Raw genomic sequence first — 288,358 nt, forward strand, 5'->3', positions numbered from 1 at the left:
AACAAACAAAATACTATCAATTACAAATGGAAATTGCACGATCCTTACCAGACACTTCTTTCCTGAATTCAGAAAAGTTTAAATATGACGGCGCCAAGTCTTGTGAATAAGGAGAATGATGTTCAGTGAGTTCATGGTCCACAAACATGCCTCAAGACTACACAGGGCGACAACAGACTTATCTTGTGGAGCAACACATCTTTAGTGAGTTGTCCCCAACATATATGCATATTCATAGTTATTCAAGCAAATCAGCACAATATTGGCTATTAAGGATCTAACCTTTCGGGAGGTAGGCCATCTTTGACATTCTTTTGGATTCAGAAAACAGAAAATGTGATCTTACCAGGTGATGGAAACCTTCCCACTCTCGGTGGAAGAGGAGGAGACGTTTCCACTACCGTTGTTTCATCTCCGGATGATGTGGAATCCAAAACGCACCAGTGTTACATATCGCTCAAAATCAGTTATGTGGTGTGGGTTTAGTTCGAATGAGGTTGCGTTTGCGGGTGGAGGTGTGGATGTTGGGGTGGTGGAGAAGATTGAGTTGTTGGTGTTGGCGTGATTGTAGTTGGGTGTGAAATCAGATATAAGCTAGGTACGAGTTGTGGCTCCATTTACGAGTCTTGTGTCGATGTGTAAAAGGATATTTGAACTGGAGCTTGATAGGGCTGCGCAATATAACCGGTTTACCGGTAATTACCGGTTCAGACGTGAAAACGATACGTATTGCGATACGCTGATCGAAAACCGGTATTTTGACATGCATTCGGAAAACTTCGTAACGCTCGGAAATCTTCGGATATTTCCGTTTTTTTAATTGTTCTTTTCGCCGTTTCATTAGTGCCAAATGTTACTTAAATTTTTATTTTGTCATGATTAAAAGTTTTTATAAAATGTTAATCAATCATAGTGATTTTGTTGTGTTTTTGCTTTATAATCAAGCATTAACTCGATTATAAGTAGTTTTTGTTAAAAAAAATAATCCTTGCAAATATATTGCAATACATATCGCAATATATGCTTCCGCATCGCAATATATCGCAATATGAAAATTATCTGCAATACCCACCCCTAGAGATTGAAGACATCGCATTCACATAAACTGTTTTTTCAAGGCAGAATGATGATATCATGATGGCCTTACTCACAAATCGGTCATCTGACCAAGGTCAGCGGCTATTTCTAGTCAAACACCCGTCAAGTGTCTGTACATTTGCTTCTTGTAAACACAGTGTACATCAGCAATATCGGCTTCAGATATCCGACCAAACCTCTGTAATGTTGTCGGAGTGTTACGTTTGAAACACCTTGTCGTAATTTAAACAGTGTACATCGTATAAAAGGGCTGGTCTATTCAGCTGCCGTGAATTTTGAGAGGATGTTTACATTGAAAGCTTCTCATAAATCACAACGCTCACAAGCCAGTAAATCCCTCCACACCCGAAGAACACAGGTAGCAAGCACCTGCACTGTGAACTCACAAAGATCATCTGCTTGACTTGAGAATCTTACATTGTTGTTTGTCTTATTCGGTCATCACAAAGATGTTGATTCAGATACCGAAAATAAGAATATGCTGGATGTAAAAAAAAAAATGTTTTCCCCCTTGAACATTCCATGAAATCCAAGTATGTTCCATAAATGGTTCCAGATCAGACAACGTCCTAATACAGGCCTTGACGTGACTGCATAAACGGTTCTGGAAAAACAGTGAACAAACGTTGAAACCAAATATCGCTGGAACTACACGGGAGCGGATTGATGTTCTTAATAACAACCACTGGTTTGTCTGCTCCTAGCCCCATGTCTATTATTGCTGGCGTTCCAGTTCCTCATGGACAAATTGTTCTGCTACACTTTATTTCATTCTATTTACCGGTATTTCTATTATATTTAATTATGTTTGTATTTTTATTATTTGTATTTTTACATATTTCAGACAGCTACAGTATAATTGTGTGTTTCAAACTGAGGTCGGTTAAAACAAAACATGATAAACGGAACATGTGCTTGTTTAAGTCTCCGACTGTTGAGACAATACATTCGTTGGTTTAATACTACGTCTAGGGCCGTGGGGTAGTCTAGTGGTTAAAGCGTTCGCTCGTCACGCCAAAGAGCCAGGTTCGATTCCCCACATGGGTACAAATGTTAAGCCCATTTCTGGTGTCTATTGCCGTGATATTGCTGGAATATTGCTAAAAGCGGCGTAAAACTCACTAATACAACTACTATGGGTGTACGTCGACGCCCAGGTACGGAGATGCGTTGAGGAGGGCAACTTGGTTGTTTAAGAGTCTGCACGCTTAAATCCAGGATTTGATTCCCAGCATGCTGTGTCCCTTGCCTTGTCCTAGGGTGGTGGGGTAGTGTTCGCTTGTCACGCTGCAGACCCCGGTTCGATTCCCCACATGGGTACGTTGTGTGAACCCCATATCTGGTGTCCCTGTCGTGATATTATTGAAATATTCCTGAAAGTAACGTAAAACTACCCTTACTCACTTTTCATTACTACATTTCCTATCATTGAAACATAGTGATAGTTTAACTATTATATTATTTAAATATAATTTTATATATTTAAATATTACAACAACCAAATTAGAATCGTCTTGTGTGCTTCCGCAATATTCAAGCCATATATGGAGTCTGTGACACAAAGGGTATGAACAGGTTCGCAAAGTGTGTATAATTTGTTCTTAAATAGACACATCTACCTGAACCTGTTTATCTTGTTGCAGCTTACCTACTCCTAATACCTATAAATATTTAAGAAATTTTTAAAGACCTTGTTTAGTTTAGAAAGGGCGAACCCATCCTGTTTCCTTTTGTAAACGCCATGTCTGAAGCATTCCAAAATAGCTGGTTATTTTAACAAAGAAGCACTCATATATCTTCTGTTCCCGCCCGATGATGAATGAATTCAATTTAAAATGTCTAAATATTTTACTCTTATCTAGCGGATAATACAGTCCACGCGGTACGAACGACAAATACGCCGCCGCCTCGACAGGATGCACTCGGTGCAATATTGCCTTTTTGTGATGGGATGCTGAAACATATTTAAAATTTGTTTTGCCGTTTGAGCGGTTGTTTGTTTTGGGTTTGTATTGTTGTTGTTGTTGTTGTTGTTGTTTTCTCGAACAACTGTGTGATTACTGATTTTCAGTGATCCGTTCAAATAGGTTTCACTATTGTTTGAGTCCTTATCACCAAACGAAATAAGATTCTTATGATAGTGAAGACAAGGTATTCCTTTGAACTGATATTCTCTGTCGTTTTTATTGTTTCACATGCTGATTTGTTTTCTTGCATGCATTTCTGGTGTCCCCCGCCATGAAATTGCTGGAATATTGCTAAAAGCGGCGTAAAACTATACTCACTCAATACAATAATGACATCGTATCTGAAATGTACTATTGGGGTTTGAAATTTATATAAAAGGTTATGTACATTGTTACGTGTAATTTCCCAGGTTAAAAGGGCGGTGGGGCATCCTAGTGGTTAGAGCGTTCGCTCGTCATGCTGAAGACCCGGGTTCGATTCCCCATATGGGTACAATGTGTGAAGCCCATTTCTGGTGTCCCTCGCCGCGATATTGTTAATGTACAATCAACAAGTTATATTGAAACACACATAAGTAAACGATCATGAAAAGTAAAACAATTTGTCAAAAATTTGTGTCAGCAACAATAGTCTGTAACCCACGCATTTCCTGAATATGTCACACTCGAATGTCTTGAGTGAAGCACATGCTCCAGTTTTTAATTCAGAAAGAATTGAAAGCAGACAGAAGAAAAATGGTGTTTTCATGTAGGTATCCCAGCTGTAATACAAGTACAGCCAACCTTCCAAAAACTTCTACCAGTCGAAACTTCTCGAATGAGGCATGCAGTCAAGGGAGTGGAATTTCCTCACAGCGGAGCTCTGCCTTTAAGCGCTTGAGTGAAGCTTTGACTGTCACCTAAGGGAGGTCACTCTATTTACGACCTGCCCTGGGAGAATGCCCGTTGGACATCTGTGCTCAGTGTGCGAAATAGTTTCCAAAGTTTGCTAGCCAGTCGGGATAGCTATGCCTGAAAGTTACCAGCCCACAAAATAATTTACTAGCCCAAAATTTGGACGTAGACACGGGTTTCATCATTAAGCTGCTAATATGATGAACATTTTTATCAGGCCATCATGGGACCCCATGAAAATTCACTGGCCAGTCAGTCACTGTGAACATTTACTGGCCTTACTGGATTTTTACTAGTCACGGGCTAGCGGGCCAGTGGCTATTTTGCACACTGTCTGTGAACGCAACAATGTATGGCTGTTTCAATCAGCTCCCATTACCAATCATCAGAACAACAATATATACTGTCACATTCAATCGTCTCCTTTTATTAAATTTATGAATTTATATTTTGTTCCATAACGTTTCTCGTTTGTATTTGTTTCATATTTTGTCGTTCTCACTGTCAACTCAGGTACAGTGCTATAGCTTAACATTCATATACCACCAGACACAGTGGACTGACTCCGAACGCCAGTCCTTGTTTCTTCAATGGCGAGTCAAAGAGAGGGCAGCAACAAGTCTCAGCGTTCAACACCTTCGGTGTGATACGGTGTAGAATCGAACCGCCACGCCCGCTCTCTGGTCGGTTCCAAATCAACTGTGCCACCTAGACGGTATCTTCCCCTCTTCTTCCCCCACAACACACACACACCCGCGCCGCTGCCAAACGTAGTCTACCATGAGAAAAACAGTGAAACCACACTTGGCCTCACCGCTGGCATGGTCTAAACTGTTGCAATAACTCCTTTTGAAGTTGCACCATGGGCCGATGGCCTACATTCACATGAATAAAGAAGACTAGAAGTCAAAACGTGTCTCTTGGTAACGGAATATATTTTATTTTTTGACAAAATATAACCTTCATAAATTATAATAAAACTGAGAGCGACAAAACCATTGCCGTCTAGACGAGCCAATGAAATGGATCAATATCTAGACGAGACAACCCAGTGGGTGAGTGTCTAGACGAGCCATTGAAATGGATCAGTGTCTAGACGAGACAACCCAGTGGGTCCATGTCAAAACGTGTCTCTTGGTAACGGAATATATTTTATTATTTTGACAAAACATAACCTTCATAAATTATAATAAAACTGAGAGCGACAAAACCATTGCCGTCTAGACGAGCCAATGAAATGGATCAATATCTAGACGAGACAACCCAGTGGGTGAGTGTCTAGACGGGCCAATCCAGTGGGTCAATGTCACATCCATAATATATTGTTTAACTGTTAATATCACCATCGGTAGTTTCTATTTAATCAATGTTCATTGACGGGTCATGTCAGGTCACCCGTTAGGCCATTACGGATTCATATCGTATGTCGTCAAGTGAATGTAAGCATTATTCTACTGACGGTTTGCTGCAACAGTTTTGACTACGTGATCTGCTGCATCATCGCATTGCAACCGCAACTACGGCCGTCCCGCTGGTCTTCCAGACAGGACACGTGGCTGGCGATAACAACGTTTCTACCTACAGTAACAAACACCATTCGCACAAAACCGAATGAAAAGAAAATATATCAGATTATCTGCTATCGATCGTGAGTTTCCAGTATACGGTTTAAGAATGTTCGGGTGTTCAAGGCAGCACATTCTTCCCATAAAACCAGACATCGCCGGGGAATTATTTTTGTGGCTTAGCTTTTATAGGATTACCACTCTAGGATAGCTTGCCACAAATACCTGGTTGTTCAGAAAATAAACAGGTATCGAAAAGATCGGGCTAGTGAAGTGCTCTGAGGGAAAGGTAAGTTTCCGCTGTGGTATTTTGTATTCTCAAAGGAGTGTGTAGTGCGTTCCAGAGCTGGGTCAGTAGCAACTGATGTCGATACTGCCTGCTACGGAATCCTGCCTGCGTTTATTTATTCGCGTTTAGATGTTAATCCCATTCCGCTTGATTTTCAGATTGGGATTTTCGTGCATTCCGACTTTTTAATTCACCTTCAGATCGGAAGTGTATGTGGCTGACACGTAGAGGCGTACCAAAATACAGTCAAACATCCTTGTGTCGATGTTGAAGGGAACTACGTAAATACTTCGAGTTATGTGATCTTCGACACAACCACAAAATGACTAAACAAGGATATGTAGGAACAAAGCTTTTACTTCGAGACAACCGACGGCGTTTGATTGTAGCTATACAATGGCATTAAAATCCGGTCTTCTTTTCCTCTACGTTAATATCTGAGGCGATGGACGAGCAGCTAATGACCGCCCTGTCTTTGAGAAGGATTGGTGGATCCTTGAGCCAAACCTATGTGTGTAACAAGTCAGACCTGTGACCTTCTTAGGTAGATCTCAGAAGTTGGAACTGGTCTTCAGCAACACAGGATGTCCTTGAGAGGCGACTAACGGCATCAGATGGTTAGACTCGCTGATTTGGTTGATACCTGTCATCGTATCCCATTTGCATAGATAAAAGCTTGTGATGTAACTCACAGGAATATCTGATCCAGACTCGTTTACTTACAGGCCGAAGTCATTAACAACATATTAAACACGGTAGTGGTCAAATGGGTTCAACTTAATTTCCTTCCTCAGTCTTCATCAAACTTTTTACAAATCACAAATTACACATCAACAGACAAAGTTTTACAAACTCCTGCATCAAAAAGCAATGCTTAAATGGACACAATGCATAAAAAGTAACTCAGTATACTTTCTTTTGCCCCTCAGGATACGTTGGGGCGGCTCTTATAAACGGGATGTTGTTCGGGATTGGTCTCTCCGTTCCAAGCCATTAAGTACGTTCACAGAACCTGGTTTGGCATTTTCTTTGTTTCTTATTCTGAAGCTTGAGTGTTTCATCGATGCATGCATCATTTCTTTTAACTCACTGAAATCGAGTTCCAAACCACTTCTCAAAAACAATTCTTCTAAGAATGCTTATTGAGCATCAAGAATGTATCTTAAGATCTGTTTGGATATATCGATAGCACCGCAGACTTTAGCAAACCACCTGTTCCATGTGGACATCTTGATGTGTAAGCAACGGCACTTCCAGCTTCGCAAAAACACAACTTATGTATCTTTCCTTGCCAAAAGGCACGCTTCGGCTTCAGAGGTAGGAGTAGCTTCAGGCGAGACTCTGCTCATCCCATGATGGGGTCCCATGGTGGGGGTCAAGTCTGGTTTCATTGTGCTTACTCATACTGCACAGCTGTTGGCTATTTCGGTGCATCTTGCATTCTTTCGCCATGCCGAAAAGCAAGGTTCGATCCCCACAAGGATACAATAGGTAAATTCCGCCAAGATGGTTCTTTACAATAATGATGTTAAACCTCCGAGAAGGGAGACAAAACATTTATGCATGCGTCACGGGTTCAGGTCTTGAATTGTCCGAGGACAATATATCATGAGACGGGGAACGTCGCTTAAGATCCAAAACCAGTTTAATGCCTGTGAAATAATACGATGACAACATGAGAAATATGTTGCACGTCCGACATGGTCGGATGGTGACATGAAAGTCTTGTATGTATGTTATTGTATGAATACATAGGCAATAAACAATACAATAATAGATATAAGCTTGGTATATATAGTTATGCTATAATTTGTATAATTGATAAAATATATATGACGTCACGCATTAGCGCTTCGTCCGGGATATTTACAATTGATGTGACGTCGCGCATTAGCGATCAGTCAAAAGTATATAAAATTTATGATTTTGTATACTTTAGATATAAAATCAAAACGACTAATCGTTCACACACTGTCTTACGTGCATTGATAGTGCTTAAGTTAATAAGTGATCCACGCGAGATAAAGTTGACATTACGTGGTCGCGATTAATTACTCACTTAATTAGTTTTAGTTATTATAATGTTTATTATAATAATATATATACTAGAAATGATATGGTATAGAAAGAATATATGTAGAGAGGGAAGTGGGTACCTGTGAAATAAGATTACAACATGAGAAAACTGTTGCACGTCCGACATGGTCGGATGGTGACATAAAAGTGTCACACGTCACAGGCGTGAAACGCACGTGATTGGGCGGGTAGCCAAATACGAGTGGCACGTACAACTCTCTACATATAGTCAGCGGACAAGCAGCCTTCTGGTGAGGTGAGGTGAAATTGGGTTTTACGTCGTGCTTGAGAATATTTCGCTCATATGACGACGTGCATGCGTGTGTATGTGTATGCGCGGCTGCTTGTACTAGCCCAGACTTAAGCTGGTTTTATAGTGCTAGCCCACTGAGATACCATGCCGCAGTGAAGCATAAATACCCCACTCAGACACAGTATACTGACTCCGAGCCGACCAGTCCTTGTTGTACCCATTAATGCCGAGCGCCAGGCAGGAACCAACAAGTACCATATTTTAACGTCTTTTGGTATGACGCGGTCGGGGATCGAACCCGCGACCTTCCGCTCTCCGGGCGGACGCTCTAACCACTACACCACAGAGGCGGTCAGCAGCCTTCTGGTGAAATGGAGGGGTATAATTCAGGCAAGCTGGTCGTTTACTATAATGTTAAACCCCTGAGAAAGGAGACCAAATATGTCTACATGTATGTTTTAATATACCTTTGCAATTTGAGATTTCACCACCGGTGAATATATCAATGATTTTGTACCGTTTTAGGTGATATTGTGTTAACTGACTTTGTTCTGTTGTTTCACAGAGTTGGTATTTGTGTGAACGATTCAGGAGGCCTTTGAAACGTCTTGCTTTCATGTACGTGAGATACGAAAGTCGTTTTTCAGTAAACTGTTTATTTTGGTTCATATTTTGTTTGTGCAATTACAAGTGTGTTCCTTTTGTAAACATATCATACACTTGTTCAGTAAACAGCAACGAATTGGCTGGTATTGTGTTTACGTTCCCTGGAGTGTAAAATTGTCCTTCAGCCAAGTGTACATCTTTGGAGAACGAAATAGATTTGGGGCAATGATCTGCTGCAAACGATCTTGTAATTCTTTTGAATGGTCTCAAACGTCATATCAACTGGTAGGATTAAATTTCTTCGTTTCAAAATATGTTCGACGTAAATTGCCGCGCAAAGGTAGGTGAGAATATCGATTTGATTGAAACTACAAATGCTACCCAAAGGGTTGAAAACAGTTCTTGGACATGCTGCTACTATAAGGTCAAAAACAGATCTATGATTGAAACACCATCGAATAACCATTATTTTTTTTTGTTTACCTTTATGAAGGTCAGGGTGTATATATTCATCTGTCTAGTAGTTTATCTTATTTGTAAATTCTAATATATTTGACTTGATAGTAATGATTTGATTTTCTTGAAGCAAAAGTCCAGTTGTATCACGGCTTTGAATATGTGACTTTAGACGCGAGAGGCCAGTGGGTCTATGTCTAGATGAAGACAACCTAGTGCATGAGTGTCTAGACGAGCCAATGAAATGGATCAATGTCTAGACGAGACAACCCAGTAGATGAGCGTCTAGACGAGCCAATCAAATGGATCAATGTCTAGACGAGACAACCCAGTGGGTCCATGTATAGACGAGCCAATGAAATGGATCAATGTCTAGACGAGACAACCCAGTAGATGAGCGTCTAGACGACCTAATCAAATGGATCAATGTCTAGACGAGACAACCCAGTGGGTCCATGTATAGACGAGCCAATCAAATGGATCAATGTCTAGACGAGACAACCCAGTGGGTCCATGTATAGACGAGCCAAACAAATGGATCAATGTCTGGAGGAGACAACCCAGTGGGTACACGAGAGCCAGTGGGTTAATGTCTAGACGAGCCAATCAAAATGGATCAATGTCTACACGAGACAAGCAAGGGGGTTAATGTCAAGACGAAACAAGCCAGTGGGTCAATGTGTAGACGAGACAAGCCTGTGGATCAATGTCCAGACGATACAAGCAAGTGGGTCAATGACTAGACGAGACAAGCCAGTGGGTCAATGTTTAGACGAGACAAGCCAGTGGGTCAATGTCTAGACGAGACAAGCCAGTGGGTCAATGTCCAGACGAGACAAGCCAGTGGGTCAATGTCTAGACGAGACAAGACAAACCAGTGGGTCAATGTCTCCAGACGAGACAAGCCAGTGGGTCAATGTCTCAGTGGGTCAAGATGGCTAGACGAGACAAGCCAGTGGGTCAATGTCTAGACGAGAGACAAAGAGACAAGCTGTGGTCAATGTCAATGTCCAGACGAGACAAGCCAGTGGGTCAATCACTGTTTCAATGTCCAGACGAGACATTGGGAGACAAGCCAGTGGGTCAATGGCTAGACGAGACAAACCAGCGGGTCAATGTCTACACGAGACAAATCACTGTTTCAATGTCCAGACGAGACAAGCCAGTGGGTCAATATCTAGACGAGACAAGCCAGTGGGTCAATGGCTAGACGAGACAAGCCAGTGGGTCAGTGACTAGACGAGACAAGCCAGTGGGTTAATGTCCAGACGAGACAAGCAAGTGGGTCAACGACTAGACGAGACAGGCCAGTGGATCAATGGCTAGTCGAGACAAGCCAGTGGGTCAATGGCTAAACGAGACAAGCCAATGAGTCAGTGTACGAGCAAAGGTCTGCACAGTCACCCATGAAGGTCCGGGTCTTCAGCAACCCACGTCTGTCTGAAGAGACGACTGACGGGATAGGCTGTTTAGGCTCTACAACCAGAATGTCAGTGTAACCCAATGGCGTAGATCGGTGCTCATGATGTCAATCTCTGGACTGGCCGGCCTAGATTCGAGTGAAACAACAATCAAAATCTGCATAGTCTGGGTACGAGTACCTGCAACTATACATTGTGTCCACTTGAGCCTTATAAACGTCGTCTTTCGATGAAGGTAACACTAAGAAAGGGCTTGAACCATCATATTTCTTTGCGAGATCGTCCTCAGTGTCAAGACCGGATATTTCGAGGAAAAGGTCAGAGGACAGGCAGTACCTTGTACAACTAGTGACATCAGTGATATCACAGTCAGATTACAGACAACACGTTGTCCCACCACTGTCACCTCCAGGTGTGTCCCAACACACTGTCACAATTAGATGTCCCAATACGTTGTCCCAACACTGTCACCTCCACATGTGTCCCAACACACTGACACCATCAGATGCCCCAATACATTGTCCCAACACTGTCACCTCCACATGTGTCCCAACACACTGACACCATCAGATGTCCCAATACGTTGTCCCAACACTGTCACCTCCACATGTGTCCCAAGAAACTGACACCATCAGATGTCCCAATACGTTGTCCCAACACTGTCACCTCCACGTGTGTCCCAAGACACTGACACCATCAGATGTCCCAATACGTCGTCCCAACACTGTCACTTCCACATGTGTCCCAAGAAACTGACACCATCAGATGTCCCAATACGTTGTCCCAACACTGTCACCTCCACATGTGTCCCAAGAAACTGACACCATCAGATGTCCCAATACGTTGTCCCAACACTGTCACCTCCACATGTGTCCCAAGACACTGACACCATCAGATGTCCCAATACATTGTCCCAACACTGTCACCTCCACGTGTGTCCCAAGACACTGACACCATCAGATGTCCCAATACGTTGTCCCAACACTGTCACCTCCACATGTGTCCCAAGAAACTGACACCATCAGATGTCCCAATACGTTGTCCCAACACTGTCACCTCCACGTGTGTCCCAAGACACTGACACCATCAGATGTCCCAATACGTTGTCCCAACACTGTCACCTCCACGTGTGTCCCAAGACACTGACACCATCAGATGTCCCAATACGTCGTCCCAACACTGTCACTTCCACGTGTGTCCCAAGAAACTGACACCATCAGATGTCCCAATACGTTGTCCCAACACTGTCACCTCCACGTGTGTCCCAAGAAACTGACACCATCAGATGTCCCAATACGTTGTCCCAACACTGTCACCTCCACATGTGTCCCAAGACACTGACACCATCAGATGTCCCAATACGTTGTCCCAACACTGTCACCTCCACATGTGTCCCAAGACACTGACACCATCAGATGTCCCAATACGTTGTCCCAACACTGTCACCTCCACGTGTGTCCCAAGACACTGACACCATCAGATGTCCCAATACGTTGTCCCAACACTGTCACCTCCACGTGTGTCCCAACACACTGAGACCATCAGATGTCCCAATACGTCGTCCCAACACTGTCACTTCCACGTGTGTCCCAAGACACTGACACCATCAGATGTCCCAATACGTCGTCCCAACACTGTCACCTCCACGTGTGTCCCAAGACACTGACACCATCAGATGTCCCAATACGTTGTCCCAACACTGTCACCTCCACATGTGTCCCAAGAAACTGACACCATCAGATGTCCCAATACGTTGTCCCAACACTGTGACCAGTCACATCATTGCTTCCCTCCATATTGTGCCAGCCTTATTAAATAATAAACCGCATGTGTTACTTGTTTGTTTGCCAGCATTGCATAGCTGAGATTAGTAACACAGATAGTATTTTAGTCATCATAGTTCAACAGTGAGACGCAGTACCCTTCGCTGAAATATAGAGTACTTGTTAAGTAAGTGCACATACGCAATTTGTTTGAATACGTCGGTGGGCATCTGTGTCGGCTAGGGAAGGAATGATGTTGCTATGTTGATGGTGTTTATCCAGATGTCTATCTCGACAGTTATGAAATAATTGATAGAAAAATATATGGTATAAATGTGAAGCATATGTTCCAAGTAAATACATGGGGAAGGTCTAACGCATTTTGCTTAGTGGTTGTAAAATCGATCACAAGTCATGGATGGACTTTCGTCTTGTTTAGGGATTTAAATGTCGTGAGTTGTATCTCAGTATTCAGTTTGTATTTGGCTGTTTCTCGGTTACGTCACATTATCGTAGCTTTGAATTCTGAATCGAAATCGACTACCAGCGAATTGTGAGCATGACAAAGGAATATATCTGTGATTTACGCCACCTCTGTGCACTGTTGCCCAATAGTGAGTGGGTTTAACTTTATGCTGCTTTTAGCAATATTCCAGCAATATCACGGCTGTGGACACCAGAAGTGGGCTTCACACATCCATACGGGGAATCGAACCCGGTTCTTGCATTAGGTTAGAATACTAGGCTATCCCTTCGCCCCTGTTTTGCCTAATAAGAGATGCAAAATATTAGACGTTTTTTATATACTTCACCACTGAGATATTAGCAGTCATGTATGAGTGAGTGAGTTTGGTTTAACGTTTCTTTGAGCAGCATTCATGTTATATCACGTCTTGTCAGTTCAATATGGAACCGAGATTCGAACAAACATAGTTTCTGGCGTTCCCATGGGAGGCAACTCTGCACAACACATTGCGGCGTGAGGGACGAAATGGCCACATGTGCCCCCTCCCGCCTTCCCTCCCTCAACAAGCATACAGATGTTATGTCTACAGTACAACTGTGTACGTCTCTGGTCATTCCGAGTTTTCAAGTTTGATTATATGTCTGTTTCCGTAACACCGGGTTCTTTAATTGCTGAAGACCAAACAGATTAGTGATTGATATCACGATGAGCATCGATTAATGCAATTGAGTAACAATGACATGTTATCAACTGTGTCCGTGAACCTGACTATCCGATTCCATTAATCACCTCTTAGGACAAACCGTTCTTCATACTTACCCGGGATAATGTAATCGGGGAGTTCCGAATGATGAAAATTAAAGCAAATCTATTGTATTAGTGCTGATATTTAATACGTCCTGACGTTTCTGATCGAATTGGAATCCACATCCAAAAGGACCATCATGGCAATTAGTCTTGGATATAGTCTGTCTCACAGTCCCTGAACCACATTATTTTCCCTTCCACACAGCCCTCCCTGCAATAGAGCCCTAAATGACGCAAGTCTAGAATCTCTCAGCTCACTAGGGCTCCTTTTTAATTTAAATGGGTTTATTTGTTACTATCAATATTATATATATTCAGGACTAGGTATTAGTCTGTGTGGGATACAAAAGACCCGCAATCAGCAAAGTCACCGGTACCTACCATCCGATCCATTTTGTCACATCTTTCCACAACCACGCTGTCTATACCCCATAGCCCAATACGGTGGTGTTATCAGCCAGCAATATCGACTATCGGCAAGTGTGATAATGTCGATTGCGCAAGGGGCATAACTATGAGGCAGAGCCCGCATTCTGGAGATCCCCATCTCATCAACAATGACTAATCGGCTTGGGGCCAGATCATTGTGCAGCTATGGGAGTATATGTAACGTCGATATACAACCAAGCTCCATGCATCGTTCAGCGTTGTGCATTGCAGTCTAACATATGGACAAGATTAACCCGTGTGTGTTTGGTTTCTATAAATACATGGCAAAATACGAATGTCAGATACCTGTAACAAAGACGATACCCACCTTTACTGTACAGCTTCCAGAAAAAATGTGTTGTTTAAGAAAAAGATTTAGTCGACGGAGGAATATTGGATCCTTTTGATTTGTATTTTTGTAGTTGTATTTTGAGGTCTTCATATTTTCAAATACGTCATTGCACCAAAGTAGTATTAGTGAGTGTGTTAGTATGGTTTTACACCGCTTTTAGTACTATTGCAGAAATATCAGGGCGGCGGACACCAGAAATGGGCTTCACACATTGTACCCATGTGGGGAATCGAACCCGGATCTTCCGCGTTACGCAGCAACGCTTTAACCACTAGGCTACCCCAACGTCCCAGAAGTATTAGTAAAACGCATGTATAAAAATGGTTATTAAATATTTTATTCAGGTATCACAGGTGATAGTGTTTGCATTAAATTAGTGTCTCACATTAGGTTAGTCAGCTTAATTTTAACCCAGTAAGTTTATAATTTGTTGGTCACATCCAGTTTCAAGTTGTTGTGTCGAACTCCTTTGGCCCTCTGGATATGGAAGTCACTCCATCTCCACCTGACACCAACAGGAGTTCCTCAAACGCTTTCTCACGTTCACTTGACATGTCACCAGTGGAAGCACCATGAACCCACAAAACATGATTCAATGGAATTGCAGAGGACTTAAGAATAATTTTAACGAATTACAATTATTGATTCAAGACTTCAAACCATCCGCGTTTTGTCTCCAAGAAACCTACCTAAAAAGGACTGATAAATTTGACATCCGTCGGTACAGTTCCTACCACTCCTTTTCTCCTCCCGGCGTTAAAGCTACAAGAGGAACTTCTATCCTGGTGAGGCAGGGCATCCTCCATAGCCCTGTTCCACTTAACACCAATCTACAATCTGTTGCTGTCCGCATGACTCTGAACATAGGGTTTACACTATGTTCACTCTATCTTCCTCCTTCCTCAACTATCCGCCTAGCAGATATTCAGAACTTGTATGATCAACTCCCAAAGCCCTGCGTAATCATGGGCGACTTGAACGGCCATAACCCCCTATGGGGGAGTTCCGATACAAAAAACAAGGGGAAGGTTCTTGAAGATTTTCTCACAAATCATGATATATGCATCTTCAACGATGGATCAAACACTTATCTCCATCCTGCCACTGGAACATACTCTGCTCTCGATCTATCACTTACAGATTCTAATCTTTTAAACGAGTTTGAATGGTCGGTCCACGATGACCTTTGTGGAAGTGACCACTTCCCAACAATTCTTACTCCTATCAATCCCGCGGATGAACCACCTTCAACAAGGTGGAATTTTACTAAGGCAAATTGGCCATTATTCCAAAACCTATGTTCTGAAAACCTTAAACCTGGCAATTTCAGGAATGTTCCTGATCCCATGGAACTATTTTCAGACGACCTACATGACATTGGAGACAAAACCATTCCAAACTCCTCTGCAAACCCGCACATACGCAAACCATGGTTTGATGCAAACTGCAAACAAGCTAGAAAAAATAGGAAGAAGGCGGGAAAAAATTTCCGACAACATCCTACTGTGCATGACCTGAATGCTGTTAAAATGACAAATGCCAGGGCAAGACGTACCTTTAAGCAAACTAAACGCAGATCATGGAGGAAATATGTGTCCAAAATCAACTCCCGCACACCCATGTCCAAGGTGTGGAACATGATTCAAAAGATTAAGGGCAAAGGATCCAAATCTGGTGTTCGCCATCTCAAAGATGGTGACTCCCTTTTAACCAATAAAGTTAAAATTGCAAACAAACTTGGCGAAACTTTGGCAAACCACTCCTCCTCGTCAAATTATAACCCCAAGTTCCAGAAATACCAAACCCAACAAGAAAAGAAATCAGTCAATTTTAACTCTGATAATGGTGAGGATTACAATGAAACGTTTTCTCTCCATGAACTACGTACTGCCCTGGGCCAGGCTCACGACACTGCAGCAGGAGCTGATGATATTCATTATCAGCTTCTGAAACACCTTCCTGATTCAAGTTTGGAAACTCTACTCAATATATTTGATGACATTTAGACAACCGGCAACTTTCTTCCTTCGTGGCACAATGCCATTATTATCCCTATACCAAAACCTGGCCGGGATCATACTGATCCCTCAAACTACCGTCCTATATCACTAACTAGCTGTGTTTGTAAAACCATGGAGCGCGTGGTCAGCAATCGATTAATACTTGGAGACCAATAACCTCCATCTGGTGCGTCTGGAATCTTTTATCAAAAACTCCATTGTCAACAAACAACATACTGTATCTATCTTTTTCGATTTAGAAAAAGCATACGATACAACGTGGAAACATGGTATCTTAAAAGATTTACATGAATTTGGATTGAGGGGCAGATTACCTCAGTTCATATCTCAGTTTTTAAACAACAGACAATTTCAAGTACGGGTAGGTTCCACATTGTCTGATTATTTCCACCAAGATCAGGAGCGTCCCCCAAGGCAGCATCCTGTCTGTCACCACTTTTAGCATCAAAATTAACAGCCTCACTAACGTCTTGAACAGTTGTGTTGATGGGTCCCTTTTCTTGGACGATTTCAATATTTCATGTCGTGGTAAGAACATGCACGCAATAGAAAGGCAGCTACAACTCTGTCTTAACAAAATCCAAAAATGGGCCAATGAAAATGGATTTAAGTTTTCAAAATTCAAAACAAATTGTATTCACTTTTGTCGTAAATACAAACCACACAAGGATCCAGACCTATATTTCGATAGTACTCCCATCAAGGTAGTAGAAGAGGCCAAATTCCTGGGACTCATATTCGACCGTCACCTGACATTCTTACCACACATCAAATATTTGAAAACAAAGTGCTTGAAGGCTCTGGACTTACTAAAAGTCGTTTCAAATACAGAGTGGGAGGGAATCAGACTACCCTCCTTCACTTTTACAGATCTTTGGTTCGCTCTATACTAGACTACGGCTCCATTGTTTATGGTGGAGCCTGCAAAAGCAATTTAGAAAAAATAGATTCTATCCACCACCAAGGCCTGAGGCTCTGCCTGGGAGCTTTTAGGACCTCTCCGGTAGACAGTCTATATGCAGAGGCTAACGAACCTTCCCTTGAACAACGCCGCATTAAACTTTCACTGCAATATATCACTAAATTACGTTCAAATCAGTCCAACCCAGCATACAATTGTGTTTTCAACCCTCTCTATGAAAACCTGTTTCCTAAACTGCCAAGCCTGGTTCCAACACTTGGAATCAGAATTCAACCACACATATCTGCAGCTAAAATTGATCTCAATATCATAGCACCTTACCGACTCCTGTCTTCACCACCCTGGCAGATGGTGAAACCACAGGTCGATCTTACCCTCACTAAACTCAAAAAGTCTGAAACAAATCCTTTGGTGTTCCAGCAGGAATACAACCAGTTACGTTCCAAGTATGACACCCATAGATCCATTTTCACAGACGGATCCAAGGATGAGGGCCAAGTTGCCAGTGCTACAGTCATTGGATCCAAGACTGTCTCCTCTAGGATTCCCGACAACAGTTCCAGTTTCACTGCCGAGACCAAAGCTATCTTCTCAGCTTTGACCTACATTAAACAGCAAAATCATTCCAAAAACTTCATCGTTTTTACAGATTCATTATCTTGCCTTCAAGCACTTCAAAATGTTACTTCAAGTCACCCAATCATTCTGGACATCTTAGAACTTTACAACGACCTTTCTACTGGCCAATGTGACATCGTCCTCTGCTGGTTACCGGGTCACGTCGGCATAGCAGGTAACACAAAAGCCGATGCTGCAGCTAAAGCAGCTCTTGACAAGCCCTTATCTCCACTGCTGATCCCGTACAGTGATTTCAAACCCACTATCAAAAGCTATACTCGGGACCTCATGCAAAAGAGGTGGGACACTCAAGTAGGAAGAAATAAACTGTATGAACTGAAGGCAACAATTGGTTATACCTACTTGGGTTGTCAGTCAAGACGTGATGAGGTAATTTTACGACGATGTCGTATTGGCCACAGTCGGTTTACACATGACTATCTGCTGAAAACGGATGGGGATGGACCCCCCATGTGTGTCTCTTGCGATGAGGTTTTCACCATCAAGCATATTCTGCTTGAATGTGTGGACTTATCGTCTGCAAGGGACTCACACAATGATGCAACAAATCTGAAAGATCTGTTCTCCCGCGTGAGCGCTCATCTGATAGTGAACTACCTGAGGGAAGTTGATCTGTATCATAAATTGTAACTGTGTAATGTCACTAACAAATTGCCTGCCTTTAAATTTAGTGCTATGCCTTTTTCTGTCTTTAAATGACAATGTAATGAATATATGTTTTTGAAATAAAACTCATTTTGACTGTACTTACAATGTTTATTAATGCAGACTAGTTCTCGTCACTATATGGCTGAAATAATGCCTAAACTCAACTGTGTCGAGTAATTCGGTTCAAATATTTGCAAAATGAAAGTTTATTTGTCTGCATATATTCTCATTGTGGCTAGACTTAAGTTCGCTTTTACAGATCTGAAGGTGTAGGGTGGTGGGGTAGCCTAGTTGTTAAAGCGTTCGCTCGTCACGCCGACGGCCCAGGTTCGATTACCCACATGGGTACAATGTGTGAAGCCCATATCTGGTGTCCCCCGCCGTGGTATTGCTGGAATATTGCTAAACGCCTCGTAAAACCGAACTAACTCACTCACTCAGGTTGAAAGACATTGACAATACTTGAAATCTCTTCGAAGAGCATATTTTTTTCCATCTCTGCGATTCCGACAGTACTAGAAGCATGTGTTTATGCTTTACTATCGGTAACATATTATCATCAGGGACCAGGTGTTCGCGAAAAGATGTGTGTGTCCTGCCCTATCGTTGGCATCCGTCACAAACAAACGCAAAGGCAAGTCAAGTTTGCACCAGAGAAACACTAAAAAATTTATACAAGCCTCAACGAGGTCGTGCATCAGATGTCTTATTGTCCACCTCGTGCCCACCATAACACATTTCAAAGCTTTCCTAACGCCCGGAGGAGGAAGGTCGCGGGTTCGCCCGGAGAGCGGAAGGTCTCGGGTTCGATCCCCGACCGCGTCAAACCAAAAGACGTTAAAATATGGTACTTGTTGGTCCCTGCCTGGCGCTCGGCATTAATGGGTACAACAAGGACTGGTCGGCTAGGAGTCAGTATAGTGTGTCTGAGTGGGGTATTCATGTTTCACTGCGGCATGGTATCTCAGTGGGCTAGCACTATAAAACCAGCTTCAGTCTGGGCTAGTACAAGCAGCCGCACATACACATACACACGCATGCACGTCGTCATATGAGCGAAATATTCTCAAGCACGACGTAAAACCCAATTTCACCTCACCTCACCTCACCTCACCTCACCTTGGGGCAGTAGGGTAGCCTTTTGGTTAATGGGTTCGATTCCCCACATGGGTACATTGTGTGAAGCCAATTTTATAGAGTCCCCCGCCTTGAAATTGCTGGAATATTGCTAAAAGCGGCGTAAAACCATACTCATTCACTCATCCCAAAGGCCTTTAATGTTGTAAGAACACGACACTCGCCATGAATCATCACAGGGCCTCATGTTGCTGTGGCTTTGCGTGTATTATCTTTATCTCTGTTTATCTGCTGCAGGCGAGTATTTTCGCCCCTACGAAAGGTTCGATTCCATGGACGTCATAGAGCAATGATATGGCTACAAAAATAGTTGGATCGGTCGCTGCGATTTTACCCATTTCGGTCGGGTACATGACGGCATTCTTTAAAGAATGAAGAACCTTCAGCATTGAGAGGGAAAGAAATGTGTTTATCCCGTGAAACACAAACATTAAATAATCCCTATCCTCGTCTTTGATATACTTCAGCAGACACTGCGAGATAACATTTGTTTTCCATGCTGCCGACGTAGATATATACAAAAACAGTCCATCTATTTTAGGCCGGTGATTTCGACAACCAAAGACCACGCAAAATGTCAGCTTCCTATGAGGATAACTCTTTTGTCAGTTTTTAAAAAGTGCTTCAGTATTTTCAAAACTGTGTTAGTATTTGAGATCTGCAGTTGGTGTTGCATAATGGTGTTATGACGTAGGCAGCGTTGGCTGTCGTTTCAGACAATAACATAAGTGGTATGGAGATCTAATTTACTGAAGATACTTCTTCCGTGTTTTACATTAGTAAAACTATTTTATGAGTCAGTGAGTGAGTTTAGTTTTACCGCCGCACTCAGCAATATTCTAGCTATAGGGCGGCGGTCTGTAAATACTGGACCAGACAATCCAGTGATCAACAGCATGAACACATCGAATTGCGAAATTGGGAACCGATGACATATGTCAAGTTACTGTCAACCAAGTCAGCAAGCCTGACCACCCGGTCCCGTTAGTCGCCTCTTACGACAAGCATGGGTTACTGAAGATCAATATTCTAACCCGGATCTTCACGGGTCAAACTATTTTATGGAATTTACCAAGTGTGTAACATCACCAAGAAGCAACTATTATATTCTGATTCGGAGAGAGAGAGAGAGAGAGAGAGAGAGAGAGAGAGAGAGGGGAGAGGAGAGAGAGAGAGAGAGGGGTAGAAAGAGAGAGTAGATAGAGGGGTGAGAGACATAGAGAGGGGGCAGAGAGATAGAGGAAAAGAGAGAGAGGAGGGTGTGAGGGAGAAGAGAGAGGGTAGATAGAGAGATCTAGAGAGATAGATAGATCACCAAGAAGCAACTATTTTATTCTGATTCGGAGAGAGAGAGAGAGGAGAAGGGAGAGAGAGAGGGGTAGAAAGAGGGAGTAGATAGAGGGGTGAGAGACATAGAGAGGGGGCAGAGAGATAGAGGAAAAGAAAGAGTGGAGGGTGTGAGGGAGAAGAGAGAGGGTAGATAGAGAGAGAGGGAAAGAGAGGAGAGAGAGATGGGAGAGTGAGATAGAGAGAGAGAGGGGGAAGAGAGGAGAGAGTGAGAGAGAGACCATGCATTTGGGTAACTCACGCTTCAATAGCTACGTAGTACAAAAAAGTTACGATTCTTCAGTTTTCTCGTATACATCCAAATCAAACTAAAAAATATCAAAAATACGACAGTGTCCTTTAAGTATAATTGAAACATATTCCAAGGCCGTCTAACGGTCGGATCATTCATAGGCAGACATGAGACGTCATCAACAAAAGTAAGGCAAATGCCGTTTCAGAATAAGCAGGTGTAGCTACTTCTGCTTCTACTTCCCTGCAACATATCCAAGCCTTAGGTAAGTCTGTATGAATGTGTGTTTTTGTAGGTGCGATGTGTGAACGGCTTGTGCCACTTCTTCAATAAACCTGTGTATAAAGTGTATCTTGGAGATTTCTCAGAATATGCATGCGCATCAAAGAAGATGAGGCGTGTTCAGACCTTCACATCTGCTGCTGCACGGCTGACCCGTGACCTCACATACGTCATCGCTGTGAACTCGAACAACCTCCACACTCTAAATAGATGTACATGATTAGAGAGTAGTTGACTGGTTTTGTGCCTACATGATGGCTGAAGCTGTTGCTTCAAGTGATGTTAGACGGAAACTAGTCTTGAATCAGGAGGAAATCCAAGCTGTACGGTGTAGTTCAGTCGCCTAAGAAACCGCACTGCAGAGGAACCTATGTTTGCAGGTTCGAATCCCTGCTAATTACGATCACGGTTCTTGGCCTGTCAACACCATCCCTGGGCGTATCACAAAAGGGTTAACGTCTAAGACCTGACTCACTTCGATACAAAGCGATTTTCAAAGCGGATTTTCTGCTTCTGAAAGAGAAAGTACTATCCATGTTGACGTAAACTGCAAAAGACAGTATCCATTCGAAATCTGGATATTAGCGAAACATTACAAAATCTACTAAACATAAAACAGTCACCTGCTGTTCGACTCTCACTTATATGGTACATGTAATATCCACGATAGCCGTACCAAATACATCATCGTCGAATTATTTTAGGTTTTCGGAAGAAACGTCCTCGGAAAAAAGGTACCGGTAAAAAAAGTACTAAATTTGCCTAGGAAAAAAAGTCCTCCGGAAAAAAATCCTTAGATATCCGGGTTTTAAAACTTTATTCTCATGCAACAATGTAAATTGACAAATATACATTTGCAGGACTTTTTATTTTTAATACTTTATTCACATAGGCACTTCCACATACAACAATGTAAATTGATAAAAAATTGCATCTGCACTGATACATTTGCAGGACTGAACATAATCAGGAGAGTGGTAAGGAGACTTGGGTTTTCATTTTGCAAGTTAGTTCAAACTTGGCCCTGGCAGTTAATACTTGACTTACGGCTGCACTTCCAAACAATCTTTGATTTGCGAGTTGCATCTTTAGTGTACATGTGACCATCTAACACCAGCTTCAAGCCACCCTTGTTGGTCTCAATGACTTCCATGATGAAATGGTTACTAATGTTTTTCAGGAATACATTTATATAGTCCCTGAAGTTCTTTGATTCAATCAGCTAAAATCACATTTTATTTGACAATCAGAACTCAAACAGTACTCCACAAGCCAGTTTGTTAAAATAATCTTGTTGTTAACACTAATTATTCTTTGATTAAAGCAGCTAAAATCACATTTTGACAAACAGAACTCAAGCTAAATCCTGGATTAGATCTGTCCGGTTAAAATATCATTGTTCTTGGTTAATTCAGTATTTAATCCATGTCTTTTATGCACAATAACTTTATGCTTTCTCTACAATAACTTTGATGTCAACATCCACTTAATCTGTTTTCACAATTATAGGACTTTTTTTCCGGAGGACTTTTTTTCAAGGTACTTTTTTTGTTTCAGGTTTAGTCACGAGGTCGTGAGTGCTGAACCGACTTCAGCGAATAATGTGCCTGGCAAGGGGAAGTAACTCCCCTGCAGGAAGTAACACCCCTGCACATTGTACACAATGTGACTATACCGTCTTCGTGATTCTAGTTGGTTTGAACTTCAACATTTGGGGAGACCATTCCATTGGAAATTGTTTGCTGCTCTTGAGTGAGTGAGTGAGTGTGGGTTTACGCCGCTTTTAGCAATAGCCCAGCAATATCACGAAAGGGGACTCCAGAAATGGGCTTCACACGTAGGGAATCGAACCCGGATCTTCAGCATGACTAGCATACGCTTTAACCACTACGCTACCGAGCCCTTCTAAGAAACTATTGGTTGGTTACTCTTGGAGCTTCCCTCTGATTGACTTGTAGGAATCCATCGGGCACACACCTTTGACATATGTAAAGGTTTATGAAGAACGGTTTTTGACCCATACGTAAAACATCTGGTTTACTCTAACTCGCGGTGTGTAAATCGTCTAGTGCTCAGTAGCTTGTGATGAAAGACATCAGTGCCTCCCAACAAACATTATGCAGCCGTTCATAAATTTGTTTGGTTTTCCGAACTTAAAATTTGTTCATTTCAATGTTAACTTTTATAATGCCTTAATATAACTCTCTTAATGCCATAAAATATCCGAGTGGTTAATCTTCTGAAACAGATTCCATTGGCCGTCAGGGCAAACTAGTGATGCAAAAAAGTGATGACCCAAACAAAACGCAAAATAAATTCCTCCAATTATGACAATGTTGGATAATAAGCCTGGGTCCGAACTACTCCACCTCGTTATGCATCGTTATACCCCTGAAGATCAAATGTCATCGTATCCCAGTTGCGTAGATCGATGCTCACGCTGTTGATCACGGGATTGTCTGGTCCAGAATCGTTTATTTACAAACCGCTGCAATATTGCTGAGTGCAGCGTTAAACATCAAGCAAACAAAAATACGAACCGTTCTTGTTCCTCCGAAAACTACACACAAGACAATTATATACAGTATAAACAAAACGTCAAAAACAAAACGTCAAATCGAGAAAATAATTGCTCTCTTTTATCCGCCGATAATATTTATTTTGCCGTTAATTCGGTCACAATCATATAAATGGATCAAAGAAAGTAACTGAAGACACAAGGTGTTGGCTAGAAGGATAAGTGTGTGCTACTGCCCACTATAACTCTGATATGCTTTTGGCACCAGTGGATCCTGGTTCGAATCTCTATATGGTTACAATGTGTAATTATGTTGAGTTCGTTAGTGAAATGCCATTGATATATTGCTCACAGCTGTGTTGTAGCTTACACAACCATTTCCCATCTTGCTTCACGTCACAAGTATACTGGAATACGCCGGAAACATTAAGCCGACCTGCCGCTGTAACAAGCCATGGAGAGCCGGGTTATTGCACTAAACCTACACGTATTTCATTGCCACTATAAACGTGTACAACGTTATGTCAGAGATAAACAAAATACACTATGACGTTTCCGAATGGTCTATAACCCAACGTAATCTCCGAGTGCTGGGCGAACATCGTGTGTTGACATACGGAACAGGAATTTCCGATGTTCCGCGATGTCTGCGGAGGGATATGGCTCCGGGCTGATGCTCGTCTTCGGCTTGTATGTTCGGCTTATGGGTTTCTCTCGTCTAGTCCTGTTGGCAGGTATATAGACGCTGTAAAAAGTTCAAGTTAATGAAGTCGAACATGACGCGAGAATACTGGAGACTTTCTTTGAATTCTTGTACATAGCGGCCGATATATGCTCCTCACGTCTTAGTGAGTGAGTGAGTAAGTTTAGTTTTACGCCGCACTCAGTAATATTCCAGCTATATGGCGGCGGTCTGTAAATAATCGAGTCTGGAGCAGACAATCCGGTGATCAACAGCATGAGCATCGATCTGCGCAATTGGGAACCGATGACATGTGTCAAGTTACTGTCAACCAAGTCAGCAAGCCTGACCACCCGATCCCGTTAGTCGCCTCTTACGACAAGCATGGGTTACTGAAGACCAATATTCTAACCCGGATCTTCACGGGTCAAACTATTTTATGGAAATTACCAAGTGTGTAACATCACCAAGAAGCAACTATTTTATTCTGATTCGGAGAGAGAGAAGATAGAGGGGGTGAGAGACATAGAGAGGGGGGAGAGATATAGAGGAAGAGCGAGAGAGGAGGGAGTGAGGGAAGAAGAGAGAGGGTAGAGAGAGAGATAGAGAGAGAGAGAGCATTGGGGTAGCCCACGCTTCAATAGCTACGTAGTACAAAAAGGTTACGATTCTTCAGTTTTCTTGTATACATCCAAATCACATTAAAAAATATTAAAAATACGACAGTGTCCTTGAAGAGTAATTGAAACATGTTCCAAGGCCGTCTAACGGTCGGGTCATTCATCGGCAGACGAGCGAGCCTGACCACCCGATCCCGTTCTCCATGTCTCAGTGAGTCCCATGTCTGTGGATCTGTCGGTAGCACCATGGTTTAAGTGTTTGTGTGTTACGTCGAACAACTGGGTTCGAATTCCATGTGGATACAATGTGTTGGACAGTACAGCTGTTATTCTGAACCACTTCTACAGTCCCTTAACCTTATCATTTTCCCTTTCCCTACAGCCTGAAGATGTATCTCAAGATGAAGCAAGTGTAGGTTTTCCAGCGGTCAATCTAGTATGAATCTACCGTCGCATTGGGACTCTTTTTCAGCTTAAATGTAGTTGGATATTTCTGTCGAAATTTTCAGAGATTAGACGTAAGGGTTAAAGTTGTAAAAACCAGATTTAGGTTGAGTTGTGTATCTCAAACGGGGGAACCTCTCTCTCAGAGATTCACGAGGGTTTTTCAGTTATAGTTGTAATATTACCGGTGGAATACACCGGGAAAACACTCTGTATAGTTGTTGTAGCTGTTATTCACAATACAGAATACTCGATTTCGACCCATATTTACAGGGAGCGAGTGAGTATAGTGTTACGCCGCTTTTAGCAATATTCCAGCAATATCACAACGGAGGACACCAGAAATGGGCTTCACACATTGTACCCAAGTGGAGGAATCGAACCCGGATCTTCAGTGGGACGTGCGAACGCTTTAACCACTAGGCTACCCAACCGTCCCCATATTCACATAGAGGATATAAACCATGTGAGTGAGTGTGTAGAGTTTAACTGCTTTTCAGTGAGGTGAGGTGAAATTGGTGAGTGCATGCGTATGTGTAGAGTTTAACTGCTTGTTGAACAGTATTCCAGGGCCATTTCAGCGCCAGGCAGGGACCAACAAGACCACAGACAACCTGTATATGTTCCGTGAATATTGAGAACGAACTGGATTAGGAAATAAACAACACTGTTTCAGCAAGCTAATATTGAAACAGGTTGTATTGTATCGTATTTCCAGGTAACGACCCATTACAAAGGAACACATTGTGTCAGATCGTCAGGGTACATGTAGTGTCTCACAGTCCCTGAACCACATTATTTTTCCTACTGACTAACCCTCCCTACAATGCTAAAGCCCTAAATGATGCAAATCTAGATTTCCTCAGGCCCAAGGTCTGTTATCATCATAACTCATTTTAGGGGTCGAGTTACAAAGTAAATGCTGAATTCCCCATCTCATTGTGACTCCTTTTCAACTTCAATGCGTTTATTTGTTACTATTAAATTATATATGTTCAGAGACTAAGCGTTAGTCAAGGGTACATGTTGTAGTGTAGAGTTTTCGAGTGGCTGTAAATGCGACTATCCCTTAATGGCCGAAACTTGATCCGACCCAACGACAGCAGATAAAGGAGCGGTTACTTACATCAAACAAGTCTGAGATTATAAGTGAGTGATCACTCAATATACATGAATCTCATATTAAACTGGATATACAAACATTTTAGATCGAATTACCGTCGACTACAGCACGCCCGACAATGCGTCACATGGCGAGGTAGCTCGACTACAGCACTCCCGTCAGTGCATCACCTTGCGAGGCAGTTCACGGTGTATGTAATTAGGACGGGGTAACGTGCTGCTAATTACAGAGTGTTTTCCCGGTGTATTAGGTAATATTACCACGCTGATCATCACTGCTGATATAATTACACCGTCTGATGTGGTCATGGAACAATCATGAACTACCAGCTCCATTTACTTTTAAGATGGTATAACATTTCAAAATAAACATGATAAGTGTGTACCTTGATGTAATAATTTAGAACAAATGGAGAGGTTAATGTTTTGGCGAGACCAAGCTAAATCGAGTGAGATGGAAATATGTTTTTCTTGCAATGAAGGACTATTCTTGTATCAGACAGGTATCATAACAATGAAAAAATGACTCTCGTGAAGAACGTGGTGAAACACGAGACCCTACGAGAGTTCAACAAAGATGGCGGGTGACGGGACAACAAATTCATACGAGTCTTTTTTTTTATATCCGCTACATGTTCCTGTATGATACGGGACGGTGGGGTAGCCTAGTGGCTAGAGCGTTCGCCCGTCTCGCAATAAACCCGGGTTCGATTTCCAGTGTCGTCCTCCCTGATGTTTTTGGATGATTAAAATATAATATTCAGCAATAATACGTAAAAGAAAATACTCCCTATTCATAAGACGCAATCCATGCTTGTCGAAGGGGACGACTAAGGCGATTGGATGTTCTTGCTCGCTGGCTTACATTTCATCGTATTCCAGTTCCGTAGAACGATGCTCATGATGTCAATCACTGGACTGTCAGCTCAATGATCTATTATTTACAGACCGACTCAAGCTGCAATATCTGTTATTGTGGAGGGCGTTCAACAAGAAGAAAATCTTATATAACGTAATCATGATGTGATCACATGTACCTGGTATTATTGTAACGTATTAGCAATAACGACAGCCCAGTTGTTTGCATCGAAGATCCTGGTTTGATTCCGTATATGTGATGACTGACACCGTCGACTCTGTCGTTGAAACACATCGTCTGTCGTACACCTGGACAGACAGTGCTGAACATCAAACTGACTCAGACGTGATTACAGTTATCTGGGTGTGCAAACTTGTATCAGGTTATCTTGAAATATGTAAGATCAAAGTAAGCAGGTGAATAAACAAATCACATATCCTCTAGTCTCAAACTTTGAGTTCGAAATGTTTCATATATCTGTAACTAGACAGACCAAATTTGGTAGCCAAGATGAACGCTTAGTCTCTGAAAATATCTAATTTTGATTGAAATATGCAATTGAAAAGTGACCTCAGTAAACTGGATATCTGAACCCGTGAAAAATACATACTTGAATCATTTACAGTATTACAGTAAGGGTTGGGAGGAGAGTTGGGCTTAGCTTTACGTTACATCGACATTATTCCAACCATATAGTGACGAGATCAAGTTTGCATTCATAATGGCTGGGCGGAGATGGAAATAATATGATGCAGGCACTGTGAGACAGACTAACGTAGCTTCTCAACCGTACTATTCACAGGCAGCATCACTCGTCACAATAATAAACACTGTACGTGTAAGGAAACTATAGAATCAGATTAGATGCAATTTGATCAAGGTTACGAAGTTCTATTAAGTTCGAACCCAAGACTGATAACACTCAACAAACATACGAAAGCAACTTTTAAAAAACCAAAACATTGACATATAAGTAGATTGTGGAACTGCACAATAATTATGAGAAGCTGGAAATATGTTTCCATACAGTCGGTACAGGAGATTATTACTGGAAGACGACTTTTGATGAACACACACCACGACTGACTGACTGATTGAGTTTGGTTTTACGCCACTTTTAGCAATATTCCAGCAACATCACGGCGGGGGACACCAGAAATGGGCTTCACACATTGTGCCCATGTGGGGATTCGAACCCGCGTCTTCGGCGTGACGAGCCAACGCTTTAACCATTAGGCTACCCCACCGCCCCCACACACCACGAATGATATGGATATGGAAGGTATTATAATATAGATAGAAATGATAGATTATGTTTACAGCGCGATTAAGGTTATTTTAAGGATGAATACCATCTTCTCCTCGTGTGTTCCAAATTCAAAACCTATTGTATCAATCCGAGTAAAGCCAAATTCAAACTCCTCATGTCATCATCAGATTGTAATCTCATAAATAACTTAGCTAGCTTTATCTATCATGCAATGTATCTAAGATGTTAAAAATTATCAATTTATACTGTACACACCATGTTTTGCCATGTAAATGCAACCTATGTAGTTATGGGCCGATGGCCTACACTTCTGTAATAAAAGAATTGATATGGATTTCTGAGCATGAACGTCACCGATGATGTGTTTTTGTCAGTGTGATATCACCCTGTTTGATGTTAGACCTGTTCAGGTACTGGAGTAGTGTGCCATACACACCCTAAAACAAATATATCAAGAAAGCCCATACATGTCTCAGTTATGTGGCAAGTCCAGATTTCCACAGTTTCTTAAAATGAAGAAAGTCTCTGGGCTCCTTTTTATCTGTTTATTATATTTTATGACTATAATTTTTGAACTGCCTTTTTCTGTAAATTATGTTCCTTTCAGAGACTAGATGTTAGTCTAGCACAGGAGGTGCCAATAGACTAACGCTTAGTCATGTGTACAAAAGTGATGAACACCCCCCACCCCCTGCCTACCCAGTAGAAAATGGGTGACCCCCTTAAAATCATCATATCTTCCCCCACCCCTCCCCCACCTCCTAGCCATAAATTATTAACGGTCCCTTATGAAGTAATAGAAACTGAACCCGAAGAAGACCCAGACATGTTTAAATTGAGCTTTTAACGTTACAGTAAGGGCTGGGTGGAGCTGCAAATAATCTGGTTCAAGGACTTTGAGACAGACTAGGATACTGATGACGTCGTTTCTACGAAACTCGTGGATTTCTGCGGTTTAATTTGAACCCTTGATGTGTTTGTTTTGTCTGTGAAGAGCGTATATTGCTGCTACGAATAAACGCTAGCATCTAACAAAGTTAATCCCCGGCCTGAACAGGTCTATCCAAGACCGACGTTTCCAGTGACCCACATCAAGTAGTTTTTAAACAGACAACCGTACGATGCTGAGAGGCCGATTACAAACATAGTCTGGAGAATATTTAACGGAAGAGGTCTCGGTGTACGCGCAAGTGTAAACAGATCCTTCCAAAGCGCAGAGTGTCTTCTGCTCGATCCATCTCGTCTCGCTACGTCCGTCAACAGTCCTTTCCAAACTCTCACACGCGTTGAAGTTGTTTCTCACATGGAACGCTCCGTGTCCTAGCTCGTAGAGATGAGCACTGCGCTGCACATGTGTGTAAAAGCTTGCTCCTCCTAGAAAACTATTATCTCTCCCTATTGGCCGAGCCCGTCTCTTTATATGGAAACGGGGTGCTATGCCCTGTCTTTTTATTGATCAATGCTGCAAGGAGTGCTGGTTACATATATGGCGAGCGTGGAGCTAAGATTCGGTTTCCCCAACTCCGTACGGATTTTTTGCATATTTGTAATATCTCTTGCTTTGGAGGCTATGGCCGACACTCGCGGCTGATCAACGAGAGACGTGGAGATTTGTTTAGTTCTGTTCTATGGGAATTGCAGCTATCGTGTTTTAGGTAGGTGACCATTTGTAACATTTCCACATTATATGTGACAGTGGGGTCATCGTAATATCTTCCATTAAAAACTATTTGCAAAATTAGAGTTTTGTTACTAAACCGCAACCAAAGTCGTCTGCTACAAGCCACACCGGAAGCGCCCCGCGCGTGACTCCTTCCGTGGATGTGCCGTGCGCATGAATGCCGGCACGCGACTATCAGACAACTACAAACAGACGACATTTTATCAATCTTAACCAAATGTCTCCTCTGAACAAAATTCGCCAGATGGCTCGGCATTTACCCACAAAATCTGCGTTGCCTCCTATATATACCTCTTGACCTTCACGGCACGCTTCCACGTGGGCCCCATACTGTGAACAGACGATATCTATTTGCCGTCTGATTTCTTCCAAATTCTATAACCCCCCGTGACTCCAAATGACAATAAAATGGGTCAAATGACAACAGTAGTGTACTGTTACAGTTGATGTTCCATATACGATATGTTTGCTTAATTGAGATTGTATTTCACTTAGACAATCGCAACATGATGGCATGCAACTTTAGACAGCGAACGGCCATTAATTTACATGTTGATACAGGTCTAATTACTTAATTACCGACACATGGTCGTTAATGCTTGCGTTATGGAAACAATATGCTCTTAAGTATGTTTTACTTTCCATCATGCATACGCAAGAAAGGTAGAAAGGTAGAAACACAGAAGAAGGCCCCTTTCAAAGATAAAGTAAAGTTGCACAACTGGAAAACTACTCATCTCAATGTTTTTGCTCCCTCCTCGTATTCTTTTTACTAAAGTTTATTTCTTCGGGTTAAACGTTACGTTACCAACTCAAAAATATGTTGTTAATTGATTTCGTCAAAATTTGCAGGTGTTTGAAAATATTTATCACACTCAAAAATATATGTTGTTTTTATCATGTGATGAATTTGTCGACTGCAGTATGGATTTCCTTCGTTTCGAAAAAACAATTTAGGTGTGCTTTGGTCGGTAGACCTGCGATTGCTCTAATTAGCCTATTTCAATTATGGTTTTATTTAACGTAGTGTATTTGGCACAAATCAATACTTTTTTAAAGTATCGTTTTCTTTTTTTTTTTTTTTTTTTTTCTGTAAGAAATGTATACACAAATTAAAGAACAAATCATAAATAATACTTCAATTTTGGGCATGGATGTAAATTATGTATGGACACACTCTACACGTCATATTTTGCATATGTATATCTTACATGGAGTGGATCGATATATATATTACACCGGTAGTCAGAACTGTGTTCAAAATAATCGTCCCTGACATCTGAATCTCGTGACGTCATCACGAGCACCTGTTGGATCTGTTCCTTCAAGGTCAAACAGAACCCGACATCTTAGGAAAAAACACTGACATTGCAGTTTATGAGTGCCCCTTGCGTTTTACTGGTACCTTATTTCTGATAAGGATGAAACTTTATATTCGACACAAGGATAATGAATTAAGGAATATAATGCCTGTATTGGCAAGAGATATATGATACAGAGGACTGGGATAGGGTGGAATATAAAATAATTATCACCATAGCCATCTTTAGAACTGTTGTTATAGTTACTGTAATTATCAAAATGTCTGATTTTTAAACAGAGCATTTGTAAAATAACTAATTAAAATATGTGAATTTAACTGTTTATGTCTTAAAACAGTTCTAAGTCTGATGATGATGTCAGCTATAAAACCAAATCCCACAGAAAACAATATTTCTTTAAGGTTACATTTTCAACATTTACTCTCAATTTTCTGAAAATTAAGCCTGCAAAGGCCACATACCGGTACATGTGAGACCCCCCAGCAGGTAAATATCATTAAGTAATTTCTAATGATGTACCCCCTGCCCACCCGGAAGTCAGCCACTGATGAGCACGGCATGATGACGTCACTGCACGTGCGCACGCGGGTTATGTAATGACTGTAGTATCCTCTAGCCTCCACAACCGGGACCCACACAATCTCTCTACCGTCTTGCCAGTTGGATTACTTTTCGAGCCACGCTTGTTCAGGAAAAGGTACGTTATTTATAGCATATATCACCTTATACATTCAATAGTGGAGCTGTTGCTGTGGAGATCGCTGCTGTTCTATATCGGCTTGGTTCATGGTTGATAGTGTGCTTTATGTTCTTCCTGATATTGTACAGGATTGTGTATGGGATGGAAAGTTAGATCGGCATAACACAGATGTACATGAGGTATTTTAAGTTTCTGTCCTGCCAAAGATGATGATGGTGATGATCGTTTCATTCGTACACACGTTTCAAATAACCCCCTCCCTTTTCTCCCATCTGTCTTGGGCCGTGCATCTTCAGTACCACAGAACTTTAACCTTGTGGTAGAAACTTAAATCTTTGCATGTCAACTATTGTTGCCGGATTATCAGCTGCAGGAAACCCAAAGAGCAGTAAGAAGCATATAAAGGTGATGATCTTCAGATTGTAGCAAGCATTATTGGCAAACTGTCGATTAACACAGCGGGATGTCCTAAGATTGCCTCCCTATCTACCTCGACCGTTTTGCATTAAGAAAGATAAGATGGATTCATGTTCAAAATTTACGATCACGAATCGCGGGCTTCTTCGAAAGGTTAACATGACCTACCTTAAAAACTAAATTTATGTACGACAACAAGAAAACGATGGCAGGGGAAGAATTTTAGCACAGCATGTCTCAATATATTCTGGCTTTTATCAAACTGATATTCATTTCTAATCAAACATCAGAGAAATTCTTAAATATGTATGACATAGTGAGATCATTCGCATTTGCTAGTTAGCTATCACAGGTTCGGTCTGTGCGTGGGAAAGATATGGACATTAGTATCCATACTTCAGAGGATTTTATGTTTCTAACTCTGATATCTGGGAAAATAGATTAGGAAGTATATGACGGGATGTGGCAGGTACTTTGAACTAAAAGAACACGTTCAGTTTCTGATGCAGAAGAGATTAATGAGATGATGTTAGGATAGATGTCTTACTGTAGCTCACATATGTGCTGCACGCAGTGTACAGCCGCCACAAGGGATTCAGTACAGACTAGTGTCAACATAGGGAGGGCCATATATATACTTGACTTTACCATAGACTGTTGTCAACATAGGGCCAAGTGCATTCGTTTACCATAGACTATTGTCAACATAGGGCCAAGTGCATTGCAGATCCTAGTGTTTATCATGGACTATTGTCAACACAGGGCAAAGTTCATTACAGATCCTACTGTTACCGAACCCTATTGTCAACATAGCTGCAAGTGTATTGCAGATCCTAGTGTTCAGCATGGAATATTGTCAACATAGGGCAAAGTGCACTGAGGCTCCTATTGTTCAGCATGGATTATTGTCAACAAAGGGCAAATTCCATTACAGATCCTTGTGTTCAGCATGGACTATTGTCAACATAGGGCAAATTCCATTACAGATCCTTGTGTTCAGCATGGACTATTGTCAACATAGGGCAAAGTGCATTGCAGCACCCTGTGTTCAGCATGGACTATTGTCAACATGGGACAAAGTGCATTGCAGCTCCTATTGTTACGGCACACTATTGTCAACATAGGACCAAGTGCACAGCAGCTCCTAGTGATCAGCGTAGTTGGTTTTCCAGACAGGGCTAATGATCTCCAGTTCTCAGTGTTCTACATAGACAACACATTTTCAATTGTGGAAGACACGTTTTCAGTTGTAATGGAAAGTTCTAGATAACAGCTTCAACTGGCACAATCCCACCTCTGAGAACCATCACTGGACCTGTATTTAGTCAGATTCTCAGTGTTTTAAAATAGTGTCAAATATCATCAAAAGCTATGTGGTGTCACTCATGCATGTTGGAGTTCTGAACAAAATAGTTTCTCGTCCATCTGTAACAGAATATTCTAAAATGCCATGTGGAATGCTTGGGTCCAAACCAGGGTCCGATTAGGCAGAACTTTGCTAAGCGAACGAGATGAAAAGATTATGAAGTCAAATTAGGAGCAACAAGGAAGATAAACATCCCATGTTGCTTTTCTGTCTCACCTCTCGCGCAGGTAAAGATAGAAAAGATAAATAGATTATCATGACCAGAGTAGGTCACTGAATTGATGTGCTCCAACGCTTCCTTCCATCAGGCAACGACCAGAAGAGATACTGAACAGAAATGCCCATTAATCCTAAAAGAACTAGGTCTTTGAACGGGTTGCCCTAGAACTTAGATCACATGGGGAAATAGGTATTTGAAGTATGTCAGTGTGACCTATTTAAGCTACAATAGACAGCTGCATTTAAGAAGAGTCAGGAGGGGTCAGTGAACGGCAGCTTTATCAGTACAATCTGGACATAGATCTGTATTCACCTTGAGGTCCTGACAACAGCCCTTTATTTATGGTAAACACAAATGCTACTAGTCCTCTAATTGCTCCCAGAGTGCACCATTCCAGTTTTGTAGGTTGTGGACCATGTACCATATGCTAGATTCTATGGCAGTATGAACACCAAGCAGCTGTGCACCAAAATAAGGTTTAGTAAGGAAATATCAGAAGGCACCTCTCCCAAACAAGATATTGACGATATCAACAACATTAAAGCAACAGTTCACCAAAACAAGGTTTAGTTAGGAAACATCAGAAGACACCTATGTCAAACAACCTACTGACTCCATCAACATTAAAGCAACAGGTCACCAAAAGGCTTCTCCGTAGGGTTTGGTTTGGTTTCTTGTTTTACGCCGCACTCAGCAATATTCCAGCCATATGGCGGCGGTCTATAAATAATCGACTCTGGACCAGACAATCCAGTGATCAGCAACATGATCATCAATCTATGCAATTGGGATACGACGACATGTATCAACCAAGTCAATGAGCCTGACTACCCATCCAGTTAGCTGACTATTACGACAAGCATGGGTTACTGAAGATAAATTCTAACCAGGATATTCATGGGTCACGTCCATTGGGCAATATTAGAAGACACCTTTCTGACACATGCTCACGCCTATTCTTCTATATTTCACAGACAGTGATGTTTGACATGATGTTATAATACGCCTTCAACTTGTCAATCCGGAAGTTTATTGTGTTCAGTCATGGAGTATTTGATGACGTTATTTTTAAATACAGTAGTTTTATCAAGGTTGTTTACCGGGTACAAATACAATATGATCTACAGACTGACTATCTGTGAACAGTTCTTCATATCTAGAAATTAGCTGTACTTTAATATATCACGAAAGTATATCTGGAAAAAGAGAACCGCCAAGTGCATGGGACCTCTTGATTAACTTTTGATGAACTTTTGATGAACTTTAGATACAAGAAAAACGAGTCTACTATTCTTTTTGGAAAGCCTGCTATCAAGGAACCTTTGTGTTATTAGCAGTTGTTGTGTATTAGCATGAATTTCATCATTATGTTATTAACTCTTCAAACTCACTTATACAGTACTCTCCCTAGTGTACTGTGATGTCACTTGCATTGTGACGTCATAACTCAGTTATGACGTCATAGTGACGACGTCATAGTCCTAACTGCCAGTTCACCTGATGAAGGGACCTGGAATGGTCTCGAAACGTTGTGAGAGAAATGTACAATGTACAACTTCTAAATGCCACTGAAAGACGCCATCATATTGTCATTTGTAAATGCCAGTACTCTTTGAAAGTATATCAACATAATGCTTTAACTATGGTTGAAGCTGATGCAAATTATGTATATTCCAGTTTATAAGAAGCATCTTGCATTAGTCAAGGAGTGCACTAGACAATTGTATAGAAGGCTATCTATGTCCCTCGAGAATGTTAAGTGCAGGAACATGTGGAGACTGTTGTCTTATTTTCTTGTTTGTAATAAATCATCACTTTACGCCAAAGACAGATCATTATACAAACTGTTTGGGTCAAACCCTGGAAGCTTTTAATGTACATGCCATGATGTAATATGCCTGCCGTAACGCGAAAGGCATGCCCATTCCATTAATTGAAGCAAGGAGGAGCCGATTTCGGCGTTTAAGTAAGGAAATATAAGTATTGAATGGACACAACATGTGTTGTCAATTCATTCCGTGTTGTAGAATAAGGAGTTGCTGGCTTTGAAGAGATAGAATGAAACAATAGGGCGTTGTTTTTTTACGGTTGAATGTATCATATATAGCTCCTCGTGATAAGATAAGGTATTATGTTTTGCAAAATAATTTAAGAACTGATTCAAAGTCAAGAACAGGCTAGCTATTCTCGAAACGTTCGTAGCCTTACGAACTTCTTAAGCCCATTCTTAACACAATCAAAGTTAAGAATTCTTAGGGCTAAGAACGTTTCGAGAATAAGGCCCCAGGATACATCAAAGATAACGCAACATTCAATAACAAATGGATATAAAAATTAAGCGATGAAGACGTTGATGTACGATGATTAAATGATGAAATTGTAAACATGAAAAGTAATAAGGCTGATTCTGATGATCTCATTCTTGGAGAAAATATATTAGAAAGGCCATCTTTGTTGAATAGTTTAGTATGGTAGTGTATAGACACATTCAGTTGATTTATTCCCTCTCAGGCTTCCTAATGCACTATTACGAAACAACCATCTGTCGTGAATACCTTCCATCAGTTGGACTATCGAAATGCAAACGGTATTAGACGTCTATGTACACTACACGTGTACCGTCAGTAGGGGGCGCCGTAAACATCTGCAGATGCAAGCAGGTCAAGCAATGCATGGTTAATGGGGGGCGTGAAACCCGACCCTGCCTTGACCATCGCTGGTCCTCCACCCAGACTTGACCCCCTGCTGCTCAGAGCTTTTAGTGAGTGGTCAAACACTTCACATACATGTGTCTGGAAGAATTCATCATCCTCTGCTGGTATTTCGTGCAAGAGAGAAGAGAAACAAATTGCTGCACTGATCGTTCTACCATTCGCAATGCTCTCTGATGACCATTGAGGGACATGATGGGTACCACGGCAGTGAGAGCGTCCGTGTGCCCTTATAGGTCATGTTGTTAACTGCTGAAACATTGTGTCGTCCTGTTGATTTGCCAGTCTATGTATGCATACACATGAGTAGTTGTGTAAGACACATGTTCCCATATGTACGTCAGTCGCTGTGTAAGTAACTTGATCAGGACTCGAATTTCAAGAAAAATGATAATTGTGCTCTCGCGTTCGGGTGTTGGTTTCATATATATGTGTTGTTTTGGCTCATTTAGTTTCATTCTGTTACCTAAAGAACAAAAATTTCCAAGACCTTCATTTACGAATCTATGAAGAATCTAATGAAGAAAAAGTATTTAGACAGGCAATGAATAGCTAACAGTTGACCAGAGTACCAAATATTGCTGGAAGAAAGAGCATGGATGGAGAAAATGTTTTGTCTGATAATGCAACGCCAAGCAAAAGTGTGCACCACCATCAATGCCAAGGTCATGGAACCGGATATACCACGTGACAACTCCCTCATTTTGGCTTCTGTCCACCAGGAGACAACGAACAATACCATGATATGCTTGGAACTAAATATAGTGTCATGCGCTGTGGAAGTCCTTGGCATATGGAATTTTCTTGTAATTGTCTGCAAATAACGAAGAGCTTCAGCAAATATATACTTAGTAACTGTCAAATCTTCAATACTTGCAGTGCAAACAGGCAGACACGACTGAAACTGTACATACGCATAATGTATTATCAAGAGTTACTTATTCATGACGCAATGACCTTGGCACCTGAAGGTCGGACACGTTAATGAGTTTTACAGATATGTAGGGTGATAGTTTTTTACCGGTGCTATATTTTCATACATTTCAGTTGTGCAAGCAAACAGGAAAGTTGTTTGGTTTAGAGATTTTGAAGACCGACATTGTAAAAGTGCACCATAAAACTATTTGATAATGTTCTGACCATATCAAAGGAAATGCTTTTAAACACGAAAGCGTGTTATATTTTACCTGTAACACCTACGTACGTTAATATACTACTCACAAGATGTTAAAGATACCTGGTTCGTTCATAGTACTATAGTTCATATTTTATACCATAAATATGAAAGAGATGTTTCTGTCACTCCAGAACAGATTACCTGTAGTGATATGACAGAATTGTGTGTTTAACTTCTTCTGATGTTGAGGCGTCAACTACTCTCATAAACAGAACGTCTCCAATATTGGTGAGGCGTCAACATATTCTTACTATTGAAATTGTGTATCTCTGTTGAGGCGTCAACTACTCTCATAAACAGAACGTCTCCAATATTGTCAACTTCTCTCTCCAGAACGTCTGGTGAGGCGTCAACTACTCTCATAAACAGAACGTCTCCAATATTGGGTGAGGCGTCAACTACTCTCATAAACAGAACGTCTCCAATATTGGGTGAGGCGTCAACTACTCTCATAAACAGATCGTCTCCAATATTGGGTTAGGCGTCAACTACTCTCAATAAACGGAACGTCTCCAGTATTGGGTATTGATAAAACTTCGTCAGTTATTTGAGTAATGTGCGTCTGTGCGTATGCGCCGCTTAGAATAGAGATCAACACTGATTAAATTCTCATTGCGCTTTTTACCATTGGTTAAAATGCGACCATTTACCAAAGAAAACATTATGACATGTGTTCTGTTACTATTTACAATAAATGACGTTTGCACTGACGGCAACATAGATTTGGTGTTACTGGTGTAAATATTCCACTCAAAATGTTACAGGACACCCTGTCCTTTCATATTATTTTTTCAGATTAAAACAGTAATCTGAAAGAATTGGGTGTTCCTTAACTACACTATCTAACTGTATTTTTGATGACTATATATCACATTATATTAGCCCCTCGGCCGTTATGTAAATTTTCTTTGTATTTGAAGGAGAATTTTGCATAATGTGGAATTATACTAAATAGTTGCATCAGGTACTGAAACGCAAGTTGGTTGTCTTTAAATATACGTATGGCTAAACAGAATAATGCTTCATATGCCCAAATCGTTACATCGAAAGCCTCCAGCAGAAATTGGTTTGAATCATTAGGTAGATATGTTATAAGACTAAGGCTTAGTCTCTGAATATATATAATTTTGATAGTAACAAACAAGCCCATTTATATTGAAAAGGAGCCCTAGGGAGACCAGAGATTCAGAACCTGAGGATATCTAGACTTGCTTTATTTAGGGCTTTAGCACTGCAGAGAGGGCTAGGCAGTAGGGAAATTAATGTGGTTCAGGGATTGTGAGACAGACTAATGTTATATGAGACCTTCATCTTCAGGTTGGTTATTTATAAGTAGAATTTTAGTCTGGAACCGCCATATAAAGCCTTCCCGTACACCACCAATTCTTGGAGAAATACCTGGAATATAAGCAAGAATCTTCAATTATATTTATTTTGGAATCTCCATGATAACACTTATCTCACTGGTGAACTACAGTCGTTTAGTAATGTACTGTAATTGTTATACAACATGGATTCCCACTGTTGGCACATCTCTCGCAAGATTTATTCCATAATGTTAAAACAATAATAATCACAGCATGTGCAGTCAGTTCTCCTCGTTAGCTTGGAACGTCCATCGTTGGATATGATCATATCTTCAGTGTGTATCAACCATTCCATGTACAAGGCGTGTATTGATTGGAGTTATCGCTCGAACGCAGCATGCCTCCTTCTTTGATGCACATCAAAGAATTTTCATATTAGTACCGTTCTCTTTGGTTGGTGTACTGAATCCTTGCCAAGTAAAACAAGGAAATGTCCCGGACGCCATCTTGCTTAGTCTCTAACCAGTTGCATTGTGGATATTATATGTTAGCAATGTGTAACAACAAGGGGATCGTTGACTCGTTTGGGACCAATATAGAACCAAGTGGAAATGTGCTGATTCAGCAGGTTTCTTGGCACATCTACTCTAACATTTCATACATCTGTCTGCATATCTGTTTGTTTCCTTATTCTGAATATGAAATAATGAAATCATTTTCCAATAAGTTGTTTTTTCTTTCCAATGTACAGAACTAAAACAAAATATTTTGGAAAAAATGCAACAAATTGGTCAATTATTGGCATTCATATATAACTGTTCTGGGAAGTTTGGATTTGAAGAAGGTATTAATCTACCCGTGTGTGTCTACCCGTATTATTTCTTTAAACAAAATTTGGTGCAACACAGAAGATGAACGCAGAGACTGCTGGTGGGACCAATTAGCGCAACCTATAATTAAGATCTAAGGCTCCACACACCAAACCTACAAGCAAGCAGTCAAGAGATACGTCCGGTAGCAGTGCTCAAGTTTTAAATCTTCTCAAGAATCCCATTACCATTGGATTCGTCAAGGCAGAACAGCAAATTATTATAAGCAGGTACAAGAAGAGTGAAGCAGTAACATATAGCCGCAGCCAGTGCAGATGTATATCTCAGTCGGAGGAATGCTGGACTTACAGGCTTGGCTTGAGTTACCTGTAGATGGAGGTGTACGTTGACCTCCAAAAACGCGAGTAGGATACTTCTGGGTTAGTGGTAGGCGATTCCAGGTCGGACCTCTCCAGCAGATAATTTACCCTCTTTGTGTCGGCGTTTACTTTCAATGAAGACTGACATGTTCTCTGTACCTTGTTTCAATAGAACACTATTGTAATACTTGTTCTCGAAGCCATTTGTTCATTATCAGTGTAGTTGACTTGGACGTTGAAACTACAGAGAAATCCTTATTGTATACATGTAGATGTGGTAATTTAATACATATCATGTATCTTCAGCACACACTTCACAACACTCACCTATCTCGGAATATTTAACACTCGGTCTCCTTAAAGTGTATGAAGCCGAATGATCCCAATGTTTAATAAACATGAGATATGTAATCTTTTACAAGATACAATTCAGCTATGGTATGGAAACCAGTCGTATATCGCATCAGGTAAATATATTTTATAAAACACAGTCAAGATGATTTGTTTAAGGTTTCAGTTTTCTACCGAGTTTTAAACATTTTTTGAAAGCTCTTCAAGGTTGCGTCAATACCCTGCTGCTTTTTGCCCCTCTTCATCGCCATTACGTAAACATTCTGCAGCCCTTATCTCCTCCTGTCTTTTGAGCCTAGTAGCTGTAAGTTTTTACGTTTCTCCCTGTGCCATCTGACTGTAGAGGTTTTCCAGACACAGACCAAGGGAACCCAGAAACAGATGGAACCAGCAGCAGAAGCATCTTAGCGGTGCAGGCATGTCAATTTATTCTCATTAAATGCAAATATTTTCTTTAATGGAGCCCTAAATACGAGTTATAAAATTATCTGACAGTTGTCTTCGCCGGATCTGATAAGTGTTTAAGTGCAAATGTTGGCGTTTCAGACGTTTGGACGATATTTCAGCCACAGCAGTGATATCAAAAATTAACTTGTCACAATGCATCGTTCAGGGAATCGGAACCCCAGGCATTCGTCATATCGCTTCAGAAACTCTACTACCCTCCATACCAAAACAACCTATAGAAGACTTTCACAATGTCCCAAACTAGAAGGATTTGTTTGCATTTAATCAATGGTAGGCTTTTTTCAAGAACCTCTTAGAAACCATTTTGGCAGTTTGGATTATAATAGTTCATATTACGTCTTATGCACTGCATACTACTTTGATATATTGAATAACCACACATCGGTTGTTTACATGAGGCAAATGCCCTGTATTTTGCTCTACCATTGTGCGGTATGTTCCTGTGGTAGAATAATTGGCATGGACTACAGTAGCATACTGGAGGAAACACATCACGTGTGAGCACATCAAACTAGCATCAGCCTATCAGCCAGAAATACCTCATCCTCTGGGACTGTCAACTCAGCACCTAGCTGGATTGATCTTTCTTTCACTTCTCATGTCAATAATCCTATTGCTGTTATCACATTGATTAAAGGTTGACGCACAATGTAATGAAATGGCCTATCTGTTTTATTTTCTTGAGCATGGCACACATCTATGATGCCAAGGCCTGAGCCGTTTAGCAATACGACACTTCGTTACCAGGTCTGTTTCCAAGAATAATATTTCATTTATTCCATCAAATTTCATCTTCATAAATATACATTGGTAAACATCTAAAATTTTAGTTATTAGTATCAGACTCTCAAAGGAAGACATGTATCAGTGCTCTCAAACACACAAGCATTTCTCATGTAGTTGTGTAAGATTGATGAGGCTGACCCAGCAACGTGGTCGCTGTATACACCTTCCAGAACCTGCTTATAGGTATCAGAACCATACCTCACTTCATCATCGTCTCATCGTCTACACGCTTAAACGTGGGCCGCGTTCAGAAAGTGACTCAGGGTTGGGGATTACCCAATACCCGGTCTGGGCCGATAACGTATACCACGTGTGCCTGTGTGTCGGTTGTATCGGCTAGTGTCACGCTACAAATATCATCCTGAATGTAACCCCGGAGCTATCCAGTATATTCCAAGTCTGTTTGCGGACTTCTAGGCTTCAGGTGTCTCTGGAAAGGTCAGTGGTTATTTCGGTGGGTGCTTGACGGCGCTATTGACATCCCAGGAATATGATTGGATTTGTGCACCTTGCGGAATTTGGGGTCATTCTTGTGGTTAGGAAATATTTCATGAAGTTCAAGCTTAGGTATTATTTGGAATCTTGTTCCAAACTACACATACGTTCCTTGGAGGTTCAGTGTTGAACAGAAGTGGCTGTGTCCAATGTTTCATGACTTTCTGATATATGACACGTAATATCATATGATATAGGGCATAATCCTATGTATGAGTTCACGTGATATATTTCAATGAAATGTGCAATAAGGTTGTTTATATCCTACTTAATTTGTTATTGATTGATTGTTGTTGATTAACACAATGCTCAACAATATTCCAGGTGAATGATGGCGGTTCTACAAATTAGTGCACCGTAAATTAGAATCACGTCGTTGCATGGAAAAGTGTTCACTTTAGTCGAACTCCTCTGTGTTCGAGAAATATGAGTCACCAACACATGGGCAGTTATAGTAGTGGCGGTTTGTTTGTTTATTCCTGACGCCGAACGCAGCAATATCATTGGTATATGAAGGCGGTCTGCACATATTTGACGTAATGTATTTGAGCATTAGATTTATTTCCTTCAGGGGCACTTATTGAGGTTTTGTGCTGTAAGAATGCACTTGAGTGTCAGAACATACTAGAATATCTTTGTTTCATTGTATTGGAGACCTTACAAGGTTGTTGGCAATACACGAGTACCTATTGGCGTATGCATGTCATTTCAGTGGCTTTGGTCAGTGTTCCCGAATGTATGACATATCATCTCACGGTTTCAACATGCATCTCGCCCCATGACATTAGACACTATTCAGGAATACATGTCTCACAATCACCTTTTAATCATAAAATCGGCAGATTCCTGCAGTATTTAGTGCGATGCATATTCTCACTCAAAACGTACAAACCCATTTCCGAAACGAGGGTCTGTGGGCTTTAATCCAAACTAAAGCTCGAAAACGTCACTTCCGTATGGCAAAGCACTGTATACTTCGTTCTAGACACACTTCCATGTTACTGTTTGAGCAGTAACGAGCACACGTCGTTTGAACTTGGGTTACTTTTTTTGTGTCAATAATTGGAGTTTAATTCTGGCCTCCCCACCAGGGGCCCTGCTCGAGCAGTTGCGTGTCAGCCTGCAGATGCAGTAAGGATTGCTTGCATGGTTCTTTTTTCGTTAAAACTATGCAAACTGCAGCAGCAGCTCTTGCCTCATCAGTACTGATAATGGTGCTGAAGGGTCAGTTGTAAATTCAGAGCGCCCGTTTCATATTTCTTTTAATCTCACCAAGATATCCATACTCTATATTATGCTGTGTAATGTTGTTGTTCCAAGACATATTACCCCGATATCTCCTGGCATAGCGCAATTCCTCGGCCCCACCTTTCAGCACTCGTAAATAAAACGGATCTTTGGCAGGCTGTCCTGACAGAATGGCATGGATATCTCGATAAACTTACACAAATATCTGACACGGATGTATGATAAAATATTTGATTTTTTAATATATGTATTAGCCATGAACAGTTGGTAAAATGATATGGCTTCCTATGGATTGTCGAGCACCATGAGGGTCAGCTCCATACAACATTGCACAGGTCGGTCATGTCAAAAATGGAAATAAGATACCATATTTTTCTCGGAACTGTATTGAATGTTTCATTTCGGGCTGCCTAAACTCACCGGTTTATGTCTGTGTAAGGAACTAGCTTCATGAAGACTTTGGTAAAGCCATGACAGTACTGATGGTGTTTAAAAGAGGTTTCAGCATCTGTGTATGCAGTTTAAAGTACAGCTTCTCATATATCTGATTATGTCTACAGCTTGGGCAGGCCTTTGACAGAGTATACAACTACCACTCTCCCCATAATTCCATTTTAGCACTGGTGGTTCAGACCAACGAGTGCGCCTACGTCACGTTAAGGTCACCCGCACGAACGCCGGGGGTAAAACTGCTTGGGGAATGACTGTACTATTCTTTTCCGCGGCATGACACAGCGCATATGCGTGCGTGTTGGCGGAGGAATTCCCTGGCAGTAGTCCCGGTTTCATGGAAAAGAGAAATTTATTGTTATGATATGGGCGATGATTGACTTATATGAAACAACACTCACTAGACACTTGCTGTAAGTAGGAGTAAGTCTTCTACGTTTGAAATAGTTTAATTGTAACAAACACAACTTTTAATAGGAAAATCAAAGAAGTATAGGAGTATCAAAGAAGACCTATATTATTTCATATAAGCTATGAGATACTATACACACTCACGACGATATATATTATTATTACAAACGGGCTACACAGGGAGAGAGAGACAGACAGAGAGAGAGAGAGACATACATACATACATACATACATACATACATACATACATACATACATACATACATACATACATACATACATACATACATACATACATACATACATACATACATACATACATACATACATACATACATACATACATACATACATATGGGCAAGGGGGAGGCTCGTGGTTACAGCGTTCGATAGTCACACAAAAGACCAAGGCTCGCTTCCCTATATTGGTGTACAATGGTGTCCCCCAGCCGTGAAATTGCTGGAATAGTGCTGAAAGCGGCGTTTTAAATTCTATCTATATATTTATATATGTACACACAGCATCCCAACAGAGTTGGCAATGGATAGAAAGAAAGAAACACAGATAGACAGATAGAGTGGGTAGATGTACATCAACGGAAGCAGTTTAACGGTAGAAATCTGTAGCAGGTTGCTAGGCAGTGTGTCATTGATTTGACCTCCAGGAGAGTCTTCCAGCCAGCTATTGATAGATTAAACAGTCGCAGCATCTGTACCTCGCCCCCACCCCTCTCCATCCTCCAGACCGGCATATCCAAGGTCAGTCATATCGACATGTATAACAATAGACCGTACATCTGCACTCTATCTGAAGAAAATAGATTCTACCTTTAGCCAGTCGGACATTGATATGTCTCCCGTACCTTCAGTCGAGTTGAGCGCTGTCCGCCACAAGTGTGTTGCTGCTTGTAGATGCTACACTTTCAAACAAACGAATACTCAGCATATCTGTATTTGCTGTTCCCTTATTCGCCGGAAGTTATGTTTTTGGATAACCCGACATAACGAGAAAGATAACTTTACTGATAATGAAATCCAAACCCACTGTAAATATGTTTACATAGGATACAAACATTGCTGAACGCTTGTTTAACGGCCGAGGAATAGTTGATCTTACAAACACCAATAAAACAGATCGTGATAATGATATTTTTACTTCACTACTTATTTATTTTTTAAGACATTTACATGTTTTGAATGCAAATATATTTTCTTGACATACCCACTGCACACCACAGCCGCCATGCTCCCCACGGTTATATTCTTGAGGCAGATACTACCTGTTGCAAATATATAATTACTTCTTTGTTCCCTCTGCCAAACTTCGGTTTTACATTGCTATTCGTTTCTGTTCATTAGAAATACCTTAATTTGAATATCGGTGATGAATTCATAGTATTTGCACTACGGATCTGTTCACTCCGCCTTTGGGTGTATTTTTTTAAGTTTGTGGTATTACATAACGTTTGCCAATTTCAGATTTTAAATTTACACCCCTTTTTCCAAAACGTTTCTATTTTAAATAGTTAACGCATGTAGGGCGGGATCGGTTTGCATGTCTTCACTGCACAATATATGTATTTCAGTATGGGTAATTTGAATGGGACTGAAGCCAGAATTATATCAACGTCTTTTAAAATGAAAAGACTTTACGTGCAAAACATCAGATTTGTTTTGATGGATAAGATTTTAAGTATCAGTTCCTTGTGATTTTTGCTTCAACCTGGCATGTTTGTTTTATGAAATTCCGATGTTTTACACCTGCCTGTCTGCTTTGGCAGGTTGGATACAGAAACGAGACCATTCATTATTCAAATGCAAGGTAGGGGTTCGAATCCCATTTCGACCCAGTATGTTCCCACGTTTCTTAGCACCATGACTGTGCTCGTATGTTTCCCCATAGAGTAGACCTGAAAACTGCATCACTTCAGGCCGTCCCCTTACATCTCGCTTTTCACTTCCAGCCGACACGATGTAATAAAACCTGTTCAAATCAGCATTAAACCCACACGTTTTTCATGCACCCCATGAAGAAAATTGAAACAATTTCACATAAGCGTACCGTGAAATCAAATTAGATAAATGCGTCAGGTTGTTTACAAATCAATTACACACTGGGAACCTTCACAAAGACACCACATGTCCAAATGGCATCAGAACATTCTTGGAGAGTATAGCACCACCTCCAGGATGGTCGTGCGGGGATGGGTACCAATTCCTTCGACACGAGGATCCAAAGTCTTGTAAATATTATTGTTCTAAGATAAATGTGCCCATTCTGCTAACTGTGTATTTAGGTAGAGAGCATGTGGGTGGGACGGGAAGATCGGTTTGGAGAAGATGAGGGAGAGGTGGTCGCTCCTTGCTGCAGCCGAGCCTGATAAGATATCCAGTCAGGTGTTGAGACGGGAATTAGCCAAGGAATTTGAGAGCGGGGTTAACACCCAAGGAGGATATTGTTACCTATACGATACGTGTCCCTGTCATACTTCATCTCGCGATGTAGAGAAGCCAGAGGGACATACATACGTCTTGGGGAGAATAGGGTTTCTACCTGGTGTCCTGGATGCTTAGGATCGTAGCTGACGTACTAAGGTAATCAGGTATCAGATGTGAAACCCTGTCTATTTCGTTTCCCTTATTTCACATATTGCGCGTGTGAATAAGACCCAACACCTGTCTCAATGCTGTGGGCAGTGGATGATGCCTGATTATTGGACTATGGAAGGTAAACTTCCGTTTGCGTTTCAAATCATTTTCAGATCCAACAAACATTCACTTTTTCTTTGATCTAATTTGAATACCATTACAACCACGTGTAGTTCATATTCAAATAACTTTATACCATTTGTATTGAGTTTGGTTTTTTTAGTAAAAACCGCTGTCTCTTATTTCATCCGACAGCATTGCAGGTGTTGTTTTTTTAAAGGCATTTAGAAGTTGGACGAACATGAATACATGACACTTTTATGGATAACAACTTGTTTTTATTCTTTACACGACGTTTCAGAGCTAATTCTTGCTTCGTAATTATATTACTGGCTACGTAATTATATTGTTATCTTTGTACATTCTCCCTCCTTGCATTGTGTAAACATGTTTTATCTATATATATTCACTCTTTGTACTGACTCAGTATTCACCTGATGAAGGAGCAAGAATTAGCTCTGAAACGTCGTGTAAAGAATAAAAGAAGTTGTTATCCATAAAAGTGTCATGCATTCATTGCAGGTGTTTTAAAGATCTAACAAAACAACCGATAAGTAATATCTGTACTAAACCACCCATCCCGTTTCTATTTTATTTGGTCATCTAAATGCTGTAGCCTTATGGATATACTTGCCCCAGGCTGTACTGAATGCTGAGTCCATGGATGTACAGTAATTCTATCCTTCGAAGAGGCAAGTCTACATAAGCGGACAGTAAGGACCCCAGTCTGTTTTATATTATTTTATAGAAATTATCATTTAAACTATTAATTTTTACCTTAGAGACTTGTGCAAGTCTACCGAATGGATTGCTTTCGATCTTTGTTCATATCAGAGGTGTACATGTCCTTAGTTTGATTTTGGATCAACAGTTTTAATGCAAATTTTATCTCACTGATAAGGTTCCACATTCCTCCAATATTTGTAGAGTATCACCAGCTTCCTTCACCTTCACTTTTAATTCCCCCAGGTCTTCATGCAACGTAACCCCAGCATATATCAAACGTGGAATCTTCTTTTGCCAGTTTTACAGATGTTTGGTCACACTTGACTCGGAGTTCGTCACGGTTTCAACATCAGTAGTCATACAATACACAAGGGGTTACTCTGCTGCCCATCCAAGGCCAGGCCAGGGAACTGGTAAAACATTTGGTTTGATGGGTCATCTGACACCTCTTACAAATATATATTCATTTTTGAAGTTTCCCAAAGGGGCGGTCTCCAGAACCACTATCCCCTATGCAACCACCATTACCACGCTCGTTCTCAGCCCAAACTCGTCCAAACTCGTCCAGACCCGTCCAACCGTTTTCCACCTTTATCCCACCCATTTCCATCGTCACTCTTATCCCAAATATCCTCCTAGAACTAGGATTGGCTGAAATGATCGATAATCGGAAATATCGTCGATAAAAATTATTAATGATTATGGATATGGAAATTATGTTATCGATAAAATCGTACATTAACCTTTGTGATAGAATAAGTTTGAATTTACTCATACAATATACTATTTTAGCTTTTTATTCATGGGCTGCTTCAAAATTATGTTCTTGACACTAATTAGCTGGAAATCCATGTCACATGATGAGAACTATACATCAGACGCTTTGAACATTCTCGCTCAAAGTTACTTCTCCACTATTTATCGATAATCGATCGATATTTAGTTAACGATTATCGATCTCTACGATCCATATTGATAGCCAGCTCAACCTAGAACCATAGCAGTAGTCTGTCTCACAGTCCCTGAACCACATTATTTTCCCTACAGCCTAGCCCTCTCTGCAGTGCTAAAACCCTAAATAAAGCAAGTCTAGATTTCATCAGGTTCTCTGGTCTTTCTAGGGCTCCTTTTAAATATAAACGGGCTTGTTTGTTACTATCAAAATTATATATATTCAGAGACTAAGCATTAGTCTACTATAGCAGCAACGTACTCCAACAATCCTGACCTGAAACCCTACCCTCCCCCTCTCCCCACCCTCGCCTCCTTCCCTCCCCACCCAGCTGGTACTGATGAGCCAGGGATTAACCGAGATTGTGTCGTGTGATGTATCTCCATGGACTAGTGACGCGTGTTATTGATGCTGGAAGCACAAGCATCTTAGTGATGCCTCCACACAGATGCAGTCCCGGTGAACCAGATACACTAGATGGCCAGGGTTCCTTCTCTAGATCGCTGGAAGTATGTCAGCTCCGGTGGTGCATGCTGCTTCTTCAGAAGCCTCGTGGAACATCTGATAAAGACGTCGTTCCCATTAGCAGTTGCAATAGGCGTACACGTGCCACGGGCATTCACGTTTTAAATGGTAGTTGAAACATATGTAACAGATACTGCTGCAGTAGTAGTAGTAGTAGTAGTAGTAGTAGTAGTAGTAGTAGTAGTAGTAGTAGTAGTAGTAGTAAATTTTCATCCCTGCACACCCCTCTGGATCCGTCTGGAGTTGGTTGGTTGGTTGGTTGGTGTTTAACGCCACATTCAGAAATATTCCAGGTGTACGACGGCGGTCTGGACCAGACAATCCAGTGTCAACAGCACGAGCATGGAATTGGGAACCGATGACATGTGTCAACCAAGTCAGTGAGCCTGACCACCCATCCTTACGACAAGCATGGGTTACTGAAGACAGTAGTAGTAGTGTAAGTGAGTGAGTTGAGTTTTACGCCGCACTCAGCAATATTCCAGCTATATGGCGGTCTGTAAATAATGTCAGGAGCAGACTATCCACTGATCAACACCAGTAGTAGTTGTAGTAATCTTCACGCGTACCTTCACAACATTCCACCTCTATAATGGCGTTCTGTATATATTCAAACTTTTTTACACATCTTCTCCTTTCAAAGTCACCTTCTTGAAGTCTTGTGCTATAAAAATGTATTTGTGTGCATTATCAGACGGTGATTAACGCTCCAGACTTGAGTAGCAGACCATACTAAAATATCTTTGTTTCATATTTTCGGAGACCCTACAAGGTTGTTGGCAATTATCATGTTGCTCCGATTAGTCACTCGGCTCCTGCAGATCAGCTGATGGTAAATCACGGATATTTCCTACATGTTGTAGCTGAGAATAGTGCTGGCAAAGCTTTGAGAGTGATGATGTTACAATATGAGCACAGCGTGCGTATAATCCTTATACCCTACCAATTCCAAGACTGATGGAATTGCAGGTACTCGGTCCGCACCATTGGTGCCGATGTTATACACAGTTGGCTCCGACTCTGGCTGTTGTGCTGTTATAATTATATAGGTATACACAGCGTGCATATAATCGACATATTGCGCACACTGTGGATGGTTATGGAGAACTCCAGGGATCGGCAATGCCAGAGGTGCCAATATTGGTAAAGTGTAAGTGGTCTTCTGTTGCCCTGAAATTGGTTGGTCACACCAGTTCTTGGTGGGCCACTGTTCGTCAATGATGGATGGTGTCACCTTACTTGTGTGGGCGTTGCGTTGAAGAGTGAGAGTTGAGGTTATTTCGGGTACATTCCTAACGGCAGGTGCTATTTTTCGACGCCGTCACTCGCTTCTTTTGGTGAACGTTGAATGGTCCCGTATGGAGGGGAATTATCCAGCGCTGTATCCAGGCCTCATCTGAGTTATCTGGTACCGTACTAAATTCTCCACTTTCAGGATCCAGGGTTGAATGTTTTCGAAACCTCATTGCTTGTAGTACAGGGTGACGAAAATGGACGGGATGTTCAAGCTCGTTTGCTGGGTCGATTGCATGTTAGTGATGCTCATACTATCAACCACTTGTTTGATTTGTCCAGACTCGATTATGTACTTACTGCTGTGATGCCGGTAGAATAACGTTGGCAACGGCGTAAAACAACATTATAAACTACTGAAAATTCTGAGTTTCTGAAACTTCCAATCCCATGCATTGTCCAGAGAAATAGGGTTTCCATTCGTCCTGTACATTCAATAACGACCAAAGTCCAGAATCACCTATATTTTTCTTGCATAGAGCCAAGCTTTTGCCCCCTACATCAGCGCGCTAACACCTGAAAACACCTACCGCCAAAGGGTCATTCGGGTTGCTATAACACTGAGCAACACAGCTTAGACACAGATTTATTGGTACCATAACATGTGCATGATATCTGTGATTATTGACTTGTTATTTCGGACAAGTTATGTTACTGAATGGAAATGTATATTTTGTCTGGAGTAGAAGCCAACATTGATCCAATCGTGTGTTTTACAGTTGCAAGGTGGAGTCACGAGGGTGAGGGTGAGGGCTAGTCAGTCGTTAGGGAATTGTTCCCAATTGAATTACAAGACGAGTGATCATGGAGGCCAACACATGCCCCACAGATCCATCTTTGGATACATAGTCTTATTCCTATCTCATCAACATACACCACACAAGCCAAGGAGCATAAACCAAGGTCACGATGCACACATACTCTGGATTAGTAGCATGTTGCTTTATAACAGAGGCTAAAAATAAAAATATAAAACAGATCATATATTTATGAACGACCCGACACCAACACCAAACCTCTCAGGGTTTGTTCTCTCGAGTTTCTCTTGGCCTAGCCAATGTCCCTCTTGACCTAAAAAATGTCCAGCAACACTATGATACCTCTACGACATGTAAGTCAAGTCTACCGACTTGAGCAGCCACCCTCCTCCTCTTGACCTTCTGATCCGTCTAATGAACTTGACATTCAGCCATCAGGAGACATAGGTTGTGAAGAGGCTGTTGCAGCCAGCACGTCGACACTCCCTTCAGAAGGAGCTCTTGGTGTACCTAAGTAGAGTTGTTAGCGGAGCATCTATATGCATCAAAGGCTGCTCCTGATGGGCACAGTCGGGAACATAGAAAGAAGAAATTGAATTTTAACTGCATAACATTTCGGGAAGGATATTATACTTTCGTGTGGTGAGATAGCATACTCTCCTAATTAGCCAAGATAAAACCCTGACCCTGTCTGATGAAGTTTTATTTAATCACTTTGGCGTCTTTGGATTTGTGAGTTTGTAAACTGGAATGTTACACACAGTGAAGGTATATGAGAACGGAACAGCGTTGGTTGAATGTTGAGGTTCTAATGTCAATACTTTATGTAGACTCTGGACTCCAGCACGGACCCTGACTCCAATAAAACAACGTGAAAAACACTAAATATTATCTCCATCTTCCAGAAGTAACCTGACACACACCATCTACTTCACTGAGCGGTTTTATGGGTAACATACATGGTTGATGTACTGAACATATTGTCATCGGGCTGTGCAGTAGTCCCCCTCAGTGTGTGTTTTGATAGTATACCCGAGAAAAAAACGTTTTATTCAGTTCTAAGTAATTGTGATAAGATAGGTAAATTTTATCACATTAACGACCCAGCTGTTATCTTCAAATGTCACGGTTTTGCATATGTTTAGAGTAGTAATAAAATACCTATATCCATCTGAGAACCCTGAGAAATAATCCCAAAATGTATCCCAATAGATAACCAGGCAGATGGTACGGATTCATACAGTTAAGACCCAAAGCGAATCATCTTTCCTCTTTAGTCTCCGTGGCTGTGGACCACAATCAATTACCATTCGCAACGAGTGTGTTTTTCTCTGTTTTACAATAGTCCATGTCACAGCGCTCCAGCTATGGTGGTTTCAGGCAACATTCCTCAGGTTTTTGGCAGAGTAAGACACTCGGCACACGCTTCATCTCCTGCAGCAGACGATACTGCAAGCAGACGACTCCCTTCTCCATTCGCCCGCCAAATTAGTCGGCTGCTGTGCGTGCATCGTTGTTGCCGAGTTAGCACTTTCTACCTCAGCCGGTGCCGCTCTGAACAAATAAAGTCAACGTAGGAAAGCCTGGATTGGCATTTCATGGTTCTTCTGTGATAAGTCTTAGGTTCTTGTAGACCTAGCCCGAGGCATGTCTGTAGGTGATGCATGAACCTTTTCCACGGTATCAAACAGGCTGTCATGTTTCATTATCGGAATATATTGTTAACGTTCAGCTGAAATATCGTCTTCCCTTTATCTGATTAACTACCTCTATTTCTTGGGTTGCTCCGTCGTTGTAAATTCTGAAGCGAATATGGATCGTTTTTGTGGGGTTTTGCCAGCCTGATGACATATAGTAACGCTGAAAACATACTAAAGTTGTCCTCACGTGTATTTGCACACCGTTGCATAAAAAAGCATGTACAAATTCACTTTCTGATTCCCATCGAGAAACACCTTGCATGTTATGGCGTCAGTGCATTTAGCTGAGTCAGCGGTTTTCACCGCCATTTTGTTTTAAGAACTTTAGGCAAAAGTCTTTAGTTGTATTTTGTTTGGCGAAATACAAAACGTTAACGTGTTTTAGAATATTTTATCCCATGAATGTGATACCTTTTCAATAACATTTCCTATTTTTTTACTTTGAATGGAAGCCACACAGTTTTAGAAGGGCGCATTACGATTCTGAAAGATCTCATGGAGGTAAAACAGATACGTGTGTTCAAGTATAATACTTCAAGAGAGCATCATTAAATAGCGATAAAATATATCTATGTGACGTGCAATCTCATAAATACACAAACCAGAGTTTAATTGGGGCTATTTGGAAATCTTCCAAGGTCACTGCCAGATTTGATAATGGATAATGGCATGCCACTCGTTCACCCAGTCTCGTCTTTCACTGACATAAGGTTAGTTTTATCATGGGTAATGATCATATGATTGTGTTCATTCTTACAATTACCAATCTATTGTCTGTGCATTTAATTATGTTTTGTTTGTTTATCTTCTGTGTGTGAAAACCTGCTGGGTTAAGTCAAGTATGTTATATCTGTTGGACTGTTTGGAAGTTTTGAATGGATGACGCCAATTCTGCAGCTGCGAGCTTCAAATACGTGCATTTAAATCTTAGTTTGAAGGCAACACCCAAACATTGGCCGACATGCCTCTTCTTAAATAACAGTTTTATTCGGTTTATGGTCGAAGTTTGTCTAATGGATTGTATGGGTGGGTCTGAATTGGACATTCAATTGTAAAGTCGTCCACCGGTGTTCATCTCAATTACCCGAGTTTTCCGGAATGGCTGTGTGGCGAGATGAGAACAACTGATGGTAAATAAACAGGAGTTATCTGTCCTGGAATACAATCAGCAGGGCGTTCATGTCGGATCGCCCGCCAGTTTAATACGTGGATTTCAAGGAGAATCTGTGTAAATGTCAGTCACATTGCTAGTTATGGGTGTATCTGGTGAGGTTTGGATGGTTGTTTGGAACTGTCTTAACCTAAAGCAAGAGATTGGTTCTAGGCGTGACAAGTTGTAGTACTCAAAGACCCCGATGGGTTGAAGGGAATTCGCTTGAGAATGCCTACTCATCTGGATAATGTCCATTTATTAATGCTTAAGACCCGATTATAATCATGTTAAAGTAATTGCCATTCTCTTTAAATTATCACAGCTCGTTTAACTGTATTATCGCTTGGGTTCATCCTAACGCTCTAACGTACATGATCTTGATGTCATGACGATCGTGGTTTCAATACTTTAAACATTGTCCTTGTCGCGTAAAAGGACATGATTGCAATTTGATAGGTACTCATAAACAGGGGCTAATGAACTGTACAATAGACTCCTATTCACTATATGATCTCAGTTGTTATAATCATTAGTATCATCATCATCATCTTCATCAGTGTTCAAGACACTGGTCCATAGATGTCCGAACTTAGAGTCCTCTTCCAAGGAGTTCAAGGGAGGTCGCTGCAGGCACGATAGTATGCAGAGAATGACCATTGAATTCATTATACAGTTGTTTCCTTGGTGGATGACCTTCGCATGGTTCCAAGCAAGCATGGCCTTCTGTCATTTCAGAAGATCTCTTCGATGACCCTCATCTGCTACAGGTGTCACACATATAAGATAACAACAAAATTGAAATATCTCATAGCACTTTTCTTTCTGTCCAACATTAGAAACTTCTATATTAACAAGGCTCGTCATGGTTCATGTGTTCGGGGACACTTAATGCAGTCTTCAAATATTCTTTGACTAACCTCACAGAACATCCTTTGTAAGATCCACGTTTTTGTGTACTTTATGTTAGACTTGCTTTTTATACACAGGTTGAAATCATATTGGAACATCTAACAGGTTAGATGAGATGTCCAACCTGTCAATAAGAAATACACAGCTATGTTAATATCTTCATATCCCATAACCCGTGAAGATCAGGGTTACAACTGGTCTCCAGCAACCCATTCTTGTCGAAGAGACGACTAACGAGATCGGGTGGTCAGGCTCGCAGACTTGGTTGACACGCGTCATAGCATCCCATTTGCAAAGATCGGTGCTCATGATCACTGAATTGTCTGGTCCAGACTGGAGTATTTACAGACAGCCGCCATATGGCTGTAATATTGCTGAGTGCGGCGTTAAACAAGCAAACAACCAACTCATGACGTTGATCACTGAATTGTCTGGTCCAGACTGGAGTATTTACAGACATCTACATTTACAAACAAACATCATATCCCATATGGTCTGACATTTTACGATTTTAACAAACACCTTCTCCATTCCAGGTAGCTAGCGGGCGATATCATCATGGGGGTGGGAGACGACGTGGCCCCCCGCTTCACTCAGAAACCGTCACTACGACAGGCGGACAATGGACAACGACTTATATTCGAGTGCGCCCTTGAGGCTTCTCCTAAACCGGACATCTCCTGGTTTCGGGGTACAACAGCCATTACGGGATCAGACAGGATTAAAATGCGGGTAGACCCCGCCGGTGGAAGTGCATTCAAAGTGATTATGGAAATAGTAAACGTGACACAGGGAGATGCTGGTACCTACAAGGTTGTAGCCAAGAACAGACTGGGAGAGGTCTCAGCTTCCATAAACCTGAATTTCAGCGGTAAGGTATTTTGTGTTTCACGTGCGATAGGGGGCGATGGGGTAGCCTAGTGGTTAAAGCGTTCGCTCGTCACGCCGAAGGCCCGGGTTCGATTCCCCACATGGGAACAATGTATGAAGCCCATTTCTCGTGTAAAACATTACTCACACACTCCTAAGAACGTGATACGATTCTTCTCAAATGTTGTTTATCAGGGTTGCACCATCCACATTCTTAGACCTCACTTGTTTTTGCACGTCTCTGAGAAGGGTGCCACCGGTTAGTCAGTCTGCACTTTTCGCGAACACCTGGTATCATCACCTTTGGAAACAAATTCATGAACGGATATGAGTATAAATATGTGTATATATGATATGTTTGGCATCGTAATATGGCAGTTTCTTATAAATATTGAAATAGTTGATCCGCCTTAATGTATTCCCTTGGGTGCAGGCCATTAGCACTTGTCTTATCCTGAAAGAGACAAACTTTCATGAAATATCAGTAGTGATATATTTGAGCCAATGGCGTCAGAGCTGAATTTGCGTCTGTCTGCTCTTTAGTATTGTCTTCCGAATAACTTTAAAGTGCGCAACGTGAAATCTGAAGGGATGGGTATTATTATCAATGATCTAGACACATAAATGTAGGAACCAGTTAAGGTTACAGAGCTGTTCTAAAAGGAATTAGTGGACGTATGTAGCGACCAGAACATGCACTAAATCATATTCCGCACATCGATCGCTTGAAGTTTTAGTGTTAACCGGGAGCTGCACCGCAGTAAAAAGGGTTTTACGAAATTGTGGACTATTTATCCCAGTCTTGGATGGTGTAAGGAACGTCGTTAAGGTTTCACACAATCTGTCACACAAAAACAGCCCCTGTTTGGCGTAAGATGTATCGGGTGATAGGCGTCTGGTATATGTGCTGATTGCTGTACGCGCCGTGGGCTCGTTCCAAGAAGCATCTTACGACAATCGTAAGTCAGTATCAGATTACAGGGTTACGAACGTCTTAGCCAGAGACCGCTTTGTGGAACGACCCTTGGGTCACATAAACAGAAAAAAACGTCGAGTTTTCTCGTGCAAATTGGAATAATCAGCGGGTAATGGCGGCTCCACGTTCACCGGAAATGAATCAGATGATTAAATTCGCTTCACTGCGCATCTGTGTTATCGCGCCACGCAATACCGCCAAATATGATAGAGAGATATTTATCATGTTAATTGCAACACTGCGTTATCTGACGTTATTCCTAAAGGGTTAAAAAATTATAGACATGATAATTTGGCTCATTGCCAGCCAACAACAGCTGTATTTTTTACGACGATGCACAAATTCCTATCGCGAATTGTTTTTAGTATCGTCTGCCGGCTCTGGTAGGGTGTATTTAGCCGGAAGCCGTCTGCCGTGGTTATGACGCAGATTTATAGGAACCTGACTTAACAGAAAGCATATTTTTCTGTTTCATCAACCTTGCCCTTCATAATAAACAGCAATTTAGTCCCTCGGAGCAGGTTTATTGAATAATTGAACTATGTTTACTCGTGCATACATAAACACACACCACGCCCAGTATGGAATTATGAGCTGTATCTGCACATCGTTGTGGATAGGTGTGCAGCTGTGTTGTATATGGTTTGATGGACACATTATCAACGCTGCAAGTGGCCAGGAAAAGCTAAGCGAAGTGATTCACATGTCTGTGACCTTGAAAAAAAAGCCCAAAGAGTTTTGATACTGAGCTTTGGCAAGATCCAGATAGTCCCGCCCAAAACTATTTTTTCACAGATATGCGATATCATGCTCATTTTCGTGACATGGGTAAGCTCGTGGACAGAATTAATCTTTCGATATTTATTGTACATGTTCCAAAAGATACAGGCGATGAAAGTTCCAAGTGAATGAAATCAACCAGGATTTCTTGCCAAGAAAATTACGTGCAGTATCAAGGCCATCGATGAACTAGGGTACGGATACTGTTATTCAATAGACCCGTGTCCTTGACCTGACAGGTTCTAGACTCTCTCAGGTGAATCGGTTCAGATACTATCGCCCCTTGAAGACTGCTGTCTTTCGAATCTTTAAACTGAACTCTATATAGCAGTAGGACTTATGTACTTAGTTGCTTCAGGTGTAGGACAGGTTTTAACATGTTTGGAAGTGTATGGATGAACGTGGGTCGTAACCATTTAAGCGATGTACCGAGCATCTGCTGGGTTGGATGGACAATTTGGCTGTGATCTGAATCTGCAGAAACCCGTGAAGGTCCAGGTTAGAATAGTGATCATCAGTTACCCATGCTTGTCATAAGAGGCGACTAACGGGATCAGGTGGTCAGGCTCACTGACTTGGTTGACACATGTCATCGGTTCCCAATTGCGCAGATCGATGCTCATACTGTTGATCACTGTATCGTCTTGTCCAGACTCCATTATTTACAGACCGCCGCCATAGAGCTGGAATATTGCTGAGTGCGGCGTAAAACTTAACTCACTCACTCACCGAATCTGCTGACAACATTCGTGTGGGCTCTCCTTCAATAGTTTAAGCGCCAAGTCCTTACCATTAACAAAACACATCCAAGTAGATTCTATTTTGTGTTGATGAATAAATGTTAAATTGTGATGATACTGGGTGTTCGCGGAAAGGTGAGCATATCCTGTCCCACCAGTAACACCCGTTAGAAGGAAAATGCAATCATATATTTGGGATTAAAAAACAAACCGCTATTGTTTTCACAACCTTAGTTTCATTTGTCTTCAAATAGACTCCAAACATAAAATAAATTATGTATATATTTGTCTCTGTGGTTCAGGGTCCCGTTCCGTCCCTAGTATGGTGATCTACCTTCAGTTGTTGGCGATCTATAGCCCAATTGTACATTGTATTGTCCAGAAATAAGTTTCTACTTTTAAAGATATATGCTAGCTAGTTTTAACTCAATCTGTGATAATCTAGTGGTTTTACTGTCATTCGTTGACAGGGTTTTATATATTATATGTATGTATTATAAATTTAGAACTAGTTTTAGTCAGGATATGGCTGAAATATTGCCGATGTGACTTTAAATCTTAACTCACTCACTCACTCAGGGTCCCGTTCCACACAGCGATCGTAGCACTAACGTGATCGTAACTCCCATACTTTAACATAGACTTACGACTGTCGTAGGCTACGATCGCTTTGAGGAACGGGGCCCAGGTTACTTCTGACACGAAACTTGATAATACGATTAAATAAAGTTGATACTTTGGTTGAAACGTGGTCATATTTTACTGTATGTATTGGATAGATGGAAGAATGGGGTGGGTGAGTTTAGTTTAACGCCGCTTTTAGTAATATTCCTGCAATATCACGACGGGGAACACCAGAAATGGGCTTCACACATTTTACCCATGTGAGGAATTGAACGCCTTCAGCGTGACGAGCGAACGCTTTAACCGCTAGGGTTACCCGCTACCATACCGCCCCTGGAAGGATGGATGTATGGATGGATGGATGGATGGATGGATATTGTAATTCCGTGGACCACAGACTGAAAGTAATAACATTCAGTTCAGTTACTTGTAACTACAATCTTAAAGCGCAAAGGTAACCATATTGAGCCCATGCTCAAAGAGAAAAGTTAATTCCTAATTATGTACACTCGCGACTAATGTGATAATGAGTAAATATAAATAACATTTATGTCAGTTCCTTTATTTGTTTAATACATAACGAAGTTGGTATCCATAATCATCTTCTACTCATGTTCATCACTTCCCTTCTTCTAAACACCTCTGATTCCAATGATTACAGTTTTGTTGTTAACATAAATAAGTCTGAGTTTGAAACTGAACCTTGGCGCACTCCAATTCAACTTCAGTCAGCAAGTGAAACATAATATCTACAATATACTGTCGGTACTATACGTAAACAATGTCAGAGCCATGAAACGTTAGCTCAACGCCTTCAAATTCATTCATGTCTTGTAAAATGTAAGCCCTATGACGTCACAGTTTAATAAGCGCCAGATATTCCTCGACATCCTAATTACAGGCAAGGATATCTTCAAGCCTAAATACACCAAACATATGTCGGTGCATGCAATATAACTGAAGTGTTTACTAGCGTCCTACAACGTGATGCCATGGCGGTTATTTGTGCACATACCGCACAGGACGTTTTCCTCGCGAGAAAGTAAAATATTTTATATGGCGCACATGTAAATCTTTGATGACAAGCGTTCCTTTTACACGTTCAGCCACTCAGGGAAATCTGGAGGCCTTTGATAAACGTGTATTGGAGAGAGCAGTGTTGCAGGCCCACCTAGACGTCTCGATAAATCTTTGTAACGATAGCCCAAGAACAACCTCGTGCATAGCTTGAATTCTCAAACGGATTGGCAAGTGGATTTTAGGACAAGCTCCGCGCAGTGTCAAACTCCGTGCTGCTGTTATTTATGATGATGTCTCGACCATGTGTAGGAGCTTGAACTGGACGTTATCTCCGTGGCGTTGCTCCCGACAGGAAGATAGATGGCACCATGGCCCACCACCCATATACACTGACCCCTCGCTGATAAATGATGTCAGTATTTCTGTGTTGTTTGTATACAGCAGTCATTACAACCATGCAGTAGTTCCCGTAGTATCTGCGCGGAGAGGTAGCACAGTGGATGATGTGTTCGCTCATCACAGAACACCCGGGTTCGATTCCCGAAATGGGTGCAGCATGTTAAGTCCATTTCTTTATATCCCCTGCCGTCATGCTGATGATTGTGGATTATCCGTGGAGAGTTTTATAAGCATTACACAGAGACGAACCTCCTGACTCCGAACTCCGATCTTTAGACCGTAGCTGTTGAGAAAATCCATGTATACATTAGGACATCTCCCCATCCCAGTAATCGTTACAACAGAAAGATTAAATTCTGGAGATTTTCACATTAGGAAATCGAAATCGACTTATGCATATAATTTGGCGGTACATGTATTTACACCGCACTGATGATACAGCGTCCTAATCTAGTCAGATATCATTTTAAATACAGTAAAGTATATCGAACTAATATCATTTCGTTATAACCGTTGTTCCTTTTCATGAGTAGTATGTATAGCAGATTGCCAGAACCAAAAAATGTTCGTTACATCCGGCAGTTCGTTACATCCGGCAGTTCAGTTCGTTATATCCGGCAGTTCGTTACATCCGGCAGTTCGTTATATCCGGCAGTTCGTTACATCCGGCAGTTCGTTATATCCGACAGTTCGTTATATCCGGCAGTTCGTTATATCCACCATTCGTTATTCGTTATATCCGGCAGTTCGTTATAACCGTCAGTTCGTTATATCCGACAGTTCGTTATAACCGTCAGTTCGTTATATCCGTCAGTTCGTTATATCCGTCAGTTCGTTATATCCGTAAGCGAGCGTGTTCGTGATAAACGTAGTCAACTGTATTATTGTTTGTTAAAGTACTGAGGATGTTTATAGTACATTATATATCTTATATTGCCAGTCATATTTTTCCCAAAATATTGTAATAAAGTACTTTCATATTCAATTCTAAATACGATACGATATGAAATATAAACTTTGACCCACACCCGGTGCCATGCTGTTCGTTGTTATGCAATATATTTCATTTTGAATGCATTTCTTACCAAACATTTTTATCTCAGAAAAGGTGAATTACAGCAAGACAACTGCATCTAAAATATGCAACGCGTTTCCAAATTGGAGATCAAAGGTCTGCCACATGTGCAATTACAAAAGAGCATCTTACGGGCACCTGTTGCGCAATGCTAAGTACGCGGAAGAAACGTACCGTCTCATCTTCCAGAGCATCTCAGTCGGATGAATAAACAAACCGCATCCATGAAAACTCAATTGTTAGTGAAAAGTACACATTGTTTAAAGGGGCACCTGTTCTTCTGACAGGATACAGAGCTCTGCAGTACTCTTAGTGTATTTACACTAACCGCTTGAGGTTTTCCAGAACACTATAGGCATTTACACTCAAACTATGAGGTTAACCCTTAGTCTGAGAGCCAAACATCTCGATAGTCTGGTCTGTAGCCTCGAAGTTAACATTGTGTTATAAAGGGTTAAAGTGATATGATTTGAATAATTTGAATTCAATCGTTATTGGATGAAGAAAAAATTGATATTTTGGTGAATTATTCTTCGTTTGAAACGTGTTTTAATGCTATTTGAAGGGACGGTGAGGTTCAAGCGTTCGCCCATCGCACCAAAGATACGGGTTCGATTCCCCACATGGGTACGATATGTGAAGCCCATTTCTTGTGTACCCCGCCGTGATATTGCTGGAAATTGCTAAAAGCGGCGTAAAACTAAACTCACTCATTCTACATCTGAATATACGAGTGTTACGGTATGCAAGCGTTTCCCAACACGTCTAAGGTACTACGTATGAACATAATGTGCACCTGATATACCGTTGTAATCGAGTTAAATAGATCATTACGATACTAGAAGAGCGAACAACTGTATATAGGAGGAATTAAGCCTGAACGCTAGCCATAAACGTCAAACCTCAAATCACAATACTCTTAACACGAGAGGGTTCTTGTAGAACTTTAGATATTACATGTCTTTGAGACTGTGTTCACCTGGCCTTTGCAACATATACGAGTAAAACTGATCCTTGAAACAGGTGGAGACGTTCATTCACTTACACTGCAATATATTTTAACATTTAAAACACACTTATAGTTTATCCCTCTATTTGACAGTTTAGATTAAGGACTGGTAATTCAGACGGCATGGCAATGAGTTATAGCTCTTCTTTCCTTTTGAGCAAAAAACATTACGCGATAAATTACTGAATTACATGATGATAAATGCATTAGAGAGTAACATTAAGTCACAAGAAACCTGTTATTGAATTGTACTGAGTCAATAAACGAAAGCATGCCTCCTATATCATAAGGAAAATGTACGCCGGATTTTATAGATTTAACGCTGTGAATTATTTTACAGTGTTTGTAGGCCTGTAGGCAATGTTTTGTGAAGGTAGTATGTGTACAAGAGAGATTAAGCATGTAAGATATAGCTTTCAAGAGTTCTTTTTCCTGTATTAAATAAATATGTTGTCATTGGTAATATTTCGCAAATTTATCCATTCTTTCTATGTTTCCTGAATGTTTATATGAAATGGAATGTTACGTTTGGAGTGATTCGACTTTTGTTGATTTGACTAAAACTGTATTTTTTTCTGTTTCAGCTGGTCAGCAAAAACAGTAAGTCTTTTTTCTACTCTTTTCTGTTTTCTTTAAATAGTTGCCGACGGTTATCATAAAACCATCTCAGATAGAAACCTTTTTGTTTCCTCCCTTTTTTTTCATTTTCATGGCTGTGACATTCGTTCATATTTAATTTCATTATTGCCCTTACATCAACCGGTCCCTCAGCCAACTTTCATGCAATTACTGCATACGGTTCTAGTAGCTTGTGTATATTGCTTTCTGAGAATGTATCCCGAGTTCCCATATACCTCAAGACCGCCTCCGTGTTGTAGTGGTTAGAGCGTCCGCCCGGAGAGCGGAAGGTCGCGGGTTCGATCCCCGACCGCGTCATACCAAAACACGTTAAAATATGCTACTTGTTGGTCCCTGCCTGGCGCTCGGCATTAATGGGTACAACAAGGACTGGTCGGCTCGGAGTCAGTATAATGTGTCTGAGTAGGGTATTCATGCTTCACTGCGGCATGGTATCTGAGTGGGCTAGCACTATAAAACCAGCTTCAGTCTGGACTAGTACAAGCAGCCGCACATACACATACACACGCATGCACGTCGTCATATGAGCGAAATATTCTCAAGCACGACGTTAAACCCAATTCCACCACCACCACCATATACCTCATACGTACATGCAATATGTGAGCTGATCAGAATAACATTGCGCATTTGTCTCTACATAAAGGTGAGATAGAGAATGAAATGCACATGTATATTTGTGTTTCGGTGTACTCTCGGTAGTTGTCTTATATTCGTTCCCTCATACTTGGTTCTGAAGGTATTTACCGAAGACGAACCCAGGAGGTCCTCAGTTCAATATGTTCTGCACCTGTTATGAACTGACCCCCTACTACTCGCCCCGCACATCTGCTTATAGTCCATTTTGATTGGATGTAATACAAGAAAAACAGTGTTTGTTTCATCCGAGGGGCCATCTCAAAGACTTCTTGAAAGGTCATCGCTGGGGAAAAAATGAACATATATCAGCACATATCCGACATGAACTGTTATCTGAACAAACCAATATCACCTAAAACACAAAAACAGTATTTTCTCAATGTAGTCGGATATTTGAAAGATTATAAGAGGCTTAACACGTTTTTTAACTTTTGAAGGAAATGCCACTGCTTGCATCTCAATGCATATCGTCTTCCACTTCCTTCACCAGCATGACCTCGGTATCTACAGTTTTAGATTTTTTCGACACAAAAAAGGCTGCCGGTCTTAAGTTGTAGTGGTGATTATACCCGAGTAATCCCGTGCTGATTATGTGCTTTTGCCGGTGTGCGCGGGCAATAGACAGCCTCAGTGCCTCAGTACTATCGCGTATCACCTTCCCTTCTACGGTAAGCGGGTCTCCCTGTCTGGGTGCTGCAGCGAAGCTTGCTACAAGGGGAGGGAGGGAGGGTAATTACTCCACAGCTGAGGTCGCTCTGTGTGCATGTACCAGGTGCAGTTGTTGTAGATGTCGCTCACACCTCAGCTGGAGTTGAACGTAGCACATGAAATTTGTAGATTGTAGGTGTCGTCGAACCACACAGGTTTGGCCTGCAACATATCCTCAATGTTTAGTGAAGGTGGGATATAATGAGGACGGTGTAAAAGTGTATGTTTTATGATGGTGTTGGAGGGATCATTTAATGGGGATTGTTGAGGGGGGTCAGTGTACTTACCTGGGGTGTGGGTAGTTCAGTTGAGTCTAGTGCCACATCTTATGAGAGGGGTCTCCTTACCTGCAGTTATCTATATCACAAGGTTTAAGGGATAGTACCTGAATATATATAACATATAATATGTACAGTAACAAATAATCTATCTTGCTTCATTTCAGGCTTAAGCATTGTATTGAGAGCTAAGCAGTAGGCTAAATAATGTAGTTCAGGGACTGTGAGACAGACTATAGGTTAAAGGAGTGAAACTACGCACACGATTAACTGGATACATGTATGCATATGATTAATTGGATGGGTGTATGTATGAAATGAAGTGGGTTAACTTTAACATGGCATGAAGAGAGAGAATATTCAGTGGATGAATATTAGCATGACTTGAAGTAAGTGAATAGTTACATGACATGAAATGGGGCATGAAGCGGGTGAATATTAGCATGACTTGAAGTGGGTGAATATTAGCATGACTTGACGTGGGTGGATATTAACACGAAATAAAGTGGGTAAATATATTATTAACACAACATGAAGTGAGTTAATATTAACATCACACGAAGAGCGTGAATTAAGTGGGAATTAACTGTAAGGTAATTGTATGGATAGATACACTCGCATCATTAAGTAGGTGGATATAAGTACAACATGAAAGGGAATATGAGCATAACATCAAGTGGTTGGATGTTGGCATAACATTGAGAGCAGGAACATGATCGTGAATTTAAGAGGGTGAATATTACCGTAACATTAAGTGGATTGATATAGGCGAATTATTTAATGGGTGAATAGGAGTAAAGAAAGAGGATTAATATAAGCGTAACATTACGTGGGGAATATTAGTAACACATCCAGTGGGTAAATAATCATGGAAAAGAATAGGCATATAATATCAAGGAGATGAATATAAGCATAACATTGAGTGGGTGGACATTAATGTCACATCAGATCGATGAATATCCTTGGATCATCAAATCGAGGAATATTCGCATTACACTGAGAGGATGAATATGAATGTTACATTACGTGGATGAATATTGTTACGAAATTATGTGGACCAACATTTATATTACATTAGTGGACCGACATTTACATGATATTGAAAGGATCAACATTTACATTACATTAGTGGACCGACATTTACATCATATTGAGTGGACCAACATTTACATTACATTAGTGGATCGACATTTATATGACATTAAGTGGACCAACATTTACATTACATTAGTGGACCGACATTTATATGACATTAAGTGGACCGACATTTACATTACATTAGTGGACCGACATTTATAGGACATTAAGTGGACCGACATTTATATGACATTAAGTGGACCGACATTTACATTACATTAGTGGACCGACATTTATAGGACATTAAGTGGACCGACATTTACATTACATTAGTGGACCGACATTTATAGGACATTAAGATGGACCATTTATATGACATTAAGTGGACCGACATTTACATTACATTAGTGGACCGACATTTATAGGACATTAAGTGGACCGACATTTACATTACATTAGTGGACCGACATTTATATGACATAAAGTGGACCGACATTTATATGACATTAAGTGGACCGACATTTATATGACATTAAGTGGACCGACATTTATATGACATAAAGTGGACCGACATTTATATTACATTAGTGGACCGACATTTATAGGACATAAAGTGGACCGACATTTATATGACATTAAGTGGACCGACATTTATATGACATTAAGTGGACCAACATTTACATTACATTAGTGGACCGACATTTATATGACATAAAGTGGACCGACATTTATAGGACATTAAGTGGACCAACATTTACATTACATTAGTGGACCGACATTTATATGACATAAAGTGGACCGACATTTACATTACATTAGTGGACCGACATTTATAGGACATTAAGTGGACCGACATTTATAGGACATTAAGTGGACCGACATTTATAGGACATTAAGTGGACCAACATTTTTATGACATTACTGGACCAACATTTACATGACATTACTGACGTAATGTGACGGGAATGCACATGTTAGCATTGCGGAACAAATATAAACAACAAGTATACACATCAAATCATGACATTGTACAGTTGTACAGTCTTTGAGGAACGAATACTTAGAAACAAAATAACGTGAATATTAACAGGATTTTCAAACAAAATGTTAAGGTTATAAGTATATCCAGGTTTATAAATTACCGTTATAGACACGCATTTCACGTATGTTTTTCACATTTTGATCGACAGGCGAGAAATTGTAAAACATGTGTTAGGTTCTAATATTACAGGAAATGCGTTTTTTCTTCGCGGACACCAAGGTCACGTGACACGTGTCAGGATCTGTAAACTCTTCTTTAACTGCACTGGTATGCAATATCCAATTAGCTCCCTCCCTAAATATGCCCATATGGTTTTACTACGTGTTCTCCAGATGGGAAGTGAAAAATAATATGTTTTTGCTGATCCTGCTTGTTACGAATGTTTTTCGACAAACTTGTATGAAACAACCAAAATGTATTGGGCTGGGGCATTCGTAAGATCTCAGATAAGAAGATATGATCTCTTTACATCTACGTCATACATTCTGTACACGATTACGTGTCTTGTCTGTAAGCAATAGGCCCGTGTGCGTGGGTTTCATAAAAATGATAATTACATTAACACTAGCATTATATATAAATACATTAACAAGCTAGCTCTACTGTTTACTTCTCAAAATAATATTGTTATAAACAACCTTGCTAAATATATACTTTTAGCTATGAAAAAACGTATGAAATATTTTGCATTCTGCTGAGCTTGTGTTCACATCTTCGTCATATGAGCGAAATATTCTCAAGCACGACGTAAAACCCAATTTCACCTTGTGTTCACATCTCTGTACAAGTATACCTCTATGTTAATTCCGTCCCTTTTATGGCGGTTCATGTCATATCTTGAATCCTTCTGACATGTATGTGTATAAAGGGCCGGTGGCCCCCTTACTGAATAAACACACATCTCTCTCTCATTAACACCATTTTGAACATGAGAAAAGAAAATGAGACAGAGTTATGCCTGTGTATATATAGTAAACTACTCATTGTAGTTCGTCATAACCGTAGTTCGTTATAGGTATATGGGTACATTTCGACACAATACAACTGACAGGGACCGAGAGCAGTTCGATATATCAGTCAGTTCGTCATAACCGTAGTTCGTTATAGTTACATAGGTATAGGTATATTTCGACATAAATTTACAAGTGACAGGGACCGAAAACAGTTCGATATATCAGTCAGTTCGTCATAACCGTAGTTCGTTCTAAAACAAATACAGAAATATAAATTAAAGATCATTTATATGCGCGTTCGATATAAACGTTGATTACTATATACTGTTCAACACATCAGGCATGTTTTAGTTTAATTGCTGAAGCATATCAATGTTATCAACACCACTGAATGAGCCAGTTCTCAAGTAAGTCAAGGATCTGACAGTGACACGAATTAACAGTTATCAACGTTATCAATGGTAACAGGTTTTATCACGACATAAGCACCTGTCTGTGAATCAACCGCCCTCTTCACACAACCCCAACACTATACAGACCAGCCTGTGCTGCTGGCTCAGATAGAGACCCCTCTGTCAATGTCATGGGGGTAAGGTTGGGAGTCGGCAGGGGTCCTACAATATCTTATCACCCATGTTGTATGGTCATCTTGTAAATATGAGTGATATCGGCGAATGAAAGCTATTAACCCCTCAAAAGTGAAATATGGTTTGTTTTAATAGCCACCAATGCTGTCTAGCTGCGGGGTACATGGACGTATCTGACACACCCACTAATTATCTCAGTTTTTAAGTCTATTTCGCATGATGCCAAGATTGCCTAATTTGCTTGATGTGAATGGAAAGAGATGTTTAAAATACCCTGGGTTGGAACGGTTTCTACAGTTAAACAAATAAAACCTTTCAAATTCAGCCAGTATAATTACGTTATGGTCATTTTAGTAAATGTATCCATGGTCTTTAATGAAGAACAGCGTCTCTATTGCTATGTATTTACCTGTTCTTGCAAGATAAATGTTCCCAGACAAGATACAGATAAATAAAGAGTGCGACTAACAGAATCGAAGGAAATTAAATGAGTTGCAAATTATAAATATCGTGATTAATGTTTAAGCAATACTTCATCAATATAACATCCATTAAATGTTCCCCAATGTTCTTTGAACATTCCTAGGAATCTAAACTGATTTACACTGTGACGCTCACCCACTGAACTGCCAAACCACCCTGAACGCCAGAATTGATTACAAGGACACACAAATGTACTATTAATGTAAGTTACTTAAGAAAGGTTTTAATTTAACCCCATTCGATAAAGGACAGCCATGCCTGCTGAAAGAGATAGCGTCCAGATCCCTTCACTTACATGCCATCATGACGTTTTGCAAGACAAACCTGTAGCAATAGCATCAGTGAATTTATTTATGTAGTCATTGAAACCAAATACAAAAACATGCTGCGAGTGTCAGCATCGCCATTTGCTTCACAGATAACTTAATTAAAACAGTAGTTGTTAGTTTAATGTCAAACAACCACCTGCATCTGTCTGGAGGTAAATAAATGAATTGAAATTAAATCGCATCTGCTGTGGCATTTTTCCAGTGTGGGTGCTGAGTGCGAGTCGGTCTTTCAAATCCAAGTGCCATCTTACACAAATTAATTTTCGTGCTTATTAAGTCAATCCTTCAAATCCTGATGTCATGTAATAGAAATCAATGTCAGTGCTTACTGCAAGTCGATCCTTTAAATCCTGATGTGACCTTTAACATATAATTGACTGTGCTGTTTACAAGTCAGTCCTTCAAATATCTGATGTCATCTAGCATAAATTAATGTTAGTGCTTACTGCAAGTCGACCCTTTACATCCATTTACATCCAGCACATGGCTGACAGGATGATTATAAGTCAATCTTTCAAATTTGAGTGTCATCGCATACATTTAATATACACAGATTAGTATTCGTTGCTTTTAAAGATTTCTTCCCGATGTCCAAATTCAAAATGTAAGTGTAATGGGAATGCAGGTCTCAACAAATATCAAATGGAACCAAACTTTGGATAAAGAGTGCAACCGCATTTGACAATATGCCAGAGGTTATTCGATTGTGACAATATACAACATAAATGGGTTCGCCAATATATAAAAGCATTTGAAATGCTACAGAGAGGAAAGAGTCCATGCCGAGAGCATGGATGTCTAGAATGCTGGCCACCTGCGGAAGGTAACTTGCACTCGTGTATATCATGGCCAAACACGGACCAAAGTCGAGGTCCTGCCCCAAGGGCACAGTCTACCTTCAACTCAGTGTTGGAATTCCTAGGTTCTGGACCAGGTCTTGTTTTTGTTATATAGTTAACATTCCGATATAGAATACTGGCTCGCACTGATGAGCCAAGGATCAACTTTGGGACATGACACCTTCTGAGAAGGTCTTCATCCTTACACCGGATCAGTTACGGTCTACGAATGTTTGCTATGGGTGTTTCATATTGACATTGATCTTCACACAGAGAACATGCTTTCGGTTGAACAGGATATTTCCTTCCGTTTCATGGACAGAAGCGTGTTTGCTTTGGTTGAGAAATCGCAAGAATACATGGTTTCCATTGGTTTGAAAGCGTTCGGTTTTTGGTGGGCACTAAAATTTTGAGGGCAAGAATGACTCGCTCAGTTGTTGAACGTGGACAGTCGGGCAAACCTCCACCCTTCGTTAAATGGGCTGACGTCTTGTTGCCAGGAGACTGACAAGTAACCTGTAGCATCAGCTAAGGCAAACCCAAACACTGATTCAGGGAACTATGTGTACTTTGCGACAGGGTGTATATTCTGTTGATGCGGAGTCACCCTTCAGTACAAATTAAAATACTGATACATCTTCCAGCTTCAAACAGTTTGATAATCTTCAACCAGGATCACAGTCTTCCTGTCTCATAAACCCCGAATACCAGGTGTCTTAGATTCTTCCTCACTTGCAGTCCCTCGAGTTTCAGCATCACTCATCTTTACTCTCACTAATCCGCGACCACTACCAATTCACTATTCCACCACCCTCCCCCTTCCAACATCAAAGCGCCAGGTGCTAGACAGTCATGTTGGCCTTCCAGAATATACTAGAAAAACAAGTTTACATGTGTTCGGTGTAGGGATATCTCCCGGCGCATCTTATCTAGACCCCAGAATGTAAAACAACATTTCTGTACAAAAATCATGTTTTTTCTGTGTACATTCTTCAGTGTTGAGTTCTTGGCGTGATCGTGTGTTGGTTACCTATTGAGATTTCAAGGGTAGACGTTCCTAGCTGTAATTTCATACAGTTTGATAAGACAGGAAGTGTGAGTACCTCTCCGGAGTAAGGAGACGACAGTTGGAGATCTCATTAGGGGGTGTTTCTTAGAATGAGAGGCATAGAATATGCGCGGGAATTAGGGATCCTTTAGTCTGAGCCAACGTCTAGATAAGAAAGGGGAACGTAAACAAGAGCATTGTTTTTAACATGATTCAAGTAATTGTTGAGAAAGGTTTATAGACTCATTTATTATAAAAGCTATTTGTTTCTTATCTGTATACTTTTCCAATTCCATTTACGAATTCAAACATAATTACTAATTTCCGAAACTAATTGTGTTTATTTGATGTAAACATGTTTTGATCAGAAATATATTTTCCCTATGAAAGTGCGATTTAATGTTTCATGAAAATTTTCTATTTCTTCGAACTGGTTCATGAAAAGCAAGAAACGAAAAATATTTGTTTCTTATAAAATTAATTTTAAACGGGTAAATAGGATAAAATCCAATAAAAACGCCATCAGCAGTGTTTAAGAAGAAATATATATATATAATTGTAACTGGTTCCAAATAAGAATCTCTTCTGAATCCGGAGCATCAATGTTTTGCAAGAAGCCTCAAATTGAGACATTTTCTATTGCAGACAAGAAGGAATAGCTCCGAACTTCATTCAGAAGCCAGTAACGAGACAGGAAAACAATGGACAGAAGCTGTTGTTTGAGTGTCTTCTGACAGCTGACCCTGCCCCGGCCATCAGCTGGTTCAGGGATGCCACGCCCATTCAACAAGGGGGTGGGTTTTACACTTACACCTTAATTCAAATGTAACCGTAAACATGGAGGTACCAATAACGATTCCAATGAAGTATATAATGTACTGAGACAGATCGTTGATATCAGATTATGACTGATGTTAGAAGCTGACTGTATGAATGTTGTTTTAGGCCGCTTCAATCTGAAGACTCAGCCCAGAGACAAGAAAACCTACTTTGTTGTACTGGAGATCAACGGAGTGTCGGCCCAAGATGCAGGAAACTACAAAGTCACAGCCAAAAACGCATTGGGCGAGAGCAATGCCACTATTAGACTTAATTTTGACAGTAAGTTATCCCTTTTGTTATTTCTATTTTCAAAAAATACTTCAGTTTCTTTCTCTGTTTACACCTATGGAGTAAGATGTGCTAAGCTGGTATCGTCACTGTTCAATAGGGTTTCATTTGCATGTGATATTGCAAGAATTGTACAAGGACATTTTTAGCGTTCAAATTAAGTTATCCACAAAATGGACACCCACATTCTAACATCAGGTGATATATGCGCTTATGATGCTGGGACAGAGAAAGGTATTCACAGGATGAAAAGAAACGCTAACAAGAAGGCGAAAGCCTTTCTGATACTTGCTTTTTTGTTTAGTTATTGAAAAGGGACAGTGGCTTGTGGCTAAAACATTAAATTGTCACGCAAAAGACTAAAGTTCGCTTCCCTACATTGGTATAATGTATGAACAACACTTTTATGCCCCCTGCTTTGTAATGGTGGAATATTGCTAAAAGTGGCGTTGACCCATACTCGTTCATTCACACTTTTGATGACTGATATTACAGGAATATTGCTAAAAGCGGAGTAAACCCATACTCGTTCATTCACACTTTTGATGACTGATATTACAGGAATATTGCTAAAAGCGGAGTAAACCCATACTCGTTCATTCACACTTTTGATGACTGATATTACAGGAATATTGCTAAAAGCGGAGTAAACCCATACTCGTTCATTCACACTTTTGATGACTGATATTACAGGAATATTGCTAAAAGCGGAGTAAACCCATACTCGTTCATTCACACTTTTGATGACTGATATTACAGGAATATTGCATTACTTTTGATGAAAGCGGCGTAAACCCATACTCGTTCATTCACACTTTTGATGACTGATATTACAGGAATATTGCTAAAAGCGGAGTAAACCCATACTCGTTCATTCACACTTTTGATGACTGATATTACAGGAATATTGCTAAAAGCGGAGTAAACCCATACTCGTTCATTCACACTTTTGATGACTGATATTACAGGAATATTGCTAACAGCGGAGTAAACCCATACTCGTTCATTCACACTTTTGGTGCCCTCTTCCTAAAAAGATTATATTGCTGGAATATTGCAAGACGCGGCGTAAACCCATACCCGCTCATTAACTTACGGGAATCAAAATGACGAATACGGATTCTGATAAAAGTATATGGCCAAAGAGAAGGCAAGCGTTATTTTACGTCTTCCTTTGCATAACACATGATTGATGTATTTCAGATCTTAAACCAGGTAAGTAGTGGAGTGATCGCTACTCGACTTACACCACGTGGATACATAATCATTACCACAATGCTTCGTACAATTCACTAACGCTCATTCCATCTTTTCTTTTATCACTAAAACATCATGTTGTGACTGACCTAGGAAAAGAATAACTTTAACTGTGCTAGTGTTGTTTTCTGACGTTATATTTTTTTAAATGTTTCAAACCGAAATCCAATTATTTAGCGAAATGACATTAAAAAAACAATCATTTTATGTTTATTTCATTTGGTTATACTGTGCAGAAACGGCGAATATGAATTAAGTGCACAATCGTAGGAATCTTTTTTTTTTAATTTGTTGTAAACATGTTAAGGTTCATGCTCTTCTGAAATATTTTTTAAATGTGTTTATTTGAACCAAATTTAAAAGAATCATTTATCATAACTGAAATCGTATTCATATTCATTTGGTAGCAGAATGCATCACTCATCTCATTGCTTAGACATTCCTTTCTTGCTGACAATTATTTTGCTAAATAAATAATACAAAACTGCAAATAAATTGTGTGGCAAATTTATTATTCAAATTTCCCTTGTTTCTTCCTTTCACATTTTTCAGCCGCTGTTGACATTTGCAATAATATTGCTTTGAGTATTTTTGTATGATTAGCCAAACATCTTTTATTTTATTCAGTGATAATAATCTTGATTTCTTATACAACTGTGTGTGTTTTTCGATGTTTAGGTAGAAACAATGTATATATTTTAGTTGAGATTATTTCTTTAGATTCTTACCATGTTGACATAGGTCTGTGTTGTGTCAAAAACAAGAGTAATGTGTCATAGAAGCGAATATTTTTTACTGTTCTCTACTTGTTGTTTCCTAACATCAAAACCTTGTACATTAAGACATACATAGAATTTCAAACGTTTAACGTAGTATACAATAAAGTGTATGTTAGCAAAATCAGAACCAGTCGTTTAATTATGTTATATGACATAGCAAAATTTCGAACGTGAGGGCTAAACATATATTTCGTTTTGTGATTTAACCTTAGAATGTTATACGTATATTATCTATATAAAAAAGAAAAGACACATGGTGTTAATAAAGTGTTTTCATCAAATGTGATTTGGAATGTTGGATCATTGATCATTTAGTTTAAGTATACATTTAAATGTTGATGAAGAAGTTCAATTATATTCATCCAAAATGTTTATCTTATTATCAAATGGGTCATAGCAAACGAGGGGTTTTAGAATACGGCATGATTGTGTCAGACATTGGGGGTAAGCATTACTAATAGTCATAATGAATGATTACATCTCGTTACTATGATTGTCTTTTTTCACCATATTTGTGTTTGGCACCGGTTCCAGTGTTAAAGAGAAATGTTCTATTTACACAATTTTCACTTTTTCAGTTGAAGAACCCGGAAAAGGAGGTGGTCGCCCAGTGTTTATACAAAAACCAGGAATTCGCCAAGTTGGTGATAAAATAGTAATAGACTGCAAGCTCACTGGTGACCCTAAGCCTACCATTCAATGGTTCCAAGGGGGGAAGGAGATTTTCCCCGGAGGAAGAATCAACATGATCCATAATACCACCGGCAACAACCATGCCGTCTCCCTAGAGATCGCTCAGGTCGGAGCACAGGATGGTGGTGAATACAAGGCCATTGCTAAAAACAAGCATGGAGACGCTACAGCAACGATTACTCTCAACTTTGAAGGTGAGCTTCAGTGTCTTCAGTTTTGTATTCTAATAAGGATAGTACTTTGTCAAGGTTTGTAATGCAATCGTCGATGTGCATGGTTTCATTGTACCACCATAACATTAAAGACAAAAACGTTTTCTTTCATTTTGTAATATACTTTCTGACTTCTTCTGTGACCAGACACAAAGCAAATGGGTTTGTGGTACGAATGCTTGATTTTAAATGTTCTACTGTTTCTTTTGATTGAAATATCAAGGCCGATCTTTATTACTAGTCTGTCGTGATCATTATCATGAAAAATAATGTTATTACCATGTTTCTATTCTTATTCCAGGTGGAAAGAAACCAAAGTAAGTATAATTCTTCTCCTCCGTAACATTAAAAACATAAATTCAAGGCGTCAGTCCAGTTTGCAAACACCAGGATTAGAGGAGCTTGTGGATTTAATTATATACAAATAGTCTTTATGGTGGTTTACTCGAATGACATTATATTTCAATAATCAGTGGTGATTATTTTCTTCTTAAGTCTCTCTATGTCTTTGTTGGCTTAAATCAGGGCCATCGGCCATAGGGCCATCTTAAGGTGTACAGTCCTCATGCCAGTGTGTGTATAGCTGTTCAGTCATTATTGTATGTACAATGGTTTCAGACTGCCAGAAGGAAAAGCACCCCACTTTCTTCAGAAGCCATCCATCAAGCAGCAAGCGAAGTTGTTGGTGATGTCGTGCCTCCTGGAAGCCAAACCGACCCCTCAGATCCGCTGGTTCCAAGACACGAAGGAAGTTGGGGAGGGGGGACGCTTTAATATTACTCTGAACAGGGAGGGTAGCTCACCCGATACCTACCTCGCTGTTCTGCAGATCAAGGTAAATCATTGGTTATCATGAATTTTAGTCCAGTTAAGCATTTAACTCCACGAACCTAAATATGTTTACATGAATGAAGTTATAAAGCTGATAATATGGTGTCATTCCCCAGATAATGAATCCATGTTAAAGTTTGGTCATTTGACAAATAATTTTTCATTTCCGTGTAGGATCCCACTCTGAGCGACGGCGGAACGTACAAATGCACAGCTGCCAACGACCTTGGAGAATCCAATGCTAACATAACACTGAACTTCCAAGGTAGGTCCTCTAAAGATCAGCAGTGGTCCCTTGATACATGTGCTGCACATGTACAAGGGATCTGTCCAAACATCCATTGTTGGTCGCGCTGCATCGCACTGCTCTGCACATGTGTACCATTGCACATTATTGCACTTGACTATTGATGAAGTGAGGCACAACCCTATAAGTTCCATCCCCTTCAAACTGCGACTGCATGACCCCCGATGATGAGTGAACCTTGTCTTCCTTTAAATGATGTTGAAAATGTGAAATTCCAAAGGAGATCGAACTCAGCAAGAAGACCCGTCAGTATCTGTCATACAGAATAAAAATGATTCAGAAAATGATCAGTTAAACCTTTTTAGTATGCTTATATATAATTAAAAATACATATGAAACTTCTTCTTTAATGAAGCATCAGCTTGTTGAATGCCCTTCGTGTGATGTTTGTGAAGTGTATATGGCTTCCATATTTGGTGCAAGTAAATATATATCCAATACTGTAAAGTTTCAATACCTGGAGATTGGCCCTGTGTAGTATCACCATGTTTCTTTTCCATAAAGCCGAAGTAGCTGGAAATACCAACCAACCATGCATTTTTCTATCCAGCAACAACAAATCTACCTGAATATTCATTTTTTTACCTCACCTGTCACATTCAGTGTGTTATTCGGCGTATAAAGCACTTATTATTCGTTGTAAACATTTTGAGTGGTATCATGTTATTCGCCAAGTGACAAAATATCATTTATTATAATACGGTTGCTGGTGGTGGTATGTTCCAAATAGTTCTGCTTCTCCTTTCCAAGACACTTTCACAACTGCCTTGATGTATTTCAGATCTGCAACCCGGTAAGTAACATGTTGCCAACTTCTATTGACCAATCAGGCAACAGTGTTAGAATGATGCTAATGTTTGTTTTTGACTAATCTAATATAATTTAAACAAGTGTTACAATTTGCTTTAATGTTCAGACAAACTTGGACATTTCAAGATCAAGCAGAAATTGTGCTTAATATGTCCGCTCATGACGAATGGTTACAGCAGGATTAAACGATATACGGAAGATACGAATATATAATTTTAACAACCTGCAAAAGTATATTAATTGTAGATAACGTTTACCTGTGTTGATCTCTGCTCAAAATACAACATATATGACAGTTAAAATGATTAAAATTATTGGAAAATACCCAAACTTTAATATCATGATGACGATGACAATGCAATGGAGTTTTCCGATGAATCTAAGGCACATAGTGATGAACATGTTTGAAGAAGCAGTTGGGTTCAGCACGGAGCAGCCTACTATTTCAGTTCAGTTATGCAGGGGCTTCATTAAGTAGACACTAACGAGATGCAACTGAGGGCGCCACTAAGTGCAACAATCACTGTCTTCTCCTGTGGGTGGAGATGCATTGCTCGGTTCATTTGTCTAGACTTCTGTTTTCTCAAGTAGGATTGTCAGAGATTGTGAACAAGAAGTAAAAACAATCATTCGTTTTTTCTCAATATATCTTTGCATTTTCAAGTACATATTTACCTAAATATGTTATAGTTTAAGATTTTTAGACAACTTGTGTCAAGTAGAACTGTCAAAGGTAACAAGCAATAAAGTTAAATGATCTACATTTACATGCACATAGCGAAGTATGTATTAAGTTTAAGTACAATTACTCTTACATTTCTCTTCACTGTTAATTGTTGATATTCAGTTTATCTCATTTATGAAATATTTATTGAAATAAAAAGAAATACGGTATCTTGAATTTGAAATGACAAATATATGTGAACAGATTTATAAATGTTAATTAATGGATAATAATTTGTTTTGTTCTCAAAATCTAACTCACATTGTTACATTAAAACTAATAACACATTTCGAGTCATAGTTCTATAAACTAAAGTTTTGATCTTTCATTATTATGTATACGTTATGCTTGAAAGTGTGTTTCATTATAAAACTTTATCATTTCAGTTTTATTTCATATTAGTGCTTTTCAGTTGTTGATGCTTTTTAGGATTTTTAAAATAAGTATGTGTAAATCAACATTCATGTTTGATAGAAGTTAAACTAAACGTTTTAAATCATACATGTGGCCTATTTTGTTGGTACCTGACATGAAAGTACTGCTTATTGTAAATACACTTGAAAACACAATGTCTTTTTAGATACTATTTTGCTTTGGTGATTTTTGAATTTGAAAATATAAAAACATGACGACAGTTTTTTTATTTGGAATTAACAGTTTTGCGCGTCGATTGCATGCTCTCTCAAATCAAACTAAATCCTCGTTTTGGTCGAGTCTAAACAGTACTGGATTAATCATAAGTGTCTGTATCAACAACTTAGGCAATGGTATTACCGATTTAAGCCTACAGTGTGGATGACTGACTTACTCTAGTGTTTTAATTGTGTTATAATTATCACTGATATCGTCACGATATTTCATAGTGATTCATAACGTGTGCTTGTAGTCGAAATCGTACAATGGACTTTAGTAGATATCTTTTCTGAATATAGAAGTGATTTTGTTAAAGTGAACTAGCTGTAGAGGTAATTTTGGTGTGGGCTAATTTTGCAGAGTATTGTGAAATATTCTTAGAACTGTAAGTCGTACGGTAGAACGAGGAATACAGAAATATGTATATGTGTTATGTACCTATTAGTCCTGTTACCTGCCATTACTCATGTATACCGACAAAATAGAATATGTGTGTTGTTTAGCATTGTCTTAAAGTATTTTGAGTGAAATCACGTTCAATTGTTCCATTTAGTGTCAATGTTGTCGTGATCATGTAATACACGTGTATGTATTTTGTAGGAGGCGAGAAGAAAGCAGCAGGAATCGCGCCAGTATTCAAAGAGAAACCAAAGGTCATCCAGGAAGCTGGTAAAATCGTCATGGAATGCAAATGCACAGCTAGCCCCAAGCCCGGAATCACCTGGTTCAAGGGCACACAACAACTGGCAGCAGGACCTCGTCACAAACAGACTGTGACTGAAAACGGGAACGACTACACTCTCAGAATGGAAATTTCAGTAAGTGTTGCTTGTCACTTTGAAGGGTAACACAACATGGATTGGGTGGAGTGAGTTGATTGTATGCTGCTTCAAACACCAATATTATCCGGAATAATGTGGTCATTGTATGAGTGAGGAATTGATAGCTATTGACTGATTGATTGTTGTTTAACGCTGAACTCGGAATAATCGACTCTGGACCAGACAATCCAGTGAGCAACAACATGATCATCGATCTATGCAAGTGGGATACGATGACATGTGTCAACCAAGTCAGCGGGCCTGACCACCCGATCCCGTTAGTTGCCTTTTACGACAAGCATGGTTTCCTGAAGACCGATTCTAACCCGGATCTTCACGGATCCCACCGGTAACTAAAACAGAAGGCTGAAATGAGTAGACAATAATGTAACTTAGAGAAAAAAGGAATGAAGGTTGGCTCTTGATGCGTCATAACTAAATACCCAACTCTATATGGGTTAGCAGAGAATGACCTCTTTTTATTGATACAAGGGACGAACATGATGAAATAGGGTCAGCTTAGTGTAGTTATGCAGTTTCTATCTAGGTCATGTTGCTGTACCATTGCAAACCTAGTAGAGTGAGTGAGTTAATATTTAACGTAGTAGAGTGTAGATGACGTTCTGCTGAAGTATCTTTCTCAGTGGCCTAACTGAACCTGTATTTTGTACAGAACTTTACCAAAGATGATGGAGGTGTGTACAAAGTCACGGCCAAGAACGATGCTGGAGAAGGAAGCGCCAACATCACGCTGAACCTGGAACCGTATGTGACACTATTAAGTTTAACTAAACCTTATTGGATATTCACGAATAATTACTGTTTCTCTTCTGTGCCCTAGCAGAGCTTGTTGTCTACATGAAGACACATGAAGTGATTATTGTTTCTTTCAAATAGATAGAGGATATGTACGTACTGATTTGGCATGCTGAAAACTTCCATTATCTGACGGCTGTGTGTTCAATCATACCACAACGCAGTACTTAGATTCTGAAACATTCAACACTGGTTTTGCTATTCCCGGCCCCGTTACATCTTTATTGACCTTGACATTGTCATTGACACCTTGTCCCCAAATGTTTCAGACCGAAGCCAGCACCCCCGAAGATTGAAGGGAAACCTTCTATCCGTCTGGAAGAGAAGGATGGAGTGATCGTGATGGAACAGCCCATCTCCTCCCCGGTTAAACCCACGGTCATGTGGTACTTCAACGGCCAGCCACTGAAACCAGGCGGTCGTTACGTTATGGACATGCCACAAGAAAAGGGACTGTACTATCCCACGCTGGAGATCGAAGATGTAAGTTCGCTCCTTCAGAGCTGCTGATTCAAAGTCAAAAGTCTTAAAGAGTCACAGGATTTCGCCAAATGGTAGCCCGGTTTTACAGTGAACGTAAGTTCCCATTTAAGTCCGAGAGTGCTGACAGTATCATATTTGTTTCAGTTCAATGACAAGGACTCGGGTAACTACAAGTTGGTCATACAGAACCCCGGAGGCGAGATCAGCGTCCCCATGGCTCTCAATGTTGCCGGTGAGTTTCCTGACACAGGAACCATTGGAAACTGCGACAGATATAGATATCTGCTTTTGAAACTTCTGAACCAATCTGAGCTGGCAATTAGTATTTCATTTGTTTGATTGGTACATTGGACGCCTAGAAGACATGATATATTTCATGTTAAATATGTTAATTTGTCTTTCATTTACGGATGTCAAAGACAATAAAACACTTAATCTGAATGAATTGAAATTTTAAACGTGTTTCATTTTTCCAATGGAAGAGTAACTAATGACAAAGTTCACAAGTTCTTAAATGTTAGAGATTTCAATTTATGCGGTTTGTCAATTTCAGCACTGAGGCCAAAGGTTAAAGGAGAAGCACCGAAGTTCACACAGAAGCTTTCTCCAAAGGTGAGACGAAGGTTGTCATGTATCAGAGAGCTACCCGCAAGAAGTCCTTATGATTTTTACTAAGAAATTCATGACACTTGACTTGACTTTTCGTGTGTTTCTGATGGTAGCCACCGATGGGGCAAGATACACTCACCTTTTCCCCAATTACCTGGTATCTTCACTATTTGATAGCGGTTTATTAACACATTCTTCTAGTATAGTCCGAATCGTTCGATTATTGCTCATGGGTATGTTTATGTACATTATTATGGAGGAAATGTTTTATAGCTAATATTTAATATCAAACAACAATGTACACGAGATATCAAAACGTCTCATTGAGCATCTCATAATTCACGACTGGGAGTCATACTTTTCTAGCGTCATTGACTTGTCGCATATATGTATATATGCATCAAAAGGCTTATGCCGATGGGGACGGCCTCCGTGGTGAAGTGGTTAGAGCGGAGAGTCCGCCCGGACGGCATGGTATCTCAGTGAGCTAGCACTATAAAACCAGCTTCAGTCTGGGCTGGTACAAGCAGCCGCACATACACATACACACGCATGCACGTCGTCATATGAGCGAAATATTCTCAAGCACTATGCCGGTGGGTAGGGGTACACCGTGTTTAACGACCCTTCTTCACTGTTGACATTAGCACGACACCCCCCTCGGGAGTAGCAAAGCAACAGAGTACTGTGCGTGTAATATAGCTAAGAGGGAGTGAAACGCAGGCAACCTGGCAACATGTAATGCTTGTTTCGCTTAGGCTACCCATGAGCATCGACCTCATGTGACCCCCGCCTTGCCAAGACGTTACACCAAACATTTACGAGGAAGCTGGAAGCGGCCCGTGATTACAAAACCATGATGCAACTTTGACGAATGGCAGTTTTTCGTCTGTGTTCTATGTTTAGGTAATAAATGATCTGACTTACTGCCAAATGTATGTAACTGTGAAGAAACACCAATGGCATATACCTTTCTCCTTTTTAGACTGCTATTGACGGAGATGCTGTGGACTTTGTGGCCAAAATCACTGGCACCGAGCCTGTCACCACGACGTGGACAAAGGACAAGAAGGTGCTGAAGAATTCCGAAGTCCACAACATCACCTACGATAAGGGAAACTGTAGGCTATACATTCCTGAAGTGTTCCCAGAGGATTCCGGAAACTACAGCATTGAAATTAAAAATAAATTTGGCTCTGCCAGTGCCATGGCGAGTCTTCAAGTGAAAGGTGAGAAAACCCCAATAAAGAACGACCTCAAAAAGCTGTTAGCAGGTGCCATATTTTCTTGAACATTTTAAATTCCTATTTCAAAATTATAAATAGGAAATGTGCTAAAAATAAATATTTGAACTGAATGGAAAAGAATATGTTTTTAAGTTTGATGCAGATCTGGAAATGTTTCTTGAATAGTGTCCAAACACAAAAAAGTTGTAACCTATCTCTAGGAAAATTAATATACATGGAACCATTTTTAAGAGTAAACATTAATAAGAACATAATAAGTTTTATTTGCTAAGGTGGAACAAGTCCTTATATTCATAACTCAAGTGTCTGGCCTTCAGGAAACCTTAAAAATCATATTACAGCGAACCTTTGTGTATGACGCAAATGGATCAATCCTCATCTCAAGTACCCTAAACATGCTAGCCTGCAACAACTGCTTCACATATATCACATAAAAATGTTTTAATGAGACCTCCAGCCTTTCTTCAACGACCCGTAAATTCACAAATCTCTGTTCAAACCTCTCAGGTTAAGAAACCGATTTATATCAGCACCTTTATCAACACCGCTGGAAGTATTGTTGCCACCCCTGGTTATAGGCAAAGATACTAAAATAGCGAATGAATGTTAACTTGTTTAAATGATGGTGCCATGGCAATAAGGCCTAACCGAACCGGTATATCATGAGGATTCCACAAATGTTTTACCTCCTGGTCCACAGAAACGTCTTCCTCAGCTATATTAGGTGCAAGCTCCATTTCGTTGCATACTCGGGTCGGTGGCTTGCACCGGAATGGGCCGACTTCTTTAAGGAGTCGAATCAAATCTTTCGAAATTAAAGTCAGGTGTTAGGATATGCAAGACCGGTGTTTATGATTTCGCAAAAGACAAAAGTGATTTGGAAACGGATGCAATGACATTCTTGTATGTGCTTGAAATGGAGGGGCGCCCTTTTTGTGGACGTACAGTTTCGACTCACTGCCATGGCGGATGTTATGTGTATGTATGTGATGTAGTGAATTAATCATCAACAAAATGATTGAGGTTCACCTACATGAACTATGCCTGAACTAGCTTTGCTATTTCTTCACTAGAAGTATTTTGAGGGGTTTACATGTGTTGTTACCGTTACTATCTTTGAGATTTTAAGTAAATCATTTTAAAAAGCATTCTTTTTGTCCTATATTTATTGAAGTGATCGATTATTCCAGAAAACGAGAAAAAGAAACAGGAGATGAAAGTTGAGGAGAAGCTGGAACAGCAAAAGGTAGGTGCCGAATGTTACCGTGAGGGCTGGTGTAACCAGTGTTACCGTGAGGGCTAGTGTAGTTAGTGTTACCGTGAGGGCTGTCAGCTGTAACCAGTGTTACTGTGTGAACCCTGCTTGCCGTAACCAGTGTTACTGTGATGGCTGTCAGCTGTAACCAGTGTTACTGTGAAGGCTGTCAGCTGTAACTAGTGTTACTGTAAAGGATGGTGTAACCAGTGTTACTGTGAACACTGCTAGCTGTAACCAGTGTTAATGTGAACACAGCCAGCTGTAACCGGTGTTACTGTGAGGGCTGGTGTAACCAGTGTTACTGTGATGGCTGTCATCTGTAACCAGTGTTACTGTGAAGGCTGGTGTAACCAGTGTTACTGTGAACACTGCTAGCTGTAACCAGTGTTACTGTAAAGGATGGTGTAACCAGTGTTAATGTGAACACTGCTAGCCGTAACCAGTGTTACTGTGAACACTGCTAGCTGTAACCAGTGTTACTGTGAACACTGCTAGCTGTAACCAGTGTTACTGTGAACACTGCTAGCCGTAACCAGTGTTACTGTGATAAGGTTGGTGTAACCGTTGTTATTCTGAACACCGCCAGCTGTAACCAGTGTTAATGTGAACACTGCTAGCCGTAACCAGTGTTACTGTGAACACTGCTAGCCGTAACCAGTGTTACTGTGAACACTGCTAGCCGTAACCAGTGTTACTGTGAAGGCTGGTGTAACCAGTGTTACTGTGAACACTGCTAGCCGTAACCAGTGTTACTGTGAACACTGCTTGCCATAACCAGTGTTACTGTGAAGGCTGTCAGCTGTAACCAGTGTTACTGTGAAGGCTGTCAGCTGTAACCAGTGTTACTGTGAAGGCTGTCAGCTGTAACCAGTGTTACTGTGAAGTCAGCTGTAACCAGTGTTACTGTGAACACTGCTAGCCGTAACCAGTGTTACTGTGTGAGGGCTGGTGTAACCGTTGTTACTGAACACCGCCAGCTGTAACCAGTGTTACTGTGAACACTCAGCTGTAACCAGTGTTACTGTGAAAAGGCTGTTGCCGTAACCAGTGTTACTGTGAAGGCCGTCAGCTGTAACCAGTGTTACTGTGAAGGCTGTCAGCTGTAACCAGTGTTACTGTGAAGGCTGTCAGCTGTAACCAGTGTTACTGTGAAGGCTGTCAGCTGTAACCAGTGTTACTGTGAAGGCTGTCAGCTGTAACCAGTGTTACTGTGAAGGCTGTCAGCTGTAACCAGTGTTACTGTGAAGGCTGTCAGCTGTAACTAGTGTTACTGTGAAGGCTGGAGTAACTCATGTAAATGTGAACACTGCCAGTTTTAACCAGTGTGAACTGTAACCAATGTTACAGTGAAGGTTGTCAGCTGTAACCAGTGTTACTGCCCAGGGTCATGACTTGGAAACAGGTGGTTTGTCTGGGGGTTGTCTGTGATTGTAAGAACCCATCGTTGTTGGACAAATGGGCCGTGTGAGGTCGCGTTAACCCATCAATGATCGGGTTGTGGTGCTCAGACGGTCAGTCAACAGATTGTTGGTTGTCTCAGATTGTCTAAACCAATCATTCTGAGGGTTGTATAACATATGGATTATGCATACAAGTGTGAACCTAACGGTGTTTACAGGAAAGTAAAGATGGCAAAGTTTGGGCTCCCTAAATAATTGTAAGAAAACACATTACCTCTTCCCATACTGAAAAGTAGTTAGGAAAATACTTCCTGAACACATATGGAAATTGGTTAGAGGAGGGTCGAAATGCAGAAACATCCATTCAAGTTCACGGTACCAATTACAACATCTTTTGGCCATGTTCACACTAAGAGGACATAAACTTTATCCTTCCTTGGAATGTATACATCGCTATAAATCTCGCCACCTTCACTTGTCTTTTCCCTCTCGAAATAAATCAACTGCCCAAAATATATTTATCTTTACAATATGACTTTTCCCCAAAAGAAATCAAGGGTAGGAAAGTTTTAGAACGTTCCATCATTCTGTTGGATGAATCATCTGACTGAGTTTGTGGGCTGTAAAGTAAGACTGCAGTGTTAACAGTAATGGGATCATTTCATGTTAGGCTTAAATGTAGCGAATCATTGCTTCCGAAAGATACCTCTGTACAAGGGATGGGTGTTGTAGCACAAACCAGAACCTGTGTGAGAGTTATGGAGATTCCAGTGTTAGATGCAGATATGTTCTTCCTGTCTGAGCGGTGCATGCTGGGTATGGCGGTGACCTTGTTCACATCTATTGTCAAGGTCATTTGAGATAGTTTTGTGTCAGAGGACATGGATTGAACTTGTAAGGTGTATTTGTTTAAGTGAGGTTTGAACGAAAACCTAATCATTAAACATGGGACATTATGTTTTATTTAGTGTCGGGTAGGCAGGTGACGTCTTATCATTGATCTTGTCTGAATATGGAGTCATTAGGGATTTTGTCTTTCGTAAGGATGTATGGCATGTAAGGCGACTCTATAATGTCGTTCAGAAAACGTTGACTGAACGCTTTGTCTAAAATAGAAATAATTGGACATACGCCTACACGAAGATATTTATTATTTATAATGGTGTGATTCGTAGGATGAAATGCATTGAGTTCAGCTTCTCGCTAAATGAGCAACACATTTTCTGATCATGTGAATGAAACAATTTTAAGTCCATCTACCATTAACAGTTCAAACGCAGTTTCAAAGATTTTATTATCAAGATAACAGTGATTGCTTCTGTCTTCATGGAATCTGAACCATAAAAGACGTATGTTCTTGAGACCAGTTCTTTGAGGCTGGCATTGATGCAAAGAGAAACTATTTCAGGAACCATGAATTCTCTCGCTCTCTTCTTCAAGGCTTGCAGGGTCATTTGAGCCAAGTTAGAAATACTTAGTTATAGATAGCAATTTCATATGGAGGCTTCAAAACTCGGAGGCATCACTAAGCTCCGGTGAACTAGGTGATGCATTTTTTTGCCAAAGTCAGGTTTCTTTCATTCTGGATTTCTAGTTTTTCCAAGTCTCTTCTCTGGTCTCGGACAAGGAGTATTTGATGCATTCGGACATATAGCAGGTTTGTCCGGAGATATCAGTGGATGTAGAGCATTTAACATAACTAGGTGCTTCCTTACAACATTGTGTAATCCGGGTGTATAATGAATGTTGTCAGGTACAAGATTGAGGGATATTGTGGTGTCTCGGCAGGTACAATATGAGTTGTACTAGGTACATTATGAAAGGGTCTGGATCATGTTCATGGTTTTCATTTACCCTGGCAACCTTAGGAGAAGGTACTTGGTGAAGGTATACAATATGCCTCATAACCGTTGAGGATTCTCTTGTTGGTTGTATAGCCAGTGAGTTGTTGCTTTTTCACTTTTGAAACTGGGAGGAAAGGGTCTGCTTGTGTACAGGTGTTGCTTGATTGTGGTGTCTGTGGAATGGAAATTCCAGCTTCCGAATTCAGGAATACGTTTTGTGATTGATGTCAGCACCACGATAGGATCTACTCTACATTATGCGAACACCTGGTTTCATTATTTGATGATGAATCCTAAAGCTGAACACGTAAACACCAGATAATAATCATTTTCGATTATCCACCTAACAGACTCCACGGGAAACTAAATATGAAAATTACATAAATGGATAACATTATTAGACAAGAAACTGGCTGTTTGTGAAAAGGTTAATGTGTCCCCGTTCTTCTATTAGCATCCGTCATTTCGAATCTTGTGAGATCAAAAAGACGTCTTTATGCTGAACAGAACCAGGGTCCCGAGCCACAAAGCTTTCGTAACGTTACGACCTCTCGTAACTCTATACTTTATCATAGGCTTAAGAATGGCCTAGTGCTATGAACGCTTTGCGGGTCGGGCCGGGATTTCGTAACTTAGCCCAGACGAAAATGTACTTGTCCTTGACCTTAGGCTAGTAGCACACAGTCGTCACGATATGGCTGAGATATTGCCGATGTGACGTTAAATATTAACTCACTCACTAGTAGCACACAGAGGAGATGTTTAATGTTTAATCTAATGTATCTTCATCAATTGTAATGTTAACATATGTTTTCCTGTTCTGTTTCAGAAACAAGCAGGTATGTATTGGAGGTGTTTCTTATTCAAGTGTGTTTGGGTGATACAGATTAGATAATTAGTGCACACAAAATGGCGTGAGAATTCCTGAGCACCCAAATCTGAGGCAATTTACCCCGTATACATGATACTCCTTCTGTGCTACTAAACATGTACAGGGGACTATCCCTGTTACTGTAGTTAATCTGCGGTATTAATACAGATTAACTATATTAACATGGAAAACTAGAGTGATCCTCAACATATTTAGTCGTACAGTTCGTCAGATTGATCTTAAAACACAATCTGCATTATTTAGTATTCAATAACTATTGTTATTTAAATAATTATGCAATAGGAACTGTAATCTTTGATATAAATGACTCATTTGAAATTTTTAATTTGGTATCAAATTTTGTCCAAGGGAGCTTACTCTCATTACACATGAGCTAACTCCGTTGTTTTCGTATCTGACCACTTATATGGTTAATCTGACAGCAAAAGAGGTTGAGATTATTTCGCAACACAACTCTTTTTCTGAGGTGTGAACTCCTGCTGTATGGAGAGCAAATTACTAACATATTCTGGTAATTATCCTAATACTATAAGTGCACTTACACTGCATTATTAGGAAATCATTTCCCTGTGGGGTATCATGTTTCCTACACCCAGAGCAGGTTCGGTTGCCGAATTAGCGTACTGCATGTCGAGAACTCAAATAGATGCCCTGAGAAAATGCATCTTCTTCCTTGAAAATCATAATAGTTTGTGTGCGGTGTATTTTAACTTGGAAATTAGCCTTTGAAACAACATGCATCTGTCTTGGTAATATCAGTGCTTTAGCGTTGAAAGTGGACAATTGTCTTTGCTAAGATTGCAGTTTCCCTGATATGTATAGAGTTTAGATTACCTCTGACCTCAGTAGATATGCGTATTTTAGTTTTAAAATGAATCATCAAAATAAGTTTCACACTTAATTTTACACTTTCTTTGTAATATGTACAAAGAATTGTAAATATCTGCTAATTCTAAAGCATATCTGATGATTCATCTACATAAATGAAGTAACCAGCCTTGGCAAATTGTGTTACTTATATAAATGTTGAAATAATGTAATTTCAAGAAGGATTTATTCTTGAAATTTTTTGTTTCATAGAGAAAACTACACTTTGCCAAGAGCAGGTCAGTGTTGCAGACAAGCAACAACTGTGGCTGGTTACTTTATACCCTTTTTGACAAATGGGCTCTATAGTATAGAACTGCTTCAGCCAATACAATGGCTTCTGTTAGATATTTCCGTAGACCTTGACCTTGCACCTGTAGTTGACCTCTCTCTCCCCAACCTGCACAGAACCCAAAAAAGAACCCACACCACAACCCAAAGAAGAACCCAAACCTGAGCCCAAAAAAGATCCTAAGCAAGAAGCAAAGAAAGAACCAGAAAAGAAAGAGCCAGAAAAGAAAGAGCCAGAAAAGAAAGAGCCAGAAAAGAAGGAGCCTGCTAAGAAAGTCGAACCTAAACCTGAAGAAAAGAAAGCAGCTCTTAAAAAGGAACCTTCTCCTAAAAAGGAGCCCTCTCCTAAAAAAGAGCCTCCCAAACCTCCCACTATTGTTGAACCCGAAGAACCCCAGAAGAAAGAGGCCAAAGGTAAAAAGGAAGACATGAATGACACAAATAGTAATAATAATCCGGGTAGGAGTGGAAAGGCAGGTAAAGGAAAGCAGCGCGCTTACCAGAAGAAGCCGACAACCATTCTTGAGGAAGGTGAGGTATTGCAGGAGTTCTCTCCCCTACATGTTGTAACGCTCGGTCCGCTCGTCTTATATCCGTATGTACTGACAAACCTAGAGGTCCTAGTGAAAAATGTTTGTCAAGAAAAGTTACTTGAAGTGATAAGTAACGATCTCGGTGTCAATGAGTTCAACATTAACTGTTTTTGTCATAAACATAAAGCAAACTGACGATTCATTCCAAATAACCATTGGTACCAATACAGTCATTGGTACATATCATTCTCCCCGAGTCTTTAAAGCTAGATGGTAACAAGGATCTGTCAGCATTCAATGTCCATTGTTGCCAAGACGTCAGTCTTAAGAGAGCTGAATGAACCTTCTCGGTCCAGAAACTAGGAAACAAAGATTTGAGCAGCCTTGACAGTCAAACCATGGAAAGGTTCATGTACTTACCAAAACCTCTCCAACTCCAACATGCTCCTTATGGCTGATACGTTTGTAACCGAGGTGTCCATGTTTTGACTGTCGTCAGTGTTGTCGCTGAAGTAAACTGAGGTATTAATCATTGTAACCAGTTGTACACACCTAACACAGTTCCTCACGAATCTGTATGTGGCTGTTGCATACTTCCCTGTTATACCTCAGTCTACTGCAGGAGAGTTATCTTGCCTTAACCACGTGTCTGTCTATGTTGTCCAACACATGTCTCAGATTCATACTCTTAAAAATGGTCAAGATTTGAAGCTTGAAAACATCTCACGTTTTGATAAATATACTTCAGTTGGTTAAGGTGTAATTGGAAATGGTTTTGTCGATGAAGAGGAAAACATTGTTGAAATATGGTTGTGTTTGAGACATGTTTATGTGTTGTCTATTGTCATCAGGCCAATAACTTGAACCGATATGAAGAACAATTCTTATATCATTAACGAATTATCCAAAGATTTCTAACCAACTGACCCAAGCACATTCAATCACTTGTAGACATCCCATTTTACACAATGAATACATGAAACTCACAACCTTAGAACCTCTAACTACGTAGATTTCCAAAATTCCATCAATGTACCTTAATAATGTATGTGTACTATTATTGTCATAGCAACACTTACATTGTCATAGCAACGTCTTCAACAAAGTTGTGACATTCATTTGTAACATTGTTCCTTTCTCACGGAACCACTACATGCAACTTTATTGTTTAATAACTTACAACTACGCAAATATAACTATATAACTATATGTCTCTAACATGGAATAACACGGCGTAACTTATGACCACTAATTCTTTGAAAGCTCAGTTTTGCATATATATGTGTCAATTCAAACAATTCATATTTGTATTAACTAGTTTGGATGTTTATAATAGTAACAGTTTTTACATTATAAATGAATATAACTTTTCACACAGATCCTTAAAAGAATTATCCCTACAAAGGATTGATTGTCCAACGGATTCTGCTTTTAGGAGAGATTTGTAATTATGGAAATGATTTTTATCGCTGTTATTCCCCTACTGATGCATTCACCATATAAATACATGTGTAATTCATTATAAAGCTGTCTAAGTTTCTTGCTTCTTATTTTCTGTCTACACTTTTCATATCTTTTCAACCTGCACACAATTTAAAGGCACACTTCTAGGGATGGCCATGTCTATGTGATGCATGCTTCTGTTTGTCCTCATGTCCTCTATCCCATTGTAAGATGATGAAGAACACAAGGATGACGGTTACGAAGCTGATGTTGATCGTCCCGTTGCCCCGGATATCAGCATAAATGACTATGATGAGGATGATGGTAGGTTTTTACAGGAAAATCGTTTCACAGAAAAACCGGAGAAAAAATTGTTTGGAACTAAACAACATTTCTCACAAAAGTATCAACTATAATTGATTACAATTACTGAACTGATTCTGAAATTTCATTAAAATGAAATATTTTATATTTTTAAGCATTTACAAAAACAAGTTATATTAATAGTTACGTTTTATTAATTTCTAATAGAAAGCCACATTAGAGCAAACTTTTGATTGTGACATTTTTATAAATTTTAATTTCAATTCGGATTTATGATCTATTTCTTTATGTACTTTTTGTATGAACTAACTCATGTGATAAATTGTCAATGACATGACTTTAACATTACGAAATTACATCCTTTAACCTTCTGCATGGACCACCATTGACAGGTTATCATAACTACTGAAACGAAAGTTAATGCACTATATATTAACAAATCTTCAAAACTAAAATAACAGTCAATATAAAACATAATTCAATCAATACAAGCTAAGCTATCTGGCGTAAGGCAGGTAAGAGTGTTCTGTTTCTTGAGAGAGATCAAGTCACTGAGTGGAATTCCTGCATAAAAGGTAAGTTTGTTATATGATGAAGCTTTCTGAGGATAGAAAATTCATACTGTTTGATCCTGTTTGGTTAGTAATTTGAAGCTAGTTTTATATGATACTGTTTTGAAATTATCTTAATATTGTTTTGATCCTTTTTATCCTAGCTGAATATAATCCCCCCATGAAATACTATTTGATACTATTGTAATTCTACGTCGATGCTATTTTTAGTCAATGTTGATACTATCTTGTTTTCTTTTATTTACTGTTTGATCCTGTTTGGACAGTAATTTGAAGCTAGATTTATATGATACTATTTGGAAACTATCTTAATATTACTTTGATCTTTTTTAACCTATTTGGATACTATTTTGATACAATATTCTTTTGAAACTGTTTGGATACTTTTGTGATTCTATGTCGATGCTATTTTAGTCAATGTTGATACTATTTTGTTTTCATTCTGTATGAAAGGAATATATTTTTAAAGATACATTTGGAAATATATTTGCTCATGAACTGATGTTCAAGTAAAACAAGTTAAATATTTTCATAGGCAGTGCGATTTGGTGCACAAAAACATTGGAAAAATATTTTCACAAGATGTCAGATTTAGCGTTCCAAAGGAACCCAGACCCGTCTCGTTTTGTTTTGCCCATGTGTAAACATCGCACATTACTTTGTCATGCCTGAGAAAGCTTTGTCAGAGCTGGTGTGTACGTAAGTTGTGAGATGTCCATGGTGATGTGATTCACCCAGTACTGTGTACAGCACCGTGAGGTACTATTGTCTAGCAGTGCTGTCGTTATCTGCTGCTGTTACTGCTGCTGCGTCACAAAACTTTTTTTCAGGTAATTCATTGCACCTGAAGGACACAAAAATCAAACCATGTTGTTGTTTTCAAAATCGAAGATAAATTTCTAAATATCTCATTTAGAGCTAAAACGTCCATTTAAAATGAATGCATTTCACTAATGGTCCATTTCCTGATACTTCGACCACACATGTCCTTCGGGTGAGGTGGTATTGTTTATGTGTCTAACGTTCCACTTCATTTTCAGCACAAATTGTTCCTCTTGCACTGAACACCATAGCATGGTAAATGTAGATAGACCTATAAAGCTTAGACAGCGTTAGCTATGCTTGGACTAGTTGTAGCTTGTAGATAGTAAACATAACTGAAGAAAATCAAGTATTTCTACAATATTCATGAAATTCTCATATTAACCATATGTTAATGCACATGCTATGCAATACTATAAAACATTAATTGATTTTATGAGCATGTTTATAACGACTCCTAAGGTTAATAGTCATTCCTGGTTGACAATAATTTATGCTTTATGTGTAGTCTAAATTTAACACCAAAACAATTTTATAATAACTTGAATATTATCATGTCTACCTCTGAAACTAAATATGTTCTTTTTTGTCTGTTTTCACAGGAAAAGCAGGGGTAAGTGTCTTCTTATTACCCATTAAATATATCAAATATGATCACGTCTTCTTTACAAATGTGTACATTGAATAGCAGCAATTTATCATGTTGATACTTGTGGAATTTGTAGAGAGCACAATGAGAAAAGCTGAAATATTTTATAAAGCTTAATATATTAATACAACCGGTCATATATGCTTGTTATGAAGGTAACAAACGACTCGTCACCGATTTCACAAGATCAAAATATGTAAGGAATCAGTGCGATATTTCTCTTTATAACGAGTCATAAAGAATAGTGACAAGACTGTACTTGGCACTCGACTCGTCACCATGTAATGCAGTCATCCTTTCATCTGTCCTTTCATTAATACTAGAAAAACTCAATACTCTGTCACTCATAATAATTAGTTTTCAGGAATACACAATACGTTATCAAAGATTATCACTAGCTGTAATAATTAACCAAAAACCTATTACCTATTATGTTTAGTTGTAAGGAATGCTCAATTCCGTATTATCCACTTTTACTTATTGTAAGGAATACCCAATACCTTATTGCCCCTCATCAATAGTAGTATCAGATACCCAGTAATATCACCCATTGTCAATTGTTGTAAGGAACACACAATATTGTTTACTCATCACTAGTTGTGTAGAATAACCGATACTCTTTGTGAGAATGGCCATATTTGGTCCGGTTAAAACAAACATTTATAACCTTTCAGCATTATACATTATAAGTAATGGTAATTTTTTTAACTGTGGACATTTCCAAATGATATTTCTCCATGCTAAGGAAAAAGAAGAACCATAAATAATCCTGCAGTTGTGTGCCATCAGCTCATCTCTCTCAGTGTTCATCACCTTCAGCCAGTGTGACACATCCACGGATTCTTCTTTCAATTTTCATGGATTCAATATTAAGATTTCATGGATTCATCAGTCAGTTTTCATGGAATCAGAAATTAGTTTTCATGGATACAACAGTCAGTTTCACGGATTCTCAATTCAGTTTTCATGGATTAAATATTTAGTTTTCATGGATTCATCAATCAGTTTTAATGGATTCAGTAGTAAGTTTTCATGGATTCATCATTCACATTCATGGATTCATCATTTTCATGGAGCATCCTTCATACGTCACACAAGACCCTACACTAAAGCACGGTGTCCCCGGGAGACCCAAGTCCCTACAGAAGGCACAGTGGAGCAGATGCGTGCCTTACCTAGCCACGATGGCGACAGCGCTAAGTGCAAGAAGTTCGCAAGACGAGCAGTTGGCACGGTATTCAGGATTCAGCATGGTGATGATGACTGACTGTCTCTATGGAGAATCTCGTGCCTCGCGTGTTGCCGTTGCTAGATAACACAAATGATTTGAACTTTTTCTCCTGCAGTGTGTGAAAGTAATTGAATATTTCTGTTGACTGAACTTCAAATACCTGCTGAAGATATGCTACTGATCATCTGATTGCCAAGTTTTGAAACTGTAATATGTTTGGTTTTAAGTTGTTTTTTACTGCTGTAGGTTATTCTTAGTGTCTCAATTTGGCAGATAGTGATATACGTTATACCAGTGGATTTACCTACACAAAACATGCCTTCATTCAAAGTCACCAACACATTCTATTCAGCCAAAATAATGCAATGATGAAGTTTCATTTTCGATACAGGAACTAATTTTAAGAGTGAAAGAATTATGTTCATAATCGACTCTCGATAACTGGCCAAAGAATTATCTTTGGCACCACGGGTTATTCCATCTTTTTGTATTCCGGAAGTTCATAGATCTTTTGGATGGCATCATCATTTACTAATTATATCTTTAAGAACAAGGACTGAAAATCATTTCAGAATATTTTTAACCAAATGATTGCTCTAGTTTATTCATAATTCCAATCAGCCTCGCGCATTTGGAAATGTATCTTTAAAGTCAAAACCTATTCCCTTTGTGTATGCCCTGGTTTGGTAAAGAAAGGTCATCTTAGCGATACAACTAGCTTAGCAACACATTTATGTGCAACCATGGGGCAAGATCATCTTGACAATCCATAAAGGACACATTAAGGAACTGCAAGCATGTCTTGGAGGTGTGGCTATACGTGTTGCTATGCATCATCAATCGTCTTCAAACACACCCACCGCAGACAACTACACTTCAGTACAGATGTTGAAAGGCGTGGGTACACCATCATGAATGTTTACAATCCATCTGCCATCGGTTTGTTGAACATTAAAGCCTCTCAAAATTACGAGAATGTTTTTAATTTAGTGGTTTTCTCCTCTGACGACTGTTCATGGTGCAAGCCATTTCTACGAGGTAATCTCATTTTAAAAATCAAAGTTACGGAACATGAAAATATAAGAAGATGGCTGAAACCTTTCAAACCCATCCATCAATGCTGCTTTTTGTACCTCTGTGACGTAATTACGTCAAGACCTACCGCTATTATATCTCTGCTTGAGCTAACTTATTCTGCATATTTACATCTTGTTCAGAAGTACACATAAGACATTATGAACCAGATCCAAGGTTTAATTTGTTAGCACTAAATATCCTCATTACCAAAATGTCTCTTAACTGCACTGTGTCAGGGTCCTCCCTGAAAACACACTCTGGATACTGACCTGCCGTGACTTGTATATTATGTATCGAAGTATACCCATGTGTATGACTTAAGTGTTACCCTGACATAGCTTTAATGGCTTGCCTAATATCCTTATGGTGGCACATTTACACGATGGTGTTCTTTCTTTGAAGATAGAATTTGTTGCCAAGGTAACACAGACTGAATGTTTGTTTTAAGCAAAGGAAAACAACTCAATCATTGAAATACCAAGTGCCAAGACAAGGGACTAAAATATGAAGGAAAGGATCGCCAATGTGTGTTCTTTGCCTGTCGCCATAAAAGATGAACTTTGTATTTGTGACGTCAGAAAACAGTCTCTTCGTCCAGCATCTACACTCGGATCTTTCACACACTCCGAAACAGACGCCTCTTCAAGGTTTCCCTTAGTTCCCGTACGAGAATAGTGTCTTGGAAGAACCATCCTTCGTAGTTCAACCCTTCTGTTTTTAATCCAGTTCCTAAAGGTATACTTGCTATTTTCTTAGATTTGGATACCTTTGACTGTGGGTGTCATCCGCTCTTGCACTCTCATCTTGGATGTATTGCCAAACTGAAGCTACCTGTGATTACATAATGGGCTTTGTGATGAATGAAGCTACCCCTAGCCTGTCATCTTATTACTGGCGTAAAGTGTGAAATGTTAACGTAATTGGAGTATTGTGTTGCCAAGTGTTACACAGACGGATCTAAACTGGATGTATTCCGTACTATAGTTGTTAGACAAGAAGGTCATTTCTACTGGAGTTTGCCTCAGTGTTAAACATACGGAATATTTCATCCAGTCAGCATCGCAGCTACACTGTAAGAAGATGTACCCACAAATCAAAATTCATCATGTTCAGGTAATGTCATCTTTCATTTATGAACCTGCTTCTTTCAGGGTTGTTTTTATGCTTGAATTAATTGAAGCAGCAGAACAGGATTGTTGCCATGTTTCTCAATGGATGTGGACCACACTGAGGATGTAGAAGACTTGGATACAGTAGCAGCTGACCAGTGAGGTGTACAGTCGTTGCCATTGCGATCAATCATCAACTTCTACATGGCCGTTGCTTAGCAATTTCATCGTGACATATTTAACTAATTTTTCTCAGGCACCTAGTTCTTTTTTCAGGTCAAATTTCATATGTCCACTCAGAGAATACTGTTGTTGAATGTTGAATTTAGGTTGGTATTGTCCTTGAAAACCATCCCTTTAGCTTATGGAATCTTAAAATCAAGTTCTTGGGCCATCAGGTTCAGTTACCTTTTGTGTGTGGTATCATCAGAGTATCACGTCATCAGGTGTTCATCCCTTCTGTGCACAGTGTCCTAAGACTTGGGCCTTTTGGCCATCGGGTTCACTTAACGTTTTCGTATGGTTTCCTCAGGCTAGGGCATTTGGGTCATCCGATAAGCATCCCTTTGTGCATGGCATCCTAAGACTAGGTCAAGCGGGCATTCCCTCTAGTTTGTGATCTACGCAAAACTGTACGTAATAGATATATCTGTATTTAGAATCTAGAATTACCTTGTAATATATTACAAACATACTTATGCTGAAAAATGAGAGAATTTTTGTTCTGAATTTTGAATCCTTGAGAACCTTCTTCAATCCCTGGGCCCATATATACATATACATATATAGCCATTGTTTTTGTTCCGAATAGTACTCATGCAAATCTCTTACAAAAAATTGAAATTAAAATAATCAAACCGAGATCAGTTAATATATTTATGAAAGTTCACAGTGGTTAAGGTAAGCTACAGTGCATAACAACATTGTTTGGAAACAGGTGCATTTGGTCCTGTGATAAACATTGCTATTCCTATATTACCCAGTGTAAAGGTAAATTTGTGGTACAAAAATTCTCATTCGCCATTTCAGTGCTCGGCATATAGCATTGTCAGGAATTTGAGCACCTGTGGATTGGCAACTGAGCAGAGAATGGGTTAATACTTCTGAGTAGAGCTCTTCCTTGGCCTCAGTGAGCCTCAGGGACAAAGCCACTTATTCCAGCAGTAATTTGATAGCATTTCCTCTTAATGGATCATAAATGTAATTTCTTGAAACAGCTAGGAGTAAGATAGCACCAGCCATATATGCTCTACTGTAGGTTTGGAACATGAGATGGTTCATTGCAGCTAGAAGGGCGTATACAGTCCCTGGCTAAACCTCTGATGAGGAAGACATATTCTTGTGTTCTAGAACAGTTTGGAAAATGGGTGTTCCAAAATAGTCTGTACTTCAGTCTTTCTCAGTACAAGTGACGCAGAACAGTACCCAAGGAATGTGGTTCCATCTTACACTGGAACTATCTTTAGTTAATGCTTGAGTTCATCTCAGTTCCAATTACGTCTGACAGAAATGGCAGAAACATACCTTTAAAATGAGGACTTGCGTCATAATGAATTTAGTTGTTGATGTTAATCATGATTATTTGGAGTATTTGGCAAGGAGAATTTGGACATATTCTTCTATATTTACCTCCCTGTCATTAACATATGCAAACATGCCAAGTGATATGCAACTTAGCAATGAAGAGTGCAAGGATAAGGAACAACCCAGTTTATGATGGGCTCTTTCAGTGATAAATGTAAATGATTTTCCCAAGTAGTAAATTATTGCTGAGTCAGGGATTTGTTTAGGTCATGTTGACCTAAGTGAAAAGTACATGTATACCCTGCCTACATGATGAATTAGAAAATTGTGACTGGTTATAAAATCAATACATAATAAATATGATACATCTAGTCTGAACCTGATTTCTTTTCTAAACCATCTTTCAGTAAATATTCACTCTTTGGTCATTTAATGCGTTTTTAGTTTAAATTAATATAATATTTACATATTATAAATTCTCATTTTAGTTGGGTGATTTCAAATAAGTATAGAAATGTATTCGCTGTGTCGCTGTATGTTTAATTTGCACACTGACATAAAATGATTTATGTTTGCACAAATATATCAAGCACATAGGGTGTTATCAAAAGTCTGCAAAACACTTTTAAGCCCAAACTTATCAGATATCTTCTTCAATATGCATACTTATTGGATCAATGTATTGGTTAATGAACAAAAACTGATGTTATGACAGGGATTATTGGTCTGATTGATTTTTGTTACCACTGCAAACAAACAAAAACGCCAGAAAAAGCAATAGTATAGGAATCATGAAAAAAAGTCAACTTCCATAAATATTGGATCAATATTAGTAAGTGAAGCACGTACAATGGATCTCTAAATGTTCAGTTAGCTTTGGAATGTGTGAATTTCGATGTTACATTGAACGAATTAAACACAAACTCATTGCCACTGAAAACCAAGCTCTTGTGGTGCAAAATGAGGAGTTGAAGAGTTGAGAAAAACATTTAAACCATTTATTGGTTTTCAGCAACATTAAGTTTTGCTAATGACATGCAATGAATATGTATGAATGGCAACACTAATTAATATGGACATAATTAAGCTGGCGTTATAAGGAGGCCATGCGTGCATGTGTCTGTGGAGTCTGTTGCTGTTCTGGCTTGGCTTCAAGAATGTGGGCGCTTGTGGTCTCGATCAGACTATATCTGTCTTGCCTCCACATCACAAGTACGATTTCTTAACAAGGGAAACATGTGCTACCTTCCTGAAACCAAATTATTCTTGACATTATAGACCTGAAATGTACTTATGAACCTAACGAGGATGAATAATTGTTAAACTCTGCATACACAATTATATTGATGTAGCAACTGTGACGTTTTTGTTTGGTTACAGCATAAAACGGAATTTAATGACAAAGCATCATTGACTATGTCAATGAATATTGATGCAAGTTTTTGTTGTGAAAGAACAAAGTTAGTGAAAAAACACAATTATTCCCATGATATTCAACTGTTATCATGATTGCTTACACTGTGAAATCCTACCAGCAAACATTCGTCAAAATCAGACTAATCATTTCCTCATGTTATAATTAGTTTAAAATGTTCAACCTTTATTTCTCTAAAAATAGGAATAGCTGAAAGCTTTATAGCGTTTTAACATTGTTTTAAAATCCTATGGCCAAGAAAAATTATTTTTAAGCTCTTGGGATTTGTTATGTTGAGAATGTTGTTTGTGAGATGGATGCTGGCTCAACAAGAAAGAAATCCCGGACCAATTAATTAGTCAAAACACACAAGCCTCTTCTGGCCTTTAACATTCACAGAAAAATCGTTTTTGATTACTTTTGCACTCATAGACTTCACTACCTTTAAGACATCCCATTCCAGAAACACAGCTCTATGCAACATATAAGCAAACAATGATACGATTTGGACTTGTGCCCAGCTGGGGTCCACAAAATTCATTTTACAGATATAATCAGTTCTTAAGAATATATTACCGCAGGTTTGTAGGAGACCAAAATGTCTGTGTCTCACAAAAACTTCACCAATCATGTCGATGCTCTAATCTCTGCATGGCAAAGTAGTCGATTTTCTCAGCAATGTTCTCCACGCTGGTTATAGAGTCAACAAACCTAATGCTGCTTTCCTGCCAACTTCTTATAGGAGTATCAGTTACCAGCAGGTACCAGAAATATCTCGTATTTTCCACACAACTCCCTTCACAAATACCAAGAGTGTTTGTCAAACTCTCCTGTTCCATACTACAGTTTTTTAAAGGTATAAAAATCCAAATGTCTATTATTATATCAAGCACTAAATGTGAAAGTTGAAACAAGATTGGTTTTGCTTGTGTAAAGCACAACAGAGATTGCAAGCGTGGGTTTTTCACATTAAATTCCATTGCCTGTCTTTAAATGCTTATGATTTTTAGTAAACTGGACCCTAGTTTTCCATGGTGCATATAAGCAGATAAGGAATTAAATCTTTCTAGCATGAATATCTCAGGTACCAGTTCCAGTGAAGACAATTTGTTTTAAACTGGATAGGAGTCAAAATAAGCTTAGTCATGTTGGTAAAAGGAAAAAATCTTACAGATGTCATAATAATGTGTATTTTCATGGTGACACAAAATGAAATTATTTACAGTATTAAGTTTAAGTTTGTGAGAAAGACATAAATTGTATGTTTTTCTTTAAATACATGTCAATACCATGACTATCAAATGAAATCCATTTATCACAAGTTTCCACAAAGAGTGTCCATTGTCTAACTATTTTACTGTGGCAGTATTTTCTACTGTTCGTTTTTTATTACAGATTAACATGAAGTGTGGTAAGAATGAGCTTCATAATAATATTTTCAGCTTTTCATCATGATGCTACTCTTACAAACTTGCCCCTACAATATATATTGCAATTGAAGGGATTATCATTTTCAATAACTTCACAAAACTAAGGGTAAATATGGACTGGGTAAAGAGGTACTGACTCTCTTTCTTAACTGTCCAAAGTGTGCTGGAAATATGTAATTGTCATCTGCCCTTAGTCAGGCTCAGAAATAAATGATCTGACTGGCTACCAGGTTGTAACATGTCATGGTATCCCAGTTGTGTAGACAGATGTTCATTATATCAATCACTGGATTGGCTTGTCCATGTTGATTATGTTCACACTGCTGCCATATAACTGAAATATTGCTGAGTGCAGTACAACAATAAAAGAGTGATGTCACTGAAGAAAACAGTTTGTGGTTGTACTACAACGTGCTTTGATGATATCCTAAACAGGAAGATGACAGCAGGAGGATGTCTAAATCGGCAAAGGGGAAAAGCGATGGACCAATCCTGGCAGAGAAGCCTGGAAATGTTGTGGTACAAGAAGGTTAGTATGGCATTGAAAGAACTCATTTGACAGCACTGACCTGACAAAACAGTTGTAGAGTGATAGTAAATGTTTTCTCTACAACTGACTGACTGACTGAGTTTGGATTTACGCCGCTTTTAGCAATATTCCAGCAACATCATGGCGGGGGACACCAGAAATGGGCTTCACATATTGTACCCATGTGGGGATTCGAACCTGGGTCTTCGGCACCGCCCCGTTTTCTCTAAAAACTCAACCAGATAACATTTGCGGTTTTGGCTCAGTGGTATATTGAATAAAGAATTTAACATATGGGTATATCAAATAGTGAATATGACTGATGAATATGCTAAATAGTGAATTTGACAGATGGGTATATTGAATAGTGAATTGACAAAGGGGAATATGGACCAGTGAATGTGACAGATTGGTGTATTGAATAGTGAATTTGACAGAGGGGAATATGGACTAGTGAATGTGACAAATTGGTGTATTGAATAGTGAATTTGACAGAGGGGAATTTGAACAAGTGAATGTGAGAGACTGGTATACTGAATAGTGAATTTGACAGAGGGGAATATGGACTAGTGAATGTGACAGATTGGTGTATTGAATAGTGAATTTGACAGAGGGGAAATTTGAACAAGTGAATGTGAGAGACTGGTATATTGAATAGTGAATTTAACAGAGGGGAATATGGACCAGTGAATGTGACCGATTGGTATATTGAATAGTGAATTTGAGAGAGGGGAATTTGGACCAGTGAATGTGACAGACTGGTATACTGAATAGTGAATTTGACAGATGAGTGTTTTCAATATTAATATTAACAAACAATACATGGAATGGGCAATTTGACAAACTAATCAAGGGTGAATTTTACTGAATGGTATATTACAAAGGGAATTTTGACTGATGTGTGTCTTAAATATTTAATTTGACATTACTGTTGGTACTTAATACTGCCAAAATATGTATATCGACGATATCTAGTCCCACACTGTATCGACCTTCTCACACAGGCAAGGATCTCAGGGTCCAGTTCAAGCTGGACCTTCAAGGGAAGCCCCCACCAAGTGTGCGTATATTCCGAGCAGGAAGAGAGGTGCGTGAAGACACAAGGACCAGCATTGTGGCAGAAAAGGGTAACTGTTATCTCGAGATCAAGAAGACTCGCATCCAGGATGAGGCTAAATACTCTGTTGTCCTGGAACAAAATGGGATGAAAACTGATGAGGCAACATTCAGTGTGTTCATTAAGGGTAAGCTGTTTGACAAGTGATGTCATTACGTTGTTTGACAAGTGATGTCATTATGTTTGTTTGACAAGTGATGTCATTATGCTTGTGATGGCATTGTGTTCATTAAGGGTAAGCTGTGTGACAAGTGATGTCATTACATTTGTTTGACAAGTGATGTCATAATGTTTGTTAAGGGTAAGCTGTTTCACAAGTGATGTCAGTATATTTGTTATGGGCACCAGTAAGCTATTGTAAAATTGAGTCATTTATGGTCCCATTCATTACTGTGGCTTCAAGAGCATTATAAACAGTGAGCATAAAGAATATATATGTTTTATCTGATTTATGTAAATTATATTCAAAGTAATCTGTTTTTGCAGATTATCAAGGCTGGTTTGAAGTTTAATGTTTATAATATCAGGAGACATGCCTATTAGGATTCTATATGGCTGTGGACAAATCATGTCATTTCATTATGACAAAATATAAACAAAGTTTCTGAAATGCTACAGTTTAAACACTTCTATCTTTATGAAGTAAACATGATTAATATGTTTTATTTTAGATCCCAAGGATTCAGCCCTGGATTTCCGGTCTCTGCTGAAACACAGGTACTAGTCTAAAGGGAGTAACACTTTAGTGAGTGAGTGGGTGAGTTGAGATTTACGCTACTTTGAGCAATATTCCAGCAATATCATGGTGGGGGGTCACCAGAAATGGGCTTCACACATTGGGGAAATGAACCCGGACTTTTGGCGTGATGAGCAAACACTTTAACCACTAGGCTAACTCACCGCCCTGAATAACACTTTAAGCTGTCCAACAAAGGCTTCCCCGATTAAATTTTTATGTCTTCAGCTTAGTGGTTAAAGTGTTCACAGGTTATGCCGAAGACCAGGTTTGATTCCCCACATCTGTACAGTGTGCAAAACCCATTTCTGGTATCCCCTGCTATGATATTGCTGAAATAATGCTGAAAGCAGTGTAAAACTAAACTCATTCACTCACTATGCTTGTATGCTTCACCAAAGTGATAAACATTAAAGACCTGCCTTACATCAAAATTTTCTCGGGCAGTGTGGTAGCCTAGTGGTTAAAGCGTTCGCTCGTCACACTGAAGGCCCAGGTTTGATTCCCCACATGGGTACAATGTGTGAAGCCCATTTCTGGTGTCCCCCTCCGTGATATTGCTGGAATATTGCTAAAAGCGGCATAATACCATACTCAGTCAGTCAAAACCGCCTCCGTGGTGTAGTGGTTAGAGCGTCCGCCCGGAGAACGGAAGGTCGCGGGTTCGATCCCCGACCGCGTCATACCAAAAGACGTTAAAATATGGTACTTGTTGGTCCCTGCCTGGCGCTCGGCATTAATGGGTACAACAAGGACTGGTCGGCTCGGAGTCAGTATAATGTGTCTGAGTGGGGTATTCATGCTTCACTGCGACATGGTATCTCAGTGGGCTAGCACTATAAAACCAGCTTAAGTCTGGGCTAGTACAAGCAGCTGCACATACACATACACATGCATGCACGTCGTCATATGAGCGAAATATTCTCAAGTACGACGTTAAACCCAATTTCACCTCACCTCACCTCACCTCAGTCAGTCAAACCTTTCTGATACTGATTGTTCAAAATATGATGGCTCTTCCTATGAATCCTTTCAGGGACACGGGCAAGAAAGAGGAGGAGGATGACGGCGTCGACTGGGGAAATCTCAAACCAGGTGAGTTCCGATACCTTCATGAACTCTCATGTCATGCAGTGATCAAAATGCACATCACATGTGTATAATTATCATCATAAGACACACAGACGTACTGTTGTTTCCCGGAAACATGGTTAAGATTTGTGTCTCACCATGCATCTTGTGACATACTTTACCTCTCGTGAACACCTGGTGTCATCTGCTTTAAATCTTCCATCATACTTTCACAACTACTTTGCCTTTTGGACCCAGTTTAATCTGTTTCACCAGATAATTAAAAATGATTATTTTCCAAGATTTCAAAGTGCTATCCAGAAGATTGGATTAAGTACTATCAATTCTAATTAACATTTGGAACACAAGATTTGAATTCTTTCTTTCCATTACAAGCATCTTTGAGTATCTATAACAATATTTTGCTTGCTTACCAATGCAAATTTCAGTTACTAATATCAGATAAAAGCTATAAGCCGTTGTAAAGAAACTCTTTAACAGTTTTAATATCACTGGATGTTCTTACTGTTTTATTATTCTTCCTTGCCAAAGTTATGATTAATGCCCACTGGTTTGGTATGTCACAAATTCATCATTGCACAATATGTGAGTATATATGTATATGTGCAGCCTTTGCCATGGACATCTCAAAGTTTTTCATTTCCATTTATGTCCTTAAATGTCACAAATGTTTTTGTACTTTCTCTGTTTATGTGTCTGTGCGTTCACAACAGTGTTCTTCATGTTCAACATAGTGTGTTCATGTTAAATACAATGTGTTCATGTTAAATACAATGTGTTCATGTTAAATACAATGTGTTCATGTTAAATACAATATGGATGTTTGACACAAAGTGTTTTGTTCAACACAATGTGATGTTTGAGACAATGTGATTCATTTTCAACACAATACGGATGCTTGACACAATGTGTTTATGCATAGCACAATATGAATATTTGACACAATTTGTTCATCTTCAAGACAATATGGATGCTTGACACAATGTGTTTATGCATAGCACAGTATGAATATTCAAAATAATGTCTTCAACACAATATTGATGTTTGACACAATGTGTTTCATGCTCAACACAATATTAATGTTTGACACAATGTAAGTCATGCTCACGACACAATGCATTGCAGCATAATCCACATGATGCTATTCAACACTAAATATGCAACACGCTAATAGCTATCACAGAAATATTCATGCTTTTTGATTCAAATAAGCAAGTTTTGCGTGTACTGTTTCACCAATGCACAAAACTACATAATATTTCATTTGTCTTTTTCCTTTTTCCAGAGGAAGGTATTTATATGTCTGTCTGTCTGTATGTTTGTAGCTTATATGTCTGTTGATGTATTCAGTTAGCTGCGACATTAGCCAATATTTCTTTTCTAAACATGATAACACCTCTTGATAGCCCTATCTCTAACCATCTAAACCTCGACATTTCTGTGCACTATCTGGAATCTCATCTTGTTCTCAAATCTTTTTAATCTGCTAAATATTCTTGACATCTCTCCTTAACAATGTTTACTAATGAATCTGATATTATGAATCTCATTTTCTCTTTACAAAAATATACAAATAATATTCTTGATTAGGAAAAACTGAATGCAATATCTTTCTTATATTTGAATAATTCATAAATTATACATCAATTTTTCAAAATCTATAATCATGAAGTTACAAGAAGTTGTAATTACACATTAATCACATTTACAAAATGTCACTCTAGTTCTAATTCTAACAGTGTTTTAATTAAAAATAATATTTCTCATCTTTTGAAAATAATATTGAATGACTCTGTTATATACCTCCAATAAAACCTCCCTTCCAGCTATGATAAGCTTATTATGTATATGTACTGCAGCTGACCAGTTCTGTATATAATACATGTCGTATATGTTGTTGTCTGTGTTGGTGGTGCTAATGGCAATATGCACTATACTGACTATTGTCACTTTGTGTCCATGTAACATACCAGTAACGGTTACAATACCATGTTGCCAACGTTGATAGTAATTGTCAACAATTTTAATGTTACATTGTTACAATGTTGCCAACACTGATGATGGTGGATGGTCATGTTGCCAACATTGATTTTAATAGTAATGGTTAATCTTTCTAACAAGATTGCCATATTGCCAAGATCGATTGCATTTTTTAAAGCCATAAACCTTCTTGAGTTTAAGTAGAAAGTTTAGAAAGACATAAAGTTGGCTTCATTTAGACTAGCTAATTTCAAAATCCTTGTCAGTATTCTCTACAATATTTTAATTCTAGTAACAACAGGGGCGGTGGGGTAGCCTAGTGGTTAAAGCGTTGGCTCGTCACACCGAAGACCCGGGTTCGAATCCCCACATGGATACAATGTGTGAAGCCCATTTCTGGTGTTCCCCCGCTGTGATGTTGCTGGAATATTGCTAAAAGCGGTGTAAAACTAACATCAGTCAGTCAGTCTAGTAACAACATTATAACAAATGGTACCATTAGATCAGAGTGTGCCACTTCTTCATCAACACTCGATGTCACCACAATTTGATAATGATTCATAAATATATGACAACATTGGAATTGTTGGAATTTCTTTTGATCATTAAAATGGTGACATGAAGTTATTTAAATCTCATAGTAACAGTCAGTGTCATACTGGCAATGATGTTGGCAACATCGGGTGGTAACCATATTTCATATATTTTTGTTTTGTTTTGTAATCTCATCATATCATTGTTGCGTTGTCCTTCTGTTCGCCATCTTAAAGTGTTTTCTGTTGGCCATCTTCATCCTTGTAGTACTTACATTGAACAACAACATAGAACACTGACTGGGCCAGCCCTGTTATTTGTGATGATCCTTACTAAATCCTTGCATATGAAAAGGAACAGATGATGTCTGATAGTTATTTCAACTTCCTCAGTCTGTGACTACAATTATCTTCTCATTCACTTATGATTGAGAAAGGAAGATGGGCTCGACTAAAACTAGCTTTAGAAAACCGATTATGTCCTTTTTGGAAAAATGACATAGAGGATTAATATCATGTTATCATAGTTTGTCCTAACTATTTGACATTTAGACGTTGCTACATACCTCTGGACGTATACAAGTCTCCAAACATGATGAAGTTTATAAATCTTTTACAAACCAAAGTTGAAGTATTAACCTTCAACCTAACCAAATTTGTTTATCACATATTTCAGGTTATGCAAAACTATAATTTGAATTATCCATGAGTGTTATCTTCTTTCTAGTGCTGCCTTTTGTCACGAAAGGTCTTTGTAAATGTTGGCAATGCGCTTTTGAAACTATGTAAAAATGTATTTTGTCATATTGGCTGTTGGCCTATTAAAGAAATAAACGTATTGATTCTGTGACCTTAGCTTCTGGTCTGAAGCCCAAGTGTAGCAGAATTCTATTGATTCTTGTGAACTCGGAAAACCATAAACTTTAAGGAAAAGGATGCTTAGAAGTATAAGGTCACAGGTTTAGGGCACAGACTGTTTCAATATTATTCAAGGTCAACCAGAAAAATGTAAGTTTGCTATTGACACAGCATTGAAAACAAAATTTACTATAGTCTTCTTACTTCATATCCTGATCAAACATCAGACATTCTTCTATTTTGAATAAAGCTTCTTAAAAAATCAATTATTTCTGCATCTGGTCTCCATCAAAAAAATTTTACCTGAATTTTGGGAAATATGATAGTAAAGATAATGGTTAAAAAACTAAAAGCTGCTGTTCAAAAAAGATTTACCAAAATATGTTCAACACTGATTTTTGCATTATCTGATCTTATCGTTACACAACTGTTTTGTCCTTTACTCCAAATTGATCTATTTCGGCAGACAATCAAGACATATTGTGGTTATATTCAATTTGATATTTAAGAATAACAATGCTGTTGTATTAAATATTTCACCTAAGACACATTTTGGAAAGAATTAGACAATACTTCCCTGTGCTCGCCAAAAAGTACTTTTTCTGATGACAGGACACATAAAAGACCTTGACCCCTTGACCACAGTGACCTTGACATATAGAAACATTTTTCGTCCTGCTATCATCCATCAATTAAACTAAACACTCATTCCTCCCATGACTTATTTATCAAATCAATTTGCATAATTCTTTTATCGTACCATCAGTCTAGATCTTCACATTCCATCCCATACCACTGTACATTCATTTAGACTAGTATTAATAATTTTTATCCCATTTCAGTGATTTATTTATGCTGGTTCATTTGCAACAAAGTGCTTGACCATTTTGCTTTCATGACCTGAAAATATTGACCAGTTATTGAACATATTATGTCACATATTGATGAAAAGTAAGAACTGAAATGTTTACATTTCACCGTTTCTCCATTAATTATGTCACTAAGCAGACTTGCACAATTGTAGCTCATTACAGAATTAGACTTGTAAGAAAGTCACTAGTTAATCTAGTACCCCATTAAACCAAGTATTTGAATTAGTACAATATCATTATTTTCCCATTGAATCCATATCATTTTAGACAACAACCTCTTATAACATTGATACAGAGTTATACAGACAATAGTAAAGACAATAGTAAAGTATGTTTTATATTTGGATATGTTTGAAACTTTACAAAGGTATATAGTCAGTTCTCAGGAAAACCTTTTTAGTCCTTTCTATATCAAATAGCAGTTGTACCTTTAATTATAATTTGGATCGTCACTAACTGATGTAATTGTTCTCGGCTAGTGGACAAGAAGGGCCGGCGCTTGTCTCAGATCGAGATGATGAGGAAGGGGCTGAAGAAGGTGGAGAAGGCAGAAGGAAGTGACAGTGAGGAGGAGAAGGCAAGTAGTCAGATTGTTTGCAGTTTGGGATTCAGATTTGCTGTGGATCCAGACTTGTCATCCAAGCACAGATGCTTACAATTGGACCCTTAACATTCTTGCGGTATTTGTTGCCCTCCTCAAATAAACACAGCCATGTTTCATATGGTGTTGAATGAAGATAACTGGTTAATTACATATCAATATGTGAAATTATTATTCAAATTGCTGAATACTAGTACATAAAATAGAATTTAGAATTGTACAGCATATCTGTTGGTCTTATAGTAAGTTTTTTGGTTGTTCACAATTTTTTGCTTAAGTACAATTTGGAAAAAATAGTATGTTATTATAGATTTGTATTATATATTAATTAAAGAGTTGTCTATATCATGTTTATATTTTATTCAAACTGTATCAACCTCATGGATGTGACTTTCAGATGTTGAAGAAGGTGATAATGGTATAATAACTCCTGACAAATTTAGCTCACCTGGTAAATATATTTTGCCATTAGCCATCATTTTGGTGAAATGCAATATTTGAGCCCCTTTTCTGTCTATATTTTGAAAGTTTGACAAGATTGAACCCTCACACTTTAAAATATCCTAATTTGTCCCTGATAAAATTTATATTTAATATTGATTCCAATCTTGCTGTTTTAAGAAGATGACTCTGAAAAGTTTGAATTAATTGTAATATTGTTTAACCAGGAGAGCTACAGCTTTATATCAGTGACTACAATATTAAAAATGATAGATGAATTCACAAGTTGAGCAGTAAGGGCGGCATGCAAACTGTTCAACAAACTGGTTCCAGCTGAATCAATGATGGGAGCTTTGCCTTCATCTAATAATATATATCTCTCATACTAAGCAGATGTTGTAATGTTGCAAAGACCAGTATGTGCAATGGAATCATACTTGTCTAAAACTAATGATAACTTGAAAATAACGGTAATCATATTTTATGGCTCTTTTGTTTTCAAATGAGAAATACAAACTCATGCTAAATTATTTTTGTCCTATTCCCATTCTGCAAAGCAATCTTAGCAGTACAGTGATTGTAAGCCAATGTTAAAATATAAAGTTACAATCGCCTTATTGCTGAGATGGTTCTGTGGAATGGGGCATTAGAAGACAGAAGCATTATTTAGCTGATGAAACTGTAAATTTTAGAATAGTTTTCTTCAAATTGATTAAATACCACAAGGTTAATTTAGCTTGTGATTTCCATCACTTGTCAGTGATAAAGCTTTTTCAGATTTGGTCTGAATAACATTCAAGGTTGATATATGACATAAAAGTTTGATTCCATTCCACAGAATTAACATGCTATATCACATTCCGTTTCTCTCTATGCAGTGCCATTAACATGTCTTATTTCTCAATATCCGTCATATTCCATTACTATTTCAGATTTTGGTTTATAATATTCATACTTGTGTCGTATATCTTCCCCTCACATTCCAGTTATGTGCCCAATCCAAACTCCCATTTGTGGTACCATAACATATGCCTTTTTTAACCTTTCAATATTTTTCAGTTTTCAGTTGTACAATTTTACAATTTTAATTTTTCACTTGGTTTTCATGTGGTTTAATCACTGTGTTTTCATGTGCACATCACCCTTTATTTCAGTAAGAACTCACACTTTAGCAATGCTTTCACCTTTATTAAAAATCAGAATTCTTTTTTTGTTTTCTTCTACCGCTTTATTGTAAGAAACTATTATTTATCAAACAACATACCTACAACATATCCATGTTTATATATAATATTTTAATACTCTTGTGCAACTTAATTCACTGATTTCTTTGTCAAAGAGATTATTAATATTCTATATTGCCCTTGCAAGCTGCATCAAAAGGGGAAAAGATTGAAAAAAATCATTTTGGAAAATTTGCATGGGTTTCAACTAGGCTGCCATGTTAGTGCGTACCCATCACCCATATGCTTCTGTGATTCTCGGCATCCTCAGGGGCGGTGGGGTATCCTAGTGGTTTAGCATTCGCTTGTCATCCTGAAGACCCGGGTTCAATTCCCCACATGGGTACAATGTGTGAGGCCCATTTCTGGTGTCCCCCGCAGTGACATTGCTGGACCACATGGGTACAATAAGTGAAGCCCATTTCTGGTGTCCCCCGCCGTGATATTGCTGGAATATTGCTAAAAGCGGCGTAAAACCAAACTCAGGCAGTCAGACATTGCTGGAATATTGCTAAAAGCGGCATAAAACTAAACTCACTCACTCACTCACTCGGCATCCTCAGTTTTGATGCAGCTTGCCAATGATATCACTTCCCACACCAATAACACAAAGCTCCCAACATATTTTTGTTTTCTTTCAACTCTGAAAGGAGCGCTATGAAAGAGAAAGGTTCTCATACACTCGACGTGAAAAAGTGGAGCGGATAGAAGTATCAACTGAATATGCTGATCTAGACAAGGTTAAATCTAGACTAGGGCTACATGTTACATAGGCATTTAGAAATGTTGGCTTTTCATGTTTTTAGCCCAATTTTGGTGTGTGATCATATGATACGTGTGTTAGTGTTCTCTTTTCCTAGAGTGCTTGGCCTAGTTGAAGGGCATACCTCTCTTTGGTGTGTGGCCTTGTTACAATATGTGCACTATCGTTTTGGCCCAAACATTTTTTCTTTCAGGAAGCCCTCATTTATGAGGGTTTCAGGAAACCTTCATTTATGAGGGTATACAAGATTCTTGAGCTCATGCTTTGAAGGATGTGTTGTTATTCAGTTCTAAGATGTAAAAGATGATCTTTGTTCTATGTGATCAAAAGATCAACACTGGGTATAGCGATCAAAATTCCTTTCATGAGAATCATTTGTTTCTTCAACTTTCTGTGTGTGAGCGAAAGAATCTTTGTATCGCCATCCTTAGGATTTAATGATGCTGATGTCTAAAAGGATGTCCCCAACCCTCAATTTTGAGGATGCAGCAATAGCTTTTCCCTCATCACTGATGATCGTGACATTTTGAGGGATAATAGGGATGTAGTGTAGTAGATGCATTAGAACAGAAATATTTGTCATTTAGATCGTTTGTCTGTTTGTCTAAAATGTAAGCTTTTAGAAACAGCTAGAATCATCCTGTAGAGATTTTATAATTGATTCTTTTTCAGGATTTTGAAAAAAGTATTTGAAAACTATTTTTAAAAAGTATTGAAATAACATTTTTTGTGATATAATGTAAGTAATTGTGCTGTTCATCATTCTGAATTTATGTAATTTCATTTGAATAATTTGAAAATATTCCTATAATTTTAAAACAAACATTGCTGCCGCTGCTAAAAGATGCCCCTGCGCTTCTTGCATTTCAGGATAACTAGCTGAAGATCAGTCAAAATGAAATTTACTAACCCAGCTCGGAAGAGCACAAATATGCGTGATAATGAAGCGTAACCAGATTGTCTTGTTAATGTCAATAGCAGAAGGAATCGGCTCGCAGACAGTCAGTTGAGCTGGAGGCGCCCGTAAAGAAAGTTTCTGCTGAAAAGCTGGAAGCCCTCGAACAGCAGACGCGTAGGGCATCAATGCAAATGCGTAGGGCATCGTTAGCAGAATGTATTCCTGATTGGCCTACGCTGTCAAAGCGACACGTCATTAAAGAGGTATAAACATATCGACAAAATAATTAACATATTTAGATACTCAAAAACTAACAGTGTATTCATTTGGAGAAATTTCTACGATATATATATATATGTCAAGAAAGCTAACCTAACAACCCCTTTGCACCTATACACAAATTCACAGTCAAAGACTAACTGAAGTTGATGTTGTCGGCTGTATTTATTTCATACTATGCTGTCGATGTCACCAGCTTATTCCACTCTGCACATATAGACCCTACTAACATATCTGTACACTTACTCCTTCATCAGGCCATCAGCTTCATCACCAAGATGCAGCAAGAGATGAAGAGATGCTTGTATAATAATGAGTCTCCATTGCTTTTGTATGCTGGACATCGCACTCAAAGCATACAGAGTAAAGCAAAGTTCAGTCGAAGGCTTTGAGGATGAGATGGGTCAAGGGAAGTTCTCACAAGGTTGCAGAGTCGCGAAGTTCAAGGGGGAAGATTATATTAATGATAATGATAATAAGTATCCATTACTTTCATATGCTGGACTTCATGCTTAATGTATACTATGAAAAGGTAAATTTCAGTCAAAGGCTTTGAGGATGAGATGGTTCAAGGGAAATTCTCACAAGGTTCAAAATTGAAGGTCAAGGGGAAGATTGTTCAATTTATAGGCTGCAGTATAAGAGAAGGCTTCTTAACTTAAGGGTCAAGTTTAAATTTAGGCTCAAGAAATAGATTCTGAATGGGAAGATGGAGTTTAGGGTTGAAGAAGGTCACAAAAATATAATGGAGCTGTTTGAAAGTTGCACCGATTGACAAAACAGACATGGGTTGATGCACTGATGTACTGGAAACCAATGAAGTTTTTTTAAAATCAGAGAGCTTGATGAAAGCTGACCACTTGCCACTCTGCTTACTGTGCTCATACTTCTTCTGACAAAGTCTCATATATTCTGCAATTGTTTCTTTACCAAAGGACGACTAATTTTGTCTGTTTCTTTGGATCAGTAAGTATCGGAAACAGCATGCAATGATAACCATTCATAATTATCTGAATGAAGCTGCCAAGGTTTATGAAGTGCGTAAAGGTTGTTGCATGAACAGATTGAACTGTGCATGGATGAATATGTTTTTATGATATATATTGTGAAAAAATATGTGCACGAAGAGTTATTTCCCTTGAAGGAACAGGAAGTTGTTTTGTGTACAAGGTAAGCAGGATCAGAGATACCAACCTTGCTGAGTACACTGTACTTGTAATACTCCATGACATCAATAGTCTAAATACTCAAGGTACAGCAGCTCACCTTACTGAGTGGTTTAAAATTTTCACAATGTGCTAAGCCATCTAATTCATCTTGGAAATATAACTTCCGTATGATAAAAGTAGTTTTCAATGATATCATTTGATACTTTGAAAATTTTGATTGGAGAGGATATGAATCTGGAACAAGTTAATAATTTTTTAATTTAATGTTAAAACATGACTGCAAGTGTTTTGGACACTTGCTCACTTAATACCTTTAAAATATTGTATTCAACTTCTAATTGCCGTAGTTTGTGGTGTGTCCTTGGTGCAGGGTTGGTAACTCTGTGTCGCTCATGTTTGTATATGGAATATTTTACACGATTGAAATACTTTAGGAAAATGATTTTCAGTTTTAGAATGCATGTTGGTATATAGTTAGCTAGAACAAAGCTTTTTTATTGTAAACAATTACTTTCAGCTTCTATACCTTCTGGTTGTAGAAAGTATCGAATTCCTGATGCACAGAATGTTGTCCTCAAGCACATGATAAATGAAATATTGCAAAATCTAAAACAGTCGAATCTCATTAAGTAGAAACCATGTAATTAGAAAAAATGAAAAGGGAGATAAGATATGATGTTCATTGTTAATTGCATTGTATCATGGAAATTGATAAATATTTTATTGGTCCTTTGAGTCATTAATAATGGCAAGTTGATCACCAAACCAGATGCAGTTATTTTATGCAAATGCTGACTGTGGTTAATGTGAGTACCTAGCATCTCATCTCTTATACAAACAAACACAAAGACATGTCCCTTATGTAAATCATGATGATGATGATGAAGATGGTGATGATTTGGAGATTTGATATGGACTTTCCAACATAATGCGTATTTTTGTCATAAAGCGCACGTTAAATCTCCAAATCATCATCATCATCATATACATAAGGGACATGCCATGAGTTTGTGCATTATGTACATGAAAGACATCAGGGGTGGAAATAACTTTAAAATTGCTAGTGTACTCCGGAACAGTGGCACATGTAAAATCACTTGCCCTGATAATTATTCCACTATACCAGCCGTTTTCTCGTTGATTTAAACAACATAATTAACATTGGAAAGTCAACTGGACACCGGTACAGTGTGATATACAAATTTGCTTGCCCTACAGAAAAAAACACTTGACTCGGACGTCGGGCAATGGGTTATTTCCACCCCTGGACATGTCCCTCATGTACATGAATGACATGTCCCTTATGTACAATCTGATTTGTATCAGCTGCCTTTGGTGATAATCACTATCAGTGTGAGTCTCTTTGTAAATTGCTATTTCAAAAAGTTGTACACCCTTGTTTTAGATTACCCTTGGCTTGCAACTTATTGAGAGTCGACTGTCTCTTGTTTTTGTCATATCTAAAGAACCATAGCACAATCACAGTGATACCTTATTGGAGATTTCAGATATCAGTTTTAAATTAATTACATGTATTATTTTGAAATCACACTGATTAAATTAAACATCTTTTTTTCCCAAGATACAATGATATATATAGTGCTGAATTGTTAGGAATATCATGAATTAAATTCATCTGCTGTAATTTATATTCATAGTTTCTTAAATCTTAAATGTTAAATATTTGGCATCACCAGAACACCGTAAGACATGTTATGATTTAGAAAACAGCATTCATGTTAAATACCTCCTCAATATTATTAGTTGAATTCAATTTTAACACAATAAACAGTAAAAACCTATTTCCCTGACAACAGGAGCCAGACAAGTTCTTAAAGGAGCTGGATGATGTCAAGTGTATTGAAGGAAAGGACCGCATTACCTTTTCGTGCGAGTTCTGCAAACCAAATGCCCAGGTGCGATGGTTCAAGAACAAGATGGATATTTTCCATGGCCACAAATACCATTTGACAAATGACGATCATGAGTACAAGCTGGAGCTGTACAACGTGAAGCCAGAAGATGGTGGCAAGTACACATGTCAGTGTAACGACGTCACCACCTCAGGCTGGTTGTATGTGGAAGGTGAGAACTCTTACAAATATTTGTTGGTACTTCAAAGAACTAGTTGGAACAGTATTTCTCTAGTCATCAGCATTTGCAGCTAGTCCTGCCTAAATGAAGTAAAAATATTTTTAATTGTCAGTTTTATTCAGTTCAAATTTGTATTGAACTTGATGCATTGAGGTCTGAGTCGGAACCATAGCCCTTAGGAGCTAATTGTCGCCTAATTGAGGACTCACCACAGTTTAGTGGTCTTGGGCTAGCAGCCCAGAGTAAATTTTGAAAGTTGGTGAGGCTTTAACTATTGACAGGCAGCACATTTGTATTTGTCTTATTAAAATTGTCATTGATTTTGAGTGAAAATTGTTAGATTAAAATCACACAAAAATCCTTAAACTACAAAAGCAACACAGCAGAGTTTGGCACTATAATCCAGAAAAAAAATAGCGAAAAGAATTGGGTTGGATGTTTTTCATATTTTTCACCTTTGAATTTATCCCATCAGACACAAAAGACATTCATTACAGATTATGCTACACAAACTAACTCCAGAGGTACCGTCTGATCCTAGAATTTACACATTGCATGAGACTAAAATGTACCGGTACACAGTTTATGCCCAGTGGAATCTGTTTCAACAGACATGAAGACAAGTCTTCCTCTGGCATTAATGTTTTATATTTGCCTAAGTAAACACCCAATTAAACAAAGTGCAAAATGGTGATCAGAATATTAATGCTTTCTCTAAATCCAAGCATGTTACTAACAAAGGGAAATCAGTGTTCAGAGAGCTGCTTTCTGATTGGCTAATTGTGATGTGACCTTGACCTTGCAGCCAAGGAGCCTGAGTACTACTTCACTCAGAAGCTGCCACAGCACCATGAGATCACCAGGAAGAAGGCTGGCATGTTGGGAGTGCTTCATCTCTGACCCCAGGGCCAGGGTCAAGTGGTACAAGGGAGATGAAGCACTGGAGGTAACATTCTTGAATACCACTAAAAAATTTATGATGATAGTTTTGGTTGAAAAGGAATAATTCATTCAGATCACTTTCATAGTTTCAGTTTTATTGAAATATTTCTAAGTGCAGCATTAAACAGGACTGACTGACTGCCTGAGTTTGGTTTTACGCCACTTTTAGCAGTATTCCAGCAACATCACGGCGGGGGACACCAGAAATGGGCTTCACACATTGTGCCCATGTGGGGATTCGAACCCGGGTCTTCGGCGTGACGAGCCAACGCTTTAACCATTAGGCTACCCCACCGCCCCCATTAAACAGGAAACCATCAATATTTAAGATAGTGCAATATGTCCAATGAATGATGAAAACGATCACTATTATTGACATTTAAGGGCATTCAAAACCATTATTGTGAGTGCAGTTTCGCTGATTTTTTTGATTTGACAAAACTCTGATTTCATACCGATGAAATATTTGTAGCAAATTATGGCAACATCATAGTGGATATCTTTAAGCAATAATGATGAGAATGTGGTTCTCTTGTCCTGGTGATTTTCTGAAATAATGTCCAAATATGCAGGTAGCATCTCATCTACACAACAACACTTAAAGTTTGGTATGGCTGATTGGCATAAAATGTATTTTCATATGGAGTGGATCCCATGGAGCTGGGGCAATGTGTTAACAACAGAATATGAAAAGACAACAAAAAAAGTGTTGACAACAGAACACTTGACTTGAAGCATTTTCGTCTGTTGCCATGATCAATAGTGAATAGAATTTTTTTTCACTAAATTGGGATAAATGTAAAATTATACTATCCATTGAGTAAGGAGTTTTATGCCCTAAGTGCAATCTTGGCTGAGAATGCCATGTTTTTGTTTTGTTTGTTGTGTAATGCTGCACTCAGCAATATTCCAGCTATTTTACAGAGGTTTGAACCTGGACTAGACAATTCAGTGATAAGGTGAGGTGAAATTGGGTTCAACGTCGTACTTGAGAATATTTCGCTCATATGACGACGTGCATGCGCGTGTATGTGTATGTGCGGCTGTTTGTACTAGCGCAGACTGAAGCTGGTTTTATAGTGCCAGCCCACTGAGATACCATGCCGCAGTGAAGCATGAATACCCCACTCAGACACATTATACTGACTCCGAGCCGACCAGTCCTTGTTGTACCCATTAATGCCGAGCGCCAGGCAGGGACCAACAAGTACCATATTTTAACGTCTTTTGGTATGACGTGGTCGAGGATCGAACCCGCGACCTTCCACTCTCTGGGCGGACGCTCTAACCACTACACCAAGGAAGCAGTCTCTGAATTCATATTAGTGAGTGAGTCTAGTTTTACGCCACACTCAGCAATATTCCAGCTATTTTACAGAGGTTTGAACCTGGACTAGACAATTCAGTGATAAACATCATGAGCAATATCTACACAGTTGGGATACCAAGAATGGGCTTCACACATAACATCCATTTTGGAATTAAACCTGTGTCTTTGTCATGACAGGCTAACACTTTAACCGCTACACCTCCCCTGAAATTTCAAAACAGTTAAAGACGATGAACTTACAAATATGTTTAATAATGAATTGTATACATAATATATCCTCTTTGATTTACACCTGATCATGTCATAGTTTTAATACATTAATCATTTTATTATGTACATATACAACCATGACTAATTTGCCTATTTATTTACATTTATTAACATGATATTTACATATTTACTATTCAGATAAAGGTAAGTACAATGTGAATATCTAGATGTCTAACCTCACACTGTTCACAATTTTATACACATGAACATGTTTTTCATTCACGTTTCTTACTCATTTTTCTGTTCACCATCAAAGACTTGCAGTTGTTTCAACACAACACAGAATCTGTCACTGGTCATCTGTTTGGAAAGGTTATTGGAATCAAGCATTCAATAATATTTTATCTTTTATATTTCTTGAAATACAGCAATTAAAGGATTTGACACAAAATTCAAATTCAAAATGCTTTTATCGTTTTATCAATTCTGAACTCAGTGTTAAAAAAACGGATATTGGTTTCGTCAAGTACTACAACATTTTTGTCTTATATATTTGTTGTGGAATTTGGATGGTTCATTAAGATTGTTTTCATTCTAGTAGTATATTTTGACTGACAATAGCCTTTCCATTGAAGACCTCAACAATATGTTGTTTGTAATCCAGAACACTTCCTTGGGCAAGTAGGATTCATTCACATATTAACCCAGTTCACATCTTGCACATGTCACAAAGATGTGTTGTTCCATCATTTCTGCAAACCTTGCACAATTTGATATTCCCAGATTAACTATTGGGTGAATGAGTGAGAGAAACAAGCTGTTTTCTGCACCACTGTTTGCAATATCCCAGTGATATCCTACAGGATTATACAATGGTGTTAATGCATTGTAGCCATCACACAAGAGTCATTTTGTGAATGGTGAATGTTTTAACTTAATTATGCCAACTGAATTAGGAAAGGAGGTAAGATCAAGATCCACTGCCTGTTCCCCACATGCACAAATACAGATACAGTCACTTTAGTTTTTCTTCATGGCTTGACTTGGATGTTGTGAAATGATTCCTGGCAGTGCACAGTTTATGGACAATGTTTTCCACACATCTGATATTGTCATTACCTCTTTAGGATCAATAGTTGACGTTTATGATCCTTCAATTTGTCTGATTATGTTTCCATCTGATTTTGATTCCATCCCTGATTTTGATTCAAACAGAATCAAGGCACAATGTTTCAGGAGACTCTTCAAGATTATGTGAGAGATGTGATGGTGTTTTTCTCCAAGATTGGTTCAAGCATTGACCATTAGTTTCCTTAAGTGGTAGATTTCTTCCTGACTGCGAGGAGCCATCAACTTTTTGTTTCTCCTCTTGTCAAAGCTGTTGAACCATCTTGGCTGCCCATGAGCTCTTCTCTTCAACCTCTTCCTCTCATAGTCATCTGCTGACCCATGACCTTTATGCTTCCTGGCATGTTTATTCTTCTGTTTGACTGATTCATAAGATGGAAAGAGCTTGGCAGGATAGGAGAAAGATCTTCCCTTAAGTCTGTCAAATAACCTTTCCTTCTCATTGAACATCTTCATGACAGGATCCGACTCTGCTTTCTCTGGCTTGTATGGATAAGTCTGTTCAAAATCTTCCTTCCTCCTGTGCATCTGTCTTATGTCATCCTGCAGATCTTCATAATCCTCAACCTGTCGCGGTTGCAAGGCTGCAGAAGGATCAACAAAATGGTACCCTCTAGGAGCTCCAGCTCTTCTTCCTCCATGAGCAAATGTGGGACTGCTTCGACCAGTGTAGTACCATTGGAGGAATGTACCCACAGAAGCTAGGGCTCCTGAAGGAAGAGCCATCTCTTTCCACAGAAGCTGCTTAATGTCTCTAGCTTTCGGCTTGGGAGGTACCTTTACCTTAAGAAGGTAGTTGTCGTACAGGATGAAGAAGACATCACAGTACAGCCTCGGCCTGAGGAACAGAGAGGATTTGATTCCTATCCTGGTATCGAACACAGCCAGCTCATCTCCCTCATCAAACTCCTCACCAGCTAATGTTAGTTTGTAGTTTGAGAGAGACAGCCCTGACTTCATCTCTACTCGTTTCTTAAAGGCTGCCACTGTTTCCTGAGCATACGCATGCATCTTGTAGATGACATTCTGGGTTGTATGGATGAACACTGGATACTGAGTCAGTTTGAGGTTGACGTGAGTCCTGAGATCCTCCACAGCTGTGACTATTCTTTCTCTGTTTGAAAGTTTATAGTCACCCAAGTACATATCATACACAGAAGCATTCGGGACACCGAGTTGTTCCAAGATGGCTTTCACTGATCGTACAGATCTCTTGGATGAAACTTTTAGGATCTCGGTCACATCATCACCCAGTTTGAATTTCAATGAGACTCCATACAAAACGTCCGGGTCAGCATTTGACAGACTTAAATCCATAGTGATAGCAGGTGTCCTGTATGTTTGTTTCTTAAGTGTTTCAGAAAAGTCCACCTCTTTGCCGCCTCTGAAGATGCGGATCAGATTCACGGATACTCCAATGATTCCATGCAGTTTTAGAGCAACTGTAGACCATCGGTCAAACTGGGACACTTTGACTGTGTGAACTTTGCCTGCATCATCAGTAATTGGCATTTTCTGAACACTCAGTTTGTGGTACAGGCCAATGGTTGATAGTTTCAGCGTATCATTGTCATCTACTCGGTAGTATCCGAGGCAAGTGCTCCAGTTGACTACCTTCCGCTTGTGGTATAATACTAGAGTGTGTTTGGGTAGATACAGGTCAAATAGGGCCATGATGTCCGGTGTGTTCTTGGTCACTGTTCGTCGTAACACTGTCCAAATAACATTCATTCCAGTCATACACGGGTCCAGATACAAATGGTATGTGCTGCCCCAGAAAGTCTCAACATGGACTAACATATCATACAGTATATGCACCATGACAAAGATAGTTGAACTCTTTCCTATCCTATAGTTGAAAAGGTATTGCCTGTTTTCTAATGGCTGATCCTTGAACAATAAATCAAGTCTCTCCATGGCTAAGCCCCTTTCCTGTTGGAGTCGAAACTTCAACTGAAGAACTGTCATAAATAATTCGACCTCCATCTCAAATTTCATGTTCAGCTGTTTGATTTCAATATTGACCTTCACCAACTCTTTTGGCATAATCAAGATGGCTGCCCCAGATTCCACCTTGTAGAACTGGGAGATGTCCATGGGATGGTTGGTTCCGGGTTTCAGCATCATCAACTTATGGATCCTTTGGTCGTACTGAAGAGTCTCCTTGGTCAGTCGTAGAATTGTTGACAGGTCATCACTGATGACCGGTGTGTACAGGTTGAGGGTATCTGGGTCTTTGTATGACCACATGACCAACTGCTGACCCAGTACACCATCAAGGTCAAGGCCGTCCAACAATGAACTGTGGTACAGCCCGTCATCACTGTCATCATCTCTTTGTATTGCTTCCAGTTTCCTTTGTCTCTCTCTCCTCTTCTGTAACAAGTAGATTCATTGTTAACACAAGATGTCTAAATAATTGACTAATTGAAGAAACAGAAAATGAGAAGGGTTTCTTTGCAATACAATTAACTCAGTTTCACTTTTTAATTTTTAAGCATTTTTTACCTGTCAGTTATTCTTTTGTTGGAAATTAAACAAAGATTGAAACACTTGATATGGTCTACAGATTAAAGTGTAAATAAAAAAAAATCACTGATATGCAGTTTCGTATAGGACCCAAGTGTTAACAATTTATCTTATACATTACAAAGTATGAGTAATTTTGTATGCAGACCACAGAATATTATTGTACACAACCCAGTACAGAATTAAATACAACCCAAATAATGAGTCTTAACTTTCTGAGAAAAATATGAATTTTGTTTTAAACCAAATCAAACTTTCAAAGTGACTTACCCTCTCTTTCACCCTCCTTCCCCGTGGGTCTCGGAGCTCCAGTGGATTGTCATGATATATTCCGTACATTCTTGTTCAATCACAGCTGATTTCAGCTCAATGTCTTTCTTTCTAAATCCATAAAATGAAATCTTTTGAGATTATTCCATATCCTCACAACTGACACTCACTTTCTCAATGAAATGATTTGAGAAATTGTCGTATGACAAGAAAGTGACTAGCTGTCGGCCATGTTTGCCTGTGTTGCTAATACAAACAGTGAGGTAGGGCCTGGCCGCACTTAAACTGGGTAGACACAAACATATACCAGCTCCTCACAGTCACCTAGCTGTCATTTCACCAGTGTGACGCTTCACTGCACCGATCACTTTATCTTGATTTCAATACCAATAACGGAAAGCAAGCACACGTTTCAATGGCCTATTGACTTGGGGAGAATTGACACTGACGTAGGCTCACAAGTATTTGCTTTGTTGGCGTTGCAATGAAAAGGTCATATGATCTTGTATATTAATGTACAAGCATTACTGCAACACAACGTGAATATATCTCCATTGGCTCGTCAGTGTGAGAGAAATATAGCTATTATCTTGTATAAGCCTATAGTGTGTAGTATGTTTAAGCTGTAAGATACACTGATCATTCATAGAGAAAGTCACATTAAAAATATAGGCAGCCATCGATAAAGGTTGCAATACTAACTATTTATATCAAATATTGCATTTATATCAATAATAAATTATTTATTATTCATATTTGTTAAAATAATATTGATGATTCATTTTCAAATTTTGACGATATATGTTACATGTTGATTATTATTAGTGTTTTTTAAATGAAAGTTTATGAAACTATTCATTGTACTGATTTTCTGAGTCAGTCATTCAGTCAATGATTATTATTGATTATTTTTGATCCACTGATAAATATATCTTTGCTAATAAATATGATTGAAAATGGCCTGATGTAGCTATACAGGTAGAAAATGGTGAGATTATTGCACTTATGATCCTTTATCAATCTGAAGTTTTAACTGAAAATGTTCTGAAATTATATTTAAAAATTCAATTATTTAACTAGAAAAACAAAGAATCAAAGAAATTGCTAAAAAAATATTTTACAAAATTAGGAATACATTTGAATACATTATGAAAATTACTGTGTATATGTTGAAACCAAGTTTATGTTCTATCTATAAGTTAATCTTCATAATTCACAAAAAATCAACATCAAAACCCATAATCATTGTCTTTCATATGTTGTGTTTAAGTAATTCATCTCAAGTAAAACTACAAGTTCCCACAACCATATGTCATCCTGTATTTAATATGTAACATGTTTGTTTTTCAGTACACCCCTGGTATCTACGAGATCCAGAGGCGAGAAAACAGATGTATTCTCAAGTTCCCAGATGCTCAGTCCGACTTGGAGGGAGAGTACACTTGCCGTTGTGGAGACGCTATCACTAGCTGCGATCTCTATGTGGAAGGTAAACTCTCATTGAGAAAGGCATCCTCAATTGTTTCCACTCTCTTAAAAAAACATCCATTTTTTTATTATGGGGCCAAGACTCAGGAACACATGAATTGACTTAGACCAGATCAGACTAAAAGACAATTATGATTTTGCTTTTGGATAGACTTATTTGATTTTTGTATTTACTAATTTTTGACGCATAATTCAGGTTAGTGATTCAAAGTAAATAAAATTATAATTTGAAAAGTGACTGAAAGTCAATAATGAAATGTCTTTCCGATAGACTTATTTGTATTTTGATTTACCAATTTTTGTCCCAAACTTCAGGTAGTGGTTCAAAACAAATAAAATTACAATTTAAAATATGAAATATTGTCCTCTTAATTAGAAATAGGTAGAAGAAATTTCTGTTTTAAAGTTTTAAAGAAAAGTTTTGATATTTAGTTTTTATTGATAGTAAGAGTGAATGAGTTCTAATATTTGACATTTTTCTGATAGGAATAAAACCCCAATATTTTGTATTAATGTTTTTCATTCCAATTTGTATTTTTGGAGTCAGTAGATTAGGAATGTATGTTCAATATGTAAATATCTGAAATATGTAAATATTAATATGATCATCGTATCAGAACCTGAGTGGGAGTTCATGAAGAAGCTGGAGGATGTAGAGGCTGTTGAACGTGAAAAGGCCATCTTCACATGCGATGTCAGCGACCCAGAGGCTGAAGTCAGCTGGTTCAAGGATGAGAAGGTAAGAGTTATCCCCCTTTCTCGCAAGGACATCTTTAATTACTTCAATAGGTTTCTTTGAGGTGCAAGGTCAGTTTTATTGTTTTCGTAAGATCTTTTCTGAGCCCATGGACCCTAACTCCCTCATGTGCTCCAGTGTAAATGCTAAACCTCAACACAGCAATATTTCATTCACTTCACAAATGAATATGCTCCATGTTTTAACAGCAATATAGCCATTGTCAACAGGTTGGTTACTGGAGGTCCAACTCTATCCTGCTCTGAATTGTAAATGGGATTTTAAATATTTTAAAATAATACGGAAATTTAAATCTCACCTTGCACCTTTAATAATTTTCTACATGCAATTATAACCTGTCATCGATATTATTGAAACCTATCTGTGATATTTCATGATTATTTAATGTCACATCCTGCTGACATACACCAGACTCCTGGGCCTAGATTTTCGAAGCTTTCTTAGCGCTAAGATAGTCGTAAGTGCCATACATTAACATTAACTTATGACTATCTTAGCGCTAAGAGAGCTTTGAAAATCTAGGCCCTGGTACTGAACCCTGAAGTAATATCTAACAAATAACACACCATGTAAAATTCAAAGTACTAAATCCTGTTCACTTGTATTAAAATATTAACACATATTGTAACGTAACACATAATTGTCTGCATTATTTATGTTAAATTTGGATTTTTCATTTGAACTGAGTTATAATGTAGTGATTGTTGTACTTATTGTTTTATATTGTTGTGTTTGTTGTTGTACTAATTTTGTATTGTTGACTTAACGCCTAACAGACAGAGACTGGTGAAATTGTTACCATCAAGCTTAACACCGAGGAGGTATACCTGTAGTAACTTAGCTAAATTGTTTCAACTGAATAGTATAGTCTTTCCCACCTACTAGCACCCCATAACATTATCTCATACTCCCTATATCATACATTGTTACATTTTGTACATAGCACCCTGTAGCACCCCATAATATCATCTCATAATATCTATACAATACTTTGTTACATCTTGTATATAGCACCCTATACCACATACTAGGGCTGGCTATCTGAGGTGAGGTGAGGTGAAATTGGGTTTTACGTCGTGCTTGAGAATATTTCGCTCATATGACGACATGCATGCGTGTGTATGTGTATGTGCGGCTGCTTGTACTAGCCCAGACTTAAGCTGGTTTTATAGTGCTAGCCCACTGAGATACCATGCCGCTGTGAAGCATGAATACCCCCTTAGACACATTATACTGACTCCGAGCCAACCAGTCCTTGTTGTACCCATTAATGCCAAGCGCCAGGCAAGGACCAACAAGTACCATATTTTAACGTCTTTTGGTATGACGCAGTCGGGGATCGAACCCGCGACCTTCCGCTCTCCGGGCTGGCTATCTGAAGCTCACAGAGATCGAAAAGTATTATCTAAGTATCTATCGATTATTCTAAAGTGCCAGAGAAGTAAATTTGATAAAAACAGGAAAATATTCCCAAAGAAATCAAGATATTTTACACCATGGGTTAGTGATATGTTTATATATATTCATGAGTTACCGATACCAACGAGCACAAGCATCCTGAACACACCGCAGAAGCAGCCTTTGAATAATATAAGATATAATGTGTGCACATTAAATCTTTATTTCATCTCAACAGTTTAAGTATGATATTATCATTGAAACAATTTCATGTTGATAATTGTTGCTAATTCTTTTCCATGGACCATATTTCTGATTATCAAACCCTTTAGCCAGCCATGTCATATTCTCATCTCCATTATTACAACTTGTACCCTTTTTTTATTATACAGTAATGTTGATGTCATAGTCATGGTGAAATCTCAGATACTATACCCAGAGACCATATAATACCCAAGAAAACTAAATCGTCTTGGGTAACCATGACATTATTTGTTTTAGATATGTCAATTTTTTTCTGAAGCTTTAAATACAGGTAATCAGTTTACTGAGATTCCACTATGACTTCACTATAGTATCAGTTCCTTTAGTCCTTCATTTTCCTTTCCTTTTCCTATCACCATTAGTGGTATGCACTATTTGTAACTCTCCCCTATGTATGAGGATTACCTCCCTTTCCTAGTATCATTCATGGTGGTTCAATAAATGTGTGTTGATACATTAAAGTTTGCCGAAAGAAAACTTAATATTTATGAACTAAAATACACATGTGAAATCCTAGAAAAGGAGTTCTCTCCCTTTTGAAATTCATATTTTGAAAAACAAATTTACAATTTGAAAAAGACAAAAATTATGCTCTTTGTGGCCCTAATGTTGCCACAAGATCATAAATTGGCACTTGTAAGCCTGTGTATATTATGTAGGTCTAATTTCCCAAGTACAGTTTAATTCTTACTGCATGTCAGTTTCTATATAATTCTTAACTTTAAAATTATGTTTCAGTTTCATATGTTCAGTTTTAATGACATTAACACAATCATTAATAAAGATTTACTTAATCTAACAGTACACTGCACGTTTCAGTTCTCTACTGTAAATTAACCAATCAATGATGCTGAAAAATTGAAGGTAGGTGTTTTACATACCTTTAACTTAGAGCTGACATTGACTTTTTTAATTTGACCTTCAGGAACTTAAAGCAGGTGGTAAATTCCTGTTTGAGAAGGATGGCTTGAAGCGCCGTCTGGTTGTGAAGAACTGCAGTATCAAGGACGATGCCAAATACAGCTGTCATATGCTCAACCAGTCCACATCAGCTGATCTGTTTGTGTCTCGTAAGTGATTGTTTTAAGTGCTGTAAAGGATAATTGTACAATGCGCAATGTTGTTCAGTGCTCACATCATTGACGACTAGATTTTATTGTTCAGGTTTGATGAGAGAGCTTCACAGCACCATCCTGGGCAAGAATCATACTTTAGAGAAAATTCTGTCCTCTTCCTTTTTGTCTTTTTTTCTTTGTTTGTTTGTTTTTGTCAAAATGTCATTGCAACTCATTGCATATAGTACTTCCCCTTTCCTGCAAGATCATTTATGATCATCTGTATGTGGTAAAATTTTACCTCTGTCTCAATGCTTTCTTCCCTTTGGAGCTAGCAGGCCAGGGTAGGATTGATGTTTCTGGTCAATACAATGTTAACCTTAAGTCTGTATTCTTAGCTGATGTCCGCTTCATGAAGAAGTTGGAGAACAAGACCGTGAAGGAGGGCGAGAACCTGGTCCTGGAATGCAAGGCAGCCAACCCTCACAAACACCCTGTCAAGTGGTTCAAGAATGGACAACCTATTGGAGATGATGTTAGGTCAGTATCAGAGTTGTCTGCCCTCTTTTCAGAGTTATCTCCCTTCAGTTAATGGAACGTAGGGTCATAGAAGAGAGAGAATTGATTTCTAAATTTGAATTTTAAATAGATGTTAACAGTTTTATATTTGTGCCCAAATATGGTCAATAAAGAATGTAAAATACCAATAAACCTAATTTTGAAGCTTTGAGAAAGAATTTTGAAATTGAAAATAAGTGACATTCTCTAAGTAACAAAGCAGGGTTACTGATGTATTTTCTCACTCGTCAGGATCGACATCACACAGAAGGGAGAATCCTTCAAGCTGACCATCAAGGGAGCCAAGCCAACAGATGAAGCTGAATACAAGCTTCAGATTGGTGAACGACCAACCAAGTCTCAGGTCACCGTTCAAGAACGTGAGTAGCAGAATGACTGAAATAACGAATGCAAAGGAATCATGTGGGCAGGAAACACATGTCTCATTCAGGGGCAATGGGGTAGTCTAGTGGTCAAAGCGTTCGCTCGTCATGCCAAGGACCAGGGTTCGATTGCCCAGATGGATACAATTTGTGAAGCCCATTTCTGGTGTCCCCCGCCACGATCTTGCTGGAATATTGCTAAAAGTCGCCTTAAACGAAATTCATTCACTGGTTTAGTTGGCCCTAATGAAAAATAAGGTGAGAAGGGAAAAACATCACGAGACGCATTGTATTTACTCTAGCCGAATAAAAGTCATTTACCCACTCAGTCTGTCACTCAGTCAGTGTTCCATTCAGCTTGAATATTGGTCACATACAAACATAATTTAAGTCATTGTACATGGTGACAGCTAGGCTGGTGATAGTCATAGTGTAAATTTGACATCCACGTGGGACTATGATCCATGTATTTGTGTCTTACAGAGCCCAAGCCTCCCAAGATTGACCCTAGTGCTATTCCCAAGGAGATCTTTGTGAAGAAAGGAGAAAGGATTGAACTTGACATTCCTTTCGTTGGTGAGTAGTGATGAGAGTACTGTAACATTGGTTATTGTCAGGAAAGTCAGCTAGGTGCTGCTTACGGCCACCATCAGTTTTGGAACTCCTGGATCTTCACAGGGGTGCCACACTTCTCTTGATAGAGTTATACTCCAGATTGTTCCAAATTCTGAAATAATTGACCATTATTGTCTTTCAGTGGAGCTCCTAAAAACATAACTTTCTAACTAAAATTCAACTATTTCCCAGGCGCCCCTCTTCCAAGAGCACAATGGGCAAAGGATGGCCAGCCTCTTAGTGAAGCTGACCTTGACATTGAGACATCTAAGGCCACACCAAACTGATCATCCCAGATGCCCAGAGAACTGATACCGGAACATATGAGCTGTCCTTGACCAACGAGGCTGGTTCCGACAAGATCCCAGTCAAGATAACTGTTATGGGTAAATATATTCTATTTATTGACGTCATCCCCAAACTGTCAACTCATGAGACACATTACTAAAACTGTTTCTTAAAGTTGATGGAAGTGACTTAAAGTCCATTAACCTAACTGACCCATGAATTTTTCATACTAAATGTGTCTTGCATTCTTCAGACAAGCCTGGCAAACCCAAAGGACCCCTGGATGTGACAGACATCTATGCCGATCGCTGTGCCCTGTTGTGGGACAAACCAAAAGATGATGGTGGCGCTCCTATCACTCACTACTTGGTTGAGAAGATGGACTCTGCTACTGGTAAAATATTTGCTTTTGTGTTTGGTGTTGCTCTTACTTTACATACAAGAACAGAGGTCACATATGTACTTAGCGTACATTAGCAATTCCATTTTCCTTGATAGCAAAATGTATTTCATGCAAGAGTATCATCATCTTATTTCACCATCTTGAACCAACACAAAAGTAATGGTTGTCTATAGTCATGAATTTATTTGGCAGATTTTCTTAATTATACTTCCTGTCGGTTATCGTATGTCTTATTGACTTCAGGCAAATGGGAGCCAGTCTGTGAGACAGATGACCTTGAAGTTGATGTCAGTGACCTGACACCAGGTCACAAGTATCAGTTCCGTGTGGCCGCTGTCAACTCGGAAGGCGTCAGTGAATATTTACCATCAGACGGAGAAATCCTTGCCAAGGATCCATGGGGTATGTCCTTGATTGTTTTCAATGTCATTTTCCTGCTGAACAGATGGAGTAATCTAAGATATACTCACTATCTCTGCAGGTGATCCAGTTTATCATCATGTTTAATACCAACATCCAAATGCACAAATCTCATTCATGGTGTTGCAAGAGCGATGCTGTCGACATATTTATTCACACTGTATCAACATCTGCATCTATCTCTTCCAGATCCTTCCGATCCACCAGGAACTCCAGAAATCATTGATTACGACAAGGACTATGCCGAAATCAAGTTCGACCCACCCAAGAAAGATGGTGGCGCCCCCATCCAGAGTTACGCAGTTGAATACAGAGAGAAGGGAACAGAGGAATGGAAGAAGGTAAGTCCAACAGGGATGAAGCAAAGCTAGTTCATGAAGTCGAAGAAGAGTCACGTCAGGAACTCTCAGAAATCACTTCAGTTCTGATCCAAATTGAAATGCACTAAAATGCAACTGTCCTGTCATGTTGTCCTCTATTGCCACAGGGTACTGACGTTCCCGGTTCAGCTGACACCGCAACTGTCGATGGCCTTAAGGAAGGCAAAGAATACGAGTTCCGAGTCAAGGCTAAGAACAAGGCCGGACTATCGGAGGGCAGTGAGTGCTCCGGACCTGTGGTCCTCAAGTCAAGGAGAGGTACTGCTGTTGCTGTTGTAGCTCTTATATCCTTTACATTTTCACATCTTATATCCTTTACAGCTCACACCTTATATCCTTTACATTTTCACACCTTATATCCTTTACAGTTCACACCTTATATCCTTTACATTTTCACACCTTATATCCTTTACAGTTCACACCTTATATCCTTTACAGTTCACACCTTATATCCTTTACAGTTCACACCTTATATCCTTTACAGTTCACACCTTATATCCTTTACAGTTCACACCTTATATTTACAGTTCACAAAATACCTGGGTTTTCAGAATATTGAGGTTATACTGATTTAATATGTATAATTGATGAACAAATTGTAGTTAAGTACATACTGCATGTTTTACCTTGACTCAGAAAAACAGTCACATTCTTTGAAAATTTAAAATTTAAAATCACTTCAAGGCATTAAAAGAAACTCAAATGCCACATAAAGATACACAATAACCACAATCAACAAATGCTTGTCTCTATACTGTTTTGCGTTTCCTTGCAGTTAAGCCCGTATCAACCACCAGGATGTCACCAAGAAGATTCAGATTAAGGCCGGGCAGCCCTTCTCTATCCCTGTCACCTATATTGGCGAACCAGCACCCAAGGCAACATGGACTGTCAAGGGACTGGTACGTTTCTGCTGACATTAGAATCTTTCTGCAGAACCATGACAATACGATATGACCTTCTGGATGAAACAACCTTTTGTCACGTTTGTTTCAACATTATTGTCCACTAACAAAATTATTTCCTGGCAATATTTTTACAATATTTTATATTTAATGTCCCAACTCATACAATGAAGAATCAAGATTTAACAACATTGATTTATGTGATTTATTGATTTATTCAAGCGATAAAGAAATATAGAAAATAAATAAACAAGAATCCACATCAAAACAAATATGAATATATTTATTCAAGCAGTTATACAAAAGTATTTGTAATCCAGACGGCATATCGGCTTGTGATGGTTGAATGTTTCTGACAACACGCTTGATGCCCTTTCTGCAACTGCAGTGGACGTGTGTTGCCTACTGTTTTCCTATCTAAATATTTTGTTCTGTAAACGTGTTCCACGATATAAGCCTGTATGGCCTATATATTCTGTTTTGTGTTGGAAACTTGTGTTTCCGTGTCTCATACATGTGCTATATATGTTTCCCTCCTTTCATGTTGACAGAAGTGTCTGAATGCTGTTTTCAAAAATTTGACATTATATCACAGCATGTTAGAATATTGGGGGAGAAAGGTTATGTGATTAATACCATAGACGCTTACCATTTGGAAATCTGCTCAATTCACTTTTTTAATTGAAAAATAATGTAAAATTCATGTTTTAAGAAACCATTACTATTTTGAGATTTGGCAACCTCGCTTTTGGAACCATTAAGGTAATTCTGCTTCACTTTTTTGAAAAGTTGTAAATTTTCATAAACAGGAATGGGAATATATTTTTTATTTTTGTAAAACTTTGAACTGTTGAAAGAACCTTGAGCATTTAAATTTTCCTGTTGCTTATATGGTATTGTTCAGTGATCAACCCATATATGTTTCCTGTGGGGTGGGCACTGGGTGTACTTGTGACCACTGGGTGTATTCGTGACCACTGGGTGTATTCGTGACCACTGGGTGTATTCGTGACCACACAGAGTGTACTTGTGAGCACACAGTGAGTATTTGTGAGCGCACAGTGTGTTTGTGACCACAGATCACAGAAACTATTTTACCTGTCTTTTAATCATTGCTTCAAATCCCATCTTTTCATGCTGAATGTTCCATCACGTTGTGTTGAAAATGTCCTGATTTCATGCTGGATATCTCATCTATCTGTGCCTTTTTGCCCAACAGGATGAACCGGTAAGTGTGGCTGTAACGTGTTACATATAAACATGATATAGCCTAGCTTAGAAATACATCTATAATCTGTCTAAACCTGTCTACATGTCTAGAATGTCTAAAGCCTGTCTATACGTGTTGTCTATTTGTGTTGTCCATAACGTGTCCGAATGTAATCTGTCTAAAACCTCTTTGTATGAGGATATGTTGTTTTAAACATGTTCTGTCCAGAGGTAACATTGTATTACTGTCTTCTGTTCAGAGGTAACTTTGTGTTACTGTGTTCTGTTCAGAAGTAACTTTGAGTTACTGTGTTCTGTTCAGAAGTAACTTTGTGTTACTGTGTTCTGTTCAGAAGTAACATTGTGTTACTGTGTTCTGTTCAGAAGTAACATTGTGTTACTGTGTTCCGTTCAGTGGTAACTTTGTGTTACTGTGTTCTGTCCAGAGGTAACATTGTGTTACTGTCTTCTGTTCAGAGGTAACATTGTGTTACTGTCTTCTGTTCAGAGGTAACATTGTGTTACTGTGTTCTGTTCAGAAGTAACTTTGAGTTACTGTCTTCTGTTCAGAGGTAACTTTGTGTTACTGTGTTCTGTTCAGAAGTAACTTTGTGTTACTGTGTTCTGTTCAGAGGTAACATTGTTGTGTTACTGTCTTCATGTTCTAACCACTGACTTTCTTTACAGAGAACTTCTTCAAAGTGTGTAGACATACCCTTTCACAAACTGTCGGGAATAATCTTCCTGTTACTTTGAAAATTTTGTACATTCTCTTTGACACAAAAACAACGCTGATCTCAAAGGACCGACTGCAATGTTTTAATTTGGTCGATAATTCAAAATGATTAGGAATTTTGTAGCAATCAAACGATCTGGGTTTTTTTGGCTGAGAGCACTGGAATGGTTTGACTGAAGACAACAATGTAGATGTAAAACAAAACTGTACTCCAAAATAATCTTGAGGTTCGACACAAAGTGTCGATATCTTAATCTGAGCCAATACTGATAGCATGTAAAAACAATACAATCATATGAAGACAAATAACTTGAGAGTGGCCTTACCTGTCCGGTAAGCATTTCGGAGATGTGATTTTCAAATATTCACCATCCATCCAGATTAACTTTTGACTTCCAGGGCATTTCGGAGATGTGATTTTCAAATATTCACCATCCATCCAGATTAACTTTTGAATTCCATCAAGTTGTTATTGTCCCTGACAGTGCAGGTCTACACACTTTAACTATCTACAATCTTTCCTAGTCTTTCTAACCCCTCCTCCAGCCAGACTCTGGCTCAGTCTTACTGTCCTGAGTTGTCTGTAAACTTTCAGATGGGACCTCCTGGTTCTGTAAGTAACTTACACCATGACCCCCTCACTCACTCACCCAACATCACCCACCCTGCTCATCATGCAACCTTCATCACCCATGCCTCATCACCTTCCACATCACCTCTGACCACAAGCTGGAGGGTTGAATGTTAATAATCCAAACAAATAAAGCATGACGTCTTGCTTTTGAATTATTCATATTCAACAGAAGTTGTTCGTTTTAAGCCTCACTACAGCTATGTGAAGGTTGGGTCAGTGCCAGTGTGAACTGTATAGACCTGATGATAAAGTCTTGGAGTGTTCGATGTTCATGAAGGTTCTGGTAATAACATTTTATGGTGTGAATAGCGACTTCTTTATTGCCACTTTTGTGACGTATTGGTGCAGATACAAATGCCATATTTATTCAACAGTTAATCTAATCATTTGAGTTTATGGTCTGAAAACTGAATAGAATAAAAAAATCTAAAAGTATTTTCTTTGAATGTCTTGATGGTTGGCAGAGAGATAAAACAAATTATTAACAAAAGTGTCACTTTGATGCTTTCTTTATTGAAAGATTAAGCATCTGAAACATATATTGATCTAATTGAGATATGGTATTTCAGTTTTTGTTTTGTATTCAGTAAATAGATAAGTGAACTAAGAAACTAGATATACGTCTGAAGTGGTAGTATCAACTCTGAACCATGTCACATATATATGAAGTGGCTGGGCATACCATTGCTTGTTATGACCTTGACCTTGCATGAGAAACAGACCTATGGTACACATAGCGCCAGGTTTCGGAAAAAGATGTTTTCTGTGTCTGGCCAAATCACAGAAACCTGCATAAAAGTTAGTGGACTTGTGAGGGTCGGGTTAGACGGTGCCAAATTCTCTAAAGTGATTCAACTAAAATAATAATAACTACCATTCATTAACAGAGACCTATGCAGCACAAAGATCACTTTGAAGAATGAGGCAATACGAAGGTCCATTCCATGTTCCTGGTGTAAATTAGGTTACTATCATCCATTAATGCAATACTGTTATCATGTACATTACATACTCCCCCTTTGAAAAATCTGAAATCTGATCTTGAAGAAAAGTGTCATCAGAAAAAGAGATTATATATATTTCACATCGTCTTCAAGAATTATTCTGTGAGAAATTTGGATGCTCATCAAAAGAGGCAGACTGTGAATTGATGCTCAGCTGTTTACAACTGCATCACTTAAGACGGTGCTGTTTCTTCATCGTTTTTGACATATTCCTGTTGTCAGGCCATGCATTTCTAATCCTTGCTGTTCAGTAATGTTCAAGTTCTTGTTCTTTTAATCATTCAACTGGTATTCTTCACTTTCTGCTGTTTCGGTCAAGAAAGCTCTTCTTTCACATCAAGGCCATTTCTTGCTCTGTCGTGAACAATGGTGAAAAACAATCACTTGTGTCTCATTCTTCCTCTACATGAAACATTATATTGATGTTGAACTGATAAGCATCATCCAAAAACTTTAAAATAGCAGCCTGCCCCGATACCTCCATCAGTTGAGAACATCAACCTATCTGTACCTGCCTGAAACCTACGACTGTAATCTTTGTATCATGGGGAAATTTTATCAGCATCTTCTTGCATCAGTGTCTTAGCTTAGTCCATGAATCGTCCTTCATGATGAACTTTGATCACTCTATCAATACCTGCCTCAAACCTACAATAGTAATCTTTGTATTCTGAGGAAACTTCATCAGTGTCTTCTTGCATCATCATCTTAGCTTAGCCCATGGATCATCCTTCTTGATGAACGTCATATTTTCACCAGTACCTTTGACCAACTTCAGATCAACCTTCTTCAGTTGGCCAATCTCAGAATGATACATCCCTTCCTAAACCCAGGCCCTCTCCATGTTCTCTCCAGAGGTGCCCTGCATCATGGGCAATCCAAACATACATGTTTAATGAAACACTAGCTGTGTTTGATGTTAAACCTGTCAAACACTGAACTTGAACCACAATTATGATTCCATTTAGAAAATGGTCATATGTAACATATATTATATTTGGGATTACACTTTCTAAGTAAAGTACAGATTCTACTACTTTTGTTGGGTTGAGTCCCATCCGGGATTTGAACCCACACCCTCAGAGTCAGGTACCTAATCGCCAGCACAAAGGTCAGATGCCTAACCCCCTCAGTGGACGCCATGGTGACTGAGTGGGTTAGGTACCTGAATCTGAGGGTGTGGGTTCAAACCCAGCATGGGACTCAACCCAACACAAGTACTTGAATCTGTACTTTACTGAGAAAGTGTAACCCCAAATGTAACATATGTTACATTTATGATTGCATGATGTGTTGAATGAGGGATTATATATGGTCCCAGGGATTATGAATCAGGTTAAGCTGTTTCTATAATACATTAATTTTTGTTTAAAATATTAACTTTTTTGCAATAAACATCTTTCCAACTTAATTTGTACCAAATGCACACAATAGTTAGTGTCTAACTGTTGTTTTCTGGATGAACACTGTATTGGTGTTTATTTCTTAATATCAGCTATTAAAACATTCCATGAAGATGTACTTATCAGGTATTAACTCACAGCACTATGTTTATTGACATATATCCTTTTGGATTTAACACATGTAACCTTTTGGATATAACATTTATAACGAAGGCAATATGACATATTGACATATTTAACATTTATATATAATGCCTATAACATTGGGTATATAACATTATAACATTGGGAATATAACATTTATAACATTGGTATATAACATTTATAACATTGGGTATATAACATTTATAACATCAGACTACATTTATAAACTGCAGATTAAAACATTTAACCTTGTGGATACATGTATAACATTTATAACACTGGGGATGTATTATGTATAATCTTTAGGATATTACATTTATAACCTTTGGGATATAACACACACAATTTCTCTTTTTTCCACATACAATTAATATCAATGTACACATATTAAATATTTATTTCAATGGCTTTCTTGACAGCTTTTAAGGAGTTAAACATGTTTTATGAAGAAGTGTACATACAACGTTATCAATTACCTTATTAACTTGAAAGACTGTATTCTGTTTCCGGGCCCGGAAAATCTTTGTCATAGATAAAGTTATAGAGGTGATGAGAGGAATTATTTGATGTCAGAATTATGAATTAGATTATCAAAAGTTGGTGTACAATTATATGACCAATAGACAATGTTAATTGATATGTATGATCTTTGTGTTGAAGGTAGTCTATCCAAATGAGTTTTACTGGTGTTTATAATATGTTGTGTAATACTTGTAGGCTGGAACTGAGATTCCTCTCGAACCATCAGAGAAGGTGGCTATCAATAACGAGCCAAAGAAGTCGACTGTGGACAACAACAAAAGTGTCAGGAAGGACACGGGTCTCTACACCATTACTGTTGCCAACAAGCATGGCCAAGATACAGAAACAGTGGAAGTTGTTGTCCTTGGTGAGTGGTAACCTTCACCTAGGGGGGACAACTCTGAAATCAGTACACTTTTTGATAAAAAGCAAAGGATACTCAGGGCATAAAAATGATTTGGTAATTTGTCAAATATTGAAGATTATATCACCTCTTCTTTCTATCTGGATCATATTTTTTGTATTATTATTTTATTATGATATTATCATAACACATTACCTTTACTTATATGTTAATATCCTCGACCCATTTCTCTTATCAAAATCTTGGCACATAAGTTTCCTCACTTATGTATGGTCTTTGATTGCATAGGTAATTTTAGCATTGTGGAATTTGAATCAGACAAAAATGAACAAAATGGCACCAAAAAATATATATCTGATAAATATACTGAATAATTGAGGATGCACTTCTTCTGATGGCGAATGAAAGGTGCTGTTAATCCTATCTGGTCTAGTCAATGGGATCCTAAAATCTGAAACCACAAATGCTTTTGTTCTTTAAATATAGAATTTCATCATCGACTGTATTCAAAAGTGTTAAAGTGCAAATCATACTTTCATACTATATGAAGATATATGTTTCAACTGTTCTGTTACCCAGGTCCACCATCAAGACCATCTGGTCCACTGGCTGTCAAGGATGTAACCAAGGATAGCGCCACTTTGAGCTGGAAACCTCCCCCAGACGATGGCGGCAATGATATCACGTGAGTTGAGTACACTCTTGTCAAGAAGAAATAAAAGAATCATTTGACATTTCTATGAACACATCAATGCATAGATTGATTCTCATGATGCAGTCACTGAATTATCTGGTTTGGACTTGATTATTTACAGACTGTTGTCATATACAACACTCGTTATATTTTGAATGACACTTTCTCAGTAAAGTACAGATTCTTGTACTTTTTGGGGTTGAGTTCCATGCAGGATTCGAACCCTCTCAGAGTCAGGCACCTAATCGCCAGCACACAAAGTCAGATGCCTAACCCCCTCAGTGGACGCCATGGTGGCTGAGTGGGTTAGGTACCTGAATCTGAGGGTGTGGGTTCAAACCCAGCATGGGACTCAACCCAACAAAAGTACTTGAATCTGTACTTTACTGAGAAAATGTAACCCCAAATATAACATATGTTACATTTATGATTGCATGATGTGTTGAATGAAGGATTATATATGGTCCCAGGGATTATGAATCAGGTTAAGCTGTTTCTATAATACATTAATTTTTGTTTAAAATATTAACTTTTTTGCAATAAACATCTTTCCAACTTAATTTGTACCAAATGCACACAGTAGTTAGTGTCTAACTGTTGTTTTCTGGATGAACACTGTATTGGTGTTTATTTCTTAATATCAGCTATTAAAACATTCCATGAAGATGTACTTATCAGGTATTAACTCACAGCACTATGTTTATTGACATATATCCTTTTGGATTTAACACATGTAACCTTTTGGATATAACATTTATAACGAAGGCAATATGACATATTGACATATTTTAACATTTATATATAATGCCTATAACATTGGGTATATAACATTATAACATTGGGAATATAACATTTATAACATTGGTATATAACATTTATAACATTGGGTATATAACATTTATAACATCAGACTACATTTATAAACTGCAGATTAAAACATTTAACCTTGTGGATACATGTATAACATTTATAACACTGGGGATGTATTATGTATAATCTTTAGGATATTACATTTATAACCTTTGGGATATAACACACACAATTTCTCTTTTTTCCACATACAATTAATATCAATGTACACATATTAAATATTTATTTCAATGGCTTTCTTGACAGCTTCTAAGGAGTTAAACATGTTTTATAAAGAAGTGTACATACAACGTTATCAATTACCTTATTAACTTGAAAGACTGTATTGTTTCCGGGCCGGAAAATCTTTAGATAGATAAAGTTATAGAGGTGATGAGAGGAATTATTTGATGTCAGAATTATGAATTAGATTATCAAAAGTTGGTGTACAATTATATGACCAATAGACAATGTCAATTGATATGTATGATCTTCGTGTTGAAGGTAGTCTATCCAAATGAGTTTTACTGGTGTTTATAATATGTTGTGTAATACTTGTAGGCTGGAACTGAGATTCCTCTCGAACCATCAGAGAAGGTGGCTATCAATAACGAGCCAAAGAAGTCGACTGTGGACAACAACAAAAGTGTCAGGAAGGACACGGGTCTCTACACCATTACTGTTGCCAACAAGCATGGCCAAGATACAGAAACAGTGGAAGTTGTTGTCCTTGGTGAGTGGTAACCTTCACCTAGGGGGGACAACTCTGAAATCAGTACACTTTTTGATAAAAAGCAAAGGATACTCAGGGCATAAAAATGATTTGGTAATTTGTCAAATATTGAAGATTATATCACCTCTTCTTTCTATCTGGATCATATTTTTTGTATTATTATTTTATTATGATATTATCATAACACATTACCTTTACTTATATGTTAATATCCTCGACCCATTTCTCTTATCAAAATCTTGGCACATAAGTTTCCTCACTTATGTATGGTCTTTGATTGCATAGGTAATTTTAGCATTGTGGAATTTGAATCAGACAAAAAAATGAACAAAATGGCACCAAAAAATATATATCTGATAAATATACTGAATAATTGAGGATGCACTTCTTCTGATGGCGAATGAAAGGTGCTGTTAATCCTATCTGGTCTAGTCAATGGGATCCTAAAATCTGAAACCACAAATGCTTTTGTTCTTTAAATATAGAATTTCATCATCGACTGTATTCAAAAGTGTTAAAGTGCAAATCATACTTTCATACTATATGAACCGAAGATATATGTTTCAACTGTTCTGTTACCCAGGTCCACCATCAAGACCATCTGGTCCATTGGCTGTCAAGGATGTAACCAAGGATAGCGCCACTTTGAGCTGGAAACCTCCCCCAGACGATGGCGGCAATGATATCACGTGAGTTGAGTACACTCTTGTCAAGAAGAAATAAAAGAATCATTTGACATTTCTATGAACACATCAATGCATAGATTGATTCTCATGATGCAGTCACTGAATTATCTGGTTTGGACTTGATTATTTACAGACTGTTGTCATATCATATACACACACTACAGATTCTTATACTTTTTTGAATGACACTTTCTCAGTAAAAGTACAGATTCTTGTACAAAATGGAAGTTTTTGGGGTCAAGAGTTCCATGCAGGCTTCGAACCCTCTCAGAGTCAGGCACCTAATCGCCAGCACACAAAGTCAGCAATCTAGCCCACTCAGCCACTGCGGCTTATACAAAGTGGAAGTTTGACAAATGGTAGTCAAGACCACATACTCTGTGTAGCCCTCATACAAGTGAAAATTGGCGGTTCCAATGGCCAAAGCTATGAATACACAAGGCAGTTTAGAGATATTGCTGATTGAGGCATTAAACAACAAACAAAGCCCAAAAATTCATCTAAATGTTTATTTCTGTGCAGCAATTACCGTGTGGAGAAGTTTGACACGAAGAAGGGCAAGTGGGAGAAGGTTGCGGATGCAGTTGGAAAGAAGTGTGTTGTTCCAAAACTTCAAGAAGGCCATGAGTACAAGTTCCGCGTCATTGCCGAGAACCGCAATGGAGAGTCCGAACCCCTGGAGACTGAGGATCCCATCACAGCCAAGAATCCATTTGGTATGTGTTTTTAAATGTTAGGGTTTTTATTATATCTTAGATGTTACTATTGCCTGCATGGAATTTTGTGTCTGCAGGCGAAAATTTGTCCAAGAAATAGAGCGTCTGCCCAGAGCTGGGAAGTTTAGTGTTCTCTTGGCAAGAGATAGTTGAGCTAGTGTCATGCCTGGTTTTCAGCATTAAGGAGAAGTACTGGTCAGCTTGGGGTCAGTGTAACATGTTTGAAAGGATAGTGTCCAATTGAGCTAGCCGAAGTTTGCACTGTACAAACGACACACACGTGTATGTGCTCCTGTATCGGTGAAATAGTCTTTGACGTAACATTAAACCGCTTTTCACCTCGAACCTTGTATTTAATGACACTCTCGCTTTTCTTCCAGATGAACCTCTACCTCCTGGTCAGCCCCAGATCACAGACACTGACCGCAACCACATCGACATGAAGTGGGACCCTCCAGAGGACGATGGTGGTGCTCCTGTCACCAGCTACGACATCGAGAGGAAAGATCCCAAGTCTGGTCGCTGGGTCAAAATCAACAAGGCTCCAGTGGAGGCAAGTGTTATCTGGGGATACAATCTGGCAGCCAGGACATAAAACACGTCTCATGAGAACGTGCATTAGAGATCCGTGATCGAGCAGGCACAACATGACACGTTATGAAACATCAGTTTGTGAAATAGTCTGTCCAAGTGTGCAAATTAGCATTAAATGTTACTGGCCTTTTCAATTTTCAGAAGTTAGATACGAGGGTACTTTTCAGAAATTTTAATTTTAATTTCAAAGGTAATAAAGTAACCTGAAATTCTTGAATTTAATCAAATGTTAAGTTTTACTTCATTGAGAAGATATTATCAATATCATAGCACTGATCGAATTCTGAATATGAATCTCCAGTTTAGTGTACAATCAAATTGTCAGAGTAGATGACCAAAATACTGCTCCTCACTCACATCTCAATATGTAACAACGTAAAGAGGGACATTTTAAATGAAGAAAGTTTCAGGAGAATGTCAGGGCTGAGTGAATTAACATGTTTTGTTCACTATAGTACTGACAATGTATATATATGTTCATGTCCAGGGCAACACTTACAAAGATGACAAGGTGTCTGAAGGAAAGGAGTACGAGTACCGCGTCATCGCCCACAACGAGGCTGGAGGCTCTGCACCCAGCCACGCCTCTAAGCCAGCCATTGCCAAGCCTACCAAGGGTTAGTATCAGAAATGGGTGGTGGGGTAGTCTAGTGAAAAAATGATGAACCAAAACTTGGTGGGTATCTCAAAATGCAAAAAGTAATTTAATCTTTGAAATATGAATACCTTTTAAGTGAAGTAGTAATGTGCATTATGGATGTTTCAGTTCTATTATTCTTGGCCAATGTTTTCAGGTATTCTGGAATTTAGTGTTGACGATATTTAACATCCATCCATCTGAATTCTTAAATATGTTGTGCCACTACATAATGACCTGTATAAAACACATCCTTACAGAGGCACCCAAGGTGAGTCTGGACAATCTCTTCGGAGCCAAGGAGATCCGTGTCCGTGCTGGAGAACCTCTGGACATTGCCCTGGGAATCAAGGGAGCACCTGCCCCAACTGTGGAATGGCTCCGGAATGGAAAGCCTGTTGGAGATAGAGTAAGTGCCCTGCACCTGTTTCAAGAAATATGGTTTTGTAACCAGTTCAGATATCTTGTTCTTTGACTGTTTGCTGTGAAGGACTGCAGACATGCTGATAAAGGGATAAAGTGAGACAATGACCTCATAATTCTTGCTGCTATAATGATAATAATAATGATCTGGCCCCGATTTCTCGAAACAAACTTAAGTTTTTACTCAAATTTCAAACTGAGTTTGACAATTTGAAACAGCTGAATTTTTAACTCAACTGCATTTTTTAAATGAAAAAGCCCAAACAACTTAAGTAATCCATCCACCAAACTCAAATTGTCTAGTATGTTTGAGTTTAATATCAATTTCAGTTCATTCTGCTAAATGCATTTTCTCTATTTGAGTAAAAACTCTAACTTAAGTCAAAACTCAGACTTAAGTTTCTTTCCAGAAATCGGGGCCTGGTTGTGTAATTTTGACATATTAAAGCTGATACATTTTTTCAAACAATTCTTGTGTATATTATTATAAATGTTTATATTTTAAAGCAATGGAAATATGTGATCAGAGTGAATAATGAACTTTATGTTTTCAAACTAAATATCAAAATAAATATTAGTTGCATATTAAACAATTTATGAAGTTATATTATGTTCTTTATCTTTGAAGTTAATACACACTCAATAATTCACAGTATCCATCATTCTGAAGCACTACTATCTTTGTATGCATATTTTCATTTATGGGGCGGTGGGGTAGCACCAAAGACCCAGGTCCAATTCCCCCACAATATGTGAAACCCATTTCAGGTGCCCCTAACCATGACATTGCTGGGATATTGCTAAAGTAGACATAAAACTAAACTCACTCACTCATCTACAGGCAAGAATGACCAACAATGAAACTGAGGCCAAGCTGAACATTCCCCGTTCCGAGCGTGGTGACACCGGCAAGTACAGCATCAAGGTGAAGAACGCCCATGGAGAGGACGTCGCGGATGTCAACGTTGTTGTCCTGGACAAGCCAGCTGCACCTGACGGACCTCTGGATGTTGCTGAGGTCACTGCTGAAACCTGCAGGCTGAAGTGGAAGCCACCAACAGACAACGGAGGCGCTGAGGTCACAGGTGGGTGCAGATATTGAACAGACTCAATCTTATCATGGAGAAATGTGTTTGGGCCAATATGCATGGAATATTGCCGTATATTACCGTAGATAAACCAGAATTTTGAGGACCATAAATGCAGGGGTCGGCTTATCTATGGAACATACCATTTTGAGACTGATTTTAAGGGTCAAGTTATGGGGTTGGCTTATCTATGAGATCGGCTTATCTACGGTAATATACGGTAATTGTTTGATCACTATTCTAGAAGTTGGTGAGTCAAAAAATGAAACATGCAACTTTATTGATGACAGTTTCTTGTTTATTGCATAGAGTGACGTTTTGATATAAGAATAACGGTGTAAGAATGTACATCCCTCCTTCTCCCGCAGGGTACGTCATCGAGAAGTGTGAGGAGGGTAGCACTCTGTGGGAGAAAGTGCCCGGACTGCCTACAGGAACATCTCACCTGGTCAAGGGGCTCAAGGAGGGAAAGACATACCAGTTCCGTGTCAAGGCTGAGAACATCTATGGCACTGGAGAACCTCTGGTTGGAAATAAGGTTCTTGCCAAGAATCCATTTGGTATGATACATATTGTTACCATTTTGATCATTATTTGGCCTTTTATGCGAAACTGAATCTGTTTCGACAGAAAACCGAGACTGTTTATAAATACTCTGGTGTTGACATTTTGTATTTGCATTTTGCAAGGGAAAGATATTACCATTACTTTATATCTTCAAATAAATACAGGCTCTCATCACTGAATGCATAGTAAAATTTTGACATTACCTTTCTATCAATATGCAAAATAACAACTTAATCCAAGATTTTAACTTTAGTGATGTCCGATAAATAAGGTCAAGGATACTTGTTATTTTTTTGTCATTTTTGTAGTTTAGCATATTGGATGTATTTCATCAAAAAAAAAATCAAATTGTTTCTGCAGACGCCCCAGATGCTCCCAGAGACCTTGCTATTGCCAAGTACGACAAGTTCTCCTGCACCTTGGAATGGAAGCCTCCATTGTCTGATGGCGGCAACCCTGTCACAGGTAGGGAAACAGATCACCTGACACATGTGTTACATAATGGGCACGGTGGCCTTGATATATTACGTGCCATAATTCGCTATGCAGAGTTGCATCCCTTGTGTACACAAAACCTGTGATCATGTTCAAACCCCTGTCCACCACAATTCTAGGTTTTCTGTACCATACCCTACTGTAGTAAACATTTGAGACACACATCATTCTAACTCTCCTCTCATATTAAGCTGACATGGATGATTTAACTGGAATAATGTTCAATTAGTGTTAAACCCATCTCACTCAGATTATTTTGTTGAATTGATGTAATTGTCATACCATTTGAAAACACAATGAATATAGCAGAGTATAGATATATCTATACTTGATATGGATCCTGTCAACAAGTATTTAATTTGTGAGATACATGGATGGTAGGCTGTTATGGACTTGTTTCTTCTTTAAGTCAAATTTATTGAAGTTGCCTGTTCATAAAATGTGTTCCTCTTTGACAATCTATTGTTGTTTCTGTCTGTAGGCTACGCTGTCGAGAAGAGGGAACGTGGCCGTGACTGGATCAGGGCGAGCTCCTTCCCTGTCCCCGACACTTCCTTCACTGTGCTCAACCTGAAGGAAGGCAGTGATGTGGAGTTCCGGGTTATGGCCGTGAATGAGGCCGGTCCAGGCAAACCCAGCAAGTCCACACCTTCTCACACCGTTCGGGATCCCATCTGTAAGTGGACTCACTCTCTCACTCTCATGGGAATAGTCTTGCGGTTAAAGTGTTTGCTTGTCATACCTAAGATTCAGATTCATTTCCTCATTTGGTTGTCATGTCGGAAGACAGATGTTAGTGTCCAACATTGTGATATGGCTCGAATATTGCTAAAACTAGTGTTAAATCTCACTCACAAACCAAGTCTTCAGTTCAAAAAATTGGCAGAGCGTATGGACACCATCTTGTGCATAGTCTCCAAATTGATAACATATTTTCAAATACTATACATCTTCTCCCCCAGTCCCTGCCGGTTCGCCAACTCAGCCCAACGTGGACAAAATCACCAAGAACTCTGTTGGCCTGTCCTGGAACAAACCAACCAGCGATGGTGGCAGCAAACTCACAGGGTATGTTATTGAGAAGAAGAAGAAGGGTGAAGACGATTGGACGGAGTGTCTGACTCTTCCTGCTACCGCCACGCAGGGAACTGTGCCTAATCTGAAGGAGGGCGATGAATATTCATTCCGCATCCGGGCTGTGAATGGTGCCGGTCTTGGAGAACCCAGCAGGCCGACAAATGTGCTCACAATTGAGGATCAACCAGGTAAAAAATGCCCACACACCATTCTGACCATTTTATGATACATTAATGGAGTAATGATGAGAATCTGTAGATTCCTGAACTGAATGCAACGAGCTCTGACGATTCATTATAAGTTTCTGATGTCATGATAATGGTTTACTACAGGGCAAATATTCAGATGCATCTATTTTAGTGTCACAGTTCAATTTTGCTGAAGGTTAATCAGTCATGGTATTCATTTCATGCAGATTTTATACAGATTGTACAAATAAAATATTTCATTTTTTTTAAAGGATTTGTCTAATTTTTACAGTTTGATAATGTTCTTACCATAACAAATTAGTGTTTCTTTTAAGTATCAATAGACTTCTTTAGGATCCTATGTTGAATTGTATTGTTTAAATACATTGTGCTTACTATTGATATGATTTATGCAATCAAACAATCTTCCTTCACAGAGAAGCCCAAGATGGATATGACTGGAGTGAGGGACATCACTGTCAAGGCTGGACAGGAATTCCAGATCAAGATCCCCTTCGTAGCCACGCCCAAACCCAAGGCTACATGGAAGCTTGGTGATGATGAGGTGGAGGAATCTGCTAGAACAACATTCAAGGTGAGGGTCATTGGTTAGATCAAAGGGAAGTAACTTGTGTGCAAGAATAGAAGACCACTAGTAAATATATGAATTGCTTGGACTCATTATTTGGATGCTTAATGTAAATTGTACTGGATTGCAAAAGACAAAATGTAAGAAATTTGCTTTTTGGATATTTATGTATACATTTCAGTCTGCACTGAATGTTTTACTGGTGTAATTTTTCTGCATTGTTTATATACAATATATATTTGGTGTGTATGCGGTGTTTGTGTTTGTTGAAGAACATCTGTAGCAGTAGCAGTACATAAAGTCATAGTGTAGGCCCGCCACTTCCCAACACCTGAATTCACCAAAATTTTGTTTAGTCACAGAGTCACTACCTTGTAGATTATAACAAATCTATGCACAAAATAGATATGATTTTCTTAATGTTTTGAATTATCAATAGTGTGTTGTAATAAATATACCACATACTAAACATTATCTTCCAAATTTCATTCTTAAACAGAATTCATTTTAACATGTATATGGACACATGTGATGTACCTGTATATTCACATATATGATATACCTGTATATTCACATCGTTGATCTATCAGTTAATTCATATGTGTGATCTACCTATAAATCCATATTTGTGATTTACCTATTTATTCACATGTGTGATCTACCTGTATATTCACACCTGTGATCTACCTGTATTTTTACCTGTCCACACCATTTCACCTACCTGCAGTACTGAGAGCACTTTGTTTTGCATGTGTCTAGATTCTAGATGGTAAAGGTCCCAAGGTCAGTTGTACAGCCATGGAATGAACGTATTCTGTATATGTTCTGAGTAGCTAGAACCAACACCTGGTGTCTTAATGAACATCATCTATATCATTAACATATCATACTTTCAGTTGAAAGGAAAAAAAGGATTTATCCAGGAAACACAGAAAAAGTACCTATGGTCTTATAGGAATGGTCATATCTTGAAAACTCTTGAAACGTTTACTTTGGTTAATGTGATGTTTGAACATGGTTAATTTTCACTTCTTTGAGCGGCATTATAGAAATTGGGAAGTACAATATTGACAAATTTGTGGATCACACTCACACTCACAAAATAAAAGAAGTTGTTATCCATAAATTTGTCAGTATGGTTAATAATGAAATGAGAATTTTCACTGACGTTTTTTAAAAACATACAGCCAGAAATTGTTTTCTCATAAAATAAGGGGCAGTGGGGTAGTCTACTGGTTAAAGCGTTGGCTCATCACGCCGAAGACCCAGGTTTGATTCCCCACATGGGTACAATGAGTGAAGCCCATTTCTGGTGTCCCCCGCCGTGATGTTGCTGGAATATTGCTAAAAGAGGCGTAAAACCAAAACTCAGTCAGTCAGTCATAAAATATGGATAAGTCCTTTCAAACATTGTTTCAACTCATGTTGTCAGTTTTCTTATTTCTCCATCAAACAAATCACTTTGTAACTAACTCTTGTGTACACTGTGATCTAGATATTAGATATGTTATTCTTACATTGTTTGCATCTGAGATATAAGATAGTTTTTATTTTTCTGTTTGCGTATTTTCATATCAACTGCCAGGTAACAGAGAGTATACATCCATGGTGATGCATTAACTATGGTATCACATGGGATGCCTACATTATATCACTCTCAAAATGGGTTGTGTTTTTGGCCTGAAGTTTACAGTGTTTGGGGAATTCTTTGTGCTCATGCGAGCCGTGCCAATTTACACTTGTCAGAGGGAACACAAACTATCAGGTCTAGACTACCAGTCGTCAGACTTCCATTTATTTGGAAGAAACGGTGGCTGAGTGGGTTAGATCGCTGATTTTGTGTCTTGGTAATTTGGTTCCTCACTCTTAGAGTGATGGGACACAAACCCCCAGAGTACTAGAATCAGTACTTTCTGAAAAAGTATAATCCTGAACATAACATATGCAATGTTTCAGCACAGTACCATTTATACTTTCTTTTGCCTGTCAGTTTACATCCATCTTGAAGTATATGTTTCACGTAATTAAATATTTTGCTGTCTTATGACTAACAAGATGAAGTTAAAAAATCTTTTCCGATGTTGGTAATCAGGCCTGACCAATTTAGTTTCAAGTTTATCATATGAACAATTCCAGTATGTTGTTACGTTCACACAGAGACCATATGGTTAAAACAAATTATCATAAAGTCCTTGTTTCAACAGGCTGTGGGCTCATGTGGCCAAGTAGCCTTACCACAATTCACTGTGCAGGGTTGCCTCCCTTTTATACAATGGGTTTTTTCTGTATCTACGAAATGCTTGTTTCACTTCCTGATGATTGTCGGATAAAATTACACAAGAAATTAAATGGTCTGGCCTTGTCATGTAATCCTAATACGTTGATTTCATAGCAAATGTTGTGATAAATATGATGCATGTAAGGTTGAAGAAGACGACAATTTCTCCATCATATAGCACTAACATCTCTGTTTTATATTGATATGGGGATTCTTATGTATACTCTGTTTTATGGGGTGTAGTGTATGTATCTCTCTCTCTCTCTCTCTCTCTCTCTCTCTCTCTCTCTCTCTCTCTCTCTCTCTCTCTCTCTCTCTCTCTCTCTCTCTCTCTCTCTCTCTCTCTCTCTCTCTCTCTCTCTCTCTCTCTCTCTCTCTCTCTCTCTCTCTCTCTCTCTCTCTCTCTCTCTCTCTCTCTCTCTCTCTCTCTCTCTCTCTCTTCTATATAGTCATTGAAACTCTCTCTCTCTCTCTCCATATATAGTCATTGAAACTACCGTATTTACCATAAGAAGTACCCAAGGCACTTTTTTTATGAAGGGGACACCTAATAAAACCTTATACTGCAAGTTAAAATTTGTCTAATGTGTAAACTTTCCAACTTGGCATTTATTAAGCTGATGTACAGACAGGTCTGGAGGTTGACCAGAGGGATCCTACTGGAGCAGGGTTGTTACTATGGTCAATACGGTAGTGAGTGCTGGGTGACAATAATATCGAATGTGTCATTGTGACAACATGTAATTGTAGATGCGAGTGAAATCTTTGTAGAATCATATAAACCTATTTGTAGGTGTGAAATCACAGATACATAGTGTGTGAAGATAGAATCTTACCTAATAAGAGGTGTAGTTTGTGTATTCATGAATAGACATAATATGTGTGATCAAACTGACACTTTTAGGTGATATAGACAGAAACTCATGGCAACAGTTTGTGACTTTTCTATTTGTCTCTAACATCACCAATAGGAGCACTTAATTGTGAAGCACTTAGTCAAGATGCACTAAGTTAAGATGCACTTAGTTGAGATGCATTTAGTCAAGAAACAAAGAAACAATCTTGAACTAATAGGCTAGCCATTTGTTGACAAAATTTAGATACCTATTGTCAAATATGGCTAGATTTTTACATATATTTAGAAAATTCAGTGTGTTCATTCTGACCTTCTAGCTCGGAGAAGATCTCGCTGTCCTGGCTGTTGCCAAGTCAAAGCGCGAAGATGCTGGCCGATACTCTCTGACCCTGAAGAATCCATCTGGATCAGAAACCGTGCTTCTCAATGTCAACGTCCTTGGTAAGTAGATGATGAAGCTGAGATGCATAAAAGATTGTAAAAGGTTATTCCTTGAAGGCGTTTCTTTCATGTGATATAAATCAGAATTTCCATGTCACATCTTGCTATCATGTTGTTTGAAAACTCATTTAATTCTTATTATCGTGTTCAATTATTTTTCCATACCATATTCTCTGTGATTGTGTGAAGTGCTTTGAAAATTAAGTCTGGTTGGTTCTTTTCAACCATAGAAGAGAGAATCGGCTTGGTTCAAATGAAGATATTTTTTATAATGGTTACTTAGTAATTACATACTCCTACAATGCTTGTTTCTTTCTGCTAAACAATCTGCACCATATCCAAGAAAATACGTACTGTCATGTCTGGGGTGTATGTCAGGCTGTCTCACATTGAAACAAAGACAAGAGTGTTAGTTTTCACGTCATGTACTTGCTTCAGACAAACCCAAGCCTCCAAAGGGACCGATCACCGCATCAGAAATTGATGGTGAATCCATGACCTTGAACTGGCAAGCTCCCGTGGACAGTGGCGGTGAGCCCATCGCCAACTACATCGTGGAGAAGCGCAAGGCCGGCAGCAACCGGTGGCAGAAGGTCAGCAAGCTTCGTGTCCAGCCCCAAGTGCACCGTCAGGAACCTGGAACCCGGGGAGAAGTACGAGTTCCGCATCATGGCTGAGAACTCTCAGGGCGTCAGTGAGCCACTTGAGACAGATGAAGCTATTCTCTCCAAGCTGCCATTTGGTAAGAAGCATTTTCAAATATTGTGAAGTATACAAAAGAAACAGTGTAGCGTGGTTGTTGTTTAATGCCCAGTTTAATGGCAGCAGTCTGTAAATTCTTTAGTCTGGACCAGGCAATCCAGTGATAAAGAGTCAAGTAATATATTTTCTATGACAAAAATAGTCAGGTTTTAAGTATGTTTTTCTCAAGTCTTTTATACAATAAACTAATATTTATAACAAGCACACTTGCTGTCTAATTTATGCGTAAAACAAACAATAGTTGTAATGAATGGGGATAATGATGTTCTCAAAATGTTTAAGTTCAATTTAAGGTCACTAATAGTCATTACACAAAATAATGCTTGTTTATATGGTTTTGTTCTAATCATCTTCATATGTTCATAGATCCCCCTTGAGCTCCCAGCTCCCCCAAGAGTATTGGAACCACCGAGGACTCCATCACCTTGTCATGGAACCCACCCAAGAGAGATGGTGGCGCCGAGATTCTTGGATACCAAGTGGAGAAGAGAGAAAAGGGAGATAACAAGTGGACCAAGTAAGTGGCGCCGATGGACAGTTACATGACCAAGTTCCTGACAGACAACTTCAGTGCTGTGCTTCTGCTATTGTCAGTTATTTATGAACCATGCAGTATGATATAAACCACAGAACATACAAAATTAATTCACCCAAACAAATAATTATTAATTAGCTCATAGGTCTATGTTACATATAGGACTTATAACAGTTGTAGTGCTGAGATCACTCAATTTTGAGTCAACATTGTCAGTGTGGTTTGTTTTATCAAAAAGATCCATTTAATGAAAGGTTTGTGGAATGGGCTTTTATCAATGGTTCACAAGTTGAGGTTCAACGTTATCCATCACGTTCATCAGTTATATTTGTTTGTTTGTTGTTTTATGCTGCACTCACCAATATTCCAGCTATATGGCAGCAGTCTGTAAATAATTGAGTCTGGACCATACTATCCAGTGATCAACAACATAGGCATCGATCTACGCAATTGGGAACCGATGACATGTGTCAACCAAGTCAGCGAGCTTGACCACCAGACCCCGTTAGTCGCCTCTTACAACAAGCATGGGCTGCTGAAGATCAATTCTAACCTGATCTTCACGGGTTATAACAGCAAATAGATGACAGTAAATGTAGATTATGCCTATAACCAATGTATGCTTTGACATGGCCAGTATATTGTCACTGATTATTCTGACACTAACTGTGTTTGTTGTGTCTTGCAGGGCCAATGTGTCTGACATCAACGACACAGAATACACAGTCAAGGGTCTGCAAGACGGCAAGGACTACGAGTTCCGCGTGTGTGCCGTCAATGCCGCTGGGCCCGGAGAACACAGCGAGTGCTCCGATTCCATCAAGGCACAACCACCTCCAAGTAAGTCAGTATACTATAGAGATGAGACTTCTGCAGAATAAAGCCAGCTGCATCCTGATGATGTACGCATCTGATGCCTTCAGTGAAGATATACTGCCAGTAAAAAGACAGTATACACCATTCTAAATGCTGGCTAACATTTGGCGAAAGATGAATGGTTATTTGTTAGTTTTGCAGTTGATATGGTAGAATAGCTGCCTTCTACCCCTGAAATTTGCATGGGTTTAGTTCAACTGCTTCATTTGGGTAACCTTGAAATTTAAGTGTTTGTTTATTATGCCTCAATCCATGTTCAAATCCCATCATGGTTTCAATGCTGGAAGCCCAAGTATGGTATCCTCTGCCATCAGATGGGTTGTATGTTTCTCAAAGTTCACTCCATTGCTGTTCCCTACTTCCGAGTTGGTGGGGTAGCCTAGTGGTTAAAGTGTTCACTTGTCATGCTGAAGACCCGGGTTGATTCCCCACATGGGTGAAGACTATTTCTGGTGTCACCAGAAATATTGTTGGAATATTGCTAAAAGCGGTATAGAATAAACTCACCCACCTTATTTCCAAGCCTTCGTGTGGTGTTTTCTCTATCACTGTGGTGAAAGTGTGTCAAGTCATATTTTATGATGTTGTTCCCAGTGGCACCAAAGATCAACCGAGACTTTGCAATCCGTGACGTTGTAGCCAAGGTTGGAGAACCATTCAAGATATCCATTCCATTCAATGGCAGACCTATACCTACCGCCGCCTGGACTCAGGTCAGTCTCCTCAAACCTTCTTAATAAGAAGCAAAGATTCTGGTGGAAAGAATAAATATAAAAGTGACGGAAGGACCAGTACAAATTCAAGTCCAAGACTGAAAAACTTTCACTTTTAACAAGCATTTTGTTTACTTGATGATTAGGCTAATGACATATCGGAATGATGATGATGATGATGATGATGATGACGATGATGATGATGATGTGTTGCAGGGAGGTCTCACAGTACATGAGACAGATCGTGTTAAGTTCAGGAACGACCCCACGGAGATCTTGTTGCTCAACAAGAAGGCCGAGAAGGGAGACACAGGCAAATACACCGTGTTGTTGACCAACGAGAAGGGAAGCGACTCCATCTCACTCAACGTCACTGTGTTCGGTAAGTTTGTCCCTAATACATACAGTAACCACATTCAGTTCTGACAGCTACCTGAATAACAGCAGGTTCTTATTATAACCCTGATATTAATAGTTCCAAATTGAGGTCCCTTGACTTAATTTTATAGCAGAATATCTCTGGGACCCCAGTATCCATTTAATTTCAAATGTAAATTTGTTCAAAAGCAAACAAGATTTTTTCAAATAAGACATATCTCTGTATGCCAGTTAACTTCAAGTAGAAAGATGATGGCCAAAATAGTTGTCCTTTAATGGCTTTGTAGGTTGGCACATTGGATAGTGTACTAGCTCATCCAGCTTAAGACCTGGGTTTAATTCTTCCTTGATTAAAGTCCATGTTTTGTGTACTTCAAAGATATGGTTACCATAGTGATCATGTAAACAAACCATACACAAGACTCAGTGGATGTCTTGAGTAAAGATGCTATGTTTTTAACTGCTGCATACAAGACCTGTTGTGGCTCTTGACTGAGTATTATGTAGTGAACTGACTTTTTCTTCAGATGCTCCATGCAAACCTGAAGGACCCCTGGACGTGTCAGAGGTCACACCAGACTCCTGCATTCTTAAATGGTCTCCACCAAAGGTGTGTGATGATGAAGCTTATTGAGATAGTTTGACAAATTTGAGTTTTATTATTATTTGAAATTATGTTTTACTTGTTTCATTACACATTAAGGTCACCAATGAACATTTCATAACATCTTTATGGTTGGTGAATTGAAGCAAACATATATGAAGTTTAGGAATAACATAAATGGTGAAAAATTATGGATGTCAACTTCTTTATTATGAGGAACACAACATTATGTAGTATATTCTTATTCCTTAATCATGTGAACGATGAAATGTTGTTCCTCAATATAAAGAAGCTGACAATCATAAATTTACACTTATTTTGTGTATCAAAGACCTTTAGGATTAACTTTAGGAAACTTTTGTACACAGAGGGGGTAGGTGACTAAAGTATAAGTCAGATTTACAATATCAATCTATTTTTTGGATGCTTGTCAAAGCACCTTTGATTTTATCCAAATTAAAAATATTCAAAGTTGAAAAATGAAAGAGAAGCATAATTCCATGTTTTTCTCTGGCACAGGAGGACGGCGGCAGCCCCATCAGCAACTACATCGTTGAGAAGCAGGACAAGAGGACGGGCAAGTGGGAACCAGTCACCAAGTTTGTCCGTGGAACCAGCTACGAGGTCATGGGTCTCACTGAAGGTCATGAGTACAACTTCCGTGTGTCAGCTGAAAACGAACATGGCATCAGTGAGCCATTGGAGACGACCATGTCTGTCTGTGCTCAATACCCATACAGTGAGTAGAGTGGATTGTTCATTTGTTGTTTCAGAATTGTCTGTCTGTGCCTAGTATCTGTAAGACAATTGTATGGGTTATTCGTCTATGGTACTTGTCTATTAGGCAAGTTTGGGGCGATGGGGTAGCCTAGTGGTTACAGCTTTGGCTCGTCACGCCGAAGACCCGGGGTTCAAATCCCCACATGGGCACAATGTGTGAAGCCCATTTCTGGTGTCCCCCGCCGTGATGTTGCTGGAATATTGCTAAAAGCGGCATAAAACCAAACTCAGTCAGTATTAGGCAAGTTCCTATTCATGGTGTTGTGTATATTATTCATCCAGTGTGTAACGATGGCCTGTCTGTGCCAAGTACTTGTACAGAGATATCAATATTTAGTACCTTGGACTGTTCGACAATTTCTCTGGTTGTGACCTGCAAAACTGTGATCATATTTGTAGTTTCAAGAAGGGTTATATTCAAGCACTGTATATAAGTAACATATAAATAACAGCTATTTCAAACGAAATGCAAAGTTTTGCTGTCAACCAACATCAGTGACTATAATGACTGACATCACAAGTTGACAAAATGTCAGATATTCAACCCCATGTATAAGGTAGCCCCACTTTAAAACCCAATAGTTCCAGAAATGAAAATCCGCCTTATGTATGGCAATATATGATAGCTATGTAGTGCAATGTGCGGGCTGTGCCTGAAAGTTACTAGCCCACAAAGGTATTCACTGGCCTGAAATTTGAATGTAGACACAAGTTTCATCCTTAAGCTGCTAATATAATGAACATTTTTATCAGGCCATAATCTTGCATGATGTAAAAGTGTATTATAACTTAATAAGTCGGGTAGAGTGATATACATGTATTTACAAAATGACCCCTTGAAAATTCACTAGCCAGTCGGGCCAGTGACTGTGGATATTTACTGGCCCGACTGGATTTTTACTAACCACGGGCTAGCGGGACAGTGGCTATTTCGAACACTGATGTAGGGGCATGGCAACATATTCTTTTTCTATACAGTCCAAACATCTTCACCTTCCATCAGGATTTATCGGTTTTGAAACACTAAATAGGAAAGTAATTTCATCGTTATGTGTATTATTTCCAGCAACTCCCGATCCACCATCTACACCTGAGGTGCTGGATGTTGATGATGGCAGCGTCACTCTGTCCTGGGCTCGGCCCAAGAACGACGGAGGCAAGAAGATTCAAGGCTTCGTTATTGAGTACAAGGAGCCCAGCAGTGGCAGATGGAAGACCTACAACGATGCTCCCATCAAGGAAACCACAACAACATGTGAGTACACAGGGCTGGGGCACAGCGGGGTGGATCAGGGCAAGGGTGGGTGGGGCAGGGCACTAATCATGGTGCTTACAGAGCAGGGCATGGTTGTACAAGTAAATATTCTATCTTAGTCTAAAAAATATACTCCATCAAGGACTAATTTTTGATGATTGTGACATGTTTCCTTGCTTGCCTAGTGAACAAGACGTTTAACTTGACATTGATGTTGCTGATGTTGTTGTTGTTGATGTTGGTGATTGTGTCCCCAGTGGAAGGCCTAAAGAAGGATGCTGAGCTGGAGTTCCGTGTGAGGGCTAAGAACAGCGCCGGTCTTGGAGAGCCCAGCAGCTCGACAGGACCCGTCTTGATCAAACCAAAATACAGTGAGTGGACACCTAAATCCACAGAGCACCTTCCATGTTCTTTGATGCTTCACAGAGCACCTTCCATGTTCTGTGATGCTTCACAGAGAGTGGAAGGTCTCTCATCTCTCTTGTTCATAACCGCCTGGAGAGTGGTGGTGTAGTGGTTAGTCCGCCTGGGGAGTGGAAGGTCGATCCCGACCGCGGAAGGTGTAGTGGTTAGGCGTTCGAGAGTGGAAGACCGTTTGATCGACCGCGCCATACCAAAAGAGCGTTAAAATATGGTACTTGTTGGTCCCTGTCTGGCGCTCGGCATTAATGGGTACAATAAGGACTGGTCGGTTCGGAGTCAGTATAATGTGTCTGAGTGGGGTATTCATGCTTCACTGCGGCATGGTATCTCAGTGGGCTAGCACTATAAAACCAGCTTCAGTCTTGGCTAGTACAAGCAGCCGCACACATACACATACACACGCATGCACGTCGTCATATGAGCGAAATATTCTCAAGCACGACGTAAAACCCAATTTCACCTCACCTCACCTCACCTCACCTCTTGTTCATATTTCTTATGACACCCATAGAATAGGTACACATCAACCCATGCTTGTATGTGACAACTAGATAATCCACAAAAATATCGGTGTCCTTTTATATTTCAGGGAGTCTCTCTCTCTCTGTCTTATAATGTCCACAGAGATGCAAGGTTAGAATTGGTCCCTAGCAACGTATGCTTGTTGAATAAGACAACCAAATGGACCAGGTTGTCAGGTCAATGATTCGGTTGAATCTGTGTCATAGTACCCCATTGTCATTTGACTTTGTTCATAATATGAACCATCTGACCTTGACAAGCAAACAACAAATAATGAGCCCAATAAACAAGTCCTCCAAGGAGCTGTTCCTGTTGTCATGTACCCACATTCATAGGTCCGACTTCATTCCTGCTAATCTCACTTCCAGCCAAACCATCAGTGCCAGGCGTGCCGTCCCCTGCTCATATCGGCAGAAGCTTCGTGGAGCTGAAATGGGACAAACCAAGATTGGACGGTGGCAGCAAGATCACAGGTAGGGGCAAAATGTGTATACTGACCACTGTCATTCAAAACGAAATAATCAATACTTTACCACCCTCAATAATTATTTAGTCGCAGGATTCATCAGGCTTATTATGCCAACATGAAGCAAAAGGGTGAAAGTAAAAATACGGCAAATCAAGGCCCACTTGCTTTATCTTCTTCAATGATATGCCAAAACAGAGTGGGCAAAGTTAAAAGGGTGAAGATTAACAGAGCAAGGCAAGGTCCAACAAGCATTATTTCCTTCAATGATTGGGCGGTGGGGTAGTCTAGTGGTTAAAGCGTTGGCTCGTCACGTCGAAGACCCGGGTTCGAATCCCCACATGGGTACAATGAGTGAAGCCCATTTCTGGTGTCCCCCGCCGTGATATTGCTGGAATATTGCTAAAAGCGGTGTAAAACCATACTGAGTCAGTCAGTCAGTCAGTCAGTCCTTCAATGATACACAAAATCAGAGAGTGCAAAGCAGAAATACTAGAAAGTTTGGTGGTGGGTTTTTTTGGTTTATGTAGTTATATATTTTTTTTTTTAGTTTCCTAAATGAACCAAAATGTGAACTGCAAATGGAATGATGTTTTCCAAAAGATACAATGTGTGTAGAGATATTGAGTTTTTCTACTTTGCAAACTTTTGGAATAATTTTCTTTCAAGTCCTCCTGAAGAAGCGGCTTACAAAACTAGCCTAATCATATGGCTTGTATACTTGTGACTCCAACTACCTGTTCTAGACAATGCTTCTCAGAGGTAACGTTAACACAATTAGTCCAATGCTCTGCTTCAGAATCCATATCCACACGTCACATATTTTGTATTTCCAGGTTACATTGTCGAGAAGCGTGAGAAGGGCTCCACCTACTGGACAAAGGCCACAGACTACCCATGTATCGACAATGAATACACTGTAGCCAACCTACCCGAGAACGCTGAGTTTGAGTTCCGAGTTATTGCTGTCAACGCAGCCGGAAAGAGTGAGCCAAGTTTGGAGTGTGCTCCAATCAAAATCAAGGAGAAAATTGGTATGTAAAATACACCTTCACTGGCTGAATGGTTGCTATTTCATTTGTGACATTCAATTTAGTCTTTGTCAGTATTCCGTTCATAAAAATTCTAATTTACGAAAAGTCAGTTCAATCATATTTTTGTCAAAATGAGAAAGAACAGATCTTTATATTATATAAATATCAAATTTAGTGAAATATTAGTGTGGTGCCAGACCAATGTCAAGGTCACACAAGAAGTTTCCATAAACCTATGTCCTTGACCTACATTATGATTACCTTGAACTTAAGTTTTTGCATACTTTTCCATTTAGTGACCATATTCTTGTATGAACCATTCTCTCCATTTCAGTTGGATCTGAGCCTGACTTTGTCAAGAAGCTACAGAATGTCAAGGCCGCTCTTGGTGGCGAGGCCGCCTTCAGTGTGGAATTCAAGGGTCAACCCAAACCTGAGATCTACTGGTGTGTAGATACATTCTTATTTCTAGTTTCTATATAAAGGCTTTGACTTGGTGTTTGTTAAATAAAAAAGCCAAAGACTTGGGTTCGATTCCCCACATGGATACAATGTGTGAAGACCATTTCAGGTGTCCCCAGCTGTGATATTGTTGGAATATTGCTACAAGCAGCGTAAACCCAACTCGCTCACTCATTCTAGGAAATCTTTTTGAATTACTCTTTTTAGTCCATCTCCAATCAAAAAGTCTGTTTTTGAATTTTCCTTTAAATCGATTATATTTTGTTCAATAGGTTCAAGAATGGAATTGAAATGGGCTCATCAGGACGTAACCGTATGCGAATGGATGGCGATGTGTGCACATTCACCATCGGTGAGGTGTACGACAAGGACGCTGGCGACATCTCCTGTGAGTTGGTGAACAGCCTGGGACGTGTCTCCTGCTCCTGCAACCTTGCTGTGCTGTGTAAGTATATGCTACATGTCGAAGTCCATGTGAAAGTACTGGAGTTGCAATCACCTTCGCACTATGATCTTGTTGTAGAATGGACCCTAGTACTATGCTCATTAACATTTTTTCTGTAAAACAATTTTATATCTGATCTCAGAGCAGTTACAAAGAAAGAAATTTGTAACAGTATTCTTATAATACTGATATGTTTCACAATGAAATTATATTAACAATAATGTCTAATTTATATTCTTATGGCTCAAGAGGTGGTGAGAGTTCAATTCCCCACATGGGTACATTGTGTGAAGCCTAGTTCGGTTCCCCTGTCATGATATTGCAGGAATATTGCTAAAAAATGGCTTAAAATCACTCACTCACTTATGTCCCTAGGATACTAAGTTTAAGCTGTTATAAACATGTTTAATCCAGCAAAGGGCGAGTCAAGTAGTTAATGTGTTGATATGTCTCACTAAAGAGATTTTGAGGGACAAACTATTTATCAATGTGAAGGCAATTCTTGGTGTCACCTGTCATATGTTGTATTTGCTAAATCAACATGAACCCTATCTCCCCCACTCACTCTATCTGTTCATCATCTCAGCACCTCCTCGTCTGGAGAAGGATATCCGCGACCAGAAGGTTGAGAAGGGCGAACAGTTCAAGATCAAGATCCCCTTCAGTGGAACCGGACCCTTCGACGTCAAGGTCAAGAGGGACAACAAGGAAGTTCCAGAGAGTGACCGGGTCAAGATCTCTGTGTTTGATGAGTACATGACACTCACCCTCAAAGGTGATTATTAACTGTAAAAATGATATTTGCAAGTTTCTTTTTAATTCATTTATCACAGATAGGTGGTGGGGTAGACTGATGGTTAAAGTGTTCACTTGTCATGCTGAAGACTGGGTTTGATTCCCACATGGGTACAATGTGTGAAGTGTATTTCTGGTGTCCTCCACCATGATATTGCTGGAATATTGCTAGAAGTGGCGTAAAAATAAACTCACTCACTCACTCATTTTCAAAGAGTATGGTAGATTCATGAGGTGAGGAGTGCAATTTTCTGAAAGTCATATATAACTTTTGCAGTTGCCCAAACCTTTAGTTTTACACTGTGATATTCTTTGCTCCAGACACTGACATTGATGACACTGGCGCCTACAAGGTCGAGATTAGCAATGACAGCGGAACATGTACTGCTCCATTCAAGCTCAAAGTCGTCAGTAAGTAATTTTAGAATACTTATATAAGGATATCTTGCTGAAAGTTTTTTTACCAACGTTCTGAGACAGTGTTCATTGTCTATTCACAAGTACAGCATTATTATACTCAGTATCAGTAACACAGATGGAATACATATATTATACATTGCTGACTTAGTCGACACATGTCATCGTATCCCAATTGCATATGACAATGCTCACGGTGTATATCACTGGATTGTCTGGTCCAGGCTTAATTATTATATTTACAGCCATGTAATTAGAATATTGCTGAGTAAATCTTTAAACAACAAACGCATCAAACCAAACTAAACCATTATACATTATCTGAGAGAAGTGATATGAATATATATTAAACAAAGAAAAAGAAAAATATTTTCAGTGGAACATTTTTACAAAAACATTCTTATGAACTAGTTATAATTTGAAGAGAATAACTATGGCATCTCTTGTCATAGGCCCACCATCTACACCAACTGGACCCCTCAACGTGTCCGACATCACCAAAAACACGTGCCGCCTGGCCTGGAAACCACCCAAGGAGGATGGTGGCGCCAAGGTGACGTCATACGTCGTGGAGAGACAGGAAGTGGGCAAGCCCTACTGGGTGACAGTCTCCTCACAGTGCAGGGTAAGACAGCTGCTATCTTCATGACAACTACTATTACATGATTCAGTGTGCATCAGTCATGGTCTATACTGTGTTTAATTTTCTGTTGTCTCAGCAGCATTCTTTGCCTATTATTTTTGTTTATTGTCTTCAGACTAAACTCTCAATTACAGTTGGAAACAAACATTATCACTTAATCTAATCTGTACTATTCAATGTTTTAACCACAAAAAATGAAAATAAAAACAGTACCAGGATTAAACTGTTTAAACTGAAATTTCACTTTGTGCTAAAATTTTAGCTAATATTTGTGTATTTAAATTCAAAATAAGATGTAAAATTTCAAGGGTGTTCCGTTGTTTAACTTCAAAACTTTAGGTGCATGTAAATACATCTCCGTAAATGAGAAGGTCCATTTTTTGTAAAGTAGGGAGAATTTATCCAAATTGCTCAAAACCAGATGTCAGTTTTATACATCAAGCTATAAACGGTGCCCCAGTTGAAATTTACTCCTGGAAATATGCTTATAATTTGATTTCATATTCTGTGAGAGGCCCATGCCAGTGATAGGGCAGAGCATGCTTATCGTTTCTATACTTTATGATGAACCAGCCTGATACATGGCTGGATCTTGTTGAGGTTACGTCAGTGGGCTTGACATGTTGTTGAAATGACTCAATATGTTGTGTGTTGTGTTTGTCAGGATACCTCCTTCGACGTGCAGGGTCTCTATGAGAACAGCCAGTACTTGTTCCGTGTCAGCGCCGTCAACGAGTTCGGACAGGGAGAACCACTCATTGCTGAGAGCCCCATTGTCGCCAAGATGCCATTCGGTAAGTGTCAGACAGACAGATGAGTAATATAGAGATGATTGACTCAAGTTTCCCTTCAAATAATAGAGTTTGTTTTAATTGCTGCCATCTTTGAATATATTATAAGACTGTAATAAATTAAGTGTAGGATAGGAGCCCAATATCCCATACCTGCGATCGAGTTGTCACATAGTCTTACTTGTGTGGCCTTACAAATATGATATGATGGCTATTTATAAAGAGCCTGCTTCCCGAACTTGTGTGTGCTCAAGAACCCTGATAAGGCGCTATAAGGTTGTCATATGACTTTACCCTCCAGGTACCCATTCACTGCTGGGTGAACAGAGGCGATTTATTAACAAACTCATTTGCCTGAGATGAGACCTCATGTATCACGTTGCTTCATGTGGGGAAGGACTGAAGTCCTAGAAACTCTCAGGAGTCAAGCTGCCAAACACAGTCACCAATGTACTTGATGTGTCTTCAAACAGCACATCTTGGAGTAAAAAACTGACATTTTCACATCATATATCATTGAAACTGATTTCAAAAGTCAGAGACAAAAGAGCAAATAATACAAATCCCTGTGTACACCTAAACTCTGTTTTCATCAAGTTGTTTCAATCAACAGATGCTCCTCAGTCCCCTGGAACTCCAGAGGTCACAGAGGTCGGAGGCGACTTCGTCAGCCTCACCTGGGATAAACCCAAGTCTGATGGCGGTGGCCGTATCAGTGGTTACTGGATCGACAAGCGTGAACATGGCACTGACAACTGGTCCCGCATCAACATGTCGCCCTGCCTCACCAACATGATCAACATCCCCAACCTCATCGAGGACCGCAAGTACGAATTCCGCGTGTTTGCCGAAAACGAGGCTGGCATGAGCAAACCGTCAATGGCCTCCACCAGCGTCAAGATCAAGGATCCTAAAGGTGAGAGTACTGTCCATGTAAGAAGACAGCCAAAGCTGATAAAATGTCATGGTTGGTTCAGTAATCTTGATAAAGTCTCTTGAGTCAGCGTTGTACCTGTGGTCGAATAAATGGGTTGTTGATGAGATAGTTGGTTCAGTAATGATGAAGCCTCAAGAGTCAATGTTGTAGCTGGTGTATTGATGGTTGTTGATGATGTTGCAGCTGCTGTTATTCCCGAGTTCAGCAGTGGTCTCCGCAAGGTCCAGGCAGTCCAGGGCAAGTCTGCCCGCTTCGAGTGTGAAGTGTCTGGAACACCAAAGCCAGATGTCCAATGGTCAGTATAACCTGTAAAACATCTTACTTGTTTCACTGTAATCTACTCCTGTATCCATCTTCATCCCAGTGATGTCTCCTTCATGCCTGATAGTGCCAGTAGGGTAGCCTAATGGTTAAAGCACTTGCTTGTCACTCCAGAGACCCGGGTTTGATTCCCCTCATGAGTACAACATGTGAAGCCCGTTTCTGGTGTCTCCTGCAGTGATATTGATGGAATATTGCTAAAAATGTTGTAAAACTAAACTCACTCACTCCATGCCTGATAGTGGCAGTACGGTAGCCTAATGGTTAAAGCACTTGCTAATTGGTGCAGAATGCATGGGTTTGATTCCCTTCACGGTTCAATGTATGAAGATTTATGGAGTTCTCTACAGTGATATTGCTGGAATACTGAAAGAATTAAAACAATGTAAAACAATACTTAATCACTCACTCACTCACTCCATGCCAGACACCTTTCTATGTTATTTCTCATCCCTTTCTGTAATTTATGAAGATGTCTATTACCTTGACCTCAGATGTACAGATAAGCTGCGTATCTGCATAAATTACGCAAATATTTATGTGAAAACTCAATTCCTATTGAGTCTATTACGTACAAGTACGCTTGAATTTTTGTAAATTCTCAATAGATGTGATCTTACATGCGTACACTCAAAAAATGTCAAATCTTAGCTTGGGTACCGGTGGATAGATAAAATAACTGAGGCATACTGAGAGGTTCTGTTTCAGGACATAAACTTGGCAATTTGCAGTCTTTCTTATCGTTTCTCATATTACAGATTAAATATAAATAACAAACACTAACATTTAAACTTTATTATATTTTTACAAGTAATGGAAAATGACAAAATACCCAATTGAGTTTGAGTGAGGTGGGTACAATTTATTTGGTTACTCAAAGGAAAATTAGGATACCCAATTGAGATGACCACAAGCGAGTTCATAACTCAATGACCCAAAAAGTTATCTGTAGCTCTGCTTGATCTTTCCAGGTTCAAGGGTGTTCGTGAGATCTATGACAGTGACAAGTTTGAGATCTTCACTGAGGGAGACAAGCAGGTGCTTGTTGTCCATGATGTGTTTGGTGAAGATGCAGATGAGTACACCGTCCGTGCCACAAACAGGGGAGGATCACGTGCATCACGTGCTGAGCTCGAGATCAGATGTGAGTAATTGTTCAAGTCCATCTCCTGTTGCAGTTAAATGAGAAAACACCATCAATTGGCTTCCGAGGACTTGGCTATATGATACATACTGAGGAGCTAAAGAAAGTTTACATAGTTTTTGTGTAATTTAAAATTTTAAAAAATATTGTTAAGTCTTATATATTTTTTGTTTTTAATATTAACCATCACTGCAGCAAGCGTTTGTAAAAATATATATTGGTTCATTGATGACTGGGGTCAGATATGAACTTGTAACCATATGACCCCTGCCTCGTTTGAAATGTTGAAACTAAACATTCTGAGATTTGATGTTAAATTTATTTTTTTTCAATTTTCGAAAGTTTTAATTCAAAATAGATCTTAAATATAAAACCATTTAAACACATTTTTGGATGTTGACTAAGTGCCAGTTCAGTTAATTTTTTTAGATAATATCTCTTAGATATATTGTGTTGAAAATAAAACATAGAATATAATCAAGAGAGGAAGATAATTCGGACTAATAGTATGATTTGATTTTGAAAGTTCAGTGATCATTTCATGTATTTCAGGCTGTGTGTGAAAATGTGAAAAGATTTAGTTCTCTTATTCCTTAATAAAAATGTATTTAGGAACTATTGCATAAAGTCTTTTTTGTGTGTTTAATCAGCACCCCCCAAGATCAACGTACCTCCACGTTTCCGTGACATCTGCACATTCGAGAAGGGTGAGACATGTGTTCTGAAGATTCCATTCATGGGCAACCCCAAGCCTGACGTCAAGTGGATCCGTGATGGAGAGGAGCTGCGCGGAAGTCACTACAACATTGAGGTTACCGACCGCCACGCCATCCTCACCATCAAGGACGCAACCAAGGATGACGACGGACCCTACAGGCTGCAGCTGGAGAACAGCCTTGGCCAGGACTCTGTAGTGCTGAAGCTCCAGGTTAATGGTGAGTCACCATGGTGATTGTAGAGATGGGAATATGCAGGCTCATCATGCAGCATTGTAGCACACAAATGATGATGATGATGATGTGGACAACAACAATGGCACTTTATATATGCAGGCTCATCAAGTATCAGAATGAAGGTGATGAGGACGATGATGACAATGATGATGGTGATAGTGATGGCGATGATAATTATGATGATGTAGACAACAATGATGATTGTAATGTAAACACTACCACTGGAAGCTAATGACGCTGAAGGGGTCGTTGTCGGCACAGGTACTACAGATATGTACCCCAGGTACGTTTCTGTATACAGTAATGTACCCTAAACAATGTCAAAATACAGAAACGTACCCGGCACCTTACACGGACAACGAGTCAATATTTCGCAACCCAAAACTGAAACTGTATGTAGTTGTTCCCCTTCAACTGATTGCAAATGGTATTGTGCTCCGCGAAATATTCGTTACCGTGTATGGTCGTTTCTTATCGAACGCAATCAAATGCATCTAATTCAACTGTATGACAGTTCCAATCAAGAAAACAACACACTGCGGAATGGAATCGTCCAAGGGTACGTTTCTGTATTCCGATTTTGGCTAAGGTACTTTTCTGTATACAGAAACGTACCTGGGATACACATCTGTAGTACCCGTGCCGACAACGACCCCTTCGGTGATGATGACAATGATGATGGTGATGGTGATGATAATTATGATGATTGTAATGTCAACATTTAAGCTGCATTAGAAGATGCAGAAATACTCATGAATGCCAGTTATGATGTTGATTCAAATATCTCTACCCTATTTCAGATCACCCTGACTCGCCACGTTTCCCCAAAGTGGAGAACATCCGTGATGACTCTGTTGTGTTGTCATGGAAACCACCACTGAATGATGGCGGCAGCTTCATCACAGCATATGTTGTGGAGAAGAGAGAGCTCCCATCCAACAAATGGATCAGATGTGCTTCCACTAGGTAAGCATACAGCGTCATCATAGCAAATGACGGCTATTAATTGTCAGTGAGAGTAACCTCCCCTTGCACTGTTCCCAACAAACAACTGAACATAGGAGTCTGTTGCTGAACTGAATACAGAGCTGTTGACCAAGAAAAAGCACCAGATTTTGTGTTGTTTACCAACTGCTCTCTGTCTTCCAGGTTTGAGTTCCATAACGTCTCAGGTCTGTCCCCAAACAAGGAGTACGAGTTCCGTGTCGTAGCTGAGAACTTCTATGGTCGCAGTGAAGCATGCGAGCCCACGACCACCATCAAGACCGACGAGCCAGAGTCTGTCCGCAAGAAGAAACAAATGGAAGGTGAGTGTTCTGGCACACAGCTAGCTGAAATCTCCTTGAGGACAGTTGCTCTACAGGCTCTCACTCTAGTCGATGTCAAGAGCCCATTTAGATATCCAAATGTGCATATTCATGAAGATTAGTTTACTTCTGTGGTCATGGGTGGCTCAGTTGTATAAGGTGCCACTGTTTGCTGTGCAGAGTTGCTTCCCTTTGGCAATCCAGGAGCCTATAGTCATGGGTTTAAATCCCAGTTGGTGTGATTTTGCTCATCAGCACCATTCATGTGTTCTTGGGTTTCAGCAAAATGGTGAAATCACATCTGAGACATTCAGTCTGTTAAATGATATGCAGTAAATAATAAGTAAGAAATAGATTCAATATCATTGATCCTAAAATAATGAATTGTTTATCTTCATTTTTTTTGCAGATGAGTTTGGCAGAAAGGTCAGAGGCAAATACGATGGACCAAAGATCAATGACTATGATAAGTTCTGTAAGTAAAGCTTTTCATCTACGTTACTTTCAAATTGTTAACTGTTATAGAGACTAAGAGCAAAGCTTGACGTGTAACTGTAGAATACAATATATGTTCTGTACAATGCCTGTTCTATGTGCCACAGACGATGACATCTGGAAGAAGTTCGTGCCACAGCCTGTGACGGTGAAACAGGCCAGCGTGTACGACTACTACGACATCCTGGAGGAACTTGGAAGGTAGGAACACACAACTTACGAACATGAACAACTTAGGACATGAACTCTCAGCTCAGAGCAAGATCCAGCACAGCTCGCCGGAAAAAGACATTATAATATATAATACACCCATATCTCCTCATTACAGCCATAGGTTATATCTGTTCCCACAATCACAATCCAGTTGGTAATCTCCTTTGGTATTCCTTCCGAAAGTGACTTGTCCTGGGTTTATATCCTGATTATGAGCCATAGTCATCTTCCATGCATCCATTCATTCAATAACTATAATAGTCTTCATGTCATCTCTGAACTGTCAATTTACACATTTCGTATTATTATTCCAGTGGTGCTTTTGGTGTTGTCCATCGCTGTGTGGAGAAAGCAACAGGCCGCGTGTTTGTGGCCAAGTTCATCAACAGCCCCTACCCTCTGGACAAGGCCACTGTGAAGAACGAGATCAACATCATGAACCAGCTCCACCATCCCAAGCTCATCAACATGCACGACGCCTTTGAGGATAAATACGAGATGGTTCTCATCCTGGAGTTGTAAGTAGCCCTTCCATGACGGCTGCTCCGAATGTACCTTACAGAACTAAAATGTTGATACGAGCCAGTAGTCATGGTCAGCTTAGGTCAAGCTACCTTGTATTGCCTTGCACAAATTTATTCCAGTTTAGGTCAATTTCTATGTCTATTTGATGTAAAATTTTAGATAATGTTTTACATTGCTTTAGTATCACTCAGTGAAATGAGTGTCACATGCAGTGTCTCCTTGGGCCACTGACATTGTTAGCAGTGGATGGGTACCAGGGAGAGTCAGATGATTTACATCATGGGCATTTTGGTTGTTGGGAATGAAAATAAAGTACTCTGATTCCTTGACCAGGCTGATATTGGGCTTTGAATATATATAATCAAGCGTTCAAGTAGCACTGTGCCAATGTTTTATGATCATTGTTATCATTATGATGATGACTGTTTGCATCCACAGCTTGGCTGGTGGTGAGTTGTTCGATCGTATCGCTGCTGAGGATTACAAAATGTCTGAGGCAGAGGTGATCAACTACATGAGACAAGTCTGTGAGGGTCTCAAACACATGCACGAAAACAGCATTGTCCACCTCGATATCAAGGTATGGTGAAGTTATATGGTCTGAAAATTTTATAATGTTTAACTAACAATTCAGCAAGAAGAAAATCAATGTACATTTCATCTTCTTTGTGTATTAAAGGAGATAGGGTTACAGCATAGGTTTGTTGTGACTAAAGCTAAGGTAGATTGCCAAATGCCAAGAACATGTGAAGACCATTCTTGGTGTAGCCTGCAGTGATATTTCCAGAAAACACCATGAAACTTACTTACAGCGGAATCCTTCTAATACATGTGATCCAGTTTACTAAGGTTCAGTTTAAAATGTTAGAATCTTTACAATACATCATGTTGTGTTGTTTATTTGTTACAGCCGAGAATATTATGGTTGAAACCAAGAAAAGCACCAATGTCAAGATCATCGACTTCGGTCTTGCCACCAAGCTCAATCCTGATGAGATTGTCAAGGTTACCACAGCAACAGCGGAGTTTGCAGCCCCTGAGATTGTGGATCGTGAACCTGTTGGTTTCTACACTGACATGTGGGCAGTTGGTGTGCTCGCCTATGTTCTGTGAGTATCATGACATCTTAACACCTCTTTATATAAAGCCTTTTAGCTAAGAAAGAATATGATGTTTCTGAAGCTGTCGAGATGATATTTGTTTCATGCTACCTAAATTGCATTAAAAAGTTGTTTCATATTATTTGTGTGCTTCATTTCCCAGGTTGAGTGGATTGTCTCCCTTCGCCGGCGAAGATGACCTAGAGACTCTGCAGAATGTGAAGCGTTGTGACTGGGACTTTGACGAGGAAGCATTCAGCAATGTCTCCAAGGAGGCTAAGGAATTCATCAAGTCCCTCCTGGTCAAACAGGCGCCGTAAGTAGCCTTCATCGATTCCCTCATGCTCAAAAAGGCACTGGACATGCTATTTAAATGTTGGCAGCTTTTGTCATGAAGAGCATAGGTGGATCCAGGAATTTTCGTGTGTGTGTGTGTGTTCCAGGAGGTTCGCAAATGCAAAACATTAACTTCAATGTGGTCTTAGGTCATTTTCAAAAGGGGTTCGAAAACACACACAAACACACACACACACACCACTGGATCCACACCAATGAAGAGGAATTTTCACTTTCTGAAGGCTGTTTGGAAATTTGGAAAGTGGAACGCAATTTTCTTTGTGAAATATGACTTTGGAGAATATAATCTATGATGCCAGTATCAAGTAATTTTGTCATTATTGAGTTTTTGGCTTGAAGCATTTAGTGATTGTCCTTTCATCGAATTCAAACTGCAGTCATCCTGTATCTGGTTTTGTCATTACAGAAAGAGGATGAACGTCCATGATTCTCTGGAACACCCATGGCTCACTGTAAGTATACATGTACCTACACTGCCCTCCACATATTTGAGATGTCCAAAGAATTGGCAGGGCGGACTTAGTTTCTTTCAGTTATATACACTTCACTTACATGCAGAAAATGCTACTCTCAGTTGTTAAAACAAATAGAAGATTGTAGCCAAGTAGTTAATGCTCTCATTCATCAGCCTCCAGGGTTTAATTCCCAACAAGTATACAATGTGTGAAGCCTATTTCTACAGGGATTTGCTGGAATGGTTAGAAGCTCCCAAACTCAACGGTCACATGGTCCTGTGATCTGGTTTCAGATTTGGCCTCCCAGAACCCACACTTACTTTTGGAAGTGACTAAGGGTATCCGATGGTCATGGTTCATGCATGTCATCGTAACCCAATTATGTAGATCGATGCTCATGATATCAATCACTGGATTGTCCGGTCCAGACTGAATATCACATATCTGGAATATAATAAGGTTAAACAACTAAAAACAAACAAACAAACATCACACGACTGTGATACAGCTACCAAAACTCATCCTCTTGTGTGCAGGGTGACCACAGCAACCTGACAACCAGGATCCCGTCCAGTCGCTACAACAAGATCAGACAGAGAATCAAGGAGAAATACGTAAGTCAGCGACACAATGTCGACACAATGCACCTGGAAATGTCTGCAGCTTGTGTTCATGGCTGTTAGATCAGACAAATTTAGTTCTTGTCTTACATCTTTACAAGACCAATATACTTGGGAAATACATTATAAAAATACTTTTATGGTAACAGCATAATAAACAAAAAATGATTTCGAATTAATGTAAATATCTGTTTATAGGAGTATATATTTTACTTTCCTTAAACATTGGAGTGATATCTTAGAGTGGGTTGAAACCGAAAAATTTAATTTGACCACATTGGGTTCTTTTTCTCAGTATGGGGTAAAAGTGAGTGAGTGAGTGAGTTTAGTTGTACGCCGCACTCAGCAATATTCCAGCTATATGGGCAGGGTGGGGTAAAAGTGATGAACAGATGAGTAATGGAGGAACTGGAACAAATTGTCTGATCTGAGCCATCAATATAACATTGAAGAGTGTTTGTTCCCCTATACTGAAACACACTGACAATGCATATTCAGCCTTTACTTGAAATGAATTGCAAAATAGTTATTTTGGCAGTACAATTTAAATGAGATTTGAACTCATATGACAACATTGTCATGTTGGTTCACTCTTGCTGAAATTCTGAAAACATTTTAATTATATTGTTTGGTCATATTAAAAATATTCAAACTGAATATGTGTTTTTAAGGTGTGTCTTTATGAAAGCATGAATGTTCATTATCTAAGTTGGAATAATGGTAATTGAAAGCATGAAGGCCAAGCATGGATATTGGGACATATATTGATTTGGAACTGTGTATATAAATAATGATATGCTGGGATAATTTGTGATTGCTGTGTTTAATACTAAAACTGTGAGGTCAGCTGATTGTTGTTAAAACTACAAGCGTCATTGTCTTGCATGTCTTGGTTTCACCAGATCTGATGGATCTGAAAAGCAAATAAACGTTCAGTACATTGGCCTCTCACTTCTCTCCAGTGCTGAATCTCTACAGATGCATTGCGTAGATCGATGCTCATGATGTTGATCACTGGATCTTCTGATCCAGGCTCGGTTATTCACAGACCGCCACCATATAGCTGGAATATTGCTGTGTGTGGCATTAAGCAACAAACAAATGGTTACAGTGATTTCCCACATGAGTAAACTGTATGAGAACTGTTCTTTGTGTTCACCACTGTGCTCCCAGTATCGACCACTTGTCAGTCCGACCGCCTCTGTGGTGTAGTGGTTAGAGCGTCCGCCTGAGAGCGGAAGGTCGTGGGTTCGATCCCCGACAGCGTCATACCAAAAGACGTTAAAATATGGTACTTGTTGGTCCCTGCCTGGCACTCGGCATTAATGGGTACAACAAGGACTGGTCGGCTCGGAGTCAGTATAATGTGTCTGAGTGGGGTATTCATGCTTCACTGCGGCATGGTATCTCAGTGGGCTAGCACTATAAAACCAGCTTAAGTCTTGGCTAGTACAAGCAGCCGCACATACACATACACACGCATGCACGTCGTCATATTAGCGAAATATTCTCAAGTACGAATGTAAAACCCAATTTCACCTCACCTCACCTGTCAGTCCATGCACCATTAAGCAAATTGGTCCATCATGCAAGAACATTCAGTGTAATACCTTAGAGTTATGTCTTAGGTAGGTATTAAGCAAACTGAAAATAAAAATAGTTCTCAAGCCATTTCATCACCAAAAAATCCCCATATGCATTTTGAATTAGTATGTTTATTTGATATCAATTTTTTCTCCTGAAAATGGCTATGCACACTCATGCTGGAAAGCACTGATATTTCAATACAAAATTCTATAGAACAAGTGTTGTTTGTATGTTTAACCTTGGATGTTTTGAATACAAGCATGGCGTTGTTTGATACACAGGAATGATGGTTGATGGATGCGTTATTATTACTTTTACTACTAACCGTTTGTTACCTTGTCCTGGTTGTTTTAGCATGGTTTGTAGCACGAAGATGTCGCCCACAGTTACAGGTAAATACATCATACCTGCTGAAATATTTGCATCTTCTAATTATGAAAATGAAGCAAACATTATATTGGACAAGACAAAAATTGAAATTTAGTGCTCATTCCAATGTTCGCATATGTGCTTTTTTAAGTATTTTGTTATGATGATATTAAATTCATTCACATTTAAATATTACATTTCAGTATATTCTGAATATTTTTCTGTATCAGAAATGTCAATTACGGAGGCCATAGCATGTTTTTGTTTGGTTAATATGTCATCAAATTTTTACAATTTAATCTTAATTTAATTTAAATAAAAACAGAATTTCTTTAATACTGCCAACAGTAAAAATTGCTTTGACAGCAAATTGATAATGAGAATTTAGCTGTGACCAAGTTACTCTTGTGTTTAGGCTGACTGGCCCCAGCCCATGCCCGCCATTGGTCGGATCGCCAACTTCTCCTCACTCAGGAAACACCGACCCAAAGAGTACCAGATCTACGACAGCTACTTCGGTGAGAGACTGCAGATTCACCACTTTCAAGAACAATTACATTCTTCCAATCCATATTTAAAAAGAAGACATTTTTGTGTTGAAAAATTCCATTCTTTTTCAAATGTTCATCATTGACATACATCTTCCAATAAATACAAGAACATTCAGTTTCAATAGGATTTATATAAATATTAATTGATTTTCATTGTTATCTTACCTCAGATCGTAAGGAGGCTGTTCCAAGATTTGTGCGCCGCGCCCACGTAACGCTACAGTTCCTGAAGGACAGACTTGCAAGTTCGACTGCAAGATCATTGCAGCATCTCCACCAATCGTTACTTGGTGAGACATTAATTTGTGTCATACTTCAATCTTCCAATCATTCATCTTCATGATTATATTATGATGAATAAATCGCATTTGTCTTTATCCATCAAGCTCCAATCCTAGCAAACTGCATCTATTAAATTAATGGAAAACGTTACGGTTATTGTTTATTCATTTAACTTTCTTCATGAACTAAACTAAGGGATGACGTGTTTGAGGTTAAAATATGCCTTTCTTTAGAGATATGACAAGGAGTTATCTCCCTTGAGGTTCTTTTGATTAGCCCAAAAGTATGGTCTTGTAACTTTAAAATAAGGACGTGTTCAAGCATGGAGTCATCTCACAGAGTCATCTCACGTAGGTTGTGGAGTCATCATCCTTACCTTGTCAGCTTGCTGATAGGGTTCACTCTTTGGCTATGTGGATATTGTGTCCAACTTCAGACTTCGAATCAAAAGGACCTTGATTCGAATTCCATCAAGGGACTCAAAAAGTTTGTGGCTACTACACTGGCATTCAAATTGGGGCTCAAACCCAAGATCCTGAGATTGAGCTTATGCATCGCATCAATTTCTGGGTTGGATTGCCAGGCGCAATTCCATCCTTTACAACCTTGCTCTGATGGAGTTGCAGTATTGCTATGTGTATAGTCCTTGTCTCGATGACACCCCAGGTACATGCTGACAAACATTATACTGTAGAAACTGTCTTCACACCCTGACTTCCCATCTCCCCAGGTACAAGAACGACAGTCTGCTGACACAGAGCATCAAATACATGCAGAAATACATGGGCAACGAGTTCGAGCTGAAGATCTCCCGTGTCAAGATGGAGGATAAGGGAGAGATCCTTGTTCGGGCTGAGAACTCTTTTGGCAGGAAGGAAGAAAAGTGCAAACTTAACATTGAGCGTAAGATTCCTTACTATCCCAAAACAGTGATCAGGTTCTATGTGATTTTTAAACTTAACAGTTATGTCAGATACATTTGCTGATTAACAAATCTGTATCTGGGCATATGTTACAGCTGTATATGTCTTTAAATACATCCTAAACATGTAATTCTTTAATTTTGATTAATGACTTTTTTCCTTCAGCTGGACTGGATGCCTTCAGGCCTCCCAGCAGAGAGACAACTCCAATGCGAAGGTAAGACTTGGATTCATTTGCCTTATTTCTTTTTGGCAACAGTAAACTATAAATCATAAACCCTCATTATGATATGTGCAAATATTCAACTGGTTTGAGAGCAATGGAGGAGCACAACGGTTATGCTGTGCCACCATAGAACTGAAGACAGGTTTAATTTCCTTTTCATGTCAAAAGTGTGCACTACAAGTTTACGAATTTGCTGAAAATGGTTAAAACATCGCAAACTCAATGATAAGATTTGTTTCCAAATCATTTTGACTTCATAAAGTTTATCTTTGAATGTGAGGTAGCCCAGTGGTTATATTGTTTAGTCATTAAGCCAGAACATGGGTTTGATGCCGTACCTGGTTTACAATGTATGACACCATTCCTTGTGTCTTCAACTATATTTGGATGCAGCCAAAACCTGCCTTCATAAATACTGATGATTTCTTAACTTCATGTTTCTATATGTATCTCTTGCCAGGAGGCGTGAATATGAGGACATCCAATTCGAGAAACCAAAGGAAGATGAACCACCAAACTTCAACTTTGACCTCCGACCTCGTACTATCCAGGCTGGTACAGAGTTCAAACTCATCTGCTGTGTCAAGGCTCATCCCCAACCAAAGGTGCATACCACGTTTCATCAGGATCAGATTTCTCTGACAGTGCAGTGCAAGTTTATGAAACAACACAAACATGCAAATTCATATAAGAATTAAAACAGTAAATTTTTCTAGATTCTGAGCCAACATGGTTTTGAAAGACAGTGTTTCAAAGATTCAAGGTCAATTTCTATCAGAAGTTAATTTATGATCCTAATACTATTGATAATGGACATATATAATGTGCAAAATCAACTCCCTACATTTTTACACTGGTCAGTGGATAAGTGAACAACTGATTTTCATTCTCAACTTCCTAGGGAGTATACAACCCAAGCCCCCTTTGAGGAACTTGAACGTTAATGCTGAAATTACTGTTTATTCCAACCGGATACCCTTTCCCTGCTGGTGGAACTGAGGCGTATTTTTAGTAAAGAAAATGCCTACAGAAACACAACATGTGCTACTTGTGCTTCACACAATGTTTCAAATTTGCCATATTAAAGTTGTAAAATAGTTGGAAGGTGTATTTCACATTTGATGGCAGTGTCTCATAGTTATTGTCCGATTAATTGAAATAATCAAAGATTGGTCACAGTGACTAAACGACCAAGCAATCGAACATGTTTTCTCATAATCGAACGCATCCAACCTTGGAACACTTGTTTGCATCAACAATATTTTTCACAAGGTTGCTTTTGTCTGTGTCATTAAATTTACATGTCATAAGCACAACAAGCTCGTTCCAAGTCATGATTGAATTTATCTTAAAGAATCCAGGAAATTTGTTTCCTAACATACTAATAATCCTTTAAATATGCAAAATTTGCAAATGGATTTTGTTTAAATTGCAAACACAACCCAAATTACTACATGTTTTTTCTTTATTTTTTACAAAGACAACAGGAACATTTCATAAATGACGCTAACCAATTATTTTCGATGATTGATCGGTTGTAATGGACCAATCATCAATTATGAGATTTTAACCAATTCCCAACACTAGTGTCTCAGTATGTTTGACAACACTTGTAGGTACAATGGTCGAAGGACGGCCGTGACCTGTCTGACGGTGACCACTTCAACATTACCTACTCCCACGGCGTGTGTACTCTGGAGATCCAGAACGCCCGTGTCGAGGACACTGGCAGATACACATGTGTGGCCACCAACCCCCTGGGCGACCACGAGACCAACACCCGAGTCACAGTTGAAGGTGAGACAGAACCCAGTCTGATTGGTTGGTTTGTTGTTTAACGCTGCACTCAGCAATATTCCAGCTATATGGCGGCGGTCTGTAAATAATCAAGTCTGGACCAGACAATCCACTGATCAACAACATGAGCATCAATCTACACAACTGGGATCACGATGACGTGTGTTAACCAAGTCAGCGAGTCTGACCACCCGATCCCGTTAGTCGAGCATGGGTTACTGAAGACCAATTCTAAACCCACACCTACATGGGAAGAACCCAGTCTGATGATTGTCAAGCCTCTGACATTACTAGGCCTGTTCCACAAAGTGTTTGTAGTGCTACCTTGTCTTAATTATATTCTGATCTATCAGAGTTATAATTGTCTCAGTGCTGCATTCACTTTGTGGAGGGGCGGTGAGGTAGCCTAGTGGTTAAAGCGTTCGCTCATCATGCTGAAGACCTGGGTTCAGTTCCTCACATGGGTACAATGTCTGAAGCCAGTTGGTGTCCCCCGCCATGATATTGCTGAAATATCGGTAAAAGCAGCGTAAAACTAAACTCCTCATTGTGGAGGAGATCCCTCTTCCATTCCTGAGCTGACCTAAGTGGAGGAGAAGCTTATGTTCACTTGCACCAGGTCATGTGTGTGATGCATATACGTACTTCAGTATAACATCCAGTAGACCAACAGTTTTGTCATGGAACTGCCAGTTATTACACTCACAAAAATCTCAGTTCAACTCTGACTTTCCAGACTTTGTACCAAAACCAAAACGTCAGCTCCATTTTGTGTATGGAAGAACCTTATTGTCTCACAGTAGTATCATCCACATGTGAATTGTACAGGAGTAATTATGTATCAAATCAGACACTCAGTATGTTTGTACCTGTCCACAGACCGTGTCCATGCTGGGGTGAAGGACAGTGACAGCAGCTCCAAGAGAACTGTGTCCCGTATGGCTCGCCGGACCAAGTCGTGGCGTCAACATTGAGGAGTACGAAGAGTCCTCCTCCTTCTCCACATCTTCTTCCTCCTCGTCCTCCAAGACACGCCGCTTCCAGCGAGAGGAAGTCACAGAGTCCTCTTCTTCCTCCTCTTCCTCAAGGAGAAAAGAGGAAAAACGTAAGTTCCAAATTCGAATATTCAGAAAGTGATGGAATAAGATATTGATTTATCGTTTCTTCAAAAAGATAATGTAAAACATCCAAGCGATATCTCTTTGTATTTGAATGGATTGAATGCCTGAAGCCATTTCTTGTGTGCCATATTAATGTACTATTGCTGAATGTTTGCTACACCACGCTCAATTACACCTTTTGTTTGTTAGAGAAGGAATCATATATGTAGGCAATGGTTAAGATGTACGAAATGACAGCCAGTAAAATTGTTCCTTGGAATTTACTCCAGTCTTTGAATCCAAGGCCAAACATTCAGAGCAATGTTTCATATCAGTGAATGTTGTTTCAGCTGTAGAGGTGGTGCCACAGTTTTCTGAAAACCTCTCCCCTGTGTCCTTGACCGAGGGAGAACGGCTAGCTCTACAGTGCACCGTGTCCGGCAAACCAGAACCCAATGTTGAGTGGTACTTTAACGGACAGGTGAGTTATCTCCTCTTAGATGATGTCAGAATCCATTCCATAGAGTATAAAGCCAGAACCCATCCCACAGAGTCTGAGGCCAGAATCTTTTCTATAGAATCTAAAGCCAGAATCCATCCCACAGAGTCTAAAGCCAGTACCTATTCCATAAGGTCTAAAATGAGTACCAGTTCTACAGATTGATCTATTTGATGTCTATCCAAAAATATTCCTTGTCAACATGTTCTTGCTTGTTGAAGGCAACCACATATCAAGGTCTGGTTTACCAGCTCCAACTAGCTCCAAGCGAAGCTACATACAGCAAGCTCTCTGGTACTCAAGGTCACATATCCAATATTACATCAGTTTCATTTTTGTTGCAGATGATGAAATCGGACGACGTAGTATCTCTAAGTTATAGCAATGGTGTGTGTAAATTAGTTATTTCGGACACAGTTATAGACGACGAAGGTACCTACGTATGTAAAGCTTCCAACCCTGCAGGTGTTGCATCCACCAGAACCAACGTTACCGTTAAAGGTAGGGGAGAGAACTCTTGTCGTGTATATGTGTCTATTACTGCAATTTAGCATGGAATGACAGGCATATTGGGTGTCGAAATAATCATATGTATTAGTATATCTAATAGATTCTCAATTGACATAAGGATGTTACATATTCGTTTCCTTTTCATCATTTGGTCCTCGTGAACATTGTGATAAAAAGTTATAGTTTTGCCAGACCAGTTTATATAAATATCTGTTTAACATTCTTCATCAATGCTCAAAAAGACCAGTTTGACAAATACAAATCATGACCATTCAATGATTTGGGGAACACAGTTTTGAAATAAGATTTAAACTAAAATATAAAGAAGAATATATTTTAGATTTGAAACAAAATTAACATATTTCCTTATCAGTGGAAACTTTTGCAAAAGTTCAGTCATGCTGATGTGCAAAACAAGAAACTGTTTTGATTATATACAGTAAGGAATCATGAATATTTGTGGTGATATTTCTATGAGTTTATCTTCTCTGCAAACATGGTATGGTTTTACATGACATCAGAAATTTTGAAACTCTTGTAATGACCCTCACAGTGCCTGTCCTTCCTTCATGTATATGTACTGTAGATTGTGTTCTTGTATTAACATCATTATACAATGTACAATGTATAGTCTGTTTCACCATGTATAGTCACTTTTCACAAAGTATAGTCAGTTTCACAATGTATAGTTGTTTCATAGAACTAATCAGTAAGCATGCATGTTGTAAAACTAATTGTACAGTCGCTAATTCATTGGAAAAAAGTGCACTTTTTCATGTAACATTTCACAATTTTCTACAAAAATAAATGCACTTTATTCCACCTGTTGTAGAGTAGAAATTATATTTATATTCTATGTTGTCAGTAGATATTAATTCTAAATTAGGGTAGCTTTATAACTCTTACTATTATGTAACAATGATTTTAGGAGCTATTTATTTATGCTCCCTGCAAAAGTGTATTCATCTAACCTTGACCTTTTGCTGACCTGGCCTTGACCCCATTGTGTTCCAGGCAAGGTCACTCCCAGCGCCCCCAAACCAGCGGCAGCTCCTGCTGAAACAGAAAGTAATGAACTTGCTTGAGTTGATTTTGCTTTTTGGATAAACTATTAAGATTATTTGTGTGACATGCTTGTTTGATTAGTAGGATTTAGAAATATACAAATTCCTCTTTTTCAGATTCATCCATGTACATATTTTCATTATATTATTTACGTTGAATTGTACATATATTTTCCAATTTTATTTTTATGTAACATATAGATGTGTCTGTCTGTGATACTGTATGTGTTTTAACATTCCTTTGTAACCATGACAACAGTAAATAATCCTGAGTAGCCTAACTGACCATTCATATATCGCTTTCAACGTCACCCTAATGACTATGTTTGCTACCAACCCTAACTGTACGATCAAGCCTTTTTGATGTTGTTGCCATGGCAACAGAACCACAAAATATATAATAGTTTTGATTTACATTTTACTTTGCGCAACATAAACAAATCCTTTCTGAACATTGTGTATGACAGTGATAGTTTGGAATATAAATTACAGCGGTATTTTGGTAATTGTTTCAGAACTGTTTTTGGATTTCTTTGTTTTCTTGTAATTTTGTTCCAGCTAATATCTGTGATTGATTAAAACTCTTTGGTGTCTTTGACAACTCATGTAACATCTGTGATGATTTATTTTTGGAGTTGTGTGAATGACAGAACTCAGAATGAAACTGAAATTCGATGTCATTAAATTGAATGAAACCTTTTAAAGTCTTTTCTTGTGAACAAAATGCAATCTTGATGTTAATGTTTTGGACATTTGTGTGAATGGTGTGAACAAAATTGACATTTTTCATATTTTGATTGAATAATGAAATGATGATTGTGATGATGAAAAAAAATCATGTGGAAAATTGCAAGTTTGTGAATAAAATTGAAAACTTCATTTATCATATTGTGATTGTGGTATGTGAGCTTACATGGCTCAGAATGAGGCCCTTCTAACATTCTCTGTTTTCTTACCCTTTTATGCTGAGTGACATTGACCTTGACATTGACCTTAAGGTTCAAGGACAACTGTCAGGAATGACATCAAACTGTGAAACTTCAACAGAATACAGTACTCATGGCCAAAATACAGGAAACATGAAATTGTATAACCTTAATCCTGTTCTGATGCGGAACAAGATGGCTGTAGTGACAAAACTAAAATCAGTGTCATACACGATAATTGTCAAGAAGTTTAAAAAAAGACACGATCATGGCATTTGGAAGTTTGATTATTCAAATTGGTACATTTGAAAATGTACAAGAAATTCAATTTTATTCATTTCAAAAACAAAATGGTTGTACTACAAGTATGCTGACAACTGAACATTGCCTTTCGTCAGGCTTGTAGGAATGTACGGTTTAATGGTCTATAATCAGGATACTTAGAACCTGACGTCCTACTGATCACCAATATACAGGGAAGCTATGTTACCTTGATCTTCATCTACATATTTCATAAAACAGTAATTTGACATTAAAATAGGGCATTGCTCATATTGATCACTGGATTGTCTGGTCCAGGCTTGATTAATAACAAGTCCTCATCATATATCTTGAATAAAGTGTAATGTTAAACAACTAAACAAACAAACAAGTCTAAAGTTCTTGGCCTTTTTGTGATCAACATGTGTCAATACTGAAAGGGGACAGTGTGGTAACCTACTGGTTTCTCGTTAGCTCCCTCCAAAGACCTGTGTTTGATTCCCAATGTGTACAATACGTAACACCAATTTCTGGCATCCCTCATCTTGATACGGGGCAGTGGGGTAGCCTAGTGGTTAAAGCGTTGGCTCGTCACGGCGAAGGCCTGGGTTCGAATCCCCACATGGGTACAATGTGTGAAGCCCATTTCTGGTGTCCCCTGTCGTGATGTTGCTGGAATATTGCTAAAAGCGGCATAAAACCAAAACTCAGTCAGTCAGTCATCTTGATACTGCTTGAACAGGCTAAATGCCCCAGTCTGAAGAAAACATCAACCAAGTGGACATATGAGAAGGTATTTTGCCTCAAATATAAAGTACAATAATTTGATCAGCTGAACAGCTAGCTATTCAGTGTCCGAAATATACACTAATAATGGTTTCTGAAATATGTTGATGGCTTAGTGACCATGAAATGAATTTAAGATGTCGTGCTGGTGTGTACCTGCTAGTATCAATGGTTACTCCAAAGATCTCAAGCTAACATGGCTTCTCTGTATCAACTAATGCCACTCCAGTAGATAGTACTGCTAATATTGTGTTCTCTCCCCCAGGCCAGCCAGAGCCTGTAGAGCCCCTGCCACCAGCGGACACGCCCGCACCTGAACCAGAAAGTAATAGCTATCACTAACATGTGTAGAACTGAACCAAAGTACTGTCCATCACTGTCAGTTAGATGTAATCAGAAAATGCATGAAGAAAAATTCCTGAAGTTATTTTTCAAAGAAAACTAATGAATAAGGGAAATTGCTCTACATTTTAGAATTTGTCAACTTCTGAAAATGATATAGCAGCACTTGTGACTTTGTTAGTCCAGTAGATAGTGATTGAATCTTCCCTTAGGCCACCCCCAGAGGACACTCCCGCACCTGCTCCAGAAAGTAATAGCTATCACTAACATGTGTAGAACTTAAAGACTCATGTCAGTTAGATGAATCAGAAAATGCATGAAGAAAAATTCCTGAAGTTATTTTTCAAAGAAAACTAAAATGATATAGCCCTTCTATGATGAATCTTCTTAGGCTGGTTTTGCTATTGGAACTTATAGACTCTGTAATGAATAAGGGAAATTGCTTTACATTTTTAGAATTTGTCAACTTCTGAAGCATTTTAATTTGGCTGATTAACTGTAGAAAGATACAGCACTTGTGACTTTGTTAATCCAGTAGATAGTGATTCTGATCACATTCTTCCCTCAGGCCAGCCAGCCCCTGTCGAGTCCGTCCCCCCAGAGGACACTCCCGCACCTGCTCCAGAAAGTAATTAACATGTGTCTTTTGAAATACATCCATATGACCCCCTCAAACTTTCCTGTTCCAATCTTTTGATATGTAGTAAAACATAAAGTCTGTACTGATAATTGTTTCGTGAAAACTCAGGTCAACACAATTACTAAGCTTTGTATCCAAAGTTGATCACCTGTAGTACTTAAAACTAGTACTTGACTAACTATTCCAGTATTAACCAATCCCTGTTTTCCTTCCCAGCACCAGTTGCAGAACCAGCGGTGCCTGAGACAGAACCAGAATCTCAGCCACAAAGTACTTAACACTGTTGTTCAAGATTTTCTTTTTTTCAACTCTCACTTGTCTTCTTCCTTTCCTCTGTTTTTCAAAGTACCAAATTCACTCAAACTTCTGAAAGAACTGTCTATTTTCATTTGATTTTCATGTTCTTATTAAATGACATAAAACAAGTGACCCATGCAAAATAGTTTCTCGTCTTCACTGACCAACATATTGAAGCCAGCCCATAGATACAGAAAAAGTCAATATTTACCTGTCTTTTTGATGGAACAATCAAAGCACTGTGAAGAAAAGATTTCAATTCTTTCAATCGCTTTGGCCAATATATTTTAATCTGCTCATAACATGAGCAATTTGCAAAATTTTAAATGCTTACTCTGTTTGACTTGAAAATGAAATGCATTAGATCTTTTAGATCTTCAGAGACTGCTTTCCTGAAAACTATTTCACACCACTATGTTGAATTGTCACATCAAGCAGGGATGCTCAAAAAGAATTAAAGAGTATGAGTATCTATCGGTGATTCCTATGTAGTATGAAGACACTGACAACACTCTGTTTCCATCAGCTAATACCATTCTGCTTCTGTCAGATCCACCGACAGAAGAATCTCCTAGTTCCCCTCCCGGAACCAGAGACTCCTGTACAATGTAAATATACTAACACTCTATCCTAATCCATGGATAACTTTAACACTTACTTATACATAACTCTTAAGCTTACTAAACTCTAAAGTATATTTTTCACATTAACAATGATTAATATTGACATGAACATATTGAATGTTTTCATTACATGATAATATTTGACATTATTAGAGGACACTGTAATTCAGTGACTGAGATACTGTGAAATTAAAATGTGACTTTGTTCATTCATTCTTGGACTAAATTTCGCGGAGAATGGTATATTGAGCTGTTCTGAATGGAAGCAATATACCATACCATAGGCTTTAGTCGACTCTAAAAATGTCAAATATTGTGTGATCATTTTCAGAGATGTAAGATTTATTACAAATTAATAAAGATTTATGAACAAATTATATATTTCTGCAAAAAGTTGCAGACCTTAGAAGTGTAATAATGCTTTCCAATTTCCTGAATTGTCTCCTGTGTGTCAAGCAGTTGTCTCCCCTGTCTGGGAGTTGTCTCCCATGTGTCCAGCAGTTGTCCCCCCTGTGTCTGTGCTGGTATTCCTAGCTTATTCCTCCTCTTCCTCCCAGCTGAAGAGAGTGCACCTGCACCTGCACCTGCCCCCGCCCCAGAGGCTGAGGCTCCCGCCCCCACCCCAGAGGCCGAGGCCACACAACCTACAGGGGGAGAAGAAAGTAATGGACAGTGTTGATTGGCGTGTTTGGTTCACACTGTTTCTTTCATTCTTCTTAGGAAGTTTTGTTTCTTTACCTCTCTCCACTTCTCCAGGCATATTTCACTTTGAATATTTTGGTTACCCAAAATATATGATTGAATAAGATCCTACACATTTCTCAAGAAGGTGATTATCCCAGAAATATGATAGGCTAAGCAGGGCTCCAGATAATTTTTCAACATCAGGAGCACGTACTCCTTATATTTTCAATGCAGGAGTACTGGAAAAACATAAGAGTACATTCAGAGTACTGAATGGAATTTAATGGCGTATCAGTAATCTTGTGTTTCATTTCATATACGCACCACAACATTGCTACTCTTGTGTAAACAGGTCAATAAACAATAACACAGTACTTTTTCAGATAAATACGTCTGTAAATGATTCTAAGACCGTACACCATTGCAGTGGTGCGTATCTGCTACGTTTTCTAAATTATTTCCTACCGTATCGTGCATATTTTTTATCCGTACATACGCCGATACGGCCCTCATCTGGAGCCCTGCTAAGATCATGATCACGATGGAGACTCAAGAAGGTGTTGAATCCAATCCAATGAAATATGCCTGTGCTTCATCGTCTTCCTTCATGTCTGCCTCGTCTTTCAGTTTCTGGTGAATGACATTCTCAGATACCCTTGGTAGTAAAACTGTTACATTATTGTATTTCCCTCACAATTTACAAAAATACAGTCTGTGGTTGAGGTCACTATAATGGGGATCTGATGACACAGTGATTGCTATGAAGGGATAGCCCACAGACTGGAAGCCATCAGGAACATCTGTTATTGGCTGTTTGTTGGTCATAGTACCAACAAAATGCATAGATCATGCACTCCATCCAACATGCATAGATCATGCACTCCATCCAACAGATCATGCACTCCATCCAACATGCATAGATCATGCACTCCATCCAGCAGATCATGCACTCCATCCAACATGCATAGATCATGCACTCCATCCAACATGCATAGATCATGCTCTACGTCCAACATGCATAGATGTGAATCAAGCTGTCAAAATCATATCTGACCGTACTCACTACTTAAATTCGGAATACAACCTCCTCCCTTCAGGCCGCCGCTACAAAGTTCCAATTGTGAAAACTAAGAGAGCCAGTACATCCTTTATTCCAAGTACCATATCTCTCTTAAACAAATGTGAAGATACCTAAATCAAAGAATTTATGTAAATATGTTTGGTATCTCTCTAATGTGTCAGTAGCTATGCTGATGTAACACAAATTCCTGAAAGGCATTAAAGTATTATTCTATTCTATTCTATTCTATTCTATTCTATTCTATTCTATTCTATTCTATTCTATTCTATTCTATTCTATTCTATTCTATTCTATTCTATTCTATTCACTGTGTCCAAAATGCATAGATCATGCTCTACATCCATCATGCATAGATCATGCACTGTCCAACATGCATAGATCTTGCACTGTGTCCTACATGTCAAACTCTGACTCGCTCACTTAACCTGCCACGCCATGTTCAGGGTATGCATGCAGCATTCATGCACATAGGCAGGTGTGCCATTGTATCTGTCGATGTAGCCTCATTATGTCAATCACTGGATTGTCTGGTCCAGACAGTTTTCATGGAGTGGAAACATTTCTGAGCGTGCATTAAATGATAAACAGAAACAAACATAAGCAGGTGACACTTAAACAAAATTCTTTAAATTCTTGCATTCAGATTAAAACATACCCTGGGTGATGAGAATGACATCTTTTAAAATTCTGTTTCATCTTCTCCTTCTTCAAGTCTTATTTCTAGTTAGTTTTTATCTTGTTTTATCTTGTGTGAATTTCATCTTTTTTTCAGAGTTTGACATGTGTGAATTTTGCTGATCGTGCTGACCAATCTTTTAATGAATGCCACATTGTGTCTTTTTAGATAGAAATAAGATGAGACTCTTTTTTTATCATGCCCACAATAGTTGCAGGTGTGTGACAATTTTAGTTTGCTTGACTAAAATGCACAACTTAGTTGGGTACATTTGTCAATGCCATGTGTTTTGGTACTTTATAAACGTAATGTATGTACTCATTCATGTGTTCAGCAGTAAAACAGAACTAACATGAAAAAGTATAAAGATATCTAAGGCGATACTTTTTAAATATAAGTTATTTGGGATGTAAAAAGTACAAAGTGAAAAAATAACCATGGAATCTCCTTTTTTGTGCCAAAGATTTACATAAGACCATTCAAAATGGTCAGACAGAGGTGGATCCAGGATTTTGGAGAAGGGGTGCACATAAATCATGAAGTACAAACGTTAGGGAGAAATGCTCCTCAGGGAAAGATTTTTCCAGGGTGTGTGGTGTGCGTGTGTGCTTACACACCCTCTCTGTTGTTTTGGCCTTTGATCCAAGCTCCTTACAGCATTAAGCCCATGTGCTCTCTATGCTGGGACAAAACAAAACAAAAGTGGCACGCACTGAATAGGAGCTTGTGGTTTTATCAAGTCAAGGGAGATTACTCTCATTCTTCACCTCCCGACTCACTGCATATGTTCAACCATATGACCATATGAAATTAACTTTTTTGAACGGAAGAAATAAAAAGTATCGCCAAACATAAAATCTGATGTAACTTTGATTGCTCAAAATAATGTTTCTTTGTTTTCAGCAGAGCAGACAGCCGAATCTTAAGTCAGCCCATTGTCCTTCTCTTCCTTAAGACCCCCCTCTCAATGAACACATATTATTTTTTTATTTGTTTTTTAGTCAAATTTGAGTTCCCATGAGGCTTCAATATAATCTTGTCATTCATGAGATTGTCAGGTTTACCATAAAATTTGAAGTCTATTTACATGATAAGATCCAGCAACATACTCTAAGTAGCCTGAGAGAATTTATTGTTAGAACAAATATTTTTGTAATGTATACATGACTAGTTGTAGTGTAAATATTAGTTGCATGCCTAAGCATGAATAGAAAATATATTTATATTTATATTATATTTATAGAATCTATAACATACATATTTTGAAGTATGTAAGTAAAAAATGATTTAAAAAGCGTAACAGATCCAAATATGAAATGGTCCAAAAAGTCTAAAGACATTAAAATATATTTTAAAAAGTAATGCAAGCCACATTTAAATTGATTCAAAATTTATGGTAACATTGATCATCTGGATATCATTCATGACATTTTTATATTTGCGGTCATTGGTCATTTCATTGATATGATTTTTATGAAGTCAGTTTGTTCAAAATATATACACTCAAAATCAAACCCATAGATTAATTGTCCACCCACCCACCTCACAGACCACCCTCTGTATCCAAACAACCCTACCCACCTTCACTAGTCTACCTTCACCCCGGTATAAAAACTTCCTGCACTCTCAACCCAATAACTTACACCAGGGGAGTGAATCACTGGCTGGAAGCCATTTTGTTTTCTCACCATGAGAAAGCGTCCTGATTGGCTGACACACAAGTCGTTGAGTTATCCCCCCTTGGGATTGACTGCATTGACCAGGGAACTTCTCTGAATGCAACACAAGACCCAGGAATATTGCAAGACTAATTATTCAATATGTTGAGAGTGCTTTGGGAGTCTCACTGCCGCCAGACTTACCATACAGGTACAATGGAGAAAATTTTATTTGCTTTTGAGTAAAATGAATATTTTCATCCTGTGTCACAAATATGATAGGGACAAAACATGTTTTTAATATAATTTTTTATGATAAGATATATCAGTATGTTTTACAGATGTAGTTTTGAAGTTTTTTAAAATATTTTCAGCAGTTTGTCAGCTGACTTAACAGTAAATAGTACTGTATTTGTGTATCGTAACGCATGTTGTCTAGTGTTCATGGCGTAGTAGCTTAGATAAGCATGAGCACAACGTGGCACAATTGATTGTGGATATACACACACTGATGTCACACTTATATATCCTTGTATGACATAACTCAACATTTACTTTCAGCTACAATTGTCCACATACTAAGAAAAGAAATATATTTGTTATTTCTTTTAGTGGTCTCTAATGAGTGAAATATTTTTTAAACTTTCTTGGAAAACATCTGATCTTTATCCATGTTTCACTAGGTTATTTTGATTGTCCATGAAAAAAAAATTATTACTTATCTCTGTGATGTCAGTGATGGTTGTTGGCTGGCAAATAGTATTTCTTTTGTTTTTGGTCTGTTCTCATGTTTACTGTATTTCGAGTATGTTGGTGACAAGAGATGAAGGACAAATATTCATATTCAGACGTATTTTTGGGATATATTCTCTTTCTAAATGTAGCTCCATTAAGTCAATACTGGTAGCATTAATTCTATCCTGAAACTGTTCAAATAAAGAATCTACTCGAGTGGAAGCAGTTGTATTCAAAGGATTATACTCAATTAAGTGATTGCTACATTTTTTTTAATAATTATAGTCATAACCTGTGCCAAATTCTTTTCTAATATTTATAAGAATTTAGAAGTCATGTTCAGTGTATCTACAATCCATATTTTAGAAGAACCCGTTGCCCCTGCTCCAGGGAAGAAATCTGACATTGAAGTCCCAAGTTTCCTAGACCAAGTTCAAGGTCAGATTGTTCTAGATGGAGACCAGGTGACCTTCCAGTGCAGGATATCAGGTAGATATACACTTTGATATGATGGATATAAACTTTGTATATACACTGTACATACACATGCAGGTATAGAGTTTATACCATGCTACCCTGACAATTATAAGGTTTATGCAATGTTACACTGACAGATATACACTTTGATATGATGGATATAAACTTTGTATATACATACACATGCAGGTACATAGGCGGATCCAGAGGGGGGGTGCAGGGTTGCGCACACCCACCCCCCTTGTGCTGAAAGTTTGTCATAAAAGACCATTGAAACTCGGGTGAAAATGAAGTGTGCACCCCTCCTTTTCTCAATAGTGTGCACCCCCCCTTTCTCAAAAAGCTGTATCCGCCTCTGAGGTATAGAGTTTTTACCATGCTACTCTGACAATTATAAGGTTTATGCAATGTTACACTGACAGATATACAGTTTATACCTTGTAACACATACTGACTGACAGATGCAACATTTATATCATATTATCTGACCTGAAATCAAATGCCTTAAGCTTCATGGACTTTATACTACAGAGTTCTGCCCAGATGAGTTGTCTGCTTGATTTACGGGTCATCTCCTTACATTTTAAGTAAAAGATTCAACATATTAGCATACAAAGAAATATTGGGGTAAAACAATATTAAGAATTTATCACTTGTGCACGATACATTCATCTGTAAAGTACATTGTTCTGGCATTACTTGACAGTTTCATGTTAAAATATTCTTAAATGGTATTGCCCAAGTATTGTCTAACACTGGCAAAATATTGTCCAGTATTGTCCTAGCATTATTCTAGTACTGTACTTTCATTGGCCTTATGTTGTTGATTATTGTACAAATATTGTCCAAGTATTGTCCTAGCATTGTCCTGGTACTTTCTAGTATTGCCCAACATTGTCCTAATACTGGTCTAGTATTCACCAATACTGTCATAGTACTGGCCTAGTATTGTCCTTGTACTGACCTACCCTTGCCCACTATTGTCCTTGCATTGTCTTAGTACTGGTCTAGTATTGTCCAACATTGTCCTTGTAGTGGCCTAGTATTGTCCAATATTGTCCTAGTACTGGCAGGGTATTGACCAGTATTGTCCTAGCATTGTCTCAGTTTTGTCATCAGACAACAGACGATAACCCAACCCTTGTTTGACCAGGTAACCCTGAAGTCCAATGGTTACGGGAAGGCAAGACAATCAAGGACTGTGGAGACTTCCAGTACGAGAAGTCTGGCGATAGCTACAAACTGGTAATGGCTGAGGTGTTTCCCGAAGACAGTGGTGTTTACGAGTGTGTCGCTACCAACGCTGCTGGATCAATCTCAAGTGCTGCCTCGCTACTCGTACAAGTTCCCGATGAGAAACCAACCGGTCCTGTTTTCGTCACATTCCCCAAGTCCCAAAACGCGGATGAGGGGAGTTCTGTCAAGTTGTCTTGCAGTGTAGAAAGCCAGTCTTCACCTACAGGTATGTCACAGTATGCTTTTATCACTTATTGAAGTCTGACCAGTGAAGATCCGAGGTAGAATAGGTCTTCAGCAACCAAAGGTGACTATGCTTGTCGTAAGAGGCGACTAACGGGATCGGGTAGTCATGCTCGCTGACTTGGTTGACACTTGCCATCGGTTCCAAATTGCTTGGATCGATGCTCATGCTGTTGATCACTGGATTGTCTGGTCCAGACTCGATTATTTACACACTGCCACCATATAGCTAGAATATTGCTGAGTGTGGTGTAAAACTAAAATCACTCACTCACTTATAGAAGTCTTGTTTACCCCAAATCTCAGATTCTACCTTATCCTGTCTTTATGCTAATTGCTATCTCGTAATTGTCCATAAATTAGCCCTAAATTTAGAATATAAATATTATAAAATTGTTATTATGAAATCAAAATATTTAAAATAATAAAAATATAGATAATAGGATGCCAAGGACAAGTATTGAATACAATTTCGACTTGCATGTTGGGCGGAACATGAGAGGGTGACTACTGGACTTTAATGATGTGTTTGAGTGAAAGTTTTCTGTTGTTCAGGAACAACTGAATGCAAAAATATCAAACATTTTTAATGCAAACATGTCAAACGCATACGATTGTTTTAGTTTCCTGGAGCCGCGCCGGCCGAGAAATTGAGGATACTGGACGGTTCAAATTCACCCAAGATGGCAAGAACTTCACTTTCGAGATTCCCGCCGTGCTGTCCACTGATTCCGGAGCATACACAGTAAAGGTCAAGGATGACTCTGGCAGTGCGACATGGGCGTTTTCTTTACATGTTGCCATCGACGAATCCGCAGGGGGTGATGTGGACGTTCAGCAATTTCTCAAGTCTGTCGCAGTAAGTAGTCCGTCACTCAAGTGGAAAAGTGTCTTCATGTTTTATTAGGTTGTTGATTAAAGCTGCAATCAGCAATATTCCATCTACGTCATGGCCAAGTCCTGTTGTGTCAGTTTTTGTTTGTTTTGCCACACTCAGCAATATCCCAGCTAAATAACGAAGTCATGGCCATTGGTCTACACAGTCAGCATACAGTGACATGCATGAACCAAGTCAACAAGCCTGTCCACCATATCCCATTTCTCTTTCAAGAAGCATTGGTTCCTGGAGACCAATTCTATCCCAGATAGTTATGGGTATATTAAATCACGAAAATCATCTCATAGACAATTCCATATGGAGATGCAATGATTTGTTAACACAAAATTGATAACATTACTTAATACTGAAATTAGGGACCGTTCATAATTTATGGCTTTGTGGGTGGTTGGGTGGGGGGTGGTGGTGTGTGTTTAAGGAGGAGGGTCACCCATTTTATTCTGGGGAGGTAGGGTTGTCATCAATTTTATACACATGTACTTGTAGGGGGGAGTCGTTGATTTTGTACATGTAGGGGGATGGTCATTTACTCTGTACATAATTTGTTTTGGGGATGGGGGTTTGGGTTTGGGTGGAGTGTCATTCACGTTGTAAATGCTTCTCTATAAAACCATAAATATCATCATCACTCCCTCAAGCCATAAATTACGATACATTTTTTTGTATTTGTGAATACACACGAATAATGTGCTTATAAAAAAATCATAGTGGTTGTTGAGTTGTTGAGTTGGGTTTTACGTCACATCGGCATTATTGCAGCCATATAGTGACGAGAACAAGGTTGCATTAATAAACATTGTAAGTACATAATCGGAATGAGGTTTTTTTTAAAAGCATAGTAACCAGTGTATATTTTGTGATGTGTTTTAAGGAAAATAGTATCCAAAATGATTTCAGTCATCAGGAACTCTCCCTTGTATTTCAGTAATCCAGACCCTGCCCATAGCCTGCCCAGCTCCTCACGCCATCTCTATCGACCTGAGGCGTAGTGCATGACTGATTTACTGGACAGACTGATTTCACTATCGTCAAACTGTGATCCATCATCTATAAATATGTATCACCAGCCGAACTCCACCCAAGACAAAAACTCAATAAAAATATGACCTGGTTTGGCCGAGTTTTCAACTCTTTCCACCAAAGCCTTGTCACACATTTGGAATATAATGTAAATTTATGCAGTGACCCGATTTTGAAGATTTGTATAGTGTGTTGTACTACTGGTCAATTGCAGAATTTGATTTCCTTTTCTATGGACTGTTAATATTATTGTGAAGATATTTAAATACAAATTTTAAGTTATTGGCAGAAATGCTAGATTATAGAACATGACTTATGTTTTAAAGAAGAATGGTCAATCTTGATCTTTGTTCCTATATATGAATGAACCCCAAACAACTTTTTTAAAAGATTGTTAATGTCATATTTTCACTAATTATTAACCACACATTTTTGTTAAATATTGTAAATTTTGTTTTGGAGTATTGAATGAATGAATGGCGAGTGTTTGAGGGTCCTGATGGGGCAGACCAGACGTCAAAAGTTGGTTTCTAGGTAAATTATTAAGATCAAGACGAATTGGTATCAGGATATAAATATAAAGATAGCTTTAAGCAAATGTTTTATTGTAATCATGCCTAAGTCTTTCACATGTAAACATTTAATTCCATTTGTTGTTTTGTTGTTAATGGGTTGTACCAAAAAATATCTATAGAAAATTTATTTTTGGAAATATATTTGTGTAAATTTTAATTGTAAATCATGTAAAGCAAGAATATATCATTTTAGAGTAGAAAAAACAATATAGTTAACTTTTGACTGCTGATACCCCCTTCTGCCCCCTCTGAAAGAAAGTGTGTATTTTCACTTTACTATGTAGACGCTGCTTCACAAACCTCTCGGCAGGTCGTCCCCACAGGCTCGTTTGAAGCTGACAAAATATTGATACAGGAGACAATGCTAGAGTCACGTGTTTCAAATGATTAATCAAGAGATGGTTGGAAGGTAGAATAATACTTTCCCAACAACTTGTATTCAGTGTCTGAAATTTACACTTCTTATGGTACATCTACATTGTAGAGGGTGATCATTACGACGTTTCTTATATTTAGTATCAGCTCACTAGATGTGGAGTGTTTTTTGTGTTCATAAAGATATCTTAAGTTTTCATCTTTAGTTTGAAGTAGTTGTTGAGATAATCTGAGAAACTGCCATGGATCATACTGTATCATCAACACAAACTTGAGATGAAAACGGTCAAGGGGAGATAACCGAACTGCCGTTTCATTGTGAACACAATCTCAAACATTCATATCAATGGAGTCATAAAATGTGACCTTGTATTTGTTTTGATGTGGAATGTTAGTGTGAAATCCAAATATGAAATAATCGCGATCTTATGAATAATTATAGATGACAGCTTCAAATGAGCGTCTGCGGACATCTTGTAAGGCCTGGTACTGTTAAGTACTGTTGTCGACTGTTCTGTGTGTGGCCTGTCTCTCTGCGACGGTGTGTGCGAGTGTGTGGTGCGCACGTCGTGAGCGAGACACAGCCCTCTTCAAGCTGCTATGTTGGATTGAGTTTTGTTCAAGTTGGACAATGGTGCTGCTGCTCCCCTCCCGCCTGTACCAACCCAGAGTTCAATAAAACACGGAAAACAATACCAGTCTCCTGTCTCTTTTACTAGTTTGTTTATTTGTTGGTTGGTTGTTTAGCGCAGCACTCAGCAATATTCCAAATATATGGCAGTGGCCTGTAAATAACTGTGTCTGGACCACAGGATTCAGTAATCAACATCATGAGCATCGATCTACACAATTGGTGAGGTGAGGTGAGGTGAAATTGGGTTTAACGTCGTACTTGAGAATATTTCACTCATATGACGACGTGTATGCGTGTGTATGTGTATGTGCGGCTGCTTGCACTAGCCCAGACTTAAGCTGGTTTTATAGTGCTAGCCCACTGAGATACCATGCCGCAGTGAAGCATGAATACCCCGCTCAGACACATTATACTGACTTCGAGCCGACCAGTCCTTGTTGTACCCATTAATGCCAAGCGCCAGGCAGGGACCACAAGTACCATATCTTAACGTCTTTTGGTATGACGCGGTCGGGGATCGAACCCGCGACCTTCCGTTCTCCGGGCGGACGTTCTAACCACCACCACGGAGGCGGTCATCAACATCATGAGCCTTGATTTACACAATTGGAATATGATGACATGGCAACCAAGTCAGCGAGCCTGACCACCTGATCCTGTTGTCTCCTCTTGCTGAAGACTAATTCTGATCTTCACGGGTTTCTTTTACTGGTGAGGAAGTTGACAGTGGCCTCTTACAACAAACAATGGGTTGCTGACGACCTCTGTCCTGGATCTGCACAGGACTGAAAAGTCAGATGTCAATACTGGAGTGAGCGAGTTAGGTTTTACGTCGCTTTTAGCAACAGTACGGCAGGGCACACCAGAAATGGGATTCACACATTGTACCCATATGGGGAATTGAACCAGGGCCTTCAGCGTTACAAGTGGATGCTATAACCACTAGGCTACCCGACCACCCCATCAATACTGGAAGCTTTGTTGTTTTGCAAGATCTTTCAAAGCAATACAAAGCAGGTTGCATACCCACATTATCATGTTAACAGACTGACTGACTGACTGAGTTTGGTTTTACGCCGCTTTAGCAATATTCCAGCCACATCACGGCGGGGGACACCAGAAATGGGCTTCACACATTGTACCCAGGTGGGATTCGAACCCGGGTCTATGGCGTGGCAAGCCAACGCTTTAACCACTAGGCTACCCAACCGCCCCTCATGTTTACAGAGCTGTCAGCATTGTTGCAGTGTCGGTTGAATGTGAAAGGAAATACATTTATATGGACGTTTACCACTTTTGTGAATCTTCTGCTGACTAAACAATCCTGATTAGGGTGAATCTTGTGTCAAAACGTGTAAAGAAGTCTTGCTCTTTGCCGCCTCTCTTTTTCAGCTTTTCATGGTAATCTGGGACTGTGAATAATGATCATAGGATTCTGGCATGCTTAAGGGACACAACTCTGCACAGAAAATTGCTGTATCAGAGTGGGCCATCCAGATGGACATTGGACAGATTTCAGGTGTCGGGGACTGAACCAGCGGACACCCATTGTGGTTTTGAGGGACAAAATATTGTTTTTACACTTGTCCATAATGTCACAACTGTAACAGTTGCCTGTACTATACAGATGGTAAAAAGTTAAGCTGCACCAATATATTTGATGTGTCAAATTATATACATTGAAAATTTAAATAAATTTTGTTTTTATGATCAAATACAGAAACACCAACAGACAAAAAAGGAGTTGTGGGGCTATCAGGGGCTATCCAGGGGCTATCCAGGGCAGTATCAAAAGGATTGCTTAAAATCAGTATTCATGTGCCATCACATTTGTGTGCATAGATTCATCATCTGTTAATGTACACTATCATTGAATTTTTAACCTTCGCACATTAGTTACTGTTTTCCAAGGAGTTTGGTGTTGCATTACTGTTCACCATCAGTATAGATATGGTGAGTAAGGTGAGGTGAAATTGGGTTTAACGTCATGCTTGAGAATATTTCGCTCATATGACGACATGCATGCGTGTGTATGTGTATATGCGGCTGCTTGTACTAGCCCAGACTTAAGCTGGTTTTATAGTGCTAGCCCACTGAGATACCATGCCGCAGTGAAGCATGAATACCCCACTCAGACACATTATACTGACTCCGAGCCGACCAGTCCTTGTTTTACCCATTAAGGCCGAGTGCCAGGCAGGGAGCAACAAGTACCATATTTAAACGTCTTTTGGTATGACGGGGTCGGGGTCGGGATCGAACCCGCGACCTTCCGCTCTCCGGGCGGACACTCTAACCACTACACCACGGAGACTAACCATGAACACATGCCATTTAGAAAGTGGTCAAATGTAACGTTACACATATATAACAAATTCTCAGTAAACCGTTGTGGCTGAGCGGTTTAGGCAGCTGACTGTGTGCTGGTGATAATGTGCCCGACTCTGAGAGTGCGAGTTCGAATCCCAGATGGGAGTCAAACCCAACACAAGTACTAGAATCTGTACTTTACTAATAGACAGCCTCTGTCCTGTAGTGGTCAGAGCGTCCGCCCGGAGAGCGAAAGGTCGGAGTTCGATCCCGACATACCAAAAGGCGTTAAAAATGGTACTTGTTAGGTCCCGCCTGGTTCGATTCATGGGCCCGACGGTCTGCTCGAGTCATCTGAGTGGGGTATACCAAAAGTATCTCAGTTAAAATATGGTACTTGTTGGTACCCTGCCCATACACATACGCCGTCATATGGCGAAATATTTCAAGCACCTAAACCCAATTTCACCTCACCTCACCTTTACTAATAAAGTGTAATCCCAAATATAACATAAAAGACCAACCATTTGACAATCGGTTGAACAACCATCCAGACAACAGCAAGGTACACTAGGATGAACAACAAACACAGACTTCATATCACTGGTTTATTGGCTGAATGTTGTAGCCAGAGACGCAGACTCGCTACATCAACAGGTTGGCAGCCATCTTGGAAAGCTGGTCCTTCTAACAAAACATGTCATTGATTTCAACACAGTCACACACGCCTGAGGAAGCTAACAAAACAGTCTTCAATTTCATATAATTCGGACACAGAAACACTCTCTGTGAAACATTGTCCGAACAAATTTAATTCTAGTTCCCATCTTCTGCCATTTTAAGCTGATAACTGAAAATTGCCTTGTAGGAAAGAAATACAAAGTCTTTGGATTAATTTTGAGTATTTTGTCATAGTAATCTTCACAAATTGAAATTACGCTGAACAAGTTCATGGTGAGTTTGTGGGTGGGTGACTTTACATTTATGCCACTTTTAGCAATATTCCAGCTATGTCAAGACAGGGGACACCTGAAATGAGGGAGTCTTTATTGAATGAACCTCAACTGATTCACTGCAACCTGTCGGCCATTTCAGACCGATTTCTTTTTCTCGGATAAAGAATAGTCTCAGACAAATAGTACGACCAAATACACAACAAACCCTTTGTATCTGACTGCATACGTATATAATATGCATCTTTCCATACAAGAATAAGTTATTCCATGTAACTCAAATACACTGATACAAAAATAAAATATCTGTCCCAGTGTCATATTAGTTGTGACCTCAATTAGAAAAGAGAACATTGTTCCATTTTTTCAGACTACTTTGATGTTAACTGAGGGCAGAGTAAACAATCTGTTTGAGAGCCTCAGCAAATATCCAAATTCTTATAAATGTGAAAAAACTATGACTAAGACACCCAAGTTTCACTGTTTCAGCTTTTGAGAGGGGGTACAAGCCCCCCACAGATATTCCAGCAAGGGATTCAGCTACTGGTGTTAACATACGATTCAAAATGGGTCTGATTTAACACCACTTGTAGCAATATTCCAGCAATATCACGACTGGGGACTCCAGAAATGGGCTTCACACATTGAACCCATATGGGGAATTGAACCCATGTCTTCAGCGTGACAAGTGGACACTATCACCACTAGGCTACCTACCCACCTATGCTCAAAATTCAAAATTGCATCTGACTACTATGACCACCAGACCAAAGAATGCTTGCCTCTGATTGGTCAAAACAGGATGAATATCAGGTAACAAGTTGCATTCAATACTTTTAAGTTCCATATTCATCACATCTAGTATTAATTGCCTATTGTCTCTATCAGCTTCTATAAGAGGAGAAAAACCACATTCAATTTCCAAACTACAGTAATGGTTACCATGGTAACAGTCTTGCTTCACACATCCTATTTACCTATGCATCAACTAGTTCTTTTGTAGTCTTGCAAAAACATCTGCACCAAAACAATCCATATTAGGCTTAACATGAACAACATTTCATAGAACACTGCCAATTCATGAAAATTATATGAACTGTGTAAAGAACCAGATTTCAGAGCATTAACAGGAGTACACACTCATATATGGTACACAGTTCCTATCAGAACAGTCAAGCTTGTATAATAACTGGACCCTCTAGATTTTCACTTGTCTCGGACTAACTGACAAGTGGACATCACTGCTTTAGGGGAGCTATTACAGTTATGAAACATTCATTCATACAAACATCTGCCACCACCATAACAAACTTAATACCAACCACCCTGACAAAGATGTCTAGTCTTACAGCATGAGTTGTGCATCCTTGATGGTCAAAGATGTCTAGTCTTACAGCATGAGTTGTGCATCCTTGACTGTCAAAGATGTCTAGTCTTACAGCATGAGTTGTGCATCCTTGACTGTCAAAGATGTCTAGTCTTACAGCATGAGTTGTGCATCCTTGACTGTCAAAGATGTCTAGTCTTACAGCATGAGTTGTGCATCCTTGACTGTCAAAGATGTCTAGTCTTACAGCATGAGTTGTGCATCCTTGACTGTCAAAGATGTCTAGTCTTACAGCACGAGTTGTGCATCCTTGACTGTCAAAGATGTCTAGTCTTACAGCATGAGTTGTGCATCCTTGACTGTCAAAGATGTCTAGTCTTACAGCACGAAGTTGTGCATCCTTTGATGGTCAAAGATGTCTAGTCCGACAGCAACGAGTTGTGCATCCTTGACTGTCAAAGAGTTGTGCATGCAAAGATGTCCTTGACATCCGTTGTCAAAGATGTCTAGTCTTACAGCATGAGTTGTGCATCCTTGACTGTCAAAGATGTCTAGTCTTACAGCACGAGTTGTGCATCCTTGACTGTCAAAGATGTCTAGTCTTACAGCACGAGTTGTGCATCCTTGACTGTCAAAGATGTCTAGTCTTACAGCACGAGTTGTGCATCCTTGACGGTCAAAGATGTCTAGTCTTACAGCACGAGTTGTGCATCCTTGACTGTCAAAGATGTCTAGTCTTACAGCACGAGTTGTGCATCCTTGACTGTCAAAGATGTCTAGTCTTACAGCACGAGTTGTGCATCCTTGACTGTCAAAGATGTCTAGTCCTACAGCACGAGTTGTGCATCCTTGACTGTCAAAGATATTATAATGCAATTCTATTATGATAACTATCACGGCCCCATTGGGATCTGAGCATTTCAGAAGGGATGTCACTTTTCTCTGACTTTCTTACTTCTCACTACTGTCGTGAAAGCACTTCATTGGATGGCTGTTTATAGCATCATGCAACTGTAAACAGAACACAATATCCCTTGGTTGCTTAATGGAGGTTGGGTATGGATCAACTGTTTAACAAAATATCCTGAGTAACTCCATATATTTTTATCACACCAACCTGGTAACATGAATTTGGAACATAACATTGTTATTATGTTGAAAATAGTATGTAATTCTCCAGCCATGTAAAATCTAAACCATGTTCTGTGATGCTGACAATTGTAATTGGTTCACACTGACGAACACTGTTTAAATAACATCCATTGTCCCTGAGCTCAGCATTTCAATTTCATCTTAAATTCATGAGTTCATAACTATCCACATGACACGGAGTACAGAAGTCATGAACAATGATGGAACATGTGGATAAATACAACACAAACCAATAACCAAAAACATCTTCTATTGCATTGCCATCGTCAAGAAACATGGCAAACAGAATTTGATATCACTATTGACAGGTCATATTGTTTGAAGAAACAGGATTTAACTTGAAGGAACTCGATTTAAGTGCAAATTCAATTTAAGGGAATGGATTTCCAAAGATGTGTTTAAGCTAACTTATTAATTTTATATTGAAAAATGTATACATTACACATGGGAGAAACATGCATTCACAATCCAGAAACAAAATGCATCTGTCGACAACTGACTGACTGAGTTTGGTTTTACGCCCCCTGTTAGCAATATTCCAGCAACATCACAGCAGGGGACACCAGAAATGGGCTTCACACATTGTGCCCATGTGGGGATTGGAACCTGGGTCTTCGGCGTGACGAGCCAACGCTTTAACCACCAGGCTACCCCTCACCCTCTTCAAAGTGAAGATACAAAAAAACGTCTCATATAAAGTACTCGATATTGTCTCTTTTTCAAGGCCAGAGTGAGTGAGTATGATTTAACACCACTTATCAATGTTCCAGCACTATCACATCGGGGAACACCAGAAATGGGATCTGTTGTAGCCTTATATGTTGAAAAGTCAAAAAAAATGTAGCTATATTTCTGTAAACATGGAAAATAACATGGAAAACTATCAGACAACTAACATAACATAAATAAAACAGAAGAAAACAAGTGGACAATCTTAAACAAATCTTAGTTGTAAGGGGAACATAACACAAAGAACATCTGAAAAAGCTATCTTCTGACAGACATATTATGACGGACATCCATGCCTGAGATAAGGTTTTGTCTGCTGTATGTAGAGGCAGGTTAAGCTAACAAATAGATGTGTTTGTAGAATGTCTTCTTCCTTTCGTGAGTGAGTGAGTGAGTATGGTTATACGCCGCTTTTAGCAATATCACGATGGGGTACACCAGAAATGGGCTTCACACATTGTGCCCACTTCCTTTCAAGAAACGTGTATCTTTGGTCCCAGTGTGAAGAAAGGGTACCAATTTGGCAAATCTTGGATTCAAACCCAGTTAAAGCAGATGCTGATACAGTTAAGGGAAGCAACTCGGTTCATTAAGTTTAAAGCACCATTTCTGAGTCTCAGAGAAGCACTGTGCAGATGTATCAGTGTATTAGTGCAGCAGATTTGCTTGTTGTAGTACACACAAAAAACAGATCCATGAAGATATACTCATTCAACAACCGATCTGGCTACAACTTACAGTCCACGTTCACTGTATGGCTAAGTAGTACGAAGCTTTCATCAGAGTCAAGGTGCAATAGCATGACAAATACATCACTTAGGACAAAATGTGCCGAAACAGAATTCCTTTACAATGTCTGGTAGAAAATATTTCCATTGAGATGACACTGCGTGAGCAAGGTTCTACTGTTTCAGACCTAGCTAAAATTCAGTTCTATCCCAGCAGCATACCAACCACTGGCAGAATGATGATCGCGCATATTCAGTCAGGGGAGACAACTCATTTATACCAAACTAGTCTACAATTCACTTCAGGCCGACGGTTTATTCAACATGACACAACTGGGGTAGAAAACTGGGCCTGAGAAATATAGGGGTGGGGTCAAACCGCAACGACAACAACCACGGTCTCATGGGCACTAAGTATTTCACTAAGGACATTGTGACCATCCAATATCCATTTAGCTCACAAGCATAACATTGTGCACTAGGGGTGAAACGGTACGGTACATATTGCAGTACAAGACCTTCGGTTCGATCCGTTTTGTTATACGAGATATGATCATAATGCAGAAAATTGACGACAGCAGCCAAAATTTAAATTTGTTTAATAACATGGGAGAAAAAAAACAATCTTTGTTATTTTGAAGGAACAAAACTTATTTAAAAAGGTTAAATGGCAGTACGAAAACACTGAATTTTTGGATGGCATTACGGTATAACGAAAGGCAAAATACTGCAGTTCTACTAATACAGCGTTTCACCCCTATTGTGGGTCTGCTATACAACCACACAGAGGAGCAGATCAATTTCAGAGACAAAACAGTAGGACAACAGCTTTCCCAAGACAGCAGCCAATAGATAATTCATGTAAATTTGCTGATAAATTAACCATATTTATCTAAACAAGCTCTGTATCACATGAGGATGTCCACGTCCTCTTCTGACGGCTCGGTGTGCGTAGACAAAGCTAACACTTCCTCCTTCACAAACAGACCACTCCGTTTTTCTTTCATCATTTGGCGGTATTCTTTCTGCCGCCGCTGGCGGATTGCTTTCTGCTGGTTCCTACGATCTTGGCATTTTTGTTTCTGTGGGAAAAAGGAAAATTATCAATGACATTGGCTTTTTGTGTGGAACTTAAGTTGTAATAAGATGTACGGGGATGAACCGCACCAGTGTAACAGAAGGGAGCTTTATCAGTGGAAACAGTATCATGACCTCCGCAGCGGGGGAGCGAGTTGAAGAGCATTTTACTAGCAAAACCACATGACAGCTTAATGTAGCAAGTGAATCTGGAGAGAAATCTGGATCAAATTCAGGGACATGGATTCTGTAACTGATGTCAAGGGCCTTGGAAATGCTGCAATCTTGTATCAAATTCAGGGCATCAGAAATCTGGGATCGAGTTTATAGCATTGATATTTGAGATTCAATTTAAATACCCAGAAACGAGTCAAATTCGGGGACTCGTATTCAAAGACCCATTTCTTCCTAAACAAGCTTAACAATCACAAATACACAGATGTGTTGAAACATACTATGTTGGCATAGTAATAAGTTGTCAGGTGAATACCAGTAAATGTCGACCAAGGTTTACCAATGTTGGTACATGAACCAGAATGGCAGTGACTTGTTCGTTTCTGTTGCACATTCATAAAATGTCAAACGCCAAACGGAACAGACGAGACATTACTTCAATGTGCAAAGTACACAATTCAAGGGAACATTTAGTTACCAGAAAGAAAAGATTCATTAACTAATCAAATACAACAAAAAAACAATTTACTTGCAACTAGCTTTCATTATTTATAATTAAATGTTTGTTTAACCACCAAAAACTTCCTTTAGGCATATTAAAAAACATATGCAAACAAAATTCAACTAATGAAGTACCATTGCTCTAGACATTCCAGCTGTCAGTATCAAGATATCAACAAAACTGAAAAGATCAATCTTTAGAACAAGTGTGAACAATGTAACATGTTATATTTGGGATTACACACTTTCTTAGTAAAGTACAGATTCTAGTACTTTTGTTGGGCTGAGTCCCATCCGGGATTTGAACCCACACTCTCAGAGTCAGGCACCTAATCACCAGCACACACAGTCAGACATCTAACCCACTCAGCCACCACAAAATCAATTAACAGTACACTGCCATCAGTACAGTTGCAAGTATCAAGCTCTTTCTAAACAAGACTGGATATACTGTAAGGACAATCTTAAGACTGACTTGTTTTTTCCACCAAAACCAAATGCCTGTTGACCAAGGTTTACCATTGTAGGAGCATGACCCAGAATGGCAGTGACTTGTTCGATTCTCTTGCACATTCATAAAATGTCAAACGCCAAACTAAACAGACGAGACATTACTTCAAAGTGCAGACTGAGCAGAGCTCATTCCCCAACTGTCCGTACTTGAAGGACTTAAACCACATTCTCAAGGTCACAATTGTTTCCAGAAAACAGAAGTGTGGTTCATACGTTTTATGAAAAGTTTGTAATGATTTATATTTGTATGACTTTCTATAATGTAACACTGGTAGTCTAAGTAAACTTAGGCTCAGTATTATTCGTCACACTGCTATACTGAGTCCTAGTAGAAGGTTGCGTCAGCTAACCTTTGAGCGACCTATGACCGTCCAATCAAACGCAAGACAGCCGAACTGATTTAATCAATCATACAATGACTGCTTGTTAGGGTTCGGCAGGACTTACAAAAAGGTTTTGGGATTTTCTTTTCCCTGGTCGCTGACACTGATCTATTAACAAACGAAATCCGCATAAAACACAGTAAATACACTTATGGGTTTCTAATGACATGGTTACTATTTGCTTATATTTCCGCAAGATGACATCCTTGAATATTGACAAAAATGCTATTTTCAGCGGCTGTTTACTCATTGCATGTATCACTCGGAAGTGATCTTGCGGAAAATAGCAATCGGAATCGTTTGAGTTTTTTAGGTCAAGGTTCAAATGGTATGCACGAACGTTAACTTTCGCGATTTGGTAAGCTGTGTTCTGATTGGTCAGTCCAAAAGGTTAGCTGACGCAACCTTCTACTAGGTTTTGTTAGACTCGGTATAGCAGTGTAACGAATAATACTGAGCCTAAGTTTACTTAGACTGGTAACACTGGATATACAAAGGAATGTGAACAAATTCAAAAGATTTCTATCAGTACTTGCTCCAGCTATTGGCTGTTTACTTTTTACACATGTATATATGCCATGGATCTTTAAACCTTCGGTCATACCCAGATGTACACAGGGCTCAAGATAACTTTTGGGGGTGCGAGTGTACTTACACATCATATTGCAAGTGGAGGTGTACTGAGAATTTTGAAGGAGTACTGACATGTTTCTGTGTGAGCGAGTTGGTGATGTGGTTTGTCTGGACGATTCATCGATCACTATTTCCAACCATGTATTTGTATTTGAAGACGTATGAGAAATAACTGAGCGACCGTGTGATGCGCGAAATGTCAGGTCCGACTGGATATAAATAGGAACAGTGTAGTTTTTAGCCAATCGAAAAATAGTGACGCATATCGTTGCATGGCAACGCAAGGGATTCCTACCGCCGGGGTTTCCTCATGTGTCAAATCTGGTTTCGCAAAAGAAACTTGACAAGTATTTATCCGAAATAGATTTCCATTTGCACGATACGCACGGAAATTAAATGTCAGACGTACAAAGGTATTTATGTGCGTACACGATATGCTTGAAATCTTATATTATGTCGTACTTAATTGATTTTGAGGCGTACATTACGCCTGTACGCCCCTTATCTGTAGCCCTGGTACACACAGACAACAAAGAAGGAGTTAACGAAGGATAAACCTTTTAAGGTTGCTGTATTTTGAAGAATGAAGCATTTACGTAGAACCCTTCAACTTCTGTGACCGTATTGAGCAGGGAGAATGTTAAAAGGGGGTATTCTTACCTTTGTTGTTTTCTTCTGTGCTGAGTTTGGACATTCCGAACACAAATCTTGTGACGGACAGCTGACTGGAACATTGAGCTTAATGTAGTCCTGGATTTTTTGTAGTTTTGTGTCGTCTATTGTTTCCAAATCTGTCAAATAGAAAATCCTCATTAGTTACTAGCCATCCTAATAAATGCCATGGACCTATTTTCTATCTCAGCTTCAGAGACCATTTTAATGTCATGATGGTAAAATCAGATTAGTACCATGATCAAGAGAGGTTCTGTGTTGGGGAGCAGTATTCAGGATATTTGTTCTGAGAACCAAGGTCATAGATACTCCTATAATGTAACACAGGTGTGCGATTGTCGAAGCGCTAAGATCTCATTTGGGGAAAGGCACCTCTGAGAGTAACATGTCCAGTTATGTTGAACTACAAACTGAAAAGATTAAAACATGAATAACTCTACAATATCAGACACCAGCTTGTATATGAACTGTCACTATGCTCCGTTCTACTGAATCTCAAATATACTCAGTTAAAAAAAAAATGCAACTCCCATAAAACTGTCATGAATGAAAAGGTTGATGTTTCCTTTTGAAAACATGCAAAGAAATAAACTTGAGTCATCAAAGTGAACGAGCAATTGAACTTAATTCAAAACCAGTTGTTTTTGTCATAATGTAAGTGATTGAGTTCAGTTTTACGTGGCTTTTAGCAATATTCCAGCAATATCATGGCAGGACGCCAGAAATGGGCTTCACACATTGTACCCATGTGGGGGATCGAACCCAGGTCTTCGGCGTGACGAGCAAATGCATTAACCACTAGGCTACCCCACTGCCCCTATAATGTAAGTAAGATATCAGATTGTGCCATAATGACTTTGCAAATATGGCCTCCATTAGTAGCCACTTTGGTATCATCACACTGGAATTACAATGACTGAGCATCAAAGACACACTTCACCTTGATTTATGTTTCTATTTCATGGAAATTCAAACATTTGCAATATTCGCATTTCTTCTCGATTTCATTAGTTCCAGTTGGTATTTTCTGTACAAAGTGATTCTGTCAGCATGGTTTAGATCCATTGACCACAGCAGATCAGTGGGAGTTATGACATGCTGGGATATAATCTGGCATTCTGTATTCACCCCAAAGGTCATCGTGACACCGATGAAGCAAACTTAGAATGCTGGGAGACTCATGAAGCGATCTAAACAAAACTTTAAAAATTCAAATGTTCCCATTAAAAGACAGATTTAATATTTATAACTGCAATATACAATGTGACAGGTCATGTACCCAACACAGACCAGTCACCTTCCAGTTATGTGGGGAATCGAACCCAGGTCTTCGGTATGAGCAAATGCATTATCCAGTAAGCTACCCCACTGCCCCTATAATGTAAGTAAGATATCAGATTGTGCCATAATGACTTTGCAAATATGGCCTCCATTAGTAGCCACTTTGGTATCATCACACTGGAATTAGAATGACTGAGCATCGAAGACACACTTCACCTTGATTTATGTTTCTATTTCATGGAAATTCAAACATTTGCAATATTCACATTTCTTCTCGATTTCATTAGTTTCCACTTGGTATTTTCTGTACAAAGTGATTCTGTCAGCATGGTTTAGATCCATTGACCACAGCAGATCAGTGGGAGTTATGACATGCTGGGATATAATCTGGCATTCTGTATTCACCCCAAAGGTCATCGTGACACCAATGAAGCAAACTTAGAATGCTGGGAGACTCATGAAGCGATGTAAACAAAACTTAAAAATTCAAATGTTCCCATTAAAAGACAGATTTAATATTTATAACTGCAATATACAATGTGACAGGTCATGTACCCAACACAGACCAGTCACCTTCCAGTTATGCTGTAGTTTGTGACACCTCCAAGTCCCAGGTACACCTCCCCAGGACTAGTTACCATGGTTACTGTACAGATCAATTTCATTACATTAGCAGTTTTGGCTTTCAGATTATAACATGAGACAAGCAGGATTTGTCAATGTGGCCTTGATTTAAAACATCACTGCCATATGTAATGAACTCTGAATCAAGTTAAATAACACCCAAAATTGAATGCCTGAGAATTGCACTACCACCAACCATGAAATATCAACTATGGCCATATGAAAATGTTTTATAACTTCTTTTCATAAGTATGTTTATCAATGCAGACTATCCCCTTGTACTATATGTTGTTTATACTGTGGTGTCTGCCTAACATGTAGCAGATCATTTATAGTCCGTTTGACTTCATTTTGGACCGATGAATTGCTCACTAACACAAAATCTAATAATTGCAACAAAACCATCTTTTGCACAGTCACATGAAATCGACAGACCAACTCTAATGATGATCTCATAATTTTGGACACCCGAATAAAAATGTTTTAAGAAACGATCATTATTTTGTTGTCACTTTCGCTATTTTATACCAGGGAGAACCACTTGCTAGTAGAACAGCCAGGTGAGCGAGTTGTACCTGTGAAATTGAAATTGCACTGCACAACCTTGTTGATTACCTAGCTGTTCTACCAGCAAGTGGTCCTCCCCTCATAAGAAATAGCGAAACGCAACAACAAAATAATGAATGTTTGTTAAACAACATTTTTATTCAGGTGTCCAAAATTATGAGACAAATCATCAGAGTTGGTCTGTTGATTTCATGTGACTGTGCAAAAGGTGGTTTTGTTGCAATTATTAGATTTTGTGTCAGTGAGCAATATGGTCCAAAATGAAGTTAAACGGACTATAGGTGGTGACTTCAACTGGGGATGGCAGTTTTTTCTCTTTCCACAGTTACATCTAAAACACACACGGACTGGCGTCTTTCCAAACATGGAGGGCATGCTTAGTGAACACTAGAATTCTAAAGCAGGGTTCGATTTAAGAGATGTTAACCTACTTGCACCAGGTGCAACCTAAGATAGAAAATCTAGTTGCACCAGCCAAATTCCAGTTGCACTGCTTTTATTGCAATAGTAAGAAATATTCTTAATATATTTAATGTAAGAAATATGAAATTATTTAGATGTTTTATTCAGTTTTTACCCACTCAAAAATCTAGTTGCACCTGGTGCAAGTTAGACAAATATCTAGGTTGCACTTTGTAATATTGGGTTGCACCAGTGCACGTAACAAAGCACTAAACCGCCCTGTAAAGGAAAATGTAACATCTTGGCACACAGCAAAAGAAAAAGAAACGATCCCATCCATATCATAACTGACTCTCTACAGTACAATATGATTCAATGGACATTTGCAATCTGATTGTACAGGCTGTCATTAGGCTGTCATTATGCTACACAAACTACAAAACTATCTCAATTAGTTTCCACTTGGTATTGGTTGTACAAAGTGATTCTGTCAGCATGGTTTAGATCCATTGACCACAGAAGATCAGTGGGAGTTATGACATGCTGGGATATAATCTGGCATTCTGTATTCACCCCAAAGGTCATTGTGACACCGATGAAGCAAACTTAGAATGCTCTTCTTGCAAAATGGCGCCTAATGCTCATTTTCACAAACTCTCTTCTTCAAATAATGTCCTCCCGACAACTGACCAATTAACAATCTGTATCTTTACAACACAGATGACTACCGGCTAGAAAAGTGCATGTATCCAGAGGTACAGAAAACCTGCGTATCTGCATAAATTACGCAAATATTTATGTGAAAACTCAATTCCTATTAAGTCTATTGCGTACAAGTACGCTTGAATTTTTGTACGTACTCAATAAATGCGATCTTGCATGCGTACACACAAAAATGTCAAATCTTAGCTTGGGTACCCGTGGATTAAGATAAACTAACTTTAATAGGTATATTGAGAGGTTGTATTTCAGGACACATGAACGTGACAACTTGCAGTCTTATCGTTTTTCATATTACAGATCAAATACAAATAACAAACACCAACATTTAAACTTTATTATATTTTAAAATTAATGGAAAATGGCAAAATACCGAATTGAGTTTGAGTGAGATGAGTATAATTTATTTGGTTACTCAAATGAAAAGTAGGATACCCAATTGAGATGAACACCAGCGAGTACATAACTGAATGACCCAAAACGTTATCTGTAGCTCTGTCTAACACAACCATTGTTTTCACTGCATACACCAGACAGTCATTTGCATATAAACAGATAATACCATGGCAACAGGAATGGAAAGTGAGCTATCATGTATGCGAGTCACAAAGCACTGTATGCCACTGAAAAATATTTTTAAAAAAACAACCCAGCTTCAATGACTCATCAAAATGTTGGCCTTGACAGTAACCATAATATGGTGGAAACTTTTAAGATGCCGCAATGAACAACTTTAGGTGGAGTTTTAGGTTTCTAGAAGTAAGCATAACCCTACTAAGAATTCACCTCAAATGAACTCAGTGTGTGGAAGAGTTGGACACTTGCCTTTGACATCTCTCTTTAGGGTGAAGGGTGGATTTTCCATGGGGTTAGGAGACTCTCACCTTATTATTATAGGATATTTATATAGCGCACATATCCACGCACCAGTGCATGCTCAAGGCTGGTATTTTTTTCCCTCGATCATTGGATGTCAATCTCAACAGCAAATCACATTATCAATCTCAACTCCCTGGGGAGTATACAACTCTTGCAGCCACTAGGCGCACCGAGTTATTGTGGCTTTCTCATCCTAACGAGGTTCCCATTCACAGCTGGGTGGACTGGGACACATAGTCACAGTACTTTGTCCATGTTCACTGCACGTTGCTGTACCCGCAACTAGGTGTTTGCACGTATTCATGTGGCCACCATCTGGTCAAATACCAACGGATTCTTGGGTTCTTTTAAGTGCACTGTATGACAGGGTTGTGTACTGTATGACAAACTCAGTCTGGGGTGGGGGTAGGGGAGGAGTTCTGGGTGGGGGAGATGTCGGCACTCACCTATGACAAATTCTCTGTCTGTGGGGGACACATAGGCGTTGGGGTTGATGATGCGGATGATGTCAAGCTGTTCCCTCATCCCCAACTCGCTGCTGATCACCTGACTCAGCTCTTCAACCACGGACATCTGCTCCGTACATGACAGCATACTCCTGGAAACAACACCTTCAGACTGTAGCAACATCACTATTGCATACTCCTAGAAACAACACCTTCAGACTGTAGCAACATCACTACTGGAACATCACCACTTCACCACTTCACCACCTATTTCCTGTACATGACAGCATACTCCTAGAAACAACACCTTCAGACTGTAGCAACATCACTACTGTACGAACATCACCACTTCACCCTATTTCCTGTACATGACAGCATACTCCTAGAAACAACACCTTCAGACTGTAGCAACATCACTACTGTAGCAACATCACCACTTCACCCTATTTCCTGTACATGACAGCATACTCCTAGAAACAACACCTTCAGACTGTAGCAACATCACTACTGTACGAACATCACCACTTCACCCTATTTCCTGTACATGACAGCATACTCCTAGAAACAACACCTTCAGACTGTAGCAACATCACTACTGTACGAACATCACCACTTCACCCTATTTCCTGTACATGACAGCATACTCCTAGAAACAACACCTTCAGACTGTAGCAACATCACTTCACCCTATTTCCTGTACATGACAGCATACTCCTAGAAACAACACCTTCAGACAGCATCACTACTGTACGAACATCACCACTTCACCCCTATTTCCTGTACATGACAGCATACTACCTAGAAACAACACCTTCAGACTACTCCTAGAAACAACACCTTAGTAGCAACATCACTACTGTAGGAACATCATCACTTCACCCTATTTCCTGTACATGACAGCATACTCCTAGAAACAACACCTTCAGACTGTAGCAACATCACTACTCACTACTGTAACATCACCACTTCACCCTATTTCCTGTACATGACAGCATACTCCTAGAAACAACACCTTCAGACTGTAGCAACATCACTACTGTACGAACATCACCACTTCACCCTATTTCCTGTACATGACAGCATACTCCTAGAAACAACACCTTCAGACTGTAGCAACATCACTACTGTACGAACATCACCACTTCACCCTATTTACTGTACATGACAGCATACTCCTAGAAACAACACCTTCAGACTGTAGCAACATCACTACTGTATGAACATCACCACTTCACCCTATTTACTGTACATGACAGCATACTCCTAGAAACAACACCTTCAGACTGTAGCAACATCACCACTGTAGGATCACCACTTCACCCTATTTCCTGTAACACTCTAGCAAGTCTCATTAACTCATGCAAACAATAATTCTCAAATCTCCATAATAATTTTCCAAAATGAGTGAGAGCTAGCTTAGTTTTAGACCGCTGTTAGCAATATTCCAGCAATATCACGGCAGGGGGGACACCAGAAAGGGGCTTCACACATTGTACCCAGGTGCGTTATCGAACCTGGGCCTTCAGCGTGACGAGCGAACGTTTTAACCACTAGACTACCCCTCTGCCCTTTTCCAAAATGAAAACTACTGCACTGTATAGAAGGTTGACCTGGACCATCAACCACTATCACAACATGCGTCCAGTGACAGCATGTGTAGAGACAAAGTACTGACTGACTGAGTTTGGTTTTACGCCGCTTTTAGCAGTATTCCAGCAACATCACGGCGGGGGAGACCAGAAATGGGCTTCACACATTGTACCCATGTGGGGATTCGAACCCGGGTCTTCGGCGTGACGAGTCAACGCTTTAACCACAAGGCTACCCCACCGCCCCAGAGACAAAGTAACAATCTGCCTACAAGCCGAGGATGTACAGTACATGCACTGAGAATATCATGTTGATATCAGCCGAATGGACAGCAGAAACCCAATGAAATTGAGCACATTCCGGTTAAAGTCTGATTGCTAAACAAAGATCAATGTTGCATGATAAGAAAACACTCCAATTGTCAATTTCCTGATCAGTAAACAATACACTGATTGGTCCGATAAAGGTCGTTCTGACAGGTGACCTGTAATTGGATGTCCCCAGATCCTTGTTTAGTGGAAGAGTGAGTGAGTTCAGTTTTATGCTGCTTTTAGCAATATTCAAGCAAAATCACGGTGGGGGACACCAGATATGGCCTTCACACATCAGTTTATACATGGCTATCAAATTTTAGGGCGTTCCCATATTTTTTGTTTGAAGTATACATCTATTTAACTTATTAGGGATCACCTATCAAGTTCAGCCTTACAAAGTCTATTTATTAACATCATAACAAACTGTCTGCACAGAAACCTTAGATCCACCTGGAATCGGTGAGTCTGTTACGTCTGTACAATTTCTCTCAGCACTGATACAACCGAACTGGATGAAACACCAGCTAGGCTACTTCAGTGCTTGTATGGCAAACAAATACTCAAAATTTTATCTTGGCCCCTGCTGTTGGTATCCTGCACCACCAGAAAGGACATCATTATCCGAGTAGAAAATAGTACACAAAATGTACAAATGATCAGAAGCAGGTGTTTAATGTAACACTGCCACTACTTTCCCAATTTACAATTGGTATTTATTTATGATCACTACAGAGCTACTTATTTATCGTTTGTGTGTATCTTACAACTTCAGCACATCTCACATATGAGAATAGTGTCACGATTTGACAGATGCAACACTATAAATAGACTCCATACCAATCAACACACGAACGAATTTGTAGCACGCCTACGTTTTACTGGTCCATGTAGACCATGTGATCTAATTGCATACATTGGCACGATATCGTTAAGAATGAAGAAAAACTGTATCCATATTCCAGCTGGAATTTGAAACAAATATGAAACATTTAAGCCCACTGATGGCTCCGAGATGATAAGAATAAGAACCACGTTCAGGACAAAGCAGTTCATGTACCCATTAAGAGATTGGGAAATAATCCTGAAAGCGATGATCCCAGTGGACAGGTGAAAAGAGTAGGTATTAATTTGACACCGCTTTCAGCAATATTCCAGCAATATCACAGCAAGGATGGCAGAAACGGGCTTCACATATTGTACCCATGAGGGGAATCGAACCCGGGTGTTTGATGTGACGAGGGAATGCTTTAACCACAAAGCTACCCCACGGCCAGGTACTTACCATCTTTTACCATCTGTGCTCTGAGACTTGTGCCTCTTCTTTCCCATCTGAGGAGACGATTGTGCGTTGTCTACTTCACATTGGCTGTTTTTGTTGCAGCTCTTACTGCTTTTACTTTTAGGGCTGGGGGTTTTACTTGAGTTGTTCTTACTACTGCAGCTCCGGCCACTACTCGAGCTGGCCTGACTAGCGCTACAGCTCTGTTGACTACTCAGGCTGGACTGACTGCTGCTGCTGACGCTGCTGTACCCAGATGTCGTCGACTGATTGTCTATGTCATGGGATCTACTCGACACGCCCCAGTCTGTGTCCGCTAAGTCTATGTTATCTATTGACAGGACATCTGAAACATGGATGAGGCAGTCTGAAACATCTGTGTTGAGACATCTGTCATTTCTGTCATCCAATGTTTCTTCTAAGTAATTCAAATGAGATTAAACTATCGTGAAGTGCTTGTTTGTTTGCAGTTTTACGCCGCACTCAGCAATATTCCAGCTATATGACGGCTGTCGGTAAATAATCCAGTCTTGACCAGACAATCCAGTGATCAACAGCATAAGAATTGATCTATGAATTTGGGATACAATGACATGTGTCAACAAGCCTGACCACCCGATCCCGTTAGTCGTCTCTTATGACAAGCACGGGTTACCAAAGACCAATCACTGTCATTTATGTTCATTATGATTGTTATCCAAGGCCATAATCCATTATTACTGATCCAATACTGATCATAAAGTATTTTTATATATCAAATATTTGACAATTGTGAGGAAAGTGATACATGTCACAGAGCTCCAGATAAGATTTAGCTCATGTGGGTACTGTACCCACTGTATTTTTTTGGAGTGGGTATTATGAATGTTGAGTGGGTAATTCAATTTCCGTTACCCACTGCTTTCAAATATGAGCATATTTCAGTCATTTTACTCACCTAAGTATTATGTCATTGAGTAAGTTTACTAAGCAGGTATGTTCTGCCAACTTGATAGCAATCGATGTCATTTTCATTACGCAAGCGACTTTTATAAATATATTCCGTAGGCAATTATTTTTCAATGCGTAAATGGGAATTTTCTATGCGTATTTTACCCGGATACGCAGCTTATCTGGGCCTCTGCATGTCAGACATTTGAAGCCTTGAGGAAACAGTGACAAAAACGATTCTGATAATGATCAGAGATAAAGTTTAACACACAATCAGCGGATTGTGGCACAACAAGGGGAGATCACTCTGCAAAGAAGGAAACAAGTTCAAAACATCGACACCCCAGTACCTTCTTTTAACATGAAAATATTAATCTATCAGAGACTAACTGGCAAGACAACCAAGCATTCAGATGAAGCTACTAATATCTTCTATAAGATCATCAAAAAAGATTAGATCATCACTCAACATGCTCAACAAAGTGTCTTAATGTCAAAAAAACAAACACTGATGAATGATTTCACAAGTGAACTACATATTATAAAGTCTAAACAAAGGGTCTTACTTGAATTTGCGCCATCATCTAAGATGTTCAATATGGATGCTTGCAAATCACAGAACAAGGCTTCGTCCCCATCGATATCGACGTACAGATCGTCACTACATTCGGAGCTTGCAACACTAGCATCACATGACACGCTGTTCAAGAAGGAATACATATCCTGCTGCAGTTCTGGCTTCGGCTGTCTGTGAATTCTGTCGAAATGGAACAAGGTGATTCGTGACATACGTCAAACATGTAATTTTTTTAATAAAATTGATATTTTATACTTATCCTGACTCATGCTCTTTTGTTTGTCTCACACAACCGTCCTCAAGGGCGAAGGAGGAGAGAGTGACCAGCTTGGCTGGTCAGGTGATCAATAAGGGCGCCAAAGGGCAAAGGGAGGCTACTCGTGGGGTGAGTGATTTTATGTCCGCTTTTTTAAGGGAGCTACAAAAGGGGATTCAAGTGTTCCACTATAGTTCGCAAGAGGAAGGAGACAAGCAAAAGAGCATGAGTCAGGATAAGGAAAAATATACAAAAAATACAACCTATTTCAAACACTTTAACAGTGTGAAGAACAAAATGTGTTTTTTAATTCTTTTGGATGTTTCTTTGCTGGTGTTTAATGCCGATTGCTGCAAATATTTCAGCTTAATGACAAAGGTCTGTAATCTCGTCTGGAAATGACAATCCTGTGATTGATAGTGTGAGCATCAACCTATGCAAGTGGGATTCAATGTGTGTCTCTCAAGTCAGCGGGTCTGACAACCCCATCCCATTAAGAGTGAGTGAGTATGGTTTCATGCTGCTTTTACAATCATATAGGCTTCATACATTTAACTCATGTGGAGAATCGAACCCGGATCTTCAGCATGACGAGAGAACACTTTAACCACAAGGCTACCCCACCGGCCCCATCCCATTAAGACATTAGGCACTTCTAAGTTCTTGGGACAGGTATTGGTTACTGAAGACTCATTCGAACCCCTATGTTCTGCTGAAAGTCAGTCTAGTTGTAATTCCTGTCAATCTTTCTTCCCAGTACATTCAAATATCTTGAAATCTTTCATACACTTTACTCTGTATATTTATTTTTCCCTGTACAGTTACGCAAAAAGAGCATAAAACACGAAATAAAATAACCTAACAAAAATTCTACCCAATATTGTCTACATAGTTAAATAAGAAACACCAGCAAAGTTCATATAATTTCTACCTATAATTTATTTTAGATATTCCACTTTCAAATACAATTCTTCAGCAAGAAAAGGTAGAGCCACAAAACTCCCAGATTTACAAAGACAACACATCATGATCAGTGTAAAACGTTAAGACAGTGGAGACTGATCGTAATCCAAAATTTGGAAGTACTGATATTGTTTCAAGTTACTACTCACCTGGAAATTTCTGCCTCAAAAGCGTTGATATCAAGATCAAGGTCAAAGTTATCTATAGGTACTTCACCGGTGTCAGAGCTGTCCGAAAACCATGGGCTGAAATGAATGCAGGACATTTTCAGCAAGATGTTGAAATTCAAAGTGTGAGAAAGCAATGGTGGTATTTTCATGGGTTTGGATAGGAGAGTATAGTCTAATGCTTTTTTAAATTTGCGATGATACAAAGATAGAGTCTCCGGATTTATATTCAGGTGTGGAACTGTACCCACACCATTACTGTGACCAGTTTCTGCTTTAACCACTTGGCTACCCAACAACCCTTGAAAATATATCATAGTTCTTCCATACAATAGTGTCAGTTACCTCCCTTGAACGGATGCGAATGGCTTGCCAATAGATTTCAACAACCTTGTCCTGCTTTGATACTTTTTCGCCACATTACACATGGACAAAAATTGTCAAGAAAAAACACGTTTTAGCATTCCTTGATTATTTGCAATTCTAGTTACTTATTGTTCAAAAGTAAACAAATATCCATAACATGTTACTATTTATGTCTTTATGTGACTTAACACTTCATTGGAGACTAAATGATATTAAATGTTCAAAAACTGCCCGATTTTAATTCCTACACAAAGCAACTTGAAAAACTGTATAAATAATAGAAAGAAGTCTTACAGATTGATAGAAAGCACTTAATTTTGAACACTGATCTCTACTGTCATCATAATGACAACATTTAAACTCCACAAATAAGTCTCCATGCCATATTATTGGTAACGCCAAGCTCAACAATATTCCTGCTACATGGCAGCAATCTTGAATAATCAAGTCTGGACAGACCATACAGAGATCAACATGAGCATAGATATACGCAAATTGGAATACAATGACATTTGTCAACCAGGTAAGCGTGCTTGATTAGATGATCCTGTTAATCGCCTCTTATCGCCTCTTGACAAGCATGGTTTGCTGCAGACCATTTATAACCCGGATCTTCAATGATCTTGAAAACATTTCCTGTCACACTGCTGCACAATGCTAATAAGGAAAACTCAATAATCAGGTAATTTTCAATACTTTTCAATACCTTCAACTGAATAAAACTATTTTCCTGTAAGGGTAGATGAAAGATGTATCTAGATAATGCCTCAGTGTTGTTATTATGGAGGTAAGTAACTATACCAGTGACCGATATTAGGAGCCCGGATATATGTAGTATTGCTGCATAGGAATTTAAACCAAAACTGTGAATAATGATTGTAATTGAATTTTTACCCTGAAATTGTTTAACCCTTTCATAGTCAACAAACTATCCCTGAATGACTAATAATAATTAATATTGCAACAATTGGATTGTCCTGCATTGTCTGTGTGGGCAGAGGTAGGTGAAATTGGGTTTAACGTCATGCTTGAGAATATTTCGCTCATATGACGACGTGCATGCGTGTGTATGTGTGGCTGCTTGTACTAGCCCAGACTTAAGCTGGTTTTATAGTGCTAGCCCACTGAGATACCATGCTGCAGTGAAGCATGAATACCCCACTCAGACACATTATACTGACTCCGAGCCGACCAGTCCTTGTTGTACCTATTAATGCCGAGCGTCATGCAGGGACCAACAAGTACCATATTTTAACGTCTTTTGGTATGACACCAAGCGGACGCTCTAAGCACTACACCACGGAGGCGGCGGCATGGGCAGAAGTAAAATAGGAGTGGAAAATTCTTTCACTAAAACCAAGACAACTCAGCTTCCAACCCATGAGTTGACACTTCAACCAATATCAATGTCTAAAGGTTGGTTACTTTGTTGTTTAACACCACACTCGCTGACTCAGCAATCTTCATATGTTCATTTATGTAAAGATTGTTATCAAAATCCAGAATCAATTACTACTGATCCAATATTGATGCCTGAAGGAATGAGCCGCGAAAAGGAATATCCACACTGTAGTATCACAGGACAATTTGTTAGTGTGAATTGTCTGTATCATTGCGAGCAGAGGATGGGACAATAAAGGAGCAAAATGAGGAAAATATTCCAAGAATTGAAGAATTCTGGAGGAGGGTCATGGAACTAAAATAACTCCTCTGCACTACATTTAGATTTTATGAGCAATCTCCTCCCCAATTCCAATATATACTGGACAAAATATGTAAGGAATAAACTCCGAAGACTCGCCAATATTCGCGCGGTTGGTTGAGTCCGAGGCCGTTAGGCCAAGGACCCACCCAGCAGCCAATATTGGCGAGTCTGAGGAGTTTATTGCGCTTAAACCTAAAATCATACATATTGGCGTCCTAGTTTCGTAACTCTTGCGACCGAATACAGCAATATTACTATTGGCGTCCTACATCTGGGTAGCACGGCATGCACGATACACACGCTCTACTGTGCACGTGGCAGCGTATTGGAGGGGTACAAAACAAACGAAATATTTTACTGCATCCATTTCACCAGATGTTTTCAATCATGTCAGGCGAATGGGGTTCTTTATGCGATGTCTTTTTTCACTCAAAATTAATACATTTTCCGAAGCAATTGAATGGAAGTATTTCGAGTGTCAATTTTGATATCACTCTGCAAGGGGACAGAAATCATGTAGATACAGTTGGGAATAGTTCTTCGGATGAGGATTTGCTGCGTGAGTCGCAAAACCTAGAATGGGAATTTGACCAAATGAATAGTTCAGCAGATGATGAACTGATGCTTGCTTCTCAGCAGATACAAAAAGAAGTGAACAAACAACTACCAAACGTTTCGGCAACCCTCTCTCGGTTTCTGAATATCAAAGCTTGGAAAATCTCTCAAAAAATAAAAATACAGAAAAGAAAATCAGTGGGCAGAGCGGGTTTTCGATTCCTGGCAACGTGAAAGGGATGGGCTTGAATCCCAGTTAGGCAGCAGATTATTAAGTATTTCTGATGAAGATCTGAATAGGACGCTGAGTCTGTTTGTCACAGCAGTAAGGAACCAAAGGAGTGAGTGAGTTTAGTTTAACGCCGCACTCAGCAATATTCCAGCTATATGGTGGCGGTCTGTAAATAATCGCGTCTGGACCTGACAATCCAGTGATCAGCAGCATGAGCATCGATCTGCGCAATTGGGAACCGATGATATGTGTCAACCAAGTCAGCGAGCCTGACCACCCGATCTCGTTAGTCGCCTCTTACAACAAGCATGGGTTACTGAAGGCCAATATTCTAACCCGGACCTTCACGGGTAAGGAACCAAAAGGGAGGTCAACAAGGGCAACATAGTTCACGAGATTCTTATTTCGATGAGAGATTCTTGCGTCAAAGTGGTCGAGATGTTAACCTAACCACCGACTTTGCTTTTAGGGGTTTAAGACTGACTGACTGAGTTTGGTTTTACGCCACTTTTAGCAATATTCCAGCAACATCACGGCGGGGGACACCAGATATGGGCTTCACACATTGTACCCATGTGGGGATTCGAACCTGGGTCTTCGGAGTGACGAGCCAACGCTTTAACCACTAGGCTACCCCACCGCCCCAGGGGTTTAAGAACCATTTTAGACGCTAAAATGTAATCACTGGCACAGACTGGTTTTGGCATGCGTAGAAGGCTAGGAAAGCTAGCGTCATCACACCACAGGAGGAGGATGCATTGTGGGAGTCGGGTTTGCTTGGGGAAGACACCCCGGAGAAAATTGCTTGAAACCGCTTTTTATTTGAATGGGCTGTTGTCTATATAGACTTGACCAAAAGTACATGTCATTGAGGTGAGTGAATAACATGGTGATTACTTAAAATCCTAAAATTTAAAAAAAAATGAAATTCATATCTTTTTAAAAAATAGTTTGTTTAAAAAAAACATGACGACGGCTACAGTGCAGCCTGTATGCAATGTAGGCCAGTGGGTTGTGATGACTGGGGCATCGAACCCGCGCCGCAAGCACTTTAACCACTAGGCTACCTCACCGCCCATAGACGTAATTAATAACTGAGGCAGCCTAGTGGTTATAGTGCTTGCGGAGCGGGTTCAATTCCCCGCAAAGGCACAATGTGTACAGACTGTAAAGCCCATGCGTTGTGTCCCCACCGTTATACTGCTGCAATTCAAGTGCTAAAACTGTACACTTCGTTGTGGAACGTAATGGTGCTAAAATGACATTTGACAAGAAATAAATGGATGAAAACATTGAGTTTGTTTCTGTATTTCAGTAATGGGGGTATTACTGTTTGAATTCAGCGTTAGGCCCGGGTCAGTAATAGGGCGCCAGTATTTGAAAGTAGGGCGCCAATAATACACGCGATAAAGTCGCCAATATACGAAGCTAGGTCGCCAATAAACGAAAGATACGGGCCTCCCATTCCATCCTTATTGGAGGGATATGTTTTGTAATGGAGGCAATTTTAGGTTTAAGTTAGGGATATTGGTATTTTTATTATTGATATTTTATCAGTGTGTCAATGAATAAATAGATCATTATTCATAATTTCAAAATGTACATATATCCCTACCTATTTTTGTCCAGTATAGAAAAGCATTACTCTCAGAATCAACACCAGATTATGATTTACTAAACTTCGCGGTAAGAGTTCCGTCCGTAACCCGCTTGAAATGTAATCTATTTATTATGATTATTTCTAGGGGTTGGGTTTAGATTTAGCATTATGTTACGTTTATGGTTAGGTTTAGGGTAAGGGTTTAAGTGAGCTTTCTATAAAATTCATCTATTCTTAGGCATTGATAAATAAAAAAACGGGTGTTACGGGCGGAACTCTTTCCAAAAAGGACATGCATGTGATCAATGCAACAAGTGATAGCAGTTAGGCTGCATGACCGGTTGACGGAGAAACTACACTCTGGTTGTAATACAACACGTGTATCCCTTGCGCAATGTTCATTCAGCACGTGGGTACACTTGACGAGCTGACGATAAGTTTTAAGTCTTTTTAAGACTGCACAAATTGCACGTGAGTTTGTCAGACGGCGTGACGAGAAAATTTGGCAACCTGCCCAGACCAGCCCCCTAAACAGCGTGACTAGGTTTAGGTAGCACGTGTTCGAATTGTGTTCGTAGAACACATACAGATCTGCCCTCGTCAACACATTTTCTAACAGATACAAGCAGTTGGTATTTCGTTACATGAACTAACAAATCATTATATGAATCATCGGTGTGAATAATTCTGGTTTAGTGATCGTATGTCGTCTCACTGTACCAACATGGATTCCACATGGCAAACATACCTGCCCATCGTTACGGCCATGTCGGTGATCATTCTCGGGGTATACCGGTTCTTACGCTCCTCTACTGATTTGTCGGTGGTATATGCATATAGAAATGTTACAAACACAACTGTTTCAAGAATTCCTGAAGCGTTCTTTGCTTATTAAACTGATTACTCGCGTCCACTTAGTACAACGTGGACACAATGATGTGAACTACGTCACCACACTTTACCGCAAAATCATGAAACGGGGTCTGTGATTGGTCGATCATTATTTATAACCTTCTCCACGTGATCACATTTGATGACCCTGCCAACAAGCTCAGGAAGTGTCCCCAGCAGGAAGGTTACAGACGCTGAGATTTCTAAAACACATTCAAATTACAAACTTGAAGCGAAAATTACATCAGGTTAAGAAATTAGAGCCTGTTCACTTTAAACGCGAGCTTTAGGTGTTGTCGTTCCATGGAACATGTGTCGCGGAAGAAGGTGCAGGTCACGATGAATATGTTATTTTGGTATCCAATCAAAATGCGTATTCGACAAGGTAGCGGGAAAGAAAGGCACGCAAACCACGTGGAAATGTTTAGGGTGATAGTTCAACCATTAGTCAGCGATCTGTGTTGGGAAATAGGAAATGGAGAGAGGATGGGTTGGCTCATGGTTGACTATATATACAATACAAGTAGACATGGCTATTTGGTTCAATAAATATTCCAAGTTGTTTAAGTCTTTGAGTTTGCACCTCTCGCCCTCTCATATATTTTACAAGTAGTTAAGCTACTCATATTAACTGCCACTGGTTTGTTTTAACTGAGCTGAACAAAAGATCATTGAGAAAAGGTGAATCAGTTTAGTGCGATGTTTTACTTTAATTTAGATTAATATGATATATATGTGGCGTTGTCGCGAAATTTTAGATCCCTTTGTACACATTTTAGAAATATGGTTTTGTCAAAGCAGAGATTATAATAGATTATTATAGTCTCTGGTCAAAGTGTGTCGTGTTGCGCTTTTGTTATTTGAAACATATTTCGCGTGTTTGGGAATGATAATGTTTACAATGTAGGATTTATGTACAAATATTACAATACGAGGAGGATCAGTATTCGTCTTATGAAGGGTTAGGATGTAGGCATGAAACAATACACTGGCGGATCCAGAAAGGGGGGATGGGGGTGTGCTGTAAATTTGTCCTGAAAGTTTATTACTTGTAAATCAAAAGCGGATCCATTTGGCCTTAAGTGAAAATGAACTGGTGCACCCCTTTTCTTAAAAAGCTGCAGTATCCGCCCCTGTAAAGATCTTATCATCCATAAAAAGTGTCAAGTATTAGAATTGTGACAGAGACCGCCTCCGTGGTGTAGTAGGGAGAGCGGAAGGTCGCGGGCTCGATCCCCGACCGCGTCATACCAAAAGACGTTAAAATATGGTACTTGTTGGTCCCTGCCTGGCGCTCAGCATTAATGGGTACAACAAGGACTGGTCGGCTCGGAGTCAGTATAATGTGTCTGAGTGGGGTATTCATGCTTCACTTCATCATGGTATCTCAGTGGGCTAGCACTATAAAACCAGCTTCAGTCTTGGCTAGTACAAGCAGCCGCACATACACATACACACGCATGCAGGTCGTCATATGAGCGAAATATTCTCAAGCACGACGTTAAACAAAATTTCACTCACCTAGAATTGTGACTTATGAACCAGTTGGTTATGTACTTGCAAAACAGCATTTCTTGACTTTTGATCGTTAAGGAAATCATCACGTTTTAACTGACATCCTTGATTCAGTTTTTTAATCGTGTTTGATTAAGTATTCACCATGTCTAATTGTTCATCAGACATCACGGCTTCAGGAGTTGTTTTGTTTGCTCGGCCAAATTACGTTAGATTATCACGACTAAATCATCAATGGTAATATTATCAAGCTTCACTAAAGCTGTGTTGTTCCACAGAGCAATGCACCTGTGCACGAGTCGCCATAACTGCCAACCAACATCCTTAGTATTCACCAGTTTCCAGATCATCTCATACTGGAATAAAGAACTCTGGCAAGCATTATATGAAGGATAATGATCACTTGTGGGTACTCTTCACACCACCAAGAGGAAGCCTTCTACAAGAAGGATCTTGGCACTCTAGGGCAAGATCCGGGTTAGAATAGGTCTTCAGCAACCCATGCTTGCCACAAAAGGCGACTATGCTTGTCGTAAGAGGGGACTAACGGGATCAGGTGGTCATGCTCGCTGACTTGGTTGACACTTGTCATCGGTCCCCAATTGCGCTGATCGATGCTCATGATGTTGATCACTGGATTGTCTGGTTCAGACTCGATTATTTACAGACCGCCGCCAGACAGGGACCAGCTGGAATATTGCTGAGACGCGGCGTTAACCTGCGACCTCTCACTCTCCGGCGGAACTAACCACTCACCCAGGCGGTCACTACCTAGGGCAGAAATGTGGTTGAGTTCCCCAGGGTGGGAGTAGCCCAGTGGTTGAAGATTGCGTTCAGCTCGTCAGACTGCGATAGAATACCGGGTTCGATGGCATGTATACCTAGGGCAGAAATGTGGAGTACAACGTGTGAAGCCCATTTCTGGTACCCCTCCGCAATGAAGCCCATTTCTGGTACCCTCCGCAATATTGCTGGAATCCAACTCGCTCACACTCCTGGGGGTTATTTTGATACATAACCCTGTAACCTCATATTTTTAATAGCATATTAATTAAACAACAATCCCACGTTTTACAACCCACTACAGTTCCACGTGGACCAGTGTAACCAGGGCATTACTTCCATGTTCCAGGTAAATGAAACACGATTTATGAATTGAATCAAGAATAGATATTAGTTTGGGTGCATCCAGTACTTTCCAGTCAGGTTCAGAAATATCCATTCACCCCTGTACATACACTGGTCCTGTGCTCAAAGCTCAGGTCACAAATCGGTGAAGTTAAGCAGCGTGGAGCTCCGAGAGTCCTTGGATGGGTCACCCTGTTTGGCAGCTTGACTCCTGAGAGTTTCTAGGACTTGAGTCCTGCCCCACAATGAAGCACATGTCACACATGTGGTCTCACGTTAGGCAAGTGAGTTTGTTCAAAATTGTCTCTGTTCACCCGGCAGGAAAATGGGTACCCGGTGGAAAAAAGTCATATTTCTATAACCTTCTAGCACCTAACAGGCAGTTTGGGTTATCCGGGTAATAATGTGCTGTGCCTTGATTGTTAGATCTATGAGCATACCTAGTGTGGAGTTTGGTGCTAGATAAATGGACACATTATGATTATTAATGATGGTTCTTTTTGTCTGTGCAGCCTGTGTATGTGTGAGCAGTGTGTAGCCTGTGTATGTGTGAGCAGTGTGAGCCTGTTATTGAGCAGTGTGAGCCTGTGTATGTGTGGTTAGCCTGTGTATGTGTGAGCAGTGTGTGCCAGCAGTGTGTAGCCTGTGTAGTGTGAGCAGTGTGTAGCCTGTGTATGTGTGAGCCATGTGTGAGCAGTGTGTAGCCTGTGTATGTGTGTGTGAGCCAGTGTGTAGCCTGTGTATGTGTGAGCAGTGTGTAGCTGTGTATGTGTGAGCAGTGTGTAGCCTGTGTGTGTGTGTGAGCCAGTGTGTAGCCTGTGTATGTGAGCAGTGTGTAGCCTGTGTATGTGTGAGCAGTGTGTGTAGCAGTGTGTAGCCTGTGTATGTGTGAGCAGTGTGTAGCCTGTGTGTGTGTGAGCAGTGTGTAGCCTGTGTATGTGTGAGCAGTGTGTAGCCTGTGTGTGTGTGTGAGCATGTGTGTGCAGTGTGTAGCCTGTGTATGTGTGAGCAGTGTGTAGCCTGTGTATGTGTGAGCAGTGTGTAGCCTGTGTATGTGTGAGCAGTGTGTAGCCTGTGTATGTGTGAGCAGTGTGTAGCCTGTGTATGTGTGAGCAGTGTGTAGCCTGTGTATGTGTGAGCAGTGTGTAGCTTGTGTGGTTGTGTGTGTGATATGATATAGACTGGAGATGTGAGACACCCAATAATTATGGAAGTTTAAATCTTATTTACTTCTGATATTCAATTAATAAAATTAATTTATGACTGTAGGATGACACAACATAGAAAAGGACTTCAAAATGGTATGAAAACATTTTATTTATATTAAAATATGGATGCACAAAATATGGTACTCATTCACATTGATTTTATGTCAAATGCAAGAATACACCTGCCAGATGATGGCATATATCTGTGTTGTAAACAACAACAACATGTACAATAGCAGTTACAATGCATAAAACTGAGGATAACAACACCTACATGATCATATCATAACTAAATACATGTGCACAACTATTTCTTTGGTTGAAACCCATTTGCATGTCAAGATTGAAAATATTGTGCTATATTATGAAAAATATGTATTTTAAATTGGGTGTCAAGCTTCTTGGGTTTCCGCATATTTTTTCACTAATAACCATAAAATAATTTTATATTAATCATAAACAAACTTTAGAAAGGTAAAGCCTTCAAAGAGACAGAGATTGCAATCATCGAAGATCTTTGCTTCACCTTAACCTCGCCCAAAGCTACATGAAATACTTTGACTCAACATCAGAATCATAGCAGTAACCATGGTTACACAGCCACCTCAAGTAAAAGCAGCATACATTCATCAGTTAGTTCAGCTGAGAATTCAGACCACATTACATGTACAGGCAGGTGAAGGATGGTGATGGAGGACAAGCATGTCAGATTCACTGAGGACTAGGGATGTCACGATACATAAGTTTCATGAATTGATACGTATCACGATACCCATGTCGGGATTCGATACGTATCACGATACCTATTTTCACGGCATTATTGCGTAAATTTAGTTACATTTTGAACATTAACATTTCATATTTTATAATTGTCCATGAAAAGATCAACATTTTTGAGTTTCAGAGATTAAAAAGTTCTAACTTCCCATCTTTGTGCATGAAAAATAATCATTTAAAACTCTCATAACATCAAAAAGAATGATGCAAATTGCAAAATGTAAATGATATATAAACATATTTAAACCGATACTTTCAAAACTAAATATCGATACAGTTTTGAATGTATCGATAATTGTATCGTCTTAGAAAAAGTATCCATGCATCGATGTATCGTGGCATCCCTACTGAGGACACCTGCAAGTATTTAGACTAGGACATGCAATGCATTACATACAAACAAAGGCACTGCATCCTTGGCTGCCTCATCCCCTGCACCAACCTTCAGTGAAAGTAAATGTGAAAATGTGAAACACCCATCTACGTCTGTTGCAAGGTCAGTACGGACGTAAAATGTCTTAATAAAGACTAAATACACTTGGTGTAACAACATCAGTTCTGATGTAACCATGGTAACATCAGTTCTGATGTAACCATGGTACCATCACTTCTGGTGTAACAACATCACTTGTTTAGGAACATACCTGCAGTATGGGTTTAGAAAATATGCCTTTAGCTACTCTCATAACAAAGCTGTCAAAGGTGATCTAAAATCTTCCTCATGTAAACCCTAAAAATGACAAATGCTAAGTCTTGTTCCATACATCACATTGTGACAATCACTGGATTGTCTGGTCGAGACTTGATTTGTTTACAAACAACATCGTCCAGCTATAATACTGTAAATGTACTCATGACATAGCCACAATTGTACAATCGACTCTGCTTTTACAGAGATTTCTTATGGATGTGGAAAGGGTTTTGTCGCTTCTATATTGATAACACTAATGTAATATTTCAATAAATGAATTTTCAAAATTTGTGATAATGACCTTGAAATCAATTAGATGGTGCTGTAAAAGATAACTGACCATTAAATCACGTAAAAGGAGTTGAAGATCTTGGAACTAAAAACCAGAATTACTGAGATTTGCATTTGACTGTGATCTTCAGTGTGTGTAAGTAAAATGTGTAAAAAGAAATTTTAGAGAAATTTGATTCCAATCACTTCCGGTAACATTAGCATGCCACTAAGAAGTCACATCCAACTTCCTGTTGGAATTCTGGGATAGAATTGAATGTCAGCTCAGGGACAACTCCTGCATCCTGTTGTCAACATTGATTCTTGCTCATAACGTCGATCACTGGATTGTCTGGCCCAGACTCACTTATGAAAATGCCCTTGTCATTTAGATGGAATACTGACTGAGTTTGCTTTTACGCCGCTTTTAGCAATATTCCAGCAACATCACGGCAGGTGACACCACAAATGGGCTTCACACAATGTACCCATGTGGGGATTCGAACACGGGTCTTCGGCGTTAGATGGAATACTGTTGAGCATGACATTAAACATCAAACAAAGAGGATGCTACATTCACTGCATTCAAGGTTAGAATTGGTCTCAGTAACCCAGGCTTGTACTACTAACAAGGTTGGGCTCATTGACTTGGTGGATGTCATTGTACCCCAATTCTGTAGATCGATGCTGATGATGTTGACCACATGATTGTCTGGTCCAGACTCAATTATTTACAGGCCACCACCATATAGCTGGGAATTGCTGAGTGTGGCATTATACAACAAACAAACAAACAAACATTTGGAAGCATGGTCATCCAGTTGGTTGCCATTGGAACATTATACAGAGTGTTACCATGGTTACTGGCACCCCATGGAGTGTATATTACAGCAGACTTAAACATATCTTTTTGAGAATTTGAGAGTCTTTGCCAAAAACTTTGCCAGACATTAAAATGGTGTAATAAGGTAACACAAATGCATTTACTACAGTAAATTATTTTGTGTTATTGTACAATATAAAAGCAAGTTATCAATAAAACCCCTGTAAACTGAAAATATACGGAGAAATATTTGTTCATAAACATCTCTAAAACATCTATAGTAGATTCACAATCAAACAGCACCACCATGTTCACAACAGAAAAGATAGTCCTCACAACATCCAAATACGGTTTCAGAAAAATAAAGATTTCTTCTCATTAACTTATTTTTGAAAGTTCTTCTCTAGAAGTGAAACTCACCTCCATATTATATTATATTTTAAATATTCAATTTGATGTACAAAATTTCAAATGTTTAAACTGCATCAACTATCTGCTACAAAAGAGATTGAGAGTTTAACATCTCTTAAAACAATAGTGCAGTTGTATCAGGATTTGTCAGCTTAACGTCGGGTAAAGCTAAACTGATGCAGCTCTCAGACATTTACAACTTTGATCGAACCATCAAGTGGTTGAATATGGTTTTACGCCGCTTTTAGCAATATTCCAGCAATATCACAGCGGGTAACACCAGAAATGGGCTTCACACATTGTACCCATGTGGGAAACGAACCAGGGCCTTCGGCGTGACGAGCGAACGCTTTAACCACTAGGCTACCCCATCGCCCTAGAACCCTCAAGCACAGGTATGGTGCTGACATACCTCGAACATAATCTGGGGGAGAAATGGGATTTGAACCCATGATCACAGGTTCCTTGCATATCCAAGGGATGCAACTCCGTAGAGCAAATAATGACCTAGACAACTGGATTACCCATGCTCCTGCTATAATAGAGAAGAAAATTAAGAGAGACAAGAAAGCCGAGAGATGATGTGCTTTGACAAAAGCGCACAAGAATATAAATTCTCCACACATGAAACGAGATGCATGATCATAGGACAAAGTCTCTCACTGAACGATGACAATCTCCATCATGACCTCCAGAAATTTGGGTTTTGTTCTAAACGTCTCTGAAAATTTTCAAACCACTTTTGTAATGTGCTGATGGGTACGAATGTCTCCGATGGGTTCGGAGTCATCTGAGACTGGGTGACCGCAAATGAAGAGGCAAAATTGAAAAAGTTCTCCAGCATCTTCCTTGAATATTCTACAAATGCTTCAACACTGGACACACTAGCTTGTGTTACTGGTGTCTGCTGTGCAAGCTGAGACAGCGGCTCCACGGATATTCCTATCTGGGCATTGTGGGACGCCTGTTGACCAAACATGTTCTGTTGAAATGAGTTACCTCCCCCTGGAAAAAATACAAAAAGCAAATTTAAACAAAAGAGTCTTAGCAACACTGGCTTCGAGTTCTGCTAGAACACCAACATGGAATTACATCTGTTAGTAACTTGTCAACAGTTTCAAATGAAAAAGCATGGATTATAATTGTTTAACCTATTTCCATTTATAGTGACATTTGGCAGAACTTGTAGACCAGAAAATTACATGAGAACGTTCAGTGAGGCCAAATGGGCATGTTATTTTGTATTGTTTGTCTGTCACACTCAGCAATATTCCAACAACATAATGGCAATCAGTAAATAATCAAATCTGAACCAGCCAAGTGATTGACATCATGAGCATCGATCTTTGTAAGACATGCATCGATCAAGCCAGTAAGCCTGAGCACAATACCCTGTTAACTGCCTCTGACCTCAACCATGGGTTGCTGAAGACCCTAACTATCAATTAAACTACAGGTACCCTCCATGTGGCTTTCATATGTCACAATGAGGTGAGGTGAGGTGAAATTGGGTTTAACGTCGTGCTTGAGAATATTTCGCTCATATGACGAATTGCATGCGTGTGTATTTGTATGTGCGGCTGCTTGTACTAGCCCAGACTTAAGCTGGTTTTACAGTGCAAGCCCACTGAGATACCATGCCGCAGTGAAGCATGATTACTCCCCTCAGACACATTATACTGACTCCGAGCCGACTAGTCCTTGTTGTACCCATTAATGCCGAGCGCCAGGCAGGGACGGACAAGTACCATATCTTTACATCTTTTGGTATGACGCGGTCGGGGATCGAACCCGCGACCTTCCGCTCTCCGGGCGGACGCTCTAACCACTACACCATGGAGGCGGTCCTGTCACAATGAAATGTATGAACCAAAACATTATTTCAATTTTACCGTTATCATTAGAACAAGGGCCCATTCATTCTTACTTTTGAACTCATACAGATATTGAATAATTAAGTCTGGACCAGACAATCCAGTGATCAACTGCATGAGCATCGATTTACGCAACTGGGATACGATGACATGTGTGAACCAAGTCAGCAAGCCTGACCACCCGATCCTGTTAGTCGCCTCTTGCGACATGCATGGGTTATTGAAGATCAATTGACTAACAGGATCCAGACTTGATTATTTATAGACAGCCGCCATATATGTAGATGGAATATTGCTGAGTGCAGCATAAAACTAAACTCACTCACACAATGAATTAAGCACAGATATCTGAATCAATTTTTAAGCTGTTTAAGAACAGATTAAAGGTACTATGAATGAACATGTCTGTGTTTATATTACATTAGCAACCGTTTTCCTTTACTACTGATACTCTCAAGAAAAAGAGGAAGTCCACCGCTGCTGGCAAACTTCTGGTCTTCTTGACATTGTGACAAAGTGAGTTATTACTGTTATTGTTATTGTTGTGTATTGTTGTAAATGCTATTGTGCCCTTGAAATGTTTGAATTTCTTAGTGAATAAAATTTTGTGCCCAATAATGTCTTTGTGTTTATTAGAACAATAGCGATATGGCAGCCATGTTTGATCACGTAAACATGGACTGGGAATAATTGCTTAAAATGAAAGGTTTGTGCTTGCAGTTCATTGGCAATACTAGCAAAACTTTCCTGCCTGCAAAACTTTGTCGACTTACAGAAACCATAAATACAAATCCTGATGATCATGAAAAGTACTAGTCATGCAAGAGCCACCAACCCCTTAATAGAATTCCCTAGCATCATGAGCGAAAAAAAGTCGGTTGAAATATTTCAAAGTAGTATGAATCAAAATGTCTGTCATCAGATAACATACGACAATCATTTTCTTAAATTAACCATTACAACTAATCACTATCTTCATAAAGTACTAGTCCTGAAACAGCCACCAACCCTTCAATAGACTTTCCCAGCATCATGACCAGTTCAAGTCATAAAACAAAGACCAACCTGCTTTCAGTGAGGATATTTTAAATATAGTGCTTGGTTTTGCGTTTGTTAAATGTCCCAACAGCTGCCACGAGGGACCATCTGTGCTAGGCCAGGAGAAATACACTGAAACAGATATGATGACATTATAATACATACCAGCTAACAGAACACAATACAACATGTTTACAACAGATAAACGCTTTTCAAACTACATGTATTGCTATATTTTCTGTTATTAGGTAAAATTATCTATGTAATGATGAGTTTTGTCATAATTTATGGGGGCGGTGGGGTAGCCTAGTGGTTAAAAGCGTTGACTCGTCACGCCGAAGACCCGGGTTCGAATCCCCACATGGGTACAATGTGTGAAGCCCATTTCTGGTATCCCCGTGTGATGTTGCTGGAATATTGCTAAAAGCAGCGTAAAACCAAACTCAGTCAGTCAGTCAGTCAGTCATTATTTATTACCTAAACTCTACACAGAAATTCAATCATTCATTCACATATGATGTTTACCTTTAAAATTAACAGACAAAATGGCAGAGAGGAAGTGACTTTTTTCTATGGACATCGATTGACCATATTGACTTTGACATGTTTACTTTACTTTGTAGATCAGAGAATCAGCAAGTACAACCAGTATTAATCACTGTCCAATACTTACAAAATATACAATACTGTAATATGTATCGCAATACAGATACTTGAATCCCAAATTGCCCTACAACCTGCCACATGAAAAACACTAAAAGGTTCTTGTTAGATTGTGTTAAAAGTAGTGAGTGAGTGAGTTTAGTTTTACGCCGCACTCAGCAATATTCCAGCTATATGGCGGCAGTCTGTAAATAATCGAGTCTGGACCAGATAATCCAGTGATCAACAGCATGAACATTGATCTACGCAATTGGGAACCGATAACATGTGTGAACCAAACCAGCGAGTCTGATCACCCGATCCCGTCACGCGTTAAAAGTAGGTATATCCAATAAACATAATGCATATGTGCGTCCTAAGTGCTTATCTCCCTACCAGCTCCTCCGAAGCCTTCAGGGAATGGAGTCTGTCCCGTCATGAAGAGGACAACATGGTTGATGTTGTCGGCATCAGTAATGTTGAACAGAAACTGAGTCTCTGACACCTGCTGCAGGTCGGTTTGTACCTGTAGATACAGAGGATAGTACATGAAAATTCAAGAAATGACCTCGATACATGTTTGTGTTCATGTTTGTTTGTTGTTTACCTCCAAGTAAGGCAATATTCTAGTTATATGACAACAATCTGCAAATGATTTATATTCATAGTTAGAATTAATTATTAAATTAGTAATCAATTCAAGTTTTGGACTGAAAACCTGAGGTCATAACCTTGTCAGCAAGCCTGACCACCCATTCCAGTCAGTCGCCACTTCCTACAAGCATGTGTTAGTAAAGACCAAATCTTAGTTATAAATACAGGGGTGGAAATAACTTTAAAATTGCTAGTGTACTCCGGTACAGTGGCACATGTAAAATCACTTGCCCGATCATTTTTCCACTATACCGGCCGTTTTCTTGTTGATTTTTTAAATAAACAACATAATTAATATTGGAAAGTCAACTGGACACCGGTACAGTGTGATATACAAATTTGCTTGCCCAACAGAAGAAAACACTGGACTCGGGCGCCAGGCAATGGGTTATTTCCACCCCTGAAATATCTGTTAAACTAAGGGATTTATGATCACGTTTGGTTGTGACAACTGTGTGGAACAGACCCCTGAAACTATGGGAGCATCAGGAACAGTTGTGACACAAGTATCATAACGAAGCATCTGAACTTACAAAGACGTATTCAACTGAGCCACACATTAAAATCTTAGAGGACTTATAACATTTAATGTTAACAGAGACCATAATAGATTTTATTATATAGGTAGTATTTTTCCTGTACCACAATTGGTCAAAAGACCATCACATGATTGACTACAAAACACGATATTGACTTGAGTTTTCTGATAAATTACAATATTGACCTGGGTTACTAAAAATAGACAAGGAATCCCGTACGAAGGGGCTTCCCCCGCTTTTCAGCCAATCAGATCACTCGGATAGATGGCACAGTGTGTGCATTAAAAGTTTATGTTAAAACCCGTTTCTCTTTCATTATATAATAAAACAATTATAGACTCTTGTAGAGGTCAATATCGGTTTTTATTGACCTGAGAAAAACAATATCGACCTAGCAAGCTCGGTCAATATTGTTTTACGCAGGTCAATAAAAACCGATATCGACCTCTACAAGAGTCTATAATTGTATAATATTATATGGTCTCTGATGTTAACAATGAACTGTCAAGGATATTTACAGATGTGCAGATCTGTTGAGCTTGTAAGCTTGATGATCTTGGTACTATCTATCCTGCTAAATGAATTTGTTAAGAACTAATTGCAATCTTGAACAGAGAATTCAAACTTCAAGGTTCAATTAAGTGATTAGCACAACAAAAGTATATATCACACTACCTAAACAACTACGTTTCGCCTTAGTTGGATGAGATACATTGGATCAGGTTGTTGCTTCCAATTTGTGAACATAATGAATATGACAATGTATCTCGTGCATATATCCCACGTGTTTCTGCAAGTCTTCCAGCCTTTTACCGTGACTCGATGACTATCAGTGACTTGCAATTTTCAGAACGGTTCGATGACGGAAACAAACTATCGTGACAAGTCAACCTAACCATGCCACGTAATACGAGGTATCAACAGTAATCGTTTGCTACAGAATTCAAGGTCAGGTCCGATTCGAAAGCCCAGCCCCAGGCTGTAAACAACAGTCTCTTAGCCTTCCTTCTTGGCAATATTGCCTCAACAGATCGACTGACTTCGCGAGCTCGTTTACACTAAATACTCACAAGACGGCCTGAAATTATGAGCCCAAACATCTCTCTGGTGCTTTAGTAGTTAAACAGAAATATGCATTCCAAAATTGCTGTTAATATGCGTCGTATATCCCTCACTAAGCTTCAAGAACCTTCTTGACCGTCCAGAATGTAAACACCTAAGGGAGGTAATAATGTATACAACAAAGGGAGATAATAGCTGAAGGCTGAAACTTCGTAAAATAATTATTGTTAGCCAAATTCACGTCAAACTGGACCTAACGCCACAAACTGAAAATAAAACTTAGTAATACGTTTATAGACGCGTGAAAAACGTGACTTTTTATCATTCATGTAAAGAGTTTAGATATATAATTTTGACAGAAACAAATCATTGGAAGGCGGACCCAGTGGGATAGGAGATTCAGAACCTGAGGAAATCAAGACTAACTTTATTTAGGACTTGAACGTTGCAGAAAGAGTTTGGCGAAAGGGAAAATATTGCGGTCGAGGGGACAGACTATAGATATAACCCAACACAAGCTAATGGTAACCTCATGTGTATAGAGGACCGTTCATAATTCATTGAAATCAATGACAACCCCCACCCCGCCCCGCCCTCCCATAATGTTTAAGCATAATTGTTACACATTATAAGGTTTTATGTACAAAATTGCTGATCTCTCTACAGCAACACACAGCGGACAAAGGAATATGTTCATGTAACCTATTGGCAAAACTTCACCTGTAGCTGTATTTACTGCACCAGTTTTCACATCGGCTGAATTCACGATGCTATTGTACATAGTATATTAGTCTGTTGAACATACCTTGAAACAAATAGATTCAATGTATCACATGTGACCTACTGTAGATATCTAGGTAACTACGGTTACAGAAGGTGGAGATTGTCTCTTTTCAATGTATTGTAAAAATGTCTGGGGTTTTTCTGTACAGTATTTCTATTTCTGAGATTAGATGTGAATCTAATAATCTTTATTATCCACGTGGTGGAACATAACCAGAGAATACTAAACGATGTCCCGTGTAATACCATATTTATGAGTGAGTGAGTTTAGTTTTACGCCGCACTCAGCAATATTCCAGCTATATGGCCGCGGTCTGTAAATAATCGAGACTGGACCAGACAATCCAGTGATCAACAGCATGAGCATCGATCAGCGCAATTGGGAACCGATGGCATGTGTCAACCAAGTCAGCGAGCCTGACCACCCGATCCCGTTAGTCGCCTTTTTCGACAAGCATAGTCGCCTTTTATGACAAGAATGGGTTGCTGAAGACCTATTCTACCCCGGATCTTCACGGGTCCCATATTTATGAAACTAGTGAATGGTTTGGTATAGATTCACGAGTTTCATAGATATGGTATTACACGGGACATCGTTTAGTATTTTATTTATTACTCACCCAACATTAGCAAAATAAAATCGAGCAAAGTACTTCTTGCCTAAGAATTCAACGAGTGTGATGACTCTCAACTTTCCGCGAGTCGAGCCAGGTCTATTACTATTGTGACAGAGGTATTAGCATTGTGACGTCATAACTGTAAACCAGTTTTACGTCATACGTACGGCACCACGTGATGTTATTACACAATGTGTTATAACAGTGATATCTTCAACGGGTGAGTAATAAATATCATGTGTGCACGTATCACTTTTGCCAAGCAACTATTGTTTCTGTATTTCGTCGTCTGTGACGTCATTAAACAATTGAACGCCACGTCAATGAAGTGGGCCGTCACACATGCTTACGGTGTTTTACTGCACAGATGTACATGTATAAATTGATAATAAAGAAAGTATTACACTGGAGCAAGTGTATCATACGACGTATACGAAACTCGTGCAATACTCTCGGCAAAATGGCGACTCTACCCCGTCCCGCATGCGGGAAGCTGTAGATGGAAATTCAGATGTGCAGGGTATACAAGATACCCTGCAACGCATAAACGTGCCGTTAGATTTGAAGCTCAATGAATGAAGAAGAGGCATCAAGTCTGCAGATATTTAATGTTATTTGCAGGAGTTAGTGTCCCATTGTTATTTACATTGTATACAGGCAATATGAACTTCTATAGCCATGTCATATATGGAGTGTACATTGTTAGGACTAGGACTATTGTTTTAATTATATGTTGACAACATTTGGTCACTATGACGTAGATTTCCCAAAACGAAGTAAGGTTTAAACAGTAAAACCACGAAGGCATTGTGTGGACGAGGCGAGTAGTTACGAATGTGTGTGGACCGTGGACATAGGCCCTGTCAGCCAACATTGCCGTGTCACTGTTTAATTGTGATTCGAGCTGAGACATTTATCGAAAAAAGTTAAATGTAATGTTTCCAGCAGTGATGTTAGCCGAGTGAAGCAACTGCAAACCAAGAAACGGAATGTTACGGAGTAGTTTACTGTAAGAGACTGTACGAGGCGATGACAAGTGACACGCATCGTGACGTCGGTTACTAAGGATACGTTTGACGTAATTCATAAAACTGTACTTTATCGCCTGATAATGTACTGTCGGCGCCTTTGATCTTTTAGCGAAGCATCTTAGAATGGATAATAAAGAAATGATGACACTCGCATATGCACTATACTGCAAGAATTCTAACAAGCAGATATTAGCTTGAAAAAGTAGATATGTACTATTCGGCTTTGACTATAGGACATTTACTTTTTGATTGTAATATACGATATTCAGTTTTAATTATCAGATATTTTTGCCGCTTATACGTAGCTAACGTTTCCCCACCCCCACCCCCAACATCATAGTGTTAATAGGTATGATCACGCACATTCCTTTCCCCAACAGACAATAAAGCTCAAGTTTAGGGTTAAACAATAAACAAGCAAATTGAAAAATGTATAACATTAGAACATTTAAAGAATGGAAAATCTGTCCACGGATTACAGGATACAATCGTAGTGTTGTATCACGCAATGTGGAACGGTTTAATGCCCAACTCAAATGATCACCAAGGTACGAAGCTCCTGAAGGGACATTTTCGTAACCAAAAATAAACATAATAATCTCGTAATAACGACTTATAATCTCGTAATAACGACTTCAAATCTCGTAATAACGACTTATAATCTCTTAATAACGATTTTTAATCTCGTTATAACGACTTTCAAAAAACTCTTTATAACGACTTTTAAATCTCGTTATAACGACTTTTGGTGGCCTTCATCTCCTTCTGAATTTGGTCTTCTGCATGGACTGCTTGAACATAGAGTTCATGGTTGGGAACGACTTGATGAGCATCTTGTCTTTGGAGTCCTGCATAGCATCCCTGCTTGCCTTCCTGATACTTCCATGGTAGCCGCATCCCAAGGTTTGCGCAGCAGAGGCTTGGTGTATAAATCCAACCATTGGCATGAAGAGAGGACACCCTGACGTCGCCTAAGTGTGACTATGAGACCATGATTCTCTCACCTGATGGGACTGTGACCTACTGTGAGACCATGATTCTCTCTGACATGATTCTCTCACCTGATGGGGAACTGTGAGATGATTCTCTCACCATGATTCTCTCACCTGATGGGAGCTGTGAGACCATGATTCTCTCACCTGATGGGAACTGTGAGACCATGATTCTCTCACCTGATGGGAACTGTGAGACCATGATTCTCTCACCTGGGAACTGTGAGACCATGATGATGGGACCTGTGAGGGATGGGAACTGTGTGAGACCATGATTCTCTCACCTGATGGGAGCTGTGGGATTCTCTCCTGGGATGTGGGAGCTGTGAGACCATGATTCTCTCACCTGATGGGAACTGTGAGACTATGATTCTCTCACCTGATGGGAGCTGTGAGACCATGAGAGCTGTGAGACTCATGATTCTCTCACCTGATGGGACATGTGAGACCATGATTCACCTGATGGAACTGTGAGACTATGATTCGCTCACCTGATGGGATGGGATGGGAACTGTGACTATGATTCTCTCACCTGATGGGAACTGTGAGACCATGATTCTCTCACCTGATGGGAACTGTGAGACTATGATCCTCTCACCTGATGGGAACTGTGGGACCATGATTCTCTCACCTGATGGGAACTGATGGGAACTGTGAGATTCTCTCACCTGATGGGAACTGTGATTATGATTCTCTCACCTGATGGGAACTGAGACCATGATTCTCTCACCCTGTTCGATGATTCTTCCTCACCTGATGGGAACTGTGAGACTATGATTCTCTCACCTGATGGGAACTGTGAGACCATGATTCTCTCACCTGATGGGAACTGTGAGACATGATTCTCTCTCACTCTGATGGAAACGGTGAGACCATGATTCTCTCACCATGATTCTCTCACCTGATGGGAACTGTGAGACCATGATTCTCTCACCTGATGGGAACTGTGAGACCATGATTCTCTCACCTGATGGGAACTGTGAGACCATGATTCTCTCACCTGATGGGAACTGTGAGACCATGATTCTCACCTGATGGGAACTGTGGAGACCATGATTCTCTCACCCTGATGGGAACCTGTGAGACCATGATTCTCTCACCTGATGGGGAACTGTGAGACCATGATTCTCTCACCTGATGGGAACTGTGAGACCATGATTCTCTCACCTGATGAGACTATGATTCTCTCACCTGATGGAGACAATGAGACCATGATTCTCTCTCACCTGATGGGAACTGTGACACCATTCTTTCCTGATGGGAGCTGTGAGACCATGATTCTCTCACCTGATGGGAACTGTGAGACCATGATTCTCTCCTGATGGGAACTGTGAGACCATGATTCTCTCACCTGATGGGAGCTGTGTGAGACTATGATTCTCTCACCTGATGGGAACTGTGAGACCATGATTCTCTCACCTGATGGGAACTGTGAGACTATGATTCTCTCACCTGATGGGAATGAGACTATGATTCTCTCACCTGATGGGAACTGTGAGACTATGATCCTCTCTCACCTGATGGGAACTGTGGGACCATGATTCTCTCACCTGATGAGGATTCTCTCACCTGATGGGAACTGTGAGACCATGATTCTCTCACCTGATGGGAACTGTGAGACTATGATTCTCTCACCTGATGGGAGCTGTGGGACTATGATTCTCTCACCTGATGGGAGCTGTGGGACTATGATTCTCTCACCTGATGGGAACTGTGGGACTATGATTCTCTCACCTGATGGGAGCTGTGAGACTATGATTCTCTCACCTGATGGGAGCTGTGAGACTATGATTCTCTCACCTGATGGGAGCTGTGGGACTATGTGATGGGAGCTGTGGGACTATGATTCTCTCACCTGATGGGAGCTGTGGGACTAGGATTCTCTCACCTGATGGGAGCTGTGGGACTCATGATTGGAACTGTGGGACCATGATTCTCTCACCTGATGATGGGATGATTCTCTCACCTGTGAACCTGTGGGGACCATGATTCTCTCACCTGGGAGCTGTGGGACCTGATGATTCAGGATTCTCACTGACCTGATGGGAGCTGTGGGACTAGGGGAGCTGTGGGACTCAGGATGGGAGCTGTGGGACCAGATTCTCTCACCTGATGGGAGCTGTGGGACATTCTCTCACCTGATGGGACCTGTGGGACCATGATTCTCTCACCTGATGGGAGCTGTGGGACCTGATGGGACCCATGAGTGTGAGACTATGATTCTCTCACTGATGATGGGGATCGATGGGAACTGTGAGACCATGATTCTCTCACCTGGGATGGGGCTGTGGGACCATGATCTCTCTCACCTGATGGGAACTGTGGATTCTCTCACCTGATGGGATGTGGGACTCATGATTCTCTCACCACTGATTCTCTCACCTGATGGGAGCTGTGGGACTGATTCTCTCACCTGATGGGAGCTGTGAGACATGATTCTCTCACCTGATGGGAGCTGGGACTATGATTCTCTCACCTGATGGGACCTGTGGGACCATGATTCTCTCACCTGATGGGACCTGTGGGACCATGATTCTCTCTCACCTGATGGGAGCTGTGGGACTATGATTCTCTCACCTCATTCTCTCCACCTGATGGGAACTGTGAGACCATGATTCTCTCACCTGATGGGATGATTCTCTCACCTGATGGGAGCTGTGGGACCATGATTCTCTCACCTGATGGGAGCTGTGGGACCATGATTCTCTCACCTGATGGGAGCTGTGGGACCATGATTCTCTCACCTGATGGGAGCTGTGGGACCATGATTCTCTCACCTGATGGGAGCTGTGGGACTAGGACAAGTCAAACATTTATGACAGACCGACTGAAACCCATAAGGACAAGTATATCAAGAGTGAATTTAACATAAACATCAGGTACAAAATAAGGGTCTTTTAGACAAATATTATGGTAAATTTCAAAGATTCTTATATCCATGTTTTCTTTAATACCCCAAAATATGGACACAAATAACCTAGAATATGTTAATACAGTCTTAGAGGCGGTGTGGTAGCCTAGTGGTGAAAGCGTTCGCTCGTCACGCCGAAGGCCAGGGTTCGATTCCCCACATGGGTACAATTTGTGAAGCCCATTTCTGGTGTCCCCCGCCGTGATATTGATGGAATATTGCTAAAAACGACGTAACACCATACTCAGTCAGTCAGTCAGTCAGTCAGTAATACATATTAATCAGTCTTAACAGGAATATACGTCTTCAAAAGAGATTTGGCAGGCAGCTCCAAGTTGACCAATCAACAAATACAAGGTTCAAACACATAAGTCTTATCTACATTAGGAAGTATTCCATATCTCATGTCGGAAACATGTTTCAAAAGCAAACCCTCCCATAAATCTGATTTATTCAACAAAATCTTGTTACATGCAGTTTGGTGAATTATTAAGTTCTGGTTTGTTCTGACGGACTGTGATGAAGGAAGGAATCAGATAAGAATGCTTGGGGAAGTGCCGTTCTACCGGATAATGTCGACAGCTGACCTTGTTTGTGAACATATCATCAAGCCAAGTCTGAAAAGGATACTGACTTCTTGGAGGGAAACAAGAGTCTTAAAACAAGTGTAGTGTATATATGGAGTGATGTGGATTATTAATACCACCACCAGCAGCAACTTGTAGATCTGGTCCAGTTCTAATTCATCAATAGGACAAGGAAATGTTCCTGTTGTGTGGATGGATGTGAATGAGCTGAGTGAGTGAGTGACTGACTGAGCAGGGTGGAGCGGAGCCGTGTGAGTGTACGATAATGAATGAGTGAGTGTACGATAGTGAATGAGTGAGTGTACGATAGTGAATGAGGGCTGAGCCGAGTGGAACAGACTGAGTGTGTGAGTGAGTGTGGGATAGATAGTGAGTGAGTGATTGTGAATGAGTATGATTTTACGCTGCTATAACGTTATAACGAGTTTTTTGAAAGTTGTTATAACGAGATCTAAAAGTCGTTATAACGAGATTATAAGTCGTTATTACGAGATTATAAGTCATTATAACGAGTTTTAAAGTCGTTATTACGAGATTATAAGTCGCTATTACGAGATTATTTTTCTATTTTTGGTTACGCAAATGTCCCTTCAGGAGCTTCGTACCAAGGAGATTGTTCATGAAAGCTTTAGAACTTGAATCATTAACTTTGGGAATGAGATGTTAAAGGAAAAAGGTCTGGCCATATGGCAATGCAAGGTTAGGCCACACAGGCACACACGAACGCACGTATACGTACACAAGAGACTTAGGGCCTGTTTTTTCTTGTTATAAACGAGTGTCCAGTTTCGGATACATGGTTTCAAAGTGAAACTAGTTTCTAGTTTTATAAACGAGTGGATGGTTTCACCATCCGGTTTCAAAATGGATACCCAAAAAATGTCTCAGCTACTATATATGTGGAAGGAATTGGATGACAGCATTGCCGAAGGTAATATTTTTTATCATTTTATCAGGGAATGAACAAATAATAAAGAGATGAGATGCTTTGGAGGTAAATATTTGCGTATATGTAATTATACTGTAACAAGCAATTATATGTATACAAGTTACATACAATAGTCATGTTCAATAGACTGGGGTTTTAAATAATATTTTCCTAGTTCTCAGTTGATTTTTATCATTTTTTGGTTACAGAAACTGCTGCTCTATTTTGCCACCAAGATCAGCTGAACTTCGTTTCCGCCATGTTTGTTGTGAGGGAACGCGAAACCGAAACTGCGAAACCTGCCTCGGAGATGGTTTCGAAGTTTCAGAACCCAGTTTTAGGTTTTGATATAATCGAGTGCATGGTTTTCCAGAAATCAAAACCCTTTTAGCACAATCGAATAGGCCCTAAGTTTAAATTGACATGATGTACATGTGGCATACACCTACAGTAAGCTTAAGTGATCACGTGACGGGCACTGTATGAGATCGGTCCTGTCCCAGCAGTTTCGTTTCTTGTTTCTCTGAATTAAATGTTTTCCACAATGAGAAAGGTTTTAACATCACGTTTTAACATCAGACGCGAAGTTAGGGTTAGAATTGATCTTCAGCAAGCCATACTTGTCGTAAGAGGCGGACCGCCTCCGTGGTGTAGTGGTTAGAGCGTCCGCCCGGAGAGCGGAAGGTCGCGGGTTCGATCCCCGACCGCGTCATACCAACAGACGTTAAAATATGGTACTTGTTGGTCCCTGCCTGGCGCTCGTCATTAATGGGTACAACAAGGACTGGTCGGCTCGGAGTCAGTATAATGTGTCTTAGTGGGGTATTCATGCTTCACTGCGGCATGGTATCTCAGTGGGCTAGCACTATAAAACCAGCTTAAGTCTGGGCTAGTACAAGCAGCCGCACATACACATACACGTACACACGCATGCACGTCGTCATATGAGCGAAATATTCTCAAGCACGACGTTATACCCCATATCCCCTCACCGTAAGAGGCGACTTACAGTATTGGACATGTTCACTGACTTGATTAACATATGGCTAACGTGTCATCGTATATCCCATGTGATACGATGCTTATGATGTCAATCACTTGACTGTCTGGTCCAGAAAGACGTCACATCGCTGGCATATTGCTGTTGATCTTCACGGGTTCACCCTTTCAGACATCTCACTAAACCGCGTGAAGATCTGGGTTGGAAATGGTCTTTAGCAACCCATGCTTGTCCTAAAAGGCGACTCCCGGATCGGGTGGTCAGGCTCGCTGACTTGTTTGACACATGTCATCGTATACCAATTGAGTAGATCGATGCTCATGATGTTGATCACTGGATTGTCTGGCCCAGACTCCATTATTAACAGATTCCATGTAGGTGGAATATTGCTGAGTACGGCGTGCTGAAGAATCTCATCTTCACGGAGATCATCGATGCAGAGGAACGGCTGCCCACCCTGGCATCTTCCACTCAAAGCCCACCATTATGTATTATGATGTGTTTGGTTGTTGTTTAACGCCACACTCAGCAATGGAGGCGGTCTGTAAATAATCGAATCTGGACCGGACAATAGAGTGATGATCATCATGAACATCGATCTACGCTATTGGGATACGATGACATTTGTCCACCAAATCTGAACCCGATCCTGTTAGTCGCCTCTTACGACAAGCATGGGTTACTGAAGATCAATTCTAACCCGGATCTTCACGGGTCTCGCCTCTTACGACAAGCATGGGTTACTGAAGATCAATTCTAACCCGGATCTTCACGGGTCTCGCCTCTTACGACAAGCATGGGTTACTGAAGATCAATTCTAACCCGGATCTTCACGGGTCTCGCCTCTTACGACAAGCATGGGTTACTAAAGATCAATTCTAACCCGGATCTTCACTAGTCTCGCCTCTTACGACAAGCATGGGTTACTGAAGATCAATTCTAACCCGGATCTTCACGGGTCTCGCCTCTTACGACAAGCATGGGTTACTGAAGATCAATTCTAACCCGGATCTTCACGGGTCTCGCCTCTTACGACAAGCATGGGTTACTGAAGGTCAATTCTAACCCGGACCTGCACGGGTCTCGCCTCTTACGACAAGCATGGGTTACTAAAGATCAATTCTAACCCTGATCTTCACTAGTCTCGCCTCTTACGACAAGCATGGGTTACTGAAGATCAATTCTAACCCTGATCTTCACGGGTCTCGCCTCTTACGACAAGCATGGGTTACTGAAGATCAATTCTAACCCGGATCTTCACGGGTCTCGCCCCTTACGACAAGCATGGGTTACTGAAGGTCAATTCTAACCCGGACCTGCACGGGTCTCGCCTCTTACGACAAGCATGGGTTACTAAAGATCAATTCTAACCCTGATCTTCACTAGTCTCGCCTCTTACGACAAGCATGGGTTACTGAAGATCAGTTCTAACCTGGATCTTCACGGGTCTCGCCCCTTACGACAAGCATGGGTTACTGAAGGTCAATTCTAACCCGGACCTTCACGGGTCTCGCCTCTTACGACAAGCATGGGTTACTGAAGATCAATTCTAACCCGGATCTTCACGGGGCGTATTGTGAAGACAGTGGCCATGCTGTAGACAGACTATATACACTGTATGATTCAGTAAACAGAAGGGGAATACTAACTCAGTCACTGCGCTGCGCTCTGTAACCGCTATTCCCAGTAGATGTTTGGCACGGTATTGTTTGATCTGATCGTTGGTTCCCAGCCTCGAGACAATTGGAAGCAGGTCCTTGAAGCGTCTGTTAAATCCCTAGATTCTTTCTGTCAGAACTCACAAATAGACTAAAAGACATATTTCGATGTGATTACTTGACAGGTGAAGATCAGGTCTTCAGCAGCCCAGGATGGTCGGACTCGTTGAACTGGTTGCTGCATGTCACCGTATCCCAATTGCGTAGATCGGTGCTCAAGATGTCAAAAGTCCTGCATATCATACCCAGGGTAGAATTGGTCTTCAGCAAAAGTCGTTAAAGGTGACTAAAGGGATCGGGTGGTCAGGCTCGCTGACCTGGTTGATACATCCCCCAAATGAGATCGATGCTCATGCTGTTGATCACTGGATTGCCTGGTACATTGCTGAGTGCAACAAACAAACAAAACAAGTGATCTGGTGTCTGTGTGACTAAACTATATATCGATATATAGATATATATATTGTAGGGCTGTGTTGAATATGCGGACCACGTCTCCTGAAATATCCTCAAACCAGGTGATTTACTGCACATTTGTCTTGTAACATTAAGCAACTGTGTTGATTGGTTGGTTGGTTAGTTGTTAACGCCGCACACAGCAATATTCCAGCAGTATGGGGCGGCCTGTAAATAATCGAGTCTGGACCAGACAATCAAGTGATCAACAACATGTGTCAACCAAGTCAGCGAGCCTGTCCACTCGATCTCGTTGGTCGCTTCTGACGACAATCATGGGTTACTGATGATAAATTCTTACCCGGATCTTCACGGGTATCTCAAAGGGACCCCTGTGACGCATTACCTCTACAAATGAGGTTATTATATGCCCAGGACATACAGGTCTTGAAAAGACAAACCCAAAATGTCATTCATATGGATATACTAGTATTCAATTACATATCAAGATTTTGAAAAATGTTTCTCCCTTTCATAATTTGTGTAGATTAAGAAGTGGGGATCCTTGTCATACAATACTAAAAGAAATATCTCTGTTCTTTCACAACTGGCATCAGCTGGAGATATCGCTTGGGTCGTATCGCTGCAATCAATGGCATTACTAATTTCTTTGCTCTTTTACTCTCAAGGGGCGACGGGGTAGCCCAGTGGTTAAAGCGTTCGCTCGTCAAGATCCCGGTTCGATTCCCTACATGGGCACAATGTGTATGGCCCATTTCTGGTGTCCCCCGCCGTGATATTGCTGGAATATTTCTAAAAGCGGCATAGAACCATAGGCTACTCACTCACTTTTACTCTCAAGATTTTCCTGGATTCATGGTGATATTAGAGTGCAACAAAAATCCCATCCAGAAGATATAAATTATTTATTTACTAAATGAAGTTGTCTAGGTGTTACTCGTAAGATTTTGGCCGATTTTGATGAAGCGCGTAGACGGATGCTTTTAAGATGATGTTTTCCCTAAGTCTCCAGACGCAAGAAACATACATTGTTCAACAAATATGATTGCCTCCAGACATATCATTTTTCCAAAAATATTTCAGCGAAATGAAACCCGACAACTGGTCTAATCACGACGTTTACATATTTCTTGCTATTCCCGTCGGTCTCAGATAAAAGTCGCAAAGCATACGCCCATGCTTTTGACAGCACAGCTATTTATTTGATTACTTTACATGTCAAGCTACTTACGCTGTTGATGAAAACGCTGACGCAAGGAACATGTTCTGTTGACATCGGTGAGATAAGAGTCGGTTAGAACAGTAAATATCACGTCTCAGCTTCATGTGTGGTGAGTGAGGGAGTCTGTCGTACAGACCCTGAAGCAAATATATCCAAGAAAGCCCACGCAAGTCTAGAAAATGTGCCAAGTCTAGATTTCCTCAGCTTCTGAAAATGAAGAAAGTCTCAGGGCTCCTTTTCATAATATTTTTTTTTTTAATTTGAACTTTTTTCAGTAAAATATGTTCATTTCAGAGACTAGTTGTTAGTCTATGAGTGAGGGAGTTGGGTTTTACGCTACTTTTAGCAATATTCCAGCAACATCACGGCGGATGGAACAGGAAAATGGCTTCACACATTGTACTCATTTTGGGAATCGAACCCGGAACTTGACATGAGAATCGAACGCTTAACCACCTGGCTATAATGCCACCACTTGTGCCGCGAGAGAGGGAGTGAGTGTGTACGGATTTATGCCGGTTTGGCACTATTCCAGAAATATCATGGCGGAGAACACAATATATTGGCATCACACATCGCACCCATGTTTGGAATCGAACCCGGAACTTGGTGTAACAATCGGTCGCTTTAACCACCAGACTATCCAACCGCCCCTTTATGTGCAGTGGAATGCGCCATAGTCGTGTTGTAAGGGCGTCAGTGAGTGAGTGAGTGAGTGAGTACGGAGTTGCACCGTTTTTGGCACTATTCCAGAAATACCATGGCGGGGGACACCAGAAATGGGCTTCACACTTTGTACCCATATTGGTAATCGAACCCGGGACTTTGGCATGACGAGCGAACGCTTCAACCACCGGGCTACCCCTCTGCCCCTGGACGTAACAGCGATTGTGAAAGCCACTCTTGAGTAAAGCCTGTCAAGTGACCCTTATCTGGGATTCGAACCCACGATATGCGGAATGACGTACCGCTGAGTGCCATCCATCTGTACATCGATCTTCGGCGTCAGAGAAAGACTACCGTGTCGTGTCCCCGGAACCCATGCTGAAGGACCGTTCATCCGGTGCCATTGACGTGCAATTCGTCACTGCCCCTGCAAGCCGTGCTTTTGGTTACATTCGACTCATTTCCTCTAAAAGGATGGAAAATATTTTCCTTGTGATAACAAAAGCGACAGACATAGAAATGTGTCTAAGTATTCCTCGGAGAGGCGACCAGACGCTGTTATCAACCAATACGTTATAAGATCATGTACTGAGCTAATTCACAGGCGAACAGCATGAAAATGAGGCTCCTAAACCAGAACAGACTGCATGAAAACGAGGCTTCTGAGTTGTAGACTTGTTATTTCTGGTTGAGCTTCTTCGAGAGGCAGTTTCTGTATTCGAATGAATAGTTCATGGTTTTCCAGAAGTCGTTCAGACAATATATCTTTGTATGGGGAACATAACGGAAACAGGGGCACGAGTGGTTCATTGGATTTAGCAGAGACAATTATAATAGATGGTCTCTGGTTTTAGGGGGCCATTTATAGCTGTCACGATTTCTGTGTCTTGAGTTCGAATCCCATATTCTCACGTATTCTGATCCTTGGTCTGTCAGTGTGCACTATAGCTGTGCATGAAGAAATAAGGTTTGTTCTCTTCTGTTATATTGAAGCTGACTTTAGGCTGTCTTCCATCTATACGTACATGATATTAACAAATTGGAGCCCAATGCCTTATTTCAGAATTTATAGATTTATGAATAATTTTAGTTATACGAGCTGGTCATCAAGGTTTCGCAAATCATCGTAAACTTGAGTTAGGGCTTAGAATTTTCATAATTTACCGAACCCCCTGAACCCCACCTTGGCTCTGCCATTGCAAAACATTAACTTCAATGTAGTCTTTAGTCATTTTCAAAGGGGTGGGGTGGGGTTCGAACCTCCTGAACACACACACACACACACACACACACACACACACACACACACACACACAACACACACACACACACACACACACACACACACACACACACACACACCTGGATCCGCCACTGTAAAACAATACTCACTCATTCACTTAATATATCCTCTGGGGGTAAATCCTCTCATGGCGGCGCGCATACAATTTAGAGAAACAACAAGCGAAATTAGAAAACGTGTGAGTCGATGTAAGAAACAGTTGGTTTTCACCAGAGACCATCTATTATATGGTCTCTGTTCTCACGCAAGGACGATTTCTTGACAGGCCCGTGCATGGTTGAAGTGTCCGTCACGTGATTACATAATCTCCATGCAGTGTACACTCCAGCCCACTGTAGGTTTAATGGAATCCTTGCTCCAAGGCTGTACTGAATGCTGAGCCCATGGATGTATAGTAATGCTATTCTTCGAATGGGCAAGTCTAGATAAGAGGCCAGTACAGCACCCCAGTCTGTTATTTATGATTTTTTAGAAATTATCATTTAAAAATATTAATTTTTACCTTAGAAACTTGTGCTATTCTAGTTTAATGGCACAGCATTCGTCCGCAGTACCCAGTAACAATTTATAGAACAAATTTTATGAGTTTAGACTTTATGTCAATTTAGACTCATCCTCTTCAGTACATGTGTGCGGGCAGTATGTGACCAAACCGTTTATTACCATATGGCCATACCTTTTCACGTTTAGCACCTCACTCCCTAGACTAAGGATAGTCTCTGAATATACATAAGTTTGATAGAAACAAACAATTCATTTTAAATTGAAAAGGAGCCCAATGAGAAGGAAGATCCTGAACCTGGGGAAATGTAGACTTGCTTCATTCAGGGCTTTAGCGTTCCAGAAACAGGCAGAAGAGAAAATAATGCAGTTTAGGGACTGTGAGGCAGACACGTTTATGATTCATTTTCTGAAATGTACTTCAACAATCCCCTTGTGACCATTGCTGAGTTGGCCATCAAACTGTTTCTCAGTGCATGAACACCTTTATGATTGCAAGATGTAATCCGTCACTCATCGTTGGGCTGAAACTAATACAAGTTTGGTTTCGTTTCAATTTTCCAGTGATGTAGTTTACTCCTTTTTCTTGTTTGTTGACACCGCACTTGGGCAAGTAATGGTTATTTAATCCACGAATACCAGTGTATGATTCAGTGCAAACGCATTTCAAGCAGTGTTAAACAACTCTAAAGTGACATTGGTTCGTAGCAAACAAGATTGGTGTGTGCTCGTATATAGTGTCAAAACCACCCGTCCCAATTGCAGTGAGTGAGTATAATTTTACGCCGCTTTAGCAATATTCCAGTAACATCACGGCGGGGGACACCAGAGATAGGCTTCACACATTGTTCCCATGTGGGGAATCGAACCCGGGCCTTCGGCTTGACGAGCGAGCGCCTTAACTACTAGGCTACCCCACGGTCCCCCGAATTGCGCAGATCGATGCTAGTGGTGCCAATCACTGGATTATCATGTCGAATCTCAATCATCTTCAGACCTTCGTATAGCTGGAATAGTAAACAATACTAATCGGTGCCACACAACAACTAGCAAACCTCGTTATTTACAGAGTGACGTCATATGGCGGTAATGTATCTGTGTGCGGCGTAAAACAACACACAGTCGGGACAAGTTGGCTATGCATGTATTTTCAACACATGAACATTCAAGGCTACACTGTAGAGTTACGTACCTTTACTAATCTTCTCAGCGAGAAAACGTCATTGATTTTGAAGTTAAACACAGCTTGAACAATGAACTGTTTCCGGGACATCAGCGCGTCACTTTAAATTTCGCGACAGTGATTTTACTGTCTTTCAAACCAAAACTCAAACTTCGCCGGTCATGTAAAGCAGACGCTGTTATCCATGCTGGCAAATGGGCATCACACAATATCCATATGGGGAATCGAACTCGGGACATGGGCATGACGAGTGAAAGCTTTAACCACCGGACTACCCCCACCGTCCCCGGACGTAACAACGTCTGTGAAAGCCACTGGTGAGTATAGGACTATGAAACCAAGGGTCCTAATCGGAATGAATCCGGGATTGGAACCTACGATAAGCGGATCGACGCACGGCTGGCGACCCTATAGCTGAACATCGATCTGCGGTATATGATATAGTGTTTGCCATCTTCCTGGGGCAAAGAGATTAAATGACTTAAAGTCCAGTTATGCCACTGGACATGCACATGCTCTTTACCCGAACCCAAGAAGATCCGGCTTAGAATTGATCTTCAGTAACCCATGCTTGTCGTAAGAGGCGACTAACGGGATCGGGTGGTCAGGCTCGCTGACTTGGTTGACAAATGCCATCGGTTCCCAATTGCATAGATCGATGCTCATGCTGTTGATCACTGGATTGTCTGGTCCAGACTCGATTATTTACAGACCGCCATATAGCTGGAATATTGCCCAGTGCGGCGTAAACTAAACTCACTCCTTCACCCCGAAACCTGAAAGATTTTGGCTTGTTCCGAAAAAAGCACGAGTTGACTACGAATTGGTCACGAAATGCGCATTTTCAGCGTTCCCTGAACCATATCATTTTCCTTTCCTCTCAGCACTGCCTGTATTGCAAACTAGAAGCAAGTCTAGATTGTCCTTTAAATCTCCCGTCGCCCTGAGTCTTCTTTTCAATTTAAATGGAATTATTTGTTTCTGTCAGAATTATATACTCTCAGATACTAAGCGTTAGTCGGCGTGACCTACAACAGACATGTTAAATACCACGCCGTACATCGGTCTGGGAACATCCGTTCTCAACTCTTGATTCCTTCCCCGTCAGGCGACAACCACTTCCGGCCCAAGCCTGACAGACACCAATTTAATGGCACTTTCTCCCGTACGCTGAGACATGAACACTTGATACTAAGCTGTCCGTAAAGTACATCCATGTAAACTGCCGAACAAAAAAAATTACCCTTGATAACTGGATTTAACTAATATATATATATAACACACGTCAACAAAGCGTGGCTAAAAACAGTGTCTGGAAGCAATATAATTTTAAGGTTTAAACCACATACTTACCTGTTACATTTACCATGGAATGACCATATATTGGGTATATGCTTCATAGAAACCACCATAAAACATGAAGTGTATACCTTCTTTTGTCCGTCAGTATACTACGTCATATAAAGAAGCTAGAGATTGAGTGAATGAATAAGTATGGCTTCACGCCAGTTTTAGCAATATTACAGCAATTTCACGGCGGTGGACACCAGATATGGGCTTCACACATTGTACGTCGGTGTGACGAGCGAACGCTTCAGCCACTAGGCTAAATTATCCCACCGCCTCTATGGAGATTGAGAAGCATTAAGAGTGAGTGAGTGAGTTTAGTTTTACACCACACTCAGCAATATCCCAGCTATATGGCGGCGGTCTGTAAATAATCGAGTCTGGGCCAGACAATCAAGTGATCAACAGCATGAGCATCGATCAGCGCAATTGGGAACCGATGACATGTGTCAACCAAGTCAGCGAAACTGACCACCCGATCCCGTTAGTCGCCTCTTACGACAAGCATAGTCGCCTTTTATAGCAAGCACATGGGTTGCTGAAGACCTATTCTACCCCGGATCTTCACGGTTGAAGCATTAAGAAGTTGAAGTACAAAACAAGGAAAGGACATATGGATGATCAACTTTTATATTACAATAGGAGCGACGTTTTCATTCAGATTCTAACACCTTTATGAGGCAAGTAATGCACATGGTAGTGTAAGGAGGTTTATATACAGTTGTGAGTGGGTGGGTTTAGTTTTACGCCGCTTTGTGCAGTATTCCAGCAATATCACGGGGACACCAGAAATGGGCTTCACACATTGGACCTGTTTGGGGAATCGATCCCGGGTCTTCGGTGTGACGAGCGAACGCTTTAAACCACTAGGCTTCCCCTATACAGGAATGAAGGCTTTTCTGCTAAGTTGTTATAACGTATCATATCTGCATTTATTACCTACGTGGGCGAACATATCGGGGTTCATATTTTTCATACGATGCACTAGGGCAAAATATCACTTTGTAATGGTGACGTGACGTCATGAACAAGGCTATGACGTCACGTTTCTTCTGTGATGTTGCGTTCTACACCCGGCGATGGAGGGTAGCCAGCCTGTGTTTGAAAGTAGATTTGGGTTTATTTTCCTCCATTTGACGACTTCGGTAAAAAAATAAACAGAATATTATATTCGTGCCCATATTATATTATGTCTACGACGCTCGTGCCTAAATATCGGCATATTCCCCGCTCTTGCTCGGGAAATACCAACATTTAGGCACTCGTGTCGTAAACATAGTATGACATGGGCACTCATATAATATCCTCTAGTTATCATCCAAAACTGTGTTCCACAGGAGATATTCCTTGTGTGAGATCAAGGAGATATCGTTTTGACGGTAGATTTTGTACAATGCCCTAACAATGCTATGACGTCATGAAGTTGATGACGTCATAATGCTATGACATCGCTGCACTGCAAGTACTGTGTTCAGAAATGTACATTTTTCATTGAAAACTAAAGAAGAGTGATTTTGTATGATAAATAGAATCTCACCCCCGTGTCTTCTGATATCAAATATATCAACACTCGTTGATAAAAGTAAAACTTTATCAACTTGTGGTTATATATTTGATTTCAAAAGACACTCGGGTGAGATTCTCTATATATCCTCCCTACACTGTTAGTTACACGGTGTTTTGAAAGGGTGTACGGTGTGCGCCTCAGGAAATACGGAATTTACAAGGGTCTTACAGTCCCGTACACCTTTTCAAAACACCGTGTGGCGAATTTATTACCCTTAAGATCTTTTTATTTAGCTTGTCTTTAAACAACAACATTCAATTATCGGTCGGAATGAGACGAGAACGTTTCGCCATGATATTTCCTGAACGGTCATAAAGGGAGATAACTCGGGATGGCTTAGTTTATGATAAAAAATATTTGAGGTTTTTGTTAATCGACAAGTGAAATACAGAAACTTTTTATTTTTGGATATATTTATTGACACAAAGAAATTATGGCAACAATTTTATTACTCTGTTTATACTCATAATTGTATACGCCAACTCTAAAGTGTCGAAGCGACCAGCCGTTTGGCAACCACGTTCCATCTAAGGTCAAGGTCATTCGTACGACCCGTGTAGTGTGTCACATGACAGATTTGTGGGGGTGTACGGTTCGTACACTCTGGCAAATCTACCTACCATTCGTAACTACTCGCCTCTTTCCGTGACCTGCCGGAATGACACGAGTAGTTACGAATGATCAACCTACATGGTTTGGTATGCTTTGGCTATTGACCAATCAGAATTCGACACATATATCTAAAGGGTAATAATACCCTTACATCGCATGTTTGATAACGGCGTTAGAATCTACACACCGAAATAGGGTTCCTCATTGATGTTATTTTGTTTCGAACGGAAATCATATTCTCGGTATCAATATTACGAGGATCTGGAGAACATTTTGCGCAACTTGCAATATCACCAGATCTTGTACTTAACAAAGTCGCCAGTACTTCGGGTGTTGCATCGGTGTAAAGCATTTTAAAGAGGATGGACTAACTTGCAAAAATCTGGGATTTGACACGACCTCCAAGGATAGCCAGTTCTTACGCCGATGCACTAGATCACCCTTATTGTACCTTGACTCGATTATTTACAGACCGCGCGTTATAGCTGAGTGCGGCGTAAACAACAAACAAACAAGATTGTATTAATAGAAACTCAGTTGCTGCATTGTACCATCAATTGAAGACCACAACAGCACCTACCCTGCTCCTGGCCCCGTATCCCCATCTAACCCATACCCCTTTCACCCTCAGGGGCGGATGGGTAGCCTATAGTTAGTGGTTAAGGCGTTCGTTCGTCATGCCGAAGACCCGGGTTTGATTCCCACATGGGTACGATGTGTGAAGTCCATTTCTGGTGTCCCCCGCCGTATTATTGCTGGAATATTGCTAAAAGCGGCTTAAAACCAAACTCACTCACTCACCCTCATTATAACAAGCTCCCTTCAATGTTTACCTCAGTGAGTGAGTGAGTTTAGTTTTACGCCACACTCAGCAATATTCCAGCTATATGGCGGCAGTCTGTAAATAGAATACAATAGAATAGAATAATACTTTAATGCCTTTTCAGGAATTTGTGTTACATCGACCAGACAATCCAGAGATCAACAGCATGAGCATCGATCTGCGTAATTGGGAACCGATGACATGTGTCAACCAAGTCAGCGAGCCTGACCCCCTGATCCCGTTAGTCGCCGTTTATGGCAAGCATGGGTTGATGTTTACCTCAAGCCACAAATATGATAATGATGTAATCTAACGCCGGATACGGTTACTTTCCGACAGCCTACAGATAATCTACTGCCAGTAGTAAAGATATTGTCATAAGCATCCGCTTCTCAGTCCGCATCTAAACATTAGTCAACGCTAGAGATTACTCAGTCTCGATAATCAGTCTAAACATTGAGCGTCGAGGGAAATCTGGTTTTAAAATAGATGGTTAGACACTGTCTGACTGAAATCCTGGCGAGGTGACTTAAATTAGATCTCACTCACATACGTCTAACACAGTGACCAACGACCTGGCAAATATCATCTTCATCTATTCATTGCTCAAACTATCTTTTCCTTATAAATAAAAAAATATTTCATTTATCATTAGACATGGTGAAATCAGTCACATCACTTCCTGCTTCACATTTATGTACGTCCTTATGTTCAAATGTAAAGATATTCTGGTCATGTATTTCAAATTGCCTGTTTCATGGTCCTTGTTGTGATACATTAGGCAAAAGCAGTGTGCGGAATAGCCACTGGCCCGCTAGCCCGTGGTTAGTAAAAATCCAGTTGGGGCCAGTAAATCTTCACAGTCACTGGCCCGACTGGCTAGTGAATTTTCATGAGGTCATTTTTTAAAAATATATCACTCTCTCCGACTTGTTAAGTTATAATACACTTTGAAATCATGCAAGATTATGGGCTGATAAATGATGGTATTTTACCTTTTTTTGTAATGTTTTGCTTAGTTTCTACATTCAAATTTTGGGCTAGTGAATTATTTTGTGGGCTAGTAACTTTCAGGCATAGCTAACCCGACTGGTGAGCAAGATTTGGAAACTATTTCGCACACTGGGCATGAGAAGCAGTCTCGTACATGCCACAGTTATACGAACTCTGTTCCCGACGGACGTTGTATTAGGCCATAGGATTAGCACTACTGGAGGATGATAAGTACAAATATCCCATGGCATTCACTTCAGACAATGTCTAAGAACTACTTATGTAAAAACTACTTATCTAAGAACTACTTTTCTAAGAACTACGTATCCCGACGAATCAGAATTCTGATGATGCACGTATGCATTAAAACTCTCCCTGCTAGCTACGAACCAATGTTCTTTAAGGGCTGTTTGAACAGTACATGTATACTTGTAAACGCACCACCCCTGCTTAGCTACGAACCAAAGTGCTTTTCTGTCCGGTTTGGATTCAGCCAAGGAAACATAATCTGTGCTTGAAAAGGTGTAATCACAAATATAACTTATGTTACACTTGACCACCTTCTAATTGAGGGAGTGAGTTTAGTTTTACGCCGCTTTTAGCAATATTCCAGCAATATACGGCGGGGGACAACAGAATTGGTATTCATACATTGTACTCATGAGGGGAATCGAACCGGAACTTCAGCGTGACGAGCGGACGCTTTAACCGTTAGGCTACCCCACCGCCCCGACCACTTTCTAAAATGCACTGTGTATCCATTGCTGTTGATTACGTAGATTATTTCATAATGCACAGCTCCGCCTGTCAGTGTCGTCGTCTTCAGTTTAAATTTGTATTTATTATACACTTCGAGTGTTATTGTATGGTCTGGAGTTGTAAAAGTGAATTTCAGATGAGTTATGTACAATTCTTATAAGCATCCAATGGCAATTATTATCAGGAAAATCACAATTATTATTTCAGATATCCTTGACTAAATTCATTTGCCAAAAAAAATATTTTAAAAGTTTATATTAAGTTTTCCTGAGAAAACAAATCACATTTGCTAAAGAATGTCTGTTATCTTTGTACACTGTACATTAATCCTATCTAATTAGCTTCGGATTATGTTGTTATCTCTGTACATTAACACCCCCTACCCCCTACCCCCTCCCGTGGTTTCGTGATTATATTGTTATCTTTGTACATTCTCCCGCCTTGCGTTGTGCGTTGAACATGTTTTATCTATATATAATCATTCGGTGCACTTACTGTATTCGTCTGATGAAGAAGCAAGAATTATCTCTGAAACGTCGTGTAAAGAACAAAAAGTAGTTGTTATCCATAAAACATGTCAAGCATTCAACATCTGTTACATACATTTTATGTATTTAAAACCATTTATGACAAAATTTGAGAAATATTAGTTTTTTAAAGAAACATTGGAACATCCTACACAAAACCATCATGACACAATATTCCTGCACCCATCTGCCAGCAGAGATCCTTTACCTAGTCTCACGTCCGTTACCAGAAGTGTAAGCCCTCAAATTCGAGGTATTACATCGTTACTGTGCACGGATAATAACACGACTGTCACCATGGTCAAAGTCCTGCCGGTGTGGAATACTGTTGGTGCACGTTCAACACGATGGGCATGCTTATATCTTTCTCCACGACAGAAAGTGCTGCGCAGAATGGGATAAGCTGGATCTGACAGGGCTGAAGTAGAAACATACGAAAGCTTAACGGTGCCACTTTGGTAGCATAAATGTACACTTCTGCATCGAATATTTCATTTTTAAAAATATAAATTTAGGTTATTTTCTCGTCAATTTGATTATAACTTCGCATTTTTTAAAAACAACCTCGTAATTTCCAAAACATTTCAAATATTTTCACGTTATTTCAGTTATCTTTTCGAAATTTCGACTCTGTTCTCGCTGCTTCGAATATTTTCTCGAAATTTCGATTTGTAAACCTTTAGTTAGTCTGTCTGACAATCCCTGCACCACATTATTTCCCCCTACTGGCTAGCCCTCCCTGCAACCAAAAAACAAGTCTTCCTCAGGTTCTGAATGTCACATCTCACTGGGGCTCCAGTTCAATTTAAATAGGTTTATTTGTTGCTACCAATATCATATATATTCAGAGAATACGGTTAGTCTTACCTAAAGTCGAAACACCGAGAAACAATCGTTTTTGGTATACAATGTATAATCAAAATGCAGAAAAAATAACTGGAATTACGAAGTGATAATGTCGCAATTTCGAAAAAAAACCCCAAGTAACTGAAATTCCGAGAGGTTCGTTACAAAAAAGAGAAATTAATGTTACGAAAGTGGCACAATTAGGCTTTCGTAGAAACATTGTATGAGTTCATAATTACGACATACTTTAAATACCGCATACTGGAAAAGACTTAGATGCAAGGTTTCGAATCTCCAGGGTGGGAGAGCACGTAGATACAGCAAGATGTACAGATTGACGTCAAGGCCTGAATACAGAGCCTATGTCCTTATATCGGGGTTATTTCTGGACAAGCGGACGAATCGGGACTGGGAGTGATAAGATTCGTGTAGTTCTGACTATCTCATCAAAAGGAGTACGTGTTTACAATCTCTCCACCGTAGAGACTGTCGTCTTTGTCGTCGTGGCTGAAGCATATCTGTGTCTACGACGCTGATTCATGGTGGCAGGAAATTAATTCTTGGAAACCATCTGGCAAGTTATGAAGACGAAAGATGCTGATTTGAGAATCAGAGATAGGTCATGATTCTTTGTGGTTTACCTCTTACAGCCAGTGGTCGACGACCGTCGAAGATGTCACAGTCTGGAACAGAGATTCAAGCTTGAGATGCCAAATTAGGACTGTCATTTTAGCTTCTACTGGGATTGGTATTTTTTTCAAAAAAGAAATGTTTGGAGTAAGAGAGAAATAGTGATTCTATTACATGGGATCCTCCAAACAATTACAAGGTTGCTGAAGTAATTGTATTTTTATCCCTTGAGATTAAAAAAGTTTGAAAATTATTGAAGAAGGTTCAATACACAGATGATCCAGTATAGAGGTGTAGTTTAACTGTTTGCTTCAGCGTCAAAGGTTAATGGTGAAAGGTCAAATCAGAATTGTTTTGCCAAAGTATAATTGAACTGTTTGTTGACTGAATGGAGTATTGGTTGAAAGGTATTAGGATTAAAGAGGGCATTGATTACACAATGTTTTGAAAATATTTCAGTGGGATTGTTACTTTATCATGTCTGTAACTAAAAGAGCACTATTCCAGTGTTGGCAATGAATTTGGATCCGTATTGATCCAGGTTAGAGCCAATCTCCAGCAACCTATGTCTGTCTTCATTGTTGACTAAGGGTCAGCTGATCAGGCTGGATGACCTGTCTGATGCAATTGCAAGTTCCAATTAGCGGTGTTCCGATTAATTGAAATAATCGAAGATTGGTCGCAGTGACCAAACGACCAAGCAATCAATCACATTTTCTCATAATCGAACATAAACGATTTTGGAACTACTGTTTTAGTCTTTGAAAAACTTGACAATGCATATCTTAGAAGTTGTCAAGGCCTGAAAACGTGTTTAATTCTTAGAAAACTCACTTCACTAACTGAAAAGCCATGACTGAATATTTCTCTAAGACTCAAGGAAGTTTATGTTCACGATATATTAGCCATCACTTTAAAGTACTAAATTGCATCATGTTATACGTATCTGCAATAACAACCTGGATAGGAAAATCTGAAAAATGACGCTAACCAATTTTTTTTCGATGATTGTTCGTTGGTAATGAAGCAATCATCAATTGTGAGATTTCAACCAATTCCCAACACTAGTTCCAATGATTCCAGTTGTGTATATCGATGCTCATGATGTCAATCACTGGATTGTCTGGTCGTTGGATTTTACATACTACCATCACATTGCTGGAATATTGCTGAGTTCAACAGCATTAAACAACAAACAAACAACAACTGAGGCATAACAACACTTAGTATTAAATAGTATCAGTATATGAGAAAGGTTATTTTCTTAGTAGATAATTGAAATGCACTAAAATGATAAATTTAACAAAAGAAAGAGTGATAAGATTAAAAGTTTAAGAATGATCTTTCATTTTCTATAACCTGTAAGACCATATTTTTGTAAATTACAAATAATTCTTGACAAAGAAAGAAGTGTTGTTTCTTTCATAATAACGTTTTTTGTGTTGGAACACTGGCACATCTAATGATGACAGTGGTAGAACTGGATTTAGTTGAGTAATGTTCATGAGTATGTTCAGTGAAATCAATATATTTGTCAAACATAATCTAAGCATTCTAGTTGGATCACAGACAAGCATTATTTTTTTAAATCATGAAAAACATCAATCTGGTTCTAAGTTAATTGATTAACCTTCAGCGCTGTGATAGAATTTTGGTAGCGTCTTTGAGGGTTTTGAATTCCTTAATTGATTTGGACAGGCCTCCCATGTTGATGAATGCTGGTTACCCAATAGTGCCAATCAGCCTAGAATTCTGTGAATAACAGCATTTAACCATTTTTGGTAAATGCAGGGCAATTAGTAGTGGTTGCAAGTAATGGAATTTTGCATGAAAGATGTAGGAATAGAATCAATAATCATAAAAGTACCTTAATAGCTAATTCTTGCAGCTGAATGTGTTAAGTTGAACAACATGGTACCTACAATAAATGGTCTTTAAGTTTATTTCTCATTTAGCTGTGGTTTAAGAAATTAGTTGAACAGCTGTAGCTTGTCATTAGCAAGTTTTTTACATTTTATTTCTTGTAGATGGGAATGTATGAGTTGAACATTATCAGCGATAATCACTGACAGGAATGTTAATTGGTTGATTGAGCAGTTTAGTGATGTACATGTGGAAACATGTATTAATATGTCAGATGTGTAACTTACAGTTCTTAGGCACTGAACATTTCGAATTCTTTGTGATGTCTGCAGGATATTCTGTCAATCTCCATCAGTCTCTGTCAGTCTACAACCTAATGGTCTCAGGGAAGAAAAGAGGTCACTTTTGTCAGGAAGCGGTTGTTATCTTTGAGGCAGTACTATGATAATAAACATCCATCGTTTTAAATTATCGGCTTAAAATGGAATGAATGGGCCAACCTAAAAAATGCATCTTGTGAAAGAAATATATTATATGACCTTATGGTGAGTCTAAATGCAAACTATGTAATTATAGATTTATCCCCAGAAGTAGTCAGTTTATGTCTAATGTAAAACTGAAATATTTTCTGGTCAGTTTAAAATGGCTGTGGTATCAAAAGACTTTTGAAATTGGACCTAAAGAAAGATTAAACAATATGATATTTGGGCCTATTTTACCTTGACCTGATTTACATATACTTAAGGACAAATTTACAATGTCCAGTTCAAGGTTACATGAAAGCAGATACATGATTTACCTTCGGTTCTTGAATCAGGTTGACAGATGCCAAACAGATGCCAAACTGATGCCACATGGATGCCAAAGTGTGACAAATGTGACTGTGGGCAATGCTAGTTTTATTGGAGATGCAATATATGAATGTTATTATTTTATCATTCAGTCAGAAATATTCCAGTTTTGAGACAGCAGTCTATAAATAATTAAGTCTGGGTTGGACAATCAAGGTTTTGATAAGTGGACATGTATGTAGGCATCAAAGACAAACATTGTACAGGAGGGTGGTCTTGTGGTCAAAGTGTTTACTCATCACACCAAAGTTCTGGGTTTGATTCTCAACATGAAAACCCAGTGGTGTAAAAGACAGTTGTAGCAGGATCTGCTGATCATAGGTTTGAATTCCATATTCACCTCAATGAGGATCTGTTGATCAGCTCCATAACATTTCATGGAATCACGAAGCATTAGCACCTACAGCATCTGACATTGAGCTTTTTTCCCACATGAATCTGAAACACCATGCCATAACAGACAATCTATTAAAGGACTTAAACCCAGCTCATTCAAACACTCAAAGAAAACTGACTGTACTATCAAGACCCACCAATGAAGTCTGGATTGTGAACCCACTCCAGCTATGCAGTACAATTGGGTCACTCAAAAGAAACTAGCTGTATCATGAAGTAACACATTCACGGATACTGTTTCAATGGGCAGAATCAGAACCGATTCCATTGAAGACAGCCAGTTTAAGGTAAGAACCCTGTATTCATTCACCTATTACAAGTGTCATGTAATGACGAGTTCTTACACTTACATATTCTTACATTTATAGATCAAAACCTTGCTGCCATTGATTCAAAAAGAAATAGCCTTTACTTACATGCAATGCTGTTTATATACAAGCTCATCTTAATTGGAATCAGTTATCAGATATAAGGGCTGTGTGTGCTTAATGGACTAAGAAAGGGAAATAATTTGGTGGTTGTGATAACAGATTTCAGCACATTCTTTCAGTTTGTGGAGGTCATAGACTTGTAGTCACAGAGAAGTGTTGTTTGATAAAAAATGTAGGTGTTCGCTGATAAACACAAGACTGTATCTTATCTATATTTCTGTGTTTCATACATGATCTGCCAATGTAGGAAATAGGTGCAAGTTTGTTTGATTTTAATAGTCTGATTCTGAGGTGCTGAATGACCATTTTAATGCCTTTTATTGCCAAATATTGACCTGTATGATATTTAGATTTTTGTTTATTTTGTAATGCAAGTAATTTATTTATGAATGACATATGTAGCCTTGTGATTTAACACAATAATTTGTTGAGTGTAGTTACCTCCCTTTGTTATAACAGGACACACTAGGGAATATATTAACTTGTATGATATTTAGATTTTTTATTTTGTAACACAAGTAATTCATTTATTAATGACAGATGAGAAAAGTTTGTTACCTTCTTATCTAAGACATCAATTTTTGAGTATAATTACCTCCCTTTGTTGTAACAGGATACACTAGTGAGCCTTAGATTTACTCTATCAATGTACTTGGTCCATCAGCACCCTATCAGTGTGGGTGTGGTTTAAGTCTTGCACCACCCTTCCTCATTAATCAAGCTGACAAGTTGAGATATACCACAGACACTTTGAAGTTACATTTACTTCACTCATTTGAAAAAAATACCGACCAGTATTTTGAATTCCTTGTCACAAGCACATCTAATTTTCTCAGCTTTGATGTGTAATATTTAGATAAAAATAACAAAAGTCGTAAACAATCTGTTTGATTGGCATTTAAGAAGTTGATGAGTAATAAGAAAGGTAGGATATTTTATGGATGACAACTTCTTTATTTTGTCCCAAATAGCAATGGTTGTTGGGCCAATATTGGTATATGGTTGGTTGGTTGGCCTACAGTTTGACAACATTGGCCCAATGACTTTAAAGTAATGGTGGCTTTGGACACGTTGGTCCAACAGTGGGCAATCAATTATAATATGATTCCAGCTAAATGCCTGCAAACTTCAAAACAGCAATGGTTTCAATATCAAATTCTTCACCATACCTTACCAACAAATTCCTTACTTTTTTAAAATGGTTTCAATATTAAATTCTTCACCATATCTTACCGACAAATTCCTTACTTTTTAAAATGGGATACACAGACAGCAATTTATGTGGTTATAGTAATAATCAATAATCAAGCCGATTTATCCGTTAAACTTAACAAGAAAGATATACTTCTTGGCTCTCTGCTACCAAATCTTTTAATAATTGTATGCAAGCAATTTATTTTAAAAAAATAGAACATAACAATAAAAGTAACAATCAAATTTGAAATGATTCAGGAAGAACTCAGCAAAAGCAAAAATGTACGGACATCTAAACCAATTTACTAAATTCTAGTCATCTTGTCACCTTTTGTTTATATAGTCAATTTATATACATGTGCAAATATGTACAAATGCAACAAAAATAAAGAAATTATAAAAAAAACATTTGAAAAACTCTGCCTATTTTCCCTGATCTTATATCTCTTTCACAAAGTTGGCTTGACGTTGACCCAATGTTGTGAACAAATAGTTATCTCCCCTATTGCCAATGAGCAAATGGCCATTTTTAGCCATGTATTCGTATTAAGATTTTGATGAAAGTTTAAATACTTACACAGAAATAATGAAAGAATCTGTTTCCCTGTCTTTCAACTATGATGCGGTTAATTATGGCATGTTCTTCTTGAAATTGAATACCAAACTTGTCATCATTGATAGCTTCACCTGATATTCAAAGAGCAGACGACACTACATTTCTGGAGGTGTTCAGTTGGTAAATATGCATTGTTAGTTCTGTGATACTGAATTGTGAATATATTGTGAAATAATTGGTTTAAATCATCATTTAAGATAAAGAAACTGAGTCATACTGTATTGAAAGGCAGTTGATTGAGTTGATAAAAAAATTAATTGGCTTTTTTCTATAGGTAGCCTTTTTTAACCACATTGATAAATCCTATCATTTCATTTTAGATTATTTGAATTTATTGTGTTTACTTTATTATGCAAGGTTTCTGTATAGATTCTAATACCGTTGTCACGCTAGAGTGTCTCTTGCTTGACAACTCTGTCTCTTGTTTGTCAATGGTATAAAAGTATACACTGAAATGTTGGATCATAACATAGTAAAGAATATATACAATGCCGACCGGTAATTCCGAGCACCTAAGCACACAGCAGCTAACGTCTCTTATTTTTTGTGGTTTACGTGACTAAACATACTGGAATGCATCATATTTACCTAGAAATATAAGTTTTATTGACGACTATAAGATTCTGCCATATGGTTGACCTTACCAGCGTTCTGATGACATCGCTTGCTGTCCAGTAATTCTGCGCAGCAACTGATGCGCATAACATCCAGCTGGAGATCCGAAGTATGGGAGCGTATTAGGGCCAGATTATTTTCAAAAATCACTTCATCAATGTAAGGAAGAGTGTTTCATATTAAATCCAATTATGAATAATGAAGAAAAAGGTTTATAAGTCTGAAGAAAACGAATTTTCATAAAAATGTCAATTTATCTGTCAATTACTGTTATTTACTTACCTTTAGTGATTTAAAGCCAGTCCCTTGTAGAAATGTCCCGATTTCAAGCGTAAATGTGGTAGCAGACGATGTTTACCTCAATACGGAAGTACGCTGCGCAGAATTACCGGACGCGCGGAATTACCGGAGTCGCTTGTATGTATGTGTGAGGTGAGGTGAGGTGAAATTGGGTTTAATGTCATGCGTGAGAATATTTCGCTCATATGACGACGTGCATGCGTGTGTATGTGTATGTGCGGCTGCTTGTACTAGCCCAGACTTAAGCTGGTTTTATAGTGCTAGCCCACTGAGATACCATGCCGCAGTGAAGCATGAATACCCCATTCAGACACATTATACTGACTCCGAGCTGACCAGTCCTTGTTTTACCCATTAATGCTGAGCGCCAGGCAGGGACCAACAAGTACCATATTTTATCATCTTTTGGTATGACGCGGCCGGGGATCGAACCCGTGACATGTATGTGTCATCCATAAAGTATCCTGCCTTTATTAAGTTATAAACTAAGAAATGAGAAAAACAAGATAATGCAAATACATTAAAAAACATACAGTTTGATAAACTTATAATCCAAGACATTCGTAAAAAATAACTGTGATGAGTAAAATAATCTCTATACTTGTAAATGTTAGAAATTCTTCCTTCAACCTTTTCATGCCAAAACAGTTAATGTTTTATACAAATTATGTGAGCAGCAGGTGCAACATGTTGGGCAGTATATGATTATCCTATTCATGCACATCTTGTGTCGTCATTAATTTTGAGCAATCCATAGATTCTATTTTGGCTTTTATGCCCAATGTGATCTGTTTCTGTTGAAAATCAATGCTGGTTATTTCCTGGCTTAGACATGCCATTTCTGTGTTATTTCTGTGCAATCAAACTGAATATCACATTTTTTGTGACCGGAAATTGACAAATTTTGACATTTTAAGTGGAGATTTATCTGAGAACAACTCCTGTCATTTCAATTCAATTTAAATGTTTTGCACATTCAACAGTGATGTTCCATCTGAGTGTGGACAGAATCCCCCTCTTCAAAAGTGAAATGGAATGAGTCTTGAATTCAAATACAATTAATATGCTGCACTCAGCAATATTCCAGCTATATGGCAGCTATATGGCGGCTGTCTGTCAATAATCAAGTCTGGACCAGACGCTCCAGTGATCAAGTTCATGAACATCAGTCTACGCAACTGGGATACGATGACATCTGGCAACCAAGTCAGCGAGTCTGACCACCTGAACCCGTTAGTCACCTTTTACTGCAAGCATTATTAGGTTGCTCAGGAGACCAATCCTAGCCTTGATCTTCACGCGTAAAATGCAAACAATACAAATGCTGACAAAATTAGTACCAGAAAGAGGCAGGATATAGTTTTAAGAAGTTGTTTTCATCAAGATGCTCTTATCTTATAGAGGGAACATGTTAGTTCAAAAAGTCTTTCACTAAATTTGGTATTCTTGTCAAAAGAGCAATTTGAATTTTACTGAATATCTGTGATTTTTCTACTTCAGTTTACACTTCTCTGATAAAGACTTTATCATATTACCTGTAATTAGTTGACAGGTGTGTTCATCACCTGTCTGTTACACCTGTTACATCATGGGCTGGACTAAATATTTATTTTTCACTGTTAGATCAATATTTGCTGCTGAAGAACATTGCTGTTAATTACTTAGAAAATGAGTTCATCTTACAATCTAATTTTACAAAGTAAACCAAATTTCCTATCGCAACACTAATATAGTTTTTAAAGTTGATGGGTTGATGGAATTATTTTTTTATGTTTCCTCACTTAGATATGAACCAAGTGATGGCAGTTAATATGTTTATATATCTTAAACATTATGAGGTTCTGGGCCCTGTTTCACAAAGCTCTCATAGAGCTACCACTATCGTAAGTCAATGTTACAGCATAGGAAGTATGATTGCTACGAGAAAATTTACGAGATCTTAGGCTTACGAGAGCTTTGTGAAACGGTGCCCAGGTTTGCCATTTACAATTCTGAGATATGCTTAAACTGTTAAAACTGTTGCACTGGATAAGATCATGCTATATGACAGGTTGTTGGGCTAGGGATGTTCGGTGCCTTGAGGGGCTGGTGGTTGCAGTGTATGTAGGGAAGACAAGCGAGAGGATGTAGGATATGTGGAGTGGTCTGGTGGTTTGCTGACATATTTAGTTAAGTGACATGAGGTGAAACGTGGTTTGTGAAGATTGCTTTCAAGATTATTAAGATTATTGCAGTTTATTATACTTATATAATGATATGTACATGTGTGTGTGTGTGTGTGTGTGTGTGTGTGTGTGAGTGTGAGAGAGAGAGAGAGAGAGAGTAGAGAGAAATGGGGAAGGCAAACTTCAATTAATTATTGTTTGTTGTTTAATGCCACACTCTCAGCAATATTCCAGCTATATGACGGTTGTCTGTAAATAATCACGTCTGGACCAGACAATCCAGTGAACAACAGTATGAGCATCAATTTACACAAATGAAATATGATGAAATGTGGCAACCAGGTCATCAAGCCTGACCACCCGATCCCGTTAGTCGCCTCTTATGACAAGCATGGGTTACTGAAGACCAATATTACCAGGATCTTCACAGGTAGAAGAAATTATTTCAGAGTAACCTGTCTAGCACCAAGCACCATCTTGAAAGATGGAAGCCGCGGTGGGTGAGCGGTCTAGGCGTCTGACTTTGTGTGCTGGCGATAAAATGCCTGACTCTGAGGGTGTGGGTTCGAATCCCGGATGGGACTCAACCCCCAAAAGTACTAGAATCTGTACTTTACTGAGAAAGTGTAATCCCAAATATAACATATGTTACAAGCACCATCTTTTAACATGTTTCTTGTATGCTGTTGGTGATCAAACCCCAAGGTGGTCTTGAGTGAGAAGAGTTTGGATCAAGGAGTTTAGTTCACAGGAAACAAATGCTACATGTTAACTAAACTGGCAGGAGTCTGATACCCTGCATATGGTTTGGTGCAAAATTGGCCATTTTATCTTTACTTCATTAGGCTTGCACAAGTCATTCACTTTTTTTAGTTTTTCACAGATTAAATACTCCCTCAATTTGACAAAATCTAATTATTTGGAAAATATGCCTTGTTTTGCACGGTCCTGACAGGCATGTTGTGCACAGATCAGATTAGCTGTCTCTGAGACATGGAAATGCTGTGGCATCCTGCCTCTAATTTATCCTTATCTTCTGACAAGGGTTTAGAAGGACAGAAAACACAGACAATCTTCTTCATCTTCGACTGATGTAATTAGGATCTGTCATAAAATAAGGGAGGGATTTACATTATAGAGTCATATCGGCCATTCACTGGCGGGAAATATGAAGACGGTGTGTACTCGCTCCACATTTTGGGAAACATGGTTGGACCTATTCTAGATTTGGGGAAACAGAGCTGGATGTATTCCAGGTCGGGAAACATGTTTGGACCTATTCTAGATTTGGGGAAACAGAGCTGGATGTACCTGAGATTTGGGGAAACAGTGCTTGACTAACTAGACTTAAGGAAACAGTTGGATTGACTATAGGTTTGAGGAAACAGTTGGATTGACTATAGGTTTAAGGAAACAGTTGGATTGAGTATAGGTTTGAGGAAACAGTTGGATTGACTATAGGTTTAAGGAAACAGTTGGATTGAGTATAGGTTTAAGGAAACAGTTGGATTGACTATAGGTTTGAGGAAACAGTTGGATTGACTATAGGTTTAAGGAAACAGTTGGATTGACTATAGGTTTAAGGAAACAGTTGGATTGAGTATAGGTTTAAGGAAACAGTTGGATTGAGTATAGGTTTAAGGAAACAGTTGGATTGAGTATAGGTTTGAGGAAACAGTTGGATTGACTATAGATTGACTATAGGTTTGAGGAAACAGTTGGATTGACTATAGGTTTAAGGAAACAGTTGGATTGAGTATAGGTTTGAGGAAACAGTTGGATTGACTATAGGTTTAAGGAAACAGTTGGATTGACTATAGGTTTAAGGAAACAGTTGGATTGAGTATAGGTTTAAGGAAACAGTTGGATTGACTATAGGTTTGAGGAAACAGTTGGATTGAGTATAGGTTTAAGGAAACAGTTGGATTGACTATAGGTTTGAGGAAACAGTTGGATTGACTATAGGTTTAAGGAAACAGTTGGATTGACTATAGGTTTGAGGAAACAGTTGGATTGACTATAGGTTTAAGAAAACAGTTGGATTGACTATAGGTTTAAGGAAACAGTTGGATTGACTATAGGTTTGAGGAAACAGTTGGATTGACTATAGGTTTAAGGAAACAGTTGGATTGACTATAGGTTTGAGGAAACAGTTGGATTGACTATAGGTTTAAGGAAACAGTTGGATTGACTATAGGTTTAAGGAAACAGTTGGATTGACTATAGGTTTAAGGAAACAGTTGGATTGACTATAGGTTTAAGGAAACAGTTGGATTGACTATAGGTTTAAGGAAACAGTTGGATTGACTATAGGTTTAAGGAAACAGTTGGATTGACTATAGGTTTAAGGAAACAGTTGGATTGACTATAGGTTTAAGGAAACAGTTGGATTGACTATAGGTTTAAGGAAACAGTTGGATTGACTATAGGTTTAAGGAAACAGTTGGATTGACTATAGGTTTGAGGAAACAGTTGGATTGACTATAGGTTTGAGGAAACAGTTGGATTGACTATAGGTTTAAGGAAACAGTTGGATTGACTATAGGTTTAAGGAAACGGTTGGATTGACTATAGGTTTAAGGAAACAGTTGGATTGACTATAGGTTTGAGGAAACAGTTGGATTGACTATAGGTTTAAGGAAACAGTTGGATTGACTATAGGTTTGAAGAAACAGTTGGATTGACTATAGGTTTAAGGAAACAGTTGGATTGACTATAGGTTTGAAGAAACAGTTGGATTGAGTATAGGTTTAAGGAAACAGTTGGATTGACTATAGGTTTGAGGAAACAGTTGGATTGACTATAGGTTTAAGGAAACAGTTGGATTGACTATAGGTTTGAGGAAACAGTTGGATTGACTATAGGTTTAAGGAAACAGTTGGATTGACTATAGGTTTAAGGAAACAGTTGGATTGACTATAGGTTTGAGGAAACAGTTGGATTGACTATAGGTTTGAGGAAACAATTGGATTGACTATAGGTTTAAGGAAACAGTTGGATTGACTATAGGTTTAAGGAAACAGTTGGATTGACTATAGGTTTAAGGAAACAGTTGGATTGACTATAGGTTTGAGGAAACAGATTTGGACAAAGTCTAGATGTGAGGAACCAGAGCTGGACAGACTTGATATTTGCAGATGCAGGTTCAAATATGCTGTAGCAAAAACAGTAGATCTTTCCATTTCAATATTATTTTCTGTTGGCTCCATATATAAATGTTTCCGATCAATAGATTATCCAAGTAGGAATTAGCCTCTGTTTGTCCAGTAAACCCTCAGCTCCTGGGAAGTGCTTTTTCCATCAAGTGATACGACATTGACTGTCAGGACTTGTTTTTGTCATTTTATCACTGACCATCCATCTTTCCAAATCAGTTTTTTAAACGTTTTTTTTAAATCAAAATATTGATCATTGCTTTATTGACTTTGCTATTTACAGGCAACTAGTCTGTGCTCATGATTTCCCTCATTGGTTTGAGTGGTCCAGATACAATCACATGAAATGCCAGGATTGTTGTTGACCTTACCTTTAAATAATTACAAAGTGTGTGTGTGTTATTGTATTTTCTGCAATTCTGATTGGCTAATGTGGAATCAAAATTTACTGTTATATTTTGAAAACTGCAGGAAATCGGAGACTTTCCAAGGGGGCTGTTCCTGATGATGTTTACCTTGCCAAGAGCTAGTTTCAGTACAGAATCTAAAGAAAGAACATTGTATGGTTACTCTTTTCCCGTAACCTCAAGATTTACCACATATCACACAATTATTCTGGCTATTTTCTGATACATTTCATGGACTAATGCATGCAAAAAAGCAATTTTTGTGACAATACAGTGGATTTACTAAAGACAAATTCCTACCTAGCCGAATCAAATTTTGCTGAAATCCTTATCGTGCAAAATGTAGTTCCGCTTGGCCATTAATTTGTAAGCAGGGACCATGGATTTCGCTGTCAACAGTGTGTGAATTCCTTTGAATTTTGTTGGTATCCAGCCACATGATTTTATACAAAATGTGACTATTATCCTTCGATAAATGCCCCAAAATCATAAAACAATCTTAACACAAGTTACCTCCTTCAGGCTTTAACCATGGCCTACAGTTTTAACCTGGGAATATGACCTGGGAATATGTACCACCTAGCTCTTTTGACAAGAAATCCAAATTTAGTGAAAGACTTTTTGAACTAACATGATAAGATAAGAGCATCTTGATGAAAACAACTTTTTAACCTGGGAATATGACCTGGGAATATGTACCAGATGAACTATAAAAATTAACAGTGTAAAAAGACAGATGTTTAATTATCTTAACCTTTGATCATCTTCAGCAGTACTTGTTGAATGCAAATGTTTTTCATTTGTGATAATTTGAGTTGACTGGTGCAGCGTAATTTCTTCAGTCAAGTGGCACTCACTTCACGCAATTTGTGCTGCTGTATTTGTAGACAGGCAGATAATATCTGGCAAAGTTTCAAATTTTCAACACAGTTATCAGATCTGGTTTAAATGTTTGGCCCACATGCACAACGTGTTCTTTGCACTAAGGTGATCATACTCCCGTACTCTAATGGACTAATTCTTAGTCTCTGAATATATATGATTTTGATTGTAACAAATAAACCCATTTAAATTGAATGGGGACCCCAGGGAGACCATAGGGAGACCATAGATTCAGAACCTGGGGAAATCTAGACTTGCTTCATGTAGAGCTTTAGCATTGCAGGGAGGGCTAGGCTGTTGGGAAAACAATATGGTTCAGGGACTGTGAGACAGATTAATACTCTAACCAGAGGTACAGATAAGCTGTGTATCTGAGTAAATTACACAAATATGTATGGAAAACCCAGTACCTATTACATCATTTGCATACAAGCACGCTTGAAGTTTTGTAAAAACTCAATAAACTTGATTTTACGTGCGTATAAACAAAAGTAGATAAAATAACTGAGGTATATTGAGAGGTTCTATTTCAGCACTTGAACTTGGCAACTTGCAGTCATTCTTATTGTTTCTCATATTACAGTTGAGTTGAGTTGGGCTTTACGTCACATCGGCATTTTTGCAGCCATATAGTGACGAGAACAAGTTTGCATTAGTAAACATTGTAAGTACATACTCGGAATGAGTTTTATTTCAAAGACATATATTGATTACATTGTCATTTAAAAGCAGAGAAAGTCATAACATCAAATTTAAAGGCAGGCAAATTTGTTAGTCACATTTCATAGTTACAATTTATTATACAGATCAACTTCCCTCAGGTAGTTCACTATCAGATGAGCGCTCACGCGGGAGAACAGATCTTTTAGGTTTGTTGCATGTTGCATCATAATGTGAGTCCCTTGCAGACGATAAGTCCACACATTCAAGCAGAATATGCTTGATGGTGAAAAGCTCATCACAAGAGACACACATGGGGGGTCCATCCCCATCCGTTTTCAGCAGATAGTCATGTGTAAATCGACTGTGGCCAATACGACATCGTCGTAAAATTACCTCATCACGTCTTGACTGACAACCCAAGTAGGTATAATCGATTGTTGGCTTCAATTCATGGAGTTTGTTTCTTCCTACTGGAGTGTCCCACCTTTTTTGCATGAGGTCCCGAGTATAGCTTTTGATAGTGGGTTTGAAATCACTGTACGGGATTAGCAGTGGAGATAGGGGCTTGTCAAGAGCTGCTTTTGCTGCAGCATCGGCCTTGGTGTTACCTGCTATTCCGACGTGACCCGGCAACCAGGAGAGGACGATGTCACATTGGCCAGTAGAAAGGTCGTTGTAAAGTTCTAATATGTCCAGGATGATTGGGTGACTTGAAGTCACATTTTGAAGTGCTTGAAGGCAGGATAATGAATCTGCAAAAACGATGAAGTTTTTGGAATGTTTTTGCTGTTGAATGTAGGTCAAAGCTGAGAAGATAGCTTTGGCTTCAGGGGTGAAAATGGAACTGTTGCCGGGGATCCTAGAGGAGACAGTCTTGGATCCAATGACTGTAGCGCTGGCAACTTGGCCATATCGTCCTTGGATCCGTCTGTGAAAATGGATCTATGGGTGTTATACTTGAGCGTAACTGGTTGTATTCCTGTTGGAACACCAAGGATTTGTTTCCAGACTTTTGAGTTTGGATGAGGGTAAGATCGACCTGTGGTTTCACCCATTTGCCATGGTGGTGAGGACAGAAGTCGGTAAGGTGCAATGATGTTGAGATCAATTTTAGCTGCAGATATGTGTGGTTTGATCCTGATTCCAAGTGGTGGAGCGAAGCTTGGCAGTTTAGGAAACAAGTTTTCATAGAAGCGGGTTGAAAACACAATTGTATGCTGGATTGGACTCATTTGAAGCGTAATTTAGTGATATACTGCAGTGAGAGTTTAATGGCGTTGTTCAAGGGAAGGTTCATTGGCCTCTGCATATAGACTGTCTACGGAGAGGTCCTAAAAGCTCCCAGGCAGAGCCTCAGCCCTTGGTGGTGGATAGAGTTTAATTTTTCTAAATTGCTTTTGCAGGCTCCACCGTAGACAATGGAGCCATAATCTAGTTTACTGCGAACTAATGATCTGTACAAGTGAAGGAGGGTGGTCTGATCCCCCTCCCACTCTGTATTTGAGACTACTTTTAGCAAGTCTAGAGCCTTCAAGCACTTTGTTTTCAAATATTTTATGTGTGGTAAGAATGTCAGGTGGCGGTCGAATATGAGTCAAAGGAATTTGGCCTCTTCTACTACCTTGATGGGAGTACCATCTAAAGTTAGGTCTGGATCCTTGTGTGGTTTGTATTTACGACAAAAGTGAATACAATTTGTTTTGGATTTTGAAAACTTAAAACCATTTTCATTGGCCCGATTTTTGGATTTTGTTAAAGGTCACATAAACCCTAGGGGGTACAAATACATAAATCACTAACTGGCATCGTTATAAATGAAACCCTGTCATTAAAACTACTCATTTCGACCTTTAATTGACTTAAATTGACCTTTTTGACGACAATGCACAATTCTCACCCGCGAACGAAATTTCAACCAATCAGAGCGGCATGCCTCTGTGACGTCATATGAGGAATAGCTTTGAGGGCGATGCAGAATTCATCTACATTTTGGGGTAAAAGATTATCTTGTTTACAGGCTTGTATAAACCTGAAATCGTGATAATTGTTGTGGAAAATGAAAGCTCTATGTTCTCACAATCTACTGTCATTTAATTTTTCTCCTGCTTTGCCTAGTTTCCGAGTTACAACTTGTTTTCGTGAGGCGATTCTGTCAAAATCGATTGGTGTCAGTCGGGCCCTATTTGTATAATGACTGATCCAAATTGATCCCATTTCTGTGTTTTTTACCTCGATATTTAATCATGTCATGTAAAAATGGGTTTGTATTCTCAAAACAGTGTATTAGGCCCATAAGTTTTCACATGCAATACAGCAATTAATACTCCCTTGTTGTAACCCGCGTTAGGTGGTATAAACCTACACATGTTATTTGTCATCATTCACTTGATGGTCAGTTAATGAATTTATAACAGGTATAATTAGTGGTAACGCACTTAGATTACCCGACAAAGGTTCCCATTTGGCATTTCTTGTGTATAAACATCGATCAAAGGATTAACCGATAACACGCTGATTGATTAATTACTTTTATTTTACACAGCGGAATTGTCAAAAGGTAGTGTTTATGCAGGGATACTCTACAACAGGGCCTTATATAGTCTCCCTGGTTTATGTATGTAGATTTACTAATCTATACTGAATACACTCTGTCGTGTCGGTGTCTGCGTAAAAACAACGTCCTTCTTTCAAAGGATTAACCGGCAATACATTGATTGATTGCCCATTATTGGCTAACTAAATTACTGTTTTTAAAGAAAGGAGGACATTATGCAATTAGTTGCCAGGTGTGCTATCTTGGGTGACCAATGAGACTATACACCAATACCTGAAAAGATTTATCACTTTTTCGTATATTAAACTGTTAAAAGACACATCATTTGGAACAGTTTTGTGGATATTGATGGATATATTCCTCGAACAAGGTAATGGCCTGATATTGTTCCTATAACTTTAATCTGTTTTAATTTTAATATTTGCATTTTGTTTTTATTCATTTGTCGTAGCATATCAACAGAATCATTGTTTTTAAGCCGTGAAGTGTAATGAGACAGACAACATGCACTAGGGTGTGTGTGAAATTATGATTCACATTGGCAAACTATAAAATGTCTAGATATTACAGTTCTGTTATAAATTCACTATAAGTATTCAGCAGATCGTCTGCTTTTATTTAGTTTCAAAATGCATACAAGTATTTAATTAGGATTATAAGACCAAATATAAAGACGCACATTGACTAGTATCTACATACTGGTGAGTGGACATTAACCATGTAGAATGTAGCAAGAAAATTATCGCATAATATTGTGACTCCCGACCCCACCTGCAAGCTTCCGTGGAAGAAAATCGTTATGTTATAGGTTGTGTCATGCAAAATCCGTTTGGTTTTGATTCCAATACATATTTAACTTCTGGTAGAAAGTAGTCTTGATTTTCTAACTTGATGAAAACAAACTATAATCTCATTAATTCTAACAGATTTTTTATTTTTTAAAAATGGAAGCCCTGTGAGAACATCCGCCAGTCTGAGGATAAACCGTATTTAGGTTTGTTTTCACCGAGTTACAAAATCAAAACTACTTTCTACTGGTAGTAAAATATGTATTTTATTGATGGCCAATAAGATTTTGCATGACATAGCATTATAACATAACAATTTTTCCTGGCAGCGGTGGGTGTCAATATAATACTACTTACAATATTATTGTTACTTGACCACAACACAAGCTCGAGGGAAGAAATGGATTATGTTACAAGTTGTGTCATAGAAAATCTTTATGGTCATCAATCATATGCATATTTTACTACAACTAGTAAGTAGTTTTGATTCTTTAACTTCCGTGAAGCGATCTGAACACAAGTAAGATATCGTTTCAGGCTTCCACAATGGCAATGCTTCGCACTCACAAACATAACCTATTGCTTACGAACTGTGGGGTCCTGTGGAAATCTGTGCATGGGGACACCCATCGCCTGACCCTAGGAGGCAATTGGCGACAAAGCAGCGATTAGACATGTAAATGTAGTTGATGTCGAAATCATCAAAATGATGGCGTGCTACACATTTTCTATACAACTAACAGAAAATGGTTCCTCATATGGCGTCACTGCAGTGCTCTGGCGACAGAGTTACGTAACCTGTCTGTGGTTTCGTTGGCGGGCGAGAGGGAAGCAGGCGACTTTTTGGCCACTTTTGATCGCTTGGTATTAATTAACCACAAGTTTTTAAAGAATAAATTTGGTGTTCCGCATAAGACTAACCACAAATCTTTCATATGTAATGGTTAAAAGAGTAACAAAAAACAAAGTTTATTGGTTCTTTAAGGCAGAGTTGTAGCTGCCTTTCTATTGTGTGCATGTTCTTACCATGACATGAAATATTGAAGTCATCCACGAAAAGGGACCCATCAACGCAACTGTTCAGAACGTTAGTGAGGCTGTTAATTTTTATGCTAAAAAGTGTGACAGACAGGATGCTGCCTTGGGGGACGCCCTGATCTTGGTGGAAATAGTCAAACAGTGTGGAACCCACCCGAACTTGAAATTGTCTGTTGTTTTAAAACTGAGATATGAACTGAGGTAGTCTACCCTCAGTCCAAACTTCGTGTAAAATCTTTTAGGATACCATGTTTCCACGTTGTATCATATGCTTTTCTAAGTCGAAAAAAGATAGATACTGTGTGTTGTTTGTGAACAATGGAGTTTTGATGAATGATTCCAGGCGCACCAGATGGTCAATGGTACTTGGTTTTTCAGAAACCACATTGGAGGTCACTGAGGAGATTATTGGTCTCCAAGTACCAGATGTCGATTATTGACCATGCGGCTCCATGGTTTTGCCAAGCGCAGCTAGTTAGTGATATAGGACGGTAGTTTGAGGGATTAGTATGATCACGGCGGGTTTTGGTATAGGGATGATAATGGCATTGTTGCCGCGAGAAGGGGAAGTGTCGGATGTCCAGATGTCATCAAATATATTTAGTAGTGTTTCCAAGCCTGAGTCGGGGAGGTGTTTCCAGAAGCTGATAATGGATTTCATCAGCTCCTGCCGCGAGTGTCGTGAGCCTGTCCTAGGGCGATGCGTAATTCATGGAGGAGAAAAGCGTTTCGTTGTAATCCTCCCATTATCAAGTTAAAATTGACTGATTTCTTTTCTTGTTGGGTTTGGTATTTCTGGAACTGAGGGTTATAATTTGATGGGCGGAGTGGTTTGCCAAAGTTTATGCCAAGTTTGTTTGCAATTTAGGATTTATTTGTTAGAGAGAGTCACCATCTTTCGGGTGGTGAACTCCTGATTTTGACCCTTGCCCTTAATCTTTTTGAATCATGTTCCACACCTTGGACATGGGTGTAAGGGAGTTGATTTTTTGACACATATTTCCTCCATGACCGGCGTTTAGTTTGTTTGAAGGTACGTTTTGCCCTGGCATTTGTCATTTTAACAGCATTCAGGTTATGCACTGTAGGATGTTGTCGGAAATATTTTCCGCCTTCTTCCTATTTTTCCTAGCTTGTTTGCAGTTTGTATCAAACCATGGTTTGCGTATGTGCGGGTTTGCAGGGGACTTAGGAATAGTTTTGTCTCCGATGGCATTTAGGACATCTGAAAATAGTTCCATGGTGTCAGGAACATTCCTGAAGTTGTCTGGCTTAAGTTTTTCTGAACATAGGGTTTGGAATAAAGGCCAGTTGGCCTTAGTAAAATTCCATCTTGTTGATGGTGGTTCATCCGTGGGGTTGATAGGAGTAAGAATTGTTGGGAAGTGGTCGCTTCCCACAAAGGTTAGATCATGGACCGACCATTCAAACTCATTTAAAAGATTAGAATCTGTAAGTGATAGATCGAGAGCAGAGTATGATCCAGTGGCAGGATGGAGGTAGGTGTTTGATCCATCGTTGAAGATGCATACATCATTATTGGAGAGAAACTCTTCAAGGACCTTTCCCTTACTATTTGTATCAGTACTCCTCCATAGGGGGTTATGGCCGTTGAAGTCGCCCATGATTATGCAGGACTTTGGGAGTTGATCGTATAAGTTCTGAAGATCTGATAGGTGAACAGTTGAGGTGGGAGGGAGATAGAGGAACATAGTGTAAACCCTATGTTCAGAGTCATGCGGACAGCGACAGTTTGTAGGTTGGTGTTAAGTGGAACAGGGCTATGGAGGATGCCCTGCCTCACCAGGATAGAAGTGCCTCCTGTAGCTTTTACACCGGGAGGAGAAAAGGAGTGGTAGGAACTGTACCGACGGATGTCAAATTTATCAGTCCTTTTTAGGTAGGTTTCTTGGAGACAAAACGCGGATGGTTTGAAGTCTTAAATCAATAACTGTAATTCATTATAATTATTCTTAAGTCCTCTGCAATTCCATTGGATCATGTTTTGTGGATTCATGGTGCTTCCACTGGTGACATGTCACGTGAACGTGAGAAAGCGTTTGATGAACTCCTATTGGTGTCTGGTGGAGATGGAGTTACCTCCATATCCAGAGGGCCAAAGGAGTTATGGACCTCGATGGGGACCTCTGAGGGAGAGGTGGCCTTTGGTTTTGTGTTTGGCGGTTGTTCAAGTTGCTTTAGTCTCTCTAGCCTTTTTTTTCCCCTTTTCTGCGCGCAGTTTCTGTTTCTGGTTTTGGCATTTGTTCTGGTGTTTGTGATTCAGAGGTTTTGACTTTTGGCGTTGGAGATGGAGTGGCTGAGATGGGCTGAGTTGTGTTGAGTTGAGTTGGCTGAGAAGACATGATCCATGTCAGGTCGGTCTGACATGAGATGGTTGCAGTAGTGATAGAAGGACGGGAGACAGCAGAAGAGTAGGTGATGGTTGAAGGGGCTGCAGTTAAACTTGCAACCCTCTTCTTTGCTTCATGAAAGGAGATATTTTCTTTGTGCTTGATCTTTAGGATCTTGGATTCGTGTTGCCACACTGGGCAAAACTTGGAAGAGGCCATATGGTTACCACCGCAGTTTGTGCACTTCACTTCCTTAGTACAGTCGTTGCCCTCATGCTTGTCACCACAGCGATAACAAACAGCAGAGGAACGACAGGACTTGGATCCATGTCCGAACTTTTGGCAGTTGTAGCACCGGAGTGGATTGGGGACATACACCTCCACACCAATGCTACAATAACCAGCTCTAATCGAGTCAGGAATGTTTGCTCGCGCGAATGTGAAGAGATAGGTGTTCGTTGGTTGAACAACACCGTCCTTTTTGAAGGTGAATCGTTTTACGGCTGTGACGGATTGCTGAGAGAGTTCCTTGACAATTTGTTCTTCAGTCATGTCAGACAGGCATCGAGCTCTGTCCCGTACAATGCCTCTACACGAGTTAAGTGTTTTGTGTGCTGAGACAGCGACCTTGATATTGACAAATTCTTGTATTTTGAGGAGATTCAAGGATTGTTGTTTCCGGGTACATTCTATCAGGAGAGAGCCAGATCGGAGCTTTGTAACATTGGCAACCTCTCCGCAGATACCAGCAATACCCTTGGAGATTGCAAAAGGATTCAATTGCAAAGGTTGCTTGTCACAAGCCTCAATGATCAGGAAGCGTGGCCAGTAGTCAGGTCGGGGGGGCGTACTCTCGTCAGACGAGGAGTTGTCAGTATCCATGTGTCTTCGTTTTGAACCGGGGTATTGGGAAGCCATGTCGTGAGTAATGTGGTTCGGCATCCCCTCTCCCCACCCACCGTGGAGTGTCAACAAGGACGATCTTATATTGCAGCGGATCTCCAAGCTGCAAAGACCAGGGATAAGGGGGGTGTTATACTCCAGCGAATTTGACATGAAATGCTGTAGCTGCCTACCAGATTAAAGGTCAGGATGGTTCTGTCCATGACAATCAATTGGAGACGTACAGAAATCGGAGGTCAGCATCACCAGATTGGCCCATGAGCCACCGCCTTCTGTGCATGGGTCTGCGAGGCTAATTTGTTTTGGTAGAATATTAGTTAACATTTTGAACATGGTCAAAAGTGTTATGTAATACCAAAGTTTGTATAGACATTCCATGCACAGGGCAAGGCGTGACCAGCCGATTGGTAGAATCGGGCCTATTCTACCACCCGTCTAGGCAAAGTTAGGGTCGAAGTGGTGTGTTGGATTATTGAACACTATTGCCGGTTCCGTCATCCTCAACCACCAGACTCCCTTCCTCTGCCGACACAGGGATGCAACCCATGGCAAACGGGTTGCCCAATTTGGTCGCCTCTTACAACCAGCAATGGGGTGCTGTGGACCTATTCGACCCCGGGTCCACACGGGGGCGAAGAGCCATTGGCGTTACCCAGCACCCACCACGAGGAGGTTGCTCTTCAAGGGTGCCTTCTCATATTACAGATCAAATATATATATAACAAACACGTAAAGCAACATTTGAACTTTATTATATTTTTTACAATTAATGGAAAATGGCAAAATACCCGATTGAGTTTGAGTGAGGTGTGTACAATATATTTGGTTATGCAAAGGAAAATTAGTATACCCAATTGAGATGAACACAATGAGTACATAACTCAATGACCAAAAAAGTTATCTGTAGCTCTGTCTAACACAGACTTACAATTGTCATATTGCTAAAATCTCATTATCTCATTGTGCAAGTGATCCCTTGAGCCTCTATCTTTAAAATCTCTCTGAAAAATCTTTGGGTCCAATAATAGACCCCTTGACCCTTGACAATCCAGCCCTGTGATTTGGTTGACAGCATCAGGCATAATTCATAATATCAACAACTGGTTTTACTGGCCCAAACGTAGAGGCACAGCATGTTAAAATGCAGACTTTTATCATTTTTACTATACTACCCATCAATAGTTTAGACTCACTTAAAGCACTCACTATATGTTATGTCAATATATATGGTTACATCGAAGATGAATTTCTCTACTAAGGGGAAACAACTGCAAACCTTATGCAAATGAATTGCACGAGGATCATACATCAAATTTCTGAAAAGCAATTTGTACAAATATCGTGCATGTGAACAGCTGCGTTTTGGTGTCAAGTTTTCTTAAGAATTCGCCAATTTTCACTGAGTTTCATCATTTATTGAACTCATGACAATAATCTTTTCAACGTTACGAATTTGTGTTGCAATACATCAGTTCATGTGTAAACAGTACCTTTAAACAGCATGGAATATTTTGCAAAATCTAGTTCAGAACAGTTGGCTGAAGTACCGTAAGTGGCTACATTTACACTAGTGAGTCTAAACTTTTGATGGGTAGTATATTTTAGGAATCACTGATCCAAACAGAAAATGAATACTACCATGGAGAGAAGCAACAGCATTCACTCACTTATTCTGAAAAGAAACAACTGCCTCCATGGTGTAGTGGTTACAGCGTCCGCCTGGAGAGCAGATGGTCGCAGGTTCGATCCCTGGCTGCGTCATACCAAAAGATGATAAAATATGGTACTTGTTGGTCCCTGCCTGGCATTTGGCATTAATGGGTACAACAAGGACTGGTTGGCTCGGAGTCAGTATAATGTGTCTGAGTAGGGTATTCATGCTTAACTGTGGCATGGTATCTCAGTGAGCTAGCACTATAAAGCCAGCCTAAGTCTGGGCTAGTACAAGCAGCCATACACACGCATGCACGTTGTCATATGAGCGAAATATTCAATGTTAAACCCCATTTCACCTCACCTTTGAAAAAAAATATCCAAAAAGTCTGCAAAGTTTGTTTTAGGGTTATCATTGTGGTTGCAGGTCCACCAACATAAAAACGACAATTTTCAAACAGATTTTCAAACATTCAATGACTCCTATTAAGTTTGAGCAACCTTGCCATACTCTAAAGAATATAATTTGAAGGGGGATATTATTGAAGTGGCATCTAAAAGAATGCTTCAACATTTTTATCACCTCTTTTCATGGGTCTTCAGGCCATACTTTCAAGTCCTAGGGGGTAACTTTCAAATGTGTTTTCATTTTCATTTAAAAAAATCTAAGTCAATTATAAACAAGAGTCTGGATTTCAAATTAGTTTCAATGTGAAAGTGTGTTCAAGAAATGCTTGTGTATTTCCTCCTCGGCCTCTCTTGAAGTGTTACGACTTCCATGTCTTGTATTTATTCCTGTTTTATCTGGCAGCTACAAGCTAAAAATGAAAACAGTTTTAAAGTTTATACATCTCGAGTTGATCCAATCAGTGGTGACACATCCTCCATATCTCGGCAAGGCATGTTGGGATATGGAACCGTTTGTGTAAAACACTCCTTCTTTCATATTCTCTGTCATTTGGACACAGAGAACCTGTTCATATGCTGGATTTAAGTACTCATGACTCCAAATTCAATCTCCAGGAACCTCTGGGTGTGTGTTTCTTTTTCTTTTTTTTGCACAGAATATTTTTTATTTATTTTTCCTTGTAGGTTGTTTAAGGAATCTCATTGCACTTATATGTTCCTGTACGAATGTTTTAACTTTGATGGCACCCTTGTTGGACATGTGAGACTTCTTAATTAGTGGGGGCGGTGGGGTAGCCTAATGGTTAAAGCGTTGGCTCGTCACGCTGAAGACCCGGGTTCGAATCCCCACATGGGTACAATGTGTGAAGCCCATTTCTGGTGTCCCCCGCCGTGATGTTGCTGGAATATTGCTAAAAGCGGCGTAAAACCAAAGTCAGTCAGTCAGTCTTAATTAGTGTTGATGCTAGCCTTGCTCCAAGGCTGTACTGAACACTAAGCTCATGAATGTATAGTAAGTCTGCCCTTTAAAGAGGCAAGTGAATATTGACAGAACACAATACCTTTTTGTTATTTATGTTTTTTTAGAAATGTTCATTTAAAAAATAATTATTACCTCAGAGACTTGTGCAAGTCTATTTTGACCCCATCATTCAGGAAAACTCATGTTGGTTTTGACACAGTGGGTCTGGGAAGGTCGAAACTTGGGTTTTTTCTAATGCATATTTTTTGGATGGATAATCCGGATGTCATGAAATATAAATTGGTTGCAGTTAGTGGTGACTGGAAGCATGAAGGGATCTCAGTCTTAGTTTGTGTGGTTATGTCAATGTGGTGTTTGTCTGTTTGATGTCACATGGTGTGAATATGTTACTGGTAACTATGGTTACGCTTGAATACTGCCGAGTTTGGTTGGTTGGTTGTTTAACGCTGCACTCAGCAATATTCCATCTATGTGGCAGTGGCCTGTAAATAGTCGAGTCTGGACCAGACATCCAGTGATCAACAGCATGAGCATCGATCTACGCAGTTGGGATACGATGACATGTGTCAACCAAGTCAGTTAGCATGACCGCCCAATACTGTTAGTCGCCTCTTACGACAAAAAACTTAGGGATCCTGTTGTTATTAATCCTGCTGTGAGTAATCCTGGTGTTAGTGATCCTCTTGTTAGTGATCCTGTATTTGTAATCCGAGTATTAGTAATCCTGGTGTTAGTAATCCGAGTATTAGTAATCCTGGTGTTAGTGATCCTCTTGTTAGTGATCCTGTATTTGTAATCAGTATTAGTAATTGTTAGTGATCTGTTGTTAGTGATCCTGTATTTGTTAGTGATCCTGTATTTGTAATCGAGTATTAGTAATCCTTGTGTTAGTGATCCTGTATTTGTAATTGTAATCCTGGTGTTAGTGATCCTCTTGTTAGTGAGTATTTAAGTAATCCTGTATTTGTAATCCGTAGTATTAGTAATCCTGGTGTTAGTGATGTATTTGTAATCCGAAAGTATTAGTAATCCTGGTGTGATCCTGTATTTGTAATCCAATTATTAGTAATCCTGGTGTTAGTGATCCTCTTGTTAGTGATCCTGTATTTGTAATCCGAGTATTAGTAATCCTGGTGTTAGTGATCCTCTTGTTAGTGATCCTGTATTTGTAATCCGAGTATTAGTAATCCTGGTGTTAGTGATCCTCTTGTTAGTGATCCTGTATTTGTAATCCGAGTATTAGTAATCCTGGTGTTAGTGATCCTGTATTTGTAATCCGAGTATTAGTTATCCTAGTATTTGTAATCCCAGTATTAGTAATCCTGGTGTTAGTGATCCTCTTGTTAGTGATCCTGTATTTGTAATCCGAGTATTAGTAATCCTGGTGTTAGTGATCCTGTTGTTAGTGATCCTGTATTTGTAATCCGAGTATTAGTAATCCTGGTGTTAGTGATCCTGTATTTGTAATCCGGGTATTAGTAATGTTAGTGATCCTGTATTTGTAATCCGGTATTAGTAATCCTGGTGTTAGTGATCCTTTGTTAGTGATCCTGTAGTAATTGTATTAGTAATCTCTCTTGTTAGTGATCCTGTATTTGTAATCCGGTATTAGTAATCCTGGTGTTAGTGATCCTCTTGTTAGTGATCCTGTATTAGTAATCCTGGTGTTAGTGATCCCTTGTTAGTGATCCTGTATTTGTAATAGTCTTGTTAGTGATCCTGTATTTGTAATCCGTAATAGTGTGTGATCCTTGTGTTAAGTGATTTGTTAATAGTATTAGTAATCCTGGTGTTAGTGATCCTCTTGTTAGTGATCCTGTATTTGTAATCCGAGTATTAGTAATCCTGTGTTGTTAGTAATCCGAGTATTAGTAATCCTGGTGTTAGTGATCCTCTTGTTAGTGATCCTGGTGTTAGTGATCCTGTTGTTAGTGATCCGGTATTTGTAATCTGGTGTTAGTGATCCTTGTTAGTAATCCTGGTGTTAGTGATCCTGGTGTTAGTGATCCTGTATTTGTAATCAGTAATCCTGTGTTAGTACCAGTAATCCTGCTGTTAGTACCAGTAATCCTGGTTGTACCAGTAATCCTGCTGTTAGTGTAATCCTGTTAGTACCAGTAATCCTGCTGTTAGTACCAGTAATATTAATCCTGCTGTTAGTACCAGTAATCCTGCTGTTAGTACCAGTAATCCTGCTGTTAGTACCAGTAATCCTGCTGTTAGTACCAGTAATCCTGCTGTTAGTACCAGTAATCCTGCTGTTAGTACCAGTAATCCTGCTAGTAATGATCATGTTAGTACCAGTAATCATGTTGTTAAATGTTGTTAGTGTTCCTGCTTTTAGTTCTGTTGTTAGTGATCCTGGTTTTAGTAATCCTCTTGTTAGTGATCCTGGTTTTAGTAATCTCTGCTTTTTGGTAATCATGCTGATAGTGATTCTGTTCTTAGTAATCTGGGGCGGTGGGGTAGCCTAGTGGTTATAGTGTTCGCTAGTCACGCAGAAGACCCTGGTTCGATTCCCCACATGGGTGCAATGTGTGAAGCCCATTTCTGGTGTCCCCCAAGTGATGTTGCTGGAATATTGCTAAAAGTAAAAGCGCATTAAACCCAACTCACTCACTCACTCTTAGTAATCTTCTTGTTTGTGATACAATCATTAGTAATCCTGCTGTGTAAAATCCTGCTGTGTGTAATCCTGTTTTAAGTAATCCTGTTCCTTTGTCATGCGTCATCTTGACAAAGGTTTTACCGTGGCATGGAACGTTTAGCAGTGCAAACAATTGTGTCATTTTTTACCATAAACAACAAGTACATTAGCCAGTACTCCCATTAAAAAGTGTCCGGCTGCCAATAACAGTTTCTGGAAAATGGTTATTGGGAACATTTTAGGAGGTGCTATATATGGCTTCCCAGAAATCAATGCGAAATAACCAATTACGACTTCACTTTAGAGGGTGTAACAGCTGTTATGTGACTGGATTTGCTACAAATTGCTTTCATGTTGTTTAACAACACTGAGGGCAGACGGAGAGATTTTAGATGCAGTCGAAGCCATAGACACAAATACTGGGACAAATTTAACCAAACAGATTAAAGAAACTTCATTCAAAACTAAATTAGGCCACTTTATTAATTTCAACTGCTTAATTTTTATGAATTAGAAAATTGAAAATTACGCTACTTTAAACATAAAACCCAATCTTTCATCTTGTCATTAATCTAAATGCTCAAACGCTTTGTACTTTCGTCTTTGCCACTGGAACACCATATAATACCTTCTCGTAGAGAAAAACAATATACACTTATCTGTTTACTGTAGACTTAGATGCGCGATAAACAAAATGAGCCTTTTCATATTTCTAACTGATGGGCCCAAAGGAATCAGTTCAAGTAATATTAAAACAGATTGAGCTAGAATCTTTTTAAATTTTCATTTCAGCCTGACCAGGTTATTCTGTTAAAAAAACCCTGTCAACTTGGGATACAAAGTTCATTGATATTTTATGCTGGTGAGCATCCAAATATGGAGAAATATTCATTTTGACATTCTTTCTTCTTTCCATAACTAAAGCTGTGGAATAATCCTCCGTTTTCTGTATCTGTCTTAGAATCAATTATGGCTGCATGTTCTGTTATCAGTTTTGATCTTGGAATGAATGGCGCTTCCATGTTTTGTTTGTCTTGCAATCTTTCTCTAGGACAGCTAATTGATTTAAGTAATCCCTGATATTGCTGGAATATTGTTAAAAGTGACATAAAGTCATATTCGCTCACTCTCTCACTATGTATTCTGTGACATATTTTGGGCTTTGAAACAATAATGGTAAAATTTCCTCTTTAAGTATTTTGGTCTCAGAATCAATGATGCCCACATGCTCCATTTTGGTAATAGAATCTGTGATGTGACATGCTTTGTTTCTGTTTTTGTTAAGGAATCAAAGTCGCCTACATGCTTTGTCATTGGTTTTGGTCTTGGAATCAATGGCGGTAACATGCTTTGTTTTTAGTTTGAAATTGGAATGAATGGTGCTTCTATACTCTGTCTACCATACAGTCTAACATACAGTATTTGGCACCTTTCAAACCTCTCTCTTTTTAGTATGCAGTTCCTTCAAAAGATGATCACCTAAATAATATCCACTGGTCAAAATGAAATAGTGAGGGTTTTTTACCCTGCGGCATGTAATGTGGGGGGATATAGTCGATGCCTCGTCTGTCGTTCCATCTGTCTGTCCGTCCGTCTGTAAAAGACTGCATCCTGCATTGTGCAGACTATGTATGTCAAAATTTTTATTTCCGGAGCATAACTAAAAAACGTTCAATATCTTTCAACAAAACTTGCCAGATGTATCAAACAGATCTTTAAGTGGTGCCTATTGCCATTTGCAGATTTTTGGCATTTATATTTTTTATGATTTCTGTGGAAACAGTTTGGACTTATTGTTTCATGCCACTTTTAACAATATCATGATGGGAAAATGTTCATAGGCTGATAACCTCTTGGCTGACCCACTGGTTGATCTTCAGTAACCCATGCTTATCGTAAGAGGCGACTAAAGGGATCGGGTGGTCAGGCTCACTGACTTGGTTATCACATATCATCGGTTCCCATCGGCAGATCGATGTTCATGCTGTTGATCAGTGGATTGTCTGGTCGAGACTCAATTATTTACAGACTGCCGCCATATAGCTGGAATATTGCTGAGTTCGGCGTAAAACTAAACTCACTCACTCACTCAAGTCCATGTTGTAAGTTCCTACCTTGTACTGCATATGACCCTTGCATATAGGAATGTGTACTGTATATTTCCTTGGATAAACCGATCTCATAGATAGCCTAACCCTTAAAATCAGTATCCAAATGGTATGTTCTGTTTG

At 39.4% G+C, this 288,358-nt stretch overlaps 4 protein-coding genes across 4 annotated transcripts; 1 reads left to right on the forward strand and 3 right to left on the reverse strand.

The window, feature by feature from the left end:
- Positions 1-30,740: 30,740 nt before the first annotated feature.
- LOC124269101 (twitchin-like) lies at positions 30,741-195,233 on the forward strand. The gene is given in 109 exon segments (XM_046704118.1): positions 30,741-30,840; positions 56,746-57,080; positions 64,287-64,302; positions 72,970-73,118; positions 73,270-73,425; positions 74,638-74,649; positions 76,049-76,357; positions 76,677-76,692; positions 76,994-77,210; positions 77,381-77,471; positions 78,295-78,306; positions 80,281-80,498; positions 81,175-81,266; positions 81,587-81,800; positions 81,945-82,032; positions 82,354-82,412; positions 83,395-83,638; positions 84,847-84,902; positions 88,988-88,997; positions 90,326-90,739; positions 92,416-92,508; positions 94,505-94,515; positions 102,772-102,865; positions 103,870-104,109; positions 104,654-104,699; positions 105,755-105,813; positions 107,096-107,101; positions 110,533-110,630; positions 114,060-114,242; positions 117,245-117,512; positions 118,327-118,403; positions 118,405-118,467; positions 125,281-125,419; positions 126,036-126,157; positions 128,763-128,907; positions 129,291-129,432; positions 129,703-129,830; positions 130,317-130,409; positions 130,641-130,721; positions 130,724-130,834; positions 130,990-131,130; positions 131,383-131,541; positions 131,749-131,900; positions 132,047-132,197; positions 132,720-132,841; positions 138,692-138,863; positions 139,440-139,545; positions 142,345-142,538; positions 142,919-143,091; positions 143,620-143,749; positions 144,030-144,178; positions 145,034-145,277; positions 145,649-145,840; positions 146,208-146,312; positions 146,824-147,018; positions 147,305-147,607; positions 148,045-148,202; positions 151,648-151,771; positions 152,210-152,370; positions 152,372-152,513; positions 152,900-153,050; positions 153,757-153,908; positions 154,539-154,657; positions 154,874-155,039; positions 155,563-155,645; positions 156,159-156,378; positions 157,486-157,674; positions 157,932-158,045; positions 158,988-159,092; positions 159,922-160,119; positions 160,454-160,565; positions 160,854-161,026; positions 161,613-161,801; positions 162,143-162,232; positions 162,691-162,863; positions 163,546-163,675; positions 164,286-164,588; positions 164,793-164,904; positions 165,902-166,074; positions 166,725-167,009; positions 167,828-167,993; positions 168,177-168,334; positions 168,744-168,809; positions 168,937-169,030; positions 169,357-169,560; positions 170,006-170,157; positions 170,478-170,676; positions 170,831-170,983; positions 171,431-171,476; positions 172,016-172,093; positions 174,471-174,573; positions 174,777-174,808; positions 174,811-174,896; positions 175,619-175,791; positions 175,977-176,028; positions 176,498-176,642; positions 177,654-177,834; positions 178,733-178,939; positions 179,285-179,415; positions 179,778-179,934; positions 180,958-181,011; positions 183,246-183,305; positions 183,891-183,950; positions 184,179-184,232; positions 185,440-185,544; positions 190,083-190,205; positions 191,347-191,655; positions 192,296-192,531; positions 193,496-195,233. Coding segments are annotated over 108 exon segments (14,982 nt in total). The 5' UTR covers positions 30,741-30,840; positions 56,746-56,767; the 3' UTR covers positions 193,499-195,233.
- On the reverse strand, positions 120,214-124,123 carry LOC124269082. Its single transcript, XM_046704094.1, has 2 exons — positions 123,931-124,123; positions 120,214-123,507 (listed from the first exon to the last, which is right to left on the reverse strand). The coding sequence occupies exons 1-2, from the start codon at positions 123,997-123,999 to the stop codon at positions 121,294-121,296; spliced, it is 2,283 nt and encodes a 760-aa protein (XP_046560050.1). The 5' UTR covers positions 124,000-124,123; the 3' UTR covers positions 120,214-121,293.
- A 5,467-nt stretch (positions 195,234-200,700) lies between the features above and the next one.
- LOC124269083 (protein FAM199X-B-like) lies at positions 200,701-222,746 on the reverse strand. Its single transcript, XM_046704095.1, has 7 exons — positions 222,528-222,746; positions 217,304-217,399; positions 215,925-216,115; positions 214,432-214,774; positions 211,246-211,397; positions 206,315-206,445; positions 200,701-203,455 (listed from the first exon to the last, which is right to left on the reverse strand). The coding sequence occupies exons 1-7, from the start codon at positions 222,557-222,559 to the stop codon at positions 203,282-203,284; spliced, it is 1,119 nt and encodes a 372-aa protein (XP_046560051.1). The 5' UTR covers positions 222,560-222,746; the 3' UTR covers positions 200,701-203,281.
- A 4,801-nt stretch (positions 222,747-227,547) lies between these two features.
- LOC124269084 (protein Hikeshi-like) lies at positions 227,548-235,456 on the reverse strand. Its single transcript, XM_046704096.1, has 4 exons — positions 235,311-235,456; positions 233,444-233,573; positions 232,433-232,537; positions 227,548-230,498 (listed from the first exon to the last, which is right to left on the reverse strand). The coding sequence occupies exons 1-4, from the start codon at positions 235,338-235,340 to the stop codon at positions 230,176-230,178; spliced, it is 588 nt and encodes a 195-aa protein (XP_046560052.1). The 5' UTR covers positions 235,341-235,456; the 3' UTR covers positions 227,548-230,175.
- Positions 235,457-288,358: the final 52,902 nt, after the last annotated feature.

Source organism: Haliotis rubra, unplaced genomic scaffold, assembly GCF_003918875.1.
Source record: "Haliotis rubra isolate DU_JTF1 unplaced genomic scaffold, ASM391887v1 Scf142, whole genome shotgun sequence".
NCBI classification, from domain to species: Eukaryota; Metazoa; Mollusca; class Gastropoda; order Lepetellida; family Haliotidae; genus Haliotis; species Haliotis rubra.

Excerpts from the sequence above, each read along its gene's own strand:
- LOC124269082 (XM_046704094.1), bottom strand. The coding sequence starts at position 123,999 with ATGTACGGAATATATCATGACAATCCACTGGAGCTCCGAGACCCACGG. Across the intron at positions 123,508-123,930 it reads GAAGGAGGGTGAAAGAGAGG|AAGAGGAGAGAGAGACAAAG; the intron begins GTAAGTCACTTT and ends TACTTGTTACAG.
- LOC124269083 (XM_046704095.1), bottom strand. The coding sequence starts at position 222,559 with ATGATCACCGACATGGCCGTAACGATGGGCAG. Across the intron at positions 217,400-222,527 it reads ATGGCCGTAACGATGGGCAG|CCCATGGTTTTCGGACAGCT; the intron begins GTATGTTTGCCA and ends CATTCATTTCAG. Across the intron at positions 211,398-214,431 it reads AGCACAGATGGTAAAAGATG|GAGTATGCTGTCATGTACGG; the intron begins GTAAGTACCTGG and ends TGTTGTTTCCAG.
- LOC124269084 (XM_046704096.1), bottom strand. The coding sequence starts at position 235,340 with ATGTTTGGGCTCATAATTTCAGGCCGTCTT. Across the intron at positions 233,574-235,310 it reads TCATAATTTCAGGCCGTCTT|GTACAAACCGACCTGCAGCA; the intron begins GTGAGTATTTAG and ends CTGTATCTACAG. Across the intron at positions 232,538-233,443 it reads TGAAGGCTTCGGAGGAGCTG|TGTATTTCTCCTGGCCTAGC; the intron begins GTAGGGAGATAA and ends TATCTGTTTCAG.